General features: G+C 38.3%; 3 protein-coding genes across 46 annotated transcripts; 2 read left to right on the forward strand and 1 right to left on the reverse strand.

Annotated features, from left to right (window-relative positions):
- Nucleotides 1-12316: 12316 nt before the first annotated feature.
- On the forward strand, nucleotides 12317-159758 carry LOC117435503 (CLIP-associating protein 2-like). Of its 37 annotated transcripts, XM_034058708.3 has the most exons (43): nucleotides 12317-13153; nucleotides 36006-36084; nucleotides 50258-50361; nucleotides 51669-51760; nucleotides 52318-52393; nucleotides 56778-56875; nucleotides 58355-58425; nucleotides 86521-86664; nucleotides 92599-92675; nucleotides 94184-94276; nucleotides 95268-95413; nucleotides 97596-97731; nucleotides 98193-98263; nucleotides 100547-100606; nucleotides 101655-101732; nucleotides 102751-102918; nucleotides 105104-105156; nucleotides 105270-105428; nucleotides 107475-107498; nucleotides 110814-110915; nucleotides 111047-111073; nucleotides 113556-113582; nucleotides 116360-116530; nucleotides 116898-116942; nucleotides 119863-119970; nucleotides 124986-125048; nucleotides 126351-126457; nucleotides 128995-129018; nucleotides 130126-130370; nucleotides 130839-130902; nucleotides 135516-135679; nucleotides 136166-136244; nucleotides 138100-138243; nucleotides 142311-142391; nucleotides 147364-147507; nucleotides 147621-147727; nucleotides 148488-148644; nucleotides 148946-149168; nucleotides 150970-151163; nucleotides 151697-151825; nucleotides 152273-152479; nucleotides 155274-155390; nucleotides 156580-159758. In XM_034058708.3, the coding sequence occupies exons 1-43, from the start codon at nucleotides 12950-12952 to the stop codon at nucleotides 156658-156660; spliced, it is 4743 nt and encodes a 1580-aa protein (XP_033914599.3). In that variant the 5' UTR covers nucleotides 12317-12949; the 3' UTR covers nucleotides 156661-159758. The 37 variants fall into 37 exon arrangements, with proteins under 37 accessions (XP_033914599.3, XP_033914610.3, XP_058868835.1 ...); XM_034058719.3 differs by lacking the exon at nucleotides 142311-142391; XM_059012852.1 differs by lacking the exon at nucleotides 128995-129018.
- A 3034-nt stretch (nucleotides 159759-162792) lies between these two features.
- LOC117420478 (TBC1 domain family member 2A-like) lies at nucleotides 162793-185204 on the forward strand. Of its 6 annotated transcripts, XM_059012878.1 has the most exons (6): nucleotides 162793-163308; nucleotides 169123-169267; nucleotides 170222-170357; nucleotides 170832-170968; nucleotides 171594-171862; nucleotides 178213-178349. In XM_059012878.1, the coding sequence occupies exons 2-5, from the start codon at nucleotides 169141-169143 to the stop codon at nucleotides 171812-171814; spliced, it is 621 nt and encodes a 206-aa protein (XP_058868861.1). In that variant the 5' UTR covers nucleotides 162793-163308; nucleotides 169123-169140; the 3' UTR covers nucleotides 171815-171862; nucleotides 178213-178349. The 6 variants fall into 6 exon arrangements, 4 of the variants coding, with proteins under 4 accessions (XP_058868861.1, XP_058868860.1, XP_058868863.1 ...); XR_009316712.1 differs by lacking the exons at nucleotides 162793-163308; nucleotides 169123-169267 and adding an exon at nucleotides 164234-164624 and having other exon boundaries at nucleotides 170832-171094; XR_009316706.1 differs by lacking the exon at nucleotides 162793-163308 and having other exon boundaries at nucleotides 168054-169267; nucleotides 170832-171094.
- Nucleotides 185205-190273: 5069 nt separating this feature from the next.
- LOC117435506 (F-box/LRR-repeat protein 2) lies at nucleotides 190274-279451 on the reverse strand. Of its 3 annotated transcripts, XM_059012882.1 has the most exons (16): nucleotides 278959-279451; nucleotides 260913-260974; nucleotides 237419-237473; nucleotides 228552-228626; nucleotides 218285-218379; nucleotides 215965-216033; nucleotides 215772-215867; nucleotides 213110-213236; nucleotides 211459-211533; nucleotides 208263-208393; nucleotides 206989-207049; nucleotides 206852-206896; nucleotides 201440-201496; nucleotides 199902-200114; nucleotides 199586-199731; nucleotides 190274-195800 (listed from the first exon to the last, which is right to left on the reverse strand). In XM_059012882.1, the coding sequence occupies exons 1-15, from the start codon at nucleotides 278986-278988 to the stop codon at nucleotides 199624-199626; spliced, it is 1299 nt and encodes a 432-aa protein (XP_058868865.1). In that variant the 5' UTR covers nucleotides 278989-279451; the 3' UTR covers nucleotides 190274-195800; nucleotides 199586-199623. The 3 variants fall into 3 exon arrangements, with proteins under 3 accessions (XP_058868865.1, XP_033914646.1, XP_058868866.1); XM_034058755.3 differs by lacking the exon at nucleotides 190274-195800 and having other exon boundaries at nucleotides 199520-199731; XM_059012883.1 differs by lacking the exons at nucleotides 190274-195800; nucleotides 237419-237473; nucleotides 260913-260974; nucleotides 278959-279451 and adding an exon at nucleotides 219815-219906 and having other exon boundaries at nucleotides 199520-199731.
- Nucleotides 279452-288358: the final 8907 nt, after the last annotated feature.

Raw genomic sequence — 288358 nt, forward strand, 5'->3', positions numbered from 1 at the left:
GTAATTGGCAGTTTATCTGTTTTCACAGTTTATGTTCTGTGTGTGTGTATGTGTCTTGTTTGTCTACCCAGCCAGGGCAAACATTAAGAGGCAACAACAGTCTAGTAAATCCGTGCAAAATATCAAACTGTTGCATTTGTGTATTTACAAAGCATTATTGCACAGTAAAATGTATGGGATTCCAATTAATTTATTGGCACATTATTGGTTTACATATACTGATATACTGCTTTTAGAAAGTGTGAAGAGATATGGAAATGCACAGTAATTGCATAAGGCAATTCATTATTCAACCATTCTCTTGTTGCTGCTGTATAAATAATGCATTTTGAAAACAAGGTTTTACTTTTACAGTATGGTACTGTATGTCAATGCTACAGGGATGTATAATTTCAAGGGCACACTATTGGAGGCTGTGTGGTCCAGTGGTTAAAGAAAGGGGCTTGTAACCAGGAGGTCCCCGGTTCAAATCCCACCTCAGCCACTGACTCATTGTGTGACCCTGAGCAAGTCACTTACCCTCCTTGTGCTCCGTCTTTCAGGTGAGACGTAATTTTAAGTGACTTTGCAGCTGATGCATAGTTCACACACCCTAGTCTATGTAAGTCGCCTTGGATAAAGGCGTCTGCTAAATAAACTAATAATAATAATAACTATTGGCATGTTTTCCTGGCTGTAAAGGCAAGTAGAATGGCGACAATAAGTGACGTGATGCTGGTTTGGTTGAGATTGGTGAAATAACAAGATATTTCTAGTACAACAGTCAGTAAGTTACAGCATATGTGCAGGTTCCAAGAGCTGTTGTACTCGGTGATTGTGTAGATACTAGATTTGTGAAATCCAGTTCACGTTACTCAAGGCCGTAGTGTTTACCAAAATCCAGGGGTTCGAATGATGGCACTCTCCAGGCATAAAGGCACAGCTGTCGCCATTGGTGGCCAATCTAGGGTCAAAAACTCTGAAAAGGAGGATTCTTGATGAAGAATTTTACATTGAGGTGGGTAGTCCAAAAAATTAAAAAAAAAACTACGGGTAGTCAAAGGAAGATAAATACATTTATTTGCATTTGTAATTTTGGCTATGAATACAAGTAGTGAAATATAGTTAATAGGCAAAAGTAAGTAATAAGAAACTGATATAAGATAATAGGCTTAAATATGCTTGGACATTTAACTATTAACAGTATGCTATTGTAAATACAGTGAATGACAAAAAAGAATCAGTCATTTGCTTAGTTATTTTCACTACAGAAGGTAGGACTGTCTATTGACTGCAGCACCCAGTGCGTAATGTATACACATAGTGAATTTCCAAATCACTTCACTTTGGAAAATTGTCTAGGTTGATCTTACTGTGTAAATGCATACCCATTTCCAATGTGTCTATTTAAACAGAGCCTGTCACAATACACAACATGAGAAAAGATACCTGTTCTGGAATGTTGTCCAATCACGTATTGTACAAGCTCAGAGGTATGTGAGCACTGACATACAGAGCACCCGAATGGCATATTATTGGCATAGTATGAAAAAAGTGTTGTTTTTTTTTTTTTTTTTTTAATTTAGTCGTCGCCAATTTTTTTACCCTGGTTTTCTCCCCAATTTAGTATGCCCAATTATTATCTGTATCCTCGGCGCTCGCAACCTCCCCGCCGACTCGGGAAACGGCGGCTGGAACAGGCGTCCTCCGAAACGTGCTCCTGACAACCCGTCATTTTTCGCACTACAGATCCACAGCAATGCCACCTATAGTGCCGGTGGACAACACAGATCTGGCGGCTCCACTGCAGAACCACAGGCGCCCTATCGGCCACAGGGGTCGCTGATGCGCGGTGAGCCGTGGATTCCCCTGCCGACCTAAGCCCTCCCTACCCGGGCAGCGCTCAGCCAATTGTGCGCCGCCCCCTAGGAACTCCTGGTCACGGTCGGCTGTGACATAGCCTGGATTCAAACCTGCGATCTCCAGGCTATAGGGCACATCCTGCACTCCGCGCGGAGCGCCTTTACTGGATGCGCTACTCGGGAGCCCGAAAAATATGTTTTTAAAGGTAACAGGTTAAAGACAAACATTTACTAAACTTTAACTACCTTTTTAATAAAACAAAAAGAAAAAATACACATGTTCTAGTAATTTAACAAATCACCTGTATCTAAAAACAAACACACTTCTTTCATTTAAAGTGTTTTATGTTTGACACTTTTAGGGGTTACCTGTATTTTCAAACATAAATTTGGGTTCTCTTTTGCTGAATTATTTAAGTAAATGAGAACAAAATGTGATTTCATTTTCTATTTACAGATGTTAACCGCCTCACAAGTGATATGTTGTGTATTGACCCACAGTATTTGTTCAAATACAACAAGATTTAAGTTCAATAAATATTATTGACAGCATGCAAAATACAGAGTAAGGTAATATTTACCTTTATTCCTGAGAGACAGGTTACAGTCCTTATTTCATTCTTCCTGTTTCAACCAAAAATTCTAAAGCAGGCCTGTTTTTAAAAAGCATTTCTCCAACAATTCTTTTCCCATTACATTGTTTCTATAACTCTTTGTTTTACCCAATAGTCCACATTGTTATGCACGAGTCATTAAGTTTCATAATATTAACTTAGTTTTAATATCTGCTTATCTTCAACATTCAGTTTGCTTCAAATTCTTTATCACGTAAGCTAGCAAAACAATTCTGGTTCACACCAGCATTAGACGTTGTGGTCTGCAGGTGCTCCCTAAAACTCAGTATGTTCTCTAATAAACCTTTATTCAGCTTATACTATATCTAATCAAGCAGTGAGCACATGCAACTTTTGTATGAATATATATGTGTGTGTGTGTGTGACAGTTACATCCCTGAATGGAAAGTCTGCACATTTTGTCCCTGGGAGTCTTGACTCAAACCCTGTACTTCAGAAGATTCTGAGCCAACATGGCAGTTTCCAAACAATTACAAACAGGTCAAAACTGTTAATTAGGAGAACCTGGGGAATTTAAGTGGAGCTGGAATCACTGTCTGGGGAGAGACAGTAAGTAGGAGGGGGCTGTGCATATGCAGGAAGGCTAGCAGTCGACGGACCGATCACTCTGTATGTAAGTGTGTAGGTGTAGGGGTGATGCAGGTGCTGAAGGCTAGCAGTCGACAGACCGATCACTCTGTATGTAAGTGCGTAGGTGTAGTGGTGATGCAGGTGCTGAAGGCTAGCAGTCGACAGACCGATCACTCTGTATGTAAGTGCGTAGGTGTAGGGGTGATGCAGGTGCTCCAGACTACGACAAACACAAAGTTCACAGTTCAAGATCTTTTATTTTCTTTTTAATTGTCGCCTTGACTGTATGAATTAATAATACTGGCACTACCCAACTATGGGTATTGCCAGCGTATAAACCAAGGGGTTGCAGTCCCGAAATAATAATACAAAACACAGACACACAACACAGATACAGACACGTCTCCGGACAGTGCGTGCTCTAGGTGCAGATGCGGCGCTTTAACATTGGTGCTTGCTTGTTTGAGTGCAGTCGGGGCTTATCGCTGGCTTGAAGCAGCTGCTTCCAGATTCGTATTAGCCGTCTGGCAAAGACAAATATACACAGTTACAAAACAAACAAAAACACTTCACTCACAATCTCACAGCCCTCGTTTCCTCTCATAACTACTACAACAGCTGTACCCCTCCTCCACTCCCCTGCCTCCAGAGCCCGCTCCTTCTCCACCTTTGCCCCTCAGTGGTGGAACGACCTACCCACGGATATCCGGACTACTCAATACACACCTGTTCAGACAGCATCTATAAACATTACAACTCTCGACCATGCTGGACTATATGGCACTATGACAGGGAGCGAGCAGATCGGTGCTGCAAATCCCCCTCCCAACCCAAGAGGGCGCTAAGCAGAGGTACTCGCACGTACTGAGACGGGCTGGCTTGGAGAGAGGGGGAAGTCAGCCATCTTAGTGCCGGGCAAAATTACCATATTAGGGGACAAGATTATTGTGATCAGCTGTGCTGCATTAGACAACTGGCAGGTGTGCCGAGTTGCGCTGATCATGGGGTGGAGTCTCCTAGTATATAAGGGCTGTCATTTTGTAAGTGCGAGGCCTTTGAGGTAACACTGAACCTGTGTTGCTGAGCCATGTTTTTGTTTGTTTATTGTCAGGACCAGGATCAGAGTGATCTGTCATGCCAAGGAGCTGCTGCACTACTGCCAGCACTTTCACCTTGAACATCACACACACTACTGAACTGGACACTTCAGCACCTGAGCACCTGCACTTTCCACCACACCGAAAGTGCATCAAAGAGCTGAGAGGGACTCGCTCTATTGGGCCCTATGATTTATAGTTTTGTTTCTTTGGACTGTGTTCCCGGCAATAAAGTACGCCCCTCTACCATTGTTGGTATTGGGGTTGTTTGCACCTGTACCCCTGACTCTGTGACGTCGTTTCCACCACCACATCCACCACACCGTCACAGGCACCCACTTGTACCAGTACTTGCATCAGCGTGTACTTGCACTGAACTGCTCCATACCTTCTTGCATTCAACTACTGCTCCTACCTATAACTACTTACTCTAGCTTGTATTTGATTTTACTCTTATAGGTATCTGTACTCACGTTTTCTGTAATAGCTTTTATTTCATATAATTCTCATCCATTTATTGTACTTACTATGTGTCATACTTACTAAGTTTTGAGAGCATAATCTGCAAACACGTGTGTTATCTGCTTCTTCCCCTGGCTGGAATTCGCATTGCTGTTTGAATCAGCGTTGGAATAGGTAAGTGGATTGTTGTTTATTTGTTAGAATCGTTGCTTGCTTAGGGAAGCAGCCTGCACTTAAATTAAAAAATTAAAAAGGAATTAAGTTATCCAAACTGTGTTGGGAGCGTGTTGAATTGTGAGGTTGATGCAAATTTAGTGTGAAGTATATGGCTCCAGGCTAACAAGATAGTATAAATTGGCAATCGGTGTCTTAGAATGCCAGCCGTTCTAAGCACCAGCCAGTCTAAGGGCCACACGTCCAAGGGCAGTCTGAGCTGTGGCAGTCTGAGGTGTGGCAGTCCGAGCGAGGACAGGTGGAGTGATGACCTTTTCCAAATCCCTCCCAATGACTACTAGAGTCCTCATTTCTACCTTGACACTTTTTCAATTGTCGCTCCCTGACTAACAAATCTCTTCTTCTCAGCGAACTTATAACCAATACCAGTCTTGATCTTCTCTGTCTAGCTGAAACCTGGCACTATGTAAATGACATGTACACGCTGCATCTAGCCACCCCAAAGGGATATTCCCTCTTTGACAAACCTCGCCTCACTGGCCGAGGCGGGGGCACTGCTGTTATTGCAAATTCTGTGCTTGCTTCCTCAGTTCTTTCTTTGCCTGCCTTTTCTTCATTTGAGCATCTCGCCATCAAGCTCCCCCTCTCCCATGTCCCTTACCCTTGCTGTTATCTGCCGTCCACCTAAGAGCAACTCTGCTTTTATTGCTGAGTTTTCAGACTTCCTCTCCCTCGTCTGCACTTCAACTGACAAAATCCTACTCCTAGGTGACTTCAACATTCATGTTGACTTGCCTTCCTCCCCCCAGTGACCGACTTCAACACGCTTCTGTACTATCTTGGACTTTCTCAATCTGTCAACGTCCCCACTCACACCCCAGGACACATCCTGGATCTTCTCATCACCAGGGGCCATCTCAGATGTCTCTCTCTCTCTATCTCTGACCATTTCTTAATCACTGCTAATATTACTCTCCATGCTCCCTCTGCTACTGATACTGTTGTCTCCTTCCGTCCCAAGAATCTGCTGAATCCTCTGAAACTTTCAGAATGTGTCTCTGCATCCCCTCTAACTGGTACTCTTCCGTCCTCAGTTGATGATGCGGTGACCCTCTGCAACGTCACCCTTACTCATATCATTGACACTGTTGCCCCGCTTACTACCAGAACCATCAAGAAAGATTGAAACTGCCCATGGTACACGGAACTTCGACTGCTTAAATTTGCCTGCCACAAGCTGGAGTGCAAGTGGAGGTCATCTGGACTAACGGTTCACAGAGAGATCTGGATCCTCCCTCTCGCGAGCTACAGGCGTGCGCTTGCCACGGCCAGGATGGAATACTTCTCTGAAATACTTCGAAACATCCCTACCTTTCCCTCCCAGATGCAGAGATACTTTGTCATGCATTTGTCTCCTCTTGACTCGACTACTGCAACTCTCTATATGGTGGTCTCCCGGCACGCACCATAAACTGACTGCAGCTAGTCCAGAATGCCGCTGCCAGGATCCTTACCAGATGTAAAAAACGTGATCACATCACCCCGTCTTGCCCAGCTGCACTGGCTACCTGTAAAGTTCAGGATTATTTTTGAAACTCTCCTGCTCACCTACAATGCCCTTAATCACACAGGTCCCGAGTACCTCCTCAACCTGCTGACCCGCTATGTCCCTTCCCGCAAGCTGAGGTCCTCCGACTCTGACCTGCTTGTTATCCCCAAGCAAAAGTGCACCACTCTTGGGGAACGCTCGTTTAGCTTCACGGCTCCGACTCTTTGGAACTCTCTCCCAGCTTCGGTGCTTGATGCTCCCACCGTCGCTCACTTTAAATCGACTCTCAAGACCCACCTGTTCTCTTGTGCTTTCCATGTTGTTTAAGCCTGATATCTGCTATTAGCTGCTGTGTTGCTGCTACTATTTCATGTATTATGCTACTATCATGTATTATGCACTTTCCACTGTATTTAATGTATTACGTTTTTTTCTTTTATACTGTATCATATATTTCTTGTTAATGCATCTTGTGATGGTAGTCCACTATGAAAGGAGCTATATAAAATAAAGATTGATTGATTGATTGATATGTTCTTACTGGACTTTACTCATATAAGCAAATAGTTACTATAAGGTTTAACTGCACTTAGTCGAATTCGCTCTTACTTATAAGTTACTGTATGCTTTATTTTGCTCTTATTTGAATTAATTTGATTGCACTTTCATATCTGCTCTTATCTGTATTATGATATTCTGTATTGCGATATTTTATAATGTGATAACCTGTAATGTGATATTTTAAAAATGCAATACTTTGTACTGTGGTAACTTGCAACAATTGTAAGTCTCCCTGGATAATGGTGTCTGATAATAAATAAATAATAATAATGTGTGGAAACCCTGTTTTGTAGACTGGTAATACGAGTGTTGACATTGTGACAAATGTTAATTTTAGGGCTACAGGATTAACCTGCCTGACATCTTTGTATTTAGTTAGTTCTCCAAAACGAAGTTAGGGTTTTGTAAAAGAAAAAAAAAGGAAGTTAGCTCAAGAGTAAAAACAATAATTACATATGATCATTTAAGAGACTGCATGTTTGACATTTTAAAATTATGAATAATTGATTTATTGATATACAGTATATCCAGTATGGATGAGGATTCATGTGTTGCATGTATTTTAAGAATGGCATGTTCATTTAAAAAAAAAAATGTGTGCCCATCCAAAGTTATGTTTATATGTAAGGCATATTATAAAATATTATATTAATATTATAAAATTGTATATTAATGTATATGTATAACATTGGGATTTTGCCTGCGCCTCGAAAAAAGGAAGTAGCTTTCAAATATGTTGGTAATTTTGTGATGGCTTGTCAAACAAACAAACAACTGAAGCCATCATGGCTTGTTATCTCAAAGTTTGTAAACAGTGGCTGTGGCAATGTGGTTTGCAACGTGCAGGTGTAGAGGTGATGTGATACATAACAGAAGACAGACGACAAAGTTCACGGTCCAAACAGTTGTTTATTGTTTTGTATTCCCGGTCTGGTGACCGCAAATAACAGATGTGTATTGCACTGTTCTAAACAACGGGTTACAGTCCCGAAATAATAAACACAGTATAAACACACACAAAGACACACACATGATCACAAGTCCAGAGTGAGTGCTAATGTGCAAGTGGTGAAATACAATTTATTAGTGTACAGTTGTGAAGTGTTGTCTGGGTTGGTGCTGGCCTTAAGCGACAGCTCCCAGTACGTTAGCCGTCTAATAACAACAAACGAGTAGAATTAGATACGACAAAACAAATGAACACTAAACACTCACGGTATGTTTCAGGCTCTCCTTTAGCGGTTTGCTTGCAACCATAACAAAGGAACAGATCGCTTAGCCACGTCTCCTTTTGTACCGTCAGTCACACCCCCTCGGTTAGCGAATGCAGCTGTTTCTCTTCCAATCAGCGGTTACCACATCGCTTCCCTTCTGGGCCGATGACTTGGTGTACCGTGGCTCCACCCCCTTTCTAGATGTCCGACGTCCACCTTTCCCTGGAATGAATTGTCAGACCATCCAGTCAGGGGCACTCTGTTCCCTTTACCAGATTTTATTTATTATTGTTTTATGCTTCAGTTCAAGTTATACAGATCCTTCATATACAAGTTCACTATGTACAAAAAAAAAAAAAAAAAAAAAAAAACACAAGCCAAAAGCCTACATATTTTTCAACACAAGGGGGCCCAGTGAAACAATAAGAAATGTATTTAAAAGCAACATATGGAAACACCAACTTTGGTATTAAAGGGTATGCCTTTTAATCTTTTTTTTAGCATTTGGGAGCCGGCCCAAAAGCTAAAAAGATTTTAGAATGACATGAAATGTATGTATATTAAAATGTGTTTAGAATATGATGCTAGATTATCTGTATCATTAAAGAAACAAGAATAATGAAATTACAACCAAGGGATAAAGTGTGGTAATAGCCTAGATTTTCTATAAAGTCTGGTTCAAAGTATAGACTGTGTCAAGGCTGTTTTTATCTGTCTGAGTCACTCCAAATAATACAAATTTTGAATTTGATTTAAAAAAAATAAAAAAAGGGTAAGAGGACAGAAAAATAAGAAAATGTAATTTGACACTACTTGCTCTTTAATATCAAATCAAAGTACTGTACAGTATAGAATTTAAAGCGATGTACAAAAGCCGTGAACCGCACAGTGAAATAAAAAATGAGGGAGATTATCTTGTGTGTACGAGACAGTTTCTGGTACGTACAAGATTCAGATTATACCATTTTGTTTAGGCCAAACAAAGCCTGCTTTACTCTTTATTCAAAATACCAAATAGTGCTTGTATGTGTACCATACTGCTCGGGAATCATTCTATTTTTTGTTTTATTTATTTATTTATTTATTTATTTATTTTTACTGAGGGTAGCCAAACATTTTCTTAAACTTATTTTGTAGAAATTAAGAGCCTGATTCCTGTACTTTTCAATCCCAAATGCAGTGTTTTTCAACCTTTTTAAAAAACTGCACCCGTTCTGCCTGGAGGTCTCATCTCAAGTACCCTTTTACAGTTTGGCACTCACATCTGTTTAGGAAGAGTGTACCAAACAGTAATGCTTAAAACGTTTAATTACAAGTCTTTGGCTCAACAGAATCAAGGCAGCATTTGGAAATCCCTTTGGAAACACATGCATTCGTACGGAACTCCTAAAGGGACAAGGGGTAAATTTATCTCATGAGCACGACTTATTATATTGTGCGCAAGACATAATATATTGCTGACTGCAGCAGACACCTTGTGTTTTCGTTGGATGGGTTAGGAGACAATCATCGTATTTTTCTGCTCATTGCGTAACAACTACGCAAAATGGGTGTGCTTTTAGACTCCTGCTATGTTAACATAAATACATTACTTATTGCATCCGATTGTATTCTCTTACTGTCTGGAACATTTCACCCGGTTATAAAAGCAAATGCGAAGGGAGTAATTTGAAAAATATCTGGTAATAAGTGATACTGTTGCTTATACCAAAATATACGAAGATTGTTATAAAGCCTTTTTTCACTCATTTAGCCATTATTTACAAACTTTGAGATAACAAGCCGTGATGGCTTCAGTATTTTTGTTTGACAAGCCACCACAACATTACCAACATATTTGAAACCTAATTCCTTTTTTCGACGTGTAGGCAAAATCCCAATTTTTAGGGACTGATATACCTTAAACATATACACAACTTTGGATGAGTACACTTTTTTTTTTTAATTATATCAGTTGATTTTGACAACTGAAAATTCATTTTAGCAATGCAAACAATTTAAATCCTTATCCATACAACATAGATCTGGATAGATATTAATTAAACAAATATTCATAACTTTAAAATGTCAAACAGAATTCTAAGATAACTTCATGCAGTTTCTTAAATTTGACCTTTTTTTCACATATATAATTATTATTTTTACTCTTGACCTAACTTCATTATTATTATTTTTTTTTTTTTACATGACCAGTGGAATATTTTATAAAAAAAAACCCAATAATTTGACTAGGCAAATTAAGTAGTTCATTTTCCTGTGGCAAAGAACACATTATATTAACGGTATTATAATTATTTATTTATGTGGCAGACACCTTTATCCAAGGTAACTTACAGGTGTTACATGGCAGTACAGGGTTACAATGCAAGCTTAATATATAATACAGTACAGTTTATAGTGAGTGCAAATAATACTACTAAAATACAATATGACCTAGGATCCAGCAAGTTATGATTACAACAAGTTATATCTACAATGAAACAATAGTGCAATAGTGCAAGGATAGTGCATTAGCTATAAGTAACTGGTTCCACCACAGAGGGGCTAGGAAAGAGAAGGAGCGGGCATGGGAGTACGGAGAGTGGAGGGAAGGCATGATTAGTAGGCCAGTAGAGGAGGAGCGTAGAGGGCGAGAGGGGGTGTAGGGAGACATGAGGGATCAGATGTAGGAGGGGGCAGTAGGCAAGAACAAGCGAACAGAGATAGATAGCCAGTGGAGAGTGTGAAACAGAGGGGTAGCATGAGAGTAGTGAGGTTGGAAGAAAACAAGACGAGCAGCAGAACTGAAGGGGCGGATAGCCAAAGTAGGGAGACCAGCAAGGAGTTACAGGAGAGTCTGGAGAGTACAAGAGCTAGGACCAGGAGTTGGGTGGTAAAAGTAGTGAGAAAAGGGTGGCTTTGGTAGAGAAAGAAATGGCGAGTGTGTCTCAGTGTTGAGAGAAGGAGAGGTAGGGTCTAGAATAACACCTAGGTTTTTAGCAGAAGGGGATGGAGAGTGATAGACTCAAGGGATAGTGAGACAGAGAGGTCTGAGGAGGGAGAGGCAGCAGAAGGAAAGTAGAGGTCAGATTTAGAGAGGTTGAGTAATAAGCACACATTTCAAAGCCAGCACTGGAGACTTAAAGGAGAAATCCTCTGCCTACCATGTTGTGACACTTTTTCTAATATGCAAATATCGACAGAGAAGTGTTATGTCGTGCTCACATTAGATATTAACCTTTTTTTTTTTTTTAATTCACACCATGTCCCTTTAGGTGTTCCCTACATTCGCTTTCTATTCAGCAGTTATTATAAATAATAAAAAATGCCTGCACTGTAAATGTTTATCACGTTAACATTTACTTCCCATCTCAGAATAATTGTGTGCCATTTAAAATGTTTCAACATCAAAAACATTAACATCAAGATAAAACTATAATAACACTGATATACCTTTAATTAAACAATAATAATAATAATAATAATAATAATAATAATAATAATAATAATCATCCAGACTTTGCCTCTTTGCACTGTCTGTACTCTTGAGTTTTCTTCTTTCGTTTTTTCTTTTGCAAGTAAGGAATGTATCAATTTTTGACTCGAGAAACGATCCGTTGCCGTTCTTCTGGACTTTTTTTTTACTACTTTTTTGAACATTGGACGTTTATGAGCATTTTATTTACAAAATGGGTAGCCGATTTTTTTTTTAAAGAATACTATAATCATGTATTCGAATAGAGCATTTAAAAACGGCAGATTTCACAAAATCACTTCCAGAGAATATCATTTTCCAAGACAATCTGTTGTATACGCACTTATAATTAATATTTTGTGTTGTATTATAAACAATAGGCTACATTTCTCAGTAGTACACTTGACCACATTTTAAAATATGAATATATACATAATCCACACAAATTATTGTACATGATTGAATAAGCGACTACAACATAAACAAAGTGTGCTCTTCCTTCTACGTCACTGACAGGCGCTACATGGACCAGCGCCTTTTCTGCATTTCAAAATAAAGGTCCTTGTTTTGGTGCTGGGGGAAAATAGTGCCTGAATAGTAAACAAAAATAATTTATGCTGTAAAACTGATTTATTTTTCTTTAGACTTGGTTAAAATATATGTAAGGAACAGTATCATCCCAATGGTTTGTATTATTATTGTTTTATATGAAAATGTTTATGTTCTCGGAAGTGAGTTTGGGCAGTTCACGGGGCAGCTGTGCAGTATTGAAAGAGACCCCCTCAAGGCCTAGCTGACACTGTTGTGTAGCTGGGAGATTGGAGAATTAAAGAGCAGTAGTGGTATGTGTGTTATTCTAGGGTAAAGAGCAATCAAGAGTCAAAGGAGGTTAGTAAGAACCGGGCTTGGAAATATAAATGAGAGTTTTCGTTAACTGAACCTAAAAAAATAACAACAATTAACTTTTTTGAGTTGGTTTGTTAAAATGAAATGGAGGCGCCAAGCCTGCTATGGACGGAGAAATAACGATAGAACATTTCTATCTGATCAAGGGCTGTGACACGATTTGGTCAAGAGGAGGACTGTGGTAGCAGGAAACCCTGAGGATCACCGAAGAGAAGGGAGGCAACTTTAAACCATCTGGGCTACCTTGGTTAGCCGAATAGTGACACATTAATTTGGGTGTATGAAAATCTGATTTTTGGGAAAACGAGTAAAAGAAAATCTGTCACCGGTGTGAGCAACCCCCCCACACAAGGTTTAAAACAACTTCTAAAAGCTGCTTAACAGCAGTACAACGACAGGGTAACAGGACTACTGGAGAGTCAATGGTCTGTTTTACTGTGTGGACTTAGAATACAAATTGGTGACTCGTTTTAAATTAAACCAACAATGATGGATGAGTGTTACAACAACATGGAATACTTTTACCAGCAAGTCTTGCAAAAGGACGTGACCCGGCGGCTCCAGGTTGGCCAAGAGCTAATCGACTACCTCAATGACCCGCAAAGGTCTTCTGATGTGGAGCAGGACCGACCACAACTGGATGCGACCATAGATGAGTTAGCGGGCTGGGTAAACTCCAGCAATTTTAAGGTGAGGACGCGAAGTTCACGGCGCAAAGCATGCAGAGGGAGGTTATTGTCTTTTTTTGTTCGGTTTTAGAACTTATAACAGTAGCGAGTTTCTGTAGTAGGACCGGCATCGTGATTGAGAATAATATTGTACAGTTTTCTTGCATGCTGGGGCAGCTTGGCAGTGATAGCAGTACCACACAGCGCGTTCCTCTGTTTCTGTTGTTGGCGGGGGGCGGTTATTCGCCATCTCATTTTATTATTTTTATTTATTTCTTCAATACAGTGACTTTGCTCTAATGTTTATAAACTTTTAAATAAATAATAAAAAAAAAACAATTACAGGACTGAAAGAATCACGGTCTCCCAAATACACACCTGGTCATGCATCCTTCTGCAGTGTCAAGGCGTTTTTCAAACCTTAATTACCCATGCCCACCCACAATTAATATATAGGCCAAATATTAACCTTATAAAATGTGTAATCGTGGGACTTAAGTAATGACACCAATGTGTCTGCCAGATGGCTGTCATTTTTCAGTATCAAACCTTTTGAACCGCTTGGTTGGTTCTTAAGCTTTACCTTTTAAAACCTTTCTTTGTCACACATTTAAGTCAAATGATTTTTGGAAGAAATACTACTGTATTACGAAACATATGACCCTTGCGAAAAGCTGTTGGAGGAACCAGCAACTTTAAATTGTAAAGGGGACCAAAAACACTGTTTCTAAGACCCTGTCCGCACTACATAACCGATCTCAAGAACCCCACTCAAAACTGATCTAATTAGTAAGCGTCCACACTGATGTACAGGTAAATGTTTAGCTTGGGCTTAATGTGTACACACACTATTAAAATAGTTTGGTTACAGTTCCTAGCAGCGCAATAAACAGTGGAAATGAATACGATAGTATCCCACCATGCACTGGCTTTTATTTTAAATGTATTGTGACACATATTAAGAGGTCCATATTGCTAAAAATAAATAAAACAAATGCGAACACACACAAGTAGGGCTTGACGTTTTCGGGTTACGTCCCTTTTAAACAAATTGAGCTGATTTCTGTTTAATTTAAACTCTGTTAATTAGAAAACAGTTTGATTTTACCATCGTCTTGCCTGAGCTTAATTGTGGTACCCTTAATTTTATTTCCAACAGAGCTGACAAATGAAGTGAATTGTTCATCCACGATCCTACTTTTGTCTCTCATTTCATTTTTGCATTCGCCTAATTTTAACGTTGTGCTTTTGTTGTTTCCCCACTAGTTTGCCAGATGTCTGGACAGATGTTGGTTTTTTTTTATTTAAGCATAAAAATGAATACCTAGTGCGGAGTGTTCACTGATGGCAAGTCCTTCAGGCGCCTGTTCTGAGTATTTAGCCAAACATATCACAAAGCATTTTGGGATATTGGAGGATACACAAAAAATGTAGTTTGGTATTATTACAGCGTTCACACTTCTGATAAACCGCTTTTGGATATAATAGTTCCCAGTTTACAAAACTTACCAGCAGGGCGTCTGGTTCCGTGGCATTGTTCCTTTAATGAAATGTCGGATAATTTATTGGGAGACATGTAAACACGTAGATTGTATTATTTATTTATTTATTTATGTATATATTGATTTATTATAAAAATAATGGCGAATAAGGTGTCTCTTCTAAAGTGCTTTACACTGTTTTATTTGTCCATATTGTGTGTGTTCAACACGACATATGTAATTACGACCCGCTTCCGACCCGGACCCCCAACCCGCTGCAACACCGTCGTCTTACCCGCGACCCGGCCCGAATCAGCAAGTGTGTGCCCTTTACCTACTGGCTGCGTCAACTGACTCTCTCACGCTCACTCACATATCTATACTATTATCCACAGATTGACTTTATACAATAGGCTATACAGTGTGGCAGCTTTCTCTAGTGGTCTGGACATATTTTAACATTGTAACATTAACTGTCTCTACTTGCTTTACTATAAAATACCTGTCTCCTTCCTTTCGTCTTTCACAAAAACATGACAGGTTTTACAAGCAACGAATCCAGTCACATGTTCATTATTTTCATTCGCTATGATTCCAAAATAATTCCTCACTTCTGATTTACTTCTCGAACAATTATCCACTACATCAGGGGTTCGCAAACTTTTTACCGGAGGCCCACCTGTTCAGCTGCATTAGGCACTGCGGCCCACTATTAGCACTTCTTGGGGAAAAGTGTCAAATTAAAACATTTTCAGTGTTTAAACATTATAAATAAACCTAATCTAAACTGTCCTTTTATTCATTTGAATAAATATTGTGAAATATGGAAATCACATAGAATATGCACTGAGTGAAAATAAACAAAAATTGAAACACTTTAAATTTTGTAAACAAAATAAATTGCAAAAACTAAACTGACGTTTTTATCAAACCTTTAAATTTGGCACCATTTGTATAATTGAAGATTTTAGAAATGCAGTTATTTTTCTTGGTCATCAAACAAGAAAGAAGTGCATGTCTCATATTATTCCCATTCATAAATACCTGAACAGGAATCACCTTTGAGTAAAACCAGTACAATGTGCACAAAAACATAACTTAAACTGTTTAACTACGTCCTGCCGTTGTCTCTCACGCTGGATTGTCATGCACAAGAAAGACGAACACGCACAATACAGAGTGAAACTAGAGCCTTGCAGAAGTTACTTTTTTCACCACTACTCTGCAAAATCACATTCAGTTGGCTTGCAACACCCCCTAAATTTAGTCGTTGCCAATTATTTTTATTATCTTTCTCCCAATTTGGAATGGCCAATTATTTTTAGGCTCAGCTCACCGCTACCACCTCTGCGCTGACTCGGGAGGGCAAAGTCGAACACACACTGTCCTCTGAAGCGGGTGCCGTCAGCCGACCGCTTTTTTTTCACACTGCGGACTCACCATGCAGCAACCTCAGAGCTACAGCGTTGGAGAACAACGCAGCCCTGGGCAGCTTGCATGCAAGCCCGCTGGCGCCCGGCCAGACACAATTGAGCGCCGCACCCTGGAAGCTCCCGTCCTCAGTCAGCAAAGGAATTGCCTGGACTCGGACTCGCGACGTCCAGACTATAGGGCACATCCTGCACTCTGCGCGGAGCGCCTTTACTGGATGTGCCACTCGGGAGTCCCTCAAAAAACGTTTTTTATTACTATTTTCCAACAAAACATATTCTAGCGTTATTGTAAGACGACTGTGAACGAGCCAGTAATCAATAAAATAGCAGTATATCCAAACATTTTAATAAATCAATTACCGGTATGTAAAAATATTTATCAGTTTGATTAATAACTTTTAGTTAATAATTTAACATATCAACGTACTCAATATTTTAAATCTTAATAGCTAATTTGTCACAAAAACATATTTGTTTATTTAGCAGACGCCTTTATCCAAGGCTACTTATAGAGACCAGGGTTGTGTGAAGTATGCCTCAGCTGCAGAGTCACTTACAACGTCTCGCCCAAAAGACGGAGCACAAGGAGGTTAAGTGACTTGCTCAGGGTCACACAATGAGTCAGTGGCTGAGGTGGAATTTGAACCGGTGACCTCCTGGTTACAAGCCCTTTTCTTTAACCACCGGACCACACAGCCTCCTGGCTAGCTGTAATTAGGTAGTAATGTTAAACTATTGGAATGTTGGAATGTATTTTCTATTACTTTGGCAGGCTACAATATTTGCACTATTCAGATTTAATTGTTTAGTTTATTTCTTTCCACTCTACCTGCACTTAATAAAGCTATAATTAGCAATGTTAAACCATGACCATTTCTTAAATTGTATTATCTGATTATGAAGAAACAAGCTCAAAGCTATTTTTCTAGCTATACATTCCTTAAAGGAAATTATTTGCTTCACTGTGCAGGGACAGACAAATAGGTGTTGCCCGGGACTACCAAAAATTGGGTCCGGACTACCGAACTGTAACTGTAAAGCCTGCGGGACTACCAGTGGCTTCTAAAGATTGTTTTTTTCTTAAGCAGTTACTTCAAAGATCTTCTATATAGAATATATTTGGTTACTTTGTACAGACAGACTGATAAAACAGCTCAGTTTACTTCCCATTTAGTACACGCCTACTAAGTTGAAGCGGTAGCTATAGTAACCAGCGAACCCAATCGTCATTGGTTCATGCCATTCAACACTGTACCCTCAGTGGCTATCACAATGTTACCGAGGTGCAGGGACACTGCAGCTCGAGCACAGTACAAAGTTAATAAAGGTGCGTTATTTTATTTTTTTATTTCCAACTGAACAAGTATTGTGAGGGAGCCCCCTCACATGGTAATGTCTTTATAAAGTGTGCAATGCATTTGTACTATTTTAGATCTATACCCTGACATTATTGTTTTTATTAAGTCAGCAGAAAGCTTTGCTCATGTTTATATTCTGTGTACACATTTAGGCCACCAAGTTTATTTGTATGGTACTACTGTATATTGATTGTATAATAATAATACGTCTTGAAAACAAATGCAACACTTGCAGAGTTTAGTTACTGATAATGCGCAGTGGATACTGTGAGTGCGAGTGCACAGGGTAAAGAAAAAATTAACTAATCATTTTTTATATTTGTGTTTTATAGATATTTTTATGAATTATTTAAAAATATAAAAGTAAACGGTACAAAATTGTTTAGCTAATGAAGACTGGTAAAAGGTGGGGCTAGGTTCTATAAATGGCACAGGTGAGGAAAAATAAAAACAACACTACTACTACTACTACTACAAGTGCATCATAATTCCCATGTGGAACCCAGAAAGTGATTGTTTTGAAATATTTGAAAACTAATGATGAGATATTGGTTGGATCAAAAACCCAGACTGTGCGTCCCCAGGACTGATAAAGTCTGTGAAAATAATGCAAATGATGCGGTCAAACATAATTCCCTTCATTTTATATAAAGGAAACTATTATTAGCTTGTTATTGTTTGGTAGAAATATTAACAGAAACTAGGTTGTTAGGAAATTTTGGCAGTATCTGGTTTATATATGGTAAAAAACACAAAACATATTTTGTTAGTGGCCCTCAGAAGTGATGTAGGATTTATTTTCTGAACCTTACCACCTTACAGTTGTATTGCATTTTTTTTTATGGCGCGTAGCGTTAAATGGAAATGTTTATCTACTAAAAAATGTGGTCTACCAAAATTTGTGGTGGGCTACCATAGTTTACCTTTTGGTAGCCCATCAGTAGACCACACATAGTAGTGATTTGTCCACCCCTGCTGTGTAAAGGATACAGTCAGTATACTACACACCGCTTGTTTCACAGGGGACCAAATGCTAGAAAAATCTACTTGCTCCCTCCCTGATGCACAATACACACACAAAGTAGAATATAACTTGTAGGATTTTGGTTTTATTTAACAGTGAACACAATCAATTAGTGATTAACGGGCATATCAGGATGACGGGTTCGATAAATTCAAGATACACAAAAGGTTCCCTGTGACCTCATCTCATCAACAAATGTATACCATACTTTGAGGACATGTTCCTTTTCAGTGCAGTTTGGAATAATATTTGCTTGTAAATTTAAGTAACATATGAAGTACAACTGTAATAATCAATACTTGGAGTTATTCAAATATAAATTTTGCCTGTTTTTTTTTTTTTTTTTTTCCCCTCACTCATGCTCTGTAAGCTGAATCCAACTCCTGATGTACAGGTGTTTTCATTTGTTTCGTCACAGGTACAGAATCATTGCAAACTATTACTGCTGCTTTGTGGAATTCTGAATTTTCTTGACGTTCTTTCAGTTTTGTAACTGCTGACTCCCAGATTTTTAAAGGACTTGTGTATAACAAGTCAGGTTTCTCTGCATTTTGTACTGTTCTTCTACCAACATGCATGCAATATTTACAGAAGGCTCCATCGAATTCTGCAAAGACAAAATATGTTTTTTCTTTTGTTTATTTCTATTACATACTTTTTTTTTTTTAAAACAGTTGTGGCAAAGTGGTTTGCAGTGCTCAGGAATGATTTGAAACAACACAGTTCATGATTAAACTGATCTATTTGCTGGTAAATAACTGGCTCCACACACCTACGTGTATCGCTCAGTTAAACCACAGGGTTCAGTCCCGAAATAATAATGCAGTAATAACACACAACCCAGACACGATCACTTATCCAAACAGTGAGTGCTCTTTGTGCAGATGGTGCTATACAACAATTGTGAAACAGTGGTGCAGTGTAGTCCGGGTTTGGTGCTGGCCTTTAGCGACAGCTCCCGCCTAGAGTTAGCCATCTAACAATGACAAAAAAGGACAGTTAGAACAACAAAACACGAAACACTCATGGTTATTTTATGTCTGTACTCCTTTTACAGGTCCGTCCGTCATCATAACAAAGGAACAGATTGCTCGGCCACATCCCCTGATATAGCCTCAGTCACGCCCCCTTCGGTAGTGAGTGCAATCACGTATCCATGACTGATACATCGCCTACCGCATTAAGGCGATGACTTCTGGTACTGTGGCCCTGCCCCCTTCCTGGATGACCGACTTCCAACTGACCCTGGAATGAACTGTCAAACCATCCAGTCCGGGGCACACTGTTCCTATTATACGGCACCCTCACAGGTCGGGAAGGAGATTGTTGACTTGGAGTCACTCAATCTCTGTCAGCTACATTGTACAGCTGTTTTTCCTCATCCAATATTTTACCCCCCAGAAAAAAAAAAAAAAAAGTAAATGTAAATATGGTAAATGGCAAAATAGGTTAGCAACACTAAAAACCAAAAGAAACAAATCATTACATTTTTTGCCAGGGAAAGTTTGTCTTGAAATGCTTCTAAACAGTAAACCTAGCTTAATGTGTGGTTGTGTTTTTTTTTTTTTAAATTTAAACATCCTACTGTACACGCTTGACCACAAAGTTGACTCAAATAATTTTATAAAAATTACATAACACGATTTCTTCTAATCCGCTAATGCCTTAGAGGCTATGGTATATTTTTTTGTAGTTGTAACTTTACTAGATTTACTAGCATTTAAAGGTCAGGTTCATGCATTAAGAAAGCCACATCACTTCTTTGCTAATTTACAAAAAACACTTTTTAAAATGTTTGCGTGCAAGTGCTAGATTTCCGCAATTCAGTTTTCAGAAACTTGCGTGGCTCTCTAAAAATATACCGGAGTATAACAGCAAAGTATAACAGCAAAACCTGTTGTCCTAGGCGTCGGGCGATACGAATTGCACACCCCTGTTTCATAAAGACATTCTGTCTGAAGACACACCTCTCATTAAATTTTGCAAATAACAAGACAGAATTAGCAAAGAAAGAATTGGGAAGATTCATTATGCGTATACATTGAAAGGGGCGCTATTTAAATTATAATCTGGTGACACACAGCCGTAAACCTGTTTAACGATGAGTCAGTCAACACATCTTTTTTTATCAAAGTGTTTAATATTTGTTGACTGAACTACAGTGTCAGTGGAAGACAGTAAATAGGATTCTCACAACAGTGCTGGACATCTTGTTTTCTGAACTGTTGTAATATAATAAAGTTTTCCTCCTTATAATGCCAGCATTGAGCCAACTAGAGTCTAATTGAATGTCTTGGCTTTAAAAAAAAAAAAAAAAAAAGAGAGAAAGAATTGTGGTAATATTTATTCATTGGCATGAGAATGTAAAATAAACCAGCCCACAGTGTGGAGTAGTGTTTAGGGCTCTGGACTCTTGACCGGAGGGTTGTGGGTTCAATCCCAGGTGGGGGACACTGCTGCAGTACCCTTGAGCAAGCTACCTTTACCTAGATTACTCCAGTTAAAAAAAAAAAAAAAGTATAAATGGATAATTGTATGTAAAAATAATGTAATTGTATGTAAAAATAATGTGATATCTTGTAACAATTGCAAGTTGCCCTGGATAAGAGCGTCTGCTAAGAAATAAATATAGGTAATGAATGGCCTGCACCATGGTAAATAAGACTGTGTTGTATTCTCAGTGACCTTACATGTACTGTATTCCTGATTGTATTAAGGTTGCTGTGTTCCACTGTCCTATTTTGTCTACTAAAATATCCTTTGGACCTGATTTCTGAAGCTAGTTCGTTGTCCCCAATTACTAGCAAGATATAACTTTGTTGCCAGAGTTAAATATGTTACTGTGTGTAAAATGATAGTAATGTAAAATACTTGCTTGTTTAAAAAAAAATTCTGCAATATAACGGTAACAGCATTGATTAAGGTACACTCCAGGCCTGTAGGTGGCAGCAATAAGCCTCATATTTGGCTTTGCCAGCAATATTAAGTTTATTTACTTTTAGGCCCTGTCCACACTACATAACCAATCTAGAGAACCGTACTCAAACGTTTTAATTAATCCAGCTCAAACTTTAGCGTCCACACTGAAGTACCATTTCATGTTTAGTCAGGTGTAATGCGTGCACACGCTGCTATTAGAAAAGTTTGGTTACAGTCCCTAGCAGCGCAATGAACGTTGGAAATTTAATACGATGGTATCCCACCATGTACTGCATTTTATTTTAAAATAATGTGTTCCGCCCCATATTAACAGAGGTCCATATTTCTAAGAAATAAAACCAGTATTTTAGAAAAAGTAAATATGAACACACACACACACACACACAAGTAGGGCTTGAAGTTTTCAGGTCTTATTTTTAATTGGGTGAGAAATTTAGCTGATTCTGTTTCATAATTAAGGGCGGCGCAGAGGTTAGCGTTGCTGCCTCACAGCTCCAGCATCCTGGGTCCGATTCAAGCATAAGGGGTCTGTCTGTGTGGAATTTGCATGTTCTCCCCGTCCGCGTGGGTAATCTCCAGGTACTCAGGTTTTCTCCCACAGTCCAAAGACATGCTGGCTATGTGGATTGGCCTCTCTAAATTGGCCCTTGGTTGCCCTGCGATGGACTGGCATCCCATCTAGGGTGTAGTCCTGCCTCGTGCCCTGTGTATGCTGGTTTCGGCTCCAGCTCACTGCAGCCTTCTATAGGATTAAGCGGTTACAGATAATGGATGGATGGATGTTTTATAATTAAACTCTGAAAACGCTGTTAATTGCAAAACAGTCTTTGCTTTCACCTTCGTATCTTGCCTGAGCCCAATTCTGGTCCCTTTTAATTTTATTTCAAACAGTGCTGACAAATTACGTGAATTGTTCATTTCCGATCCTACTTTTAACTCGCTTTTCATTTTTGCAGTCACCTAATTTAACGTTGTGCTTTTGTTATTTTCCACACTAGTTTAACAGGGATGCCCTTACAGATTTTTTTTAAGCAAAGTATTTTTTTTGTTTTGATTTTTTGCTAAGCAGTCAGCATCTTCAGGGGATTCTCATGAAGAAGATTGCTTATCTGCTGAAATTCAGGACGGAGATGTAATTCGGTAATTCAAACAATACTACCACCGATACATGTTTTATAAAAAAATTTAAAATGTCAGAAATTATTTCAGATTTCTTTTTGTTTTGATTTGGACCACGATTTCCTTGAAAACGAGTTTAGTGAACAAATGGTTGAATGCTGTCTGGCTCATTTTGAATGACCTTTGCTACTGCAACGGTGTTTGCCACTCCTATTTTTGTGTCGTCTGCAAATTTAACGAGTTTGCTTACTATACCAGAATCTAAATCATTAATGTAGATTAGGAATAGCAGAGGACCTAATACTGATCCCTGTGGTACTCCACTGGTTACCTTGCTCCATTTTGAGGTTTCTCTTCTAATCAGTACTTTCTGTTTTCTACATGTTAACCACTCCCTAATCCATGTGCATGCATTTCCTTGAATCCCTACTGTGTTTAGTTTGAGAAGTAATCTTTCATGCGGGACTTTGTCAAAAGCTTTCTGGAAATCTAAATAAACCATGTCATATGCTTTGCAATTATCCATTGTCGATGTTGCATCCTCAAAATAAATCAAGCAGGTTAGTTAGACACGATCTCCTTTTCCTAAAACCATGCTGACTGTCTCCCAGGATACTGTTACCATATAGGTAATTTTCCATTTTGGATCTTATTACATATAATGGAAGTCAGGCTCATTGGTCTGTAATTACCTGGTTTGTTTTTGTCTCCCTTTTTTGTGGATCGATATTACATTTGCAATTCTCCAGTCTGTCGGTACAGCCCGTCTCAAGAGACTGTTGCATGATCTTGGTTAGCGGTTTGTAAATAACTTCTTTCATTTCTTTGAGTACTATTGGGAGGATCTCATCCAGCACAGGGGATTTGTTTATTTTAAGTGAAAAGTAATCATTAATAAATTTGCAATTTTTCTCTTCATCTATGATGTTGCCATTTGTATCTCTTAGACTCCTTTGCTTCCTCCTTTTGAATGTTCTTTTGCTGTTATTGGAAAAACTTTGGAATTGGTTTTAGCCCTCTTGGCAATGTTCATTTCTATCTCTCTCTTGGCCTTTCTAACTTCTTTTTTGACTTGTGCTTGCAGTTTCAAGTATTTTTTCTGTGTCCTGTTATTGGCAAGGGAGAGTCAAAGCTATTGTTATGAGTCACGCTCTCTCTCTCTTTGACACATCCGAGCTCTGTCCCTGAAGCCAGCACATAATTTAAATAATTGATCTCTACCACTGCTCGTAGTTTGAATGGGTTCCAAAGTCTGCAAAGTCTTAACCCTTTATTAGTCACACATTTTCTTTCATCATAATCTAATTTATTTTCCTTTTCTTTCTTACTCGCATCAATTAACTCCTTGCTCTGCCAAAAAATAATTTTACTGTACACCACTGGCCAAAACAAAATGACACCTTCAGAAGTTCTTGATGTAACTATTCAAGATTTTTTTAGTCCAGAAATGAATTGTTAATTTTAAAGAGTATACCTGCATCCCCCCCACCCCCATTACTCCAGCAATAACTTTTTACAGAAACAAAGAAGTTCTCATGAGGTTGAATTTCCACATCATTTACTTTGTAAAGCCCATTGTTCCTGCCACAGCACTGTATAAATGTCATGTCCTACTATACATTAGAACACTAAAATATGTTTCCACACATACCTGCATCGTGCCACCAGTCCCTCTGCATTTTTAACTACTGCAGACATGGTTATTTCTGTTTTTAATGGATCATCATCTGGCAGTAGTTTGGCTTGTTTTGAGTTTCTTACATTACTACTGTGCATGTGTGTACAGCAGAAACTGCTTCACTGTCACTTTGTTTCAATCTCTGAGCATATCATTGATACAGACCACATGTGTTTTCATGCATTTTACTTGATGCAGGGATGGAAATTAGTGAATATGAGCTTGATTTAGCCACAGTGTAGAAGTAACAAGCTCATATGTGTCTTATTAAACTCAGTAAATTCAGGAATGGATTAAACGGCTATGCAATAGAAATCTTATTTCCATCCCTGCGATGTTTAGAAATCATTCAACCCTTGGATCACAGCCCTCCACATTTCTTCTAGTTATTTACGGAAGATTTAAAAGCTAATCCTCTACTAGATTTATTGGATTATAATTAGGGCTTCTGTTTTTCGGGTTTTATTAATTGTATTTTTCGGTGCTTATTTTTAGCTATTTTCAAATTTTATGTAAATCGTTTTTTTTTTTTTTTTTCCGGCTTTCATTTTTGATATACTGTATGAAATTAGTGTTTTCGGTTACTTTCCAAAATGCTTGAGCGTCTTTTTTTATTTATTTTTGTGTCAAAATATGTATAGTAACTTGATAATACTTGCACATTTAAGTTGTACCTTCTTTCCTTTGCTGTCTTCCACAATGAAATCTCTATGGTCATGGGCGCATTCTTCTGGGGTTTTTGTGTGTAGGCATTTTTGTACATTTTGCCACAATTCTGTTTTAAGTCCTCCATATCTTAACTGTAATGCAGCTTTAAATCCCGCTAACAAGCCTCCATCCTGATTGTAATCTTGTTTTAAATCTCTCAAGCGGAGTCTCCAATAGAAATGTAGGAATGTGCTGTCACTCGGTAGTTGGGGCGGGTTTAAAGTATTCAAAACGAATCAATGATAGATGCAAGTCAGGAAGGCGGGACATTGCCAGCAGCACTGGGAAATGTATTATTATTTTTGTAGTAGGTTTCATTTTTTTTAATGTGAAAAGGGTAAAGTCAACGTGACTAGATTAACCATTTCTACAGTTTTTCCGGTGTTTTATTGGTTATCCACCGATTTTATTTATTTTTTTGTATCTGGTGGGTGTTTTAAAACAAAATCAACCCCACTGTCCAAAGGAGAAAACTACATTAACATTATGGCCTATTCACGTGGAAAATTCAATCTCTCATTTTTTTAAAAATGTGCTATTGGTTACAACTTATGAATTACGTGGCCCAGCTTCTGCTAGTGAAAGCAGCAGTCCCTTCCAGTGCGCCGCGGCTGCAGAGATGCATTTCACTTTTTGCAGTCATATTTTAATCAAAACTTTATATGACTTTGCATAGCCATTTAATTCGCGTTATCTTCAGTGAATAAAACTATATTGTCATTTTTCCAAACAGTACATTAGAGGTAGCCTACCCTTTCCTGCAACGGAAACTGTCTATTTTGTGTACTTTCACTCTGCACTTAAATCCAATTAAGTTATGTGTATCAGTCCAGGTTCCTGATGTGATTTATAAAAAACAAACTACTATTACTGCAGCAGATCTTGTACGACAATTTTGCATTCTACTGGTGGCAAACTATTTTGTACAACCTGCAATGTTTCATTGGATCACATACATCAAGCTACGATCCAGCGCCATTTAGACAGACAGCAATCAAAAACGAAAAGGTAAAAATTAAAACATTTCTGAAACAGCGGCACGTGACAACGTAGTAATGTTAAATATTCTTAGTTTCGCTCAAGACAGAGGCTACAGTTGGGACTGATTTAAAACAAAATATGTATAAAATACATTTAACAAAGCAGGTTACTCTTGATCTCTGCATCATCCATCCTGTATTTGTTCACAGACGCATATTCTCAGTAACTTTTAGAAGCAACAACACAGATTACGTTCTTGACAGTAAATTAATATATACAAGACACGTTTTTTAATTTCATGGAATGTTTGATTTCATTAAAATATTATCGATTTGTTATCGTGGTGTCCCAATCGATAAATAATTCTTTGTTACAAGCCTGCTGATTTTAGTATGTGCCTTAGCTGTACATAACCATTTTATAACAATTATTTGCATATTGTCTAAATTGAACATTGTTTTTGTAGTATCCCATATATGGGACGCTAGGCACAGGTGCATACAGGTTTTTTTTAGTGATAACACATAGTTCTGATGATGTTATAGTTGTTTTGTCTGGTGCGGTACTTGCTATGTCTGGTTCAAGACCCTTTATATTGTTGATTATCCATGTACCAGGGAATAGAATCAATGAAATCAGTGCTCTTATTCAACTTGTCTGACCTATTTACTTCTTTCGTACTTTATTCACAGTTCAGATGGCACAGTCAAAGAAAGTACAGTGCCCATGAAGTTGTTAGTATGATAGAATCAGTGGAGTTTGAGGCTGACATTTGTATCACTCCACCTGATGATGGTAGTGCAGACTGGGCACCACGCCTTTTGGTTTGAGCAATTTTTTGATGAAGTGGTGCAATACCTGTGCGACCAAAGCAAGTTATTCATCTTACAAAGGTAAGGATGCATGTAATGTTGCAGTCTCCCAATTGATGAAACTTGACAGATTTGAAGAGATCCTCAGATATTTGCACCTTGCTGATAACAGCAGACTGCCTGCTGGAGACAAGCTTGGTAAGATAAGGCCATTCTATGAAATGATGAATAAGAGATTCCTCAAGGCCTTCCAATTCAAGCAAAATCTTTGTGTAGATGAAGCCATGATTCCCTATTATGGGAAGCACTCAGCTAAGCAGTTCATGAAATGCAAACCAATCAAGTTTGGTTAAAAGCTGTGGCGTCTGAATACTCCCCTTGGATACCACATTGTTACATTACCTGAACTTGGCCTGGGTGGCTCTGTGGTGACAGGACTGTGACATTCCAGCTGACATCTGACAGTCTGTTTACATCACTTCTTCTGCTGCAGTACTTGGGTGTCAAAGGAATAGGAGCTACTGGCACACTGAGAGCTAGCAGGGTGCAGGATTGTCCTGTTTTAGATAAAAAGTCAGTGTCAAAGTCCTTGGAAGTGCGGACTACCACTACAATTCTACCAATCGAGTGATGGTAACACAATGGAATGATAATAGCGTGGTCACTATGGTGCTACTCTTAGGCTAAGAAGAAGGTGATTTGAAGTTGATGAGCCACAGGTGCAACAAGTACATGGGTGGAGTTGATAGGACGGACCAAAACATTAGCTACTACAGAATTTCCATCTGCTCAAAGAAGTAGTGGGTACCCTTTTATGTTCATTCCTGATGTCATACAGAATGCATGGCTCCTGTATAGGAACTCTGTAGGGCACAAGGATAGATCCCTGGACCTGCTGGCTTTTCGATGAGAGGTGATAAATGTGTACAGGCTAAAGTATTCAGCTGAGGCACGGAATGCTCCTGGCAGCGATCGGCCACTCGCTGCAAGACGCCAAAGAGAGGAGAAGCTGTGCGACAGGATGAGCAAGGTCACTACCCACAAAGAAATCAGATGCAGAGTTGTGCTCATTGTGGCAAGAAAGCTACATTTGTGTGTTGTAAATGTCACGTTGGACTGCACATTGACTGTTTTCAAGCCTTTCCACCAACATTGATTGGCAAAGTGGTGTCAAGGTGGTCCCCAGTTTGTTTTCAATGTCTGTTGACAAAGCGTTCTTTATATATAATATTGTGGTTTATTACTACTAGGAAGATATTCATTGTTCTTATTAAGATGTATAGCATACTAAAATATGTATCCATTAGTGCCCGGCGTCCCATATATGAGACACAGAAAAAACATTTCTTGAAAATAGCCAAGGCTAACTTTAAAAAAAAAAAAAAAAAAAAAACTTGAAATGTTCATAAGTCACATCTGTGCACAAGTACACCAAGGGAAACTTAATTATAAAAATGTAGGCATGAATGGGTTGAATATAAAAAAATATGTAAATATGGTAAATGGTAAACTAGGTTAGTAACACTAAAATCGAAAGAAAAAAATCACTAAATTTGCCAGGGAAAGTTTGTCTTGAAATGCTTCTAAACAGTAAATATCCCAACAAGTACATGCTTGACCTCAAAGTAGACTGAGAAATTATTTTATAAATTTACACAGCATGATTTTTTCTAATCCACTAATACCTTAGTGACTGGTGGTGGTGTTATGTGTGGGTATTTTTTTTTTTTTTTTTGCTTTACTAGATTGCATTTTAACATGTATCAAGAAAGCAGTATCACTTATTTAATACCTTTTAAGATTAGTCTGTGTGTTGCCAGAGGCGCTCTTGGTAGCCATGTCTGGGTTTCTTTGTAATCAACAGAAGAACAGTTTGTCCCACATCTAGGTAATCAGAAGTGATAGGGGTGGGACGTGAACACTTTTAAAATGTTTGTGTGTAGGTGTTAGACTTCCTCAATTCAGTTTTCAGAAACTTGTGGCTCTCTCAAAATATGTCTTTCTACCAACAGAACGAAATAGGAAAAATAAATAAAATTACTTGTCCGACGGGAAAAGTATAACTGCAAAACTTGTTGTCCTTCACACAAATCTTGTTGTCCCGGGCGTCGGGCGATATGAATTGCACAGCCCTGAGAATTAACTAATTTTGCTTCATAAAGTCGAATGAAACCTGCTGAATAATGTTGCGTTAACATAGTGAATTACATATCGCATTGTCATTTTCCATTGTGACATTTCGAAATCCAACATAAAATACTGATTTCTGGTAGACTTTTGCAATATCATTTTGTTTCTTTGATTACATGATGTTAACTAAAATATCTAAATTTATGTTAATATAGTTTATTTGTATTTATTATGTCTGAATCTCGGTGATGCTAAACTTTTGGCCATATGTGCATTAATATAATCGAGTACATAGCCTACTGTGTGGTACTGACAACTACCATTCAATTTTTCTACAGTATTTTACAGCTGAAAGTCACATGCATGTGTGCCTGGTTTGGGACTAGCGGTATTGCACAGCAAAATTGCCCATCGGTGTTGTGCCGCTCTGCATTGTGAAGCCCAGCACATTCCTAACTTGTTGGCAGCTTGGACACTAGTGTTTATGCCCAGTAATGAGGGAACATTAGCCTAGAATGTTTGGTTTTTGGGGTACATTGTCCCTAAAAACCACTGGTTTGACAAAAACTAATCTACTGTAGTTTGTCCACCAGTATTGCTTTATCTTGTTTTACAGTTTATAAAATCACAAGGCCTCAAAATGTGTTTACTTTTTTAGTGTCATAAGAACATCAGAAATTAAATGGGAAAAGGCCTTTCAGCCCACCTATGCTCGCTAGCTTTGGTGCCAGTGTGATCCGTTAGCACTCGGGAGAAGAAAAACAAAAAACCCCTAACCAGATTAGTAGGGGAAATGAAACCTCTGGGAATCTGTGGCTAGACAGAACGCCTTTCCTCCAGATGGCCAGCTAAAGGCCTTGTTGTGTCAAAACATTATTTTAATGGAATATGATAACCTTGTTGATAGTAGTTTTTGTTTTAAAACTAAACACAATGGTTGTCACAGTAAAGGAACAGCTTGCCCTGAACCATTGATATTTAATTTTAGTTCAATCTCATTTTGAGCATTTAACTACTATTTTTTTTTTTTTTTTTATTGGGGGGGGGGGGATAAAAGTGAAAACTTTAGTTTGTTAAACCTTTCTGTAAACAAGATAGACCTTTTTCATATGTGGAAGTGTGGTATGACAATTGGAGTGATTTACTGGTCATGTCTTCCAGAGGTGACCAGCTACTACACAATAATGCAATTAGCCACTGTGCCACCTAGAACCTGTAGTTTTTTCCCTAGTTATCCAGTTGCTGAATTACTGTAGGCAAATATTCCATCCTGTTTCTTTGTAAATATTTACCCAGATCCCTGAGGCACTTTGGTAATTTGCTTACCTTTACTTGCAGAGGAAAGTTAGGTAACCTGGTTTAATGGGAATTAATCTGTTACAATGTGGGTGTGTGAACAAAGTTTACTTGTATCATTATGTGGATAGGCCAGAACGCTTCACTCCTTCACCATTTCTCGGTGCTTTTAACCTTTTAACCTACAAAATCAATTAACATTTCCAACCCAAAGTATACTTTGCATACAGAGAGTACTCGCTTGGTTTAGAGTATTTTGTAGTAATACATTTAAAAAAGTGTTCAAATTTGAGAACCTGAAGGAAGAAAGTCACGGTTTCTAGTTACAGTGATGCTGGCACTAATGATGCTGCTTTGTATGTCAGCTCAGTGATAACAGACTCTTTTTATAGAAAAAAATATAATTTTATATAGGGCTGTGTCTGAAGGTTCGTTCGCTAGCCAGGGATTCAAAGATTGTTTTAAACCTTTTGAAGATTGGTCAGGGTTCACGCGCTGTGTTTTTTTTTTTTCCTCTTCCTATTAACAGAAACTGTTTGACAACGTGTGACTACTATAAATCACACATTAAATGTCACTCGCATGCAAAATTTGATCTTTTGATTTGTATAATGCATATTACGTAAAAAAAAAGTTAATAAAATCCGCTACCACATTGTTATACATTACGTACAACTGGAGCAGTGTAGAGTATCCAAAGCAGTGGGCTCGTACCTCTAATGGCTGTATTGTTTCAGTAAAATATGTACTGAATACCTAGTGCACAAGGCGGTGTAAGAGAAGTGCTATGGTAGATTATGTTTGAAACATACAATATATATACGCTAACACTAGTAATTTTAATTTTGAAAACGGATCACTGTCCTCCCCTCCCCGCTCCAGCTCGTGTTATCCAGAGGCAAACCTTTTAATTTCTTCATTCGCCATCTCGACAGAAAAGCCCTGAATAGCGTGTCTCGAAACCACTCTGCTGTTTGGGATTTTTTTGTTAAATGCCCAGCCAACCAAAAAAAAGCTGAATGCAAACTGTGCAAGCGACTCGTATCATGGAGGTGTAGCCAATCTCTGGGGTCACTTGACAAGCGTAAGTTCATATTATTATTATTAGTATTAATATTTTTAGTAGTAGTAAAATGTGACTGATAACCTCCTTGGAACGGTAACTGTTAAATAAAGCTTTGTCCGCTGCAGTTGGTGCTGCTGCAATTCAAGATTACTGTATAGATCGCTAGCAGGCTCAATTACGTGTAAATAAACCTGTAGGCCTATTTTTATTTTTATTTAAATTATAAAAACATAATTTACTGTTCTATATAATGTATATTTAAACTACATGTGACCTGTTTTATTCCATTTATATGGATTACATGTAAAATAGGATTTTCAATCACATATAAACTAGTAGCTATGGTGACGTCACCAGTAAATGATGCAAATGAGTACCATTGAAGGTTTGAACCTTCCTTCGGTAATGTGTTTCGAACCTTTTGAAGGTCAAAATGTACCCTTCGTTGCAGCCCTAATTTGATGCTTATCTGCTGCTCTATTGTTGCATTCTACTTGGAATATAAAGCAACTTGGATTTAACATGGAATTGTTGAGAGAGAGCTGAAGATGTCCTCCATGCATAACACAGATCTCTGTGTTTTAAACAGGACACAAATCGTTGTGTTGTCCATGGAGGCGATCTTCAAATCTCATGATGTTTTCTCCCATTTAACCAATTTTAAGGACTGGTTGCCATGCCATGTTTCACAACAAGCATCAAACAAGCAGATAAGCATTTTTATCAGGAATTTCATTTTTCAAACCAGCTGTTTGCTAGCCTATTTTTAAACATCTACAAAATTGTATTAGGACAAAAATGCTGTAGGTTTTTATTATTTTTCCTATTATCCCAGCATTCGGTAAGTATGTGAGGCATGGTGAGAGTGATTTGAAATTAGCAAAAGGAATGCAAATCCAGGACTCCTCAGACAGAGTTAGCTGGGAGTGTCTGAACAGCATTCCTCACCTTGTAACCATTTTACCATACATGGGTCTTTGCTGCATTCTACTGAAAGCTTTATTTAAAAGTCCTAGGTGGTACAAGAATGGAATACATCTGCATGCTGGTTCACAATGTTCGGTTGCTTTACAATAGAGCTGTCAAAAGTTAAACATACAGGGTCAGTTGCAATGAACATTTGGAGTTGGTACACATCAAGCACACTAAGTTGCGGACTAGTTAGTATGGTACTTTCCTGAGGTGCGGATTAAGTTAGTTCCAATTGCAATGAACAAATGAGTTGGGATGAGCTGATCCTCAGGTTTCGTACTCTGCAGAGGATCAAGACTCTCCAAACCTCAAGTGCTCACAAACCAATTGATTCCAGTTTGTTATAGTGCTAAGGATTTGTGTGATTTTAAGCATATTGTTCTGCAAAAGACTAAGCAATTATATATGTATATATATATATATATATATATATATATATATATATATATATATATATATATATATATATATATATATATATATATATAATATATATATATAAAAAATATACAGTACTGTGCGAAAGTTTGGCAGGTGTGAAAAAATGCTGTAAAGTAAGAATGCTTTCAAAATTAGAAATGTTAATAGTTTATATTTATCAATTATCAAAATGCAAAGTGAGTGAACAGAAGAAAAATCTACATCAAATCAATATTTGGTGTGACCACCCTTTGCCTTCAAAACAGCATCAATTCTTCTAGGTACACTTGCACACAGTTTTTGAAGGAACTCGGCAGGTAGGTTAGCCCAAACATCTTGGAGAACTAACCACAGTTCTTCTGTGGATTTAGGCAGCCTCAGTTGCTTCTCTCTCTTCATGTAATCCCAGACAGACTCGATGATGTTGAGATCAGGGCTCTGTGGGGGCCATACCATCACTTCCAGGAGTCCTTGTTCTTCTTTACGCTGAAGATAGTTCTTCATGACTTTCGCTGTATGTTTGGGGTCGTTGTCATCCTGCAGAATAAATTTGGGGCCAATCAGCTGCCTCCCTGATGGTATTGCATGATGGATAAGTATCTGCCTGTACTTCTCAGCATTGAGGAGACCATTAATTCTGACCAAATCCCCAACTCCATTTGCAGAAATGCAGCCCCAAACTTGCAAGGAACCTCCACCATGCTCCACTGTTGCCTGCAGACACTCATTCGTGTACCACTCTCCAGCCCTTCGGCGAACAAACTGCCTTCTGCTACAGCCAAATATTTCAAATTTTGACTCATCAGTCCAGAGCACCTGCTGCCATTTTTCTGCACCCCAGTTCCTGTGTTTTCGTGCATAGTTGAGTCGCTTGGCCTTGTTTCCACGTCGGAGGTATGGCTTTTTGGCCGCAAGTCTTCCATGAAGGCCACTTCTGACCAGACTTCTCCGGACAGTAGATGGGTGTACCAGGGTCCCACTGTTTTCTGCCAATTCTGAGCTGATGGCACTGCTGGACATCTTCCGATTGCGAAGGGAAGTAAGCATGATGTGTCTTTCATCTGCTGCAGTAAGTTTCCTTGGCCGACCACTGCGTCTACGGTCCTCAACGTTGCCCGTTTCTTTGTGCTTCTTCAAAAGCGCTTGGACAGCACATCTGGAAACCCCTGTCTGCCTTGAAATTTCTGCCTGGGAGAGACCTTGCTGATGCAGTATAACTACCTTGTGTCTTATTGCTGTGCTCAGTCTTGCCATGGTGTATGACTTTTGACAGTAAACTGTCTTCAGCAACCTCACCTTGTTAGCTGAGTTTTTGGCTGTTCCTCACCCAATTTTATTCCTCCTACACAGCTGTTTCTGTTTCAGTTAATGATTGTGTTTCAACCTACATATTGAATTGATGATCATTAGCACCTGTTTGGTATAATTGTTTAATCATACACCTGACTATATGCCTACAAAATCCCTGACTTTGTACAACTGTAACTAGAAGAATTGATGCTGTTTTGAAGGCAAAGGGTGGTCACACCAAATATGAACTCCTCTTCCTCACTGTAGCCCTGCCTGGATCAGGAGACCGTGAGTGTTTGATTGTAGAGAAAGAAACTCACTGTATATTAGAGTTCAGCCCTGTGACTGAAACGGCTGTAAGAAAAGAAAGGGAAAATAAACTGACCTCTGTTGAACTGACATTTCTCTCTCGTTATTATTTCCCTCTCCACGTTACACTGGTATGTGTCCTCACCTAGTCAAACACTGATCTCATCTGATCTGCGAGCTTTCAGTTTAAAGTTGTGGACTTCTTCGTCATCCTGGTCAAGTTGCATCCACAGAAATAAACTTCAATATAAGCCTCCCTCAAATTGCGCCTTTCGAAAACCATAGTACTTCTAATTACTGCCACCCTTGAATAAGTGCCACAGCTGTTTTTTTAGCAATTTAAAATAAACTCTGCGGTGTTAATCCAAATGAATACGGTACTGTACGTTACCATTAAAGGTTGGGGTAGGCATTTTAACTGCAGTATTACTTTGTTTGAACTACTGTGACTAAGGCTATCCAAGGAGGTATCTTCTCACACCAGCGCCAAATCCCACATCACCCACAAAGCTGAAATACAATAAGAGTCATAAGAAGGCAAGAGCAAGCCAAATAATCGTCGCATGTGTGGTACTTCATAATTTGTCAATCGAATGTGATGACCCTCCCATCCCTTACCCAGGGAGATACCAACCAAACCCTCATCATTTTGACACCATTATGATTGGACCTCGACCAGAAGAAAGGGAAGGACAGGGGTGTTACTAAAATAGTTATTCTAAACAGATTACTGTACTTTGGATTATAATCTATATAAACTAGACACAAATTTATGAAACTTTTTTTTATTTTTTTTTATTCAGTGACAGCTGCAGCATCACTCATTGCATCTTGTTAGTAGTAACAGCCATACTTGGAATTTGCTGTTCTCAAAAAATCTGCGCATGTGTGCTGCCTGCCCATCGTGCTACCACGTTGTGTATTTGGAGATGATGGTCACACCATCTGGCAATTGATGTGTAGTCATGCCTGACTGTTGATGACGCTCGGTCCATCCAGCCCCCCCCCCCAACATGCAAGAAGGAAACCTGAAGTACGGGGTCAATAAGATGCCCTCTTCCTCTAGTTTGCAGCCATGGTTCCAGCAACTATCAGTCTTCTGACTGCCATCTTGGATAAACTATATCGTCTTTAAACTTCCTTTCATTGTGTGTAACAAATGGATCTTGTAAACAGCGATAACATCTGGATATCATTCGGCCAGACTCTTTGAAAATACAAAACAATCGTAGTTGCCTAATATCTTTACACCTATCGAATTAAGGGAACACTTCTAAAGATTTCAATTTAGAGACCTTGGAGTGACTAATAAAAGTGTAACATTATCGGGTTTTATTTCATTAGATTTCATGCCTTATTAAAAATTGAAAGCTCTGCTAAATGTTAAACATATTTTGTATTGTATGTATTTGATATCAGTTTTATTAGAAAATGTGGCATTAATGAGGTTTCTATTTTAACTTGAGTTAGTACTGTAACTCTTCTACTTAGTCTACAAAGTTTGATGTTTTTTTTTCTGGTACCGTATATCAGGAACATCTAGGGGACAGCAGTCATCATCTGGAGTTTGTTGCAATTGGGGACATTTTTAATACGCACCTGGGGACTATCTGGAATTTCTTGGTTCGTTACAATTACTGCCAACTAGCGTACTAGTTTAGTATAGTCCTGAAGTACTGACCACGGAATCATATGCAGCTTTTTGTTTGTTTTTAATTTTGTTTTCCCCCACATACAGTATCACATTTAAACTATTTTTTTTTTAGACAAGTAATTTTATAAGTATTTGAGTTTTTTTGTGTTTTTTTTTCAATGCTGGGTGCTGTAGTTGGATTAATGATGTTTCCATTCTTTCAGGTGACGTTACTCGGGATAGATCTTGTAAGTGCATTTGTAGACCGGCTATCGGATCACTTTAAAGGCAACGTAGGAGCTGGTAAGTAGATTTGTTTCAATCCTAAACTAAATTTTTGAAATGTATATTTTAAACATGTGTGGACCAGCTATTTGTGGTTGCATCTGAAAATGTGTTATGGCTGTATTTGTAGTGGGTTGTTACATTATGTAAAGAAAAAAGAGTGGATAGGAACTGAACTATGGCCTTCTCCACACCCGTATTAGTTGCCTTTAAACCAGCTTAAAAGTGCTAAAATACGGTAAGCATCTACACTACGCAGCGTTCTAATACCGTGCTTAAGACCACCTCAGGGGGTAGTGTCAAGTCTGGTTCTAATTAGATTGCATCAGATAGTGTGGTTTGTCAGAAGTGTGGACACTAATACAAAATACTGCACTGAAATGGTATTCTGAAGACATGTCTTGCCCCGTTATAGAGCGCCTGCCCCATCATTAACATATTCGCCGAAGCGATTCTGATGACAGTGCAGTGGGGTCCCAAATTAGACAATTGAGCACTGTGTTAAGACCTGCTGAAACCAGGTTTATTTAGTGGTGCAATCAGGAACTTTAACAATTGAACACACAATAAAAAGCAAAGTAGTCCTAAGGAAATCAAAGAAAGAAAAATAAAAGAAAGAATGACTGAGAATGAGTGAGGGGTATTTTTCTCTGGCGCACTCCATCGCTAAATTCTTGTAGTTCACATATTGTAGTTCACATTTAGAGGATGCCACAATGATAAATAATTTGCTTTATTTATGTTTTCATTTAAGATTGAGTAATTTTAGTTTGGTATGTAACTATTCACAAACCACCATTTGCAATATACTTAAATTTAGCTTGGAGGTACTGCAGAGCTACAACTATGGTACTACAAAAAAAAAATCCATAATTTAAAAATATATAAAAAAAAAATCAAAGAAATCGGTTTTAATTTAAAAAAAAAAAAAAAAACTGATTTAAATCAGATTTTATTTAATTTTTTTTTAATCAAAAATATCTCCAACACTGATTGATATCTGGAGCGATGAAATCGGTCAAAAACTGCAGAGTTCAAAATGAAAGGTACACATTATGATAAAATGTACCTTTGTGTTTTAAACAAAACCATAATGTTCATGCTAAGAAACGCTAGGTCTTCCTTGGGCACGGGCGCAAGGTTGTAAACTGTGCATGGTGGGATACTATCGTATTAAAACCCACAGTCCATTGCGCTGCTAGAAACTGTAAACAATCTATTTTTAATAGTGTTTGTACGCGTTAAGACCGACGCAACATGAAACGGTACTTCAGTGTGGACGCTTTGAGCTGGATTAATTACAACGTTTTGAGTACAGTTCTCGAGATCGGTTATGTAGTGTGGACAGGGCCTGTGGGATACCTGACATCCTACTGCTGTTTACATCAAAAGGACCATGCTGTGTCAATGATTTGTCATTAAATGCCTTTAATTATATTGGTCTGCTCCTGTGAACCTGAACTCAGCCTGATGAGTGCCTAGCAGCAGTACCACACTACCAAGAACAGAGGAGGACAATCGAATTACACACGCGGCTTCGACAAGCCAGCATCTCCTGCCCATCTCTGATTTGCACTTTTTAAAACTAATGCTATGAATGACTGAATTCAAAATGGATGAACTACAGCAGCCGCAGAAGAAACACTGCAGTCATTTAAAGACATTGTTTTTACATTTGATTTGCTGTTGACTTCAAAGCGTGCAGCTCTATATTTAGATCTTCTGTTTGCATAGTGGTGTGTCCCTAATCTGAAACAGGAACTTCTCTGATGTTTCCTTTTGTGTCTGGAGGACAAAAGCTGTAGCCTATGTTAAATTGCATGCTTCAGAATAGCTTGTTTTTGAAGCATCGTGTACTCAGAAGTACATTGGCATTGGGAAAGAGAGGTTCTGATCCAGTAAATCTAAATATTTAAGATGTAGCAACTTGACTAAATTATGGGCGATTGGTACTGGATTGATCCGTGCCAGAAGAAGAAATGAGGGGGGTGAGGTGCAGGAGTGACTGTAATTAGCATATTTGTGTTACTTCTCCACATTTTGCCTCTGTCAGCTAGATTCAGTCCTGTCCAAGTGAGTGTACTCATAGACATGCACATGGTTGCCATAGTAACAAAACAAGAGGGTGAAACAACCTCAATAAGTCATCCATTAACAAAAAACACAACCCTGTCATTGTCTAATTGATCAACAAGGTCACAAAAAATGTATTTCAGCTCTGGTCTCTGATTACAGTACATGCAGCTGAATGTAGTGTGATTCATAGTATTTATTTCTTGCAGTCCCATTTGTTCTTTTAAGATTCTGTTTTCTTATGACAACACATTTTCTTTATAACAATCACCGGTGTTAATGGGTCAAATGTAAAACAAATAAATACCTGTACATAAAAAAACAAAACATAAAAAAACCAAAAACAAAATGGCCAACAGTCAGTGTAAATGTAATCTTTCCAGATACGTGTGGTTATTTAGAAGACTCGTTCTACAGTAAAAACATTTAAAACTAGACTTAGCTATGAAATATTCTTATTTAATTCTGCGATTTTATATAGATAACGCAGACATCGGCCACATTCGATTTTAAGCTTTGTGGTGTTTGATTTATTTTGTGTTCTAGTGACAGTGCTTTTAATAAGAGAATATATCGTAGCATTCAAGGTTAGAAACTAACAATATTGTGGTACTAGAACTAGTAGGCCTAGTACCTTTTTGAAACTTGCTAGTCCTGATGTAAATGTACTAGTCCCTATGTGGAATGCCTAAATTGGAATCAACAACAGTTGGAGTCCCTAAAAATAGGCTTACATTTTAAAAAAAAAATAAACACTGTTATAAATTTAATTTAATTTATTTATTTATTTATTTATTTATTTATTTATTTATTTATTCATTTATTTATTTAAATTAACAAATGCACCTTGGTAAACGCTCACAGATCGATCAGTCACCTCGTTATTGAGCGATTACTGTACTGTGTGCTGAGAAACTGACACTGACCGCACCAGGTGGGGTGACAGGGAAAGAATTCTCTCAGTCGTATCACCTTGCTGACCACGAAGCTCCATCTGAAATTGACACAGACACAAATAAAATGTTTTATTTATTGTTCATTACATGTGTTGCGATTTACAAAAATGCTGGCTGGTTTGTGGAGTTGGGGAGAAGAGGGAGAAGTCAAAACGTAAAATGTCATTAAGTGAGGTTGGCATTACAGGGGAGGTGAAGGGAGGTTTCAGTTCCGAGTGACTCTATTCACCACTAATACACCCCGTTAGAAAATTGACTTTCCTGCAGTTTTTTTAATGCAACACTGTGAACATGAGAGTATATATGTACGTTTGTTTTAAGAACTCCCAAAGGACTACTGAGACACAGACATTAACTAGTCCTCATCAGATTTAATTTGCCTCGGCCGAGCGTGAGTTTCTAACCCTGAACATTATGTACTGTGAGGACCCCAGTGCTTTTTTCCCCTCCGATATATTAGAAAAGAAACAGGCTGCCTAATTAATTTAACACTTTTGCAACATTGCTTTTTGGCACTCCATTTTTTAAGATTAAAGTAGTACATGCTGTTTAGTGTCATTATTTACAATGAGGCTTCAGACAAAGGGTATTTTACTATTGTTTACTTTTTTTTTATTATTCTCACCGTGGCGTGAGAAAATATAATTTCTTACCAATTATCAATAAGAAATGGCTTATTTGGTGGGTCAATCAATAGATTTTTATTTAAGTAAGCTAACTTAAATGTGGTAGAAGAAATTGGGGATTAAGTGTTTTGTTGTCTGGTTTAATGTATATTGATCTAAAGTTGTATACTATGTTTTTTTATATTTAAAAAAAAAAAAAAAAAAAAAAATCAAAACAAAGTACTGGCAAAAAAACCATATTTTGCTAAAATTGTTAGTTGTTTTTAAATTCCAGACTTTATGTACAAGCTGACAAACCTACAAAAAAAAAAAAATATTTTGCACACAAATTAACATAATGCACTGTACAAGAAATGAACACACAAACAACTCTGCGGAGCTTTAATAATTGTGTTCATTTTTTTCATTCCCATAGAAGCCTTTTTTTTTTTTTTTTCTTACAACCACTGGCAGCACATGGTACAACAATGAAGCTGTTGCACGTCATCTTTGTTGCACACGCTGTCATCTTTGTTTTCCAGAATTCCCGAATTGAGTTAATTAGCTCTAGACGATTTTTTATTTTTAATTTAATCCATCAGGATTTTCCTGCTGGATAGTTAGTTTTGCTTTTTGTAAGAATTAATAAATGAAAATGGGGCAAACCATACCACAAGCCGATTTGATTAGAATCAGTCTATTCAATGGGATGTTATAAAGTAGGTACCTACTAGCCTCCTAACCCCTAAATCTACCCTCTACCCCTAAACCTAATGTCTACCACTAACCTAATCTCTACCCCTAAGCCTAATCTCTATCCATAAATCTAACTGTTACTATTTCAACAATGCTTGTTTAGCACCCTCTAGCAGCTACTACATCCCGACGTCCATTAAAGAACTTGATCCGGACCTACTCTGCCTGTTGGGAGGCTAGTAAGTACCTACTGGACCATTCCTATGGGATGATTTTCCTTGATAACGTCCCATTCAATCGACTGATTCTAGTCCGATCGGGTGCGACCAGCATTGTTTTCTGATAAATTTTAATAGTGGCATTTTTTATGTAGATTTTAAAACAACTTGAATTTTATTGTGATAAGTATAGGTGGTAAAGGGTTTATGGCGAGATGTGTTCTCTGTGAAATATTTTCGCTATTTTAACATACTGTTGAACAACCCTTTTGTGTCTGAAAATAATGACAATTACTTATTTTGTAACATGCATTATTGTGTTAACATGCATTTCATTCTGCAGTAAGAAAATTAGGTTGTTTTATTGATTTTGAACTGGAGCATACAGACGTGCTCAAATTTGTTGGTACCCCTCCACAAAAAACGAAGAATGCACAATTTTCTCTGAAATAAGTAATTGGCATCCACCATTGTTTATTCCATATTTAATAGAAATCAGACTTTGCTTTTGATTTTTTATTCAACATATTGTAAATAATAAAACAAATGAAAATGGCATGGACAAAAATGATGGGACCGCTAACCTAATATTTTGTTGCACAACCTTTAGAGGCAATCACTGCAATCAAACGTTTTCTGTAGCTCTCAATGAGACTTCTGCACCTGTTAACAGGTAGTTTGGCCCACTCTTCCTGAGCAAACTGCTCCAGCTGTCTCAGGTTTGATGGGTGCCTTCTCCAGACTGCAAGTTTCAGCTCTTTTCATAGATGTTCGATAGGATTCAGATCAGGACTCATAGAAGGCCACTTCAGAATAGTCCAATGTTTTGTTCTTATCCATTCTTGGGTGCTTTTAGCTGTGTGTTTTGGGTCATTATCCTGTTGGAGGACCCATGACCTGCGACTGAGACAGAGCTTTCTGACACTGGGCAGTACGTTTCGCTCCAGAATGCCTTGATAGTCTTGAGATTTCATTGTGCCCTGCACAGATTCAAGGCACCCTGTGCCAGGCGCAGCAAAGCAGCCCCAAAACATAACCGAGCCTCCTCCATGTTTCACTGTAGGTATGGTGTTCTTTTCTTTGAAAGCTTCATTTTTTCGTCTGTGAACATAGAGCTGATGTGACTTGCCAAAAAGCTCTAGTTTTGACTCATCTGTCTAAAGGACATTCTTCCAGAAGGATTGTGGCCTGTCAATATGCATTTTAGCAAATTCCAGTCTGGCTTTTTTATGTTTTTCTTTCAAAAGTGGAGTCCTCCTGGGTCTTCTTCCATGGAGCCCACTTTCGCTCAAAAAGCGACGGATGGTGCGATCAGAAACTGACGTACCTTCACCTTGGAGTTCAGCTTGTATCTCTTTGGCAGTTATCCTTGGTTCTTTTTCTACCATTCGCACTATCCTTCTGTTCAATCTGGGGTCGATTTTCCTCTTGCGGCTGTGCCCAGGGAGGTTGGCTACAGTTCCATGGACCTTAAACTTCTTAATAATATTTGCAACTGTTGTCACAGGAACATCAAGCTGCTTGGAGATGGTCTTGTAGCCTTTACCTTTACCATGCTTGTCTATTATTTTCTTTCTGATCTCAGACAACTCTCTCCTTTGCTTTCTCTGGTCCATGTTCAGTGTGGTGCACACAATGATACCAAACAGCACAGTGACTACTTTTCTCCATTTAAATAGGCTGAATGACTGATTACAAGATTGGAGACATGTGTGATACTAATTAAAGAAACTAATTAGTTTGAAATATCACTATAATCCAATTATTTATTATCTTTTCTAAGGGGTACCAACAAATGTGTCCAGGCCATTTTAGAATATCTTTGTAGAATAAGCAATAATTCATCTCTTTTCACAGCTTCTTTGCTTTATTCTATGACATACCAAAGGCATGCAAGTATACATGATAAAATGGCTTTTAATTTCATCACTTTTCAGGAGGAATGAATTTGAGCACGTCTGTATGTGCGAGAGTGCAATAATTAAAGAGGAAGAGAAGTGATACTCTGTATAGAGCAGTGCTGTACAAGCATTTAGCATACAGCGCCAGTGCTCCACAGCGCCCCCCTCTGTGCCCGACGACACTCAATCTCAACGCGTCCTTCACTCAAGATCCATGCTACTTTCATGCACCATTCCTGAAATGTCCACGCGGTGCTCACTCTGTATTAATGCAGGAATCCTTCATGAATCACGGTACAATTACACTGCATAGTTCACTACTATGAGCAGGATTCTGGGATTCTATTGGTTTGTTGTTTTTTAAAATCCAATTGGCTGGCAACAGGTCACAAAAAGTTTGGTTGCACTGGCTCCTGTGGGGTCCGGATGCATAAAGGAACAGACAACTTTCTTCTTTTATATATTAAGATTGTGTTGTGTATGGAATTGGTGACTCCCATATTACAACTGTTCACAAATAAGGTGCTAATAGCATGCTGCTGCTCCTATGTTCAGTGTTAGTCAAGTCCTGTTCTGACAGCAGGTAACACAGACCGCCCTTATTACCTGTTACCATTTATTTTTCAGTGAAAACAAGTTGAAATTGCAGTGCGTTTGTTCTGCTGTTTTACAGTATTAAATACAACACAGCAAGCATGTTCTCATGTGTTTGATATTTTCATTATCACAATCGGAGAGCGACATTTAGTGAATAGCAGGTTTTTTTTAATATATTTTCTTTACTGCAGTCAAGTAAGCAGCAGTACATTTAATTTAATTCCCTAAATTTTAGGCAGTGTACTGCTGAGAATAAAACTAACTACAGTCCCAAGTATTTCTGTGTGTTCTGCTTTCACCTTTCTTAAATGGTCAGTTTGAGAAATACACTTTTAGTTTTCCCTGCAACAGCGGACCCTGCATTACTACAAAACTTGTGCTACATTACTGTTTTTCACTATGGTAACGTCTTCAATTACTGTGTCTGATCTTTGGCTAAAGAGATATTCTCAGCTCATCTAACTAGGGGATCTGCTGCGCAATTAAATCATCCTTAAACTCCTGACGGTAAACAATCTAACCGACTCTTATAACTGGGATAGTTGCGGCTGCTAAAGAAGATGCAACAGACGAAAAAAATGTTAGTGCTGTCTCAAGTTTTTATTTGAGCACCCTGCGATTTGACTGATGAAAGAACATAGGTTTATTGGAGTTCACAAAGAACTTTTTTCAGCTTGATAGTAACATTTCACTTTTTGTTTTAATTGTGCTTTTTATTGTATTGCAGCCCATCATTAAAATTATTTTAAGTTTTCAGAGCATTTTGTTAATGGCACCTGTGCAACACACAAACCTTGTGTGTTAGTTTTTCGCTGTTTTTAACACAGGTCAGAACTCTCACACGCTTGGTTACAATCACAACTGTTTGGTTACAATCATGAAACTGGGGATCCTGTATTCTTCTGGTTAATACAGCACCTTAACACTTCTAAGCATTTGTATTCGATTAAATTGTTACCGTCCTTCTCGCACTGCAGTTTATTTAAACACGATATGCATTTTTTTTTATACAGACCGACGTCATAGCGCATTCATAAATATAGACACATACTTTTAAAGGGAGAGGCAGCATTTTTGTGTTACAGACTGCAGTCGTGCAGAAGGTTAGTTGTGATATTATTCTTTCTGAATGGAGTTGGTTGAAAGAGCACCATTGTGCTCATATCCTAGTAATAAGGGCGTCTGCTAAGAAATAAATAAATAAATAAATAATAAACCGTCTGGTGTTGTAGAAACTGTGCAGGGGAGCAGAGCATTGTTCTGCTTTTAGCCGGTAGTGCATTCCTTGCTGAACACATCAGTGTTTCTGGAGAAGTGCTTGGGTTAAAAACATTACCACACTCACGCATTGTCAGTCTCATTACCACACTTCTGCTTTATGATGTGTGCTCACACCCCACCTTGTTACTGAGGGAGGATGACAGATTTATTTTTATATTGCAGATTAAGTTTCTGTTTTAGTCAAGGGTATAATCTAGACAATTAGTCAGGTTTTCTATTCACTAAATGTCACAATTGTCTCACTTTTTATATTGTGATATTTCTGAATATTAGTGTGGATAGTGTCAAATGTTTTTACTAGGCGTGCACCGATTTTAAAGATTTTCTTGACCGATAATGATAATAGATGCAGGTAAACTACTAGAACAAGACATAGGGCCTATATGTAAACTGTTTTATAATTGTAGGGGTTAATAAAATGAATAGATATTGTTTACTGGTATTTGACAAATGAACAGGTATTGTTTACTTATTGCATTTACTTCAGATAATGAATACAAAGAATAACGTTGTAGCGCGTGTGCTTGACAGCAATTTATACATTTGTTTTACAACACTCACACTTTTTTTTAAAATATCAAATAGAGAAATGCACGGACATCATCAAAATCAAGATCAAAGTTATTCAAGCACTTTACAATAGCTTGTGAAATGGTGTTGTAATTAACAGCCTGTAGGTAAAGTGTATCTGCAAGGACAGCTTTCAGTTCTAGTACATCAGATGCAGTTTCATCTTAGGTCTTGCAAAACAAATACAATGTGTAACCCATACTGATCTTGGGCATTGGTCGACTCGTCAGTGTGACCACTGATAAGCAACCAGACTTACCAATTCCATAATCTTCTGCTTGTGTTACTCGGCAACTTTAGGTAAGTGTTCATGTCTCAGCTGGGCCGATGAAGGAATCGCTACACTCAGTCTGAAGAATTTATGTAACTTTTGGTTGTCCAATTTTTCAAGAGGGATGTTTGCACAAACAAACGCCTCTGTCCGGTCAATTTTAATGTGTTTTGTGCTTCATCGTTTTCAGTGGACTTTTGGAACATGGAAGTCACCTTTTTTTGTTTCTTTGCAAGTAAAGCAGTCGCAGTACTGCGCTGAATTTTCGCCTTTCTCTTTCGGTGAATACTTGAATCTAAATGCCCGTCAACAGTCGATTCTCGGTAATGATCTACAGTAACGTTGCAGGACGTACAGAAGAGCTTACCTCCATCGCTGTGTAAAACTCATGCTGGATACTGCTTTACATGATCTGCTGCAGACACATTTTTAGCCTTTTTAGAGATATCCATTTTCTTGTTTTACAGTGTGTAGTATTTTAATTTCCCGCCTAGATTGCGTACTGTAGTCACATGACAATCACTGCACAGCACTATGTGCATGGCAAATAGTGCATACAGCAGAGCTGTACAGTTTTGTTAATGTGTTTTTTTTTTTTTTTTAACATCCCTCTTGAAAAATTGGACAACCAAATAATTATGAAATTTATTTTTATTTCTTAAGAATATTGTAAAAGTCACGGTATTGGGCTAATTTCATGATTTCCGTGCAGCCAGTGAGAGATTTACACAGGGCCTTAATTATAACTTCTACCTATACTGTACAATAGAAATGAAAAAATGTAAAGTATGCAATGTCAACTACAACAATGTTCGTTAACTTTTTATTTTAAGCATACACTGCTTAAAAATGCAGCACAACTTAAATTGTTCACTTATTCAGAAACAAAAATGACAAATATCCGGTTACAAAATTCAGTCAAGCTTGAATTTGTTACTTAACAAAAGACTGCACAGTAATGAATTCCTGCTTCAAAATGCTGCCGTATACATCCGCAACCAGTGCAGACTAAGCAAGATAAATAAAAATTACTAAAGGTAATTTTGAAGTACGTTGTGTAGTAGTAGTATTATAAACAAATAGTAGATAACTAAATAAACAAATAGTAGTAATAATAATAATAATAATAATAATAATAATAATAATAATAATAATAATAATAATAATAATAATAATAATAGAGAGGTCGTGCTAGCTTTTCTGTTCATGCGTTCCTGAAATGCACATGCCAAAAATATTGCATCCGATCCATTGAATACTAAATGAGTTGTTAACACAAAGGCTAATAAATTCCAGGGATGTGCATTTTGGTACATTTTTTATGAACATTTAAACGTTAAAATGCTGCATCATAGTTTTAAACAATCTCTGTCTGTGTATAAATATACATATTTATTTATTTATTTATTTATTTATTTATTTATTTATTTATTTTTGTTTATTTAGCAGGCGCCTTTATGCAAGGCGACTTACAGAGACTAGGGTGTGTGAATTATGCATCAACTGCAGAGTCACTTACAATTACGTCTCACCCAAAAGACGGAGCACAAGGAGGTTAAGTGACTGACTCGGTCACACAATGAGTCAGTGGCTGAGGTGGGATTTGAACAAGTCCTTTTCTTTAACCACTGGACCACACAGCCTCCATATGAATACGGGCACACTTCTTTATGCTAGTATATACTAACTGTAGACTGTTCCCATGACGATGAGACTTCATTCTAAGTACTGTTGTTGCCTCAAGGTCTGATTACACTGGGAGCGGTAAACCATGCGGTTTTTCATATTACACTGGCGGCGGGAAACCTTGCAGTAAATGTATTGTCACATGTTAATGTTGAGAAATTAATTTGATGAAGGATGCCACTGTAGTACAGTAGTAAGCACGCCTGACCAAACATTAAATTCTGTGCTGGACGAAATTCAATATCAGTGTACATTATCGGCTAAAATAACAAAAACTGCCGATAGCCGTTTGCGTTTTCCTTATCGGTGCAGTGCCGATAGACCACCGATTTATCGGAGCACCCCTAGTTTTTACCGGATTTGAAATAAAATCGATTTTTAAGCCTGCCTTGTAAATAGTGTGTGTTTGGGGGGGGGGGGGGGGGGGTTGTGTTAATAAAGATGAGGCTTGATTTGAATAATTGATGGTCATTTAAGCCCCTGACACATGGTATATAAAGGGAGCTAGACCCTTTGTTGGCGGAGTATAGGAGAGAACCATCAGTGAAGGAGACTGCCCAGCCTGACAGTAAAGAGTGTTTTTTCCTGTTTTCCGTTTTGTTTGAACCTTTTATTTTGGCCCCTGTGTCTTGCGTTCCTGATGCCAAGTCTCCTTTCTGATGCTATCCTGCTGCAGGGCCCTTTTCACATTTTAATGTTGTTAAAGCAAATGACTATTATAAATTGAAACTTTTTCAGAACTGTATGGGCAGATTAGATGGAGCCTGTTCATGTGTATAAAAGCTGCAAAGCTTCTTTCTGAACAAGTTGTGGTTATTCATTCTCGGAAATAAATCTGCTTTGATCTTTCACATGTTTTGTGGTACTGCTTTTTTTTACAGTATACAGCATGTTAAATTGACATTTTGACAGCTGCCACTCAAGTGTTCTTGGGATTATTCTTGCAGTGCTCCAACACAACCTCCTAATCTTTCACAAGAATTCCAGGATTAAAATGAGATTTAAGTAAAATTGACTTTGTTCAAAACACAGGATTGAGGAAATGTGGAAATCTGTCTAGTTGGTGTCCTGACATTTTTAGGTTGTTTTCTGTATGCAGTACCTGAATACCCACTAGATGCCACTTTACAGTACTGTAAAAATCGTTTTATAGGTTGCATTGGCGTAAAATTGCTCCCCCCTTTTTGAGACTTCCATTTTTGGAAAACACCTTTTATTTATTTATTTATTTATTTATTTATTTATTTACAATTTAAATTTTTTTCCTACATGCTCAACACCGATAACTAGAGAGATACACAGGTTTAGTTTTTTTTTATTATTTTATATTATATTAATTTATTCCATTCATAATTTTAGTGTTTTTAGTTAAACTACTAGAAACTATTCTGTTTTTCAAAATTTAAAGTTATAATTAATAGAACGTAAGTTCGACAGCCCACATCACATCTGTATTAACCTATCGCTATTTTATTTTAGCTTATCAAGTACCCAAACAAGTTAAAAAATATCATCTTTGCTTTACTGAACATTTCTTAACAAAACCTTACTTAGACAGTATGCATTGGCTTTTACAAATTTGTTGTATTTAATTAAAATTTAATAGAAAAGTATGAAACAGTGCTGCTTCATCAAAAAAAATAAAAAAATAAACTAAACAGTGCACCATTGAATAACTAGTATACACATTTTTTCTTTGTTGCATACGGTGCAGTACAATTGCATTAAATTTCCAGCAGTACAAATACATTTTGTTTTGTTAATCAATACCATAACCATACTTTACAAGTCTATCACTGCGTTGCACTGACATGTAAAACAAGTTACAGTATGTATTAAAGTCATTAAAGTACTCCATTCAAACACAATGTTTTCTACATCGGGTCATAAACACTTTCCTCCTCCTATCGGCTCATTTTTCTTTCGCCATTTTCTTTCGTGCTGTTTTTTCAGCATTGCAATTAACATGTATTAAGGCAAATTCAACAACGCACAATTTCAAACCTGTTGCGTAGCTTTTTTTTTTTTTTTTCTTACTGTCCTACTTCATCCAGTCTCAAAGCCACCTGTCTTTATGATAGCAGTGCAGTTACAAAGAATTGGAAGACTTGAAAAGTTTACTATGCTTTCTAACCAATAGCTATTTGCTACGGATCTCAGGCGAGTTCAGTTTGAATGTTGACAAACCAATGGCTCAGGAGGGTGGGAATAAGGAAATTCGTAGAGACTGACAACTATTGTGTTAACAGTGAAGCTGTATAGCTGTGACGTTTGAGCGGTCAGTCAAGAGTCGGAAAGCTTGCGTTTTAACATTCAAAATGACTAAGAGTATTGAGAGTAACAAATACAAACTTTTAATTAGAACAGTGGTTTTGTGTTTCTACCTAGCAACATGACCTGAATGCCGTAGATCCTAAAAAAAGAAAATCAGGTTGTTGACCGTTAAGTTTGTGTGAGCCAGAACTGTGGTTGTAGTAATCCCATTGTGGCACTGGTACAGTAGTTTTAATATTAGACACACCAGCACATACGTTGGACTGGTGTATTAGTCGCTCCCCCCTTTTTAAGGGCCCCGCAAAAATGCCTAGAAAATCGACTTGTACAGTGGTTTTTATGGTAAATTTTGAATGTGATTCTTTTCAGAAGTAATAAAGAAACCTAGGCCTACTCTATTTTATCTCTGGCTATTTTTAAGTTTGCCTTTTATCATAAAATAGGCCTGAAGACTGGGCACACTGCCCAAATAAAACCATAGACGCACTGGGATATAGTTGACTATGACAAGCTACTATTGTCTGACCCGTTTGAACTGTCAAGTTGTCAACAATTGTTGCACAAATGTTGTACACACAATGTGCAGTTGCGCAAAATTTGTCATTCTCTGATTGCATAAAAACTATTTCCTTCAAGTCTTATGAATTGTTAAGTGACTAAAACCACTACTATGTTATTTTAAAAAATGTGACAAGATTGATTTTGGCGGGGCGGGAGGTGGGGGGGGATGATATCGGTGGCTTGATTTTCAATGGAACCAAATACATTCCAAATATTTTGTAGGAGAACCTTTGCAGACAGAAGTTGAATGCGCATGTAGACTAGGGATAGTACAGTCCTAAGCAAATTTATTTCATATTCAATTTTTCTTTAGCAGTCTTTTCCATCTACAATTTGAGTTGATTCCAAAGTTTACACATTTAAAAATTAAACAGAATCTATCACCCTTTATTCACACTGACTTTGGTACAAAATGTTGTTGAAGCATTCCTGCATTTCTGTAAAAAACTCCAACAGAATTAACACGTTTCTCAATCAAACCTTTTACTGTGTCCATTTGTAGTTCTTCCAGCACTGATTGACAGACTGGGCGATGCCAAAGACCAAGTTCGAGAGCAGTCACAAAATCTCATTCTCAAGCTGATGGACCAGGCTGCTCCACCAATGGTGAGTCACAGGCGTCCCTTATGAGTTTCAGCAAGCCAGAATCAGCTCAGCTCAGCCCCTGCATGAGTTTTTAATATGGACAATGTATAACATTTATCTGAACATGTACCTTGTTGCTGGAATTAGGTTCTTTAGAAATGTGTAACATACATTGGACGTTATAAAAAACATTTTTATTAAACCTGTCATCCTTAAGCTCAAAAATGCATTATAGAAGCAACTGTTTGGTTTACTCAAGGGTCCAATTCAAGTTGACTTTCTTCACAAAATATATTGATAGAATTTATCAATAAATACTGACTCGGTTTCTTGTTCATTAACTTGTATATTTCTCAAAACAACTTTTTTAGGTATGGGGATGGGGATGGGGATAGAGGGGGGGGGGGGGTGGCGTGACAAAGCATTGAAATGTACTCTTGCACAGGACTAACAGATAAATAAATGAGTACATTTACTTAGACCAGCAGAGCTCATTTTATAACTGGCACAACAACCATCTCGTGCAACACTCAAAAGAAGAAAAATAAAAATAAAATGAAACTAGAGTTATGTGAATGACTTGGCACTATTGATGTGTGCCTGCGCTAGTTGATTCATATTCTCTCCCTACACACCGCAAATGTAATTAAGGATTTGGCAAATAAAAAAGAGCGTTATCTGAAGACTGCATTTTTTTAAAAGAATGTAAGCACAAGCTGGGCAAGTGATTTCATGTTTTGGATCTGCATTATTTCTGAGATGCTGTTTTTATGAATCCTGAACTTCCTGACAGCCTGCCCTAGAAGCATCCAAAATACCTTAAAAACTGGAACGATATTGTAGTTTAGTTTTAAAATAAACAGACTTGGACCACCTATAGAGCAGAGATTGAGAAATCAGTCAAGTATATCTTCCTTGTATGGCCAGCAATATGCTTAAATTAGTACAGGTTTTTACAAAAATGCTAAGCAGGTAAGACTCCTTTTGCATAGCAGTATTATCCCTTTCTAGTTTACTGGGGAACTTACTTGTTTACATCTGAGTTTATTTACGTAGTTCAGCTCCATATATAAATAGCCTTGTTTGCCAGGCCTGCAACATATACTGAAGTAAATCTTTCATACAAAGTAAGGAACAAAACAAAAGTAAATTTAGTTTAAAAGTAAAAACATATTTAATAGTGTCATCTGTTTTTCTCAGTGGTATGTGGGGTTCTGCAGCTATTTTTGACATCATGGCATGTACAGTACAGAGGGGTTCAGCTTTGTTACAAAATGCAACACCTAATTATTTTTTTTTGTACTTCCCTTTTTTTTTTTGGTTGACAGTATGTCTGGGATCGTTTATGTACTGGCTTTAAACACAAGAACTTTCGGTGTCGAGAAGGAGTGTGCCTTTGTCTCATTGCATCCATAAATATGTGAGTCAACACATACTGTATGCAGCTTAATTGACTTACTGCTGCAAAGAATGTTGGTAATGGTTTTAGATACTTATTCATAAACGGTTAGCCTGCCAGAAAATGCATAGGGTTGTAATGCAATTACTGGCATTCTGAGAGTTTTAGGTTCTTGTAAAATGAATAGCCAAGTATTAAGTGTGTTATAATTTTGCTTAAATGTTTAACATTGACAAAAATATGCAGGCCAATATTAGCCTTGGTGTTTACATCATAGTAAGTGTGCAGTGTAGGTATATTTATTTCATATTAAATATTTCTTCACATTTCAGTAACATTTTCATAGTTTGTTACAAACACTCTCAATATGTTTGTTTTAAACATGAAATGGAAACAAACGCCTCTAATTAGTATAGTATTTTAAAGCAATTAATCAGATTTTTTAAAAATATATTTATCATTACTTAAGGTCGTCATGTTTTTTTTTACTAATAACTTTTGTGTAATGTATTAGTCTGATAATGAACATATGTTACCCTTGATTTTTATTGTGTGAAACGGCTTTTATTTTCTTGCAGGTATGGAGCTAAACCGTTAACGTTAAACAAGCTAATGCCATTCCTGTGCACCTTGTTGGGAGATTCAAATAATCAAGTAAGCATTTACAGTATACTCTTGTCAATATAGCAAAGTTGATCCCTAAAGCATTTCATATTTAAAATGATATAGTACTGTATGAAATTATATAATTTTTATAATGACAAGAAAATATTTTTCCCAGACCCTTGCCAGAACACACTACTAAATTTAAACCCTAACAAAACATAAAAATTTGTAAGCTCACAAAATTTTTTGGTTTTTATTTTCCAAATCTCTACCTCCCTTTTAGATGTTAATTAGTAGTTAACTAAACTAGGCAACTGCAAGAGTAAAATGCAATTAGGATCAGCAATGAGCAATTAATTAGGGAACAATCAGTTCAAAATAAGTTTAAAGGTCATGTGATCAAAAATAAAACCAGAAAACTTCAAGCCCTAATTATATACTAGCTTTTAGGAGGTATTTTTTTCAACAATATAATTTTTTTTTTTTTTTTTTTTAAATAAATTTGTTACCTTAGGTACCCTGGGGTAAATTTAAAGGGATTTTGTTTTCACAAATTAACAAATTATTAAATTTATTGTTTACTCAACATAACTACATGGTAAAATAGTAAACCACTGTAATGAAAACGTCAGCAGGTTGCATAACAGTGCAAACATTATTCATTACGATCTAGATGTGTAAAGGAATAAAATACTTACTTTCCCCTACTTTCTGCTTTTGATTATTACATTATCTCCATCCACAACACCGACTTAGAAGAACAAAGCTATATTAGTCACCGATAGTGTTGACTCCTACTTGCATTACATTCTATCTGCGTTTTAACTTGCGTATGTCTGTATAATAAACTGTCACTATTTTTTTGGGTGTTTGTGTACCATGAGGATTAACTTTAGCTTGGGTGTCAACTTTTCTATTATTGCCATTAAGTGACACAACCCTTTCACATACAGGTCTGGCCACTTTATTAGGAACACCCCGCAAATTGTGCTGGTGGAGTCTATTTTGGATTAATTCAGTTACATCATCTCATAATAAGTCAGGTGGCATATACAAAACCCTGAGTGGTAATCTAATAGCTTACAGTATGGGCAGAATGAAAGACTTGCCTATGTTTGTAAGGGGCATAGTACTTTGACTGTAACTGGGACTACTATATCATTTGTGGTAAACCTAACAAACTACTAAGCAGTGTGTATGCCGTCAGAGGAAGCCTTGATCAAATGGTAAGATGTGATATTGGCACCACACATTACATGCAATAAATAAATCTAATAGCAACCCATATCAGTACGTAGTGAATAGGCAGTATAAATAGTCATAGTCCTCATCCTTTTTAATTTGATATGGCACAATGTGATGAGACATCCCAAAGGGTTTTAACAGAGCTTAAACAAAATAACAATCTAAAACAAAAAAGAAAGTAGAATTTGTTTTAAAGTTCAAAGTAACTCATGAAACAGTAAGAGGTCTTGTATGCAAATTTGCCATTTCCTTAATACAAGCACTCGGAGTCCCCTGCAAGCGCATTCCCTTACTTGGGTGTACAATGGCTGAAAACCTGTGACATCAAACTAGAAAGGGGAGCAACTATTAAGATTTAGGTGGAGGACCAAAGAGTGTGTGGGTTCATAAGGTACCAGAAGATTAGACATATGAGTAGGGAAACAAACTTCTGTAGGCCAAGTATTTTGGGTGATAGCTGATATAGGACACAAACTGAGATTGAGGACACAATTCAATGAACATTTAAATTGAATAAAAGGATCTAGGAAAATACAAATTCACACAATAAAAATGCTGGCATGTGTATCTGTTTACTTTCTGATTTTTTGTTGATGTTAAATAAATCAGAATCAAAAGGGTCTCCTTTTTTTAGTGTCTATTGCATGAATTTATATATTTTTTAAATACCTTTCGCAGCTCATTTTATTGAAGCGAGCCAAAATAAACAAAACCCATGGTAGACTTTTAGCTTGGGAATTATGGAATAAAGATATGTACTAAATATGAAGCCAATGTCTCAGTGTTTTTGGTCTCTTATTATCCAGAAACAAAAAAGTCACATGACCTCGATATAGAATCCATATTATCCAAAGTGAAAGGTACTATTAGGTTTTCCAAAGGGAGTATCATTTAACAGTAAATACAAAGACGGCATCACAAATTATTTGTTTTATGAGCTGGTGAAGATACTGCTGATCCACTGATTTTACAAAAATGTACAAGTTTCCATGCTGAAAAATACAATTTGGCGGTTTTTAATACAGAGTGACATCCAAGCTAAAAATGATCCTCACCCATCAGTTTCAGACACAATTGATAAACCTTTTCTGTAATTGGGGTGCAATCAACTCAAACTAAGGCTCTTTTTGAAACTGGCTCCTAGACTATATTTAAGGCTTGAACTTTAATATAATTAGGAAACCGAATCAGCTCATGGATGCCATGTGATCAAAAATAAAACCCGAACAAGCCCTAACAATTATTTTTACAGATTTTATAAAATATAGGATGTAGTAAATGGAAAGAATTAATCTGTAAAATACAGAGATTATGTGGGATGTTACAGTTTATACATGGATATACTTCCAAATAAATTAAAGGTTTAGAGTATCAGAGAACAGTGCTCCAGATAAGCATAGCAATTTTGCTGTACATCTTGAGTTTGCATGTTATCAAGCTTCATGTACTTCGTTCTTCCTGTAGTCTCGATGGTCAATTGTGAATGCACTGCATGCGGTCGCTAGAAAACAGATCTGGGAACTGCCAGAAACACGTGACCAATAAGTTTGGGTTTTCATAATAATTTTTTTTTAAACTCATACACTTGAATCCACTCACTTGCAATGCATGTTTTTGTGACTGATAAGTAAGCAACTGGATTATTTGGCGCTGTCTTAGTCGCCCTCCGCCTCACACCAATTTTTCCTATATGTCAACCATATTTTTAGAAGGTAAATCTATATAATAAATGCAATAATTTGTGTTTAGAGATGCTTTATATTGCTATAACAAGGTGATCCAAAAAGGAATACAATTTTACATAGCATTTATACATACAGTTGTGTACAACCTAGAAGTATTCGTTTATGATCAATCTTGTCTATAACCTGCTTTAAGTTTTTTTTTTTTTTAGATATATTTTAGAAATTTAGATATCGGCACCATATTGCAGAAAAGATTACTTGTATTAAGTGTAACTGTTACATTATAGAATTGAAAGCTTGTGGTTTTTTTTTTTTTTTTTTTTTTTTATAATTTAGTGTTCAATTATGTTGTTGTTTATCCTCATCGCAGCAAGTTGCCACGCAGCACAGATGTTCTGAGGGCATGTGAGTGTCCTCCAATCTCACAAGCCTAAAGCCAGAATTGCTTTTATGCCGAGCAATCCAGAGCAGAGGTGGGCAGGCTACCGATCCCAGAGAACAGAGATCAGCCCTGCTTTTTATCCACTCTGAATGTGCTCGGTGTCTGGCAAGTAGGGTCATCCCTGCCGGTTTCCCACCCCCCACCCTGGGAGTGTCGAACCAATGTGACTCCCCCCTCTGGGTCCCTAGCAAAGTTCGGCCTCTTTGCAGTGTTTTTTTTAATTTATTTGTTTTTCAAAACTGACAAAATGCCAATCAATATCTGAAAAGGTAACTAGGCTAACAGATGTTCCAAGTTCTCAGTAGGCTTGTTTTGCTGTTTTTGCTTTCAAACTTTGTGTGTAAGCTATATGTTTGCCTAGAAAAATTTGATATTTCTCAATACGTAGCCTTTATTAAATAGGAGACACAAGTCAGGCGTAATGTTCCCCGTTTGTCCAAGAACTGTTACTTTTTTTTTTATTTATATAATTTCTCTTCCCTGTTAATTTTGGGAAAAAATACACTAGTTTAGTTTACATTATTGGCAAAATTAACAAATTAAGCAAACAAAAACAAGCTCATTTTGAGGGGTTATTGTATTTGAGGATTGCTTTTCTTTTTTTCTAATGGGATTACCTTTTACCTTGGCACTACAAGATTAGAGATGCTGTATCAGGGTCTGTGAAACCAGTCGATTTAATAATTCTGTATTGTGGAAGCCCACCAATATTTTACAGTCCAAAATGTTATGCAGTAACAGATTGTGTTACTTTGCTGATGCCCAGAAGGCTGACTGGCCTTTATTCAATCGCTGTAGTCTTGTTGTTGGTGGTTTTTTTTTTTTTTTTTTAAAATAAGGACTGGATCAAATGATTTACTTTCCTGGCAAGCAGTAATATCCTAGGTAATTTGTGATTAACCTTCCTATGTGAACATAAGACAATATGTGTAATATCTGCTTTTTATTAGAAGTAATTAAGAGTATGTGTGTGTATATAAACTATGTTTACCTCCTAGGGAATTGGAGAGATTGGTTACATGTGCAAAGGGATTAAAGGTGTATTTAACTTTCTTTCCAGGTTAGAGAGACGGCAATAATGGCAGTATTGGACATTTACCGACATGTAGGGGAGAAAGTGAGAATCGATCTGAGCAAGAGGGGACTTCCAGCTGCACGGTATTTTGTTTAAGAATCTGCAGTTATTGTTCTGCTTTTAAATTTAGTATTGGTGCCCAGTTTATCTGCCCACCAATAGTGGCATGTGCTGGGTTAGATTAAACTAGAGTGTGACTGCTTGCTCTCGCAGTGCACAATTTGGAAGGCGCATTAATGCACTGTGACAAACAGAAAGGCCATTGTTGACAATGTGGAATTTCTCATTTGCCCTTTTGGAGCTGCCTTCACTTGTTACGTTGTTGTCCGTGAATGGGGCTGATTCATTCTTTGTCCTGGACTACAGTGCTTTAAATTCTATTTCGAGGTAACCCAAAGCACATCTTCGAATTGCTGGCATGTTTTCTGTAGCCTGCAGAGAGGCAATGATATCGGGTGCTTGGATGTTTTGCACCTAGTCCAATGTTGCAGGCAGAAAAATTATCTTAAATTCAGACTCTGCTCTCGCTGTTGCCACAGCTGTAGCATATGAATATACTCCTTGTTCTAATTAGGCCATCAATTGTTAATATGTTTTCATTACTTTTAATTATCATTATCCAAACCACTTTCCTGCCACAAGAGGACATGTACATTCTCCTTTTTCTGATGTTCTCTTGACTTTCCTTGCATTTTGCATTATGTAACCAAATAAACAAAGCTCAGCCATGCAGCTTGGCTCAGGAACGGTAGAAACAAGCTGTCGCACTTTGTGCCAGAATACACATCATGCTAGCTGACGCTTAAGCTCTTCCAGCCAGGAAATGGCCAGAATCAGTTGATTGACTGGTTCTCGGGGAGTGTTTCTAATCAATAAGAACAGAGTGCTGTCCTCATGGAGAGTCAAACAAGTCAAGTGAGTTTGGAGGATAAAAGGGAGGGCAGGGCAGGGTGTGTGTTGGCTTTGCTAAAGATCAGAAGAAACAGCATTTCAGACTTCCCTTTTAGTGTGATTTTCTTTTGTCGTTGTTTTAAGGCTTATTTGAGCAAAGTTCTACATCAATGTATGTTGTGTGTGTTTTTTTTTTTTTAAATGGCAACACATTTTCCAGTTGGCTGCCAGATGTCTGCATGTACTCTTATGTAATTCACAAGATGATCTCTTACAATTAGAAGAGAACAGTATCGTAATGAGCAGGAGCTGGGTTCAAATGCAATTCCTAATTACGTTGTTAGTATTTGTACATGCAAAAATAGTTAATTCTGAAATCATTTCCATAAATCTATTTTAAATACTTGCCTTAGGCATGTAAGACTTAAGTGTGGTTTCTTTGTGAATGTTTTGTAGGATTAGTTGCTGTTTGTTTTAGTACATTTGCTTTTGTTTTATCCATTTGTTTAAATAACGTGATGTATGCAGATGTAGTAACTCTAAACCAATGCATTTAAATCAAATTAAGCATATTCATTTTCCTCATTGTGCTGAAATGTGTATACCATTGTAATTTTTAATTGTTGATTTTATGCTGTTTTTTAAAAATTTAAAATGTAAATGTTTTTCAGGTTACAAACGATATTTAATAAGTTTGATGAAGCACGCAACTCTGGGAATATGGTTTTAAGCAGCGTTCCGGGTAAGTAACTTGATCACAACTTTAATGTTTATTTGTGCAGCAGTCTGACGGAGACTGTGTTCTTCCAAAAGTTTTTGTGTTAGTTTGTTGGCATGGGCAGATAAAGTATTGTCTGGTTATGAAAAGTGAGATTTTAGAACTGTGCTTTTAATTTGCTTGAGTCTAATCTCACATTTAGCTAGAGTAGAACTTGCTTGTCTTCCATAAGGAATATTTAGTACTGAAAAACAAAGTTTACTTGATAATAAAAATCTCCTTTTAAACACAGACTTGCCAAACTTTTATGAAGTGAGTGTAATCTTATTGTTCTAAAGCCTCTGCTATTATTGTTGGACTGTGTGACCTTACAAATACAGGGCAAATTGGATTGAAAACGGCTAAAGATACAGTATAGTTAGTGTTCCGTATTTTCGCTTTTTATCTTGTGAATTGTGACAAAGTGGTTGCAGTGTACAGGTGCAGGAGTGATGTGGTGTGTAATCAGGAGACGGACAGTTGTAATCCACTCATAACAGGCTTTAATTATAATCCTGGTCTGGTGAACAAACAATAAATCCAGGCAGTACACAACAATGTGTAATGCACTGGTGAAAATAGACGGGTTGCAGTGCCAAATAACAGTTCCAGACAATACACCAACACGGTCACCAGTCCAGGGTGCGTGCTGTAGTGCTTGTGGTGCAAATACAATTGGTGATACAGGTGCGTTGGTTTTTTCTGGCCTCTGGCGACAGCTCCGGAACGTGTTAGCCGTCTACTAATAACAATAACAAACAAACAAAACACCCACGATACTGTTTCACACACGGGTCCTTTTCACGTCTTTCGTTAACCATAAACAAAGGAACAGATCACGTCGGTCTGTCCCCTATTTGTACCGTCACTCATGACCCCTTGGTTAAGGATTGCAACCGCTCCTCCAATCCGCGGCTGCCACATTGTTTCCCTTCCGGGTCGATGATTTAGTGTACCGTTCCGCCCCCTTTCTAGATGACCGACTTCCTTTTAACCCAGGGAATGAATTGTTAGGCCACCAAGTACAGGGCACTCTGTTCCCATTGCTTAGCATCCTCACAGGTCGGGAGGGGGATTTACCACCAAGAATCATTCTGTTTCTGTCACATGAATATACACTTCATGCTGTGGACAGAGAATGGATCATTAGAAATGCAGGGACCGGGGACAATTGTAGATGTAGTTTTCATTAAAAAAAACAAAACAACAAAAAAAAAAACATGTACGGTTGAATCCACTAACCTGTAATGTGTGTTTGACAGGTTCAAGAATCCAGTTGCTTATTCACCATAGACCCCCTCAACCTAACCAGCTGATTTTAGGTATTTTTAGAAATATATAGTATGTGCATGCAGGCCCCTTCCATCTGCAGTGTTGGAATACAGAAAGTAAAATAAATTGTTTGTTTTATTTGCTTCACAGACATATTGTTTATGGTCAATAAAGCAAATAAGAATAATGATTTTTATTGTAAAACCAAGTTTTTGTACAGCAATTCAAAGTAACATTACAGTAAAAATGTAAGACTGTAGTTAATGCATACCTCATAAGTTAGCATTAAGTACAGTATTTATTGAAAGTGCTCATGACTTCGAGGTAATGTTGCATTTTACTCACCCAAAATACTAGTCACATAGTGTCTAAATTGGAGAGTAAATTAATTAATGACCCCAAACCGTAATGGAGCCCTGGCTGTCGGTGATACGCTAAACCTCCCTGACTTCTTATTAAGGTATATAGACAAAACTGGACTCTAAATATGAAACACCAAAACTTTAGTTGACTGAAATACATCACATGAAAAATCCACCATAATGAATTATTTTGTCATTAATACTCTAACTGTCCTAAATAAGAAAATACTATAGTACTGTCCAAAAACACTATAGCATGTACTGTAATATACTATTGAAAACTATACTGTTTTTGCATGCCGCTATAGTATTTCTATATGGGATCAGGCCACAAAATACTGTGTAGTAACCAAGAATGAATTCTTTAAAAAGAGATTTGACCTCAAACTCATCTGCACAAATTCAAATGAATGGGGCAGATTTGCTAAAGGAGTAAAAACACTTTTAAAACTATACACAAACCATGTTCGTTAGTAAGGGTGACAAACAGTCTTTTAAATTCCACAACACTAATTATGGAAAGCCAAATCCTACAAAAACACTAATTGGTTCTTAAAACATTCACTAAAATGCAGATTTACTGCCAGACAGCAAGCACATTAAAGTCTTTTGAAGGTTAGGCTTGCAACACATTACAGAGGCAGATCAAGTGATGCATGCTTAGGCATGTACTGTGTGCTTAAAGTAACAAGAAAATGACAACACTGGCGATAACACTTAAATAGTAATACTGTTTGCACAACTTGCAAACATCAGTTTTGCTTTATTATTCATTACTCGATGGTGTAATAACTTAATTTTATGTACACAGTAGTGTATCAAGAATGACAGGAATGCCCCGTGTTTTTCACAAATATGAAACGCGAAATAAAACAAAATGTAACATAGAAAACTAAAAATGAAAAAATCATTATAAAGCAAACGTAGAGTGACATTTTTAAATTGGGAGGTTTATACAAAAAATACTTCAAATAACTTGCAATCGTAATTGTCAAGGCTCAGCGGGCTGAAGGGAAACGAAAGCTCTGTCTAGCACTTGCGCAAATGTATAATCTTTGGGGAATTTTAAAGTTTTGCAACTGTCGGCTGGAATGGGAGTCAAGATACTGTCGTTAAGCATAAGCTGTTTATTCCTTTTGAGGAAAGTATGGCTTGTTTGCTTGTATTTTGTATTGGTATGCTAATTCTTGGTTTTATTTGAAGTAATGCAAACTGCACTGGAGGAAATGTTTTTTTTTTGCTTCTGAATGAGTTTCAATGAATGAATCTTATTTGCTTAGTGTTTAAATACTCAAAGCTTGTTGTAGGCCTGCTTCAGTGCAATGGGAGAGAAATACAGTTCATATTAGGTGAGTGGTGATCTGGGGGTTTGAGAGGTTTTAATTCACCCCCCTACAGAAAAAAAGTTTTGACTATTTTTGCTAGAAGGTATTGCCACTGGAATTATTTTTAGCCCTGTTGTGGAGTTGTCAAGTGGTGCATAAATTAGATATGGGCCATTATTGACTAACTTACAGAGATGAAGAGATTGTAGTGGTACGCAACATTAAAAATATGTATTTCTCAGTCAATTTCTATTATAAAACAGTGATATATAAAAATAATTATTTGTTTATACTGTCATGAAATTATTGTCAGAATTTTCAATAATCATTACAACATATTAAAACTATAAATGGTATCCAAATACAGAAGTAAAAGCAGGAATGCATTCTTTATTTTATTAGTAAAATAATTCTAGAACTTAAAGCCATATGGGTTATATATGTTGATGGATAAGGGTTACATTTACATACAAAAATAATCTGGGAAAGCTAATTTATCTAGTCCAAACCAAAATAACATTTCTGAAGTGTCAAAGTTTTGCTTAACACTATACAAGTAGGATGCTCAACAATGTAAACTTTGTTCACTATCGCTGTGCTAATACAAAGTATAAATGGACATGTTACTGCTATAGGTTTAATATTGTCATGTGTTACTGTACGTGTTTGAGGATGGAAACATGTTTTAAGAGATGATAATATTCAAAACACTATGAAGCATAGTAACAGTATGATTTCTGAATATAGTGCCATATTTATATTTTTCAGCTTTAGGGCCAGATTGCCTTGTCACTTTCATCACACATGCTGACTTGTAGAAGAAACATAAAACCTAACAATTTCCTGTGCATCATAGTTAGAGCAGCTAGAATAAAGTAGATTGCCAAAAAATGGCTTGTGGAGAAGGGCCAGGAAGTCAACTAAAGCTATTGAGTAAGACATTTGACCAGCAACTATATGCTGTGGCCCAACAAGTAAAATGGACAGTCCCTGACCTTGCAAATGTGTTAAGGCTTGGAGGATTCCATGCCATATGCACATTTATAGCAGGAATGGGAAAGCTGTGGGGTGATGTTGGTGGGTGATTGTTGAATCTACCACACACTGCAGGAAAACAGTTCCCTAGAGCTGTACGTGGGCTTATGCTCTCATTTGAAGCCTTAATGCAACTGAAGCTTGTGCCATTCTTTGACTGGTATGAGACAAGTGATATTTGAAGAGCGATGTGTGAATCTCTCTGGCAGCATGTAGCAACATGGCATGCTTCACACCAAAATAAAAATGCCCAGGAAGCCTTTCACCACATTGATAATGACCTTGAGGGACATTTTTTGACATTACTTGTTCATTTTGAAAATATCAGAAGAGAGCAATCTCCAACATTCAGGTTTTGGGATATGTTCCTAGATACAGTTCATATACTTCTGAACAACATCAGAGCAGAGCGAGACAGACACTGGTTGCTATACCTTGACAGTGTTTTCCAAATGGTGCCATATATATTTTTTTTTTTATCACAAACTGAGAAAACTACTCCAGATGGACTCCAATTTTACTTACTTGACATGATCAACCTTCCACCAGAAGTGCAGCCTGCTTTCAACAAAGGACACTTCACTGTTGCCCTTTCACCTGGGGCATTCAATGCCATATGGTCAGATATGGCAGCTGAATCAACAGTTATCAAGGACTCAAAAGGGGATGGAGGATTAATAGGGTTGACAAGGAAAGAGCCAGCATTGGTTCGATGGTTTCTCACAAGACATGTCATGGGGTCATATGCTGCTGAAATGAATAAACCTAGTAGGAAGGAGAATGTGTTTCAGCTTCCAAACATGAACAGTGTCAGTCTGCATTCATGAAAAGGGATACAGCACATACCAAGCTGATGATAAACTACCTTTTCTGAAGTGACAAATCCTTTTGACACCAGCGACCACCCTGAACAACTCATCAGTATTTCATCAGGCATGCATGCCTGCAAAGAAGTTCAGGATTCATTGTTGGGCTCAGTTGAGTCAGGAGAAAGACGGTTTAATGACATTGTAACATCAAGAATGTCATCAGAAGGATCAACAAGTTTCTCCAGTCCAGTCTCATGACACCCACTCATGACCTTCAGTGATATGATTAAAAAGACTAAAGTTGTGCAGCATGGAAAGATAGCAAAGGTGGCAAACTCTGAACTGGGTTTCAGGCGTACACTTGCTTTGTCAAAAAGCAGACAAGAAGTAAACATGGAAGCTGTGCTAAGCCGTCTACTCCAGCAGCTTTTGTATAGTGAAGATGGTTTGATGAGGAAGGCCACAAAATCAGATTTGATGCACAAACTTGAGGTGCATGCTACAAGTGTACATATGCTTCCCCCATGCGACACACAATGTACTGTGTTTGTAAGACTCTATTATTATTATTATTATTATTATTATTATTATTATTATTATTATTATTATTATTATTATTAATATTATTAATATTTATTTTTTGGCAGATGCCCTTATCCAGGGCGACTTACAATTGTTACAAGATATCACATTATTTTTTTACATACAATTACATTATTTATTTACACATTATTTTTTTACATACAATTACCCATTTATACATTTGGGTTTTTACTGGAGCAATCTAGGTAAAGTACCTTGCTCAAGGGTACAGCAGCAGTGGCCCCCACCTGGGATTGAACCCACAACCCTCCGGTCAAGAGTCCAGAGCCCTAACCACTACTCCACACTGCTGCCCTATTCTCTCTATGGCAGGGCTAAGAAAATTGAATGGCAACTAGTACACTTTGTTTGCTGATTTGGCAGATGCATACTCCAACATGACTGTTAGTACTTTCAGCATTGCAGACAGTACTAGAAATGTTTGACCGATATGACCCCCAAAGAAGAGGAAAGGGAGAGGTGCCAGACTTCAGGAGTACAACAGTACCAAATTACCGCGAATCACAGTGTGCCTCCTTGGCAAAAGTTCTTGCAACTCTCTTCCAGTAAGCAACAACTTACAAAGTTCCTCTGCACATACATTGGAAAGGCTGCACAAAACCGTCATGCACTCTTAGAAAACCAAAACAGAAAGCTTGTTCTTGCTGGAGGATTTGAAGATGGGGGAACAAACCTTGTGTGTAACATCTGCAGGTGCGAATCGGTGGTTGGAGGCTGCTTGTTCTCATGAGGAGACTGACACAAGAATGCTTCTACATGCCCGTTTGGCAGATCAATCATTTGGCAATGCTAATATTCATGAAAGCCTGGTATTTATAACACCAGACACTGATGTGCTAGTTCTTGCTATTTATTACACTCAGAACATCAGAGTTATTTATTCAAACCTGAAATGTAACAAGAAACATGGATTACAGAAGATACATTCCTGTGCATGAAATAGCTTCAGCTCTCAGTCCATCTGTGTAGCAGTTTGTCTGCTGTACATGTCCTTACGGGGTGTGACTCTGTATCAGCGTACTACGGAATTGGCAAGAAATCAGTTTACAAGCTACTGATGAAAACAGACAGTGAACAACTTGACAGCATTTGCTTTTTTTTGGTGAATCTTCACTTAGTGATATTGCGATTTTACAGGATCTCTATAATCCACCTGGAAAATATAAAAATGCAGATGGCTATCTGAATGGCCTACATTATTTTATGTCAACAAAGAAGGATGTTGCCCGTGCAAAGCTACTGCCTTGTGAGGCCGGTTCCTTATCAAGTACGAAATGTAACCATTACCTCATCGGTATAAATCCTTTGATACCATCTAACCTGAATAGATATTCCATAGCTGCAAGTAGTGCCAGTGATGCAGTCGCGCCTGCCCCCGAGGGCATAAAGACTGCTGACATTAACATTGTCATCATTTTTCCTTTCACCGCCCGAGAGAGAGATCTATGAACAGATAAGTTTTGACTAAAATACTTTTTGTCTGCTTTTTCGCTTGTGTGTTACACTATTAATGCAATTTAAGTTACGTGTTACAGTAATTACTTTGCATGTTGTGCACTCGGCCATGGTTTTTCGTTAAGTCCCTCATCGGTCTTGTGCTCCGCCCGATGCTGGCAGATCTGCTGCCCCTTCCCTGGGATCGAACACCTTAAGTCGGCTACTTGTGTTCTCTCTCTTAAAACTGCTAGCTTCGGTCAAAGCTTAAAAATATGAAATTCGTATTTTGTTATAAAAGCTATATTAAAATAAGGGTAAGTGTTCGATTACTGTATTGTGTGGGGGGGGGGAATATTTTTTCTCTATTTTCTGTTTTTTCCCCACAGAAACATTAACATGGCTGCTGGGCTCAACTGTCCTGTGTTAGACTGAGACGCACTGGGTCAGGCTGCTTGCAGTTTTTTCTCAGTGTCTCATTGGCACATTAAGATCTGCTTGCAGAATTGGTGTGAAGACTTTTAGCTAACAGTAGGCTTTCCTTAGTATTTGAACTATTGGCAGCCAAGAACGTTATAGGTGGGCATCCCTATATCGCTCCTGTGGTGACTGCAGGTCCCAGACCTGCTCCCGTTCCTGTCGGTACTTTTGTACAACGATTCGCCTAGTCGCTGGGCTCAGCTCTGCTTCGGATCTGACTGCTGCTTGCAGTCCTTTCTGCAGTGTCTCATTGCTGCTGTGGTCTCTGCTTGCAGTGCCACTTTGAAGGCTGTCCGTTACAGCTGGCTTCCTCCAGTCTTAGGGCTGTGTTGCGTTTAAGCCAGAAGTTATACACAACATCGCTGTATTTTGCTTCTTCGGTAACTGTAGGTCACTGATTTACCACCGTTCTTCGTGAACGAGGTTACCATAACGGTAGTGTACCATTCTGTGCACATATGCTCCGTGCACCGTACCGTTTGCACCATACCGTGTGTGTACAGTACTGTACTAGTGCTTAGGCACTGTGCAGGGACTTAATATCAGCAAACCCGGCTTGAGTTTGACTCGTGCTGTTTATCTTTTTACAGTACTTGCATGTAACATATCGTACAGTGGCGTTGCTGCTTGTATTGTCTGAGACGGCAGGGTTTTTTTTTTTGTTAAATACTGTATACTGCTCCAGCCCAATTACAGTAAGTATTGTATATAGGAGCTGCAGCTCCTGCCCTGTTATATTAAATGTTATCGCTCAAGCGACTGTTTGCTTGCTATCACCTTTACAAAGTGGGTGAGCGAGATGCAGGATTTCTCTTTAGTGAGAACCTGCTTAATTTATGGTTATGCTCCGTACCGATCCTGCCTTTTGCCGAACACTATCTCGGCATTCCATATCAACCAATCTCTGGAATTGGAGGCTTCTTTCTACCTCCCTTCCAGTCTGACAGGGAGTGACAGCTCCATACGCTTTGCCCAGTGCGGGCTCTGGAATACTATGTTGATGGGATGAAAAGTTGGAGGCAGTCGGAACAATTTGTCTGCTATGGAGCGAAGTCCCATGGTCAAGCCCTCTCTAAGCACAGCAGCTGTCCAAGTGGATAGCAGACATGGTCAGGACTGCCTATGAGCTGGCCAACTTGCCTGCTCGAGAAAAGCTCACTGCCCATTCCACCAGTAGCATAGCAACTTTGTGGGCTTTATTCCAGGGTGCATCTGTCGAAGACCTTTGCAATGCATCGGTGTGGGCTACTCCCCAAACCTTCATTAGGTTCCACAGACTTTAATGTTGTGGTTCATCAAAACCCTAGTGTTAAGGGTGGCTTCTCAGTCGACCCTTACAACACAGGCATAGAGGTGAGTTCTCCCTCAGCTTTTTCACTAGGGCTCCAAATGGTAACGCACAAGGCAATCTTGCTCTTGCGACTGCTTTGGTACATTCACCCATTCGGTAATGGTAACATTTTGTACATGAACTGATTTCCAGGGCTTGAAAATGCTTGAAAAACCATGTCTCTGTTATGATGGTCTTGAAAAAGTCCAAAAAAATTTTACTAGTATCACGGGAGAATGCAAATAATTCTGCGATTTTTTTTTATTTATTTTTTATTAATAATAATTGATCTCGAAAGCAGGTCAGCAGCTCTAGCAGCAACTGTCTAGGCAATTTACTAGTAGCAACTATATTGCTTGCGACAAAATCTCATGAGGATTGCCCTGTGTAACACCCCTGACAACTCAAGCAATCCTATCCAGTCAGCGCACTGGTATATGTCGCATTACTCTGTCTGCTCCAGTGAAACGATGGGTAAAATGGACACTACGACAGTCAAAATATCTAAATTTATATTGAAGGCTATGATTTATTTTTTTTTAAACAAAGTTACAAACATGAATTAAACGCTACTGTATTCTGCTCGCCAAGATTCACATTTTGTTATCTTGTTGTTACCTTTATTAAATCGTAAACATTATTTTCCAACCCAGGAAAAAAAACAAAACGAATACAATAGTTATCATCACTGACTCGGATTTAAAAAAAAGTAAATACAAATTCTGTAGCCCTTATGATGTGTATAAACGTAACATGTTAACATCACTTTTTTCATTTCTTTAATGTGATTAATAACATGTACCATTAATTTTATTTTAAATGTATGGTGCTTGCTTGTAACTTACAGTACCGAGTGCATCAACGGTCTTGGGTCCAAACTGTCAGCCGAGTGTAGATATACTGTATATATCATCACTGTATGGCCTACGTTATACGATTTAAATACTGATTTTAAAAAAATCAAACTGCTGCTGTACTGTGTTCTTCAATGAATAGGATCTAGCCAGAATACTGGATGCAGCACGCCACAAATAGGTACTGTACTTGTAATTCTACTATTCACAATCTCATTGCTATTATTATTAGTGGTAGTAGTGACAAATACTGTAATAATAAAGAAAATCAAAGAATAAAAACAGTACTAATATTAATAATTTAGCTAATGCCTTTATCTAAGGTGACTTCCTTAACTTACTCCAGCAGCTTATATTGTTTGTTTTGGGTTGTCCTTTTTACTATAGCGAACAAAAGGCTTTGGGCCCAAACAGGGCTGTTATAGCGAAGGTGTTCTGTATTTAGTATTTGACTTTGTATGTTACGACACTTGCACATTTTAATATATAATGCGTGCATGTTTGTTATTTCATTTTTGTTATTTTTCACTTCCCATAGTGTTCAACATTTAACAGAGGATATAAAAAAGTTTGGATCAGACTCCAATATCATCCCTTACAAAAAAGTAATATACTGCAAATATACTTATGCCAAAATTGTCTGTTTTTAGTATACTATTGGTACCATTCTACTATCTTATTTTGACACAAGTATACTTTACTTGCAGGATACAACTTTTTTATATTCTCTTTGTAAATAATGCAACGTAGTTCTCAAATATTGGACATTTCTTAGATTGTATCTTGCTTCTCTTTTGCATACCTGCATTGTCTCTTGCTAGATATGCACCTCCAGATTCCGACAAATACTTTTAGAAAACCAGGTGCAACTTCTGCTCTGGATCAAAAAGCTATAATGCTCTGTGGCTGCCCGTCTGTGGATAACTATTGAAAAACTAGTAGAAACTAACTAAAACACAAGTCTGGGAAAAACAAATGGAAGTCTGGAAAAAGTGTATGAACCCTGCTGCATCACAGGCTCAAAGAGCAGGATTTGGGTCTTTAGGAGGTAAATAACCATTCGGTAATGGGTACATTTCAATTTCAAGGAAGCAGGGTTATGATAATAACCTAATGTTACGTTGTATTTGGAATTGTATGTAACGTATTGATTATACTTAGAACAGACAGTGGCAGACTAGAATCAACCCATTTATATTGCATTCAAATTCAAAACCTCATCATTAACAACATTGTCACATGCAGTCTGTTTCAGAATCAATAATAGCTTTTTTGACACTGAGGCTATCAAGTATGACTTGCTTTATAATAATCCATTCCATATTAAAAGGTAATGCATTCAATATTAAAAGGATTTCAAAAGTGCAATATTATGGGAATTAACTACATTAAAACCAGAGATGCAGATATGTGTTTTGTCATATGAAGGTTTGTGATATTATATTTTCCAACTCATTAGCATACAGTAAACTGATTTTCAAACAGGGATTTTAAGCCAATTTAGACATGAACAAGAGTAGCGGAGCTGAAATATGTCAAGTGAAATTCCCAAGGTCAGAAACAAACCCTCTATCTCTCACCCACTCGCTAACAAAATATAGTGCACACATCTCCATAGCCGTAGCAGTTTTTTGGTGAATGCAAATTCATAACTACACAATTTTATTAAATGTCAAATGCCCCCTTAGTAATGAAAATGTAAACAATTAATTATGATTTGTATTCATGTTTGGCTGGATGCTGGGCAGAAATCCAATCTGTGGTTCATGTCATGAACTAGAAGACTGAGAGTCAAGCTGTTTGTGTACACCACCAGATTCTTTACTATCTACAGTATTTACAGAAAATGCTTCTCTTACAGAACCAAATCATTGTGGTGGTCTAATGTTATCGTTCCTGTGGTACAGCTTTTTGATTGAACTCTTATCCAGAATCCATTTTATTCACACAAATCAAGGGGTGTTCATTTTTTCTTATATTTTATTTATTTATTTTTTTAACAAAATCTGGTTCTGACTGATCTGGCATTATGGCACATTAGTAACGACTTGGAGAAACGCACAGAGGGTTAGTTAGCATTGAGTGAATAAATGCAGCAGACTGTGACAGCATTTTATTTGGTTCCTGGGGTTCTGCAGGATTGCCCTGTTGAGGGTTAAATAAGAAAGATGCACGACTGTAGAATTGCACACAAACAGTACGCTCACATGCACTTATTTTTTCCACCCATTCTCTCCCTAACAAAATAAATTGCATTTGTTGGTTGTCTTGTGCAGCGTCAGTACCATTTTAATATATCTCCTGATATTGTAACTATGCCCTTAACCTACTGTAACTGCTCTTGAAATAAGCACAATTATACTGCAGCTTAGCCCTGAGAATTTTACTTGACCAAACGCTTAAAGACCATGTATTTGCTTCAAATTTGGTCTGTATTCCAGGATGCTGTAGGTTTGCCACTGGTCGTATGTTATGTTTTTTGTTTTGTTTTCAGATCATGGACTTGCGAAATATTGGCTTTGAATATGATGCCACTTTTGGATTCTTGTGCTTATGTAGGTCATCGTGATTGGAAGAGCTATTGAAGGCTGTAGCTTGAGAACCGAATATATCATTATTGTGCAGATATTTGTTCTTTAAGAAGTTACTCCGGAGTCACAAAACTTAGTAAATCAGTTTTGTGCCAAAAACCCAATAGTCATTTTTACCCCCAAACCCACATTTTTAGAATATACTAATATATAACTACAGGAATATTGATAATAAATAACCCCATTGACATTCTGGTTTAAGAGCTTGATTACACACCTGAGTTTTTTTTACAGTGTCTAATTGAGTTCACAGTAAAAACCTGGTAAGGTAAAACTATAAGAAACTAAGTCAAGTAGACAAACATTTTGGCTAGTACCTTCCTCCTTTTGCAGCAGTGCAGAGAGGAAGTAAATTAATTCTGCTACTGTGACATTGCTTAATTTTCTTTCATTTCCCTACTGGTCTAAGGGTGCTTTGGCAGGTTCTTGAGCCGTATTTCATTGTACTCTCTGTGTCTGGTCATCGTCATCATTGTTGTTCTTGCTGCTTCAAGTTGAAGGCTGAGTTTTTGATGCCTAACAAAAGGCACTTTGCAGTTCCACAGCACAACAACCAGTAAAAAATAAAACGCTTTGACGTGATCTGTTTACAGTAACCAAATAGGCCCTGTAGCTGTGTATTTAAAGCTCTAACTTTGAATGCCATGCAGGCTGCTTATTTGCCTTGCAGATTCCATTTCATGTTCCTTAACACAAATGTTTGATAGTTCCTTGAACCAACCTGGTGGAGAGGGGCTGGCGACATGCATGACTCTTTAAAACTTTTAAATTGCCCCCCTAATTTGTGTCAAGTCAGATGACCCATCCTTTGATTGCAGTATGTAGGGAATAGACACATACCAATTAATTGAACACATGCCTCATGTTTTGGATGATTGTGTTAAAAGTTCTATTGTGGGGAAGCATGTCATTGGGTAGTTTTCTTAAAATTGAATGGGATTGGTGGGCTAAAGAAAGAGACAGAAAAAGGATTGAGAGTCACCTAAACATGTATGTACACACACAGTGCTGTTGATGGTGACAGCTTGGGCCAGAGTGACTGACATTGCCTGAGATCAGGAGAGCTGAGGAAGGGGGCTGTGTTTATCCTGCGAACAGCTTGGGTTAGGAGGGGGCAGGACTTTTATTTTGAAGCCATGGAGCAGCTGTCAGCTATTGCAGTAGAGAGCTGCAGATCTGAGTGGGTCACACAGAGCTTTTCCTGTCTTTGCGCAGCACTGCTTTGAGAGTGGCGCAGGATCCCACACGCACTCCGCTTCTCTGCCTTTCCTCAAACGGTTTATTTTGCAGGCTCTCTGTTCTCAGTACCTTTTGCCTCTCCTGCTATGGCTGTTGGAGATGATGGAGATAGTAAGTGTTTACCTTTTATGTTCTGCAGTTGGAGGAGGGGAATTGGATTGCAATAATGAACAAAGGATATTTTTTTGTAATAGAATGGTCATACTGTAGGGTATATTTTTAGAAACTAATTTAAAAGCCCGATAGCATTTCTCTTACAGTATTAATAATACACTTTACTAACAGGAGCAGTCTCTTTTACTAAAGAAAGAAATACATAGTGGCACAGTGTTATTTGTTATGACCCAAATATTTAAGGGTCAGTTCTTAAACTTGAAATACAAGCAGGTAAAGACCAGGCATTCTAGGGTAAACCATAATTAAAATTAAATGTCAAATAAAAAAAATTTAAACGAAAGATATTTTAATAATGATGCAGAGTTAGGAGAAACTTGTATGATGTAGAAACTGGTATGGAAATGCATTCATTATAGGGGTTTTAATATTAAAATTTATTTGGCTCAGTGTTATATTTCTACAAGATAAGAGTCAAGCTGTTTACTTGTGTTTGCATTTGAAAAGTTGATTGTGATGACTTTATGTATGTGTGTTCAAGAACATCAGGCATTTTAAGTGTTTTATGATGCAACTATGCTTGTAAGGTCTTGCATTGGCTTGGTTATTTGACATTTCTGCTGTTCTGTTTTTGTCATAGTGGCAATGCATGTTGAATTTCTTTATAGAGAAATACTTATACCAATAAACATTTATACAATATGTGTTTGAGATACAGTAGGTATAACGAGTTAAATGTCACAATTTTTTCTTCTATTATTTAAACCTTTGTTGATTTTTAAATTAAATATTACATTTGCAATCCTAAAAAAAGAAGAGCAATTTAAGAGGCGATTGAACATTAAACAGTTATATCACATTCATTAGATGTTTGTTTCTTTAATCAATTTGCCAGTTTGGCTGCTTTCAGAACATACTTTTTTTTCCAAATTTTGTGGGTTAAAATTGGATTTTGTTGCAGATTTGAGCTTGGGCTGAATTGAGCTGATGGAAAGGGACTAACTAGGTTATTCTAGTGTGTCTGGCTCTGGGATTACAGCTATGGCTGCCAGCATATAGAGCAAGCGAAAGAGAGAGAGAGAGAGAGAGAGAGCCCATGGTAGTACAGCATTGTTCATTAGCACAGCAACAAGATGACTCCTTACAACACGGGGAGGCTAGATTTGGTCTGTGTAGCAGCTTTGTCCATTTAATGCCAGAAGCAATTAACAAACACGTAGTGTTTTTAATTTAGAGGCTGTCCTTTTTGCATGTGTAAGAAATGCTGCTTCATGCCATTGGCAGGACTACAGTGGTTTGCATTACAGTGGTAGTATGAAAAGTATTGAAATACGGTACCTAGGAAATTATTTGATGATGGTGTTTCACCCCCCCCCCCCCCCATATATTTTTTAAAAAATGTAAAAGACTTCCTTCCACCAAAATAAAAATGTAAAAGACTTACTGCCACCAACATAAAAATGTGAAAGACTTGCACAACCCCAAAATAAAAACATATGCCTATGTCAACATTTTATTAATATTTTAAATTTTTTATGTAGAGACTTCTGTTATCATGCGCCAAGTTTGCATATCTAATGTGGTGTCCACTTTGGCTGTCTCACGAGAAGTTACAATGAGGTGATTTTTTTTTTGCCAATATTCAGTTTGTAAAAGGAAAGGTTCTATGTGTAATGCCATAGTGAAACAGTCAGATATCCTGTAAAGCCTTCTCATTGTAATATTCTATACTTACTGTACTATCAGGTGTACAGTAGGTTTTTGTATGTGTGCCACACACACGTCAGTCTGTCTAAATATGAAACATACATTAATGCACGTACGTACTGCAAAGGTAGGTTATTGCTTTATTTATTTTGTATACCTGTTTTGGTGTAACATAAATTGAGTTTTCTTCTGCTCATAAAGCTTCTCCATCGTTCCTTGTCCATGTTTGTAATATTAGCATTGGGTTCCACACTTAACCTCTGTATAATGTGAAAATGTAGGTTAACATTATAGCCATGTTTTGAAATAAATTTAATTTAGGAGCTTCAATTATAAAATGAATGTTAAAGAATGTTGGATTTTTAACAGTAATGCCAGAACAAATAGTTTTTTTACCTCTGCGTAGGCCTTTTATAAGGCAGACAGTGCTATGTTACCAAGTACAGTACATGTACTCATTCTTGCAGAAAAGATTTAAACTAAGCTCTGAAGATGCTTTGGATAAGCCAAAGGGCATTGATTTTCATTTTAACAAAGGTTAGAACAGATTCTCTCACAAAATGAAACGAGAGGTTGTTCTGAAAGGCAGGCCCTGTTTCTCCCCCTGGATTTAAACTGAGCTGCCCTGTTCAGAAGAGGATTATGCATGTCTATCATTCTACTGTAAACAGATTAAGGTGATAAGTGACAAATATTATAGGAATGCTTGTTAATTCTGTGTAGGAATTGCACTGTGCATTTTTTTTTGTGTTGTTTTTTTTGTGCATGTTTTCTATTCCAAGCTGAACTGTGTATAGATAAAGTAAACTCTTCTTGCGACCAGCTCCATGTAGCTATCGGCTTACTATTAAAATATCTGTCCCTATCAATCTGAAGTTTTCTGCTGTGGCCAGGTCGCTAATGGCATTGGGTCCTATGGCCACTGACTAACTGTCAGATTATCCAAAATGTATTTAGGGCCTATAGCTCTCTAAACATTTCAAGCGAGAAGCTAAAATCTGAGGTGTGTGGTGGTGGTGTTGTGTGTTTTTTTTATTTTTATTTTTTTAATACTTGTTCAGTTTGAATTTAACAGATTATTAGCATGTAAGTAATTAAAGTTAACTTGGAATAAAAAGTCTGTGGGCCTCCAGGGGGAGCATAAAATCATCTGTTTTATAGTTACATATTACCAAAGCCTGTTAAGCTGCACTTCATGGTTTTCTAAGCAGTAACTGGAAGATATCTTTTTCAAGAGTATTTATTTGTGATAAGTACTCGGTACAGCAGCTGGGGTTTAAAACGCTTGATTTGAAGGGCAGGAGTAAATGAGCCTCCTTATTTGTTTTATGAAAACTCTTCAGGCAAAATTTAAGAGCACAATGAAGGCCGCCATATTGGGCTTAACTTTTTGCTGTTGAGGTTTTGGCTTGGGGGGGGGGGACAAAAAAAATACATGTTTGTTAGTTATGTTCTGGAAACAAACTGACTGTACACAGTGCTCCAGATAAGCTGTGCACTGGGTGTTTTATGTGCATCATATTTAAATTTAATGCAGAAATGGGGAATTGTGAATATACTGCATGCGGTAGCTAGAGAATGGATCACAGAAATGCTGGGACAGCTAATTGTAGCCTGCCTGGGAATTGCCACAAATGCGTGACCAATAAGTCTAGGTTTTCAATCAAACAAATGTATGGTTGAATCCACTCGCTTGCGTGTTTGTAACTGGGGAACAATCAACTGGATTCCGCTGTCTTGGTCCCCCTCAACCTAACCTACCAATGCACTTACTGTACCTGTCAACCGCATTTTTGAAATGTAAATGTATATAATAAATACAATAGTCTGTGTTTTGGAGAGAATCAGGGTGCTTTATATTGCTATAGCAAGGTTATCAATAAGGATAACAGTAGAATTTATATTTACTATCAGTTTACTATCAGTCTTTTTTAAACTTAAAATCAATGTTGCATTGCACTCAGCCAAAAGGGCCTCATTCACTAAACCTTAAGTTGAAGTAAGGCACGCGTTAACACAATCCCTTAACGCACGCCTTATTTCTACAAGTAAGCTGGTATTTACGAAGGTGACTGCCCCTTAAGGCATGCTATGGAGCTCATTAGCATACCATAGTGCGCCTCAAGGAAATAACGCCCACAACCTGTTAAGCAATGAGCTGAGGTAGAGGAAGCGCGGAGGAGACGATGGCCTCTATCCTGCGCACAGAACAAGTGGAGGGGCTGACAGGGCTGATGGACACAAGCTATGGTTTCATCAGACACATGTTTTTTTTTTTTCACAATCAACGCAGCATATTTTTACCTGGACAAGGCACTTAATGACGCATATCGTATGTCAATCAAATACACTACAGCTATGGACAAAAGTTTTGCATCAGCTAGAATTTTAGGATTGAGAAGTTAAATTAAAATAAATAAATAAGTAAATAATTAATTAGTTAAATAGCCAGTCCGGTGGGTAGCTGATACTGGACTGCAATTCTGTCTGCTTTATTATTATTATTATTATTATTATTATTATTAGTAGTAGTAGTATTATTATTACTACTACAATAACAACAATTACTTAAATTACATATGAGGGGCACAGAGACAGTAAAGATTAATTATCTTTAAGGCTATCAATCACAGTTGACTTCTGCGATTTAACATGTTAATTTCTTTGGAGATGAATTTGAATGCGCGTTTTACAAAATTATTTTTGTATTAATACACCAGGCTTTTATCAGCATCTAGTTTGTTTGTGCTCTGCGCCAATTGCTTCCTGACTTCCCCTGGTAACAGAGGGACAGGTAGCATCATTTATTTTCCTACTCAATTTCCTGAATAGGCACGCCTATTAATATAGTATCAGTTGGTAACCCCCCCCCCCCCCCCCCCCTTGTCCCTTTTTCTGCTCTAGCGACATTTTGCCCAATCTGGAGAATAAAGTACTGCATATAAACTTCAGTATACAAAAAACAATTGGTATTTACGAAATGTGTGTCCTAAAATATTGTCTTGCGAAAGAATATTGTATAATATTGAAAACTACAATATGTATATATCAGATCTATGTATTGGGCTATTATAAAATAATACATAATACAATGTCAACATAACAACATATCCAACTTATTAGATTGTGAGGTAAAAATGAACTAGTATTTGTATACAATAATTAGATATTCTCCCTGTCTTGTTAAATGCTGTCTACGCTCCCTCCCTGCTTCAAAACTCAGTGCCCAATCACAGAAGCCGTAGCCTCTGTTTGTATCCAATCACAGCAGTCTCTCAGTTGAAACCACACCCTTCTCTTCAGGAATACAGGTAGGAAAAAAATGACGTGGGCGGGGAAGTGTGTGCAGGGAAAAAAATAATCCTGCTGTTGCAGGGACCTTTTTTTTTTTTTTTTTTTTTTAAATACATATGTATATATTTACATATCAGTGAATAAGGTTTTTGGTATAAATGCTGACAGTCTTATGTTACCAGGACCTGAAAATGTATCAATTAATCTCAACCTGCCAAATACTGTGTCGTCAAAATAAATAATGTAATCATGTAGAATAATTTACATGTGTGTTTATATATACAGTTTAACGTGGTTGAAATTACATTAAAACCCTGAATGCTCATATCTACAGATTGATATAAAACATTTATGGATTTGTCAATGAATGTGTTCTACAATATGCCAGCAAGACATCACAACAAAGTGAAACAGACAGCAATGCCTATGATCTGTCTAATGTCTACTATAATTTATTATAGTCATTTTAATAAAATTTATTATAAACAATGCTATCTCTCTATCTCTATCTATCTACTGTATCTAGAGCATCAAAAGAAACGTATCACTATTATAGCACATTTATTTTCGAAAACAAATAAGGTATATAAATGATGGACACTGACGAAATGTTTTTGATTTCTTTTTAATCACTCAATCATTCATCCTTGACCATGACACGCTTGAGTGACTATGACTGAAGCATATGCACTTAAATCACCTAATTAGTGAGACAGTTGATTGGACACTGGATATGGAGTGATTTCAGCTGTTGAATTGCAAGCTTGAATAAAAGCAATAAACAATCACAGAAAAAAACAATATGCCACATCTGTCAAGAGAGCAGCGCCTTCGTGCAATCAGCATGTTGGAGGCTGGACTAGGGCAGTGTACTCTGGCTCGCTATCTTGGGTGTTCACAGCCAGCAATTTCAAATCTGACGAGACGGTGTAACCAGACACACACTCTGTCAATGACTGGCCACGAACTGGTAGCCCAAGAGTCACAACACCTGCCCGTTCATTTTGCAGCAAATTTCACTTGTATAGCACTCTTCATGCACACATTCCTGGGTGCTGTGCAAAATAAATCTAAAAAATCCTGTGCCTAATGTATAATTAGGCTTCTGTTTTTCAGTTTTTTTTTTTTTTTTATTAATTTCATTTTTCAGTGCTTATTTGTAGCTATTTTCGAGTTTTATGTAAATCTTTTTTTTTTTCCCTCGCTTTTAATATACTGTACAGGGTTAGAAACTAACAATATTGTGGTACTAGTACCTTTTGAAACTTGCTAAATATAAATGTACTAGTCCTTATCTGAATTGCCTAAGTTGGAATCAACAACAGTTGGGGTCCCTGAAAATAGATTTACATTTTATTTTCCTAAAAAATAAACACTGTTAGAAATGTGTGTTTTTTTTATTTCATTTAATTTTTTAAATAAAGGCACCTCAGTAAACGCTCCTACAGATTGATCTGTTTGCATCTCGTTACTGAGCGATTACTGAACTGTGTGCTGAGAAACTGACACGGACAACACCAGACTGGATGACAAAAAATTCAGCTGTGTCACCATGCTGACCACGAAGCTCTGCCTGAAATTGACAGCAGTGACACAAAATGTTTATTTTATTATTCATTACATTATTTACAAAAATGCTGGCTGGTTTGTGGAGTTGGGGGTTACAGCCTGTGAGTGATTTAAATAACTATGAACCTACAATACGCAGTCTTCACCAAAGTCCCAATTTAAAGACCGTAGACCTTCACTGTAGACCTTGGGATGAAATTGTTAGCTAGGTGGCTACATACATTTATTTATTTATTTATTTATTTATTTATTTATTTATTTTTAATTTGCAATGGGAGAAAACCGCTTCAGCAAGTACAGTAGAATCTCCCAGAACTGACGGACGCTGAATCTACTAATGAGCATAACAAATACAAAAGAAGGGAAACGCAGATCTTTTCAAGAAAGCTGAAAGACTGTATAAATGGATTTGAATATGTGATGTATCGCCTTCCAGTTTGTCAGAGCCGCCAGTGAATGTTTCACTTTTTAAGTGCTGCAATAACAGAACGGGATTTATTTGCACTGTGCGGAACCTTATTTTCCCCCATTTGGTGCTTGAGCCCTTGAGCGCTCACAGAATCACTGCCTATGCACCTATCATCAGTGATTAAAGCCTGGTTTTCAAATGAACTGATTATCGCTCATCAGTACTGTATTGGTATAAGAAATGTGTTTTTAAAAAAGTAATTTCAGCTTCCAATCACTTAGGGTGGATTGTGCACATAGAGATCAAAATTCAATCATATCTAGGATTGACTAATCCAAGATTCAATCCTAGATTTATTTCTGTTGCGCATATCAAGATTTGCCGTGGATCTACGACTGGATCTAGGATTCACTCGTTAATCCAGGATTGATGCTGTCCGCGCAGTTTGAGTACGAGTCATCGTTTTCATGACGCAGTAGTCGGAGCATCACCATGGCAACAACTAAGATGCTTCTTTTTAATTTGTTTGAAAAAAAAAGAAAACTTTTATGAAATGTAATATTTGATAAACACAAAAACATTATTGAAAATAAAAAGACAGACAACCAAACATTGGCACTGAAGGAAACTACCTGGGGACAGATTACAACAGAATTCAATTCCCACAGTGGAGTAAACCATCGGGAAGTAAAGCAATTAAAACGATTGTATAAAAATTTGAAGGCTAAAGCCGATAAAGAAGAAATACTCATTTTCATGTCAACTCCCAGTTCCCTTCCCTTATTTTATGCTTTTGTTTTCACAGTCATTGTTGTAAAGCAATAAACAGCTTGAGCCTTTCAGTTCAATCCTGCCTCCGTCTAATCTCCGTCTCAAAAAACCCAGAACCCAAAACGCTACAGTATTGTATCTTTTACAAAATACTAAAGCAGGGGCGCTAATACTTTAAATTTAAATAAATGTGTTTGTTTTTTTTATAAAGATTTGTCAAATGAATAGAAATTGAGTATTTTGCATTTTGTATATAAAAAATGGTTAAAGTTTACTAAATGCTTGTCCTTAATCTGTTACCTTCAATTATGGTAATAAACATAGGATGGCAATACTTTTGTCTGACCTGTATTTAGAGCTCAATAACTGTTTTAAAATGACATGTCATAGTATGTGGCAGTCAGACACTGATGGATTCTAATGTGTGTTTTTAATAAAACCAGGCTTTTGTATGTGGGAAGCAATAGACTGAAAATGGTGGGCTGATGGCAGAATACTGTGCTTAAGTGCTGTAGTTCAACATTTTAAAAGTACAGTTGTATTATAAACTGTGAACAAATGTGTTTTTTATTTTTTTATTTTTTTTATTTATTTTTTTGTCCAAACCACTGTTGCTGCCAAACCTGCCTCTATTACACACAGCTCTGGCAGCTACAGTACGAGCTACCTCCCATTCTGTAGGCTGCTCAGAGCCTTTAAACACAAGGTCATTGGCTTCAAGAAAATGAGAGTGAATCAGGAAGTTTAAAAATGGGTTGATTTTACCATAAAAATCTGTCAAAGTCTAAACTGCTTTTAAGGCTTGTAATGTTACAATCAGGGTAGCAGAATGTACAAATTCTTCAGGGCACATGCTTACAATCTGTTGTATAAACAATATCAATGAGAAATCTAAATAATGCTGTCCAATAAAATGCATGTAACATTAGAAGTTTGAAACGGAGAGGAGGGATACAAACAGAAGTCTAAATATTTGTTGTCATTATGAAGCAAATAAACTAACAGCTGTTTAGCATTGTAGGAGTTATACATTTTAAAATATTGTATTTATCATTGAGCACTTACCATAAAAAAAGTTGTACAAGTAGATTCAAGGCATTTTTGCAGGGCCCTTAAAAGGGGAGCAACTAATACATAGATGCGAAGTATGTGCCAATGTGTCTGATACATTTATTCAGCGCCTGTCAGGCGCGTCAGGTCTAATTACTTTTAAACAGTTTTTTTCTGGCCTCTCTCGACCATTGAAAGCGTTTCCGGAGGAAAACCGACTAGGGACCTGTGATTGACGGCTTTTTGATGACATCGGACCGGAAAGTAAAAATGTTAATGTCGGACCTGATCCGACATAGGGCCGCAAAGGGTTAAACTACTGTACCAGTGCCACAATGGGATTATTACTAAAGCTGAGTCGATGCATCGATAAATTGATGCATCGCATGGTTTGACAACTATCGATAGTCAAGCATGTGCATTGTTTTTGTGTAAAGGGTTTAAGCAAAGGAAAGCTTTTATTTTTTATTAAATTTGTAATCGGCAATTATTTTTTGCATTAAGCGTAGAGCTTCTCTGCTCCCCTCAGGTCTGACTCACTGAATCTGCATGCGATTGAGCTCACCTTCTCCCCACCGCCCGCCCCCTGTGAGTGTTTACTGATGGGATTACATCTGTGCAGGAGTCTTCAAAGTAACAGAGCAAGTAAAGAGCATTGTGCTAGAATTACAAATACTGTATCGACCGAGCTACAATGCCTTCTAGTGTTTTGCAATTATTTTCTAAAGTAAGACGGCGAGAAAGTATTGTTTGGGATACTCCGGTAACACAACTAATCTGCGTGACCATTTAATGAGATGGCACCCTACAAAACTTCAAACAAAATCTGCATTTATTCATCTCAACTACACAGGAGTAAAAATGAAGGAAAGCAACCAAAGTCTTTCCGAAAGTTGTATCTTTGGTCAGAAGAATTAAGCATCCCTGCAACGTCGGTCCCTAGTGAGCAGGTATTCAGTAATGCTGGGCAGATTGTAAGAAAGTGCCAGTCATTGCTTAAATTAAAACAAAATGTGGACACTATCATGTTCCTCAACACAATTCAAATATAAGCCATGGACAAAACTCTTGTTACTAAACTGCTGTGGAGATTGATTTTGGAGATTTGATTGAGTTTGTTCTCTTGATTGGTTGTTAATCTGACTTTTTATGGATTCAAACCTTTAGGGGGTTGTTGCTTTGACCCCAAACTGGTACAAATCAACATGAATAAGTTAAAAAAAAAAAATATATATATATATATATATATATATATATATATATATATATATATATATATATATATATATATATATATATATATATATATATATATATATATATAATTTTTATATATATATATATATATATATATATATATATATATAATTTTTTTTAATTACTATATGCATAAACTGATGTAATCAATGTAATATGTATAGAAGTGTTGTACAGTAATCCACAGTAACATGTGGAGCTGTGGATTACTGTGTAACATTGCTAGTGACACACTTTTTTCTTCTTTTTTGTACCCTTTCATAACGTCAATTTAATCAGTGGATCTGCGTTTTTGGAGAATATGTCGATAGAGAAAAATTAGGCATCGCCCCAGCCTTAATTAGTACAGCCACGATTTCAGGATCTATGGCATTCAGGTCATGTTGCTGGGTATAAACAAGTATGTGTGTGGTTATGGTTCTGATTAACAAAATGAATGTATTTGTACAGCTGGAAATTGAATGCAATTGTACTGCACTGTATGCAACACTAAAATGTTTTGTTTACTGGTTATTAGATAGTGCACTGCTTAGTTTTTATTGTTTTTTTGCTTTTTTAATTGATGCAAGCAGCACTGTTTTTTAATACTTTTCTTTTAAATTTAAATCAAAACAACACATTTGTTAAAGCCAATGCAACTGGAACTATGTTTAAGTGGTTTTGGAAAGAAATGTTCAGAACTTGATAAGCTAAAATAAAATAGGCTAATACAGATGTGATGTGGGATGTATAACTTGATTTTACACTCTTAATTTATTACTTTTTAAATTTTAGAGATTTTGAAAAATTGAATAGTTTCTAGCAGTTTAACTATAAAAGAAAAACAGCACTGTAAAATGATTAATGGAATAAAATGTTGTAAACCAGGGTTATTTTGAAACTAAACCTGTGTGTCTTTCTTTATTTATCGGTGTTGAGCATTTGGGGAAAAAAATCAATTGTAAAAGTATTTTAAATACAAAAAAGGTGTTTTTCTAAAATTGAAGTCACAATAAGGAGGGAGCGACTTTTATGTCAGTGTGACCTATAAAATGATTTTTACAGTAAATGTTATTGATGGAACAGGTTTATCGGTTATAATTTTTAAATATATACACCCACCATCCTGATAATAAATAGTTTTATCAATCTGTCCCGAAGTATAAAAATATGTGATTTGTAAACAGAAAAGTTTGGGCTTACCATGTTTAACCTCTGTGTGATTTACAAAGCTTATTCCATCTCATTCATTTTTTTGGCAGCAATCGCACTTTGCCCTTTGACTTGGAGATGGTATTTTAATATTTATAAATTAAAAATTTACCAACATTTTTTAAAAAAATGAACAAAGATATTCTCATAACTCCCCATACATCTGCAATTAGGGCAGCAGTGTGGAGTAGTGGTTAGGGCTCTGGACTCTTGACCGGAGGGTTGTGTGTTCAATCCCCAGTGGGGGACACTGCTGTTGTACCCTTGAGCAAGGTACTTTACCTTTACCTGGATTGCTCCAGTAAAAACCCAACTGTATAAATGGGTAATTGTATGTAAAAATAATGTGATATCTTGTAACAATTGTAAGTCGCCCTGGATAAGGGCGTCTGCTAAGAAATAAATAATAATAATAATAATTAAGTATTGTAGATGTGCCCTTAACTCTGCACTACTGTAAAGCTCCCTTGATCATTCCATAACACTGTATAAACCAATATGTTGCAGTTTTTAACCAGTGGAATATTACTGTACATTATGATCCAGGTTTAATATATTGTATTATCTGTATGGTATTAAATGTAACTCGTCGCAACCTAATACGAGACCTGGCCTTGTGGATATTAAATTGAAATCATTAGAGGTGGTTGGAGAACACCAGGCGGACATTATAAAAAATTAACACTTTCCAGTAAATTGCTGCTTTAGTGCATGAGGCTGCATTTTTAATCTGCTTGTGCACATCCCCTGTTGCATCAAGCAAGTTCATTCATAGTATTGGCTTTAACTGGACTAAGTGCATCTCTATGCAAAATGGAATCTGTAAAACTTTCCCCAAAAACTGAAACATTCGGCACTGGTCTTTTTATTAGTTTTTTGTTAAGAAGCCAAAAACATCTAGAAGGTAATGCGGTGTCCACAAGGGCAATAAAAAAGGAAGTGAACTATGATTCAAAATTGAAGCAAAGTAGTCCAACTAGACCTATGGAACATGTGTTTTATCATTTTACCATTATAAAAAATGCCCTTCACAATACTGATGGTTTAAAACAGTTACTGTATATCAATATTATGCTGTGATGCAGTGCAGAACACTGAGTAAGCAGACATCACTGCAGGCATGCACCACGACTGAAACATTTTGAGCTGGACCAGTTCTGCAGTGTACTGACATTTATTAGACGAAAATGTAATTGGATGTTTCCTTGTGTTTTAATCAAGTCAGTCACACATTAGTCACTTGCATAGAGTTCCATCACAGCGCTCAAGTGAAATGTCTCTATGTAGCTGTCTTTATCCACCTCTGCAACACAACAGTCCCAAAACCATATTGGCTTTGTACAGTAATATGATTTATTTGCTCTAGATACCAGCAGGATTAGTACTGTACAGTTGCACTGTCTGCCTGTTGCATCCTCCAATAGCTCTAGACTTTCAGAATGATTGATGCAATGATGGTCTTCCAGTGGAAACTATCGGTGTTATTGCCATTGGCTACCATACACTATCTACAGTAGATTATATTTGATTCCTTAGGGCTTACTGTAGTACTGCAGCTGCTGCTCTCTGTGACCCTAAATCCTAATGACTGTACCGCAGTACTGAAATTTGAGACCCATGGTTTGTGTTAATGTAATGTAAACTTTAATATAATCTCTATGCAAGCAAGTACAGTTTAAGCCTGGATTGTGTTGTATGGAAAACACGTTACTGTACTGTGTGTTGAAAATACAAGTTTGTATCTGGGGTCTTTCTTTTTTTTAAGACAGATTTTCCTATAATTTAAACATAAACAATCAATGCTTTGTGTAGAGACACCAGACTAGAGAGGTGACTAGATTAAATAGTCTATTTGTCAGCATGAATTTTTACCTGAGCAGCATATATCTGTTTATTTGGAGCATTTGTGTGTGTGTGTGTGTGATGGGAGGGAGTGAATGTTGAATGTGTGCGGATTGGTATCTTGGCTGCAGAGCCTCACCCAATTATTTAAGGATGCAAGGCAAATAGTGGGCTTTATGTAAGTGTGTGTGCACTCACAAAAGAGTAGCTTCCAGGAGGCAGAAAAGCACTGTCCCTCCCTCAGCCTAGTTCCCCACAATCGCACAGCAGCAGACAGCAATATCCTGTCCTTTTGTCTGCAGAAGTATAGATCAGATATTATTTATTACATTTACTTTAATATGAAAATCTAGCCTGACAAACAAAGAAGATCACAGTTTAAAGGGATTTTTTTGTTTTGTTTTATTTATTAATATGTACCCTGGTTGTTTGTGGCTGCTGAAACCTCTGGATTATTATAAACTGAAGTGATCAGTTAAAATTAATAAGTAAAGATGAATTGATATTCAGAAGGAATATGCACCTCATCTGGTACTGGCTGCAAAGAGATGATGTCATCTGGTACCTGATTGGCTGCTTGGCCACCCAGGAAAGAGGAGGAAGAGAGGGAGAGGGAGAGGGAGAGGGAAAATAAAGATGCCGGCACGAGCCTTAATGGTGGATTCAGCGTGTGGAATTTTTGGATGGGGGCTATTTTGATTGATTTCAGTATTGGGAATTGACCACACCTGGCCATGTGATCTATTGGAAGTGTTGCTGCTTGCTTGCTTGTGAGGGGGACTTGCCAGTTTTTTTCTTCCAGAGGGATGAGGCGGCTGATTTGTAAGAGAATTTGCGACTGTAAGTTGTGGGAGGCACTGCACTGGGTGGAATGAAAGGGCTATAGGGAGGGCTTGCTGCTTAAGGTGTGGGAGGATGTATATCTGGAGAAATAGCAGATGGGAGCCAGGCAGGATGCAATGGAGATTGCTTGTTTTTATCCTTAGGAATTTCTAAATAAAGCACTTGCTACATTATTTTTTGCATTGAACTGCAGTGCATTATGTGCAGTATGTGGGTTGTCACAGTGACAGAAGCATGTCTGCATTCAGCAGCTTGCTGTTTTTTTTTTTTCCCTGCACTGATGATTTATCTTCTGTATAAATACCAGTTTTCATTGCAGGAAAAACAAGTGACTAAGGAAAGGAATAAACAGTACTGTGTTAGAGTAGTTATATAGAGGTGCCATTTTATGTAGTAGGGGTGGGTGGACTTCTGTTATCTGTCAAAATGCACTATAAAACACTAAATGTGTGCTAAAATCTGTCATCACCACCTGTTTAAAAAACAAACTAACAAAAAAAATACACCAACACATCAGCTTGCTTATTTAATTTTCCTCTTAAAAGGCCCTCTATAAAAGGGGCTGGTCATTTTAGTATTGATTTCCCTTGCTCTCACCCTCCCCCCTCTCTCTTTTTCTCTCTGTTATAGCTCAACTATAGAGAGACCTTTATTTAATGTGAGCCATTTTAAGTGTTTCACCCTTTTTTGTTTCTGCAGATAAAAGCTTTGAAGATGATGAGTCTGTGGATGGGAACAGGCCCTCATCAGCCCAGCCTGCGTTCAAGGTCCCTGCGCCCAAGAAGCCTGGCAATCCTAGCAGCAGCTCCAGGAAACCGGGCTCAGCAACTGGGAAGTTAGGAGGTAATGTAACCTGGTGCTCTGTCACCGCACCATTGTTTGACAGCATGACTGGGTGTGAATCCAGCCTTTTGGTATGGAAGTATGAGAAATGCTCGATATGGTATTATCTTGGCATATCCTTGACACAAGGCTACAATTTCATGACGTCACATTGGCTAATGCCCAAGTGCAAAACAAATAATAAAAATCAGCAGACTGACACATCCATTATGTATTCTATCATAATGAAATGTATGTCAATAGCAGCTGTAGAAACCAAACACAATCTGAATTCTGTGAGTGTGTAAAACATTTCCATGTCTGTTTTTATTCAGTGAGTTTTTACTGATTTTAGATTAAATAAATATGAAAAAACCTGAAACAAAGAAGACAAGGCCCAGCATGGTATGCATTAACAAGATTTTACTGTGTATTGCAATCTCATTTATTTGTATTGCTGTTTTGTGCACTCCACTATCAGGAAGGAGACCTTGTTACAACTCCAGTTATACATTCTTCCAAAAGTAGCTTTAACTTCAAGGAAAACTGGCCATAAATTACATTTTCAAGTTGCAGGTTAGAAAAGTAAAATAGACATGCAGTTTCAAGTTGAAAGCTTTCAAGGGAAAATACAATCTGAAACTTAACATTTAACAATGGCATTGAGATTCTGGTACTACCATGTATGTGAATTAAACAGACATTGCTTTAAAATATTGGCATTGGTTTGTAAAAACAACGCTGCCTGCAGTAGGCTTCACAACCAGATTTTTAGTTTTTAAATTTATTGTAATGGGTACTTGAGACCAGATAAGGAAGAAACGTCACTGGGTGGGACCAACATTTCTCATTTCAAACTTAAGTTTATCAGACTAGAGATTAGGCCTATTTTGTTGAATGCATTTCATTCTTGCGGCATCGTTACTATTTGCCCAGAATATATAAATCTTGTACGGTGTTAATATCAACAACAGGATTATTACTTTTACATTTTCTTTCCAGTGCATAGTCCAAGCTCAAGGCTGTGTTTTATACATACATGTTTGTGTATTTCTTTTCGCGCATTATTAACGCGCCATGCACTACAGCAAGTACTGTTTGTACTTGAAAGGGAATGTTGGGTTATTTATCATAACCCTGGTTCCCTGAAATAGAAGTGTAACCATTAAACTTCAAGGTTGCTGCGTCCATGATTGCAGCAGGCTTAAAGGAAAAATTAAGCTGAGATCTGTGATTGCAGTACTTTTCTGTCCTTGGGGACAGGGCATGACTGTGCCACAGGCTTGCAAAGCAGCTTTGGTATATCTTTAATCAGGTTTTGGGTCTATACAAGGTAAATGGCCATACGGTAATGGTTACATTTCTATTTCAGGGAACCAGGGTTATGAGAATAACCTAACGTTTTGTTTTTTCCCCCTTCGGAGGGATATTTAGTTCATAGATATGAAGTCTTTGTGAAGATTTCATGGTTGTTAACGAGTTTAGCACTCATGAAGGATGGCTACACTAGGAAACAAATGCCATCTTTATCCACGGAAAGAGAACAGTATAAAATCTGTAATGCAAAATATACTATTCCCTCGCCGTGCAAGACGGTAGTTCAGCTGTCATTCTTGTCTTGATCAGTACTGTTTAGTTTGGCTGTGAAATTTCTTCAGATTGATTTAAGTTATTCGCTCATAATACGTATTCAGATCTGTCCTTTTGCTTTAAACAGTGTTTTGATGTGAAAAGACTACCCATCTAAATAGTCCAGCATAAAAGATTAATTCTCAAACTCAACGCAGTAGGGATTCAAGGAAATGCATGCACATGGATTAGGGAGTGGTTAACATGTAGAAAACAAAGTACTGATTAAAATGGAGCGAGGTAACCAGTGGTGTACCACAGGGATCAGTATTAGATCCTCTGCTATTCCTAAACTACATTTAATGATTTAGATTCAGGTATAGTAGGCAAACTTGTTAAATTTGCAGATGACACAAAAATAGGAGGAGTGGCAAACACTGTTGCAGCAGCAAAGGTCATTCAAAATTATCTAGACAACATTCAAAACTGGGCAGACAAATGGCAAATGACATTTAATAGAGAAAAGTGTAAGGTACTGCATGGAGGCAATACAAATGTTCATTATAAATATCATATGGGAGATACTGAAATTGATGAAGGGATCTATGAAAAAGACCTAGGAGTTTATGTTGACTCAGAAATGTCTTCATCTAGACATTGTGGGGAAGCTATAAAAAAGGCCAACAAGATGCTCAGATATATTGTGAGAAGTGTTGAATTTAAATCAAGCGAAGTAATGTTAAAACTTTACAATGCATTAGTAAGAGCTCACCTAGAATACTGTGTTCAGTTCTGGTCACCTTGTTACAAAAAGGATATTGCTGCTGTAGAAAGAGTGCAAAGACGAGCGACCAGAATTATCCCGGGTTTAAAAGGCATGTCGTATGCAGACAGGCTAAAAGAATTGAATCTATTCAGTCTTGAACAAAGACGACTACGCGGTGATCTGATTCAAGCATTTAGAATCCTAAAAGGTATTGACAATGTCGACCCAGGGGACTTTTTTGACCTGAATGGAGATTAGATAAAGGGGCATTCAGAACAGAAAATACTACTTTTTTTACACAGAGAATTGTGAGGGTCTGGAACCAACTCCCCAGTAATGTTGTTGAAGCTTACACACTGGGATCCTTCAAGAAGCTGCTTGATGAGATTCTGGGATCAATAAGCTACTAACAACCAAACGAGCAAGATGGGCCGAACGGCCTTCTCTCCTTTGTAAACTTTCTTATGTTCTTAAAACTTGCGTCCTTTCTGACTGACTGCATAACAGAAAGAGGCATTACAAACTTGAACACCCACAAGACAAAACAAATCTGTGTTGTCTGGCTTTAAAAAGATGCTGGTGGAAATCCAGCGCAGTACGTGAATTGCAAATACCTACACATCTATCCATGCCTGTCTTGACAGCTGTGTTGACAAACTAAACCACAGATCGACAGACACAATGCTCTATCTATGAAACAGATTTTTTCTTCAGTACTGTACAAGTACACTTTAATTAATCCACACCACACACTTGAAATCATTGATATGCACAGTCACACACAATAAATAAGTACCACCCTCCAAGCTGGTCTCTGGTTGTATGTCTGCAGTACAGTACTTTGACCCCAGTTAATAATTAAAGCAGCTATTTTGTGAAGCTAATTAGGATTCTAGGCCCATAGGGCTGGGAAGCCTATTGTTATTTCTGGGATTCTTCTTCTTTGTATTATTATTATTATTATTATTATTATTATTATTATTATTATTATTATTAGGCTTCCAGGCTCCTCTTCTTTTTCTTCTTCTTGCCAAAAGTTGATTGAAAACTGATGAAATTCTTTGCCTAAATGTAAAAATTCATCTTTCGAAAGCCACTTATTGCAGAGTGCTGAAAGTTAGTGTACTTGTTGAGGGATAGTCCAAGATTAACTGGTGTTCGTAAGAAGCTGATAGGTTGTGTGGTATGGCGGCCATGCTGCATGATGTCATAATCACACGGTACAGATGTCATAATCACAAACTACAAAGGTCATCTTCTCCCAAACCGCTAGTCCAATTGAACCAAAAATTGCCACACATGATCCTAGTGTGGTTGTCTTTAAACATTGTTCAAGGGAAGTTGCTAATATAAAAAAACATGGTGGCCACGTGGATGACATCATCAACTTACAAAACTGTCTAATAACTCCTTATAGAGTGCAGTTAGAGCCATGGTTATTATGGAACACATGTAGTAACCCATGTGTGCTCTATCAAAAAATGTAATTGCCTGTGACCTTTGACCTCTTCTAATGGTCAAATGTAAAACTGGCTTATTACTCCTGAGAGTGCAGATAGGGTCATGGTTACTATAGAACACATATAGTAACCCATGTATACTCTATCAAAAAATATCATTGCCCGTGACCTTTGACTTCCTAAATGTCAAATGTAAAACTGGCTTATTACTCCTCAGAGAATGCAGATAGGGTCATGGTTACTGTAGCACACATAGTAACCCATGTATGCTCTGTCAAAAAATGTCATTGCCTGTGACCTTTGACCTCTCCTAAAGGTCAAATGTAAAATTGACTTATAACTCCTGAGAGTGCAGATAGGGTCATGGTTACTATGGAAGACATCTAGTAACCCATCAATGCATTCTGCACTATTTGCTAAAGTGTTTGGTACTGGTACTGGAAGCCGTAAAGTTGCTGGCAACTCTAGTTGTAATTGCTTTTGCTTGTGGGAGACTGAGAGCATTGGCATGGAACTAGACCATATGAAGCCAGACAAGCAATAACGGGCAAAGCTCATCACGGGTCACTACGGTGCCAGTGGACCTCTTGAGAATAGTGGAAGGCTTCTTTCTAAGACACGATTAGAATAATGCAACACACTTTTCTTTTCCAATAAACAGTTACGATTTTTGAAAGGATTTCTGTTATGTGTATTGTCTCCTCCTCCTCCTGCTCTCATTAATTCTTGTTGCTGAAAGGAATGAGAAATTGACAGACAGCTTGGAATTTGCAAGTTAAATTGTTTATTTTTCATAGTTTTGTGATCGGTTGACTTGCCCTGGCTGCATTAACTGGAAAGAGGACCAGATTTTTTATTCTGTGAATATAAAGCGGGCCTACTTGAAAATGTATACAGACAGATTTTTTTATCTTTTTTTTTTATATATATACTGTGTATTTTTTAAACTGCACCCCTTCTATCTGGAGGTTCCACGTCAAGTACCCCTTTACAATTTGCTGTCTACTGAATGGTCCCACAGTTTAATATAAGGCAAAATAATTTGCTTTTAACAGTTGTTTTCCCCCCCATTTATTTAATATATCATTCATGTCAAGAGTTTGGTACAGACAAACTGCTGGTTTAGGACAGAATACCGAACAGTAATTCATAAAACTTAATTAGAAGTCTTTTGGAGGCACAGAAAAAAAACAAAACAGTATTTGGGAATTTCTTCAGAAACACACATATTCACTTTGTATGCAGTCTGCACTGTAAATGTTACCATTTACTTCCCATCTCTTCATAATTGTGTGCCATTTTAAAATGTTTACAACATCAAAAGCATTAACCTTAAGATACAACTATTTAATGAACAATGATTAACTTTCTATTAAAGCCAACATAAAATGATCCAAAGGGACTCTGTATAACTTTCTGTTGCTTTTGCTTCTTCCTTCGTTTTTGTGTTTTGCAAGCAAGAAATGTATGAACTCAAGAAACGATACACAGGAGAATTTGGATGTACTCATTGAAAACAAATTCAACCAGCCGCTTTTGCTTTTACTAAAGTGCAGCCTAATCAATAAAACAATAATCCTCAAACTGAGTATTGTGATTATTTGTTTACTGGAGCATTTATACTTAATAAAATTAATAGAAAGAGTGTGCTTCACTGATTAGTATTCAATTATACGACCAATTGTAAACTGCAAAATTAATGAGCTGCACAGAAGGCTCCATAAGCAGAATCACCGGATGCCTACTTCACCCAATATAAGAGTGGAAATCCAAGCAGTCACATGTATACAAGTGGATGATAATGATGTGTTTTATTACTGGACATTGTTGGGGACAGCTTGAGTACTGCAATAACCCCTCAGTCTATGGGTCCTCAAATATGGGCATTTGTTAAATATTTGACATGGTATATTGAACAGGTGTATGTGTTGGAGTAACATGTTAATGTCTGGCATATTGTATTGCATTTATTACTGCATTGCATGTTACTGGAAATGTCGAGGGCCATACTTGATTGCTTACAAATGGTTGATTACCCAAGATGTTGAAATTGGTAATGGCAGAATCTTAATAGTGTCAACAAGTTTGTTTTATAAAGTACCTGTTTTACTGTACAAGCTGAGAAAGCGCCCTCATTTTAACAATGTGTTTATCTTACAGGTCTGTCAAAGGAGGGAACTGGGGCAATTGATGAAGATGACTTTTTCAAGGCCTTCACCGACGTGCCCACAGTTCAGGTGAATACAAAACTGTCTAGATAAAACATAAATGCATTCCCGCCACATTCTGAGGAGTTCAGTTCAGAGGCTAATCATTTTACATGAGCACACCTGATACAGAAAGTGTATATTAATCACCTCCCAACATACACGATTAAACTGAATTAGTGACTGCTATTTAACAGGCCCGAGTGGTAGGTTCTAAGACCAGTAAAGCATTGTGTTTTTTGAACATTAAGCCCAGCTGTTTTTTGTGTATTTACAGGGCAATTTTGTTGAAAATTGAATAATGTGATACAGTATGATGTTGACTGCAGAGCAGTACTATTATTATGAGCAGGGTGAAACCCAAGCACTGGCTTTTACTGTGCTGTGTTTTAAAATGACTTCAAATCTGAAATGTATTCCAGCAAGAATAACAAGAGGAGCTCATAACTGAGATACTTTAAAATGTTGTGCAACTGTAATGCAATTTTACAGTTTTAAGCTTTTTGAACAGTGTTTCTCTTGTGCTGTTCTCATTCCAGAGGAGTAGTCTAATATTCTCTTGTAAAAAAAGCCAGTCAGTTGGGTGACACAGTGGCTGATTAACTAGACTTTCATTAGGCTATTTTCAAGCCTGGGTTTGAATCCAGCTTAGGATTTCCACAAGTGAAATGGGTCATACAGTCTCATCTTAGCCCTTAGTGTGTGTGTGTGTGTGTGTGTGTGTGTGTGTATATATATATATATATATATATTATTATTATTATTATTATTATTATTATTATTATTATTATTATTATTATTATTATTATTATTATTATTATTATATGTATTTTTTTTTTTACAGTTACTACCTGTAAAGATTTTAAAGCAGATTATGTAAGCAGTAAAGGCCCTGCTGCTGCCATCATTTTTTATTTTTTATTTTTTTTAATTTAGTCGTTGCCAATCAGTTTTTATTTTTTTCTCCCCAATTTGAAATGCCCAATTATTTTTAGGCTCAGCTCACCGCTACCACCCCTGCGCTGACTCGGGAGGGGCGAAGATGAACACACGCTGTCCTCCGAAGCGTGTGCCGTCAGCCGCCCGCTTCTTTACACACTGTGAACTCACCGTGCAGCCGCCTCAGAGCTACAGCGTCGGAGGACAACGCAGCTCTGGGCAGCTTACAGGCAAGCCTGCAGGCGCCCGGCCAGACTACAGGGGTCGCTGGTGCGCGGTGAGCCGAGGACACCCTGGCCGACCTAACCCTCCCTCCCCTCGGACGACGCTTGGGCAATTGAGTGCCGCCCCCTGGGAGCTCCCGTCCACGGTCGGCTGTGGAATAGCCTGGACTCGAACCGGCGACGTCCAGGCTATAGAGCGCATCCTGCACTCTAGCGAGTGCTTTTACTGGATGCGCCACTCGGGAGCCCCCGCTGCCATCATTTTTAAACTGCTTATCAATTGAGATGCTAGCTTCATATTTTCAATATTATGGTATGGTTCTTGTGTAATGGTACTGTTCACTTTAACCTAATAAAACTTAACTTTGTTTTCAGATTTATTCCACCAGAGACCTTGAGGACAATCTTAACAAAATCAGGGAAATCCTTTCAGATGACAAGCATGACTGGGATCAGAGAGCCACTGCGGTGAGTGTCTTGTCTTGACACAGTCATCACGCTGCTAGAAAACCAAAGTGCGGAACTGAGAATGAAGCTTGTCTTGAGCTACAGTAACCGGATAATCAAAAAACATACATGTAACGCTACCAGGAATAGGGCTGTCCATTACGGTTGTCCTAGAACTCAAATTACGTCACTTTGCTTGTTGTTTTTAATTTTAAAAACAATCTAGTGATTTAATGTAATGAATAATAAAACTAGACACACCTTTTTTTTTTTTACACTTTATACATTTTCAGTAAAAATAAAGATTTTTAGTTTTGTGTTTTGTTTAAATTGACTTACACCACCATTTAATAAGCCTGCTTGCAGCCTGTAAAAATATTGGCTGGCATACTTGAGGGAGTCAGTCTGCATGGTTCTTTTGAGCTTGTGTTTCCATGGCTTCCAGTAAAGTGTGCTGGCACAGGAAAACCTACAGAACCAGATATTGAGGGATATCAACACCAGAAATCCCAATGTTTATAGGCTGTTCTGTCATTGCCACGTTTTTGTATATACGTTTTGTTATTGAAGGGAATTATAAAAAGAACATTACAGGCAAATAAACAATTTCACTGTAATTAGTAGTACTGTTTTAAACTGACGAACAATCTAATGTTTCGATTGCGTTCCCCAGAGAAGGACAGTATTAGAGCTCTATTTTGTAGCCTTCACAACTAATTTTGAAAGATATATTCAACAGTCTGGTTTCTAGCTTCTGGGTTACTGCTTCCTAATACTCAATGCATTAACATGTAGGCAGCGCAGTAATGGAACTACACACAGCATTTACAGCATGAAGTAGTAAGCACTGCTTTGAGTTGATCATTTAATCTTTGCAACCATAGCTTTGAAAAGATGTAGACAGGTTTATATGATCCTGGAGGAGTCTGTGGGCTGTAGATGTCCCTAATGTTTTCGTGCAGTAAGCAGTGAAAGCTCCTTTTTTAATATTTTTTTTCTTGCTTTCTTGTAGCTCAGGAAGTTCCGTTCGTTGTTGATTGCCGGGGCTGCAGACTATGACTGTTTTTACCAGCATCTGCGATTGTTGGATGGAGCGTTTAAACTGTCAGCTAAGGACCTGCGCTCCCAGGTGGTTAGGGAAGCCTGCATCACTGTCGCGTAAGTATTTTTCAAACCTGCACCTGATTTACTTAAAATGAATAATTCAGTTAAAATGAATTTATGCTAAAAATCCATGGCACTGTATATTTTATTTTATTTTTTTATTTTATTTGTTTATTTAGCAGACGCCTTTATCCAAGGCGACTTACAGAGACAAGGGTGTGTGAACTATGCATCAGTTGCAGAGTCACTTACAATTACGTCTCACCTGAAAGACGGAGCACAAGGAGGTTAAGTGACTTGCTGAGGGTCACACAGTGAGTCAGTGGCTGAGGTGGGATTTGAACCGGGGACCTCCTGGTTTCAAGCCCTTTTCTTTAACCACTGGACCACACAGCCTCCTATAGCCTCCTATATTCTGTTTTAGTCGTGATATTTGATAAACTGAAGAGATTTTCTGGGTATTTTTAGAGCTTGCTTGTTTTACCTACGGTTTAGCAGTTCCAAGAAATATTGAATTTTATACCTTATTTACTTTTGTATGGCCATAATCTTTTGATTAAGAAACGCTCTGCTATTTGTGTAAATTGTAAATATAAATACAAATATGTTTATTGTATATTTGTATGTTTTATACTTGTAAGACAGTACTACAGTTTAGTTCAGATTTAAATACCGTAGTTTTCAAAGTGTGATGCACTCCCATTTACATAGTATTGAGGCTCATGAAGAGGGGTGTGCAGAATGCATTGAAGCATGTCCTCTATGATTTTTGTTTTTCAAATTTGGTTCTTTTCGCATGAAGGCCCAGCAAACACGGGAGCGCTGTCATGTGCAGTTCTATGCCCACGTGTATGTGGTCAGAGCTCAGCTGAGGTGAAAGCAGGAGGAGACGCCTTTTAAAACTTAATACTGAATTATGCAGGCTTCCTGAAAAGCTGCTAATAGTGAAACACAGTATTTACGCAATAAGGCCATATAAGAACTAGTGCAACCAATGACATAGAATAAACAAATGTATTTGTGTGTGAAGTTTTATTTATGCTAACAGTGACATTGATTTCCTGTGCATCATAGTCGTAACACAAAGATGTGGTTTACAGTACTGGTTTACTTTACATAAAACAATATATGTTAAGTTTAACATGCATCAACTAAAATATTTCACGAGTCTAGAATTTGTATACAGTGGTAAGTTCACTGAAAACAAAATGCATAAAGTAAAAAATATTGTAAAATGTAGTTGCATTGCAGTGGTCAATAAGTATTTAGCAGTGAATCAGCATACTGACCATTTCTAGAATTGAGTTTTTAAAAAACAAACAAAACAAAGAATTTAAGCCCATTGCTGGTGTTTACAAGCAGATGATCCTGCTTCCTAGGTGATCTGTCAAATACATTTCTTTGGATCAGTTAACCTTATGCAGTCGATTATGCTAGAAGACTAATGGCAGTTGTACATGTTTTTCAGTGTGTTTAGTTACAAACTTGCTAGGACTTTCTCCCAAAATAAATGTGGATGTAATTTTCACTTATTGTAATTGTGAAATTCAATGAGCTTGTGTTTTGAAATCTGTAACACATCAATGTAGTACCATAGAAATGCATTAGCCCTTTTCAAATATATTGATGGTATTTTACTCAGTTTTGCAATAACAAAATGGACAGTATAAAGCTCTATTTAACAAGATTTGTATTTTTCATGAAATACTAAATATATAAAAAAAACATGTTCAATCAGAAGTCGCATTGTAGAGATGACAAGGGGAGAGAGGTGTCACATTTAATTTAAATCTAGCCATACTATTCATTTCAAATAGAATTTTTGAAGATTTTTCTAACACTTCGCAGAACAAAATTCTAAAAATCGAAGTGCTCCATAGTGTGTTGCAGACTTTAAACTTGATCTGCATTTTCTTGCATTGAGTCAGTTAGTAGCCTACTGCTTGTTGCAATGTTATGTTAAGAACTGATACCAGGATCACAACAACAGCATGCATTATCCAGAAGAGCATGTGATGCAACAAACTCATTACAGGAATGACAAGTGCATGGAATGCATCGACGCACGTTCCACACCAGTGCACGGCTATATCTCAACATTGCGCTAGTATGATTTGCATGTTTTTGAACTGACAGCATCTGCTTCGTCATTTCCAATCAATCAATAAACTGTCCAAGTAGGTGATTTGTCAGTTTCATTTGATCTTTTTTTCTATTTCTTCTTTTATTTAAACAGATATCTTTCCTATGTGCTGGGAAACAAGTATGACCATGGGGCAGAAGCCATTGTGCCTGTTTTGTTCAATCTGATTCCCAACTGTGCCAAGGTTATGGCAACGTCTGGTGTGTCAGCAATCAGATTCATCATACGGGTTAGTATGCTGGAAATCAAGTTCATGGAAGCATTTTAATTTCTACATTATCTGTACTAGGGTCACAAATGTCAAAAATGTCAATCTGAATTCTAAGTTGACAAATATTTCGGCTTGTGTCTTCAGTTACTTGACTTGGTTTCTTATTGTTTTACCGTAATAAAAATTAATTAAAACAATTCTTAAGATAATGAAACCTGATTGCCTGAGATGATAACATATTTGTTTAAAAAATATTTGAGATTACACAATTCAGGATTTAATTTGAGTCATAAATTGTTAATTGTATTTTTGGAAATATTTTGAATTAATGACACCTTAAAAATAAAAAATGCCTTCTGTTTTTGGTTTCACTTCCTGTTGGCTACAAAAGGTTCTGTATCTCCATAAAAGGATAACAATGTATGATCCAGTGCCTAATTTAGTCAGAATGCAATTTTTTTTTTCTTTCTCTCTCGCAGCATACCCATGTTCCAAGGTTGATTCCTCTAATAACCAGTAACTGTACGTCTAAATCGGTTGCAGTCAGAAGGTGAGATGCTTTGCCCCACTTTCTTAGTTATATACAGAACTACTGGAATGTGGTATATTGGACCCTCAAGCTATGGTCCCAGAAGGGGCCAGAAATGTTTGACCCCTTCTGAACCACCAAAACTTTCACGGGCCACCATGTACTACTATCATAGTGAAACACAGCTGCTATACAAGGAAATTCTATAAATTTTGCTTTCCAGTATAGTGCGGCAATTGATAACGATGTCGTACGGGAAATTGATTAACTTACTTAATGAGATGGGTGGTGCTGTTTCAGCGATGTCACAGCCTGAATTATTATTTTTATTATTTGTTTATTTAGCAGACTCCTTTATCCAAGGCGACTTACAGAGCCTAGGGTGTGTGAACTATGCATCAGCTACAGAGTCACTTACAACTACGTCTCACCCGAAAGACGGCGCACAAGGAGATTAAGTGACTTGCTTAGTGTCACACAATGAGTCAGTGGCTGAGGTGGGATTTGAACTGGGGACCTCCTGGGACCACACAGCCTCCTATGAATGTCCGGTTGGAGTGGTGACAGTTTTAGCCTTAAATCTGGTTCCACATCTACTGTGGTATTTTGATTTAAACCCAACAAGTGCAGAAAGTCTACGTTTACAGGAGTATGTGGTGGTAAATAGCATCAGGTACTTCACTGCCTTGTGGGACAGTTCCTGGTACTCCAGATTGAACGTGTAACCAGAAGTCAGTCAGATTTCGTTGCGTGAAGACTAACTTTAAAGAGCCGTTACATGAAAGCTCTTAGGCTGTCTTCCTTCTTTTGATGTGTGTGTGTGTGTGTGTCTCTCTCTCTCTCTGTCTCTCTCTCTCTCTCTGTCTCTCTCTCCTCTCTCTGTCTCTGTCTCTCTCTCTCTCTCTGTCTCTCTCTCCTCTCTCTGTCTCTGTCTCTCTCTCCTCTCTCTCTCTCCTCTCTCTCCTCTCTCTCTCTCTCTCTCTCTCTCTCTCTCTCTCTCTCTCTCTCTCTCTCTCTCTCTCTCTCTCTCTCAGATGGAATTATTTTCCTGTAACTCACTGAAGAGGCCCATCTTATTTTTTAGAATACATGGATACCCTTGTGATGCTAATATTAAAGATGACGAATTTCAGCAGTACAGTTGGGTTTTTTTAAACGTAGTGTTTCAGTGCTGTACAGACGTTCGATGTTGTTATCCGTTTCTCTGAGATACAAATGTACCAGCTTTACTTTTTTTTTTTTTTTTTTTTTTTTTTTTTAAAACATATTCTCATTTTGTTGATCATCAATGAACATTTCTGTGATATGGATGTTCTCGAGTGGTTGGTCATTTAAAACGAGACATTTTGTGTTTGAATTGAAAGTGATGGTCTCGGAGTCGAATGGGTAAAAATTCAAGAAAGCGTGGAGAGTTTCATGACGCCACTTTGTGTGGTTAACGAGATATGCATACCTTTTTTTTTTTTTGTAAAATCCCGTTTTTCCCCCCCTATACTTGCTTTTTGTGTGTTTTCTTGCTTTCATGTACAGGCTACACTGTACTGAATTTCTGCACCAAACTGAGTAAGTTACACATGGTCTGTGCTGAGGTAGGGCCTTTCGAAGGTTTGGTGAAAAAATATAAGACATTTCCTGAGTTGTTGTTAATAAAATAACAGGCTAGCATCCCAGACTTCTTTGAAATCCTCTCGGCAAAGAATCCAGCCCCTGAAGGAGTGTGCTTGTTACACTAGCTGTTTGGACAGCAAAACTGTGTGTAAGTGATGACAGGCCACTGTGGGATGCATAGTTCTGGGGGAGCCGGTAAACAATGCAATCACATAGACATGTGGTCCTGTTTGAACTACAGCTCCCAGAATGCATACCAAACCATATATATATATGAGAACAACTAGTAGCCTGAAATAGAATCACATTGTAACTCTTGTTTTGATGTGTTTTTTTTTATGTAATCATGTCTTTTCGAAAGACTGTTTATACAGATTCTTAATCAACTCATTTTGGCAATTTTATTCAACTCGAATACCAAACACTGAGCACCTGGCATTTTTATGAAATCACATGACTTAAGCTCAGTGTTTTGTTATCCCAAGGAACAATACTACTCAAACAGTCAACAAACCTATCTGCTCTATATATATATATATATATATATATATATATATATATATATATATATATATATATATATATATATATATATATATATATATATATATATATATATATATATATATATATAAAATTCTTGTAGAGATTCTTTCAATTGATTTATGTTTTTGCTTTTCTTTTTGCTTGCTTTAGGCGAGGCTATGATTTCCTTGAATTGTTACTACAGGAGTGGCAAACACATTCCTTAGAAAGGTAAGGAAATATATCCAATCCCAATCCCACCCATCATCACAGGCATGCATAAGGATATAAGGAAAGATGCGGTATAAAAATAATTAAAGCCATTGTCCAGTGCATTGAGAGCGTGCATGCTATGGGCCATATAAAACAGTAGCTCTTTAATCATGAAGGTCATAGACCCCCTTATCTGGAGAAAGATCTGTGTGAAGAGAATGTGGTCTTTCATACAATGCATTGACCATCAAATGTATATATATGTGTGTGTCTAGTAAGAGACAGACACTGCATTTCAACTAATATCTGTCTACTGCTGGGTGGATGTAGCACCTTTCCACACTGCTGCTATCGGTAGAAAAGCCTTGAACTCCTGTCTGTCCATCTATTGTCTGAGCGCTTTGAGTGTTTTCTGGCTTAATTTCAATGGTTATACTTTTAACTGTGGTGTTAGTACTAGTAAGCTCACTATATTCACCTGCCACCTTTCGATGGTATTGTTTTTTTTTTTTTTATCATATTCTATACCTAAGTAAACTGAATTTCCTTAAATTGAAAACATACTTTAAAGAGTAAAGAGCTTCAAATGTATTTTTTTTCTTTTCCATTACTATTTTAGAATGTTTGCAATCATTCAGTTCTGTTTCTCCAATATTTAGTTATTGTAGTGCTATTAAATCTGCCTTGACCTTGCTATGAGAATCATAAGTGCAGAGATGAATGGACTTCTAATCATGTGACACAATTACCTTTTAGACCCGCCTGCTGCTATATGAAGAGTGTAGGTGGGGCTGCCAGAGTTGAAAAATTGTCTCATGATTTGAATATAATAAGGAAGACTGAGCTTGTCTGGAGAATCCAGGACAGAACAAAGACAGATTAAAGCAGATTTAGATAAAAAATGATACTTTTAATACTGCAGCAACATTACCCAGATTTACACACAAGGATTGCAAAGACACTAAAATAGTAAGGGAAATGTAAAAATCAAAAAAGGGGAAACTATAACCCCTGAGTTTGCTTTGTGAATCATGATAATTGATAATTTGTTCTTTCTTTGTGACAGACATGTCGCTGTTCTGGTGGATAGCATTAAGAAGGGGATCTGCGATGCTGATGCCGAGGCCAGAGTGGAAGCAAGAAAGTAAGCACAGTCTTCATAGAGAGTCTGTATCGGGGCTCCCGAGTGGTGCATCCGGTAAAGTGCCGGATACGCCCTATAGCTTGGAGACCGCCGGTTCAAATCCAGGCTATGCCACTGCCGACCGTGGACGGGAATTCCCAGGGGGCGGCACACAATTGGCCAAGCGGTGCCCTGGCGGGGTAGGGGTTAGGTCGGCTGGGGAGTTCTGCGAGTAAGTTCAGGGGTGGCAGCTGTGAGCCCGGTTGAATAATAATTGGACATTACAAAATTGGGAGAACATTGGGAAATTAATAAATAATTGTTTAAAAAAAAAAAAAAGTGTATCAATCTGTGTTCATCGCAAATTGGCATTTACGCTAAACAGAGATTACCAATACAATTTATATAAATATGGCCTCAAACCTGTTTTTATCTCAAACTATATTTACAAAAATAAACTGTAGAGAACATTCTAACAATGTAAAGAACCACTTTTGTATAAAACAGAACTGGATTATTTTTCTTTTTACCATATACCACAACTTGATTTAAGACTTAACAAGGATGTTGGACTATTCTGTTCATCCATAACTTTTAAAACACTTTAAATTGAACTGTATGGTGAAACTTACAAGAAATATAAGAAACTTTGTGAAGTAGACAAATGTTTCAGCTAGTACACTGATGAAGGCAATAGCTGAAACATTTGAACTATTGCTTTCATACAGGCAAATACGAATGGAAAAATTCCTGGTTACATATTAACATTTCCCTCTGTTCAAAGAACTCTTCCCTTTGACAGTTGCATTATTAATCTTTGTTAATTAACCTGTAGAATAAGAGATCAGTCAAATAAGATGCAGTTTGTGAATTCTTAACACAGCCTTTAGATCTTAATTATGGGTTGATCCTTAGGCTGGTGAAATTTATGGGAGTTTTACCTGAAGTTTTGTCAAGTGACTTCGATCTGATTGAGATGAGTCGGATGCCATCCTTCCTTTGATGCCAAACTGATGTGTTGTCTTCCTCCCCTTGCCAGGGCTTACTGGGGTTTGCGGAATCACTTTCCAGTAGAGACGGAGGCCCTGTATAACTCACTGGAGCCGTCCTACCAAAAGACCCTGCAGTCCTGCCTGAAGAGCTCTGGCAGCGTGGCCTCGCTCCCCCAGTCCGACCGCTCCTCCTCCAGCTCGCAGGAGAGCCTCAAGTAAGACATTACTTTGGTTTGGCTGACCCCTATATATTTGATACAACCCTAGTCTTGGCTGAAGCAGAGGTACGACTCTGAAAATAGTTGAAACAGCTTACTCTAGAGTGGTAATCGATGACTAGTTTTCTTTGTCAAATATCAGGTAATCGACAATAATGGATATATCGAGAAATGTAGGCTCTTCACAAATATAACTGAAAACAGATATATGGTAGTGTGACAGGAATGGCTGAGGGTCTGACGTCACGGCAGAAGAAGGGACAACCAAAAACAAAAAGGTATGGTGCAGTGGCGCGGGCGCCGTTTTATTTAAAGCAAACAAAAAATAAATATTTAAACAAAAAGCACTGTGCTCACCGAGCAAAATAAAAGGTTAAACAAAAACAAATCACGAACACAAAATAAATCAAACACAGGTCAGGCTGGGCAGATTGCCTTCACTGTTCCTATGTTAATTTCTTTTAGTTTCGCTTTTAATCTCCGTCTCGCTCTCTCCGCACCTACAACACCCCCCCTGAACTAGAGAGCTGCAGGCTTTTTATAACAGGTGACCATCTCCCGATTAGCAACAAATTAAATCACTTAATTAATTTAGGAGATGGCCACCTTCTGCACGAGTTTTAATTATTACTCCTGGCAGAGGACGAGCACCGATCTCGCCTCTGCCAGGACACGTTTTAAAAATAAACAAAACAATAACACGGCGCTACGCCGTCATAAATATAATACAATAAAAATAATACAAAATAAATACACTGCACAGGGGCGGAGGGGGAGACCCCAATCTAAAAATAAATAAACAATGTACAGGGCTGCTCGCCCTGTTACAGGTAGTAATATACAGTAATATATATATATATATATATATATATATATATATATATATATATATATATATATATATATATATATATATATATATATATTTAGCTCAAAGAGCCAGCTGCCCAATGTTTCGATATGTTGTACATATCTTTCTCAAGGGAGCCTGTAATGGCTCCCTTGAGAAGTAATGGATTAATCGAATTATTAATACAGTGCTCACCCATTATAACATGCCTCGTTATAGTGCAGAATCGGTTATAACACGGTAGGGTCGTGGCTCCCATTTGCTCTATTATGCCATTAAAGTAACCTTTTTATACTTATTATAAGGCGGAACACAAATAGCACGGTCTTGTAACTCTTGCTCCCAACAATAGCGTTATAAAGGGTGAGCACTGTAATAATAATAATAATAATATATCTTTATTATTATTATTATTATTATTATTATTATTATTATTATTATTATTATTATTGTTATTATTATTATTATTATTATTATTAATAAAGCAAAGCAATTTGTGGAAACTCAAAGGGTGCATTCTAGTCAAGTAGAAATAGAGTATAAAAAGTTCTACCCCCCTTACCGAAGTAAATCCAGGCCAAAGTTACCTTCCAGAGTATATATTCTGGAGGACCGGGCATCTACTGGTTTAGTCACATTTCACAGGCTGGTACTTGGCACTTGTTACAGTATTTGTAGTGTTCTGTTGTGCTATGCCCTTTTTAATCCTAATTCAATAACTTATTGTACTTTAAATAGCCCTAAAACACAAGTGAGTGTAGATTTAGCACAAGTAACTTTTTTTTCTTTGGGTGATGGTGGGGGGGTGAGGGTCCAATGAGATGTTAATTGTGAAAGTATTCGTTTTCCAATGGAACCCTCTGCATGATCTTTTAACTTGACTGATTTTCAAATCTGCATTAACGGTTTGCTTTAGCTCTTGATCTCCAAGGTTGTTAAATCGGTATAATTATTTTCATAGTGCATTTATAAAACTAGGAATGTGATGAGTAGGAAATAAAGATAATTTATAATCCCTCAACCCCATGCAGAACTGAGGTGGATAATTTCCTGCAACAAGATAAAATGAAAAAAATGGGTCTAGGAAAAGCATTTTAAGTTTTCAGGTAGATTTATCCGTTTGGGCCATCTTGATTTGTACATATTCCAACTCCTAATTCCAGTTGAAATCATGTTGATATCACTCTGCTGGTGTTTAGAAACGAGCGGGATGGATTTCAAATTACTTTGAACTCTGTGCTAGTGGCAGATTGGAACAAGATGTAGACTTGCAGCTTTCTATTAGATAAAGGTTGATAACATTCTTTTCTTCCTTTTATTTTTTTATTGTAGCCGGCCTTCATCGAAATGGTCAGGATCGGGCGCTTCTGTTGCACCAGGAAGAGGTATGATCAATATTTATGTGTGTATGTTTAGTGAGCATTTTTGGTGTGTTGTACAGAACGCATGATGACTTATCCCCTGAGCTTCAGCACAATTTCTAACTTTTCTTTCTTAGTATCTGCAAGTAAGAAGGCGGCCCCGACCCCAGGATCCCTGCAGCGTTCAAGGAGTGACATCGATGTCAACGCGGTGGCTGGTGCCAAATCTCGACAGGCAGGTGGAGCAGGCCGCTTGACAGCCTCCGGCCTTCCACCAGGCTCCTATGCCTCCTTAGGTAAGGTGTGGGTGCTACTCACTATCCAACAGGCTTCTGTGGTGCACACCATTGCATGCTCAAGGCAGATCTTCGTGTTAATTGGACCATAGTATCAAGCCAGGGCTGTTCCACTCCAGGTTTAACAGGTAAAATGAGATGATTAACTACTGTAGGGTCTGTGTGGAGGTTTAATTGGTTAAATTAAACAATTTAAAACGCTGCTGCCTTGGTCCAGGCGGCTAATTTAGCGCTCCTGTCCAAGGACGCTGCCTGCCCTAACAAGCAAGTGTCGGTTCTCCTGAGGTGATCCTCAAGAGCCTATTCAGCCAGTGCATTCACCACACTGCTAGGGAATTAACCGCATACTGCTAGCCTACAGTCGCATTTGCTGCAGTCTCTTTCTGAGAACCACAGGCCCTCACCACAACAGCTGGATGAGCTGCACCTGGTTTATAAGATCCTGCTCTCTGTCCAATCTCAACAGACAGGCTATAGGTAGAAAACTGGCTGCACGCAGGCAGCTTTGGCTTTCCCAGGCACGCATGCCTGACGGGGACAAAGCACCACTGTTGGACACCCCGCACCGCATGTGGGAATCCACGAAGGTGCTGGTTCGCCTGCTTCCCAAGCGACCACCTCCAGTACATAAACCAGTGGCAAACTGGCACCCTTGACTGCAGCAGCCTCAAAAACAGACGCAGCTGGCTCCACCCGCTGCCAGAGGTGATTTTCAGAACCGGCCTGCGGCTACTTGCCGCGGAGGCTTTAATAGATACTGCCGCCCTGCACAGAGACAGAAGTTGCAGGCCAAGCCACAGGCTAAGTGGCAGCCCTAGGAATTTGCTGCCACAGGCCCAGGGCCCCTTCTCAGGGAGCCATCTGGATTATTGGTGTTGGTGCACCACAGACATCTGGGTGCTTACTACCGTTCAGACCAGCTATTTGCTGCAGTTCAAGCACAGTGGTCCCTCCCTTTTGGGTTGTGACTGCAACATCAATCACAGACCCACAGGATGCTGCATATCATTTATTTCATTTTGTTTTTATTTACTTTAATTCTTTTTTAGTATTTCTTTCCCTATATTGGTATTTACAGTTAAAATTTTTGCATTTTATTCGTGTGATTTCTTTATTGCCTTTTTTATTGTCATTGTTTATTATGCAGCCACTCATCCTGTTTTTTTTTTTTCAACACAGCTTTTTTTCCTTGCATTAGAATTGTAGTGATTCAAAATGGGTTATTTTTGTTAAAGTTTTGATGCCACCTTTTGAATGTCAATTGTTTTGATGCCACCTTTTGAATGTAAACATCAATCTCTCTTTCCTACTTTCACCTGAAGAGACCTTCTGAGGTCTTGAAAGCTTGTGGTTTATTTTTTGTTAGTTAGTCCAATAAAAGGTATCGCATTTCCTTTGTTTATCATATCTGGACCAATACGGCTACTATTTCATCTATCAACGACTATAATAATAATGTAAATGCCATTCATGGCAGGAATCAAATATAAGTTTAGTTTAATTGTTGAGACAAATGTCATATTTCAGTTTAGGACACTAGCATCAGGTTTTACAGCCCCCGATCAGCACTAAACTTTGTAATGTTACCTTGGTAAGGCGATCGAAGATTAGTGCAAATCTGTGTCTGTGAAACCAACCATAGAAGTTGACTGATGGTAACCAAGGCTGTCTTACAGATCCTATAGGTTTTTTGCTTGCCTTTTTCAATATGTGTAGACTTTTCAAACAGTCACAAAGATTCCTAGTACCAAATTACAGCCTGTATCGTAGAGGTTGTATGGTCTGTACATGTCAAGAAACCAAATCATTGGCTATCATTTCTTCAGTAGATTTTAAAGCATCTTCCAGTCATTTTGTGCAGGTAATGTTTTGACCTGTTGTGGGGCGTATGCTAGAAATGCTGTATTTTTTGTCTTGTCTTTCTTTCTCGAATGACCTCTGCTTGTGTTTTTCTCTCCTTGTTTGTTGTGTGGACATGATTCTGGGGATCTCATTTTCTCACTAACACACTAACTCTTACCTGTTCTTTGCCTGCTGTCACCAAAGATGATGCATCTGAAAAAACGGATGGTAAGGTCCACTTCTACCTGTTCTCCTTCACCTAACGCTGTCTAACATTTCTGTCTTGTGTGATGTCTTACGAATGGGTGAACTAGATAAGTAGTTGGTTTTGAATGACCTAAATGGCCACAAATTAATTTCACTGTAGTTGTACTGGTCATTTAACATAGCAGTACAATGTCTTGTTGTACATTTTCTTGTTTTGTTTGTTTGAATAAAACTTGAGGGTTGTAACTTTCTGAACGCATCACTAGATTGATCTGGTAACTTGTATTCGGTTTCATAATGGTGGGGGAACGAAACAGGTACTTCAGATATATTATGGACCGTTCCTCTAGAAACCCATCAACTGTCCACATTAATAGATCTGTTGCAGAGTTGAGAAATGAGAACTGATTTGTGTTTTAGTTCTGTTATCAGTGTTTGCAGCTAGTTCACTCATCCTTGATGTAATGTTTCCTGTTCATGTTTAAAATCTCCTTAATTACTGTAGTCTGGTGCATAGTAATGTCACCGCACCCCAGCTTGGCTTGGTGTTTAACATTCAGCTGCTAATACTTTTTCTAACCTCCAGCAGCAAAGCGCAAATTTAACTCTTCCCTGCAAAGCATTAGTTTCAGACACCCAGCTAGTTTAGTTTTTTTAAACTCTAATATACAAATATAACTATGCAAAGGTGTTGTACAACAGTCGCATGTAATTGTCATTTCCTTGTCTAGGAGCTGCATCAGAGGATGGTAAGAATTAGGACCTGGTAGATAGTTTAGTATTGGTTTTAATGCAATTTTTATTTATTTTTATATTTACCAAAGTAGGCTATGTTAGTTAGTCTTAGTTATTTACTGTGTACATGTTAATGTAACTAGTGCTTTAATTCAAATGTATGTAGCTTTTCATAAGAGACTAACCAGGTATTAAGTCAATATTTAAAATCAATTTAAATATAAAAGTCTGTTCAAAATGAAGCTGAATTGTTAGGGACAAGTTGGAATAAAACAAAAATCTGGAATTTTGATTTGTCAGTCCTGGGTTGCAATACAGTAATCTGTATTAACAGTAATACGTTCAAGCAGTAGCAGTTATTTTTTAGACAGGTTTTTTTTGTTGTTGTTGTTGATTTGCCATTGTAATGTTAAAGACCAATACAGTAGAACCTCATTTATCCATGACTTCAATTATCTGCGTCTCCCTGACAAGTTTTCTCTCTGAAGTACATTATTGCCAATGTAGACTTACCGCCCGCGGTTCACACACACACAAACACACAAACACACACACATACACACACACACACACACACAGTCTAAAAGCTGTGGAGTCGACACGAAGTCAGCAGCGCTACAGATGGGAGTATTCATTTCTTGATATGAATAGCAGAAGGGTGCCGATTCTCCTGAGGCAGTTACTTTGTGAATCCCAGCAAACATTTTGCCTCGCTGAAACAAAAGACTATGATGGACTTTCTGAAGGTTCAGAAGAATGACTTGCAGCAGTGAATTGTTTAAAACAGCTGTTATGAAAAAGTAAACACATTTGTTATGTATTTTGTTGAAATGTAAGAAAAGTTAAAATTACACAGCAGGCTTGTTTATTTAGCTTTAAAGTAAAAAAAAAAAAAAAAAAAAAGTTTTTTGTTTGAAATCCCAGAAAACTAGCAACTCTTAGATACCATTATTTAATATTAAGCCGTGGAATAAACTAGCGATACCTTGTGATTATTTCTAGCTGAAGCTAGACACATGACATAATTTATAGGAAAATTGTGAGCTCTGATAGGCTGAATAGTGTAGTTTATTGTCGTCATAAAATTGTGATACTGTAGCTTTGTAGTATGTATATATGTATTTATTTATTTATTTATTTATTTATTTATTTATTATTATTATTATTATTATTATTATTATTATTATTATTATTATTATTATTATTATTATTATTATTATTATTATTTACTTTTTTTGGTAACAGAAAAAGCTAGGGAAACAGGTTTGGAGGTGTATCGCATTTTGAATTTGCTAGGAGTAACACTGTCAAAGTAAACTCATTATAAAACATTCTTCTGTCTTCGTAATATATTGTGGACCCCTTAATAAATATCCACAGGGATAACTTGACAAATTTATTTCTTAAGCCACATTTTACCGCCCCTAAACGTTTTAGGCATTGCATACATCTCCAGTAAACGCTAATTTGGTTTACATTCCTAGTTACTGTATTTTATTTATGAATTCTAGTCACACGCAGTAACACCTCATTTATCTCTGGATTTCACACACCCGTGGACCTATGTGCCCCAAGCACATGGATAAACGGAGTTCCACTGTATATACTTTGCCATATTTTAACTGAAATTTAGAAAATGTATTAAGATGTATCATTTACTGTATTAAAAACAAATATTTCTCTATAATAACATTTGCATTGATACCAGCCAGAATTTAGTTTTTCAGTTTAATTATATTTAGAGCTTCTGATTTTCAGTTTTAACCGATAAAACACCCCTGAAGCCAGTAAAATGAAATCGGTGGATAGCCAATAAACACCGGAAAACACAGGGAAAACTGTGGAAATGGTTAATCAATTCACCCTATTCCCATTACAAAATAGAACCTACTACAAAAATAATAATAAATAAGTTTCCCAGTGCTGCTGGGCAATGTCCCGCCTTCCTGACTTGCATCTATCATTGATTTGTTCTGAATACTTTAAACCCGCCCCAACTACTGAGTGACAGCACATTCCTACATTTCTATTGGAGACTCCGCTTGCGAGATTTGAAACGAGATTACAATCAGGATGGAGGCTTGTTAGTGGGATTTCAAGCTGTATTACTGTTAAGATACAGAGGATTTAAAACAGAATTGTGGAGAAATGTACAAAAATGCCTACACACAAAAACACCAGCAGAATGTGCTTGTGACCATAGGGATTTCATTGTGGAGGACAGCAATGGAAAGAAGGTACAATTTAAGTGTGCAAGTACTGTCGAGTTACTATACATATTTTGACAGAAAAAAAAAAAACGCTCAAGCATTTTGGAAAGTAACCGAAATCACTAATTTCATACAGTATATCAAAAACAAAAGCCCCGAAAAAAAAAAAAAATTTTTTTTTACATAAAACTCAAAAATAGCTAAAAATAAGCACCGAAAAATACAACTAATGAAACCCGATAAACAGAAGCCCTAATTATATTGCCCTAATTGTTGAAGCTTGACAATGACTTTTCCTTTGTGATGGCATTCTGACAGTTGTGTTTTGTTCTGGCAGTGCTGGCATTTAAGTCAACTGTCAAAAAATTCAAGTTGTTGTTTTTGCTTCCAGGCCGGGTTCGCACAAAGCTGTCCGCAGCCTCTGGTGGGATTGCAAGCAGTCAGGTAGACTCCCGGGGACGCAGCCGGACAAAAGTGGTTTCTCAGTCTCAACGTAAGTCCCCATCATTTTTATTTCTGGCAGTGTTCTTTTTCTATTTATTTCTTAGTTTGAGATGTTGTACACATGTTAAAGTGATTCTAGAAAACTGCTTATAAAACCATAAACATTTTTTGTGCCTTTAGGTTCAGAATTGCCAGAAAGTAACCCAGGTATTTTCTAAAAATGTTCACATTGGGTTTTGGAACTCTTGCATGTATCTCTCACTTGGAGCAATGCTTTTATGTCATTTTAAGGTATAACATTGACTTTAACAAAGACCTAATTTTTAAACCGATTAACTTGCAGTATTAGAGAATTAGTGTTAGTTGTAGTGCAGTGAAATCCATTCACACACAATTCCCTCTGCAGACCCTTCTAAAATGTCTTGGGGCTTGCTAGCCTTATTATGGACACCTTAAAGACATAAGGTTGTGGCAACATTACGACTAATGTGGACGGCATTAATTGTGAGTGAATCACCAGTTAAATCCCTATTAATCGGCTAGTTAAGTATCTGGAAAGTATTGGTCAGTGAAGTTATTTCTGAGAAGCTGCACAGGTATAGAAATGAACCTTCATGGCAGTCTTCATTATTTTAAAAGTAATGTTGTGGCATGTTTTAAAGAGGTTACTTTTTAGTGGACCCCTTAATAAATATCCAGAGGGATACCTTGACAAATGTATTTCTTAAGCCACCTCTTACCGCCCCTAAACGTTTTAGGCTGCAAAGGCAGCACCTGCTAAAAGGGTTGGAACTAGGGCATCTTCAGACTCCCGCATGGTTGCAGCTGCATGTTAATGTTATGGCTTAGCTGGGGTTAAGTATCTAAACCTAGTTCTGAATGTTCTGTATTCTTTGATAAAATTAGAAATGGGCAAACTAAGTGATTAGCTTGACAGGAAACTGAAATGCTGCACATGTTTCTTTCAGCCACACAGCTGGCTTTCACTTCTTTTCAATTTGTTGCAGTGTGCATCACACTGGCACTACCACTCTCCAAACAATTGCACAGCGACAGGGTTCCATTTGTTGTCATAGACATCAGGATATTTATTTGCATTTAGAGTTTGTCTAGCAGTAACTTTTATGAGAAATGCTTAATCTTGTGCCTTGCTGAGACAATTTCTTGGCAATTTAAAGCCATAGGAGTTTAAGGAATGACACACTTGGAAGATTAAATATCCATTAAGGTTAAACCAATAAAACACAGTCTGCCTTCTCTTGAAAATTACACTTCAGAAATCCCCCCTGTTTTTATTCTGCACGAATGGCAATAAGGGGCCAAAAGCCAGCAAATAGATGAAACTCCAGCCATAAACAAATTAATATGCTTTTTAGAAATAAATTGAGAGATTTATAATGAAATCAAATTACCCTTGCAGTTGAGAGATTTGTATACATTTATTTTAAAAGCACACAACCTGTTTACTCTGTATGACAACAATATCATTTTAAAGTAGTTCATTAATTTGTGTGTGGAACTTTCTGTACACAGGTTCGGAAAGGAATTAGATGGTAGCAAACCAGTTAAGGTCATCATAATCCAATTTAAAAAATCAGCATTTTGAATGTTGGTTATTTTCCATGAATATTCCATTTTATAATTTATTTAATTTAGTATATGCATCTGTCTAGATCTACTGTATCTGTTTGTTTTTCAATGGTTTACTTGGTCTTTAACAGAACATCCAAATCTGGGTTTAGAGTGTACCTTTAACAAAAGATATAAAGATGTAAATATCGGATGACCAAATCCTACTTGACACTCGTGTTTCTTCCTATGAACACTAACCCCCTGATAAGGACTGATCTTGGTTATGTATTTGGGATGTCAGCTGGTTGTAGAGAATTTATTATTATTATTATCATTATTTATTTCTTAGCAGACGCCCTTATCCAGGGCGACTTACAATCGTAAGCAAATACATTTCAAGTGTTACAATACAAGTAATACAATGAGAGCAAGAAATACAATAACTTTTGTTCAAGTGTGACAAACCACAATTCAATAATACAGCAGATAAGTGATAGTTACATCAGGATATGATTAAATAGTGATAGTTACATCAGGATGTTATTAAATACAAAGAAATGCTTTCAGGCTTCACAAGTACCTGAAGAGGTGACTGGGGAAAGATGCATTTTGATATAATCCCTAGCTGAGCCTGACGTAATGGGGTTAACTCTGTCTTCGTAGTCTGCTAAGGATATTTCATAGTAAATGTTTACAGCTATAAAAGGAAAGTGCTTAATGTAGCTGTTAAAAGCGAAAACTAGACTGTGTGTTCTTACCAGGCTGTGAATGTTATAATGTACTGTATTGTTTCAACAGTAGCATAGGTTTTACTTTTGTGTTCTTACTGATATTTTGTATTTCTTTCTGGCTGACTGAGTGTGCTCTGACTTGTGTTCTAGTTTGCAACAGACGTGCAGTATACTTATTTTCGTTTATCAGCTTTGCTCCATCTCTTGTACACACGCAAGCAAAAAAAAAAATTAAAAAAAGCTTTTTGTTTGTTGTTTTTGTTTCTATTAACTGACCAAAGCTCTCTAATTTCCATGTGCCATTCATTTTGTTTTAAATCTGCTTTGTTCCCTCCCTGTCCATGGATTACAATCCTCCCCCTAATCCTGCCTTTCCACTTGTTCAGGATCACAGTCAGCTAACCCCATTGGTGGTAAGACTCTACAGATAGTCACTGTGTCCGTGGTATTTGTACGCCTTCTCTTAATTCCATGCACGCTCAATATCATTATTAGACGCAGCACTCTGTAGAAGCACCCATTCCTCACCCTTTCTTGATTGTGAAGCCAGCAGCCTTGGTCTTCTTTGCACAGCTGTATTTCAAGCACTGAAGCTGTAGGATAATCCTAGCCACTGTTTTACTCATCGTGTGCAGCTAAACCGTGCCTGCAGCATGCTGGTGATATGAACTGTTCATTTAGTTTGCTTGGTATGCTTACTTATTTTTTTATTATTATTATTTTTTTTTTCAGTGTTATTTCTTGCGACTTTTAGATATCTTATTGCTTTGAATTACCACCGCCCTTGCATAAGTGCTGCACTCGAGTATCACAGACGCCATCCTCAAATAAACGCTGCTCTCAATAATGAAACATGTACATTTTTTTCCCTACCCCAGCTCAAATAAAGCTAAATAGAAACAAAATTAATTTAATAAACTTGAATAAAATATATATTTAAAAATACAATTACCGGTACACACTGGAGCATACCAGTATTTTACTGTAAAGTTTATGGAACCCAAACAAAAAAAGAATGCCGTAGGTACACAGCACTATGTACTGATACTAGTGTAGGAGTAAATACAGCAGCACTAAAATAAATAAATATATATTTCGTTTCTTAAATGCATTTTTGTTTTGTTTGTGTGCACGGTATTTTGGGTTAATAAGAGACGCTGCAGAATCCTGATCCACACAGGAAGTTCGGAGACTGGGCGGTGTGGCGTTTTTGAGTTTATGTAGGGTCGCAGACGCTAGTGTAGCTATCGCTGTAGCGTTGCTGTTTAGGGGATAGCCACAGGATCATCTTCCTCACCGAAGCCCTGCCTGGATCAGGAGGCCATGAGTGTTTAGTTGTCTTGGTGGTTGAAGAGAGAGAAACGCACAGTATATTAGAGTTCAGCCCAGCGACTCTTAGAAACTGCTGTAAGAAAAAAAAGGGAAAATAAACCGACCTCTGTTGAATTGACATTTCTCTCTCGTTATTATTTCCCTCTCCATGCTACACTGGTATGTGTCCTCACCTAGTCAAACACTGATCTGTTCTGCGAGCTCATCAATTTAAAGTTGTAGGACTTCTTCGCCATCCTGATCAAGTTCCACAGAAATAAACTTCAATATAAGCCTCCCTCAAATACCATAAAAAAACGTAATAAAAAAATTGTGCTTTTTGAAAAGCCATAGAACTAATAAGCGCTGCAGGTGTTTTTAGCAATTTAAAATAAACTGTGCAACGTTAATTCAAAGTAATACAGTATTTATTTATTTTACACATTTCTGGATTGAAGTAGGAAGGGAGCTAGCAGGAGTAATTTTAAATGAATTTGAGTTATGCAATACCTCAAGTTATATTTATTAGAAATCTGCCTTTCTATCTTCTCTGAAAATTGGGAGAGGTGCGGTTTGGTTTACCTCTTTAATTATAATTTTAATAAATTGTGCACATTATTTACTTATTTTCTAGGTGTTAACTATTATTGCCTTCAGGCACAAAGATGTGCATTTGCTACTTTATTTAAATTATAACTTATGGGTTTTATACTTGGAAGGCAAATGGTTGACTGCAAGTACGCTCAAGTCATCCTTGAGTTGTGAAAATTGAAACTGTTCTGTATTCTGTAATGGCTGGATACCAGGATCTGGAATCCCAATGACTTTGATGACAGAGATTCCACTTGTCATATCTTTAACAGTTATACTGTACAGTGTATGTGCAGTGACTGAAGTTTGGTAATATGATGCTATGAACCAGCATGCTGTTGGGGATTCACATAGTGTAGAGTATACTGTACAGGCCAAAGCTGTTGGATGTGGCACAATAGCCCAGTAGAACTGGGTCAGTTTCATTGTAGATTTTTTTTACACTTGGTAGTTTGATCTATTGCTTAAAACACGTGTTGCCTTTTGTAAAATAGAATCATTAGAAGTTAAACAAATATTTAATTTCCCTTTTTAATCTTCTTGGCCTTTATTCCTTCTCTGAATCTCTGAAAATGTGTTTTATGAAATGCCATTGAGAAATTTCCACAGTCCTAATCGATCACTGATTGGACAGTAACGATTACTTTTTGGTGGTCTTTGGAAAGTGGGATGATGAGATGGAGATTTAAGGGGAGTGCATTTCTTACATAATTGCTTGGGAAAACACATTTTAGATTTTTTTTATATATTATCTGAATTGTGGGGGAAAAAATGTTAAAAAAAAAAAAAAAAAAAAAAAAAGTTACATTTATTTTTGCTGAGCTAAAGTTAATACAGTAGGTGTGTCGGGGTGGAAATAAGACTCCCATTGCATAGCTGTTTGATCCTTTCCTTGTCTTACTATGTTTAGTAAGACACAGTTGAGCTTGTTACCTACACACAGGCTAATTCTAACACATATTAAAACCTGTAATGGGTCAAACTACTATGCAATAGGAGTCTTATTTCCATCCTTGGTGTGTATACAGCATACTATTTTGTATAGTCTTGTTTTTACAGTAACTTCAGTTTTGTGAGGTTTTGATGATAGGGACCATTTTCTTTGAGGACATTTCTTGGAATGCGTGTGTCAAACCTTTTTTATGTATCTCATGGGGATCTCACATAATCTTTTCTTATTTAGGGCATTGGGGATCACTTCCATGTACATTTTTTTTCTTTTTAAATGCAAAGGCTTAAAACAGGTACATAACTAGTATGTCTTGGTTTTTTTTTTTTTATCCTGTAGCTGGCAGTCGCTCAGGCTCTCCTGGCAGAGTTCTGACAAGCACTGCACTGAGTACCATGAGCAGCGGAGTCCAAAGAGTGCTGTTCAGTGCGGGCTCCGCACAGAAGCGCAGCAAGATCCCTCGCAGTCAGGGCTGCAGCAGAGACTCCAGCCCAACGCGTCTCTCCGTAGGTAAGAAACTGCAGTCCAGATGGCTCTTGGTTTCCAGTCTCCATCTACAGCAGTTTAGCCATGATGCTGCCTTTCTGTTGACAAGGTCTAGGAAAACCTTTTGTAACTGAAAAAGGTTAAACATACTCTACATTGTGTTTACATAGAAACAACATCCTTTCCCATTCAATCTGTTGCTTTTGCTTTTTTTGTTGTGATCTCACAGCACTAGATTCACTCTATAGACCATGATTCTCATGCTATGTATATTTTTGTGTTTTGTTAAACTATTTTGCATACATGATCATCCAAGTCATTGCATGTGATGCCTTCTGTGGCTTACAATATTTTTTCTAACTAACCTGTACTTTTACTTTCTCACATGTAGCACCGTCAAGCCATCAGCAAATCTACAATGGCGGAGGTAGAGGAGGTAAGCATGGCTAATACATTACACAGATGTTTTTCAAAACTGTAAAATACCATTTTGTATGCAGTTAAATTACTCCTGTTGAAATGTTGATGATAGAGGCTGTCGAATAAAATGAAGTAGAACACACTAAAGGGTTAGAAATTGGTAAACCGATTTTGTATTTAATTGCTTTTCATTATGCAAAGTATTGCTTCTTTTATCTGTAATTCTACAGATTTATGGTGCGTTTCCATTGGTAGACATCTACTGTATTGTTAATGCAGTTGTAAACTTAGATACAGAATGTCTCGTTTGCATTTTGAAGCTGATTTACATGATTGGTTTTCTTGATGTGGGCTAAAAAGCCACGTTTTCTTTCCCCCGGTTGTCATTATGTGATGGCATGAAAGATAACAGGACACGTCTTTAAAAAATAAAAATTTAAAGGGGTTAATGGCCCATGTTAAGATCATTTTTTTCTTTGTTTTTATCTGCAATCAAGCTTGCAGAATAAGAAAAAATAATTTCTAACAGGGCTCAGAGAAACTCTTTAGTTTTTCAAACATACGGCTAATATCTGTCAATGCCAAAATTAGAATGTAAGGTTCTGTAAACAGATAAGCCTTTTTGTAACAGTTAATATTTGGGTGATTTGTGTTTCAGGGCTCCTGCTTGCCCTGCTGTCACCAAAGATCACTCAAAATGTTTTATTTTGTCTTGTATGAGTTATGTTTTGTAATTGCTTAAATAATGGGACATTTTTAGCACAGAAATAGCTGATGAGAAATGCTATTTCTGTTCAAAGGCGGGGCATGAGCATGTAATAACTAGAGCCATGGCATTATGCTCTCCTAAAAATATCAAACAGGAAAAATCAGATTTTCAGCATTAATAAGACCATTAAGATCCAGGCCATCGAAAAATAAATGTCAGTCTGTAAGTATTACCTGGGGTGGCATACCACATATGCGTGGTTCACACTTCTGTGGTTTGTTTCTAATGCCTAGTGTTGCCATTCTAAGACATGTTTTTGTTGTTTACCATACTGCCTTAAGATGCCAGGCTTTTTAGTGGGTTACTACTGGTAATGTTTAATTTCTTAGAAACACCAAAAGAAAATTAATGCATTCCGTGACAAATGTTTTGCATTCTGTTATCTGTTTTCTGTCATTCTCTGTAGAACATCATTATTTACCATGCTTTCCATAAAACTATTCCAAGAAAAAGTCCCTTTTAAACCACTGGGGTCTGCTTCTGAAAAGACAGCTGAACTAAATTTCTTTGTTTGATTAGTCACCACGAGCGGTCTAATTGCTTTCCCCTCTAACTGATTTTGTGTGGATAATTTCCATTTGGTTGGTGGGAGAAATTACAGTTGCATGTGATCATGTTTAAAACCACCGCGCTTCAGAAATGTAGCTCTCAAGAGCAGCCCCCATGGTTGAAAAAGGAAATTAGTAAGCCTGGTATATAATGATATGATCAGAAATGAGAAAACACACATAGCTGTATTAAGGAGAACAAATGAAATATTCAGGAATTGTAGATGGAATCCCTTTAAGATTACAACCCAGGCCCAACTTTGACAGCCTTTCTGGGTTTTGAGACATGCAGAACCTAAAAGAACACTGTTTACCATTCTCCTAAAATAATGGGAGGACAGTCATTGGAGCGGCACTGTGTTCTTCGAAGGTGTTCTACAGGGCAGGATCTGGAAACGCAGCTTTACATGTATATATATAAATAAACTTCCTCACCCTGCCCCTCCTGGTCTCCTGATCCTTGCTATGGTCTGTCCCAGCAGCAGGTTTTTGACCTGTTTAGTGAAGGGCTAATGGGATTCCTGAAGTTTGCAGTTTCCCCATTCAACTGGGATTATGAAGTACTGATTTTGTAAAAGATTTGCATGTATTTTACCTTTCTTCTGCTTGATGAAAGAAAATGTCTGTTCTAGTGCACACCATCTGAATGTTGTCTGTCAATGTAGACCAAGTCTGCTTCATCACTGTCTTATAGTTCAATCTATCTATTTAAATTTAGTATAGCAAATAAAGTTTAAAAAAGCAACAATACAGTAACCACAATAGCAACTAGTCTCCAGTTTGAATAACAAGTTGAAGAAATCAAACTAGATTCAGTCCGTTTTTTTTTTTTTTTTTTTATTACTTTCAGCAATGTTATTTCAGTACTCTAACAAAGCCAGGAAGGAGGCTTTGAATACACTTAAAATAAACATACTGTGAACAAGTTACTAAAATGTAATTACTAATACTTTTTTATTTGTTTTGTTTCGCTAATAAGTTTTAGGACCTAACGGTAGCTTAAATACTGGAACTTGCACAAACCTGCAGGTCTCAAATCCTAATTTTTAGTGTTGAGTTACTGACGCTATTGGGAATACTCAGGACATGACATTGTCCACCACTGGGATACTGAAGCCTGAAGGCTACCAGAGCATACATGGAATTCTGAGTAAACCGCATTAGTCATGGAATATTGAGGAAAACGTTTGTATTCATTAGCAACAAAAAATAGCGCTGCATAAAATCACAAAAACAAACAGAAAAACTTTAAATGTAATTTTTTTTAACATCAATTTTCAATAACAATAAAACTCTCAAGATGGCTTTACTGTCTGGTAAGCCCCTTCTTGTTATGTTAAATACCCTCGCCTTTGGTTTGGGACATGTAACGGCACGAGGCACGACTTACCAGATGGTAAAGCCCTCTTCATGTTTTATTGCTTAATTCATTTGACAGAGGACCTGCAGAAAATTAGCCAACTCTAGCCATTGCTAAGGCTAAAGCAGTGCGATGTAATGGACAGCACTTGCGAGTGAATATTACAACTGTTCTGTGTTTTTTCTCTCTCTCCTCTTTTTTTTATTTTTTTTGTTTTAATATTTTATCGCTGCTCTCTGTCCACCCTGATTCCTGCTAGCGCGAGGCAGCCGCATTCCTCGTCCTAGTATGAGTCAGGGCTGTAGCCGGGAGGCCAGCCGAGAAAGCAGCAGGGACACAAGCCCTGTCCGCTCTTTCCAGCCCCTTGGTAAGTACACCCAGCCCCCCGCCCCGCCCAGCCCCCTTAGTGCATGGCATCACCTCCATCCCTCCCCCCCCCCCCCCCCACCTCCCACACTCCTCTGTTTTAAATACGCTTCAAATAGAGGGTCGTTATCCCATGTTATCACGTCCAATGTCCTTCAAACCCTTCTGGAAAGAATACTACTTATCAACCCTTTATCTCTTTAAACAGAATTGACTACACAATACGCTTCCGTCTTAAAAATGGCATTTTTAAAAAGCCCACCACACACTGATTTAACAAAAACATTTGCAAAGGACATTTGAGCAATACAGTGCGCTGCATGAATATGATCACGATGCACATAGCAGCAGTCACTCAAAATGTAACACCATGGGCTGTGATTTCATAGACATCATTTTAAAGATGCTGTGGCTTTTTGTCCTGTCCTGTCCTACATATGGCATCCTGAATAACTTGCAGGATCATTTTACATGAAATTGGCTTGTGAATGAATCGCCACTAGCTTGCAAATTGTTGCATGTCACTTTTCTCTGAATGTGTGGTGGGTTTTACCGTTTTGGGGCCGACCTAGCTGTAGTCTGTCGAAGTTCAATTGCAGGTCATTTCGGAGGTTGTGAAAATCCATCCTCGGGGGTTGCTTCCTGATTCCAGATGTCCTTGATAAAGAGGACAGGGTTGCTTGATATCACACTGTATATTATATCCAGTTTCCGAATTGACACATTGATGTGAAACACCAGAGTAGAATATGCAATGGTCAAGGTTTACAGTGCTTCATCAGTCTCCCAGCCTGTAGCAGGTGCTATTCTATTCACAGGGTGTCTTATCTGCGTGCGCTTTGTGATATTGTGTCAGCAACAATAAAGGATATCACAACATGTCATAACAGGAGTTTTTGTCTCTTTTTATTTTATTTATTTATTTATTTATTTATTTATTTATTTATTTTAATTGTTAGAGGAACAGTTTTTTTCCCCAAAAAGAAAAACTGTTTTATACAGACATATTGGCATACTGTGACATCCCTCTATCAAAAAGTAGTATTCAGTATATTCTGTGTGCAATCTTTAAACTGGCTAGTAGTAGAGGGCTTCTGCCCACTCCTGGTTGACACTCAAGGGGCTTCTGCTTGCTTTTGCATGGTATTGTTTATAATTGTTATTAAAATGCTCTGATACAGAGTAGTCCACAGAGTTTAGGTTCCTGAATGTGTACCATTTACTACAGAAGCAAATAGCATCTTGGCATAGCCAAATATCAACTACAGTAGTCTGTCGTGTATCCGACTGTGGTGGGACCAAAGTAAGGGTGGATATGTAAAAAGTCGAATAGATTAATCCTGTTTTAAATACTGTTATACACAGCTGTAAGAATTGCTGTATTCACACAATTATTATTTTGAAATTCTGCTTTTATTGGAGAGCTTCCCTAAATCCCTTGTTTCGAAAGATACAGGGTATTAATGCTTGTGACAGGGTAGCCGTCTGCCGAGTGGGTGTGTGCATTCGCTGCTGAGTGACAGGCAGGAGATCGAGACGGAGGTTGAAGTTGATATGTCCCACAGGTGAACAGGATGTATTTACATATCCACACAACAGCTCACGTGACACTACCAGCAATGGCAGCGCACGGAGCACATACAACAGTGTACGAAAATTTTGGTGGGATCTACAATTCTCTGAACTAATGTTCTCTGTTCAATAGTAAATGAACTCTGGCTACTCGCCTGGCTGCCAGCAATTTTGACTTGCTTGCTTACTTACTATTATATTAACATTTTTACAAACCGTAAGACAGTTTGTTGAAAAGTTTGTCTAAAATTTCTGATGTACAAGACCGGTAAAACCATTTTCTACGGAGTCTGTCTGCCAGATGCCCATAGAGGAAAATATGGGCCATGGTGTATGTCTGGTGTATATTCAGAACTGTTTGTTGAAGTCGCTTTCCCAGAGCCACAGACCCACACAACAGCAGCTCGAGGTAAAAAAGAACCTGCTCCTTGTATCAAAGTTCAACAGCCAGGCGGTGGGCAGGAACCTTGCTGCATTAGTACCCACAAGAAGGCATCTCTCAAGCGCTCATTACTGGATGCTCCCATTGCTCCCGGGCACATGTTTGGGCCTGCAGTAGATGACAATCTTCAAGACTCGCACCGTGCACGAGAGTCTACAAAGGAACTGGTGCGCCTGCTTACCAAGCAGCCTCCTCCAGTACGTAGACCAGCACCAAACTGGCGACCAAAGCTCCAACAGCCTCAGAGACCGGCACAGCTGGCTCCTGCTAAAGCCAGAGGGGGTTTTCACAACCGACCCGCGGCTGCGCAAAGGGGAAATTTCAATAAGTTCCGCCAACCAAGTGCAGAGGCAAAAGCCTCAGTCTAAGCCCCAAGCAAAGCATACACCCTAGCAATTTGCTTCCACAGGCCCAGGGCCCCTTTTCAGGGAGTCACCTGGAGTATTGGCGTCAATGCACCATGGACACCTGGGTGCTCAATACTGTACAGACCAGCTATTCCAGCTATTCCCTATAATTCAGGGCAGCAGTGTGGAGTAGTGGTTAGGGCTCTGGACTCTTGACCGGAGGGTCATGGGTTCAATCCCAGGTGGGGGACACTGCTGCTTTACCCTTGAGCAAGGTACTTTACCTAGATTGCTCCAGTAAAAACCCAACTGTATAAATGGGTAATTGTATGTAAAAATAATGTGGTATCTTGTAAGAATTGTAAGTCGCCCTGGATAAGGGTGTCTGCTAAGAAAATAATAATAATAATAATAATACTAATAATTAATAATAATAATAATAATAATAATAATAATAATAATAATAATAATAATAATTCAGACACGGTCCCCTCACTTTTGGGGCCTGACTACAGTGTTAGTCACGGACCACCGAGACATGATGGTGTTGTCTCAGGAGGTGACAGCCCTGCTACAGAAGCGGGCTATTTGCACAGTTCATCCTTCTCTTCGGGAAGAAAGTTTTTACTCCAGGTACTTCCTGGTGCCCAAGCGGGATGGTGGCCTCAGACCAATCCTCAATCTCAGGCAGGTCAACCTGTATCTGTGGAGGTTCAAAATGTTGACACTGGAGCAGCTGTTGCAGTCAAAAAGGCCAGGCAACTGGTTCACCACGATGGACTTAAAGGACGCTAATTCCCCCCCCCCCCCCCCCCCTACATTTAAAGGTCTGTTTGGCAGCCATTTCGGCTTGCCATACTAAAATTGATTCAGTCTCCCCAGGAGCTAATTCTCTGGCAAGGCAATTTTGAAAGGGAGCTTGGTGGCTTCATCCGCCTATGAAGGACATTGTCCCTTGCTGGAGGCTTAATGTAGTGCTGAAGCACTCACGAAGCCCCCTTTGAGCCCTTGCATTCAGAAGAGCTGAAGTGCTTATCTATGAAAGCGCCTTTCTTGCTTGCAATCACATCCGCTAAGTGTGTGGGTGAGATGCAAGCGTTTTCAATTGCCCTTGGGGGCGGGTGCGACTGGGTCACTGGCACTGTGTGCAGCTTTGATATTTATATTAAGGTTAGACAGTATTAAAGGATTATTACCCATGAGGCAATGGTTACATTTCTATTTCAGGGAACCAGGGTTATGATAATAACCTAATGTTTTCCATCCGTTAGATTTTGCAGGGGATTTTGGGTTATAATAAACAAATGATTATGTCTTTGTACAGCATGTGCAATTTATCCCCTGGCTAATACGCATTAACCATTCAGCCCTGGTGGTGTCCTGAATGTTGTTATGGCTAAAATCACTACCCTTTAACTCCAAATATGTTGCTAAATATTGCATAGTCTAGTGACTCTGGTTGCCTAATACTGTAATCACTATTTGTAAAGAGAACCATTGTGTTTCTCTTATAGGGATTTGCAAATCAACCTATGCTTGATTTTCAAATTTAGACACATTGGTGACTTTAAACGAGGTGATTCAAAGGTTGTCACAAGGTTGAAAGTGTTAAGTATATATTTAATGATTACATGCTGAACTGTGGTTGATCTGAAGTTGCAGTTTTGCGTTCACTTTTAAAGTAGTAGAAATCATAAACCAGATTATATACCTTTTTCTTCACCTTGGTGTAAAGAGTAAAAGGTTTAAAATCTAGCATCTGTACATGAGAATTAAAAAGCAGGTGTTTAAATACTTTAAAATACAGAACAAATACAGAATTCCTTTAGTTTAAAAATGTGTATTAAATTGTTTTGTATTGAGGAAAGGCAGAGATCAAAATGTTGTCACTATCACCAATGTTTTGCATACTTTCTATTCTAGTGCTTTCCTCACCTTAGCCTCCTTCAGCAATTTTTACATTAAAAAAAAAAAAAAAAAAAAAGAAAATAGCATCTGTTTTCAGGTGATGCAGGATTTCCTTTGGCTGTATTTAATTTATTGAGCACTCCAATAAAGCTGTATCGCCTTGATATAATGGGAAGAAAATTCCACTGGCAAACATTTTACTTATTTGAGTTTACGGGGCCAATTTACAAAAACTTTAAGGACTGTTGTAAGATTAGGAATGTGTTTTTTTTTTTTTGTTGTTTTTTTTTAAATGGCCCATTTTGAAGTATTATATAAGGTTAACAGTTCATGTAAACCGTTTTTAGATGGGTTTATTACTCATATTTTTAAAGCAAGAGAAAACACTTCACATAGTCCCTAACATTTACATTTTTCGATTAACAGTGCAAAATAAATGTCAAGGAGATTATATATATATATATATATATATATATATATATATATTATATATATATATATATATATATATATATATATATATATATATATATATATATATATATATATTATATATATATATATATATATATATATATTATATATATATATATATATATATTATATATATATATATATGTGTGTGTGTAAAATAAATAAATATAAAGTTTGCTGGATAGATAGATTGCAGAGTGTTAACTAATGTGTACTGCACTGTACTAATCCTCACAGTAATAGACAGGGTCTGTATGGTCCTTTTAATTCCAGTTTCCAGACACCACTCCAGGTCCACAGGTGCTCTCTACACCCCTGAAGTTTTTGGGGCTGCAGGTGAAGATGCTACCATCTGTCCACATAGCTCCATGCACTTTTTAAATTTGGGTTGTCCATTTAAAGCATGCCTCCTAGTTTATATTTTAATTATTATTATACTTAGACTATTTTAATATAGTCCTCCATGACTGTTTGTTTTATTTTTTGGCAGATTGCTACAGAAAGATACAAATATATTCATCACAACAAAGTTTCTATAATTTCTGTAAATTTCTATAATTCTTCTATGGCCTAAAGAAAACAACACCACCTTTTATTATGGTTTGCTGCTAAAAAAAAAAAAAAAAAAATACTATTGAATTAAAGAGTAAGTAATGGGGTTCCGAAAAATATAGTGTTATATGTCCCCACGTGTTGCTACAAGTGTTTAAATAATGTACCTGTAGTATTTCTGTTCATTGTCTCTTTCAAATCTCTTTTTAAAATGACCGCTCCAGAGTACTGGGGTTTGAGATTTGTCTTCCAAATCACTTCAGGAAGAGAGTTAAAATATAAACGCTATGGTTTTTCAGTTCCGTACCACATCATGGATCGTTATTGCTTTCTTACCTGTTTGACAATGTGGGCAATAATCCTTACACTATCAGTGCACTAGAGCAGACATTGTGAAGAGAGGTTTGAAACAGACTTTAAAGTGCAAAAAGTTGTCGAGATGTTTTAAGAATGAAAATAAATTCCAGGTATATAATTTAAACAATTTTAGCAACATGTGGGGATGTGTAACGCTATAATTTTCGGAACCCCGCTACTTACTCTTTAAGAACACACCAACTTAAGGGTGTTAAAGCCATGTGCAGTTTAATTTTTGTATTTATTTATCCAAAACAATGGAGGAGCTTGGCTATTTATCACTACTGTTTTTATGTGGCATTTGTAACTTTCCACAACGTGCTGCTTCATTGCTGTTTGAAAGTGCTCTTGGTATATTGGCATGTTCATGATTTTTTTTTTTATTTTTATTTTTCCCATTTTATTAAATAGCATCAGCCACCCTCAACCTGTGTGTACCCTTCTTTCTAACTTTTTGTATGCTGATCATTCTTTCAAGCTGTCATGGTTTAAAGATGCTTTATACTTGTATCAAGGTAAATTCAGCCAAATATTTTGCTAAGGGGAAACTCCGACAATGGATACGGATATATGTTGTAATACTGTCTAAATACTTGTTTGGGAAGTGTATCTGAATGTGCGTGTGCATACAGTGTGTGCAAGCGCTATACCTGAGAGAAGTATACAGCATCTTTTAATATGCTGTGTTTCTCTTTGTAATTGGTTAACAGTCCGCTTTGTGTTTTGTAGGTTCTGGGTATGGGATCAGTCAGTCAAGCAGACTGTCCTCCTCGGTGAGCGCCATGAGGGTTCTCAACACAGGCTCTGATGTGGAGGAGGCGCTAGCAGATGCATTGGTATGTCCCTTCCCCAAACAGACATTGAGTAGCCCCTTAATACATACGTAACCATTACTTATTCATACTTGGGTATGAATGGATGAGTTAGTCACTTTTTATCTTGAACCATTTGTAATTGTCGTAAAGCTGTTTCATGCTGCAGTTTTGGATAACTGCCCTTCACAATATAGTGGGGGGACTGGTGTCGATTAAAATGGTCCCGTGGGAATTAAATGATCAATTTGGTTTATTTGCTGGAATCCATTATATATATAATATATCTAGATAGATAGATAGATACATAAACTACCGTTTTGCAATAGACAACATAGATTTACACTTGGTTCCTATACATGTGTTTTGGGGTCAGTCTTTCTAGTGAAATACGTATTTCCGCAATAAAGCATCAGTTTAATTTTTATACAAATTACATATGATGTCATAGCACTATTTGCATAATTGTGTAACTGACCATATCTCCTTCCATTCTTGACATTACAATAAAAATGTTAGTTTCTAATTATAGGTTTTGGCATTAATCTTTCTATGAAATACTTATTTTAGAAATAAAACAACACAATTGTATCACAAGAGGCTATTTCAACCATAAAATGAACATAGCATGGACATATCCCTCAAGCTGTCTTTCGACACCTGGACCCTGTCATTGGCTGCAGCAGTCTCTGCCCATATTCCTGTTTTCACAAGCTGCCTCACACAAGGTGCACGTGTCCGTACCCTTTTAAATTTGCTTTCTACACAAACAGTTCGTTGTGGTGCAGCTTCCAAGCCGATCGCCTTCTTGATGCCATCCGTAACACATTGGCACAGGTAGAGTTGGAGATGCAATTTCCCGTTGTTTCCACACCATTGCAACATAGTTTGTTCAGTTAATCGTCTGTACCAGAGCTGTCATTGTTGGTGGCAGCTTCTCATCAGTGTACTGGCGCTTACTGAAGAAAAACCAAGAATTTCTTTCACCAGAAGAGATTGCTGTGCCAGACACATAGCGTTGACCTGTGTAACGCTCAATCGCACTGATATCATCTTCCTCCTGGTTTGGCACTCTCTCAAGGTTGCCAAATGCCTCTAGAATGTGATCATCTTTTTTCCACAATGCATTTCAGCAGGAGATTTTGGATTTCCCACAAAATGTGCCAGTAATGATTGCATACACTAAAGGCATGGAATTCAGAGAGTGCTGAAACTAGTTCATCTCAGAGAGCTTCATATATTGGGCCCAATATGATGATTCACTGCTTGCATCCTGTTTGAACGAGTAATGATGTGGCAGTGGAAAATCTCTGGAAGCTCCACAAAGCCAGCACTAGCACATTTGTGTCAGGACACTGAATACAGATTGATGTGTCACCCCTCTGCGTAGTGTCAAGAACGTAGAGTAGCATTCAGGTATCTGCCAAGTGATCTACAGAGAGCCTGTTCGACTTGCATTACTGGTTAAGTGTTACATCATTTGTACGCTTTTCCATCTGACGCTCGGTTGCCACACCTGCCAGAATCCAATGCCGCATAGTGCACAATCTTGGCAAATTATTTTCATGTCACCATCAATGTGAGACTCACTAATGTCACCCTCAATTGCTGCTATCTTGGCAGCACTCAAGCAAAATAAATCTGGTTCACTGCGACTAAGACATGGATAAAGTCAATGTCAGCAGTATGGTCAGTGATCATTTGTCTCACGTATTTGCAAAAAGGTGAAGTTTCACACCTGTGTGATTTCAATATGAAGTATGCCTTGTGTGCATCATTAGTGGACAGTATTTTACCATCCTCAAGCAAGTTTAAGAGATTCAGGTACTCAACCTTGGCATCAATCTCATTCTCAATGACAGAATTCCTTTGTGGTCGTGCTCGGGCTCCTTGTACCTCACACAATATGGTCTGTCCAGCATGTTCGATGGTATTTGATATCGGAGGGCATCATCAGGCTGTAAAGCACTTCCGAGATGCACTTTGTGGGAAACTGACAGTTGCACCATTACTTTTTAGTGAGTCTTCTGTCGCATGTTCTAATCGTTTGTTTACATCAAGTAGCTCAGTTTTGCCACATTTAGCTTGGGCTGCCACATAGTGTACAATTATTTTATAGGTGTCTTTACCGGTTACGTTCCTCACCAGTGGCTCACTTGTATTTGTTTGGCATATAATGCGTTGACTGTAAGCTCACTCTGCGGTTTCTTCTCAGGGATACGTTCCATGGCTGCATCGGGCTGCAATAGGTCGAATTACTTCATTTCTTGTATTCTTATCTTGCTCAGTTATTCAGTGGTTCACTGAAAGAAACTACACATTTTAGAAACAAAAAAAATCTATTCAGTGTCAAATATGGTAGGCGATGCAACCAGTTACATATTTCCACATACAACGGTAAGACGTCATGCCTAATTTGCATGTAAATATGACTAATGTTTTAGTGTTGAAATAAATATTAAACTAAAATGGACCCCCACTAATTTTACTAAACTCATTGTTGCTAACAAAACTTTGCTTCTGCTAACCTCTTATTTGATTTTTTTTTTTTGTGCTGTCAGCTGTTAGGAGACATAAGGAGCAAGGTAGAGCTTTAAAACTTTCCAACTCTTCAGATACATTGCATGTACTTATCTGTAGTTCACTAAAATCCACTTGCAAGAAGAACTTGACCTTGATATTTAAGCTTTTCACAATTTAAAAATATAAATACACATTTTAAATCCCAAGTTGCACAGGGAATCTAGATGCCTGGAACATGTTTTGAAGTTAACTGCCCATAGAACACTGCAGATTTTGATTTGTTTATACCAGTAAAATTATTATTTATTTCTTAGCAGACGCCTTTATCCAGGGCGACTTACAATTATTAGCCTAGACAGGTGGTTCTCAACCCATGTACCTAATCAGAGCAAATTTATGTGACCTAACACATTTTAACTTTCTTTTATACATTGCTAAACTAACTTAGTTATGTGTGTGTGTTATAACCGTAATCCCGGCAAAATCTGAAAACTGTTGTAAAGGGGGCCTCCTCTTATCAAATTTTGCAAAGTTAAGTTTTAATGCTGGCGCACTAAATATACATAAATGCATTGAAACGTGTTCAAGCTGTGGGGGTCCCAGAGTGGCTCACCTGGTAAAAGCACAACCACGTGGTGTGTAGGGTAAGTCATACAGTGCAGGTTCACGTCCTGGCTATACAAAATAGCCGTTCTTCCCTGGGGATTCCAAAGGTAGTGTTGTGGGTTAGGGAAGCAAAACTGGCAGGTACTGTTTCTCCTCATTGCGCTACAGTGAACCATGCTGGTCAGGCGCCCAGTGAGCTCAAAAGCGGACACCTGCAGTGCTGGCCTTTGTCCGGCAGAGGTCGGAAGGTTGCATCCGCTCTTGAGTTCCTGGGTGTAAAACAGGAAGCTGGTCATGGGATCGGAAAACTCACACTGAACCTTTAGTTCTCCTGAGCTGTGTGGGGAATTACTGCAGTGAGGGGAAAAAAATATTGGACATTCCAAATTGGGGAGAAATCGGGGGGTAAAATAATTGGGCACACAAATTAAAAAAACAAAAAAACTGTTCCGGCTACATGCCTACACACAGGGTCAACCAAGAAAGCTTCAACCACCCCTGTAACAAAAACAAAACATTGCAACATACTCGGTAAACTTTAACCCTTTGTGTTTGTCCTGCAGAAGAAGCCTGCGAGGAGGAGGTATGAATCCTATGGAATGTACTCGGATGACGATGCCAACAGCGACGCCTCCAGTGCCTGTTCAGAGCGTTCCTACAGCTCCCGCAACGGCAGCATCCCCACCTACATGCGGCAGACCGAGGATGTGGCAGAGGTCCTGAACCGCTGTGCCAGCTCCAACTGGTCCGAGAGGAAGGAAGGACTCCTGGGACTGCAGAACCTGCTCAAGAACCAGAGAACGCTGAGGTGTGGCTGAGACCGGGAAAGGCTGGCTGTTCAGCACCTTTTTTATGTAGTAGTAAAAAATAAACTAAAGCGATTTCATTATCGGCTGCTCTGTGTGCTCTCAATCTCCTTTTGTGCTGTATGATAAACCTACATTTTTATGTAATTTCAATTTATATTTTGGAATAAGTACGGTATTTAAATGTTATTGTTAAATCTTCCACTCAAGATTTAACAGTAAACATTTAATAATGAACTACCCTAACTTTGGCTAACCTTAGTTTAGCCTTATGCCTTTATCAGTGTTATTAATACATATGGACATATCACTGTTCGGTAACACATTGATCACAAGATTTGATTTAAACTAAAGTGGGAACATTATCTTAAGCAAAAGAGCTAAACCACATTATCTGTGCAGTATATAAAATAATTAATGATTTGTATCTGGATTAACCGGTATCACTTTTGTTTGCTGTCCCCCTACAGCCGTGTTGAATTGAAAAGGCTGTGTGAAATCTTCACTAGAATGTTTGCAGACCCGCACAGCAAGGTACGTGCCAGTGTTTAAAGCATGAACGTCATTCTGTGATAAATAGTCATAAACATTACCTTTTTAGTGGAGACAATGTATTGTCTGCCGTTTCTTTCCTAGATTTAAGTTAATCACCAGATTTTATAGCATAGTGTACATTTTATTTAATATTTTTTAACCTGCATTTGCCAGTACATTTTATTATTATTATTATTATTATTATTATTATTATTATTATTATTATTATTATTATTTTTAATGTATTTATTTTTTATTAGACAAAACTAATAAACAAACATTTTGTCTACTGCTTCACTGTATTGTGGCACTAGCAGAAACTATGTCTACTGACTCAGATTCTTAATAGTGAAATATTAAGTTATGGAGTAGTATATTAAACTAATTATTAGATGTTTTCTTAAAGACTTCCCAGTGAGATTCCTGTCTACCTTGTTGACCTCCTATTAGTATATTGCTTTATTCATTAACAGCTACATTTCACGGAATCCCTTTTGTTTTAGTGGAAAGGGCATAAATGTCCTGTTTGATAGCAGGGTTGCTGATATTGTCATTTGTTTTCCCATTTCATGAAAATGCTATTTTAAAGAGCAAGTATATTCAGATGTCTCATTTAATTGATATACCCTTTTTTATGATGGTTCTAGTTGCTCCAATAAGTTACTGCCAGCGCGGCACAGACTTCCGCGATCCATTCAAATAATGTGACAATGGGAACTTGATTTTGAAAAGTTACTAATATATTGGAGCAACAGAACCATTGCAAACATCATAGAAACGTAATTAATGTCATGGAAACTTGTTTGTGTGGCTTATTTTACAGTTGTTTCTTTTAGTACAGTATGATTGTAAAATGTTTTGCTTCTTTGTATTCTGATGTATGAAGATCAAGAGTGCTGCAGGAGTGATGGAAGTTTTGCCTCTTATGTTATCCCTTTCATGAACCTGTAGGAATAAGCCATGTACTTGCAGAATCTTAAATTGATTTTGTTTTAGGTTTTATAGCTGGAAACTAATTGATGTATTTATCTCTTTTTTTGCATGCCCTCCCCTGTGTTGGAACTCTCTATAGAGAGTAAGTTTGTTCAATATTTGGTGTAAACCTGTCCCTTGCATGATGGTGAAATTGAAATATATATATATCTCTATCTCTGAATTCTCATTAATAGAAAGCAATATCCTGATACGAATTTTCTAAAGGGTCCCAGCCAAATTCAGCACTTATTGTAAATTACTTCTTATAATACAAATTCACTTCATACAGATTTCCTGTTTGTGAAAGAAAATTTTGAATTAAACTAATTGCCCCAGTTCGAACAGCCGAGTATAAAGGATATTGGGAAATGCATTAACTTTCATCCACATTAGCGTCTCTCTACTGTATTTTAGTGCTGTTTTTTTGCGACTCCTGATCCTATGATGGTTTTCAAGTTGCCATAGTAGTCCATGAGCCAAAACTCAGAAAGCCCTTAGTTTTTGAGTTGGCTGCACCCCCCAATTAGACTAAGGTTTTTTGGTATAATTTTGTTCCTTAATATTTCTAGATTCCATTTCTGCCTGTTGCCAAGCTGAATAATTGTCCGTTTAGATGCAAAACAACCTATTTTAGACCTTCCCTTACTGCGATTAGTTTAGATTACTAGGGAAAGGCGTAAATCAGGAGGGCGATAAGTAAACTGCTAAGGATATAAATTAACCACTAAAGTGACACACTGCTGTGTGTGTGAATCAACAAGGCTGAAGAAACTCCAAAACCAGGTTCTGGTCTAGACAGGTGCTTATGCCATAAAGAAGGCATCCATGGCAAACTCCTTTCACATTGGTTAGCTGGGAGATCTTCAAACATGCTGCTGAAATTTGTTGCGATGATATTTTTTCCAGATTGGAAGGTTCTTGGCAGGAAGGACCTTGGGGCTCCTATCACAGGTCATGCTATCAGATGTATAGCCATTCAGGTCACCTCAAACTAATTCAGGCCAAACATGAGAAAAAAAGGAAAATAACCACTGACAGAAGGGATGACTCTCCTACCAAGAGAAATGACTCTCCTCCTACCAAGAGAAGATCTCGAATGACTAGTGTCAGTCTACCTCACACAAAAGTACAATTGTACATTATATGTCAGGAATAAAATAAATCGTCGTACAAGAGTCACTGACACAATATCTAACATTTGAAGCTGGTGCAAGACTTCTGCAAGCTGCACAAGCAAGGAATGATGCACATGTAAGTGTCGTTGAACTGGAACAGCAATACAAGTTATGTACCACCACAGTTGCTACAGTAATTACACCAACAAGAAATCCCTACATGCAGTCAAAGCACAACAAGAAAAGAATATCAACGAGACCTATAAAGGGTTCGATATGAGGATGACAGTGATACTGACATAAACAAAAATCAAACTTTGTTTTCACACTAGTGCAATCCTTAATTTTTTAAAAAAAAAATTTTTGGTGATCGGAAGATTGTGACTCCTTTATTTTGATCTTGGTACTACCTTAAAGGGCCAGATAGTTTGTTTAAATTAATTTATCATTATCAACAGCTTTATTAATAAGGACACATTTTTTCAAAACCGGAGCTTGACTCCAGCATCCTGCTTTTACCGTCTTTACTTACCAACTTGATCATAAATGCAATTTATACAGCATTAAAAAAACCTAAAATCAGGTTAAGTAGTATCATTATGTTTATAAACATGATAAATAACACTTGTTTTAAGTAAACTGATCTTGTAGAAGTTCAAATTTTGTAGCTTGGTATAACTGAATCCATCTCAAAGTTGATTTAAATGATACCAAAAAAACATTAGTCTCACAGGGGATGCAGCCAACTTGAAAATTTCTGTTCTTTGCCCATGGACTATAGTGCTCACACAACAATGCTATTTCCATAAAGCAGCGCAAAAAAACGTGCACTATCCTTGCTTACAAAAGTGGAGGTGTTGTGTTGAAAGTGATGGATAATGCACCATGTACAGGAAAGAATGATGTTGCTGCATTCTGAAAAAACGGGATACAATAATACAGGCCTATGAACAGCAAACTGTGGACGCAAGTCTTCAGCGTTTGCTCAATACCTGATGTTGAGGACACCTTGCTTTTGCAGTTTAAAAATGCCCATGATCAGAATGGGACATGCAGATTAAGTTCACTTGCAACTGTATTTTCAATAAAATGCACAGTACTTTTGATGGTACTGTAATTTAAGTATGATGTCAGTGTTGCTGTAACTTCAGTACATTTTGACAGTATGCATTTGGCTTAGACTTCTCATTAATAAAAATGACTGATAAGACAAATTTTTGCTGGTCCCTTAAAATTTGTATTAATGAAAGTTGATATATATATATACACACACACACATGCATACATACATACACTTTGGTTTGTTTTGTCTTGGAAAAATCTGTGAGGTTCATGAAATATTGTGTAAATAATAATAAACAGTATGGAATGCTTTTTTTTCACTAATCCACTGACATTTCATTGTTAAAAGCCATACCTGTCCACATTGTATGATGTTTGGTGCAATTAATCTTAAGCATGTGGCGACTACAATGTTTACAGCAAGATATTAAGAATAAATTGCTTCACCTATGTGAAAAATATGAAAAAATCTGTCATGTAAAAAAAACATTTGTATGTATATCTTTCTATTGAAGGTCTATAATATCTCAGATTTTTCTGTCAGTCTGGTGATTTGCAGAATCTAATCTTGTAGAGAAAGAGCTGTGTTCTATCGAGAGCTCAGGTCAGCCCTCTGCAAATTGATGGGTTCCCTCGAGTACTCATTTTAAATACAGTACGTCGGGGTGGAAGATTCTTAATTTCTTGAATCCCTGTGTTATGAATCCTCACATCTGTAAACTGCTGTAATACATCCTAATTGACTATAATTTGAAGAGTGACCTGGATACTGACTTGTACCTTCATCTAATACATGGCAGTACTGTATTATGCTTCCTACAGCCATATTGTGGACAGAGCTGTCAAAACTAAATAATAAGAAAAGTATTCTAAAACAATTGGTTGACATTTTGAGTTTTTGGGGTAATTATCAGGCACATTTTTTTTTTTTTTTTTTTTTAAAGAAGGCCTTAAAAGAACTGTCTAGTGGATGAACTACATAACTCTGTAACCTAATAAATTCCAGGGCGAAGAGAAACATAGCTAGTTGTTTTTAAGCTTGGTTGTATGATTTGGGTACACAGCTCCAGTCTGGCTGACATTTACTTGTATACCCTGCTTCTGGTGAATTATTCCTTTAATGGGCCACTTCAAACATGCTTGTTATTATTTAGCAATATATGCTTGCTTACCAAACATCCCAGATTTTTTTTTTTATTTAGTTAATTTTATTTTGTATTTAATGTATTTATGTAATGCATGTAACACACATAATTATGAAATCTCTCCGCAGATGACTAATACTGGTAATTCTGAATGGGGGCTGGGGAGACTTGGCAGTGGAAAGCCTGATATTTGTTTTATGTCTAGATATTGACTCCCTGCTTGGCTGCAAAGCTCTGCCTTCTCTGTCAGTGTTTCTGTCTCTGAGATCCAGCTGTAGGTCAGTCCGGGTCAATGTCTCTTCTGCTTTCCCTCTAGGTGTTCAGTATGTTCCTGGAAACACTGGTCGACTTTATTCACGTCCACAAAGAGGACCTGCAGGACTGGCTGTTCGTATTGCTAACACAGCTCCTGAAGAAAATGGGTGCAGATTTGCTTGGCTCTGTGCAGGCTAAGGTCCAGAAAGCACTAGATATTACCAGGTACTGCCTTTTTAAGTAGATTTTTGTGAAAGGTGGGAGTTTATTTTTAATGTTTACTAATTTATAATATATAGTAAACCCTGATATTGATGTAATACAGACATCTATTACAGACAATAGAGATATTTTGCTAGTTTGATCAGATGACATGTATCAGATAGTGTACAAGAGGAAAATTATATTACATTACGATTAGATAACTGTTTGTTTTTTAATTGTATTTAACTGTTATAAAAACTAATATAGGGTGCTGTAAAAACTGAGCTGATTTACACCAGATATAGCAAGTGTATAATCGAAATATTTTAGATTACAGTATTTAAGTCTGATTTGCTGTGCCATGTAAGAGTATAAGAAAAGTTATGAACAGTAAGAGGGTTGGTGAACCCAGAGTCCTTTTCAAGGTGGTCCAACATGTCTTGCTTTCTTCTTGAATCCATCTCAATGGAGATGATGTGCACTGATCTCCTTCCTCTTTCTTTGCAGAGAGTCGTTTCCAAATGATCTCCAGTTTAACATTTTGATGCGATTCACAGTGGACCAGACTCAGACACCTAACTTGAAGGTCGGTACCCATGCCAGACTGAATACAGAATGCCTATTTCTTATTGTTTTTGTATTTTTTAACTTGGTTTCCTTGCAGCGGTCTATAATATTTCCACACTCAAGGGTTGTGCATCATCATTTCTGCTAGGTTAGAAGTCAGTAAAAAGAATCACTGCAAAAATAAATGTTTGTTCTATTAGTTTGTCATTTGTGGCTAGTAGATGGTGTTTGAACTGGAAGGTGAGTATTAATTTGTATGTATTAATGTAAAGGCCGTGCCTATCAATGCTGCTTGGCAGAATTTTTTTTTTTTGAAGCTGATACTTTCAAGCTTACATCTGATAAGCAGCTACTCATGCATAAACCTCTAAAGCACACACATAGCAATGCTGTGATGGTATTGAACTGTCTTATAATTGGGGGAAAACACTTGCTATATTGTAATGTTATACATTGTGTATATGCTTGGTTATAATGTTGTCAAAACAATTTAGGGTAACAAAGTACTGGAATCTGGATGACATTGCTATTTTGGCCACACAGCATTTTTTTTCTTAACCTCCATAACTATCAGACCCCTCCCACCTTGCTCAGCTAACCAATGCACTCGGTATGCACAATAAGTGTGCTGACAACTTACAATAACAGGACCCCTTGTCCTTTATTACTTAAATAACCCTGCACAGCACTTACAAGGCTGTGTTTACACAAAGACGTTTTCTAGCTTTTACCATGCTTCTTTATTCTCTCTGGCGGCATTTTCCAATTTCATTTTCCTATTAATTTATTCTCTCTCTCTCTCTCTCTCTTTCTTCCTTTCTTTCTTTCTTTCTTTCTCTTTCTCTCTCTCCTCTCTCTCTCTCTCTCCCTCCCTCACTTGTTAAGCCTATAAGCTCTGCCTCTAGCTATGTTTATAATTCATGCACTCTCCTTTCTCTCTTGAAAACCTGCCAGGAAGCCTTACAGGTACAGGGCAGCTATAAAATTGCTTCCCCACTGCCACAGAAAAACAACACGCCATACTTGCTCACTGCAGGAGCAAATCCAGGTGTGGAACCAAGCGGCACAGTGCAGCTGTGGGGAAGCAATCTTATATCTGTAATGTAAGTATTCAGCGGGAGACAATAATAAAGCACATCGAAAGTAAGAAAACCCATCATGGCTGCATTGCAGGGAGTCGATGTGGTAGAAAGAGCCTGTGAGCTTTGGAAACCCTGGTGCACACTTATACATTTATACTCTCCTGTTTTGCTTCAAACTAGGCTGTTGTATTAGAGCTGCATCGTAGCCTGGTTCCACACACTTTGCAAGATCCACATTTGCATGTGTACAGTTCCATTAGGAGGCTTTAATAAGTTTCAATAATTACAGCAACCACACAATTAGTCAAATGTGTGCTCGTTTTGTGTTAATTTCCCAATAATATTCCTACCACATCTTCTTTAGTACATTATGAGCTTACTTTGAAGCAGACTTAGTCATAGACATGAACTACTGTGCTATGATAGCAAGACAAATATTCTACTAAGGTTAGTAGCTCATACAGCAAAACCCCCCTTACAGCACTGCAAAATACCACAAAAGAGTTAGCCTGCACCCTTACTTAAAACAACTACTTTTCCCTAAAAGTGCACCCTTACTTAAAACAACTACTTTTACCTAAAAGTTATCAGCTGTCGTTTATTAAAATGGTAGTGGCTAATTTCTCAATATAGTCTGATTTGAATAAAAACCTGCAAACCAGAAATATAATTGCCCTATTAAATCCCCTGCAGTTTTTCTCCAGTGTTGTGGTGTTTTGGAGGAGATTTTAAATAAAAGGCTTGAACGTTGTTGTGTGCTGTAGTTGAAAGTGTTGTTTGCCCCACTGGCAGGTGAAAGTTGCGATACTGAAGTACATTGAGACGCTGGCTATGCAGATGGATCCCGGGGACTTTGTTAACTCCAGTGAAACCCGACTGGCCGTCTCGCGAATCATCACCTGGACTACTGAGCCCAAGAGCTCTGACGTCAGGAAGGTAGGGTATCCTGAACAGTAATTTTTAATAAAAGTTCTTAAGCTATGTATAGTAGGAAAATGTATCCTGGACACTTTCATGAATCTTTGTGAGACCAAATTGAATGCAAATATATCTGGGGAAAATCAACCAATGTGTTGGAATGTGCAAAATGAGCTCAGTTTTTAAATGTTCTTTTTACCTATGATTATTTTTAAGGTGCTCATAAAAGGTGAAGGTCAGTTAGTCTCCATGGAAATCAGCAGTAAAATGTCCTAAAATATGCAAAGAGAAACAATTTATTTTCTGCGAAGAATGTCATATTGTGTGGCAATGATTTTTCAATGAAAAATAGTGTCAATGAGTATTAAAAAATAAGAAAACATTTATTAATGTATTTATTTATTTGGCCGACGCCTTCATCCAACACAACTTCCAGGTGTTATAGAGTGCAGTAAAGGGTCACAATGCAAGTTTAATATTTTACAGTACAGTCTAAACAGGCGGGTCTTGTGGAGGAGCAGAAGGTGGTGAGAGACAGAGGTCCTGAAGTTTTCCGGTAGCTGGGTTCACCACAGAGGGGGCTAGGGAAGAGGAGGAGCGGGCACGGGAGGATGGAGAATGGAGGGAAGGCATGACCAGTCGGCCTGTAGAGGAGGAGTGGAGAGGGCGAGAGGGGGTGTAGGGAGACATAGATACACCAGGCCTGTCTGCAATGTGATGCTTGCACGGGTACAGTAAGAGCAGCTGCTTGCTTCAGGAGCAGCGTTGCGCAGGACTGAGATACTCGCTTCTGCGCTGTTGTTGGTTTGCATCACAACCACAGTATCACTATGCCGTTTTGGTGAACAGCTATAAGCATCACCGTTGCAAAGGCTTGTTAGTTCATTCAAACAAACAGGCTTCCCTCAGTCTCGCGTGGGCATCCCTATACGTTGCCACCCGTGGTGACTGCGACACTGTGCACCCATACCGAACCGGTACCATGGTAACCGACCCACGTCCAATCCCGAACCGGGATCGAGGCAACCACGCCAGTACCGAACCGGTCCCGAATCAGTACCAACCTGATGTTAAGGTCACCAAGCCGGGAAAGTAGCCCAGGCAGAAAACCGTTTTCACAGCCTTCCTCATTCTCCTCGAGCTCTGCCTCTACTTCCCTTCCACTGAGGTGATCCTGAAAAGAGCCCATTCACCCGGGGCGTTCGCCGCACGGCTAGGGAACTATATAAGCTTCCTGGTAGCCTACCAGTCGCATTTGCTGCGGTCACTCTCCACGAACCACAGGCCATCACCACAACAGCTGAATGAGCTGCACATGGTGAACCAAAACCTGCTCCATGTGTCCAAACTCAACGCACAGGCTGTAGGCAGAAACCTGGCTGTGCTGGTAGTCGCCCACTGGCAACTTTGGTTTTCTCAGGCACGGGTGCCTGACTGGGACAAAGCACTGCTGTTGGACAACCCAGTCACTCCAGGGCATATGTCTGGTCCTGCAGTGGACGAGATCCTGCAGCGCTCTTCACTTCATACGTCTGGTCCTGCGGTGGACGAGATCCTGCAGCGCTCTTCACTTCCACTAAAGAGCTGGTTCACCTGCTTCCCAAGCCAGAGTCCTGCGCGGGTCCGATTTTTTTTTTAAAATTTTTTACGACGTGCAACCTGCTGCAGCACCGTCTTCTTACCCACAACCCGCCCTGACCTGCAACCCGACCCGAACCAGCAAGTGTTTGTCCTTTACCTACTGCCTGTGCCGACTGACTCTCACGCGCTCACATTCTCCACAGATTCAGTTTATACAATAGGCTTTACAGCGTGGTAGCTCCCTGTAGTGGTCTGGATGTATTTTAAGATAGGAGCATATTAACTGTCTCTACTTACTTTACTAACATATTAACCAGCTCTACTTATTTTACTATAAAATGCCTTTCTTCTTTCGTGCCACCAGTTTAAAGGGAGCTACACCTCTGCTTTCGCAGAGATGATTTACCAGTTTTGTGGCTGTCTTTCACAAAAAACATGATGACAGGTTTTACAAGTAATGAATTCAGTCACATGTTAATTATTTTCATACGCTATGATTCCAAAAGAATTCCTCACTTCTGATTTACCTCTCGAAGTATTATCCACCACATGATATAAACCCTGAGCAGTTTGTTTCACTTCGTCCACAGACATCTTTAACCTTTTTAGGGTCTGGGCTATTTTTGCCTGTTTTTTACGGTTAGATTTGTGGCTATAACTTTAACTGTAGGTTACAGGTACAGTGCCTATAGTAAGTATTCACCCCCCTTGGACGTTTTCAGTTTGTTGTGTTACAACCTGAAATCTTGATGCATTTAAATGGGATTTTTTTTTCTTTGATTTACACAACCTACTCAACACTTTGAAGAGGCAAGAGAATTTTTATTGTGAAACAACAGTTAATGAAAAATAAAAAAACTGAAATGACTTGGTTAGATAAGTATTCACCCCCCTGAGTCAATACTTGGTAGAACCACCTTTGGCAGCAATTAGTTGTGAGTCTTTTGGGGTAAGTGTCTACCAGGTTTGCACATCTGGATCGTGCAATATTCGCCCATTGTTCTTGGCAAAATTGTTCAAGCTCTGTCAAGTTGGATGGGGATCGTTGGTGGACAGCAATCTTCAAGTCTTGCCACAGATTCTCAATCTGATTCAAGTCCGGGTCTTGACTGGGCCACTTTAGGACATTCACTTTCTTGTTTTTAAGCCACTCCAGTGTCGCTTTGGTTGTGTGCTTGGGGTCATTGTCCTGCTGAAAGGTGAATCTCTGTCCCAGTCTTAGGTCTTTCGCAGACCTGAAGCAGGTTTTCCTCAAGGATTTGCCTGTATTTAGCTCCATCCATGAAAAGCATCCCCATAGCATGATGCTGCCACCACCATGCTTCACAGTAGGGATGGTGTTACCTGGGTGATGTGCTGTGTTGGGTTTGCACCAGACATAACGCTTTGCATTTAGGCCAAATAGTTCCATTTTTGTTTCATCGGACCACAGAATCTTTTGCCACATCTTTTCAGAGTCTCCCACATGCCTTTTTGCAAATTCCAAGCAGGATTTTACATGGGCTTTTTTCAGAAATGGCTTCCTTCTTGCCATTTTTCCATACAGGCCAGATTTGTGGAGTACCTGAGCTATTGTTGACACATGGACAGTTTATTCCATCTCAGCCATGGAACGCTGTAGGTCTTTCAGAGTTGTCATTGGCCTCTTGCTGGCTTCTCTGACCAATGCCCTTCTTACCCGGCTGCTCAGTTTGGAAGGGCGGCCTGCTCTAAACAGATTCTGGGTGGTGCCGTATACCTTCCACTTCTTAATGATCAACTTAACTGTGCTCCAAGGGGATATTCAATTGAAATCTTTTTATACCCCTCCCCTGATCTGTGCCTTTCCACAACTTTATCCTGGAGTTGTTATGAAAGCTCCTTGGTCTTCATGGTAGTATCTTTGCTTTGAATGCACTACCCAACTGTGGGACCTTACAGAGACAGGTGTATTTAATCTGAAATCATGTGAACCACTTTTATTGCTCACAGATGGGGACTCCATTTAGCTTATTGTGTGAATTCTGAAGGCAACTGGTTGCACCTCCCCCCCCCCAACAACCCAATTTTTTCACACATTGAAAGTGTTGAGTTACTTACTTACTTACTTACTTACTTACTTACTTACTTACTTACTTACTTACTTACTTACTTACTATGGGCACTGTATATAGTGTGTTTCTGTATTGTGTACCTGTGATTTATTGCTTGGTTATTTAGAATAAATAGAGTAAACATGTTAATGTGTGTAGTTGTTTATGTAACTTTTTAGTATGATTGTAATTACTGCCACAATTGTAATAGAAGAAAATATCACTAATTTGTAATTTCAGCCAACAATGCTGCTGTAATTGTAATTATAATTGACCTAAAATCTGATTAGAATATGGTTATTAATTACCTATGTATAGTAGCAGTGGTAGTATTTTTCATGTTAATATCTATGTATGATTATTTAATGCACGCTGCCGTTTATAGGGGGCTTGTGGGAAGCAATTTATTTTATTATAATCTTTGTAATCCAGTGTTCAGGCAGCGTTACCATGGACGTCGCAGAACCCCAAAAAACAAATATTGAGGACGGCGGGGGGGCAACTGCATATAAAGTAAGCATTATTATAGGTGTAAAAGTTTAGGGTGCTTAATTCATTAATCGCTACCTCCATTGGTGAGAAAAATAACCATTGGCTAGATGTCGCTGTAGTTGTATAAGCAGCTGGTACTTAAAACTATAATTTTAATAGGTACTACCAATACATTTGTACCGTGCCAGTGTAGTACCTAGAGAGATACTAGTGCTGCACTAGTTTTTATTAAGATTTGTCAGTACCAATTTTAATTAACTTATTTTGCTAAATTTGCTAAATGTATATTTTTGAACAGAGCAGGTTTAAAATACAGCCATTGGGGGATAATTGGGCTAACTGATCCTTCTGATTTGAATTTGTGCTGAGTATCCCATGTAGAGAGAAGCCAAGAAGAAAGTATGTCTTGCTGAGAGTGTGTGCTCATCTCCGCACAAACACATCATTTGAGATTCTCTATTTTCGGGATTCTTTTAAAACAAAAATAAATGGGAAAACTAGCAATGTAATGGAATAATTTAAACTGTTGCAGCACTCAGATACTTTGTAGTTGCTAGCATCACTAAAGTACATAGATAAACCTAGCTAATGGTCAGTGTGTCAAAGTATTATTATTATTATTTATTTCTTAGCAGACGCCCTTATCCAGGGCGACTTACAATTGTTACAAGATATCACATTATACATTATTTCACATTATACAGATATCACATTATTTTATATACAATTACCCATTTATACAGTTGGGTTTTTACTGGAGCAATCTAGGTAAAGTACCTTGCTCAAGGGTACAACAGCAGTGTCCCCCACCTGGGAGTCAAAAGCCCTAACCACTACTCCACACTGCTGCCCTGAGTAGAAATATGTTCTTAATACATTCATTGTACAATAAGGATATTGCTCTGTAGTTTATCCTCTCTAAAAACTTGGGGGCACAGTTATTTCTGGATAGTGCAATAAGTTATATTAGATGTTTTACTAGCTACTAGCCATCTCTCTTTATATAAATAAGCTATTTCAGTAGGACTGTAAACACTCCCCTCAGTGATGAATGAACTTTTGGACTTGTAAAGGTGCTGTGATAGCTATTTAATCTCTATGCTCAGCCTTGTCAGTGTTTCCTATTGGTGTAATCTGATTTCATACAATATTTAAGACAGTCTTCATTCAAGTGATTAAAGACAATTAGAAACGAGTACCTGAAAACCCATTCTGCCCAAAATGAAGTCCAATATATGAAATTATGAATGCTTGTTTTATGAATAAGGATTCATAATGATGCTAACCAATAACAAAACTGGAAACTTGGTTAAACAGAAACAGATAGAAATGCATCTTAAGTTTCTAAACGTGTCAGATTTACTGTAAAAAAAAAAAAATTAAATTGCTATATTTGGCCATCTGTTAGCACCAGCTAAACAAAATGTCAGTTAAAGTTGTTTTCATCTGAGTGCCTGATCAATAAAGCAATTGACTTCACTGTGTACACAATCATTTAGAAGAGAAAAGGAAAAAGCAAGGCGTCTGGCAAGTGCCTAAGTATACTGTAAAATCAATCAAAAAGTCACTGATTTTAGATGAAAATTAAAGTTAACTACTTGTGTATTGGACTTTAGTTTAAGTTTAAGTTCTGAAATCTGTTTGCACTCCATTAAACTATTGAGCAGGAATGTGGGTGCATTGCCAGACAACATTCGGTATGTGTTTACAGGGGCGTAGCTAGGAATAGGTTTTTACTGAGGCAAAAATAAAATTGTCTAAAAGAAAAACTAAAAAAAAAACCTGCATATCCTGTTCATCTTACGAAGGTGAAGGTTATAGTCTTATAAAGCCTGGAGACTATTAAAGCAAACTGTAAAGCAATATAAGTCGCTAACTCTTTTTACCCAATGACCCACCTTGGATGATGATTGCAAATTCATGACCCATATTTTTTTAAAACAAATTGTCAAAACACACCAACCTAAAATTACCCCATTCACACTGTCAGAAATATGTGGTATTAAAAGGACAAGAATAGAATTTATAAATTTGAATAAGTAGATGGGTTTATACCTTCATCGAGAGACATGCGTTTGGTTCATTGTTACTGAAGTTAATGCTGACACTGGTGACAATGATGCTACTGCTGGGACTCATATGTCTGGTGCTGGGACTGCTGGAACTGGTGCTGCTACTCTTGGGACTGGTAAGACTGGTGCTGCTACTGCTGGGACTGGTAAGATTGCTGATACTAGTGCTAAGACTGATAGGACTGCTGGGACTGTAGGATGCCACGATTTAGAAGGCTTTACTTTTAAATATAGTTTGCCAATCCTCCTAGGGCCTGATCTATCGAAACACTAACACTTCTTCCTGGGAGACCTCCTTGTCTCTGTGGACATATAGCAGGGCAAGGCCATTCAGTCTATTTTCACCCTTACTGCTGCAAGACCAATCAAACCTATCGAAAGGATGCACTCAGTTAAGCTCATTCTGTCATGAACCACAATATTAACCCAGATATGCCTGCATTTAACATGGGCGCTGGCAACAGTTTTTTCTCTGACCTTGCAATTCTGTTAGTGTAGGAATTTCTTATGAAGATGACAATAAATTTAAGAAATCACAGAATCCGCATCAAACTGAATGAAACGGAATAAAACTGAGATAAAAGGAGGCGCTACGACTGAATTCTGAAACCTTCTGTAGAGAGTCAGGGGATTGCAGGAGGAGGATGCCATCAACACGCTCTTATTTACATAAGAGCATAAGAAAGTTTACAGACAAGAGGAGGCCATTCGGCCCATCTTGCTCGTTTTGGTTGTTAGTAGCTTATTGATCCCAGAATCTCATCAAGCAGCTTCTTGAAGGATTCTCTGTGTAAAAAAGTGCCTCCTATTTTCTGTTCTGAATGCCCCTTTATCTAATCTCCACTTGTGACCCCTGGTCTTTGTTTCTTTTTTCAGGTTGAAAAAGTCCCTTGGGTCGACATTGTCAATGCCTTTTAGAATTTTGAATGCTTGAATCAGATTGCCGCGTAGTCTTCTTTGTGCAAGACTGAATAGATTAATTTATTTTAGCCTGTCTGCATATGACATGCCTTTTAAACCCTTGATAATTCTGGTCGCTCTTCTTTGCACTCTTTCTAGAGCAGCAATATCCTTTTTGTAGCGAGGTGACCAGAATTTAAAAGCACAGCGGGTTCAGCACCACGAACAGCAGCAACAACAGCACAGCAACCAACTACCCACGAGCGCTGCAGCGCTCACAGATATTTACACAAAGCGGAGCAAATGAAACTCCCCAAGTCCCACGTGGCAGGCTGGCACAGTGCCAAGTAGGGGAAAGGTCACAGCAGTCCCAGTGCTGTAGCGGTTCAACCTGTGCGCTAAATACACATGCCCCATTAGTCAGTAGACAGTACTGTATAATGCTATAAACATACGCCAGGTAGGGCAATACTTGAACAGAGCATCAGTGTGCAGTTAAAGTGACGAGAAATAAATAAACCCATAAATAAAGCAAACTCAGCTGCCCGGTTTACACATTTTCTACAACACATCAATATTAAAAACAGTACTTCCTTGGATTTGTCTCTAAAGAAAACATTAGGAAAGTATATTTTTTTAAACTGCTGTCGCCAAACAGAGAATTTATGGTTAGAATTACCTCCAATTCTTCTATCCCATGGCATCAGGGCCATCGCACAAAAATACAATATATGAAAAGTACTAAAATCTAACAGCTATGAGTCGTTATCGAGGAGGGGGAAGGCATTGCCGTTGTGCAAGAAATATTGATTTTTCAAAACGTATCACAGCTAAACATCACATTGCACAGGACTGTCAGCAGAAAAACAATATTAATATAAGAAATAAAATCACTAAACATTCTTACCTAGAGTTTCATCTTGGAGCATGTACAGGACCGTACCGTCCACTGTATAATATACTGGACTACCTGCTGCTCTAGAGGCCGGTTGTACAAACAAGAACAAAAAATGGGATCGAATCTGGGGTCACTGGAGTCGGATTATGAGAAGGTGTTGTACTAGTCGGATCTGGATCAGGCTCCACTGATCCATAATCTTGATCCAATTCTGGAGCTACATGCAGCGTAACCAGGGAAACTGTCCAATGAAAAGCGAACATTTGTGTGACGCAAGGTTTAAATACACCGGTAATGTTACAAAGAAATGGCAAATAAAAGAAATACAAAAACATGTCAATTTATGCCACTCTTAAATTAAAGTGGGCACATTATTTTCAAAATCTTTTAGCTATGTGTTGTTTTTTTTGTTTTGTTTTTGTTAAACGTAGAGAGACGATTTTTACCGAGGCGGCTGTCTCAATGTACGCTACGCCCCTAGTTTAACAAGGTTACTATTCCTCCTCTTTTTGACTGTCATTTTTAAGAGAGCTCATTCTGTAGCCAGAACTAATTTGATTTTATTATGTGTTTTGAAGAAACCTACATTGTGGTGGTTTCAGAGCTGTTTTTTGTTAAATATTTATATATTTTTTTTAAACTTGCTTGCTCCTCTAATGCTTTGTTATTATTATTATTATTATTATTATCATTATTTATTTCTTAGCAGACACCCTTATCCAGGGCGACTTACAATTGTTACCTTCAATGGTTGCAACACCACTTTTTATGTTCTATTTACTGTCTCGCTTGTTTACTTATAAAAATGATCTAAACCGTGGCGAGTTTGTAACCCTACACCATCTCTATCTCTTATGTTCAGTTCTGTTAATAAATTATTCCCTTTGTTAAATCTGCCACTGTTTAGATTATAAAATAGACCCTAATTGGTTTATTTAGGTGAGAATCTGAAGGACATCCTAAAGATTTGCATCTGTGGGGAAACAGACCATTCATTACTCTAGAGTGAAGGATCTCCTCTATTATACTTTCCATATAGTAAATGCTTCAATACAGGTAAGTGGAAGGAACAGATCAGTGGTTCCTGCTGGTTCCTAAGGGTCTGTCTTTGTGTTTGTTTCAGGCCGCGCAGGTTGTGTTGATTTCTTTGTTCCAACTCAACACCCCAGAATTCACTATGCTGCTGGGAGCTTTACCAAAAACATTTCAGGATGGTGCAACCAAACTACTTCAGAACCATCTTTGGAACAGCGGAAACACTGCCCAGGTACTTTGCTGAATATATTCTTTAACATGGGCGCTGGCAACAGTTTTTTTCTGACCTTGCAATACCAGTACCTTTTTGTTGTGCTTTAGTTGACAATGGCGTTTGTTCTCCAGGCTCCCACAGGTAGCCCACTGACTCGCCCTACACCACGCTCCCCAGCCAACTGGTCCAGTCCCCTCACCTCTCCGACAAACACGTCTCGGAACACTTTGTCACCAAGGTAAGTCGCTGCTTTCCTCTTGGTTCAGCTCCTTTTACAGTCAATGCTCGGATGCAGTATTAGTGATTTGTTTGAAGTATTCATCAAAAACTACCATACTTAAAATGCCTTGTCTAATCTTTTTATATATTTTATAATCGCCTAATTTATAGTTCAACAACAAATAAGTAAAACATCTTTTAAAGGTAAAATTGAAATCTCATTTCTACAGCTGCTTTTGTTATGAAATAAATTGATAGGTCAGGCTGTGCTTTTGCAGTTATTGTTAATACTATGCCAGTACACAGGTGTAGTAAGAGTAAAACACAAGTCTAAGGATTTGTGGATCAACAAAGAATATGGCACTTTTACTTTTTTGTCTGCTGTGTCACAAGAACATGAAAAAATGTACAAACGAAAGGATGCCACTTTGTGCTGTCCGGTTCCTAGTAGCAGATTGATTTTAAAACTGTCAAGTTGGATCTTAAAGAACCCCAGTGATACATGGCTAGGTAACCCATTCCGTACCCTTAACACTCACTGTGTAAAGAAGTGTCTCCTACCCTCTGTCCTAAGTCTATCTCCACTTAATTTCCAACTGTGTCCTATGGTCTTGGTTTTTGTGCTGCACTTAAAGTATTGGTTTGGATTAACTTTGAACTCTTTCTAAGATTCTTGTGCAGCTGAAGTAAAATGGAAAACCGTCTCTTGTGGAAACTGGCTTGTCTGTATGCCGATGTAGTCCTTAAATTTCAAGTGCCATCTCTTTTTGTCCCAACAGTGCATTTGACTATGATACAGAAAATATGAACTCAGAAGACATCTACAGCTCTCTCCGTGGCGTGACAGAAGCCATTCAGAACTTCAGCTTCCGCAGTCAGGAAGACATGAACGAGCCGGTCAAAAGGGACTTGAAAAAAGACGGAGACAGAGAAGCTGTGAGTGTTTAGTTCTGTTTCTGGTGGCTTGTTTTCTTCCCAGCCCTTCAGAGGGCATGGGTAATGCAGGGCAGTCTTACTGTTTAGCAGGTAGTAGTAGGACCACATTTTGTTGGTCCATTGACTGTTCTTAATAGTGAGTTTTCATTGTGTGTGTGTGTGTGTGTGTCTATATATATATATATATATATATATATATATATATATATATATATATATATATATATATATATATATATATATATATATATATATATATATAATATATAATGTGTGTGTGTTTTATTCCATATCTTTTTAGGGTGGGATGGGAAGTGCCTTTCCTGACCTGCGAGGTGGTGGTGATGCACCAGACACAGGCCGTACAGCCCTGGACAACAAGACTTCACTCCTCAACACCATGCCTCTACTGCACTCCAGCCCACGCAGCCGCGATTACAACCCCTTCAACTACTCAGACTCTTTCAACAAGTCCAACCTCAAGGAGGCCATGTTTGACGACGATGCAGAGCAGTTTCCTGAAGGTGAGTTTCCAAGAATGTCATAGTCTTCAACTGTAGCTTGTCCACAGTTCAACTATAATTTTCTTAAATATGCGGTGTCCTGCAATCCTGTATATAGATTGTAGTTTTAACTGTTTGAGAGCATTTTTTCCTTTTTGGTTTAGGGATATTCCAGATATTTAGATAGTGACTAGTTCATTTGTAGATATTTTACAAGGTAAATTCACCCTTTTACGGCAGTAATGTTACAAAGCTGCCACTGGCTCACTCTCAAATCACCATTGCTACTGTATTTGAGGTACTTGTCTTCATATTTGCATACTTTTATAAACACTACATGCTAAATGTGTGTGTGACTTTGACCTCTGATCCAGTATGGCCGACACATACTGAGGTCCTAAAACCTTTCTTCATGATAGTACACTACAGGAAATAGTCTTTCTATTCGGTGCACAGCTGTATTCTATGATTCTGTCTAACAAACAAGTTCTGTTACATAGGATGTCCAGTTTTCAGTGCCACATTTAATATAAACTGTCCATATCGATTTATACAGAATGCACACTTTGACAAAGTGTCGTTACATTTGGTACACAGTTGTCTTCTTGGATTGTCTTTATCAAATTTGATGATGGTTGTTGTCCAATTAACCTTTTTGTGGCCACATTTATTTTAACCTCCTGCCATTGTACTTGCTTACAAGCCATCACATCACCCCAAGTCATACATCACCAGGGATGCTTTAATGTTCACAAAAAACACCAGTGTCTCATTTTCATAGCAGTGACCCAATGTGACTAACTGGGCTTTATACTTTAATTTACCTCCAAAGTTGAGGAATTAAACAATGTTAAGCATCAGTACAAAAACCAAAAAGTTTCAATTCACCAAAATACAAACAGAACTGTGTACATGAGCTTTATTGTTTTCTGATAAATCCCTTTCAGGTATGGCTTTTCCTTATCTGCTTGACAAATCTTGTACCAAAACTATGTCATTTTGCTAATGACCCATAAAGCCAGCTGCTTTGTCAGAAATGTAAAAAAAATATATATATATATATATTAAAATTAAAATCTGGTTCTGACCAGCATACAAAATATTGTAAGATTAAAGGAGCACATGTTTCCTTTCATTGTATTTCCAATACACATGTGGCTGTTTGCAGTAGAAACACCATGCACGCACAGAGTATTGACAAAATATAGGTAGCAATACTGCAGTAAGTGGCCATTATGTTGTGCTGACTTTATTCAATTTAACAATTGATACGGTCCACCTCAAGTATTAATGTACAAGTATTAAGTTCAAAGTTTAGTGCAGTTAAAGAATAGCTTTATTAGTGCTCTGTAACAAACAACCAGATAACAAAGTCTATTTGTTGTAGAAATATTTAGGATTCCATGTGAATATGTAATTTCTAGGTTTTTGTTAGTTGTGAGTTGCCAAAATTGGGGAACAAACCTGAAATGATTGGTGCAGTGATTTTTCAACACCGCATATCTCAAACAATTATGAGACAGACTTCATATTTTCAGTTTTATGGAAACTGAGATATTGGCTTCACATTCAGTACACATCTGTATACCTTAATTTAAAGGTTGAAATCAATTATAGATATCTTACAATAAAAATTAACCCTTTCGTCACAAGGGATTTAATGATATACACTTGTCGTCTGGTTTCACAGACCACCATTTTGCCCCAATACTTTTAGGTAAATGTGCAAGATCAGTGCTAATCTGGGTGTGTGAACATTAATAAGGTAAATTTCAGGAACATGGAGCCAAATACCAAACCTATCCTTACCTTGTCTTCACAGACAGTAATCTGGACCAGTCAGAGCTGGTGGGCGAGCTGCTGAAAGAGCTGTCCAATCACAACGAGCGTGTGGAGGAGCGGAAGGCGGTCCTGTGTGAACTCATGACACTCATCCGGGACAACCTGCTTGTGGTGTGGGACGAACACTTTAAAACCATCCTCCTGCTGCTGCTGGAGACACTCGGGGACAGAGAGGTGCTGCTCAGAGGATCCTAAGTTACATCATAACCGTGGCGCTTCCAATGTCTGTGTGGACTATCTAATAAATGTGTTTTAAATATATAACCTGTGGAACGTGTGTGTGTGAAATTGAACATGTATTATAATATCAGTGGAGTAAATAAATTCACTGAAAGTGGAATTAAAAGGTCACTGAACTGACTGTTTACGGCACCTTATTCAAGGTGCCTCTGTCATTTAACGAAGAGGAAAAAGGAAATGTAGATATTCGTGCCCGCATGCTCTCAATGTTTTCCAGAGGGTGTTCTTTGTCACTTCTGTGCGGAACATCAAGGGATGCTTCTCTTTAACATTGCCAGTATCAAAAGTATTTCTTATTTTTATGGAATGATTCTACCAATAATGAAAAGCTCAAAAATAATGTTCTAAAAAAATCACAAGAAATAAGGCAGTACACTTTCCCCGCATTTTAAGCTTTACACATCAACTAAGTTGTATTTGCTCGAGCTGTAACTTCCAGCTAATTGTTCCATATTGACTATCCACAGCACACTATCAGAGCCTTGGCTTTGCGAGTGTTGAAAGAAATCCTCAACAGACAGCCAGCGAGATTCAAGAACTATGCAGAGCTGACCATCATGAAGACTCTAGAGGCACATAAAGATCCACACAAGGAGGTCAGTCAGATCGGGCCTTTCAACACCTTCTTTTTTTGCACTTCTTAAACTTGACTGATCTTTGACACATTATTATAGCATGGACAGGAGTTTATGACCTATCAAAAATGTAGAGGGAAGTGAACAGTGATTTAAACTGCATAATACGCCATCACAACCTGTTTGACCAACTGGCCTTGTCTCTTGTTAAAATTATGAATTTTAACTTTTTAAACAATTATTGATTTGTCTACTTATGAAGCTTAAACTTCTGTTACACATTGTTAACCTGTGTTAGAATGATATTTTCATTAGAAATCCATTTTTCTTTTGCTTGTGCTTTAGAATACCAACATCCATTTAAAATACCAAAAGCTTATGACAAGCTGGCAGAAAATACTTAAAGAGATACAAATTGTGTATTTTAATCTGTTTTTAACCTAAAGCTACCTTTTGATGTCTGTGTAGGTGGTACGAGCTGCAGAAGAAGCTGCTTCGATGCTGGCGACATCCATCAGTCCAGATCAGTGTATAAAAGTGCTCTGCCCCATTATCCAGACAGCAGACTACCCCATAAACCTGGCTGCTATCAAGATGCAAACAAAAGTCATTGACAGAGTCTCAAGAGAGACCTTAAACCAGCTCCTGCCAGAGATTGTCCCAGGTCTAGTGCAGGTACACAATTCAAAATCCAGCTTTTATATGTGAAGCATGCCACGAATAAGAGGAATGAATAGTATTCAATCGATAAGCTACTTTTTTTTTTTATATATACATACATACATCCTCTGGCCAGAGTAAGAGCGGATATGTAAAAAGGCGGGTAAATGAATCCTGTTTTAAATACCATTATACACAGATGTAACAATTACTATATTCACACAATTGTTTTGAAATGTAGCTTTTATTGGGGAGCTCAACTAAATCCCTTGTTTAGAAAGGTACAGGGTATTAATGCTTGTGACAGAGTAGCCGTCTGCGGTGTGGGTGCGTGCATTCGCTGCTGAGTGACAGGCAAGAGATCGAGACGGAGGTTGAAGATGATGCGCCCCGCAGCCGAACATAGAATTTATTTACATATCAACACACTGAACAGCTCACGTGAAACTACCAGCAATGGCAGCGCACGGAGTACATACAACACAGTGTACGAAGACTTTGGTATCTACAATATCTGAACTAATGTTCTCTGTTCAATAGTAAATGAACTCCGGTACTTGCCCAGCTGCTGGCGGTTTTGACTTGCTTACTCACTCTTCGGTATCCAGCCCTGGTTCTGGTTCACTCACGCACTCACACACGTCTGCGAATTTCAGCTTCTTTAGCCAAGTTGGCTTTGGTTTTGCAGCAGCCCTGAGGTGAATAAATTGAACCTTTTTATACTCGACTCCCCGCTAGAACACACCTACCTGCTAATTAGATTCCACAGCTGGCAATCACACACAGCAGGCAGGCTCTCCCAGGAGTGTCAGGTACTTAATTAATTATTATAATAAATACGCACTATTTACAATATACATTTACACCAAAAAATAATCTTCACGTGCAGGGCTCCTGCCCTGCCACAGTGCTGTATACACTTACATTAGTGTCGGGTCATTTACACAGTAACAAAATGCATAGGTTTCGGAAAAAAACAACAACTTTCAATTGTAAGCACAACTCTTTCGCTTGTGCCATTTTGCATCAGCGCTGTACAGGTGGGTGGCGTTGCTGAAGAGCTTGATCATAGAGGATAAACGTTTAGGATGGATACATGACGGACTACTGTGTGTGTGTGTGTGTGTGTGTGTGTATATGTATATATATATATTGTTTTTTTAATAAACACCGCTCGCAATAAAGAAACGTAAAGGTACCCCTGCTCAAAAAATAAATAAACGCGCAACTCTGCCTATGTACATGACACCCCCCAAAGAGACTGCAACCGCAATCCAGCATGTAATACAAACTAATGTACACCCACCATAGTAAGCAAATGTTATTTTATAGTACAGTCCTGACAGATAACCCAAGATGAACTACTTACAGCACAGCAGTCCTCCACGTCCCTTTTTTCCAGCAGAGTTCAGTGCCAGCACAGCAGGGGATAAAACAAGGGCTGTCTGTTTACCTCGTCGTCAGCTTGGATGGTGGAAATTCAGAGGAACGTAGAGCTTTGCCGGTCACTCTAAGCGCTATCCGAAAGCTGGCTGAAGATATCTTCTTGTAGGGGGTTTAGTTGTGTTGTTTTTTATTCAATTGGACTTTCTCAGTCCTGTACAATTTTTTAACAGAAATCAAACCGATATTCAGAGAATATTTTTCGTTAAGAAAAACAACTGCATCACACTCAATTATCGTTCTCTCTCCTCTTCTTGTTCCGCCCCATAGCAACCAATACATACTCCTGATTCGCTGGTACAGTACTCCACTGACCTCCCAACTCCCACCTAATAGGCTCTCGTTAACTGTCAGTAATTGTACTGTAGTCGGTAGCTCGCTGACATCCGCTCTCGAGTTCTTGGGTGAATAAGGAAGCTGGCTTGGTTGTGGGATCGGTGGATCCATGTGGGGAATTGCTGCAGTAAGGGGGAAAATCCATTGGCATTCCACATTGGGGAAAGAATGGGGGGGAATAATAATTAAATTGAAAAGAACTAAGATTAGATGAATTTCCTGATACTACAAATGTTCTACATGGTCCCAGCCAAATTTAGCAGTCGCTTATTGCAAATTACTTCTTATAATGTGAATTCACGTAACACGAATGTCCTGTTTGTGAATTATTTGGGGAACAAAAAATTGAATTGGAATGAATTGCCCTAGTTAGAAAGGGTATTGGGAAATGCATTAACTTGCATCCAGATTAGCACTTCTGTACTGAATTTTAGTTCTTTTTTGGAACTACTTATCCTATGATGCATTTTGATTTGGCAAAAACGATGTTGCTACAGATTTCAACATTCCCGCGAACCATTGGTCAACCATTCTGTGGATGCAAGTTATCAGCGTTTCCAATTTTCTAATACCCTGATGTTGAGTACGCCTTGCTTTTGTGGTTGAACCGTCATCAGGATGGGACATGCAGATTTCAAGTGCCGTTCTTTGCAATGTATACTTTTAAAAAGTTAACTTGCAGCCATATTTTCAATTAAAATGCACAACATTTTAAGTAATACTTTTCATTGTACTGTAACTGAAATTTGATTTCAACATTACTGTAACATCAGTAAAAACTGACCGTATGCATTTGGCTTGGACTCTTGATAATAAAAATTACAGATAAGATGCATTTTTTGCTGATCCCCTAATTCGTATTAATTAGAGCTGACTTGTGTGTTTTCACAAAAAAATACCCATTTTAACTTTTCAACGTTAACTTATTTTGTAGCTTTAAATGTGTTCATGATATCATGTCATTTGATGACAGCAGTGCTTTTTTTTTGTTTTTAATGTATTGACTGACTCTCCATGTTCTGTTTCTCAGGGCTACGACAATTCAGAGAGCAGTGTTCGCAAAGCCTGCGTGTTCTGTCTGGTTGCTATCCATGCAGTCATTGGCGATGAGCTTAAACCCCACCTAAACCAGCTCACCGGCAGCAAGGTAGGTACCATAGACATGACGTCACTAGCACAGTACCGTAGAGGCAGAATGACTACAAATTTGACCGAATAGTTGAGGTCAAAATAATCAAATTGGTTGACTAGTCGCCACTTTAAAAAAACATATTAATAAATCATGTATTTCATGTATGTCTAATGGTATAAGGTATATACCGTTTAAACATACAGTTTTCGTGTTCCACAGGCAGATGTTTTGTGTTTAATACGTACAGTTTAATATATACAGTACTGTTTTAATACGTACAGTTTTCCTGTTCTACAGATAGCTATTTTGCACAAATAAGGTACACCCGGGACAGTAAATGTCAGTAACGGTGGCATTTGTGACGTCAGGCTGGAAAAACAGTTGCTGTTTACTTTTATTCTATGTATTTGATGGCACAGCCGTTGTACAGTTTAAACGTAACGTATACAATTTTAATTGTATTTAGTGAAAATATAAATTTGTAAAATGGTACTGCTTATTACTTCGTTTATAAAGTACTGATTTACCTTGTCCCTTGGAGTCCGTTATAAGTGGAGTTCACCTGTATTCACAAAGAACATCACTTGGCAAAACTAAACATAAATGAAGTAGATCTACAAAAATAAAACATTTATTCGTTGGAACATTGTAAATGTCAGAAAGTTATATATATATATATATATATATATATATATATATATATATATATATATATATATATATATATATTGACAGAGATCTCAAATTTGTTGCTATGTGACAATTGTTTGCTGCTCAATACCGTTGCTGGGTTGTAATGTATTTATGGCCATGTAGTGTTCCTGCTTCCTTCTGTCCACAAAGAACTGTGTGTGATACACGAAGCTGTGTCCGTGAATGTTGTGCCTGTGATGGCTGCTAACCTAATATGCAATACAGATGGATTGCTGGGGGAACTAAAACCATTACATTCCACTACTACGTGCTCTCAATCTCTGCTTCTGTGTTTTTAATGTGTTTTTATTTCACATTTTTTAAATAAATGTTTCAAAATTGAGAAATGATCATGCCTCCAACTTTATGAAAAAAATGTGCCTGTGGCCCAAAAACTTTGCCTGAGGAGAACAATGCTTAGTGAAATCACAAGGTTGGCTTTAATGCATCCAAATGAAAGTTAGTCTGAATAAACAGTATAAATTGACATCGTCCTTGTTTCTCTCCCCAGTTGAAGTTGTTGAACCTGTACATTAAGAGAGCACAGACAGGGAGTGGCGGCAGCGACCCGACGTCAGACATCCAGAGCTAGTGAAGACCAGCACCGGCAACTGGATCAGCGAGGGGAAGCGAGACTCAGCCACTTAACACGAAGAGAAATCATTTAAAGCACATCCTCGCCCATCAGAGTTATTGTTTTCAGTTACATTACTGGATGGATTTCCCTTAAGCCTGCATGTTAACTGTTGCACTAAAAGTTATTTTGAAATGCAGGGGGTTACAGTATTAGTTTCAAATGATAAAGGTAAAAGGAGATAAACAGTAAATAAAAACTAAAATAAGAATTGAAAGAAATAATTCAATCCTGTTCATCTTTTTTTTTTTTCATGCGAGTCTTCCCTTTTACCAATGTTACAATTTTCTAAATAAAATAAAAGAATGCTTTAAGCTTTTTAAATTGTTTGGCTTTTATCTGGCTGCATATGAAGTCGCCTATTTTTAAAGTGGTTCAGGAACAAAAGCACTTTGACACAAAAGTTATCATTGCTGTAGTAACTGCTAGAACCAGGCTTCACCTCCGGAATTGGAGCATCCTGTGGTAATGGCACATGCTCTTTAGGAGGGAGGGAGTAGAAAATATTGATTGGCGACACAATCAGCCAGTTCACTTTTATTCCCAAACCAAGAGTGTGTTGATCAAAAGTTTAGGGGAGCTAATACAAGCTATCAGCAGGTAATAGCCCATCACTGGATTAGTAGTTGAATCTGTTTTGGGAGTTACTGCTTTACTGAATGGACATATGCCAGACCTGCGAGTATAGTTTACCCAAGCAGGAAGCTTCGGAGTGGAATCCTTTGCACAGACACCCCCAGTATGTTCTGCATATGCTTTGTTAAATCGCCTGTCTTTCATAGAACATTATTGTCAGTGCTTTATCAATAGCTTTATGCACTTTGGTGGTAAGTCAGCTTCTGTTTTGGTGGAAACAGGGACATATTTTTATAATTAGTTCTTTTTAATGGGTTTATTGGTATCATAGCTATGTTCCCACTAGCCGCTCGCCAGCAAAATGTTTTCATGTGTGGCTCAATTAATTTTCACCACGTTTGCCACAGTTGTGAAGGCTTTGAAAAATGTAGTTGTGTAAGACTGTGCCAGCAGGATTACTTTGAACGTGTGCTGGTAGATGAATCAATACAGACTGTTTGTTTCATTTCGTTTCACCCAATAAAAGCCATTTAGCTTGATTTGCGTATGACTGTGATAGACACAGTCGGTGTTTGCTATCTCTTTTAAAATATGATGAATATAGTTTAGAAATAGTAACAGAATGGTTCCAAGAAGATTCGGAAGAGGAACAATTAATAAAAGAATAAACATTTATTATTTTAAAAAGGATTTGTTTCGCTATGATTTATTGATTTTTAATGTCGGAATCAGTGCAATATTACTGCAGTAGTCCCAGGTGAAAGAAACATGGTAAAAAAAACTTTTTAAACAGTCATGGCTGAACAGTCCTGCTTAATGTTACAAGCTTGTGTAACTAGAGCTGCTGCTGGTCAGGGAGGCATTTATATTAACATACTTACAGCACTGTATATTGGCAGTTTCATTTACCGTTATGCAGTGGAAAGTAAACCGTGACACCATCAAAGTAATGTAAAGGGGCAGCATATGAATATCTGCAAAGATTTTAGCAAATCTGCAAGCACGTTTTGTCATGTGGGACTGAGTTTGTCATTGATTAAATGGGAGTCAGTGCACTTTTAAATATACTGCTTATGTGTCAGTAAAGGGTAGGGTCTGGCATTTAAACATCTATATTTTCAAATAAAGTACATTTTTTTGTCTTGCTGAAACAGTATGTTTCTAACCAGTTTATACTAAATGTTTATACTTTATATAAACAAATGTCCACAAAAATCATGTAGTAAAATGTTATTATTTTAGCTTTGTGAAGTTGTAAAAGGCAGACGGTACCTATATTATGAATTCTACCAGTGACAGTGTATTGCTTGTATGTCATTCAGTCTTGCATTGGAAGCTGAAAAGCTCACCTATATTATTTGTGTTTAGGAAACCTGTGGCAAGTGTGGTGTTTAGGGGAGAGGAGACAGTTGTAGTCAATATGTTTATTGTATTGTGTACAATAAAACAGTTTTTCGGTTTTCTTTAATATTCTTTGGTGTGGCTTAAGTTTTTGCAGTGTGGCTAAAAATGGTTGTTACTTTAGCCACAGTGGCTAACTAAATGAAAATCTTAAAGGGAACGTAGCATAGTATGACAGTCCTTAAAATTTCATTTTGTCACAGAGCCAACCAAAGAAATGGAGGAAATGAGAGGGGTGCGTAGGGGGAGTCCAGTGGTGGTCTGATAATGATATGTTCTCTTATTACTAGTTGTTGCTTGTTTGATCCTAATTGTGAAGTACAGCATTGTACATCGAATTTGAGTTGCACAACCAAAGGCATACAGTAGAATTACTATCCAGGCAATGCTTAATACAGAAGGGAAGCCATAAAAAGAGCAGTCCTGTATGGTGTACTCTAGCTCTCTGTGATCTTTTGGTTTAACTAGTATTCTGTTTGAATCTTTGAGTTCTATAACAGCAGACTTCTAAACGTTTACCCAACTTGCTTCTACGCTTAAAAAAAAAAAAAAAAAACCTTTCTCTTCGTTAACGTTTGCTAACAGTGAGCCGAGATGCTACTTTTGCACTTAATGTCATTTCCGTTATAGGGGGGTGATTCTGATGGTGTATAGGTGGAGCCGGATATTGGCAATATTCTTTTTTTTGTAAAAAAAAATAAAATAAAAAATACATAAATAAATACAATACAATAGAACAAAAGCAAGCAGTTAGTGTGGCAAGTGAGTCCAGCTGAGAAAAGGAGTGTGTTGATATGGTTGCTTTGCTCTTGCAAAAGTAGTCTCCTTTTTTCTTTAATGAGAAATTAGTAGAAATGTATTTAAAGACCTGAAAAGGCAAACATTGTGTCATTTGTCACTCTTTTGTTTTATATAGCAGCTGCGTCAGAAAGCTGTGTACGTTTTTTGCTTTCTTTTTTTTGTGTGACATTCTAGTTGTTTCCCACTGTTCTGTTACTTTTGTGTATTTATAGATCTGTGCTTACAGTTGTGCATATAGCTTCAATAAAACTGTACATAACATTACCTGAAAAATGAAACCTTCTGTGTCCTTTTATTTTCTCTTGAACAGGGGTGGCAGGATGGTACAACATGTGTTTCAGTATTGTCAAGATTTAGACTGAACAAAGGTTTCTTGTGTAAAGACTATACACACAGTACTATCTTACAATATTACTAACCCTTTGTCTGGCTCTAAACTTAAGGACAATAAAACAAACATGTTCTCTTTCTTCAGCCCTAATGTTTAATCCAGAGCAGTGCTCTATCCCGTATGGTTCATACAGTATTTGACACAGCACCACAAATTTGTTTTGTGAAAGAACACTTTCTCCCAATTTGTAATGACCAATTATTTTTAGGGTCAGCTCACCGCTACCACCCCTGCGCTGACTTGGCAGGGCGAAGACGAACACACGCTGTCCTCCGAAGCGTTGCGCCGTCAGCCGACCACTTTTTTTCACACTGCGGACTCACCATGCAGCCACCCAAGAGCTACAGTGTCGGAGGACAATGCAGCTCTTGGGCAGCTTACAGGCAAGCCTTCAGGTGCCCAGCCAGACTACAGAGGTCGCTGGTGTGCGGTGAGCCGAGGACACCCTGGCCGACCTAACCCTCCCTCCCCCCAGGGAGCGCTCGGCCATTTGAGCACCGCCCCCTGGAAGCTCCCGTCCTCGGTCGGAAAAGGAATAGCCTGGACTCGAACTTGCGACGTCCAGACTATAGGGCACATCCTGCACTCCACACGGAGTGCCTTTACTGGATGTGCCACTCGGGAGCCCCCGTGAAAGAACACATTTAATGTACAAAAATGGTCATTCACTGTGTAGTGAGAGGTGGGCTTGAGATACTTACACAGACCATGTAAATTAAATACTTTTACTACATAAACAATTTATCTTCCTTTGCAATTTTCTGTTTCCGCAGTTTTCATTTGGGGATCCCTTTTCAAAACTAGTTTAAAAAAGGGGGTTGATAACCTCTGAACTTCAGTATGACCAGCTTATTTTAAAAGTTTTATTCCATGGTTGCTACAGCCTTGTTTTTATTAAACAATATTTGTTGGTGTTCAAAATATCTGTCTCTACATTGCACCCAGGAACTGTGAAGGGAGAAAACCATACATAAAGCTGTGTAATTGCTTGCTGAATATTGTCAGCAAGCAATCACACATCCTAAAATAGACAGGACAACAGTGCAGTAATTGAGTCACAAAAATGTTCAGTGCTACAAAGCATATCAACACTCTATCCTTCTCTTCCATTACTTCATTTTTGAGAATCAAGCTTGACTCACAACATCAATAAGGCCTAGTCCATCTGGTTGATTTGAAATGAACTAGTCCAATCAATGCGTCTGTCCCCTTCAGACATGTTAAAGGAGAGATTCGGAAATAACTATGCGCGAGTAAATACCATATATATATATTTGCATGCCCCGGTAGCTAAATGCTTAGTTACGGCACTGGGCAAAACCAAAGCCCATGGCCAGTATACAATATTTTTCAGTCTGCATTCTTTTCTGTTGAGCACTACTGACACCGTTGAAACTGTGAGTCTTAGGTCGCCTGCGGATATATTAGTCCAATCAATGCGTCAGGACCTGGTGTGTAATCCCAAGGTAACTGCTCACTGTTAACACGTTGTAAAACGTTAATTCACGTTTTAAGTAATACAGTGTCCCCTTCAGACATGTTAAAGGAGAGATTCGGAAATAACATTGAAAACTACGCGCGAGTAAATACCACCCTAACTCCTAACATAAAAAAAAGAGAAAAAAATAACAATAATAATAATAATTATATATATATATATAATATATATATATATATATATATATATATATATATATATATATATATATATATATATATATATATATATATAAATTGCATGCCCCGTTAGCTACGATATGGAGTCTTTCCATCCACCTCCGGTTGCTTCAACCGCTGGTGCATGCAATTTATATATATATATCCATAAAAAAAAAAATTGCATGCCCCGGTAGCTGCGATGTGGAGTCTTTCCATCCACCTCCGGTTGCTTCAACCGGTGGTGCATGCAATTTATATATATATATCCATAAAAATAAAAAAAAATTGCATGCCCCGGTAGCTGCGATGTGGAGTCTTTCCATCCACCTCCGGCTGCTTCAACCGGTGGTGCATGCAATTTATATATATATATATATATATATATATATATATATATATATATATATATATATATATATTTGCATGCCCCAGTAGCTAAATACTTAGTTACGGCACTGGGCAAAACCAAAGCCCATGGCCAGTACACAATATTTTTCTGTCTGTATTATTTTCTGTTGAGCACTACTGACACCGTTGAAACGGTGAGTCTTAGTTAGGTCGCCTGCGGATATATTAGTCCAATACCACCCTAACTCCTAACATCCAAAAAAAAAAAAAAAAAAGAAAAAAATAACAATAATAATAATTATATATTACTCCACATCGCAGCTACCGGGGCATGCAATTTTTTTTTTTATGGATATATATATATAAATACTTAGTTACGGCACTGGGCAAAACCAAAGCCCATGGCCAGTACACAATATTTTTCTGTCTGTGTTATTTTCTGTTGAGCACTACTGACACCGTTGAAACGGTGAGTCTTAGGTCGCCTGCGGATATATTAGTCCAATCAATGCGTCTGGAACTGCTGTGTAATCCCAAGGTAACTGCTCACTGTTAACACGTTGTAAGACGTTATTTCACCTTTTAAGTAATACAGTGTCCCCTTCAGACATAGGAGAGATTCGGAAATAACATTCAAAACTATGCGCGAGTAAATACCACCCTAAATCCTAACATCCAAAAAAAAGAAGAAAAAAAATTACAATAATAATAATTATATATATATATATATATATATATATATATATATATATATATATATATATATATATACATATATAATTGCATGCCCCGGTAGCTACGATGTGGAGTCTTTCCATCCACCTCCGGTTGCTTCAACCGGTGGTGCATGCAATATATATATATATATATATTTGCATGCCCCGGTAGCTAAATGCTTAGTTACGGCACTGGGCAAAACCAAAGCCCATGGCCAGTACACAATATTTTTCTGTCTGTATTATTTTCTGTTGAGCACTACTGACACCGTTGAAACGGTGACTCTTAGGTCGCCTGCGGATATATTAGTCCAATCAATGCGTCTGAACCTGGTGTGTAATCCCAAGGTAACTGCTCACTGTTGTAATTGTTTGCCACAAAGGTCAGTGGTGTCTGGGATTACGCAAGCACCGAAGACGTGACATTGCTAAAATTCCCAAAACACTATCAGCAAGGAACGAAGAAACAGGTTTGTAATAAGGAAGACCCTTTAAATAATCCACCCAAAAGGAAATGCATGTACAAAACGATCGTCAAAGAGGAGATTAAACAAGTCCATTGACCTAAACTGTCACCATAGCACGGGGAACAAGTTTAAACTGTCGTTGTGAAATATTGAGGAGCACAAAGTTCATACGAAGTTTCTAGTATTACGACAATACGAAGCTTCTAGTATTACGACAATGAAGAAGTCGTTTCTGTAAGTGAATGAGGTAAGATCCAAGAGAAGTGTTATTCATTCATAAGTGCTCTCTCAAGTTACGGGATTCAGAGGTTGTTTACTGAAGAAAAAACGAAAGTGGAATATATTGAAGCTGCAGTTGATAGTAAATGTGTACTTGCAATGAAGAATGATCGTGGTTAAGACGTGAGCTGTTTTGTATTACTGTACATGAAGGGTGTGTGTTCTTGTTAGGAGTATGTATCGTAATTGCACAAGTGGAACTGTACTGTGTCTTGTAATTAGTGAAACTAAAACATTATTCCCAACACTCTGATACGTCTAACCACGGTCAGTTTACCAAATAAGTCTAGGAAATGCCAATTGTTTTCACAATATGTCAGTTTTAGATCCCAAATTCATTTTCTGAAGGAGTCTAATAATAGCTGGATGAAAGCCTACTCCAGTAAAGTATTAGGGCAAGGGCGTTTATGCTGAAGTATCCAATGCGTACAGTTCACATTGTCAGGCAGCTTTAAACCCTTTTTTTGAAAACACGACAGTAGCCTGCTACACATTAATACGCTTTCTTCCTTGTCATTGGGCTCTGGTGTTTTTCCCTTATGGAGACCACCTTCAGTCTTAACTACATCAGAACACTCCAATTGTCTATTGCTGATTTAAGATTTGATTTATTTATTTAATAACATGAACTGTGCTACTGCAGCATTTTACTCCAGTATTTTGCTGTAAACACTATACTTTAAAGTGGTAATTTGCTGTAAATGCATTTTTATTATACAGCAGTAAACTATAGTGGCCATACTTAGTACTGTAGTCTACTATAACCTCCTTGAATAATGCATACTTCAAAGTGGTTATAGAAATATTCAGAATTTACTGTAGCATACTTTCAAGGAGGTGTAATTGCCAGTAGTATTTACTACAGTGCCTGTATGTTATACAGTATTAAAAAAAAGCATTTACAGCAAATGTGCTCATTAACAATAGAATCCTGTATTAAAATATGTGTTTTAAAAAAGTTGCAATAATTTAAAGTTATGTGAAGTTTAGATTTTATTTTTCATAGAACATAATCCTGAATAAGGGACACTGCAATCACCACAGAGAGCATAGGGAAACTAGTACCTCTTCTGCAGACCTTCATAGCTGAAGGACTGTAAGGATGTAACATTTTATTTACAAATTCGCGAAGAGAAGAAGTGCCAGCTATACTACTACAGAACGTCACAGGATGTCAATCCCTTGGGAAGCATTGACCTGGCTAACGCTACCTTTGGCTACCCGGCTCAAGCTCAGGAAGGGACCTTTCAAATTCAAATCCCAGGACGGGTTGTTGTGCTGAAGGTATGTCTTTTTAAAATTAAAGCAATAGGAAATCCCCTAATCTGTGAAGGTACGTGAAGCAGTATCAAGCCAGCCAATAAAACTTAATCATATACATCTTGCACTTCCATTCGTTGAGTAGAACACACAAGTGCAGTTCTGAGTTGAAACAAACACAAGTTACAGCAAACATGTATTTTCATTAACAAAAAAAAAAACACTGTTTGTGCCTATACTGATGTCTTAATTAAGTTATTTTGTTAGATACAACCGCTTTGATTGAGGATACACTAATCAGTTTGGACTTCCACTTACTGTCATTTTTTTCAAATAACCTTCAAAAACGATGTATCATTTTAAGAAAGTGCCCTTGTGCAATACCAAGGGTTCCCTTATAAATTTAACCACAGTAAATTTAACGCAGGAATTTAGCATTTTTCCCATGGTTCTACAATGCATTTACTGTAGTTTACCATGGTTTATTAATGTTCTTTACCATACCTCTGTGTTCCAGGGATGGAAATAAGACTTCCATTGCATAGCAGTTTGATCCATTCCTGGTTTTACTTTGAGTTTAATATGACACATCGGAACTTGTTACTTATACACTGTGGCTAATCAGGCTAATTTTAAAACCTGCAATGGAGGGAACTGCAATGCAATAGGGGTTTGAATGTCTGTCATTTGGTGCAGGGTGTAAAATTAGCATGGAACTGTAGCCAACCTCCCTGGGCGCGGCCGCAAGAGGAAAATCGACCCCAGATTGAACAGAAGGATAGTGCGAATGGTAGAAAAAGAACCAAGGATAACTGCCAAAGAGATACAAGCTGAACTCCAAGGTGAAGGTACGTCAGTTTGTGATCGCACCATCCGTCGCTTTTTGAGCGAAAGTGGGCTCCATGGAAGAAGACCCAGGAGGACTCCACTTTTGAAAGAAAAACATAAAAAAGCCAGACTGGAATTTGCTAAAATGCATATTGACAAGCCACAATCCTTCTGGGAGAATGTCCTTTGGACAGATGAGTTAAAATTGGAGCTTTTTGGCAAGTCACATCAGCTCTATGTTCACAGACGAAAAAATTAAGCTTTCAAAGAAAAGAACACTGTACCTACAGTGAAACATGGAGGAGGCTCGGTTATGTTTTGGGGCTGCTTTGCTGCGCCTGGCACAGGGTGCCTTGAATCTGTGCAGGGCACAATGAAATCTCAAGACTATCAAGTCATTCTGGAGCGAAATGTACTGCCCAGTGTCAGAAAGCTCTGTCTCAGTCGCAGGTCATGGGTCCTCCAACAGGATAATGACCCAAAACACACAACTAAAAGCACCCAAGAATGGATAAGAACAAAACATTGGACTATTCTGAAGTGGCCTTCTATGAGTCCTGATCTGAATCCTATCGAACATCAATGGAAAGAGCTGAAACTTGCAGTCTGGAGAAGGCACCCATCAAACCTGAGACAGCTGGAGCAGTTTGCTCAGGAAGAGTGGGCCAAACTACCTGTTAACAGGTGCAGAAGTCTCATTGAGAGCTACAGAAAACATTTGATTGCAATGATTGCCTCTAAAGGTTGTGCAACAAAATATTTGTTTTATTATTTACAATATTATGTTGAATAAAAAATCAAAAGCAAAGTCTGATTTCTATTAAATATGGAATAAACAATGGTGGATGCCAATTACTTTTGTCAGTTTCAAGTTATTTCAGAGAAAATTGTGCATTCTTCGTTTTTTGTGGAGGGGTACCAACAAATTTGAGCACGTCTGTATATAAATGTTATTTATACACGCATACAATTCCATTAAATTAGCCATTGTATGGTCTCATGTTATGCTTTACCTAAAATAAATACATTCATCCTAAACCGGTATAGAAATGTATTCCCTGTATCTACTGGCATACATTTCATCAAATGCTCTTGTCAAATGCTCTTGGTTGTGAACACAAAAATAAGCATTACTGTTCTAGCTTTGTTGTTCTCAGTCTTTAAAACGTATATTAACAATCTAACAGCTTGCAGCTAACATGCTTAACACTGTGCGTAATAATGATCTACGGATAAGCTTGATCAATTATGAAAGAGATAGTTGAATTAATTTGAAGGAGTAGCAATTTTATATATAATGTATGTTCCGTTCTAATATCCCAGTATATAGTCACTTATAAGTTACGTTGCAGTACTCCACACCATTCTTCCCATGGCCTGAACTCAGAATAAACTGTCCAGCTAACAAGTTATAAATTGTTCATTGGCTATGAAAGAAGGGGTTCTTACTAACTTTTCACTTGTAATCTTACATGAGCATCATCCAGCCAGTTGTGCAAGAAAAGGCTCTGATTGTTGTATGATAATGTGGGGGAGGAATGTATCCAAAGAAAAGACAAAAACTTAGTGTATGGTGTATTGAGGGTTTAGTAAGTTGAGGGTAAAAGATTAAACTTCAAAGTATATTGAATTTGGTATTTGACTGCATTGTGACCACTTTAAAATCCACAGCCTTCCTTTATAGTTTGAGTTAAGCGAACAGAGCAAGGCTATCATTTTAATCTTTTTTTTTTCTTATAAAGCTATAAAATAGCAGCTCTGTAAGTGTTTGCTGTAAAAAGGTTGTCAGTATAACAAAGGGAATCCTTTTCAGATGCTGCTTTGATAATACACAATAGCATCCCCCAAGCAGGTTTCCCTACATCTAATATTTTGGCAATGAAAAAAATGGATTACTGTGAAGGAATGGTTTGCAGTGTGCAGGTGTAGTGATGATGCAGTACTCCAGAACAAACACACACAAGACAGTTCACAATTAACAGCTCTTTATTTTCAGCTGGGTTGCGTGCCAACAACACTTTAAATAATAAGCATGGGCTCTACACATCAATGTGTATTGTGCCATGCAAAAGGAGGGTTACAGTCCCGAAATAATAAAAACACTTTTTAAACACACAATACACAGACACAGACATGTCTCCTGACAGTGGGTGCTCTAGTGCAAGTGAATGGTGAAAGACAAACACAGAGGTAACAGTAGGTCAGTGTAGTCCGGGGTTTGGTGCTGGCATGCAGCGACAGCTCCCGGTTCGTGTTAGCCGTCTAGCCAAACAAACAATGACAGCTGACAAACAAACAAAGCACAAAACACTCACAGTACTTTTAATTCTCCTGTGCATACGGTCCTTATAGTTTAACCATCAAAACTAAGGAACAGATCACTGGGGCCACTTCCCCTTAAAACCCTCCGTCATGCCCTCTTTCGGTGGCGCGGCCAATCACGTCTCCTCCAATCCGTGACTGACACATCATCTACCGCATTAAGGCGCTGACTTCAGGTATCGTGGCCCCACCCCCTTCCTGAATGTCCGGCTTCCGACTGACCCTGGAATGAACTGCCAAAACATCCATTCTGGGGCACTCTGTTCTGGTTATACAGCGCCCTCAGAGATTGGGAGGGAGATTGTTGATGAGGATTCATTCACTCTCTGTCACAATTACCAACCATTTTTATTAGTGGGGCTTGCGAAGCAAGAGTCCCCACTTTAAATCTTCGACATACTTCTTCTTCTTCTTATTCTTTGGCACGCTACACCGTTTAAGCTAGAAACGCCGTTCAAACTTTAAAACGTGTAGACCGGTCTGGAATAGTGTGCTTGTATACAACTTTTTGATATCTTTTATACTTTTTAAACTATTAAGCTTTTTATCCTTTTTTCTTCCTTCACTTTAATGGGACTTTTTGAACATTCTAAAGCTCCCCATTGTTTAAAAACTCCCAGACTTCCAACATTCTATTTACTGTAAACGATGTAACTTTTGACACAGATCAGCTACTTTGACCACTTTCCCAACAAGTAAGACAAAAAGTTAGAGCACATGGAATCTTCCTCTACTTCTCTGCTATTCAAATCTGAAATCAAAACAGAAATAACTTTTACCAATCAAGAGATACAGCTGTTTTAGTAACCGCTTCAACTAAAATTCTCTAACTTTTTATAAACAACTGAAATTTTGACCACTTTCCCAACAAGCTAGACAAAAAGTTAAAGGGTATGACATCTTCCTCTACTTCTCTGGTATTCAAATTTGAAATCAAAACATAAATAACTTTTACCAATCAAGAGGTACACCTGTTTTAGTAACCGCACCAACAAAAATTTTCTCTAACTTTTTATAAACCGCCATTTTGACCACTTTCCCAACAAGTTAGACAACTACTTAGAGCAAATGAAATCTTCCTCTACTTCTCAGCTATTCAAATATGAAATCAAAACAGGAATGGCGTCTACCAATCATGAGGTACAGCTGTTTTAGTAACCGCATCTACTACTTTCAGTAGGCTACTTCCCACTGTTGAATTAACTGTCATAGAACTTTGAGAAATTTCAAATTCTAGCACATTCTAAGCATGAGACAATTAATAAACAATGTGACTTTTGACACAAATCAGCTACTTTGACCACTTTCCCAATAAAGCAAGCCCCACAACTTGTAAAGTTACCATCTAGTTTGTTTTGTTTTTGTTTTACAGGCATTAAACAGCCAAGCCATGCTGTATTGGTTGCAGCAGCTGCAAATAAAATGGTGGCAGCACAATACCAGCCTGGTGAAAATACCTGCAGAGCCCTCCACTACCTCCACACAGCTCTGCCAGCTGCCTTCTGCACCTTGGGAAGGTAAGCTCACTGACAGCCCAGTTTTAATTCTAGCTCAAGTCAACCAAATTGTGTGTGGGGTGGGGTTCTTCAGTTTGTGATCTGATGGAGAAAAGGGTTCCAGGGTAGGTGTTGTGTGCATGCAAAACAAAAGAGCTGAACCGGAATAACCCAATTTAAATTATTTATTCTAAACGCTTACAAAGTGTTGCTATACTCTTGTAACCACCACATATTTTTTCATGTTTTGCCCTTTATTGTAATTATATCTAAGATATTTTCATGAGGTGTAATGTGAAGCAAGAAATGCAGTGCTTTAATTAGGTGAGGTAACAAAAGTACCAGGACTTTGTTTATTGTGTCTGGTGTCAGATATCTTAATGAATTCAAACAATCAAAAATGATGATCATACAGGAGAATGTTGGTGCTGTGTGGTGGAAAGAACTCAAAATGATAAACACCCAGTAGACTTACAGTATTTTAGATCTGGTGCTGTTTTAGACTAGGTACTGTATACAGGTTTAAAGCTGGCAAGATGTATATGCACCTCCGTATGTATAATAAAATAGACCCAGTATTTACAGCTGACTCTTGTCTTCTGGTATAAGAATGACGTATACTTTTAACCTGTACTTTCTTAAGACAGCAGCTTAAACAACACAGCCCGCAAACACCGTTTCTGACAGCTGTTGTGAGTGAGACTCTCTAATGTTGCCAGAAACTTTCCCAAGCAAAAGGTGCAGGGAAGGAAATTTTCATTTCACTAAAACATACATATATCTACAGCTTTTGGAACCAAATAATACATTTGTATATCTAATCATTTGATTATATTTACTCCATGAAGTCCAGGAAGTAAGTACAAATGTATTACAGTACATTAGAATGGCATTTCCACATGATAAATGAATATGTATGAAATGTGTACTTTGTTTGAAGGGATGGGCAGTTGAGATGCTTGTGCTCTTTTTCAGGAAGGACAGAGGACTTCCTCCCAGCAGTAAAGACCCCCAAGGGCCTAGTCGGAGAAGCCGCAGCCTGTCTGCCAGACCCCTGGCAACAAAATGCACTGCAAAAGCTCTCCCTCAAGCACCCCATCACAGAGATACAGTAAGACACTACCTGCATACCTTGTTTTTATGTGCCTCTTAATGGGAAAGCACACTGAATTAAATGGCTCTCTTACGTACAGTGTAAGTACCAAAATCACGGCAATGGCTGGGGCAATGTCAGTTGCTCATGATTCGCTAGCACCAAATATTTTGTAACCAAAATATATTCCTTGGCTTCTATTTAATAACAGCAAAGTTTTCACTAGTGGGAAGCAACATGTGCTTTTATCCTAAGGTCATTTTTCATTTGAAAATTTACAGAAGTTATTCAAACCTGTTATGTAAACTAGTCAGCCCTATCCAGGCAGCTGCCTGTAAGCAAGAGAAGCAACCAGTTGAGCTTTGGATTTTGTTATTTGTTGTGTACTACTTTAGTTTGTGTGTGTGTGTTTGTTTCTATGCATTTAGTTTCGTTTTCTCTGTACTTTGCCTTCAGAAGTCAGTTTGTGTTTCCCCTGCCTTGCCCTTACAGGAACACAGTCCTCAATATCTGTGGAAACAAGCCAGCTCAGGAGCTGAGGCGGAGTGTGTTCAACTTTGACAAGATTCAGCAGTCGCAAGACTGTCCCTGTGAGGATCCTGTGACACAGATACTGGGGGAAACAACAGGTGCGTCCTTCAGTTGACAGGAAACTGCCCTGCAAAGTCTGTGTCTCTGCTTAGTTCATGTCTGGATCAGTTCAATGCGGGGACCACCACAGTGGCTCTGAAACTATTACATTCTTCTCATGCAGGGTAAGAACTCTTTCTGCTGTTATAAATGTGCAGAGGTTTCCTGTTCCTAAAGGTGAACCATGCAGGAGTAAAGCTTGTTAATAAGATAAAGAATGAGTGTCAATAAAGCCTTTTTTTTAAGAAATTTCTAGAAAACTCACTTGATAGCTCACAATTTCACCTTTCATTGAAAACAACAGCTCTTTTTAACAACTATTTTCTTTTGCAGCAAATTGTAGTTTTGGCTAGGCACCCTAGAATTAACATCGGTACTATGGGTTCTATGATGATTTTTGTGTGTATAACAAATTTGAATTCCAGAAATAATCATTATTTTCTTTTTTTGTTTAATGATTATGAAGGGTATATTGTCAGGTAGGTGGCTCCAGAATAAAATAAAGAACCAGCAAGTTTAAGAAAAAAAAATATATATATATATATATATATATATATATATATATATATATTAAATAAATATTCATGCATTTCAAATGCTTTCTTTGCTTGCTCTCTTTCCTAGCACCTCCAGCACCGCCTCTGACACCCCCAGCACCTACAGTCCTTTCAGCTTCTTCAGTTTCTTCAGTTACAAACGAGTCTGCGCAGGAAACAAAGACTGGAGGAAAGAGTTCTCCATCAAGCAGCATGAACAAGAGGGAGAAGAAAATGACCAGTTCTCTTCAGCCTTCTGGGGAGAAGGTGTCAGTAAAGGAGGGGAGCCCCGTGGACAAACTATCCTGACTCCAGCACGAGGTGTTCACGCTCACTGAGGGGCTCAAGTCACAAAAGGTATATGTTTGGTTTGGGTGACTGAAGTATATTTAAGCACATAACAACTGATAACTGAGTTATTAAAGAATATGTCTTGTGAGGCACTTGTACAATGAATGATTGAACCTTATAAATGTTTCCCATAGTAAAATCATAAAGCATAGTGGTACAGCATAGGTCAGCATTGTAAAGACCAGCTAGGTATGGTAAAGCATATTAATTAACATGGAAAGCCAGGGTACACTGTGGGAAAATAACAGTCTAATCACGGGGAAAGCATGGGAAAACTGTAAAAAATACTGTGCAAAAACACAGTTGTAAACCTTTATAAAGTTGTATGATAGTATTTAAATATGATGATGTATCTATAATAAGCATGGTATGAACGAACATAAGACAGAAACAGTGGATTTAGTCAAGCAGTTACACAAAGTAATACAAACTCAAATCCAAGACCAGCAATAATTTTGCCTAAACTGATTAAAGTACTGATCTACTGTATTTACTGTGTGATGTCTTAACTCTTTTTCTATGTAAGTCAGAAACCTGCATGCTGACCACAAATTGGTTGCTTTACTGTGCATTTTCTTTCCTCTTTGGCTAAGGGGTCACTGGGTGTGAAGGCAAACGCATTTAGCAGAATAACTCATGCATTACCTAACAGTAGAGAGCTTTTTAAAAGTGTGATAACTGTATTGCTGATAATCCAAATTGTTATAAACATGGTGGTATGATTTTCTATAGTAGCTGTGTATGTAAAATATGGTTGAAGGGCACTTCTGAAACAGTGAAGAGAGTCTGTTGTTGCTTCATTGTCTGTAACTGAAACTCTTGTGCTGTACTACTGTTCCTATGAATCCATAAAGGTTACAATGTAGAATTTTTTTTATTATTTTGTCATCAACACATACAGTACAAGTGTATTAAAATACAAAATCTCTGGGGCCCTGTCACAAAGACGGCCAGAGTGGGTGGCGTCAGACCAGACAGGAATTCAAACAACAGAGACGGTGGTTGTGATGAGCTGAGTGCAATGGCTGCACTCAGCGTTTAATAACAAATAAAAGGTTTTAAACAGTACACAAAACACAGGACACGGCACTACACGCCAAAATAAAAAGACAAACAAAACGGACTAAACACAAACGGTGCACGGAGACAAACAAACACGGTGAGTACACACACTTATCTTTACGTTTAATGATTTTACGTTCTAGTTTCTCCTCTCTCTCTCACCCGTTCTCCTCTTCCGAACACCCAACCCTTAGTGCAAGAAACGTGCATCTATATATACTGTTGTGCTGGGATTCAATTACTAATTAATTACTCACTTGAATCCCAGCACGTGAATTGATTACGTGAAACCCCGTGTTCACATATTATATTTTAAATGCACGTGCGTGATGTGCAATCCCGTGCCTAAATACAAATATACAATTTTTAAATATACGTGAAACACAGACCCGTTTATATCCCGTGTACCAATCTATACACCAACATTAACATACGCACCATACAACACATAACACAAATGCACACAGGGGCGGGGCGCTTTGCCACATATACCCCCCCTTGTGCGCAGCACACATGGCCTCAACGGCCACCTCCCCCCTTAAAAATCCAGCAGTCCAGGACAAAGTCTCGGGCTGGGAAGGGAGGCTTCAGTGGGCCCATGGCTGGCCATGCTGTCAGCACCCCTGCCGGTAGTGGCACGGCTGACAGCCTGTTGGTCCCGTCCTGCAGCGAAAAAGCTGCGGGGGCAGGTGGTCCCCCGACCTCCCCCTTCTTCGTGGCCGGCAGCTCCCTCCTGTGGGGCTCCGGCCACAAGAACTCCTGCAGCGAAACTGCTGCTGGGGAAAGTGGTCTCCTGACCTCGTCCCCCTTCTTTGTAGCCGGTAGCTCCCTTTGGTGGGGCTCCGACCACAGTACTGCCGGCAGCGAAGAAGCTGCAGTGGGAGCAGGTCTCCGGACCTCCCCCACGATCTCCGGCAGCGAAACTGCTGCAGTGGGAGCAGGTCTCCGGACCTCCCCCACGATCTCCGGCAGCGAAACTGCTGCAGTGGGAGCAGGTCTCCGGACCTCCCCCACGATCTCCGGCAGCGAAACTGCTGCAGTGGGAGCAGGTCTCCTGACCTCCCCCACGATCTCCGGCAGCGAAACTGCTGCTGGGGTTGGTGGTCTCCAGACCTCCTCCCCCTTCTTCGTGGCCGACAGCTCCCCTTTCTGGGGCTCCGGCCACCGTACTCCCCGTGGTGGAGGTATGGGAAGCAGAGACAGCTCCTGCTGTTCTGCTTCTGGCAGTGGCAGAGGCAGAGGCAGCTCCTCTGCTCCTGGAAGTGGCAGAGGCAGCTCCTGCTCCTCTGCTCCTGGAAGTGGCAGAGGCAGCTCCTGCTCCTTTGCTCCTGCCGGTGTAGGTGGCGGAGGCAGAGGCAGCTCCGGCTGCTCTGCTCCTGCCGATGTAGGTGGCGGAGGCAGAGGCAGCTCCTGCTCCTCTGCTCCTGGAAGTGGCAGAGGCAGCTCCTGCTCCTCTGCTCCTGGAGGTGGTGGAGGCAGAGGCAGCTCCTGCTCCTCTGCTCCTTGCGGTGGTGGTGGCGGAGGCAGAGGCAGCTCCTGCTCCTCTGCTCCTTGCGGTGGTGGTAGCGGAGGCAGAGGCAGCTCCTGCTCCTCTGCTCCTGGAGGTGGTGGAGGCAGAGGCAGCTCCTGCTCCTCTGCTCCTGGAGGTGGTGGAGGCAGAGGCAGCTCCTGCTCCTCTGCTCCTGGCAGTGCTGGCTCCCTCTGCTGTGGCGGCTGGGCATGTGCACGCCGTGCTGCCTTCAGCAGCATAGCGAGAGGCTGCTGGGGGACACCAGCATCCTGCCCTTCTCCCCCCCAAAAATTTTCAGGGGGTTGAGCCTGTAACTCCTCCCCTTCTGGCTCTTGGGACGGCACCAGCAGGTATTCACCCTCTGCTGGTGGAGGTGGGACCAGCAGGCATTCTCCCTCTGCTGGCAGCTTGGGTCCTACGGCTGTGGAAGCCCCGACTTCCCTCTTTTTGGGCTGTGGACGCACCGACTCCTCCCTTTTGGGCTGTGGACGCACCGACTCCTCCCTTTTGGGCTGTGGACGTTCGGGCTCCTCCCACTCAGGCGTAGGACGTTCGGGCTCCTCCCACTCAGGCGTAGGACGTTCGGGCTCCTCCCACTCAGGCGTAGGACGTTCGGGCTCCTCCCACTCAGGCGTAGGACGTTCGGGCTCCTCCCACTCAGGCGTAGGACGTTCGGGCTCCTCCCACTCAGGCGTAGGACGTTCGGGCTCCTCCCACTCAGGCGTAGGACGTTCGGGCTCCTCCCACTCAGGCGTAGGACGTTCGGGCTCCTCCCACTCAGGCGTAGGACGTTCGGGCTCCTCCCACTCAGGCGTAGGACGTTCGGGCTCCTCCCGCTTGGGCTGTGGACGCTCAGGCTCCTCCCATTTGGGCTGTGGACGCTCAGGCTCCTCCCATTTGGGCTGTGGACGCTCAGGCTCCTCCCGTTTGGGCTGTGGACGCTCAGGCTCCTCCCGCTTGGGCTGTGGACGCTCAGGCTCCTCCCGCTTGGGCTGTGGACGCTCAGGCTCCTCCCCATAACTGCGGAAGGGACAGTGGGCGAACAGGTGATCCTGGTCGCAGAGGAGGCACCCCGACGATGGCTTGTTACATCGCCGTGGATGCCTGGCCCTTAGGCGGCACTCCTCCTCCCTGTCCTTCACCTCTTTATCTGTCTCCCGCTTGGGCTGTGGAGGCAAAACCAGCAGGCATTCACCCTCTGCTGGTGGAGATGGGGACAGCAGGTACTCCTCTGCTGGTGGTCCTGCTACCTGGGCTGCTGTTCCGTTTATCATTGCCTCCAGGTAGCTGAGGAGAAACTCCACACCTTCCTCCAAGGTGTTTGGGGTGTGTTCCTGCTGATAAGCCTCCCATCTCTCACTGTCCATCATCCACAGGGCCCGAACGACTATGGGCAGAGCCTGGGCCTCCAGCCCAGCATTCTCCAGGAACCAGTCCCGCCATTTTGTGGCGTCTTCTGCCATTATATATATATATAATTTTTTTTTTTTTTTTTTTTTTTTTTTTAACAAAACCCCTCCTGGTCTGACGCTTGGAGGCGCGGCTATCCCACGATGACACCACGTGTCACAAAGACGGCCAGAGTGGGTGGCGTCAGACCAGACAGGAATTCAAACAACAGAGACGGTGGTTGTGATGAGCTGAGTGCAATGGCTGCACTCAGCGTTTAATAACAAATAAAAGGTTTTAAACAGTACACAAAACACAGGACACGGCACTACACGCCAAAATAAAAAGACAAACAAAACGGACTAAACACAAACGGTGCACGGAGACAAACAAACACGGTGAGTACACACACTTATCTTTACGTTTAATGATTTTACGTTCTAGTTTCTCCTCTCTCTCTCACCCGTTCTCCTCTTCCGAACACCCAACCCTTAGTGCAAGAAACGTGCATCTATATATACTGTTGTGCTGGGATTCAATTACTAATTAATTACTCACTTGAATCCCAGCACGTGAATTGATTACGTGAAACCCCGTGTTCACATATTATATTTTAAATGCACGTGCGTGATGTGCAATCCCGTGCCTAAATACAAATATACAATTTTTAAATATACGTGAAACACAGACCCGTTTATATCCCGTGTACCAATCTATACACCAACATTAACATACGCACCATACAACACATAACACAAATGCACACAGGGGCGGGGCGCTTTGCCACAGGCCCCCGAGGGGCTCAGCTGGTAAAGGCATGAGTGCATGGTGTGCAGGGTGAGTCAGGAAGTCAAGGGTAATTTTGTGCCCTGTGCAGGGACTGTTTCTGCCGGGCTAGATCTAAACAGTCACAATAGAGCTCCTGAATACAATTCTGGGTTTTCGCTCATGACTCCTCTGTATCTTATGATGATAAAAAGACAGCTTACATTTTTGCCTGTATGGTCACAAAACTTCCTTTTACATTTTTATGAGCTTCAATAAGCATATTTTATTGCTTCCCAAACATAAACTTTAATCTTGCATCGCCGCCTTCTTGTTTCCTGTTAGTAACCCATACGACTTTTAACGCGGTGCTCAAATGCACCTGATCTGCAACATGCAAGAGTTTGTAGCTAACTGTATATTTGATCTAAAATTAGACCAACAGACACAATCTTTATTTGTGCACAGAATTTATTGTGCATGTGCATTTTGACTTATTTTATCATTAGTTTTTGTGTCTTGATTAAAGACACGGTTATCCTGGACCTTATGAATCCACTTTACAAGACACCATTGCTCATTATTATTGTAATACTGGGACAGTATTTCCAGTGTTTGGTACTTTTATTGCATTATCATTGTTTTCTTCTTTCAGAGTACAAAGAACAGAGCTGCAAAAACAAGGTTTTTTTTGAGCCTGTTAAAAACACACAAGTTAAGCTGATCTCCTGAATGGTTTGAAAAATGACCACCAGCAGGCAGTGTGCAGAATTTTCAGTCATTTTGCTGGTCTTTTCTAAAAACACTTCACTGAATTCATCTTTTATAATTGGTTAAAAAAAGGACATTGTTATTGAAATAGTAGGCTGTGTGGTCCAGTGGTTAAAGAAAAGGGCTTGTAATCAGGAGGTCCCCGGCTCAGATTCCAGTTGGGCCACTGACTCATTGTGTGACCCAGAGCAAGTCACTTAACCTCCTTATGCTCCGTCTTTCAGGTGGGACGTTGTTGTAAGTGACTCTGCAGCTGATGTATAGTTCACACACCCTAGTCTCTGTAAGTCGCCTTGGATAAAGGTGTCTGCAAAATAAACAAAATAGTAATAATAATAATGTCTGATAATTGGTTTTAAGGCCATTGACGTATAATATAGGGCAGAGCTTCAGAACCTTTTCTCATATGCACTACTAATAAATACTGCAACAGGCTGTTTTTTAGGGAAAATTGCATTGTACAGTAGACTATTCTAATCCGAGGCCCAATAGTTTGAATTTACCTGTAGCCATAACTGTAATTAAATGCATAATGTTAACAGCTGTTCTTATATGATAAGTAAAACAGTATTTTTTTATTCAAAGGGATATTACAGATTTTTCAGGAAATGCAAGAATCAAAAACCTAAAACAAATACTATACCAGGCATTTTTAGTATGGTACAGTTTATTATCAGTACTCCAAACAAATCACTAATCTGAACAGGTCTGATCCCACCTGGTTCAGATTACAAAGAAAGTACAGGTGCATTATTCAGGGACCACCTACAGTATAATTTATTTACAGGAACCTCCAACACAGCTCATGAAGCTTCACCTTTAAGAGTAAATGACCATAGTGTTTTTGTTTTGAAATCAGGAGCTGGTGCGACTCCTTCACAAGGCCCTGGAGGCAGCACAGCAGGAGAAGAGGACCAGCAAACAGTTCCTGGCAGCAGCAGGGGAGCAGGAGCGGCTGGAGCTGGTGCGGCACAAAGAGAGGTGTATCGCGGACCTGGACAGCCGCCTGGAGGCCCTGCTCAAAGACAAGGAGGAGCTGGAGCAGCGGCTGGCCATGCAGGACTGCCAAGTGAATGAGCTGCAGCAGCACGTGCAGCTCATGATGGAGAAGAACAACGCCAAGCAGGAAGTCATCCTCAAGCTCTCCGAGCAGGTGGCCGCCTGCATGGCTGACCCCCAGCGTACCGTAGCCAACTCCATGGGCACAGAGACCTTCTGCAGGCTGCAGGAGAAGATTGAGCACCTCAAGGTTATTTTAAAAGTTACTTTTACATTACAGCCATGGGAAGTACGTCAACTCTTGTTTCAAGAAACACGGGTAAAACCACACTCTTTTTTTTGGTTTTGTTTGACCACCATGTAATCCTGCATGATGTGAAAAAGCAGTAAAGTAACTGATCCATGTTTTCACTGCTGGGGTGTCACATACGGTATTCTGCACCTTCTCTGCATCCAATAAGCATTACACACATGACATCTTAACTAGCTTTTATTAGCATTGGAGCAGAGACACAATTACTGTTTGCCACTCCAGTCTAAGAATGATTCATTTATAGTAGAACCGGTCCAGGGGTCCAGCGAATATATACTAATATTGTATCTCAGAGGAAGTTGTTTTAGTATATTGTAGTTTCTTTATTAATGTCGGGGCATTATAAATGAACAATGATGGTGTCATATCTTACAGGATCAGATACGACAGGTTCAACCGTACTTTGTATCACGTTACTGTGATTTTGTACTGTATAGGTCAGGCTTGCACAGTGTTGATGTGATGTTACAATGAACAGCAAAAATGATTATAATAACATAAACATACTGTATAAAAAAAAGATCCCTGTGTAACCCCAGGCTACTAGGCATGAGGGGGTACACTGCTCTCTGATAAAAGTTAGGAGAGCAGTTATCTGCTTATTAGCAAAACTTAAATCCACTAATATAAAGTCAAATAAATGCGTCTGGACCTGGTGTGTAATCCCAAGGTAACTGCTCACTGTTAACACGTTGTAAGACGTTATTTCACCTTTTAAGTAATACAGTGGCCCCTTCAGACATATTAAAGGAGAGATTCGGAAAAAACAATAAAAACTATGCGCGAGTAAATACCACCCTAAATCCTAACATCCAAAAAATAAAAAATAAATAAAAAATATCAATAATAATAATAATAATATATATATATATATATATATATATATATATATATATATATATATATATATATATATATATATATATATATAATTGCATGCCCCGGTAGCTACGATGTGGAGTCTTTCCATCCACCTCCGGTTGCTTCAACCGCTGGTGCATGCAATTTATATATATATATATATATATATATATATATATATATATATATATATATATAATTTGCATGCCCCGGTAGCTAAATACTTAGTTACGGCACTGGGCAAAACCAAAGCCCATGGCCAGTACACAATTTTTTTCTGTCTGCATTCTTTTCTGTTGAGCACTACTGACACCGTTGAAACGGTGAGTCTTAGGTCGCCTGCGGATACATTAGTCCAATCAATGCGCCTGAACCTGGTGTGTAATCCCAAGGTAACTGCTCACAGTTAACACGTTGTAAGACGTTAATTCACGTTTTAAGTAATACAGTGTCCCCTTCAGACATGTTAAAGGAGAGATTCGGAAAAAACATTCAAAGCTATGCGCGATTAAATACCACCCTAACTCCTAACATCCAAAAAAAAAAGAAAAAAAATAACAATAATAATAATTATATATATATATATATATATATATATATACAGTGCCTTGCGAAAGTATTCGGCCCCCTTGAACTTTGTAACCTTTTGCCACATTTCAGGCTTCAAACATAAAGATATGAAACTGTAATTTTTGTGAAGAATCAACAACAAGTGGGACACAATCATGAAGTGGAACGAAATTTATTGGATATTTCAAACTTTTTTAACAAATAAAAAACTGAAAAATTGGGCGTGCAAAATTATTCAGCCCCCTTAAGTTAATACTTTGTAGCGCCACCTTTTGCTGCGATTACAGCTGTAAGTCGCTTGGGGTATGTCTCTATCAGTTTTGCACATCGAGAGACTGAAATTTTTGCCCATTCCTCCTTGCAAAACAGCTCGAGCTCAGTGAGGTTGGATGGAGAGCATTTGTGAACAGCAGTTTTCAGTTCTTTCCACAGATTCTCGATTGGATTCAGGTCTGGACTTTGACTTGGCCATTCTAACACATGGATATGTTTATTTGTGAACCATTCCATTGTAGATTTAGCTTTATGTTTTGAATCATTGTCTTGTTGGAAGACAAATCTCCGTCCCAGTCTCAGGTCTTTTGCAGACTCCATCAGGTTTTCTTCCAGAATGGTCCTGTATTTGGCTCCATCCATCTTCCCATCAATTTTAACCATCTTCCCTGTCCCTGCTGAAGAAAAGCAGGCCCAAACCATGATGCTGCCACCACCATGTTTGACAGTGGGGATGGTGTGTTCAGGGTGATGAGCTGTGTTGCTTTTACGCCAAACATAACGTTTTGCATTGTTGCCAAAAAGTTCGATTTTGGTTTCATCTGACCAGAGCACCTTTTTCCACATGTTTGGTGTGTCTCCCAGGTGGCTTGTGGCAAACTGTAAACGACACTTTTTATGGATATCTTTAAGAAATGGCTTTCTTCTTGCCACTCTTCCATAAAGGCCAGATTTGTGCAGTATACGACTGATTGTTGTCCAATGGACAGAGTCTCCCACCTCAGCTGTAGATCTCTGCAGTTCATCCAGAGTGATCATGGGCCTCTTGGCTGCATCTCTGATCAGTCTTCTCCTTGTATGAGCTGAAAGTTTAGAGGGACGGCCAGGTCTTGGTAGATTTGCAGTGGTCTGATACTCCTTCCATTTCAATATTATCGCTTGCACAGTGCTCCTTGGGATGTTTAAAGCTTGGGAAATCTTTTTGTATCCAAATCCAGCTTTAAACTTCTCCACAACAGTATCTCGGACCTGCCTGGTGTGTTCCTTGTTCTTCATGATGCTCTCTGCGCTTTAAACGGACCTCTGAGACTATCACAGTGCAGGTGCATTTATACGGAGACTTGATTACACACAGGTGGATTCTATTTATCATCATTAGTCATTTAGGTCAACATTGGATCATTCAGAGATCCTCACTGAACTTCTGGAGAGAGTTTGCTGCACTGAAAGTAAAGGGGCTGAATAATTTTGCACGCCCAATTTTTCAGTTTTTTATTTGTTAAAAAAGTTTGAAATATCCAATAAATTTCGTTCCACTTCATGATTGTGTCCCACTTGTTGTTGATTCTTCACAAAAAATTACAGTTTCATATCTTTATGTTTGAAGCCTGAAATGTGGCAAAAGGTCGCAAAGTTCAAGGGGGCCGAATACTTTCGCAAGGCACTGTATATATATATATATATATATATATATATATATATATATATAATTGCATGCCCCGGTAGCTGCGATGTGGAGTCTTTCCATCCACCTCCGGTTGCTTCAACCGGTGGTGCATGCAATTTATATATATATATATATATATATATATATATATATATATATATATAGCTAAATGCTTAGTTACGGCTCTGGGCAAAACCAAAACCCATGGCCAGTACACAATATTTTTCTGTCTGTATTATTTTCTGTTGAGCACTACTGACACCGTTGAAACGGTGAGTCTTAAGTCTCCTGCGGATATATTAGTCGAATCAATGCGTCTGGACCTGGTGTGTAATCCCAAGGTATCTGCTTACTGTTAACACGTTGTAAGACGTTCATTCACGTTTTAAGTAATACAGTGTCCCCTTCAGACATGTTAAAGGAGAGATTCGGAAATAACATTCAAAACTATGCGCGAGTAAATACCACCCTAACTCCTAACATCCAAAAAGAAAAAAAGAAAAAAAATAACAATAATAATAATTATATATATATATATATATATATATATATATATATATATATATATATATATATATATATATATATATATATAATTATATAATTGCATGCCCAGGTAGTTCCGATGTGGAGTCTTTCCATCCACCTCCGGTGTATGCAGAGATCACTATGCATGCACATCCTAATCAGGTCTGTTTACTTCTTGCTGTTTAAAACTTGAGTGTCAAGAGCAGCTGTGTTGAGCCTTTTTTTAAATGTTATTTCTTTTATGTATTAATCTCACACATCAAACTGAACTCTTTTTTCACTTTTAGAAACTTTTGCACAAATTCTAGCAAGGTGGTAAATGGATGCACAGCAAAACATGTTTTGGTGCATGTTTTTAATTTCCATCAGTTACAGTACACCCTCGTTATAACGAACCTGTTGGGCTCCAAGCCTTTTGTTTGTTATATCAAAGGGTTCGTTGTAGCGAAAGGACAATCAAAATGAACAATAACCTGTTGGAGTAAATTAATGAGATTATATTATTGTGAATAAAAGTAGAATTACATGTACCTGTTTGTTTCACGTATGCAGTATTCTGCCTTTGCTTTATACAATTTGTTAAATAATTAAAATGCAGCACAAAAAGCAAGCATCCACAATTGAAGCTACATTTGTATTCACAATCAATCAGAGATGAATGGTTTCAAAGTGCACCAAATCTTAATCCAACATGCAAGAACCCCAAACCTGAGGTTTTATTCCAAATCAGCCCGACATGAAAAGTCGATATTTATTACACTTATAAATGATCAAAGACAATCTGCCAATTGTTAACTAACAATGAACAGGTCCCTGTGGGCCACGACCTACACCGCTAAAAGTAATTCATTTTTAAAATGAATTTCTGGGTAGAACTATTCTGTTTCTGTTTATTCGCTATTTTCTCTGCTTCAAAACAACAGCAAACACTCCCCACTGTCACTGGTCTTTAGCCCCAGTTAGTCCTGCCTCGCCCCACTCCATGGCCAATCAGCAGCAGCTCCTGTGGTCCATGCCTGTCTCCCATAGCCTGTTCGACCGATGTGAAACACAGCCCCTCCTAGCGTTCCTGTACTTGACAGACCTCACATACGTTACAATATGATCTTTTTTGTTTTGTTTTTATTTGGGGTCCAGGGGCCAGCTTTGTTATAGCGAGGGTGTGCTGTCTATTTCTAGAGGACATGGATGTGGATTTTAGCCTTCAAATACATGACAAGAAATGCTCATTTGAATATTTGGATATTTGTCCCAGCACTACCACAAATACTGTGTGTGCTGTGCTGGAAGCAGCAGTCCAGTACATAACAAAAATAGCCTAAAAAGTAAACAGATGTTCAATGACCATATTATTAAACACGATTGATCAAGTAGTGGAATCAGCACAACGTGTTGGTGGGGGATAGAAGAATTTCTCATCTGTTCAAATGAAAACAATTTAACTGATATAAACTGCAGTTAGCTCATTGTTGGACATGACAACTGCACTTCATCCACCAGAGGGTGCTAAAATACAGCAGCTTTTTATTTGTGTAAAGTAATTATCAATAGCTCAGTTGGCATTTAAGGAAATTACAAAAACAAACTTGAGAGTGCACCTCAACCCTGACCTGAACACCCCCTGCCAATCAGAACAGTCTCAGCCTGACGTGTGTGGAGGTCTTCATCCAGCTGCTTTCACTGCCATTCCTATATAATCCTTTCACCTCTGGTTGTTTTAAATCCTCTTTTTTATTTTATTTCAGTGTATCATGCCCTCTACTTGGAGGAGATGACTGCAACAGAGCTTACCAGGAAGATTGCCTCAGTTTTTAATATCTCCTTAAATCAGATTAATCAGGTTTATAGACAGGGTCCAACAGGCATGCATATACTCGTCAGTGATCAGGTATAGTCGTATGTTTTTCTGTTGTTGTTAATTCCATTACAGATATATGCTTCTGTAAGGGAATATTGGATTTAATGATCTGGTACCTTTTTAGACCCAAAGGAAACTTCATTATTTGTAGCTCACAAAGCAGGACCTGTAACTGTACCTGGTTAAAATGTACCATTTAACTGACAGCTACTACAGAGCCTTAAAATGTGCACCAAATATATATATATATATATATATATATATATATATATATATATATATATATATATATATATAAAATAACAAGTGATACAAAAATACATTTTATTCAATGTCAGTTTAAGGGGAGCTGTATCATATATTAACACTGTCGGACTTGAAATGTATTTCTTGTCACTTATTAAAATTGATGTGTGCAAATCTGAAAAATAATATCCACTGCAGGAGAACTTTTGCAAAAACCTTCAACATTAAAATGTTCTCTTTTCAGATGGTGTACAACTTTCAAGATGAAAGCTGTTTTTTAATCAGCACTGTGAAAGGTAAATATTTATTTGAGTATAACCTTTCACAACTAGACTATAAATTCAGTTGGATACACTTTTTAAATAATACATCTGTCTTGTTATGTTACCACTTGTTTTTAAAAACAAACACAACTTGTTTACATGCAATGCTAATTTGCCCTCTTACTTTTGATTGATTTGTTAACATTACTTTGTGTGTGTGTCCCCTTTACAGCAGAAAACAGTGACGCTTATCACATGATATTGAAATGAAGCATGCCAGATAACATTGGACTGATATTTCAACAGAGGAAGAAATAATTTAAAAGAAAATGTGCAAAACAACAGCCTTTTAAAAGAAGCATTGAGCAAATCCATGTTGATGTTAGAATCGGATTTATAGTGTATTAGAATGTTTCATATTGAAAACAGAAAGATATTAAAGACAAGTCGACGGATAAGCCACTGTCTTGAATCTCCCGTCTCCTGCGGCATAATCCTTGACACTCGCTCAGCCTTTCATTTTTTGAAAGCAAATAAAGGCCCATATATACAAGAGTTTGCACGGGTGGTTGGTTCCTTATCTTGTTTGCAATATGGAGTGAAATGTTTCACTTGCTGGTATTATATTTTAACTTCTATTGTAAAAGATGTGGGGTACTCGCCTGAAGAAGCCTCAAGTTGGTCCCAATATGGAAAAGAATACCGTAAAACAGGAAATATCTGCAACTTAATTTTACAAATGTCTCACTGTGGACATTTACAGCAACAAATGTTTATGCATGTAAACTATACATATACTGTATATAAACTGAATTGAGTAATTATGAAAATTATGCAGCATGTATGTTTTGCTGATTTTAATAAAAGCTAAATTAGTGAATATATTTCGTGCCAGCAAACATTTCATGTTTTACAGTATTCTTTCTTTCTATATTCAAAATGCTGCCCTCCCTGTTTGCACAGCTGCCCAAAGGCCTGTTTTGCAGGCTGTATTGCAATGATGCTAGTAGTCACTGTAGCATATTGATTTGCATGGTTGCTTATTATCATTACCTGTGCACTTAGCGGCCTCAGAGGCGGTGTTGTTAAGGGAATGAAAGGATAGCATAAAAGGGTTTTAAAATGAACCAGATCTTACAGCCAGGATTTTGTTTTTGCTTTACATGGAAATGCATATCCATACAGCTGCTGCAGAGGTGGTGGGTGTACTGTTTTCTTGTTGGGGCCATTTAAGCAGAGTGATATTTAGTAATTAATTCCTAAAGCTGTGGTACACAAGTTTAAAAATATATATATATTATTATAGCTGTAAACCATTGTAAAACAACTTAGTGGAATTCCATGCAGTCCAAGAAAGCTTTTACTGCTGGTTGGAGCCGAGAGACAGCATGGTTTCAGCTTCATCTCATCCCTGCCGGTAGTTTTTGTATCATTTTTAAAAAATTAAAAGTAACATGGGCTTTCTCAACCTGAATCCACTGAACAAACTCAAAATGCACCTTTGTTTTGTGGCATACAATTTAGCACCGACCATTGCCCACAAGTCTTTTGCAACAATTGACTGATTAGTGATTTTTAAATAAAATGTATAAATAATATCACCATTATTTCTGTAAACAGCCAGCATAAAGTTTGTAATGAGTATTAGTGAAGGATCATTCTGAAAATGTATGTGTTTTTTTTTAAATTCTGTGATGTTTGTAGTTATATACTTCATTGTCTGTCCTGGTTTTTTTGTGTTCAACTTGAATTTAAATGACCATGTCAAATTTGCTGTTTTTCATGTTGTCTGACAATATGTTTTGGCTAGTTTCAAGAGGCAGAATCTTTAGTTATAATATTGAAATGTTCCATGTCTTGAACTGACTTTTTATAAAAATGTATTTTTGGGTAGGGAGTCAAAGAATGGGGAAACCACCAAATATTTCTGCACTTATGGCAAAGACACAAATGTTCAGTTGAAAAATCTGTTGGAAACTGACATTGCATACAGTTAAAAAAAAAAAGTTTTAAATGTACACAATTGCCATTTTCTTTCTTCCTTGGATGACAGCTTCAAAATCAGCTGATAACAATGAAAAAGGTATGTTCCCTGTAGCTTGTGGTCTACTATACTGCTTTTTCTTTGATTTTGAAAAAGCATTACATAATTCTTTTTTTTTTTTATTCTGTCCAACTCAGTATAAGGTGCTCAGCTACAGTTAATGGAATTGTATAGCGATAAAATGCCTAATTTTTTTTATTAATATTTGCGATTACAAGAGCAAATTGCTTAATTTATGATGGGCAGTAATGGAAATTGCTTATAAAAAGGAGACCGAGCACCCTATAAATGTATTTTTTAAAATACACATTTTTATCACAAATCGAAGACAGTGGCAGTAATTCTGTAGCCTATCGCCTTAACTGAGTTCCTTCAGTATGCTTTTTGGCGTGATAAGAAGTTGGTGCTCTGATTTGACAATCGTGTGTAAATGAAGATACAGTGCATTTGTGCTCCTCTTGGGCATTATTAAATGTTGAGATGTACACACTTCAAACTTTCCCGAGATGTAAACAATATAAATCTCTTTGTAAAACTGTCTTTCTTTTAAAACTTAAAATGATCTTGACTTGAGGATACCTTTTCAGTGTCATTGATAATAGGTACCAAGAACAAGGTCTTTCCACACTGAGCAAAAAGCGAGGATTTATACCGACAACCCCCAAACTGTTCCTCCCCTGGAAATAACCATATTAACAGGGGTGGTGTCAAAATAAAATAAGTCTTAATTCAAAATACTGACTTGTATATATACTCATGTACTGTATTTACACATATTTACCCTATATATATGTGCATGTGCATGCGTGCGGGCAGGGCTCTGGACTCTTGAGCGGAGGGTCGTGGGTTCAGTCCCAGGTGGGGGACACTGCTGCTGTACCCTTGAGCAAGGTACTTTACCTAGATTGCTCCAGTAAAAACCCAACTGTATAAATGGGGAATTGTATGTAAAAATAAATAAATTATTGCAAACATTATGTAAAACACAATCATGAGAAAATTATACAAGCAACAACTACTTATCTGATAGGCTCCTCAGGTCAGTTCTTGAAAGGAAAAATGGCACGGAGGTCTGTGCGCGCTGTCAGTTTATGCCCTCTGAGCAGCTTTGGTATAGACTATTTAGGTTTCGGGTCTTCACGATTACATTTCGTACTTGAAAGGGAACGTTAGGTTATTATCATAACTGATTCCCTGAAATAGAAATGTAACCATTTCCCTTCGAGATCGCTGTGTTCACTCCAACACAGCAAGCCTGAAGAAAAAAATGGCACTGATCCCTATGTGACAGCGGTTGATATCTCCTGGACGCAGACGGGGCTCTTAAAGGAGCAGCTTTGATAGAAGTGCTCAGGTAATTCAGACTATAAGAGATATATCCCCTTCGGTAATGGTTACATTTCTATTTCAGGGAACCAAGGTTAATATAATAACCTAACGTTCTGCCACTATAACCAAGTTTAAATCGGATATTTTTTTTTGAAGTGGACATCAGTTAATACTCAGTGAACCCGACAACCATCACTACAACAGGTAAGTGATCTTTCTTTTATATTAAAACAGATACATTAACAGTTAAAACTGCCAACAGTTTGTGTAGGTTGTCAATTGGAGGGTATTAGTGGAGCACAGGGGTTTTCCACAACAGTCAGGCACAAACATGTCATAACACTGATAACAATACAAAAAAAAAAAAATACTGTGAAACCCACCTAATAGAATCACTAGTTAATTGAATCAACCATAATTGAAATAATAAATGTCATTCTCTTTTTTTCAAGCATGATCGCATTAAAAGATTTTCACTGTAATACAGATTTTATATATAATATGTAATTTATACAATTTCCTTTTTGTTTTAATTTTACAGGTTATTTTTTTTTAGTTTTAGGTGTAATTTGGGTTTATCTTGTTTTTTAACATCGCTCCATAAACAGGTTGCATCCTGTTGCTTACCTCTTTAGAAGGACTGCAGACCTCGCACACAATTACACATTCACTTACTTTTCATAGGAATATTGAGTTATAAAAAGGGTAGACAACATCCTAAAAGATCTAGTCCCATATTGATTGTTGCTTGCTTTCCATATGCACTGTATCATATTACAAGCTGTACTTGCAGCAAAACATTTTCAGTGTTGCTTGGAGATGGCTGGCCAGTTTGTTGTTATGGAAAGTTAGCATTCCAAAGTAAACTTGAGAGAGCATGAGTTCTTTTTTTATCTTACAGTCGCAAATAGTTGAAGAAAGAATGCAATGAATTTGCAAATTGGTCATACAGAGACACAGCTCATGATAGTCTTTCACAGTCTGGAAACAGTATATTACTGAATTTAAACCAGATCGTTTCACACTGATGCCACATCGGCAGCATGAAACCAGACTTTAAAACTCCTAACTGATCTTGTTCCAATATCAAACTGGTGCTGCTATCAGTTCTATCTGCAGTCTGCAATCCAATCTGCAGCACAACATTATGTTGTATAACATTTGTTCATAAACGAGGGGGCACAAAAGGGCCAACTTTGGCCAACACAGAACGCAACAAAATCAAAATGCATACCAATTAAACATTTCATAAACCTTTTTAATTAGTACAAATCCAGTAAAAAAAACACTTTTTAGATTTTTTAGATCCATTGAATATACCCACTGTCTGCAGCTGAAGACTTCCTTTGGAGAATTCAGCAGCAGTGTGGAGTAGTGGTTAGGGCTCTGGACTTTTGACCGGAGGGTCATGGGTTCAATCCCAGGTGGAGGACATTGCTGCTGTATCCTTGAGTAAGGTCCAGTAAAAACCCAACTGTATAAATGGGTAATTGTATGTAAAAATAATGTGATATCTTGTAACAATTGTAAGTCGCTCTGGATAAGGGTGTCTGCTAGGAAATAAATAATAACTTGTGAACAAAGTCTGCCTTTTCATGTATATTATAACTGCATTGTATTTATTATAGTTCTTTACAGTCAGCACTTGCATATCCGACCCTATGACTTCATTGATGATTAAAAGAGAGTGACACATATCTGATTATTTCATTTTGGCCTGTTCCAATGTCAAAAATACATAGCTGAAAGGACTGTGTTTTAAAATAAGTAGGCTTCCATTTAGATGTACTGTAGTTGGTTTTGTTGGTACAGTACTATATTTTCAGAAGTATTGTAATTCACAACGATATGATTCTGAAAATATCACTTGCCAAAAGAGACGACTGTGGACACGTGGACTGTAATACAGTACATACTTTTAAATCCGGTACGTATTGTAGCAGTATGTAAAATTCCACATTAACAACCCAACAGCAAAATGAAATCAAAATGTTACCCATGCACAGAACTGCGTAAATCTTTAAAAGGTAATGCAATTTAGCAAAAGATAAAAACAGTTTCCAGAATTAAAACAGTATCCAAAGTCAGTATTCAAAATTGCAGAATATATATACACACGAGGAAAAAAAAAAAAAAAAAAAAAAAAACCTGGGCTGTCACGGATAATTAAATAGATTGTAACACTAAAGAGATGGGCTTTGTATCAGAAAACCGGTGACGGGCAAGTGCATTGATTTGTTACATATATATATATATAATGGGGATTGAATTGTTTCTTAATACAAGGACGGTAAAACGTTGTATATCCGAGTGCTGACTGTATAAACTTGTAGGTACACTGTGTCTTTATTGTCAATACATTGACCAGGTGCAGTCTCCAGATCTGTACAAGATACTTTCCACTGGCACACATATTAGGATACCTGATTCTCATTATATTTTTCCTTGTTTTAAATTAGACCAAGGCACAGCTTTTTTTTTTTTTTTACCTTCATCTCATCTGCGTTTCTGTGCCAATGTTCCAATCCATCGGTCACAAGACCCAGTCCTTGTCTGTGCTAATTTTATTGAGAATGGAAAAATCTGGGAATCTACTGTGCAATGATAGAGGCAATTGATTTCCATTTCACTGGTTCACTCAAATTGTTTGCATTTTGCAACAGTAACATGGATTTTTCTCCTTTAAATTTATTTTGTCTACTAGACAAAAACAAAAACATTTTTCTCGGTTTTACTCAGATTTTATGACTTTGTCAAAATATATGACTGATATGTGACCATTTCCCAGTGATTACTGTCTCTATATAATTTGTGCAGGAGACAGTTAAGGGTGAAAATCTGCAGTAAGGAGGCTCTCCAGAATCACCCATAGAGATTGCAAAACATAAGCAATCTATGCAGTAAGCACCTGTAAACTAAAATGCTACCATCAGGCCTCTTTATATCAGATCTACTGTCTTCCCAATAGAGAATAAAACCAATGTTTAACAGAGAAGTGCAGCTTTAAAAAAAGATTAAAAGGAGTACATATAAAACACAAATCGTTTATGATAACAATATTTATTCAATTAACTTTCTATTATAGTAACAGCCAGAGCAATTTGACTATCAATCACCTTATTTTTAACATAAAAGGTTATGTTAAATCACTTTCCTACAGAGAGCATTAGTACCGATGAAAAGGAGCAAAATGCACTCTCAGTGTTAACACTCTGTAAACATCAGTAACGTTGGCATATATTTTTTATATTTAATCAAGTACTGTCTGCCCAAGGTATTTGGGAGTTTAGCGACAGGTATTCTTTCAGGGAAAGAAAAAGGAAAGAAAAAACAACAGTGCTTTGCTAACAAAGAAACAGATTTCTTAAGCAGATATGACCACAAAAGGTTGTTCGGTTACACCCAAAATAATGCAAAGGGTTAGAGCCCTTAACCACCCTTACAGTACATTATTGTTGATAAATTTGATTTGAGTTTAAGAACATGCCACATCTTAGAACAAGTGCGATTCAATTATGCATTTTATAGTCACTTTTGCATTTCAATGAAGGCATGTTTTTAAAGATTATTAAAGTATCGGTTTTCATGAGCTGTAGAAAAAAAAAGTACTGTTAGTTTTTATTCTCTGGCTATAGCATCAGATTGCATAGCACTAACACATGTAGTAATACACTTCAAGTAGCCAGGAGTCCAACAGGGGAGCACACCTGCAATTCCTACTCTTTTACACCCAAATGTCTTTGTAATATCAGAGGTTCAAAATGAAAACAAAAACAGGAAGGCTGACCTTGGTCTACTAGTGACGAAACACAGAAGCAAAATCCATAACCAAAGTTTAATGGAAGCAATCATTTATGAAAATAACTGTTTCTATATTCAGAAAGAATTGATGATCATTTTTAAAAAGCTGCTTTCTTGTTGGGTGCAGAAGACTCTCTTATTGCAGTAATGCGCAGCACTGTTTGCTGAATAGCGACTTCTTTACATGCTTACCAATTTTTTAAAAAAACACTGTGAAAACTTGTCAGCATCCCTATCGTACTTCCTGAAGACTAATGTTGTAAAATATTCTCAGTTTTGTGGAAATGTTACTTAACTGCTAAATTAAGGTCTGGAAATAATAGTTCTGTATAGGGTACAGCTGAAGCCCAAGTCCAGGGCTGTTACAAGGAGCATTGCTGTTACCTCTACTTCATTAAAGTGTATATAAAAAAACTATAAATATATGAATATACTGTAGTGTGCCTTGATTTTTAAATATATGTTTGTTTAAATATCCTAATAGTTGCAGGCAAGTTGACATTCATTCATCTATATACAGTGTGTATATATATATATATATATATATATATATATATATATATATATATATATATATATATATATACACACACACACACACACACACACAGTGCTTTGTAAAAGTATTCAGACCCCTGACCAATTCTCTCATATTACTGAATTACAAATGGTACATTGAAATTTCGTTCTGTTTGATATTTTATTTTAAAACACTGAAACTCAAAATCAATTATTGTAAGATGACATTGGTTTTATGTTGGAAAATATTTTTAAGAAAAATAAAAAAAAACCCTGAAATATCCACTATTAACATGTCTATTTTTGAAAGCATTCTTACTTTACAGCATTTTTTCACATCTGCCTAAAACTTTTGCACAGTACTATATATATATATATATATATATATATATATATATATATATATATATATATTACGGCTGTCAATCGATTAAAATGTTTTATCGGTAGATTCATCTGTGCACATTTTTAATAAAGGTAATGATATTATAGCGGCTGCCCTGCATATTAATACTAAAAAATCAATAGAATCTAAAAAAAAAAAAAAAATAATAATAATCCCAATGGGAATTTGGTCTTTTAAAAGCATTATTATTATTATTATTATTATTATTATTATTATTATTATTATTATTTTAGTAAATGTAACACATTTTCACAGAACAACCGTTCTTTTGGGCCACTGTCAGTCACATACCTAAAAACACGGTTGTTTAATCTACCATTATAGCTACATACTTGGCTTCCTTCCTGTACTACTTCTGCATCTAGCAGAACCTGAGGCACCGAAGAGATTCAGCCGTTCTGAGTCTTGTTAGAGGTACCTGAGAATACTGTGGGTATTGATAAGTGATTGCGTAACATGCTGTCGTAGTCAGAAATCAGAGGAGATAATTCCACATAATTACCTCTATTTGAGGAATTGGTGCCTTCTCAATGCCAGTTCTTGCTTGCCAAGGTAAACAACAGAATCAATTAAGCGTTTTAATTGTCACTGTGATGTATTGTATCCCTACGCTTCTGCTCATCCAGTTGAACATCAGTCCGGGTTTGTCCAAAGGCTTTGAGTTACAGTGGTTCACATGTGACTTTGGGAACGCTCATGTTTTTGTGCTGAATTCGATAGGCATCCTAGATTGCTGTAGCCAGTCCTGTTCCATATTGCCTTTTCTGTACTGAACAAATACCGTTCCAGCAGTATCCTTTTTTTAAATTAACAGCTACCAGTCATAATTTCAATTTTGGAATTGACGAGTATATAAGAATGTTTACAAATGAGAGGAGGCCATTTGGCCCATCTTGCTCATTTGGTTGTTAGTAGCTTATTGATCCCAGAATCTCATCAAGCAGCTTCTTGAAGGATCCCAGGCTGTCAGCTGCAACAACATTACTGGGGAGTTGGTTCCAGACCCTCACAATTCTCTGTGTAAAAAAGTGCCTCCTATTTTCTGTTCTGAATGCCCCTTTATCTAATCTCCATTTGTGACTTTCAGGTAAAAAAAAGTCCCCTGGGTCGACACTGTCTATACCTTTTAGGATTTTGAATGGTTGAATCAAATCGCCGCGTAGTCTTCTTTGTTCAAGACTGAATAGATTCATTTCTTTTAACCTGTCTGCATACGACATGCCTTTTAAACCCGGGATAATTCTGGTCGCTCTTCTTTGCACTCTTTCTAGAGCAGCAATATCCTTTTTTAACAAGGTGACCAGAACTGAACACAATATTCTAGATGAGGTCTTACTAATGCATTGTAAAGTTTTAACATTACTTCCCTTGATTTAAATTCAACACTTCTCACAATATATCTGAGCATCTTGTTGGCCTTTTTTATAGCTTCCCCACATTGTCTAGATGAAGACATTTCTGAGTCAACATAAACTCCTAGGTTTTTCATAGATCCCTTCTTCAATTTCATTATCTCCCATATGATATTTATAATGCATATTTTTATTGCCTGCGTGCAGTACTTTACACTTTTCTCTATTAAATGTCATTTGCCATGTGTCTGCCCAGTTCTGAATGCTGTCCAGATCATTTTGAATGACCTTTGCTGCTGCAACAGTATTTGCCACTCCTCCTATTTTAATTTTAATTTAATTTTAACAAGTTTGCTTACTATACCAGAATCTAAATCATTAATGTAGATTAGGAATAGCAGAGGACCTAATACTGATCCCTGTGGTACACCACTGGTTACCTCGCTCCATTTTGAGGTTTCTCCTCTAATCAGTACTTTCTGTTTTCTACATGTTAACCACTCCCTAATCCATGTGCATGCATTTCCTTGAATCCCTACTGCGTTCAGTTTGAGAATTAATCTTCTATGCTGGACTTTGTCAAAAGCTTTCTGGAAATCTAAATAAACCATGTCATATGCTTTGCAATTATCCATTGTCGATGTTGCATCCTCAAAAAAATCAAGCAGGTTAGTTAGACACGATCTCCCTTTCCTGAAACCATGCTGACTGTCTCCCAGGATATTTTTACCATATAGGCAATTTTCCATTTTGGATCTTATTATAGTTTCCATAAGTTTACATATAATAGAAGTCAGGCTTATTGGTCTGTAGTTACTTGGTTCGGTTTTGTCTCCCTTTTTGTGGATCGGTATTACGTTTGCAATTTTCCAGTCTGTCGCTACAACCCGTGTCAAAAGTTGCATGATCATGGTTAGCTTTTTGTAAATAACTTCTTTCATTTATTTGAGTACTATTGGGAGGATCTCATCCGGCCCAGGGGATTTGTTTCTTTTAAGAGCTCCTAGTCCCTTTAACACTTCTGCCTGTTATTTAAAACTGGATAGGAAAAGGTTGACACGTGGGGCATGTTGTCCGTGTCCTCCTTTGTAAAAAACTGTGAAAAGTAATCATTTAATATATGATTTTGCCATTTGTGTCTCTTAGACATTTAACCTCCTCTTTGAAAGTTCTCTTGCTGTTATAATATTGGAAAAACATTTTGGAATTGGTTTTAACCCCCTTAGCAATGTTGATTTCAATCTCTCTCTTGGCCTTTCTAACTTCCTTTTTGACTTGTGTTTGCAGTTTCAAGGACTCTTTCTATGTACTTTGTTTTTGGTCCTTTTTAAACGCTCTGTAAAGTGCCTTTTTTGGCTGAATATTTTTTTTAATTGATCTATAAAACCATTTTGTTTTAGATTTAGGATTTGTTTACTTTTGGGATGTAATTCTTTTGCACCTCTAGTACTACATTTTTAAAAAACAGCCATCCTTTTTCTGTGGATGTTTTCTCTATTTTACTCCAATCTACTTCTGTTAGTCTCTGTTTCATACCTTCATAGTTTGCTTTTCTAAAATTGCAAACCTTAGCTTTAGTCATTACTTTTTGGGTTTTAAAAATCACTTCACTTCTTACTTGCTCATTGTGATGTATTGTATCCCTATGCTTCTGCTCATCCAGTTGAACATCAATCCAGGTCTGTCCAAAGGTTTTTCCTGTGTAAGAGAAGGCATTTGTGGTGTATACCTCAATTTATTCTGAGAAAGTTCTTCTTGAAAATTGATTCGTAACCAAATCGACTACAATGTCTCAGCTGTCTTATGATTTATTTATTTATTTTTAATTTGTTCAAAGTAATATTTCAAATTACTTTTAAGTTCTCAATATAATTCTCAATAATGGTCTCTATAATAAAGCAATATCATGCGAAATTCAGCTATTCTTACGCCCTACCCAGGCATATTTATGTCCCGCCTCTGCTCACTAATGATTGGGCAGCTGTAAAACCTGGGCAGATCTTTGACTCTCCCATTGGTTAAACCTACTAAAGACCTTCAACTGTTTATGTCCTACCTCCGCTCACTTATAACTGGAAAGCCGAGGAGAAAATGCAGATCTTCAATTGGTTTATTTTATTTTATATACAAAAATTAAATTCTGCATGATTAAATTGTAAAACAAATTAATCTGCGATCAACTGTAGTTGATTAACACCGTGTAACAGTTTTTTTTTTTTTTTTGGTTCCTGGGTAGTAAGTGTTATTTCCTAATTGCTTATGCCTCAAAAGTATAGAAAATGGCTATTATTCCCCACAAACTTTGCTTTTGTGACCAGGACAGTGATATTTTGAAATTTACCGATTTTCCAGAACATTCCAGATAGATTCAGTGCTGAGTAAACTTGGAGTAACTTCTAGAACTTTCCAGTAATATAAATAGTAGTATAAATACAGCCCACCAGTTCAGTTTAGTTCCAGCTGCCTAAGTGGATACATATCTGCATTTTTCTGAGATGGCATCAAGAGGCTGCAAGCATCCGGCAGGCGCATTTTGCTATGTCTGCGGACAATTTATCAAGGCAAGAGCGAAAAAGTACTCCGTGGAAGCATCTGCTAAGATGTGTGAGGCCTACAAGGCATATTTCGGCATGCCTGTCGGGGATCAAGACGAACCCTGGGCACCTCATTTCACCTGCGAGCACTGCAAAAAAACTCTGGAAGGTAAGATGGACAATTGTTGCTCAGAATTTTGTTATAAAATTTGTTAATTTTTAAAATTGTAAAAGTTTTTCATTTTAAAATGTTTTACAATTTTCAATGTTATTGAAAAAATATATCATATACGAAAAATGTTGCGAGAATCTCTTACACATTAGTCATGGGTGAAATAAATGTATTTTTGTAGGATGGTACAGAGGGGAAAAGAGAGCCATGAAGTTCGCTATCCCAAGAATTTGGCGGGAACCCACTGACCACTCAAGCAACTGCTACTTCTGCATGGTGGACCCTTCCAAACGTCGGACTGGCAAGAATGCACCTGCTATCACGTATCTGGACCTTCCTTCATCCATCGCCCCGGTGCCACACTGACATGAGCTCCCCGTACCCACTCCTCCGGAGAGAGAGCAGCCGTCTTTAGAAGAGAGCAGCAAGTCAGAGAGCGAGGAAGACGTTGTAGATCCAGATGACAATTTCAGAGGTGGAGCTGAGGAGAGAAACCCATACTACCCCAACCAAAAAGACCTCAACGACTTGATTAGAGATCTTGGTCTCACCAAGTCCAATGCCGAGCTTTTGACGTCTAGGCTCAAGCAGTGGAACTTGTTGGATGAAAGTGTGCAAGTCGCAGATCAGAGGGAGCGTCACCAACCTTTTTCCAGCTTCTTCACCCGTCAAGATGGGCTCTGCTTCTGCCACAATGTGACCAATCGGAATCGCCTGTAACCAGAAATCTCGAAAAACTACTCACTTCTAAATCTTTTGTAGTCATTTTTGTATTACTTTAGTATAAATACATGTTAATTTGGATTCAAATGTTGTTTTTTTCTGACTTTATGTGAACAAAAAGACACAAATTCGCCCGTTTTCTCATTGGAAATAGGTACATTTCAAAATATCACTGTCCTGGTCACAAAAGCAAAGTTTGTGGGGAATAATAGCCATTTTCTATACTTTTGAGGCATAAGCAATTAGGAAATAACACTTACTACCCAGGAACAAAAATTGTGTTACATAGTGTTAATCGGTCAGTCTGAGTAATCTATTAATTAGAGCTATCCTTATATATATATATATATGTATATATATATATATATATATATATATATATATATATATATATTAGGGCTGTCAAGCAATTAAATAAATTGCCATTAATCTTGAGATAAAAAAAATGAATCTCAGTTAATCTTGGTTTTAATCGCATATTTAATTGATACAATTACTGCAACACTCATTTAAGTTTGCTTTATTACTGATGCTATTAATAATAATAATAATAATAATAATAATAATAATAATAATAAATTATCAAAACCTAAATAAAACAAAATATTCACTGCGTAAGAGTTATATCCTCCATAATTGTTAATAATATTGTTTAAAATATGTGGTTATTGAAATAAAACAAAGCTACAATGTTAACAGGTCTGCAGTCGCTAGCTATCCAACAACACTGGTTATACTATATAAGTATCATACTTTGCTTGATTCATGGGTTTGCAGCAATTCTGAATTTCTAAAAGTACTCTGTCGAAACTGACAGGCTTCATTTGTTGTCTGTAGCAGAAAAACTACTAGAGTGTATTTTGAGAAGTGAAAGCATGTTTAGCACGCAGGTGGTACAGCAGACTAGATGCACATCTGTGATACTGGAACTCGCTTTGACAGTAGGTACAAGTAACCCTCTTTCTAACTAATGAACCGTCAGAAAGTAAACAAAATAAAATAAACGTCCCAGTCCTTCAGTTTGAGTGCTTTACTAGATAATGCAGTTCCGTTATTAATTTTATATTCTAATGATGACTACACTCATTCAGTCCTGGCATGCACTAAAATGGTGCCGCAGGAAATGAATTACGGTATGCCAAGAGGGACAAAACAGGAGTGCGATTAACGTGCGTTAAAAAAATTCTCCCAAAAAATTAAAATGTTAATCATAGAAGTTAACTGCGATAAACTGACAGCCCTAATTTTATATATATATATATATATATATATATATATATATGCACTTCACTAGTCCTGTTTCATAAAGAAAAGACATCAGTTGCCAGTTGAATCATTCTGTGATTATTCTTTTTTTATATATTAAACTGATTACTTCTTTGAGAAATAAAATATTAATATTGCACTTAAGCTTTATTCCAGGTGTTAATATTGAAAATGCATGTTGTGTTTAAAAAAAAACAAAAAAATGCAGCCTCACATAAAAAAAAAAAAAAAAAATAACAATAATTCAAATCACAGAGCTATTTGGGTAGCTTATTTCTTAGAGCTGTTACTTTTGCCTTGCTCCCAGAAATCTCGATCCATCCCACCCATCTTTAACCAAAACATGTAAATTGTTTCACACACCACATTACAAACGTACTGTCCAGTTCTGTGCTGCTGCTTCAGTACCACATTATTGTTACATTACCTTAAGGGACACAATAACACAAAGGGGTACTTGGACTTAAGTTAAATACAGACTTATTGAAATGGAAGCATTGACCGATAAACCATGAGAAATTGCTTATTTGTTTTCTCCTCCACACAGACTCGCTCGCTATCTTTTTGGTCTGCTATGGTCTCCCCCCACCCCTCCCTTCCAAATGTAGCACATCGTAGTGACCTCTGCAAGGGTCCGAGACTCATTGCAATACCTCTGCAAGGGTTTTCTCCTCCTTTCCCCTCAGATGTGGGAGCCATAAATCCATCCCCCCCCCCCCCCCCCCCCGACTCCCAGATCTGGGAGCTTTCAGATTATCAGCGTTATAATGATCATCATTCACACTAACAGTATATGTTACACAGATCTGCTCCAGGGAGTCCACTGTCAAAGAATGATGCAGCATCTGCAGAGGCGCTGGCCGCTGCCGCCCACTGAGGGAGGAGGGGTGACAGGGGCGAAGTAGGCATGAACCTTGATCTCTGGCAGGTGTGCCTGCAAAAAAAACAAAACAAAAAAAGAAAAACAAAGGTTGGACAGCTCTGGTAAAATATTCATAACTATTAAAACGCTCAATGTGTACAATTTTGAAATACTCAAAGTTCAATGAGAAATGTTTTGACTAGAAGTCTTACTCAATGCCTTGGCGAAGCCCTTCCCCTTACCCGGATCCTCTTGATTCCCACGCGGGTCACCTGCTGGCAGTCGTACAGCTCAATCCTCTCCAGATTGGGGCAGCTCTTCAGGTGCTCCAGGGTGACGTCAGTGATCAGGGGACAGTTGTCCAGCTCCACCACCTGCAGCCGCTCGTGTCCGCAGGTGCTGTTACTGAGGTGGCGGATACCGTCATCCGTGATGAGCTCACAGTGAGATAAACTCTGAAACACAGCGGCTTACTTTAAAATGTATTCACAAATGATGTGCTACATGCATGAAAAGTAACACACTTTTTTTTCTACACCCAGATAAGGCTGTGTATACTACCTGCAGTAAACTGAAATGTTTCAATAATGGGCGGGCCCAAAAAATACTGGTACAGTATTGTGGCAGGGCAAAAGCCCTTAATGTATATAGTGTATGTGTGGGAATGTAAGGTTGGCAGGGATGGGGTTAAATCTGTCCCTGCCAACAATGGGGCGTGGCCATTCCCCAACTAGGTAATTGCTAATTGGGGAGTGGCCACCTGTCTAAAAGGAAGGAGAAATCCTCTGTTTGTTGGAGGAATTTGGGGTGAGTGTTTGTGCTGTGATTTTTGCAAACTTTATAGTGAAGGCAAATGTCTAGCCTGTATAGTTTTGTTTTGTTTAACCTTTTGTTTTGGCCCTCGTGCCAGTTTATTTTGTGCCTGTATTTTGCTTAATAAACGTGTGCATACACGCTTAAAACTACAGCTTTCGGTCTTCGGGTCCGTGATGCTACCCTGTCACATGTATGTATGTATGTACATTATTATATATATAAACCAATTACTTTTCAACTGGATGTTAAACATTACTTCACATATAATACAGTAAGTTAGTAAAAATAGATACATAAATAGAAGTTATTTGCACACATGTGCTTCTGAGGTTGAATAGATAACATTCATTTAGTATTATTGGTGATATAAGGTTAGAGGTTTGTTACTGTATATAAATAACAACTCTCAATTGAATGTCGACTGCTTTCTTTCTCTATTGTCTCTTGTTCCATGTAGTGAGGAAATGTACACTGTACAGTATTCTTTTGGCAGGAAGCCAAGTCCTGTTATGTGCATTACTGACTCTCTAGTTTCTCAACAAGCGATTGTACACCAGCGCTGGCACACAAGTACCAGTATGTAAAGAAAAACAAATCTACAGCCCGTCTTTGCTGAAAAAAAAAGTTAGGTTCTTTAATAATGAACAGGAGTGCCAGTCAGTCAGTAGGCGATTGCAATGTAACACAACAATACATCAGCTGCTTAATGTTCGTTTATAGTTTACAGGCTTTCTAAACGTTTATAACTGTAAACTAAACAGAGGCATTTACACATTTAAAGGTGGGCCCCTTCCACCTAGATGTGTATGCCACTTATGGTAAAAGCCCAGTTTATTACATATTTGTTGTCATGAATCAAGTACTTGATGGCATCAATTATTTAATGAAATTGTCAATGAAAAGCGGGAAATTGACTTTTAAAAATGTTACTAAGAGCACAAATAAGAGGAGAGAGAAAACTCACCAGAGCCTGGAGTCTAGGACAGTGAATAGAGAGCTGGACAAGAGTGTTATCGGTGACCTGTGGAAGACAGATGAGAGGGAGGAGCCCTGTATTAGAAAGACAAGCGTCTCCAACCAGGTAGCATGCTAATAATAATAATAATAACAACAATAACAACAACAACTAGAACTGCCAGGCAGTTTTACGGCTTCCAAGCTCAGTACCAGTAGGACATTTTGGCAAGCTGTAGCATTGCAGCACAAGTGTCAGCAACAGATCAGTTTTATGGAGCGGTTTCAATTCAAAATACTGCATTAGTTCATTATCGCCCGATGCTTTATAACTTTAAACACCTTAGTAACCATAACCCTATCTACACACTGTAAGGAGTTATAAGCTAATTTTACATTTAACCTTATGGAGAGGTCAAAGGTCATGATCAAGGTATCCTATCTGTGTTCTATAGTAACCATTAACCTATCTACACTTTGTAAGGAGCTAGTTTTACATTTGACCGGAGATTTCAAAAGCTTTTAAAGAAATGCGTCAGGTGGCCATATTGGTTTACGTACAAACACCATTTTTGAAAAAGTCAATTGTATTGACACAGGGATGATGCTTGTCAACTTTGGAGTTAATCAACTAAACCTGCGTTCAACTGAAGCGGTTTTAAATTTAAGAACGAAATGTAGGTCTGGCCGTCATCTTGCTTTACGAAAGAACACCATTTTGCCATATTTGAATTCCATTGTCCCCAAGATGACGCCTACCAAGTTAAGAGTTAGTTGGTTAAACGGTTTGCAAACAGAAGCAGTTTGATGTTTGGGGTGTGCTTTGGCGAATTTGGAGGCAGCCATTTTGATAGTAAAATTCATCGCAGCAACTTCTTCGCAAACTTGAAGCGGGCTTGGTTGCTGATGACATATGCCTGTTTACCGGTTCCCAAGAAGAAGATTTTGAAAGGTTTTTCCAAAAAATGCATCAGGCCGCCATCTTGGTTGACGCAGGAGCGCAATAGCGCGTGCGAACAGGAGCAGTTTAATGTTTTGGGAGGAAAAACGACAATATAAAAAAATATATATCTTTACAATAACAATAGGCTTCCCAAGGCAGCTTGGAAGCCTAATAATAACAATAGTGATTGAAAAACAACACTTGTATTAATAACAGTGGTGTGTATGGAGTTCAACACTACAGATTAACTCCCTGTGCACTGCATTCAGTGTTTGGGTTCTTGTTCAGAAACAGATATACAGGCACCTTTCAAACTTCTATAAATCTCTGAATTAACTCTTTATGGCTAACAGCTCCAGGTATTGTATACAAGGCACATAATTAGAGCCCCGTGACAAACATTTTTTTTTATTAAACATTACATTTTAACAAACAGACTTCACACAGAAAAATAATTTAGTTACCATAATTTCTCATTAGCAGCAGTAATGGTAATGTACAGTCCCCCCACTCTTTTTAATCAACTGCCTATTTACAGTAAATACTGCCCATGCCCTCTATAAAAATACAATAAGATCAAATAAAAAATATATATATATATTGTAAAACGATTGCACTCACTTGCGTTCGTTGCCCCTTTAAGAACTTGACCCAGCAGACAGAAATTGGATTTACAGCGCGTTTGCGCTATTTTTTTTTAATAAACACAAACAAAATAAATACAAAGCAAAACAAACACCTAGCTCCTCTTGGAGCGTTAACTCAACTTTCAGGACCCTTCCTAACACGGGACAGCTAAGCTGTTTTCCCGTCTTCACAAAACTTAACCACACAGGTTTGCACTATACCTTTTTTTATCTCGGGACTGCCAGGAAGCAGAGCACTCCCTTCTGCCGCCTCCTCCTTAGCAGCCCCGAGCAGACTGCCTGCTCTCCTTTTAAACCCCGCACCTGGGCCTAATTTCCAATAATGCCCAGGTGCGGATGATAATTAATAATAAAACAATTAAACTAAACAATAAAACAATTAGCAAATTAAATGGAACAATAAAGCAACACAAATCAAACAAAAAGGTGCATTTTCACTTTTTTTTTTTTTTTTTTTTTTTTCCTCTTTGCAGGGAGGTTTTAACCCCCTCCCTGCCGTCTCTCACAACCCGCTATATTACAATATATATATATATATATATATATATATATATATATATATATATATATATATATATATATATATATATATTGTAATATAGCGGGTTGTGAGAGACGGCAGGGAGGGGGTTAAAACCTCCCTGCAAGGAAAAAACATGTGGGTATGCACCGTTTTGTATTGCTTTATTGTTTCAATTGTTTGCTTTAATTGTTTTATTGTTAATTGTCTTCCGCACCTGGGCGTTATTAGAAATTAAGCCCAGGTGCGGGAGTTTAAAAGGAGTGCAAGCAGTCTGCTCGGGGCTGTTGAGTGGAAGGAGGCAGTAGGTGCGCTGTCTCCGAGTAGCCAAGAGAAGAGAAAGTAAGTGCTGTTTAAACCAGTGTGTTTGTAAAGACGGGTAAACAGCTTAGCTGTCCCGCGTTAGTCAGGGTGTTTCCTGTAAGTCGAGTTAGTGCTCAAGAAGAGCTAGGTGTTATTTTGATTTGTTGTATTTTGTTTGTTCCTGTTTATTAAAAAAATTGCGCAAACGCGCTTTAAAAAATCCATTTCTGTGTGCCGGGTCCATTCTTAAAGGGGCAACGAACCCGAGTGGGGTTAAACCTTTTACATTTGGTGGCAGCGATTGTGGGCGCCCCTGGAGACCCAAATGGATTTTAAAGACTTAATTGAGATGTTCAATAAAAACACCGCTGCTCAGGTGGAGCAGATTAAGAAGATGGAGAGGCAGAGACAGGAGCTGGGCGGGGCCCCGTTGAGAATACAAGAGCGGGAGCCAACGGAACTGGAGCGGCTGCTACAAAAGTGGGAGCTACCGTCCCCAGAGCCCAGAGGGGAGGAGCTGCTGCTTCCAGAGCCCAGAGGGGAGGAGCTGCCGCTGCCAGAGCCCAGAGGGGAGGAGCTGCCGCTGCCGGAGCCCAGAGGGGAGGAGCTGCCGCTGCCAGAGCCCAGAGGGGAGGAGCTGCCGCTGCCAGAGCCCAGAGGGGAGGAGCTGCCGCTGCCAGAGCCCAGAGGGGAGGAGCTGCCGCTGCCAGAGCCCAGAGGGGAGGAGCTGCCGCTGCCAGAGCCCAGAGGGGAGGAGCTGCCGCTGCCAGAGCCCAGAGGGGAGGAGCTGCCGCTGCCAGAGCCCAGAGGGGAGGAGCTGCCGCTGCCAGAGCCCAGAGGGGAGGAGCTGCCGCTTCCGGAGCCTAGGGAGGAGGTGTCGAGCGTACCTCCACCACAGCCCCGACCACCACCCCTACGGTCCAGTCCGGTGTCGCTGCGTCCAGTCCCTCACCCCTTGCTCCTGGACACCCTGTCGGTTAGCCTGGACCTCCCTTCACTTGACCTGGAGCCCAGGAGTCGGCAGGATCGGGCACAGTTCTCCACCTGGTCCCCTGCTCCGCTCCTCCCGGACATTAAGACGTCGCTGTGCTGCTCCCAGACGTCGCGTACGCTCCCCCTGGTCGCTACGTCGCTCCCCCTTGCTGACCGGACGTCGCTGCACTGGGTCCCAGCTGCAGACCTCTGCCCGCTACTGCAGCCTCCAGTGCCCCGGTTGTCGTGCCGGTCGCCCCTGACGAACCGGTGGGGTCCCTCGTCGCTGGTGCGCGGTCCCTACCTGGCTGACCCAGGACGTGGACCGATCCACCCTCGAGTTCGCCCGTGGAGGAGGGCGAAAATTGACATTTATGGACTCGAGGGTGGGTGGTTATGTTTTAGGGGAGGAGGTGGCCGTCTCATGGCCGGTGTCTTGGAAAGACAAGGGGGGGGATATGTAATATAGCGGGTTGTGAGAGACGGCAGGGAGGGGGTTAAAACCTCCCTGCAAGGAAAAAACATGTGGGTATGCACCGTTTTGTATTGCTTTATTGTTTCAATTGTTTGCTTTAATTGTTTTATTGTTAATTGTCTTCCGCACCTGGGCGTTATTAGAAATTAAGCCCAGGTGCGGGAGTTTAAAAGGAGTGCAAGCAGTCTGCTCGGGGCTGCTGGGTGGAAGGAGGCAGTAGGTGCGCTGTCTCCGAGTAGCCAAGAGAAGAGAAAGTAAGTGCTGTTTAAACCAGTGTGTTTGTAAAGACGGGTAAACAGCTTAGCTGTCCCGCGTTAGTCAGGGTGTTTCCTGTAAGTCGAGTTAGTGCTCAAGAAGAGCTAGGTGTTATTTTGATTTGTTGTATTTTGTTTGTTCCTGTTTATTAAAAAAATTGCGCAAACGCGCTTTAAAAAATCCATTTCTGTGTGCCGGGTCCATTCTTAAAGGGGCAACGAACTCAAGTGAGTGTAATCGTTTTACAATATATATACTGCCCTCCTATTGTGGGGTTGTCATAATAATTGCACATACAGCAATCTACCCATTTAAATAAACGATAGGAATTGTATTTCAATCCCATTGCACTGAAGCAGTATACAACAAGCTTGGGGTTTCTCAGTATTTAAACACTAAGAAAAGCAGATTCATTCATTCAAAATCATTCAAAACCAAAACAGCATTTGCTTCAGTGCAAAGTTTGCATGACTTGAAATAAAACAAAGAATGAGCATACTAATACAAAATACAAGCAAACAAGCCATATTTTCCCCAAAAGCAATTAACAGCTAATGCTTAACGACGGCGTCTTTCGACTCCCATTCCAGCCGACAGTTGCAAAATCTGCACATCATTATTTTGTCACAGTAAGCTGCATACATCCCCTCATGCTCAAATTCATTGCAGCGTTGTTTAATTGTTATGCGCGGGTTAGGCATTTTAGAAACAAATGTCTCTTCTCTTCCATCACAATTTGAATTCCCAAATGACTCGCTTCAATTTATACATTTGCACAAGTGCTAGTCAGAGATTCCTTTTGCTTTCAGACCATGTCTATTGCAAGTATTTATTTAAAGTACTTTTAGTATAAACCTCGCAATTTAAAAATGTAATTCTGTTTGCTTTATAATGATTTTTCATTTTATATGTTGCATTTGGTTTTATTTCGTATTTGTGAAAAACACATGGCTCTACACATAATGCACATCTACTAACATTATCTACCAGGCATGTGATGTGTCATTATGTTTAATTCCTACGTGTTTTCTGATAGAAACAGTTTAATAAGCTAATCCCTGGAGCCAGCATTACACTTCAGCCATTAACACCAGACAGAAGGATAACTACATCATCATATGGAAGGAAACGTAAATGGATGGAGACACATATGGATCACATTAGTTTACTGTAAAGCTACGTCTTAGTTGGTGCTAATCTTGGCGAGAGCCGAGTTCAAATCAGCATGAAGTTTTAACATCTACTCTCGTGTAATGGAAATCAAACCAATCCTTTTCTTTTACATATATTCTTGTATTACTTCTCACCAGAATACATTCTTCTAAATCCATCTTCTCCAGCTCATGACAATTCTGAAACAAAACACATATCCTGGCTGGTTAGAAACTTGTAATTTTAATATGAAACCATAATGTGTGCACTGCAGCACAAAAATTTTACTTACCCTGGCTAAAACTGTGAAACCAGCGTCTGTCAAATGGGAACATCTTGCACCCTCAAGAATTCTAAAAAAAAAAAAAAAAAAAAAACCACAAAAAAAGCAAGCCCATTTCCAATGTCCTGACTTGAGATCTCTTTATTCTTTAGTGTCTGAATTATAGCTCACTGCTATTGTGATGTCATTGATTGAACCCATTTAAATCATTCCTTTCTGACAGCTACAGTGTGAACTGATGTAAGCAAGAACACTCAAGAGCATGTGAGGTTGCTGTCTAATAAACTTTGGATTCACAGACTTTGAGAGTGTTTTTGCATTTAGACAATGGAATTATTGATATACAAAGCTGCTGTTTAAATGAAGGGACCTTCTTATCAATGCAATGAGAAGCCCTGAGCTCTCCCAAACACCCTTTCACACTCTCTGGTCAACTGTTTCATCAAACAGCTATCTCTTTAGACGGTGCTAAATATTCCACCCCCCTTGAGAGATTTCATATCCTTTCTTTACTTGTTTATAAATCAGTACAAATAATGCAAGATTTATTTTTTTTCCCTGCAGTGTTCTCACAATAAAGAGCTAAATTATGAATCCAAAAAAGTAGAAAGCAAAGGAAGTTAAGGTTGATATTTCCATCTATGTCAAAGGACTGGAGACATGACAGCTGTTGTCAGTGTTCCGGCAATCCCTCAAATTCACACTCACTGGTTCAGACAGATTTCAACACTTAAACTACACGGCTTATAAGCTTCATGCTTGTGGGTAACTGGCAACTCAGATGATACACAGATGTACAAGAAGACTCGTTCCTCCCTACATCTACACAAAGCTCAATTACAGCAGAGGCACATGTGATAAAATAAAGGGATCCCCTAGCCAGGATCCAACGACATCTGAATGTGTTACAAGGACATTTACTCTTGCTGTATTGCAATCTTCCATTTTTTAATTTTTTTTAATGACATTACAGCAAGACTGGCAGAATCAACATCATATAAAAATACAAGCCAGTTGGGACTGAACCTTTAAATGGTTGCTTATGAAAAAGAAAACACATTATGATTTTCTTACCATTTTTTTTTTTTTTTTTTAGATTATTTTTTAGGCTTAGATCTTTACCTAGAGCTCCAATGTCTCGTGGCTTGAATCAATGGAGGTTGGGGGTTCTTCCAGATAAGGCAGTGCCTGTGTTAGCCCAGGGGGCTACTACAGCAATACTGTAAGACGTCTGCACCATTTTAGACTGACACACATCCTGTACCGTCCTGGCGAGTACTTACTTGAGTCTGGGGCAGTTGAACCCAAGGGCTGTCAGGGAAGCATCAGTGATGTTTGAACACCCGGAGAGACACAGAATTTCAAGTTTATGGCATCCTCTGCATAAACTTACTAATCCTTCATCTGAGACCAGCTACAAATTGTAAAAGGAATACACATGTGTTAAAAACACTATTAGATTTTAGTTTAAACATATGCAAAAAAACAGATGAAGTGGTCAGAAGAGGTATTCTTAAATGAGAAATTCTTAAACTGAATCTCAAGGCTTAAGGTTGTTGATTTCTCCCAAGCCAGCACTGCCAGCTATGGCACATTGTGTGGGGATATCCCATCGGGACAAGCCTCAGCTGGATTTTATAACATTGATAAATCCTCTTGGATTACATCAAGCACCTATTTTTCGGGGGAATATCGGGATAACCACAAGACAGAAAATACAATTAAGGGGGGGCGTTAGCCCCGCGGGGTAGAGGTTGATCAAAACTGACCCCTAAGCCACCACACACATTTCACTTGTGACCCAATCTGGATCCGAACCCAGGACTCCAAGGCATGGTTCTCAGTGAGGAGGAAAGATTGCGTTTTGTATTTGTATAGCATTGGAAGTAAAATCTGTTTACGTCTGTTTGATCTCAGTCCATCACAAATATCACATGAACAGTAAAACATGTATCCTTTATATGTCTATTATTGCCACTCTGCTTAAAGAGACTATATAACGTAATTCGCAAAAAATAACGCATACCCATTTTTCTAATTTTGGTAGAACTTCTGCAAGTTATATAAAGGTTGAAAGTGTTATACAGGTGCTCATTACAGTGATTTGCAGAAGTATTCATCTCCCTGCAAAGTTTTCACATTTTGTTGGCACCTGAGCATACTCCACAACACTTTCAAATTAGACTTTACATGTAGAATCTACACAAACTACTCCACATTGATAAAGTTAAAAAATATAAATAAGTAAGATTTACAGAGAAAAAACTGATTAATCTCAGTTGCATAAGTATTCAACCCCTCAGCCTGTGTGTACTCAAAGTGGTTTAACTTATAGATAATTTCCCACAGGTATATAAAGACTTTCAAGCTGCAACTCACATAGTGATCCAACAAAGCAACCATGAAGACCAAGGAGCTTTCGAAACAAGTCATGGATAAAGTGGTAGAGAGGCACAGAGCAGGAGAAGGGTATAAGAAAATTTCAAAGGCACTGATTATCCCTCTCAGCACAGTGAAGTCCATCATTAAGAAGTGGAAGATGCATCACACCACCCAGACACTACCCATATCAGGTCACCATCCCAAACTGAGCAGCCGGGCAAGCAGGAAACTGGTTCGGGATGTCACTCTGAAGCCAACAATGACCTTGAGAGATCTGCAAAGGTCTGTGTCTGAGATGGGAGTCAATGTTCACACATCAACAATAAGCTGGTCCCTACACAAAGCTGGCCTGCACAGACGGGTGGCAAGAAAGAAGCCATTACTCAAAAAGCCTCATCTTAAAGCATGTATGGAGTTTGCGAAAAGGCATGTAGATGATACTGCAGACATGTGGAAAAAAGGTTTTGTGGTCAGACGAGACAAAAATTGAACTTTTTCGGTCTAAATTCCAAGCATTACGTCTGGCGCAAGCCCAACACTGCACATCACCCAGTCAACACCATCCCAACTGTCAAGCATGGTGGTGGCAGCATCATGTTATGGGGATGCTTCTCTTCAGCAGGGACTGGGAAGCTTGTCAGGATAGAGGGGTGAATGGAGGGTGCAAAGTACAGGCGAATCCTTAAGGAAAACCTGTTTGAGTCAGCCAAGACTCTGAAACTGGGGAGGAAATTCACATTTCAGCAGGACAATGACTCGAAGCACAAAGTCAAAGCCACACTGGAGTGGTTGAACAAGAAGAGAATTAATGTTCTTGAGTGGCCCAGTCAAAGTCCTGACTTGAATCCAATCGAAAATTTATGGCAAGACTTGAAGATTGCAGTCCATCGACGATGCCCAAAAGAACTGGAGCAATTTTCCCATGAAGAATGGGCAAAAATTTCACCATCCTACTGTGCAAAGCCAGTAGAGACCTATCCAAAAAAACTCATACCAGTAATTGCTGCAAATTGCTTCTACTAAGTACTGACTTAAGGGGCTGAATACTTATGCAACCTGTACATTTCATTTTGTACATTTTCTTTGCAAGTTTTGCTGACATTTAACCTCCTCCTCATATAACAGTGTTCAGTTTAACCACTACAGCTTTGAATAAAAAAAGTTTTTTTGAAAAACTGTGCATACATTATTTTTAATTCGACAAAATGTATAAACTTTGCAGGGGAGGTGAATACTTCTGCAAACCACTGTATACTAAGATAACAGTATTTTATAAAGTATACTATGGTGTTTTTTAAAGGGTATTTTCTAAGAGAAGTGTATTATTCTAAGAGGAGGGATATAAACCCAAGGCTGTTGTGGCAGTCTGGCTCGCAGTGGTGAGGGTGATGACGTCACGGACCAGGAAGTAACTGAATCACAAACAGTGGATGGGCGGGTGAAGCTGAGTGCAGTAGCACTCAGCGTATTTATTAACAAACAAAATATTAAACAAACCAACAAAACACAAAACAAAAGGGCACGAGGGCCAAACGAATGAACAAACAAACAAGTAAGTGACGTGCTGGGTAATCCAGCACGTTTTAGCAATTGTTTTCCAAATGTGGCTTTCTCTCCTCTCTCCGCTCTCCCGTACTCTCCTCTACACTCTCAACCCCAAATGCAGAGAGCTGCAGGTTTATATACTCTGGCCGAGGGATTTAACTAGTTGGTAATTATCTTATTATCCCCCGGCCAGAGTCTGCACGCGTTTGGTAAGGATGCATGACTGTCAGCTATTTAAGTAATCAGTAGCTGATCAGCCATGCATCCTCACGGGGTTTTTAAATAATAATAAAAGACGCGGCGCTTTTACCCGCGCCGCAAACAAAAATACAAATAATAATAAATAGGGGCGGGACACTCCGCCACACTGTGCAGGCATGCTCATTATACACAGGGTGTGCATTACATATTCCAAAATCTGTCATCCACCAGCAAGCTTGCATCCTCAATGTGCTGATCCATACATTTCTTTGAGTTCCAAGGTAAGTAGTCCCAAAAAGACACAGGCTTATGCCCGTGCTTAACTGCAAAATAAAACCAAACGCTGCTTACTGTACAAGACTGCATGTTGATCGTCATGAGTTCTGGACAGTGCTTGTGAAGGTGCTTCAGTGCTTCATCATCGAGCTGCAAACCAGGGGTAAAGAAAATCAAAACAGTTGTTCATGTCATTTAGTATTTCACTGATGCCGTTTCTGCTTTATCTTCCCACCCTCCACAACCTGCTCAATCACCCCGGCCTAGCAGCAGAGAGTGGCTGGGTTCATTGGGTGTGGGGGACTCCCCATGGATGACAACCACACACCAAGATATGCAAACCACATTTTTGAGACTTAAAGGAATACTTGACTGCTCTGATAACTTCTTTTGGCAATTTCCAGAAAAGGATCTGCAGTTTTTTAATTAGTATTATTATATACAGTATATTTATAATTTTTTGTGAGCTGCTGAAATGTCATTAATACTGTGTCCCTGTGGCAGGCTGTCAGTTTAATAAAAGCGCTCACAGTGCCTGTGCAAAAACACTGCCACAGTACGCCGAGCACAAAGCGTAGGAGGGAACATTTGCCGAATTACAGGACAACATTATATTAGAAAAGGCTGTAAATCTAAGTTTAATAGATTAAACTGGGTAGATGACTGTTAAAACTACCATACACATTTTTTTATGAAAAAGGAGATTTGATTTAGTATGTATTATAGTCATCTTTATATTTTGTATTTTTTTTCAAATCTGACATACATCTTCACATGCAGTATCTCCATAAAAAAAGGATGTTTGGTCAGATAATATGCAAAGTAACTGCACAGCTGTTTAGTATTTTTATTTTCGTTAACCGTTTAAACATTTAAAACAACCTCAATATTATGACAGAATTTACAAACATCACATGCAGCATTTTTAACTGGAATCAAAGAATTACCACATGCCATGTTAGAGCCATATGGTGTGTTATTTATTAATCACCAAGTATGTAAAACAAACTTGCGTTGCTGAATCACTAAATACATAGCATTAACTCCCTGGAGAGTACTGTAAAGAAAAGCAGAGTATTATGTTGACTTCTGTAAAATAAATTAACATCATTTTTATCAGCCATGTTCTCAGTGTTAAACAAAGAAGATATCACATAATCAGGAGGCATGCTTTCACCGGGTGTATAGGGGTCTTGTGGCTTTTTAATTCAATGTAGCAACACACAGGCTCTCATTGTCAGTGAGTGCGAGAGTTGCTGCAGATTCTAAGAGCGAAAGTGTGATCTACGGGCGCCTGCGGGCTTGCCTGTAAGCTGCCCGAGAGCTGCGTTGTCCTCCGACGCTGTAGCTCTTGGGTGGCTGCATGGTTAGTCCGCAGTGTGAAAAAAAGCGGTCGGCTGACGGCACACGCTTCGGAGAACAGCGTGTGTTCGTCTTCGCCCTCCCGAGTCAGCGCAGGGGTGGTAGCGGTGAGCTGAGCTTAATAAAATAATTGGCCATTCCAAATTGAGAGAAAATAATAAAAATAATTGGCAACGACTAAATTTAAAAAAAAAAAAAGAAAGTGTGATCTACCTCCCCAAATATTCTCTTTGTTCTCATAACTATGAAGTTCATCAAAGGGATGATGGGAATGTTACACTGCAGCCATTCTGCATGGAGCTATATGAAGCACAGTCTACAGATTGCAATTAGCTCTGAAATAGGAATGGTATTCCTCACCAACCTGTGTGCAGCCTCTAAGAAATAAAGCTCTTAGACCGCCACATCCTCTCACCAGAGCTTCAATACCATCCTTAGTCATTTGATCACACCAAGAAATGTTCAGGTGCTCCAGATTTCTGCAGCCCTCACTGAAGTGAAAAAATTATAGCAATTATCCCCCCAGATTTTGTAATCACAAAATAAACAAAACAAAACAAAAAAAAACAGACATAAACCTTCCAACACTTCAGAATCTGCCCTGCTTCACCATCTGAGTCTCACCATTTTGATATTACAATTACCAAGGTGGGAAATTATTTATAGTTCTTGAAGTAAAATACAATATTACACTCACCACATTCAAACACTTTAAAATACGGTTCTAAACATACAATCCAGGCACAGAGAGGTAATCCATATTGGTATTTGTATTTCAAATTTGAACAAAACTAACACAATTCTTTAACACATATTGCAATTGGCTGTGATATTCTTCAACTATTTCTATTACTTGCAAATTTTGTGACCCTAGCTTCCCAACCCTTCTACAGTTATAAAAGTGTTATCTAGCTATGATTTACACAAGACTTAAAACATACTCTGTGTATGCATTTGGTGGGAACACTTGATAGCTAATGTGTTATCTGCTGGGGAATCTAAAGTAATTTCATAACTAGGAATTACATACAAATCCTTTGTGTTTTTCTATACAGTATCATCCATAAACCAAAAGTCATGATCTATACCTGTAATACATGTATATATAGCACTTTTATCCTGGACATCTTTTGAGGTTTGCTAGAGATACCCACTAGCAGGGTGCTCCTGATTTAGACTTAATAAGCAACAGTATGCTGGGCCTGGTCAGTGATCACCTCTCTAGGTGGTGCAAGAAGTGGCGATGTTGTCTGAATGACCAGTAGGGGGCACACTTCCCTCCTTTCAGCATGCTGTTTGGGGTGTTGTGAGGTTATGGATCCTGTCTGTCACTAACTGAGGTCATCTAATCTGAAATGGCCCGTGCTACCCTTTTAAAGATAAGCAAGGGACTAGATATACAGTTAGCACTCGTTTATCCAATGCCTCGCATCAGTTTCCCGACTGATAAATTAGTGACGGTTTATGAAACATCCACTAGATTGAGATGCTGAACCAGAAAAAAAAAAAGTTTTCTAACACCATTATCCCAGAAATCACCACTAAAAGCACACAGGTTTTGTATAACAATTTAATTTACAATAACATGCCTGCAGTTTATACTGCACTTTAACTTACAGCACTGGAAAAACAACAAACATTCACACTATAGTTCTGTACTCTTTAGGATATAAATGGTATTTCAACAAGCAGTGAAAAACACATTCAAATAGAATTATACCGACAGCTTGCAACACTGAACTGTACAGTAATGAAAAACATTACAGTACATCCTTGTTATAACTAACCTGTTGGGGTCCAAGCCTTTTGTTTGTTATATCGAAGGGTTCATTATAGTGAAAGGACAATCAAAATGAACAATAAACTGTTGGGAGCAAATAAATGAGATGAGATTGTGAATAAAAATAGAATTACATGTACCTGTTCATCTCATGTATGCAGCATTCTGCCTTTGCTTTATCCTATTCGTTAAATAATTAAAATGCAGTACAAAAAGCAAAAATCCCAAAGCTAAACTTTTAATCAAAATCAATCTGACATGAATCATTTCAAAGTGCACCAAATCTTAATCGAATATGCAAGAATCCCAAACTGAGCTTTTATTCCAAATCAACCTGACATAATTCTATTTCTGTTTATTCGCTTCTCTCTCTGCTTCACAACAACAGCAGCAAACACTCCCCCTTTCACTGGTTTTTAGTCCCGCCTTGTCCCACTCCACGGCCAATCACCAGTAGCTACGGTGTTCCGTGCCTGTCGCCCATAGGCTGATACACAGCCCCTCCTACTCCAAGCGCTCCTGCACTTCACAGACCTCACATACGTTAAAATATTATCTTTTTTTTAAATTAAGGTTCGTTTTAATGAAGGGCGTTATAGCGAGGGTGTACTGTATATATAAAAAGGACAATCATACAATAAAACGCAAGTGTATGATACAAGTAGTACTGGCAGCTAGCACTTTTACTTTTTCAAGAGCAATATGGGCAATGATACAGCAACTTTTAACTTTGTTCAGTAAGTTAACAAATCAAAAAAATGTTTAGAATAGCTTTAAATAAAACCAACAAACTAGTAAAATAACGCGTCAAAAAACACACATATCAGTAGGATATCTACAGTTCAGTAGTTACTGACGTGTGCATTCTCACCGCTTCCTGCTTGTTTTTAACCCAGGCGCATTTCTTGGATGGATAACAGAGTTAATAACCAGCAGTGTAGTGCAAGTGTAACAAAAAATGCAGACGGAGTCAGAAAGTGCTTGTGACGGTTATATGCAGTACTTTATAATAGAATCAATCTGTTACAGCGCTAACCGACGGCTGAATTAGAGATGGATTGATGAGTGGCATATAAATGAGTGCTGACTGTACAAAAAAAATGCGTCTCAGTGAAACTAGCTAGCCCTGTATACATATCTTTAAAAAATGTGATTATAATTACTACAATAATAATAATAATAATAATAATAATAATAATAATAATAATAATAATAATGAATATTCTAGAGGATGGGAAAGTCTTACCTTACAGCCTTTAAAGAGTTGTTTGTTAGAGTCACACACGATGTTAAGTCCAAAAATTTCAGTTTGGAACAGAATTTGCTAAGGCTAATACATGTGCTGGAAAAAAAGAGATGGATACACAGATGTTACTAGGACTCCTGTGGATCCCCAGCCCACCACTGCTTCAAAAACACTCCATTCAAACAACACTTACCTGTCAGTGATCTTTGTGCAGCCATTGAGGTTTAAATTCTCAATGTTTCTGCAGTTCTGGGCAAATGTCCTGCAAAACAAAAAGCAAGCCTGCCTTGTCACATCATCAAAACATTTGATTTTGGGTGTGATAGAGAATGTTTCTTGTAGCACTGTAGAAGACTTTTGAAACATTTGTTACCATTTCATGTCGTTTGTGTCTGAAGCAGTAAATAACTGTAGATCTTAAAAAATAGGCTTTTAAAAGCTACTTCAATATTTGACGTAGTTGTTGTAATTCATTTATCCGTAGAAATACTGCATTAAAAATACTTTTTTTTTTTTTAAATTAAATTGGTAGCTTTTCCATGATAGCAATTTGACCTATTATATTATAGGGGAAAAAAAGGTATGGATATTTTTTATGTTGTAAAAGCAGACATTAACTGAACTTTATGCAAGTACAAGCTCGGACTCTTGCATTTTGCGATAATTCTGCATTACAAAATGCATCAAGTAGACTGGGATTACATCTTAAGTTGATATATCAAGCCTTTTGTTATGTTTTAAACCCAAATATCACCTTGTAGTTCTTTTTACAATAGGCGTACTTAAAATTGAATTCATCCTGCAAAGCTCTAACTTCATTTAAATGTATGAAAATTAGCAGAGCGGTGCCAGGGTGCAAACAGTGACAATACCGTTCTTAAGAACCTCACATCCAAACCATAACAAGTTTATTTGAAAGAGTAAGTGTTATAAGTTGTTTGGCCGTGGTAGATTTCTGAGTGTTATAATTGGTATCGCAACGGTAAGTGTGTTTACCATAAATGAGTTTGTATACAGTAATAGCGGTTAAAAACTACTATTGTAGTTAGACAAAAAATGTGACTTTTTTTGTAGCTCAAAAAAGTAGTGCTTCAATGCCTGTGAATTTCTAGCTTCCCCTAGTATATACACCATTGGTATTGCTTAACATTTCAATAATGATGGCTGTGCGAAAGATGAACTTTATAGTACTGTACATCTAATATTATTTACCCAAAGTTTGATGACATAAAAACTGATCTTCGCACGTTTGTGTACTTTTTGTATTTGTGTTTTTTGTTTTTGTATTTGTGTTTCGTGCTTTTGTTTTTTTGTGCTTTCAGTTTTTTGGATTTGTATTTTTCAATTCGTAGTTGTTTTTCGATTTGCATTTTTTCGATTTGTATTTGTGTTTTTTATTAATATTTGTGTTTATTTGAATTTGTGTTTGAATTGTATTTGTGTTTTTTATTTGTATTTGTGTTTATTTGTATTTTTTGATCTATATTTGTTTTATTTCTATTGTTCGATTTGTATGTGTGTTTTTTTTCGATTTGTATTTTTTTATTTGTATTTGTGTTTTGCACTTCAGGGCCACTGTATCTCCTGATCTATATGTAATCATATTGAATAAGCTGCATCAGTAAGTAAATTGTTTCACTAATTGTGGATTTAATGTTAAAATGAAATCATGGTAAACAGACATGTAACTGATACAGCTTTCTAACAAAAATAAAACAAAACTCTGTAGCATATCTTTTCAAACACACTGTAGATGGGCCTTTAATTTATTAATGAACACATAAGAACATAAAAGAAGTTTACTGAATGAGAGGAGGCCATTCGGCCCATCTTGCTCGTTTGGTCGTTAGTAGCTTATTGATCCCAGAATCTCATCAAGCAGCTTCTTGAAGGATCCCAGGGTGTCAGCTTCAACAACATTACTAGGGAGTTGGTTCCAGACTCCGACAATTCTCTGTGTAAAAAAGTGCCTCCTATTTTCTGTTCTGAATGCCCCTTTATCTAATCTCCATTAATGACCCCTGGATGCTCGGTGGTCCAGTGGTTAAAGAAACAGGCTTGTTACCAGGATGTTCCCAGTTCAACTCCAGCTCAGCACTGTGTGACCCTGAGTAAGTCACTTAACCTCCTTCTGCTCCGCCCCGAAAACCAAAGGCCTATTGTAAGCTACTCTGCAGCAGCAGTTGTGATGCATTGTTCACCCCCCCCTAATCTTTCCAAGTTGCTTTGGATAAAAGCATCTGCTAAATAACTCATTGATAATAATAAATAAAAACTACTGCAAAAAACTCTTTAGATCATTTAATTAAAACCCAGACATACATACATTAAAACTAAACTAAAATAGGTGTGAATTTGGTCTACAAATTTGGCACTGATAATGGTCCACATGTAAGGTATACATTGTATGCAAATGCCTATGTTTAATGCACACAGGCTAGGTGGGGACTTTGGACCTGTGTTGTGGAAAGGGGATTTATCTGCCATTCCACACAGCGCAGCCCTTTAGTCACCTCATCGCTGCGTCCCCCACACTGAGACACCCCCTGAGACTGAGCTGCCGCAGGAACCCTCCACACCGCTTTGAGATGTTCTCCACCACACGACCCTGCAGGGAGAGAGGACAGACTAGCAGAGACACACAAACAAAGCAGGGAATCCAAAACACTGGCAAGGTTACCTTGATAAGAGTCAGGCCTGATTATGACAGCACAGGGGAAAATAGGGACACAGCATTACTGAAGTCCATCACAACTGGACAGTGGTTTATCTAGATTTTTTTTTAACATAACAGAACATGTTTGAGATATCTTTCATCTATGGTAAGATTTATGGAAGTACAGAAAATAAACTAGTTCAATTCTTTGATATGCTTTCAATGATTAATTAGTTTATATTTCACAACTGCTATATATCTTACCATTAAGTGTATCATAAATGTTTGATGACAGATATATTTTTTTAAATGTTGATGTGACGTATACTGTAATTTGTTTTTTAACCGTGAAAGAAATTTAATGGAAACTAACGCCCTCTAATTCTAATCTACAGCAGAGTTTTATAGTGCATCTTGAAATAAAAAATTAAACAGATTTTGAAAAATCTTTAAACAAAAATCTAATTTCTGATTGCTTTTCATAATTTAAAAAAATTACAAGAAAGTAAATTTTGGATATCATAAAACCGGACTTAACCATCAGAAACAACTGGATTTGCAATAGTTTAGTCTTTGTATTGCATGAAGAGCATGTCCGTCCAAAAACGTGGGCTAGGCTATTGGTGAGAAGATTTTTTAAAATTGCTGATTTTATGTACAGTGGTATCCATTAATATTTAATTATATCACATGATTATTCTTATTTTGTAACCTATCTTCCATTCATTCAAATCCAATTATGGACAGACCGGTCAAATCACACTGCTGCTAAGCAGATGCACAGAATTCAACTGAGAATTCACCTAACTAAAACAGAGGTAAACATAATGCAATCCTTTAGGACTTTGAACCCTCAATACAGTAATGTATTATCGACTCCCATCACTTGGTGCCATTTCAATTAAGAAACAACCTTCTCATTACAAAGTCTCCCACCAGGGGGCTCTTGACTACAATTTTATAACTTGGGAGCTCTACATTTATAAAGAAACTAGGGCTATATACCTGATGAGCTACTATCCTTAGTAGAGCTACTATATATATATATATATATATATATATATATATATATATATATATATATATATATATATATATATATAGTGCCTTGCAAAAGTAAAGTATTCAGACCCCTGACCAATTCTCTCATATTACTGAATTACAAATGGTACATTGAAATTTCGTTCTGTTTGATATTTTATTTTAAAACACTGAAACTCAAAATCAATTATTGTAAGGTGACATTGGTTTTATGTTGGGAAATATTTTTAAGAAAAATAAAAAACTGAAATATCTTGCTTGCATAAGTATTCAACCCTTGTGCTGTGGAAGCTCCCAGTTTACACCGATGAAAGAAATTGCCCTAACGAGGACACAATTACCTTACCATTGGCCTCCACCTGTGAACCATTAAAGTTGCTGTCACATTTTCTGGATAAAAACCCCCACTGTTGAAGGATCATTGGTCAGGCTGTGAATCTGAAGGAAAATGAAGACCAAAGAGCATTCTACAGAAGTTAGAGATAAAGTAATACAAATGCATAGATTAGGGAAAGGGTACAAAATAATATCCAAGTGTTTGGATATCCCAGTGAGCACAGTTGGATCAATAATCAGAAAGTGGAAGCTGCATCACACCACCCAGGCACTGCCAAGAAAAGGCCGTCCCTCAAAACTCAGTGCTCAAACAAGAAGGAGACTTGTGAGAGAAGCCACAGAGAGGCCAACAATCACTTTGAAGAAGCTACAGAGTTCAGTGGCTGGGAGTGGAGTAATGGTGCACCAGTCAACCATATCAAGAGCTCTGCATAACACTGGCCTGTATGGGAGGGTGGTAAGAAAGAAGCCGTTACTCAAAAAGTACCATCTGAAAGCACGTCTGGAGTTTGCCAGAAAGCATGAGAGGTGACCCAGCTGCGATGTGGGAAAAGGTTTTGTGGTCAGATGAGACCAAGATAGAGCTTTTTGGCCAAAACTCAAATCGCTATGTGTGGCGCAAACCTAACACTGCCCATGCCTCAAGACACACCATCCCTACAGTGAAGTATGGTGGTGGCAGCATCATGCTGTGGGGATGCTTCTCATCAGCAGAGACTGGGCATCTTGTTAAAATTAAAGGAAGAATGGATGGAGCAAAATACAGGGAAATACTGCAAGAGAACCTGCTTCAGTCCGCTAAAAAAACTGAAGCTTGTGAAGAAATTCACCTTTCAGCAGGACCATGATCCCAAGCACAAGGCCAAAGCAACATTGGAGTGGCTCAAGAACAAAAAGGTGAATGTCCTACAGTGGCCCAGTCAAAGTCCTGATCTCAATCCCATTGAGAATCTGTGGCACTATTTGAAAATTGCAGTCCACAAGCGTCGTCCAACCAACCTGAACAACCTGGAGCAAATCTGCCAAGAAGAATGGGCCAAAATCACTCCGATACAATAGAAACTATAAACATTGAAGATACTTCAACATTTGTAATTCAGTAATATGAGAGAATTGGTCAGGGGTCTGAATACTTTTGCAAGGCACTGTGTATATATATATATATATATATATATATATATATATATATATATATATATATATATATATATATATATATATATATATATATATATATATACAGCTCTGGAAAAAATTAAGAGACCACTGCAAAATTATCAGTTTCTCTGGTTTTACTATTTATAGGTATGTGTTTTTATTCTATAAACTACTGACAACATTTCTCCCAAATTCCAAATAAAAATATTGTCATTTAGAGCATTTATTTGCAGAAAATGACAACTGGTCAAAATAACACTGATTTTCAAGCACAGCTTTCATGTGTCTTGGCATGCTCTCCACCAGTCTTTCACATTGATGTTGGGTGACTTTATGCCACTCCTGGCGCAAAAATTCAAGCAGCTCGGCTTTGTTTGATGGCTTGTGACCATCCATCTTCCTCTTGATCACATTCCAGAGGTTTTCAGTGGGGTTCAGGTCTGGAGATTGGGCTGGCCATGACAGGGTCTTGATCTGGTGGTCCTCCATCCACACCTTGATTGACCTGGCTGTGTGTCATGGAGCATTGTCCTGCTGGAAAAACCAATCCTCAGAGTTGGGGAACATTGTCAGAGCAGAAGGAAGCAAGTTTTCTTCCAGGACAACCTTGTACTTGGCTTGATTCATGCATCCTTCACAAAGACAAATCTGCCCGATTCCAGCCTTGCTGAAGCACCCCCAGATGAGTCCAATTTTGAGCTTTGCCCAACACCTGGTCGTCTAATTGGTTAGACGGAGACCTGGAGAGGCCTACAAGCCACAGTGTATCGCACCCACTGTGAAATGTGGTGGAGGATCGGTGATGATCTGGGGGTGCTTCAGCAAGGCTGGAATCGGGCAGATTTGGCATGAATCAAGCCAAGTACAAGGTTGTCCTGGAAGAAAACTTGCTTCCTTCTGCTCTGACAATGTTCCCCAACTCTGAAGAATGGTTTTTCCAGCAGGACAATGCTCCATGCCACACAGCCAGGTCAATCAAGGTGTGGATGGAGGACCACCAGATCAAGACCCTGTCATGGCCAGCCCAATATCCAGACCTGAACCCCATTGAAAACCTCTGGAATGTGATCAAGAGGAAGATGGATGGTCACAAGCCATCAAACAAAGCCGAGCTGCTAGAATTTTTGCGCCAGGAGTGGCATAAAGTCACCCAACATCAATGTGAAAGACTGGTGGAGAGCATGCCAAGACGCATGAAAGCTGTGCTTGAAAATCAGGGTTATTCCACCAAATATTGATTTCTGAACTCTTCTTAAGTTAAAACATTAGTATTGTGGTGTTTAAAAATGAAAATGAACTTATTTTCTTTGCATTATTCGAGGTCTGACAACACTGCATCTTTTTTGTTATTTTGACCAGTTGTCATTTTCTGCAAATAAATGCTCTAAATGACAATATTTTTATTTGGAATTTGGGAGAAATGTTGTCAGTAGTTTATAGAATAAAACAAAAATGTTCATTTTACCCAAACACATACCTATAAATAGTAAAACCAGAGAAACTGATAATTATGCAGTGGTCTCTTAATTTTTTCCAGAGCTGTATATATATATATATATATATATATATATATATATATATATATATATATATATATATATATATATATACACTGTACCGGTCAAAAGTTTTAGAACACCTCCATTTTTCCAGTTTTTATTGAAATTTACGCAGTTTAATGTCTCAATGTACATAGAACAAATAAACAATTGGAGATAAAAAAGAAATCATGGAATCATTTTGTTTAACAAAATTTAATCTAAATTTTTGACTCAAAGTAGTCACCTTTTGCAGATATAACAGCCGAACACACTCGTGGCATTCTTTCTACAATGGAAATCAAATATTGTTCGGAAAGTTCTTCCCAACACTGTTGCAGAAGTTCCCACAAATGTGTTGCACTTGTAGGTTGCTTTGCTTTCACCCTTCTGTCCAGTTCAACCCAAACCAGCTCGATGGGGTTTAAGTCTGGAGACTGTGCTGGCCATTCCATGATTTGAAGCCTACCGTCTTGTTCTTTTCTTCTAAGGTAGTTCTGACATAGCCTGGAGGTATGTTTTGGGTCATTATCTTGCTGTAGGATGAACCCCTGACCAACGAGGCGTATACCAGAGGGTATTGCATAGCACTGCAAAATGCTGTGGTAGCAGTTTTGGTTCAGGGTGCCACTCACTCTGTGCAAGTCGCCGACTCAGGATCCAGCAAAGAGCCCCAGACCATCACGCTTCCTCCTCCATGTTTGACAGTTGGTGTCACACACCGAGGAACCATCATTTCGCCTACTCGACGGTGTACAAAAATACTGCGTGATGAACCGAAGATTTCAAATTTTGATTCATCAGTCCATAAGACCTTCTTCCAGTCTTCAGTAGTCCACTGGCGGTGCTTCATGGCCCAGGCAAGCCTCTTTTTCTTATTTTGCCATCTTAGCAATGGCTTTCTTACTGCCACTTGACATGTCAAACCTGCAGCTCGAAGTCTTCTCTTCACAGTTGAAACTGAGACTTGCTTACTTCGACCAGTGTTAAGCTGTGCTTGAAGCTGTTGTCCTGTGAGCCGCCTATCACGCAAGCTGTTGACTCTCAGAAACTTGTCTTCTGATTCTCTTGTGGCTTTGGGTCTGCCAGACCTCTTCCTGTCAGAGTTTCCTCCAGTTTCCAAGTGCCTTTTGATGGTGTAGGAAACTGTACTCACTGACACCTTGGCTTTCTTTGCAATTTCTCTAAAGGAAAGACCTACACTTTTAAGGGTTATAATGGTCTGTCTGTCTTCCTTTGTTAATTGCCTTTTTCTCGCCATTATGAGAGCAATATACTACTTCCTGCAGTACAATACTGTCCAAATAATGCTTAAGAGGGTGTAGTAACACAGTCTGTTCCAACACTGCTTTTATACAGACAGAGGGTTTGTAAGTAATCAACAAAAGTTGGGACACCTGTAGGAATTGTTAGCATCAACTTTCAAGGCTTAATTTACTTCCATTGCTGCAGAACAGCTGTAAGTTGTTAACCCATTATTTGTTCCCTGAAAAAGGCCTTTTCGTATAACTCTGAAATGTACATTATTTTTCAGTTTTTGGTAACCTAAACTTTTTTTTTTAACCTCTGGCAGTTTATCGCTTACCTTTGTACCATTTCAGGTTATTCACTGGACTTGAACTGCTTAAATTTCAATAAAAACTGGAAAAATTGGGGTGTTCTAAAACTTTTGACCGGTAGTGTATATATATATTGATATAAAGCTGGTACATTAAAGATATTCCTGTCAATCACTCAATTTCAATCACTCAACTACACCCACAATTTGTGTTTTTTAGGCACTTAACAAATCTGTCCCAACTGAACACATTTTCCTTAAAATTACGTTATTTTTGCAGTTCATTATCTATCCAGTTTAATTCACCATTCCTGAATTATCAAAAATAAAATTATATTTAAGATTCTTTAATATTGACCTAATGTACATTATTATTATTCATTAAATTCACCTGCAATTTGAACGTTAACAACCGTTTATCGTCTTTTTTTATTACAGATACTAATATCCATGTATTATAAAAAAAATAATAGGACGTCACATAAACCCTAGACATTATAGTTGATTCAACATCATGCAATTGTAACACTAGCATTCTATATATGTTCAGCAGCAATCTGCCACATAGTGTAATTTTGTAGATTTTTTAAATAAAATATAATAATTGATCCAGCATAATGCAATTGACATATCCAAATTCGATCATGATTTCAGATTATTTCATCATCAGTATACCACAGATCCATACAATAGAAACTATAAACATTGAAGATACTTCAACATAATGTAATTGAAATATCAGAGATTTCATATTAAAAGGACACAAATTGACTCCTTCATTGAGACCAATTGTTTCTAATGTTTGGAGGGCAAATATCCAGTATGCTTCACTCCGTAGCAACAAAAGTATCAAATTCCCACCTCGAGCTGCTAAAGTTCATTTCTCCACCCCCACAAATAGTAATGAATGAGGAGATGATCCGTGACCAGCTTTCTTTATAGTGTTTGGCAATTGCATATTCTTGATTTTGGTTCCTAATTGCTTCTTTATGTTCAGAGACCCCTATTTTGAAGGCTCTTTTTGTTTGACAAGTTAACATATAAATTACTCCAATTGTATTACAGTTAATGAAACCTTGAATTTGTCTTTTTTACCCGATCTTAGGTGATTAATAGTTTTAGTATTTACAGTATTTGAGCAGTGGACACAATGTCCACATTTAAAATTACCATCCGGTGGATTAGATAACCATGTAATTGCTTTGTCTACTTCTGGACTAAATGAATGAACCAATCTGTCTAACGTTTTTTGCACATTTAAAAGCAATGCAGGGCAGTTTGTCTGTTATCAAATTCAAAGAATGATCACTTTTTAGTACCTGCCAATGTTTGAAAAATATCCCCTTTATATCATTAGACAAATAATTAAATTCAGAGGTAAAACACATCATCGTTAGATCACTTTCAGTGTTTTTAAACTTTCTTTTTAAGAAATATCCCTCAACCACAATCTTTAGCTTTGTACATTGTTTCTTTAAGAATACGGTCGTCATATCCTCAGGTAATTCATTTCTTCAGATTTAATTTCAATTTGTGACTCTGTGCTACAGTTCCTTCTTACCCATAAGAATTGACCTTTCGGTATATTTATTATCATTGAGTGTGGATGTTTACTTTTTACCAGCAATGAATTCCAATCCATTGGCTCTTACCTTTAGATATTTCTAAGTCTAAAAAATGTATTCTATCTAGATCAGATTCATATTTAAATTTTACATGACTATTTACAGATTTAATATAATGCACAAAATGATCAAGCTGAGTCTTCGATCCCTTCTATATTAATACGACATCATTAATGTATCTAAGCCATAGAAATAAACGGTAAAAATATGTTATCATTATTGTAGATTAATTTCTCCTCCCAAAATCCCATATACAAATTGACATAATTTGGAGCAAATGCTGCACCGTTTATCTGGGAAAAATATTGACCCTCAAACACAAAATACAGTACACCCTCGCTATAACAAACTGTAGGAGTCCGAGCCTTTTGTTCGTTATAACGAAAGGACAATCAAAATGAACAATAAACTGTTGAAGTTAATGAGATGAGATTGTGAATAAAAGTAGAATTACATGGACCTGTTCACATCATGTATACAGTATTCTGCCTTTGCTTTATCCTATTCATTACAGAATTTATATTATCTTATTTATTTATTTTTAATTTGGGGAGCAGGGACCAGGTTTGTTATAGCCGAAGGTTCGTTATAATGAAGGGTGTTATAGCGAGGCTGTACTGTAATTGGAATTTAAGCACAAATCAAGTAAATCTCTAATTAATTGAGAGGGTGGAATAACCTCGGAAGGTCTCGAATTTAAATAGAAGGTGACAGCATCAATGCCCCCTGAAGAAATGCACTCCAAATTTATTACCCGAAGATATGACGACCGTATTCTTAAAAGAAACAAATGTACAAAGCTAAAGATTGTGATCGAGAGACACTTCTTAAATAAAGTTAAAAATACTAAAAGTGATCTAACAGTATCTTGTTTTACCTCTGAATTTAATTATCTGTCTAACGATATAAAGGGGATATTTTTCAAACATTGGCAGGTACTAAAAAGTGATCATTCTTTGAATTCGATAACAGACAAACTGCCCTACATTGCTTTTAAATGTGCAAAAAACATTAAAGACAAATTGGTTCATTCATTTAGTCCAGAAGTAGACAAAGCAATCACATGGATATCTAATCCACCGGATGGTAATTTTAAATGTGGACATTGTGTCCACTGCTCAAATACTGTAAACACTAAAACTATTAACTGTTTCATTAACTGTAATACAATTGGAGTAATTTATATGTTAACTTGTCAAACAAAAAAAGCCTTCAAAATAGGGGTCTCTGAACATAAAGAAGCAATTAGGAACCAAAATCAAGAATATGCAATTGCCAAACACTATAAAGAAAGCTGGTCACGGATCATGTCCTCATTCATTACTATTTGTGGGGGTGGAGAAATGAACTTTAGCAGCTCGAGGTGGGAATTTGATACTTTTGTTACTAAGGAGAGAAGCATTCTGGATATTTGCCCTCCAAACATTAGAACCAATTGGTCTCAATGAAGGAGTGAATTTGTGTTCTTTAATATAAAATCTAATTTAATTTAGATATGTCAATTACATTATTCTGATACTGACCTTAAGGTTAGGGTTTCGGTATAGGGAGAGGATTGTTCATTGTTTTATTAACAATAACATGATAGCCAATCAGAGTGCAGTGTCCTGACAGGAACATTTCGTGGTACCTTTGTAAGCACTGCGAATGAAGGCTCCCACAGCGTAGCTCTCGCAGGGAGCTCACACAGGGTAGTGCTGTGTGTGCAACTGGGAGCCTTCGTTCTGCAGCAATACCACCCTCGAGTGGATGCGAGATCAGAAGTTTGAATGGGTTTATTAAAAAAAAAAAAAAAGAAAAAAGTTCATTTTTAAAAACGTTTTGGTAAAGTTCCCTATACTGGCACTCAAAAGTAAAGCGAATGTGTTTATGTATTAGTTACATTTGTCTATTGGATTTTGTCATAATTATTTTGTTTACCTATATAGTGCTTAAGTGCATATTCTTTTTAAAGCATGATATTTAATTTGAAGATCTAGTTTAAATGCACAGTTTGTATTGTATTCGAGAAATGTTGCCAAATTAAAATCTGTATTGGATGCGAGGGTTTCAGTGATGTTGAGACATGCATTTATAACTTCTCGTCTTGATTATTGCAATTCTTTGTTTGTTGGGATACCTGCCACTAAACTCAGAAGGCTTCAGCTTGTTCAGAACACAGCTGCCAGACTGCTTTCTCATACTCGTCATTCAACACATTACTCCAGTGCTCAGGTCCTTACATTGGTTACCAGTGAGCTACCAAACTGATTTTAAAGTTGCTGTAATAGCTTATAAAGCCCTTCATGGATTAGGGCCATCCTCTCTCCAAGAACTATTAACTCTCTATATTCCTAGTCGTTCTTTGAGATCAAAAAATGCAGAACTTTTAATTGTTCCAGAAAGTCGTCTTGAAACAGCTGGAGCCAGATCTTTTTGCTGTTGTGCTCCTCGTTGTGGAACTCTATTCCGATTACCATTAGGCAGGCTGAAACACTGGATTCTTTTAAATCTAAATTGAAAACATACTTTTAAGGTGCTTTTAAATAATTAGTTATAACTGTATTATATAACAAGGGGCAAATCTTTGACTCTCCCATTGGTTAAACCTACTGAAGACCGTCAACTGTTTATGTCCCGCCTCCGCTCACTATTGATTGGACTGACGCTGAGAAAATGCAGTTCTTCTATTGGTTGATTTTATTTTATATACAAAAATAAAATTCTGCATGATTAAATTAAATCAAATAAAATTAATCTGCGATCAACTCTTTAGTTGATTAATCTATTAAATCAGAGCTGCCCTAATATACACACCCACACTCACTTTTACCAGTTGTAGGTAGCTGACAGTTTAATTGACTGAAAAAATGTCCTTGCAAAACTTACCTCTATATCTGTCTGAAAGTTGAACAAGTCTATTTTTTGCCAGTTACTTCCGTCTAATGCTAAGACATTCCATGCCTGTAATTAATAAACAAACAAATATGTTAGTTAATCCTGAAGTGTAGTGAAATCAATGATGAAAACAATACTGGAAGTGAACTTTATCGCTGCACTTGTTTTTCAAATTCTCATGCAGCTCCTGGAAGTCCATCTGTTATGTCAATTCGTACAGTTATAAATTCACAATGCAAAAACCACATGTTACTTTACAAGGGGAAATTATTACACTTACTCTTGAATTATAACCCAATGCACAAAGTGTAATTACACAAACAAATAAATGTGTCAGGAAAACAGACTAGAGCAAACAAAAGCAAATGAGAGTCCTGCTGTCCCTTAGGACCACCTTGTAATCAAGCTGTTCCGGCTCACGTGATGAAACCCTGGTGAAATACACTGTGTTATTGGGACTAGGACATGCCTGCTGGTTTGTGGTGCTGAGGTATTGGGGCATTTGCACTTTTTTCGATGAATGATGAATGACTAGGGATGCCCTTTTATGCCTGATTAGACCAGTTAACTAAACTTCATGGTTTTGTTGAATAGATAACTGTCCCCTGAACATTAGGTAAAACATTTTAACAAGCAACCCACAGGTAGTGACACCTCAAATGTTATCAATTTATTACCAATCCAATTAATCCAGAATTATATATTTTTTCAGCATTTTACAAAAAAAAACGGTTTCTGCAATTGAGTTACCACAATGAATGTTGTCTTGGCAATCACAGTTTTAGAAAATGTGACCTTAGGCAATTACTTTGCCTTATGATTGCTGCCACGCCACCATTAAATATCCCATACCTGAAAATCATGGTTTAAAAAACAATATGAATATTAATCTCACTTGGGGGCCTGTCTGCTCAGATGTCTTACACTTGTATTATGCACAGTATGTACCAGCTTGCCTAATGCTCTCTTCACCACGCTGCCCCCTCCTGCCTCTAATCCCTTGTGTCTCCCTACATCCCCTCTCCGCTCCTCCTCTACTGGCTACCTGGTCATGTCTTCCCTACACTCTCCATCCTCCCATGCCCGCTCCTTCTCATCCCTAGCCCGTGTGGTGGAACCAGCTACCGGAGAACTTCAGGACTGCTCCATCTCTCACTGCCGTCCACCGTCTCCTCAAGACTGCACTTGTAGATCTCTTGCTCTACTGCTCCTATTATGCACTGGATTTGCCTGACCTATGTATCACGTTAGTGGATCCTCAGCTAATGCACTGTCCTTGCACTACTATATCATTGTAGCTATAACTTGTTGTAATCCTAACTTGTTGCATCCTAGTTCATAATGTATTTGAATAATATTATTTACACTTACTGAAAACTACACTATTTAAATATCAAGCCCTGTAACACATGTAAGTCACCTTAGACAAAAGGCAACTGCCAAATAAATGAATAACAATAAAATACATATCCCTTTTAACTCTACCTTCAATTCACAGAAGAAAAATAAAAAAAAAAGTGTTTCAATTTCTTTGTCAATTTCTCCAGAAACCACCCAAAATATATTTTGTTGGGAGCATGCAACCCCATGCAAACTGTACATCTGTCTTTTAGAGGTACAGTAATTAAGGATATAAAGCCAAGTTTAGCGTGTGGTGGTTTCTACACACTTGCAAAGCCATGCTGATCTACTGTGACAGCTTGTGCCCTGCCCCCTCGCACTAGAGATGTAAACTGCTTTCACCGCAAGTGCCTTGAAGGAATGCAGCAGCTCAAACTGAAATCAAAACTAAAATCTATCTGGCTTCACCTATACCAATCCTACAGCTCTCATTAGCTAACAAATGTTCCAACATGTGCAGATAAGACACTATACCGTAGTCCGTCATCAATTTATTATTTTTCAATACAGGGCATATTATTAACTATCAATTAACATAAACAAATCCAGAAATGTACATCTCTAGCATTGCGAGAGTCGTGTGACATTTTTTCAATTAAATAATGAAAAATAATAAATAAAATAAAAATAATGAAATGCAGTTTAATCCCTCCACCCCTATATAAAAAACGTGTTTCTATCAAAAAGCTTTTCATAATCACACAGTAGCCCCTCGCTAAACCAGATATGTCTGTCTGACATAAGGAGGTGTCGGGTTTAAAAAAATACAATAAAATCACAGATTTATATTTTTACCTAATGTAATGTGTAGCCTACCCAAAACACATTGGTGTTATTTCAGCGCAATGATTTAAATTTAAAATACATTGTAAAAAAAACTATAAAATGTACATGTGTGCGATTTTATTGTATTGTTTTTGACACCTCCTTATGTCGGACAAACATGTCCGGTTTAGCGAGGGGCTACTGTATGATTATGAAAAGCTTTTTGGGGGTGAAAGTTGGGGCCCCACTATAGAATCTCTATAAAATGAAGGGGCTCCTGAGTGGCGCATCCGGTAAAGGCGCTTTGCGTGGAGCACAGGATGCGCCCTATAGCCTGGAGGTCGTCGGTTCGTGTCCAGGCTATTCCACTGCCTAGTTCGGTAAAATGTAACATTACCCTGAAGTCAAGAGTAATTCCAAATAAATACTGTACATACTTAATTCTGACTTACTGGGTAAGGCATTAACTACAGTCTTACAATTGAACTACAGTACAAAACCTGCTCTTACATTAAAAAAAATCCCTTTCCTTATTTTCCACCTGATAGAAATCGCAGCCATTCAGTCCTGCCTTAATAATAATATAGTCCGTGAAGTTGCTACACTTGATGTAGTTACTGCATTCACTGAGTCTCTTCCTAGTGGTACTAGGCTGTTACAGTTTTCACCTTTTCCCACACACTGAAATAAGGTAAGTGGGAAAACAAGATTGATTCTCAAAGTAAGTGACAGAACAAAGTGTAGTGACTGGTAAACACAGCAACCACACAATGCTCAGCAACAGACCTACACACTACAGCGGAGAATATGTGCATTTCGTATTTCAGAGCTGGTTGTGAGAGAGTGGCTTTTAGATCCCCAAAGCTGAGACAACAGAACTCAAAGAGCAACATGGTTTGGGTTTGAAATATCACAGGTATAACGAATGCATTCTTCTTACTTGTCACAAATATTTCTACAGTTAAACAGAGTAAACGCTCAAGGGGGTTGGTGATCTGTGATCTCAATTCTTGTTATAAAATATTACAGTTCCAGTAACATGCATGAAGCTACAGTCCTAAGAATCTTCTGTTTTGAGGCTTTACTTAATTCAGGCCAACAATGAATTATTTTACTTGAATAAGACAACACAGTTTTATAATGTATTTTATTTAAATGTACAGGAAATGGTAAACAATGCAGTCACAAGATTTCCCTTTTTCTTTCAAGAATGAAATGGAAATAATTGTTACTTAAATGCTGTATGTACGGCAGACAATCTACCATATTCATTCTGAAAGCTGTATTCATTCGTAGTCTCCACACACATCTACGTGTAATTTTAGCCTACTTGAAAATTGTACAGAATTCATTATTGCCGTACCTTTAAAAAATGCTGTATTAATTTGAGCTCATCATAGTCCTTTATAGTCTCAATGAAACATCTTTCACTTTACTTTTTTGCAGCCATTTTATGAAGGAAGGTACTAAAAGCATTCACGTTCCTGACACCATGCCCGTGCCTGTTTTTACATCGGTTCACAATGCATATGCTCAGTTAACTGTATAATAGTGGCGTGTGCAGTGTTGCATAATTTTAGTAGACGAGTCAGGCTTCGTGATTTTGAAGCGGCTGCACCTGATGAAACCGTCCCACTGTCTCCAGTACATGAAAGACATCAAGGTGGACAGGCAAGAACACAGAAGTTGGTTACACAGTTTTTCACAAATTAAAACAGGATAAAATAACCGATTACTATAACATCAGTATGTAGTAGACTATTTAAGAAAGAAATACATGCATTGATTGAAAACCATTACACAGTAACTAAGCTGCATTAAAAAGTCAATATCCAGAAAAAAGAAAAATAGGTAATTATTTCAAACATCTGTTTAAGAACAACGTTTGGGCAACACAACAGATAATACAAAGGAGTTGGATTCACGTTTCAGAAAAGCACTCGTAGCAAACTACAACAAAGGAAATACCTACTGAACGGTATGAAAGAAATATGGAATACGAAAATCCATAATCTGAGCAATAATCAAGAAGTACCACAGAACCAATTCAACTGAAATGCTTGAAAGAAGTGGACGTCCAAAGAAAGCTACAGGAACAGCAAGTTCAGTAAGAGACTCTACAGTGACGAGCTTTTAGTCATTATGCAAATGCGTTGTGGAATACTCCCCCTTTTGAAATTCGTAATGCTGATTCAGTCATTATAATTAACTAAACTTAAAATGCATTTTTACACAAATGCCTATTTCTGTATTGGAGTGTTTTGTGTTTCCATGTTCTCTGTTATATTGTTGAAGTGTGTATTGGATTGTTTTAAATATGAAATATCTTTTGTTAAGTAACTTATTTTGAATGTTTCAGTATTGATGTTTTTATTTTTATATTGTATACTTGTTTTTACTGTGAAGCGCTTTGATGCCTTGGCATGAAAGGCGCTATATAAAATAAATGTGATGACTGATTGAGAATCAGCCGAGAAAATCCAAGATAACAGATAAGGACTTAAAAGAAAGATTTAGAAACATCAGGCATAGTGCACAAAAGACAAAGGCACCTGAACACAGAACAGTTGTATGCAAGTACTGGAGACCTCACTGCACACCACTTTTAAAAGAAAATTCATAAAACAAACCATTTTAAATAAGCCAAGAAATATGAACAGCAATCTGAAGCATTCTCCAACCAACCATTCTCTGGTCTAACGAGACTAAAATATAAATTGTACCCAAAAAATGAACCACAGTATATTTGGAGAATAAAGGGGAAAGCCTTCAATGAAGAAAACCTTGTACCTAGAGTTAAACATGGAGGTGGTTCGATCATGATATGGGGGTGTTTTAGCAGTTCAGGGACTGGAGACATTGACACGTCTGACCATCAGCCATGTATCAAAACATTCTACAAAGAACACTACCATCTGCTCGTAGGCTGATTGGCAGAGTTTATCTTCCAACACAACAATGACCCAAAGCATACGGCAAAGTCAACTCTGGAATTCTTGAAGAAAACAAAAGATAAAAGTTCTGAAATAGCCTTCGCAATCTCAATCCAACAGAAATGCTTTCGACTGATCTGAAAAAAGCCGGAGCTGAAGGAAATATGCAAGACAGAATGGGCCCAGATTTCACCAACACTGGTTAAAAATTATCATAAATGCCTGAAATCCGTAATAAAAGCAAAGGGAGGACACACGAAATACTGAAGCAGGGGTGCCAATACTGTTGTCATGACCTAATACTTATGACCTAATAAATGAAATAAGTTTGTTTGTTTCTTGATAAAGATTATTTGTTAAATTACTAGACATTGAGTATTTTGCTTTTTGTTTTATTAAAAAGTGGTTCAAGTTTACTAAATGCTTGTCCTTAATCTGTTACCTTGAATTACCTTAAATTCTGTTACCTTAAATTCTAAAAAAAAAACAACAACGACTTGTAATGCAGCCTCTTGTATTTAAAATAAAATAAATTACAATGGGGATCTGTGTCAATGTTACTAGAGGTAAGAAATTGATTTTTAGGTCTACCTTTGTACATCCCTTGTTTTTGAGCATTTATTGTCTTTTTAATTTGTGAATTTTTGGTGGTCATCATGGCATGGTATTAGCAGGGTGCTTGCCCTCACACAACACTGTGAGCGCACCTCAATCTTGACCTAAACACCCTCCCCTGCCTGCCTTTCAGTCCTGGGCTTGTCAGGTGTGCCGATTTGTGTCAAATCATGTGTTGTGTGCTAGGGTAAGATAACCAAAATCATTTGGTTTTGTACCCAGAGAAGCCGCAAGGTCAGGAGGTTTTAAAAGCTTCAAATTTGACGATATATGGTTCAATTTCATAAATCTAAACTAACAGGTGTCTTTTATAATTGTACTTTAGTAACATATAGTACTTTACATCTTAAGTCATTTTGGACTGAAATATGAATATGAAATATAACATCTGTCATGTGTTACTTAATTATTTTTAGCAGTGTAACTGATTTTTAAATGGTTACTGATTTAGACCAACAGGTCCAGGTCTTGAAAAAAAGAATGAAGAACCTTGTGCCATGCGTTCCAAAGGTTTTCCCCTGAAGGGAGCCGCACAAACCAGTCATCTAATTTGGGGTAGATATGGATGTCCATGCCTCGAAAATGGTGGCTTTTTGTTGTTCTCAAGGAGGATGACAAGCAGACTTTATGTGATCATTAAGCTGGTAGTGAAGGAGCCCTTCCCCTTCCCTACTACATGACGGTGAAAGTGGGGAACCAGAGGGCATGGGGAAGACGGACACACTCACCAGAAAAGTGAAACTGAGAAAACAATAGCTAGCCAAAAGTTAGAAGAGGGAGAGAATTTTTTTTTTTTTCCCGAACACAAAACAAACAAAAAGCATAAAAACACGAAAGACTACCGAGTCCGGACCCAAGAGAAAACAGGAGAAATTTGGACAATGATACAAAATGACGTGGGGTTTTATGGAGGAGGGACATTGACTTTGGTGCCAAAAACGATTATATTACAATGATCTCTGGATAAGAGATTGGTTTGTTTCTCCTGACCCAAACAACATGGAGACCAGGGCGTGGTTGCACCAGCCATAGTAAGGTCATTCATATGTTAGAAGGTAACGTCTCTAAGAAGTCCTTAGTTGTTACTCATTAGTTTATAACTAAGCACTCTCTTATTTCAGTTGCACCACACGTATTTAAGACAATACTTTGTTAGTTTACCACTAAGGGCGGTTCATACTATGTCACTGATGTCATTGCTGCTCGGTAGCCAATTAGAAGTGAGGATATTTCAGAGGGCTTGGTCAGTGATGCAGATCAAAACCCATTGAAGAAACATGTAAAATCGACACAACCTTAAACTACCGAAAATAAACATATAAACTTCATGGGAATGTTAAGAATGATGAGTTTTAGAGATTAAAAATCTTAAACCTTCACATGTCCCTGTGTTACTTGTAAAAATCCAGTTCTTAGGATTAAAATTTTTTTTTCCTGCAGCACCTAGTGTTGTCTCTCTGTCACCTCCCTGTCACTTCTGACAGACAAGCTGACAAGACAGCTAATTCAAGAATATTTTGTACTGGGAATCGCAGATATGTCATTATAATCATACATATCTATGGTATAAAATATTGAAATTTGAAACCAAGTTTTAGGAAAGTTGTATAAATTATTAATATAACTTTAATAATGTTAATTAATGTTCTGTGTGAGCCATTATGGATAATAAATACATATTTCATTACATTAAAATATAACCCTGGTGAAAAAATCCTATAGGAATCCTTTAGAAATTGAAGTAATTCCTATTGGATCATATAGGAACATTACAATTATTCCTATAAGATTTTTTTATCCTATTAAATCGTATAAGAAACTTTAGAATCTAATAGAATTTAAAAGGATGTCCTATAATTACTTAGAGGCTGTCTCGCAGGATTCGCTGAAGACGAAAACTATGAACAAAATCCTCTTCAAAAGAGAAGCTCACACAGCAAAAGTGTCATGTTGCATTTTGATTCTACGGACAGCTTACACCTCCCTAAAGGTATGCGTACATTTTAAGCAATAACTAGTCTTATGTTATAACTATCATAGCTAGTGCAACCCATGAAAAGATAGTAATGTGTAAAATCAACGTTAGCAATCCAACCCAGGAGTTCACTTTGTGTGCGGAGTTCATCATATGAGGTAAGAATTTTAAATTGTAACTACTTTTTTCTTCAATAAAACCACACCAAATAAGATACTGTACAAATACGCCAGCACCCCTTCCATAAAAAGCTAATTACAACATTCCCCTGTATTAAGATGAATACTGAATAAAGCGTACTTTGCCGTGATCCGACACATACTCATAGCAGGATGAATGTAGCTTTTATAAGTTATGTATGATTTAATAAATATATCATTTTTAAAACTGAAGGTTTTGGATTAACTGGGGACGTCACAATTTCAAACTTATTTTTTTATTTTTTAATATTGAAACAGAATGCCATTTATTAAATGCACAGTAAATATTTAGATTAAATAAATGTAACAACTACAAATCCAATTTCACATAACACTGAGTTCAATGGTATAACACATGAAATAACTAATATCTTTTAATTTTAATATATACTTTTTTTTTTTTGTATTTAATACAAATTATATTTAAATATAACTGCACTTGGTATGGTTAACAGTAGAATGCTCCAAGACAGGTATTGCATGAAACTTGTGAATATGTGTGTGTGTTAATTGTGTTAAATAAAGTAAAGCTTATACAGTAGGTGTAAACTAAGTGGTGTAAAGTGATTTATAAAATGCTCTCATTCTCGCATGCATGCCAAAAAATTATGATTTTTTCAGTGATGTTTCTGGAACTTGAATACCTATGCAAAAAAAAAAAAACCTGTAAGCGCCGAGAACAATTAAAAAAGGTCTAATTAAGCAAATTCAATGAAGGGTCTAGTTAAGTAATTGAGAGCTCAGCAGACACAGGGGGTCCCCAGTATCAGGGTTGGGACCACTGGCATGGAGTATGTATTGTACTTACTGTTGTGATGGTGGCTTAAAATTATGTATATTTTAATTTGACCCCTGATGCAGGCAGTCAGTATCTTCAGGTACAAGACTTGCTTTCTTTGTTCGGTAATAAAACAGGAATACAAAAAATATAAATTGAGCTTCAGGACATTAAAAAGAAAAACAACTTACCTTAGACACCTGGGCACATCGGCACAAGGTAATCACATCCAGATAGGAAAATATTCTGTGGGGAAAAAAGTGAACAGACAAGCTTTTAATACAAGTTAGGTACTAAGGGATAATCTAATCGAACATGCACACTGAAGGGACACAATGAAGGAAGCTCAAGGTAGTTGGAAATAAGACTCCCATTGCATAGCAGGTGGATCCATTCCAGGTTTTATTTAACTGGACACACCCCTAACTTGTTATCTATACACAGCAATTACCAAGATGTAAAACATGGGAGAGATCAAACTGCTTTGCAATGGGAACCTCTCACTATCAAAACATTTCAACAATTAGCTTTTAATGACAGAGAGAACACTGTGGTATAGATAATTGAATTTCTGCTTTATTTCAGGTGCAGACAACACTGATTGTACTGCAGAAGCAGCACATTCAGGAACCTGATCCATTACTGCTCCATAGAACGACGCATTTTCGGCAAATGGCGGGACATTATTATTATTATTATTATTATTATTATTATTATTATTATTATTATTATTATTATTATTTATTTCTTAGCAGACGCCCTTATCCAGGGCGACTTACAATTGTTACAAGATATCACATTATTTTTACATACAATTACCCATTTATACAGTTGGGTTTTTACTGGAGCAATCTAGGTAAAGTACCTTGCTCAAAGGTACAGCAGCAGTGTCCTCCACATGGGACTGAACCCACAACCCTCTGGTCAAGAGTCCAAAGCCCTAACCACTACTCCACACTGCTGCATCATCCAGGATACATACATGTTGTTAATTTCAACCAGCATCTTCTGCACCCTGCATCTGTAACAAAGACACTTAATATCTGCTCTGCAATCATGAATGGTGCCAATTTACTGCGACTCTGTTTAACGTGCCTGTAACAGGGCGAGGTGCCCTGTACATTGATTTGTTTATTTTATTTTAGAACGGGGTCCCACTCCGCCCCTGTATTATTTTGTATTTGTTTTGTATTATTATTATTATTATTATTATTGGTATCATGGTTTATTTATTATATTTATGATGACGAGGCGCCATGTGATGTGTTGTGTATTATGATTTATTTATTGTAAACATGACGGCAAAATGCTGTGCGGCTTTATTTATTTTTTAAAACATGTTCTGGCAGAGGCGAGATTGGTGCTCGTCCTCTGCCAGGAATAACTAATAAACTTGTGCAGAAGGTGGCCATCTCCCGAATTAATTAAGTGATTAATTTTGTTGCTAAATCGGGAGAAGGTCACCTGAATATAAAAGTCAGCAGCTCTTGGCACTCAGGGTGGGTGTACGAGAGGAGCGTAGAGTGGAGAGAGAGAAAGCGAAACTAAAATACAGGAACAGTGTCAGCGACTGCCCAGCCTGACCTGTATAGTTTATTTATAACTTTTGGGTTTGTGATTTGTTTTATTTACTGTTTTGTTTTGCTCTGTGAGCACAGTGTTTTTGTTTGAATATTTTATTTATTTTTGTTAATAAAAACGACGGCCAGCCGTGTCTTTCTTTGCAACTGCAGTATTTGGTGTCAGTGTTTTAAGTTCCTGCTTCTGCCGTGACGTCACCGACTCAGCCACCCTGTCACAGTGCCACTTTAGTCAAATTCGACTACTTCTGCAATTAGAGCAGCATAAACCGATAATGAAACTCATCTATTTGAGCTCCCTACTGAAAGCTGGTTATAACCAGGTGAGGGTTGGTGGTGGGCTAGTTTACCATTCTATCTGAAATAGTTGAAGTGCTACTTTAATCTGTGCTGCTTGCTGCTCTCCTTAAAGCAACATCTTTCCTCTGTGGAGAACAGCAATCCGCACATATTAAAGCAGCTGTTATTTCCATTGTTTCAATTGGAATGGCATATTCAGTCAATCTACACGACTGACCCTGACTTGGGTGTCATCTCCTGCTTGAGGGCTCTATCTAAAAAAAAAAAAAAAATCACATAACCGTTTTTTTCTGCTGACAGCCTGTGGAAAGAAAAGCAAACTCCCAAATTTTCCTATGCGTCATTAACCAACTCCATAATTAAGTGAATAAAGAGTTATTGTAGATTTTTCAGTCATTAAAAGAAAATTTGACCTGAAACTAATTTACTGATGTTTGCTAAATGTTACATTACAGAATAATTTAATACAAAACCAGAAAAATTTATTATAAACCCACCCACACATTTATCAACATACTGTGATGTTGGGAGGTAAGGCCACTCGAGACAACATGGTCATAAAGCAGCAAAATGGGGATCTGTAGAAGACTTTTGCCCTACAGCTGCCCGCTGCTAATCCTGGCTCTACTCGACTCCATCTGGGTCCCTGACTAAAGCCCTCTCTGGAGCCCCTGCACCAGCCATGAGGGAGTACCGTAAACGTGATCACTGTTGAAAATTAATACAGCTCTATATTCTGCTTAGAACGTTACAGAACCTACTGGGAAGCTATCAGTAAATGCATTACTTTACCTTGGTCCATGTTTTCTGTATCACATACCACCCCAGCATGGCGTCCCAGTGTTAAGGAACACGTCAATGCTGTCAGAACTAAGGCATTATCATTGCTTATTTCCTGTGTAGTATCTTCTTCAACAGACCAGCATTTTATCTGCGATTGTTTTGATATTTATTATTCATGTAACTTGGGTCATATATCAATTGTGGAAGATTCCACAACAGCATATCTCAGGTCAAAGCACTGACTAACTGAAGTCCTTCTAACTGATGGACACAAAAGCTCCCCTTACAACCATTTTGCTGGTCTGTAGCTCATATAAAGACATGTTGTGGAATCTCTTCTGCCACATTCCCCAGTGGACTGATGACCCATACTATGTGAAAATAAATTCCCAATTATGCTGAAAAGGATATTCCAGGCAACAGTAATATGTTTATTCTAACACTAACTTGGTGTTCTGTAAGACTTTAAAGAGCAACCTGGCATGGGTATGAAGTATTTTGGAACGTGTATGAGGTATTTAGTAGTTTTCTTAACTAATGTTATCTTCTTCTTTAAGAATCACTCTGTGCTTTTCTCTTTCAGTGATCACATCCTGGTAACTTTGTAAAACAAAGTTTAGTTTAAAGCACCCAAGTGGCCTCAGTACAGCTCTCACAATCATATTCAACCGTTAAGTACATAAGGTACACCAGTGTAAAAGTTAACCTGTCCTCCTGCAACACCCTACCCTTAGCAGAAGTAAGATATAAAAAGTCACAAGGCTATCGTGACAAACAGTAAATTATACAAAGAGAAGCTAAACAACTCGAAGAATGCATTAGTTAAGATATCTCTGATACTTAAGAGAGTCTTGTCTAATCCAACCATGGACATATAATTTTGCCCTTTTCTTTTTTCAGGAAATACTACAGGGACTATAGCACAGAAGATATCCTGCAGTGTGGCTAACCGATTGACCAATCCATTTTCCTGTACTGTTGCAGGCCCAGGGTTTAGCAGCCTTGTCTTCCCTTGCTCACAGCTTAGTTCTACATGTCCTCCTCCAGTTATTATCACTATACTGAAATCAGCATGCTGATGTCTTACTGCACAAAACAAGTTGTGTGATAAAACTAATTTAATACCAGGAGATGTATAGTGTCTGAATCAGATATCAGTAAACACTGTTACATTAAAAGAGTAAAGAGCTTCAAATGGCATTAACAACTTGTTGAGAATATAAAATATTCAGTAAAATCCAGGCATCTTGTGCCACTCGCTAGAATCCGGTGCTGGATAAAATAAGCATGTATGCAACAAAGAGTTTGCGCACTGAGGATTGTTTCACCAAAATATTTATAACTTTTATTTATGCAACATCAAGATTAAAATATTTTGGTCAATAAATCTTGAGATTATTAAATATAAAAAATATTCTGGATGTGTCAAGACATCTGGGAAACATTTAAGACAATTACACTACAGCTTTTAGAATTGGCAGCAATATTTATTTTAAGTCAGACTTTCTCACGGTCGCCCAAATTTACACTTGAAATTTGTGTACTGGCAAATATTGGTAGATTTCTGACATGCCTGACTGAGTTTAGGGTTTTGATTTGACTTCTGTATGACTACTTGAATAGAGAAGTAACAAACCAGCATGGTCCAATATTTGAACATCCAGTTTATTTTACGAACTTAGCACAGAACAAACAGACTGTGGTGTACTAATTAAGAACATAAGAAACGAGAGGAGGCCATTTGGCCCATCTTGCTCGTTTGGTTGTTAGTAGCTTATTGATCCCAGAATCTCATCAAGCAGCTTCCTGAAGGATCCCAGGGTGTCAGCTTTCAACAACATTACTGGGGAGTTGGTTCCAGACCCTCACAATTCTCTGTGTAAAAAAGTGCCTCCTATTTTCTGTTCTGAATGTCCCTTTATCAAAACGTCCCTTGGGTCAACACTGTCACTACCTTTTAGAATTTTGAATGCCTAACTCAGATTGCCGCGTAGTCTTCTTTGTTCAAGACCAAATAGATTACATTATTTTAGCCTGTATGCATATGACATGTCTTTTAAACCAGGAATAATTCTGGTCACTCGTCTTTGCACTCTTTCTAGAGCAGCAATATCCTTTTTGTAACGAGGTGACCAGAACTGAACACAATATTCTAGGTGAGGTCTTACTATTGCATTGTAAATGTCATTTGCCATGTGTCTGCCCAGTTCTGAATGCTGTCTAGATTATTTTGAATGATCTCTGCTGCTGCAATGGTGTTTGCCACTCCTCCTATTTTTGTCGGCAAATTTAACAAGTTTGCTTACTATACCAGAATCTAATTCATTAATGTAGATTAAGAAGTGCAGAGGTACTGATCCCTGTGGTACTCCACTGGTTACCTCACTCCATTTTGAGGTTTCTTCTAATCAGTACTTTCTGTTTTCTACATGTTAACCACTCCCTAACCCATATGCATGCATTTCCTTGAATCCCTACTGTGTTCAATTTGAGAATTAATCTTTTATGAGGGACTTTGTCAAAAGCTTTCTGGAAATCTAAATAAACCATGTCATATGCTTTGCAATTATCCATTGTCAAGGTTGCATCCTCGAAGAAATCAAGCAGGTTACTTAGACACAATCTCTATTTCCTAAAACCATGCTGGCTGTCTCCCAGGATACTGTTATTACCTATCTTACCATATAGGTAATTTTCCATTTAGGATCTTATTATAGTTTCCATAAGTTTGCATATAATTGTAATGCACATGCAGTAAACAGCAGTATTGGTCATGTTATCCATCATTTCACACAGTAATGGGACATTCACACTAATGACCTTGTAAATCACAGAAGTCCATAATGAAGAGCATCAATAGCATTCCTTATTTTCTAATCTGCTGCAGTTACTGGTTATCAGGTCTTCTGTAATTAAACTGCTGTACCGCTTTACTGCCCAGCACTATCAGAGGGGCCTGAAGGAAAACACTGAAAATGAATAGGTTCCATGCAAGACATTGTGTGAACAAGGGTTGTCAGCATGAAGAAAGATTTAAAACTTGAAACTAGAAAATAATGATAAACAAAAGACCTGCGATAGATAAATCCAGTGCAAACAGGTGTATAAAGAAGCTGTGGAATGTCATGAGCTGTCAGAAGGAATCCTGTTACCAGGCTGATTTCCCAAATTTGTATTAAAATATGTTGATCATGGGCTCCCGAGTGGTGCATCCAGTAAAGGCGCTCCACGTGGAGTGCAGGATGCTCCCTATAGTCTGGAGATCGCAGGTTCGAAACCAGGCTATGTCATTGCTGACCGTGACCGGGAGTTCCTAGGGGGCGGCGCACAATTGTACTTGGCTTGATTCATGCGTCCTTCACAAAGACAAATCTGCCCAATTCCAGCCTTGCTGAAGCACCCCCAGGTGAGTCAAATTTTCAGCTTTGCCCAACACCTGGTCGTCTAATGGTTAGAAGGAGACCTGGAGAGGCCTACAAGCCACAGTGTCTCGCACCCACTGTGAAATGTGGTGGAAGATCGGTGATGATCTGGGGGTGCTTCAGCAAGGCTGGAATCGGGCAGCTTTGGCATGAATCAAGCCAAGTACAAGGCTGTCCTGGAAGAAAACTTGCTTCCTTCTGCTCTGACAATGTTCCCCAACTCTGAGGATTGTTTTTTCCAGCAGGACAATGCTCCATGCCACACAGCCAGGTCAATCAAGGTGTGGATGGAGGACCACCAGATCAAGACCCTGTCATGGCCAGCCCAATCTCCAGACCTGAACCCCACTGAAAACCTCTGGAATGTGATCAAGAGGAAGATGGATGGTCACAAGCCATCAAACAAAGCCGAGCTGCTTGAATTTTTGCGCCAGGAGTGGCATAAAGTCACCCAACATCAATGTGAAAGACTGGTGGAGAGCATGCCAAGACGCATGAAAGCTGTGCTTGAAAATCAGGGTTATTCCACCAAATATTGATTTCTGAACTCTTCCTAAGTTAAAACATTAGTATTGTGTTGTTTAAAAATGAATATGAACTTATTTTCTTTGCATTATTCGAGGTCTGACAACACTGCATCTTTTTTGTTATTTTGACCGGTTGTCATTTTCTGCAAATAAATGCTCTAAATGACAATATTTTTATTTGGAATTTGGGAGAAATGTTGTCAGTAGTTTATAGAATAAAACAAAAATGTTCATTTTACCCAAACACATACCTATAAATAGTAAAACCAGAGAAACTGATAATTTTGCAGTGGTCTCTTAATTTTTTCCAGAGCTGTATATAGATATATATATATATTTTGATCATGAAGTTTATTCTTACCCTTGTCACGTTAACAAAGTGTTTTGTGTGGGCTTGCCAACCTCACATAACAAGATCGTAGAATAGATGAATTTAATACAGCAGGCAAGGATTTTTCAAGGTTTCTCTTTGTTTTTCTAAGATTGCAAAGTGGTGAGGTGGAGATTATTACATGTGGAAACAATTTTTTTTTTTGGTTGGTTATATATTGCATAGCTTCTGTTTTAAACCGTTTCTTACATCACTTTAAGTCACTCACGAGCTGGGCGGGGGAAGTGCATTGATGGGTACAGAGGGCAAGGCTCCAGTACAAGCTAATAACGGCAGAAATACCAACATTCCACTTGTCAAAGTATGTGAGATTTAGATGAGTTTATATTAAAAATAAACAGCACAAAAATTCCAATAGGGTAAAATTGAGATAAAAAAAGCCAATATGTTAATAATGTAAAAACGGTAATATCCAGGCACTATGAGAAAAACCTTCACACAGAATACAACTCTGCATTTTGATTTGCCTTTCCTACAAAAACAAGTTATTTTTGTTCACTGTTTTTGCTGAACTGCATCATTTAAGGTGAGCATTTTTAGAAAGGTCTGCTTGTTCTAGCCCTTACATGTATGTATAGATTGCCTGTAACCTGTTCCAGATAACACCTATTGGTTAGTATCAACTCTGATCAAGATAAAAGGATTTGAATGGTCTTAAAATCGAATGAATGACATAGCATCCCCATCACTTGTGACAGGGTGATTTAAACCAGGTGCCACAGTGATCGCCGATCACAGTTAGAAATATGGACAACCGGGGAAGAGGCATTGATCTGATATGACACCTCAACCGTCAACAAAAATTAGAACAGAGGATCACAGGTAATCTGGAAAATCCTGCATCTCCCACACCAGATTAACAATGGTGTACATTAGTTACAGTACTGCATTTGACAGGGATCAGTGTCTAGAATTCAGGGGCGCTGCAGGGGTCACTTCAGTTTGTTAAATCTTACTCTACTCTGAAGCCAAGCCAAGTGATTTTTAAAGACGTTTTACATGAGACCGGACAGATCGAACAGATCAAACAGACCTGAACTATCTAATTTAATGAACTGTTCCATCCTCCTTTTCTGGAACATGTTCCTATTGTTCAGTCGAAAAGCCAGGTCTGCTTAATGGGCAGATTCAAAAACTTGGTCCTGTTCACATCGAACCAGGGAAATCCACATAATGTAATATGTTCTGTGTAGGGTGTCTCTTACTGTTAAAAAGACATGTAATCTAGACAGTTTGGGTAAAGGGACAGCAAATAACAATTGTGTTATAAAAGAGACACCTTACACACAACATATTTACTAAATTAAGACTGTACTCTGGAACTACAATTAAACAGAGTGTTGCCGTATGTACCTATTTAGAGGATGCCATCTATACACACGCCTATTTTGGCACATTCTTAAAAGTGATTGGCTGATTTCTCATACATTTATAATACTAAAATTATTATTATTACTATTTTGTTTATTTAGCAGACGCCTTTATCCAAGGCGACTTACAGAGACTAGGGTGTGTGAACCATGCATCAGGTGCAGAGTCACTTACAACTACGTCTCACCCGAAAGACAGAGCACAAGGTGACTTGCTCTGAGTCACACAATGAGTCAGTGGCTGAGGTGGGATTTGAACCAGGGACCTCCTGGTTACAAGCCAATTTCTTTAACCACTGGACCACACAGCCTCCTGATGCTATCTGTCTGCCCTTTATGCTCTGCATATCACAAATATAGAAAGCCATTGAGGTCTTTCTCCCACATGACAGGACATACAAGGATTGTGGGAAACTTTTGAACCAATGATCCCACATGGTTACGTTTTTGTACAATTAGAGAGTAATAGTGCGTTTCCACTTCAACTTCAACCTGAGCTAGCTTAGGGTCGATTTAATTAAAATATTCTTATCATTTGAGCCACCCGTTTACACTTAAGCTGTGCTCCAAGCCAGATCTGAAAGTACATGTGCGCACATAGCCGCTAAACTAAAGTACGTGACCTCATTAAACAGGGCTAAAAGTACACTGCGATTTCCTTAGTACACCGACGTACACTGCGATTTCCTTAGTTTACAAATCACTGAAATCCTTTTTCATTTTATAGTTAACATGGACCTTATTTCATCACTCTCAAACACAGATTGTATTCCACGTTTTCTTTCTGATTAGCTACAACATAACGGATTTGAAAAAGCACAGAACACACAGGAGTACACATTTCTATCTGTATGCAGTTACCAGTATACATCATTACTGAAGTGCAGATATTGATCCAAAAATAAAAGTTTATTTCTCCACTTGTGAACTCCCATTTAAAATTACATCCATATATAAAACAAAATGTTTTTCTAGTTACTAGCATTTGTAATATTTACCTTAAACCTAAAATAAACAAAATACCCATCTGTGACAAGGAGGACCCTGTCGCTGGTTCTTGCGTGGATGTGTGCAGCTGGGACACGTAACAGAACACGCATGGCTAGACAACCGATTGAGCAGGTAGGCTCACTCAGCATTGAGCTGATCGGGAGGTCCGGATTGGCTGGAGGGCATGCCCGGGGAGGCTGCACGGAGCTCAAAAAGCGTCTGTGCCACTGCTCGAGGCGACTGCACCGCCATGCTACACAGACGGACGCTTTGTTTACATCGAGGAGGAGAGTGTCCGCTCCGCAGGACAACTACTACGGAACCCTTCAACTGCAAGACGATGCCTGTGAAGGCTCTGCCCAGCCAGAACAAAATTAAATGAAGAGAATGTAAATTTACCTGTAAATAATGAGCTGTTTTTTTCTGTTTGCTGCCTATTGTTTATTTATTAAAAAAGTGTAGTCAGAAAATAACAATTCATCCACACCTAAACAGTAACAGTATTTTTTTTTTTTTTTTTTTTAATAAATGAAACACAGTTCAGGAAATAGTAGAAGGCTGCATTTGTTTAATTTTGTAATTAAGATGTATTTTTTTTTTATCTTAAGTTTGTCATATATTGTTGTTGAAGTATGCCACATTTCAAGTAAACAGTGGGGTTAGGTTAATACAGCATAGAACTAATACATATCAGAACTAAACTGTATTATTTTGTTGGTTCTCTGTTTTCATGTCATATTATCAGACAAGTGTACTTTTCTTGATAGTACTAGTAGCCTCTTATTAGCAGTTACCAAGATCATGTGCATGCGTGAAACTGACAGTGGGGGCATTGCCCACGTGCCTTTGTGTGAGCTGATGCAGGGAAAGATGCGTTCACAGCAGAGCAAAAAACAGACCTAAGCCGTCACAAAGCCACCCTCTGGAGCAGGCCACTTTTGAGACGGCAGGAATTACAAAAAAATTATTATTATTATTTGTTTCAGCAGAGTCACTTGCAATCATGTCTCACCCGAGCAGTGACTTGCTCAGGGTCACACAATGAGTCAGTGGCTGAGGTGGGATTTGAACTGGGGACCTCTTGGTTACAAGCCTGTTTCTTTAACCACTGGACCACACAGCCTCCTATGCTGTCCCAAAAATGCTGTCCTAAGAACTAAGCCGTCTCAAAGCCAGATTAAAAGTGGCTAGTGTAAACGGGGTATTAGGTACAAACCTCACCCTTCTCAATGTAGGAGTATAAACAGATGATCCAATCTGGGTAACATTTTGAACAATTAGGAGACAGAGAGGAACAAACTTGGTTGCTATTCATTTTCAAGGAAATATGTTAGAAGGGTGTAGGTCATCTTTAGCAAAGAAAAGTGCAGATGCTAAGAAAATGCTATCTGTGTAAAGTGATGGTTGCATATACACATTATTATGCATGATATACCAGAATACATTATTCTAGTTTCTTATTGTTTCACTCCAGGTAGCGGAAATAGACGATTCCAGTAGTAGGGGTTAATAATTGTAAAAGACAGTGAAGCCACTGAGCTCCCCTGGCACCACTGAGCTCCATGTCTTTACAATACAGCGCGTGTGCTGGATTGATTATATTCTTTAGAAGCACCTTCCATTAGGATACATCTGCCTTGGAACAGTAAAGGTCAAGTTCAGTCATGTATCTCTTTTGTCCCTGCAAAGGATTAGCGCAGGAGCAAACAAGCTGTAACAAATTGGGTCATTACAGGGAGGCCAAGGCACATTTCACAAGACCAGTTTGCTCACATAAGGCATGCAGTTTACTGCTACTGTTTGTTCTGTAATGTCTTGCTGGTATAGTCAAAACAAAATCCAAATGTACAACTTCAGCACAAAGTAAACATTACAAGAAGGTTGACATTTTTAACTTATAATACTTAAAAGTAAATGTTCATGGAGTTATTCCACATGGGAATGGTCGAATAACCAACGAGTGCCTTTATGACAATCCTTGTGGGTGAAACAACCACAGCACTCCATGAATTCACTGAAGAGTAAGTATGTTTAATCCTGCATTAAACAGCTGAATAAGGTTGTTCACAGAAAAAAAAAAATATATAAAAAGGATTTGAAAGCCTTGGTTATCAGTGCTTTTATTACATTGAAATTAGCTATTAGTTATCATTACTGAAATATTATCAAGATGGGTCAGTCAATGTCAAATTCAATCACTTCAGGAAGGTTTCTGAACTGACCTTTTCCCATTTGATGCTGTTTGGTAGGGATGTTGGTGCCATAGAGATAGAAGATTAACCCAAGTTTCACATCTCTAGGTCAAACAGTTTTTAAGCAAGAGGTCACCAAATATTTGACCTGAAATGGCTCCCAGATCAGACCTCTTACATAAATGTATCAGTAACTTTATTTTAATGCTATAGTAAAATGTAAACTATTGCTGGAAAGCTCTCTTTGTGCAAATATCCCATTTTTATATTTAACACCAAACAGAACTTTGACCTTTGACCTCAATTGGCCTATCAGCCCCAACATGATGACCAAAATCAAGATTGGATACTGAAGTTCACACCATCCTCGAAGTTTGTACCAAAAATCAGCCTGGAATCTTGATGGGATCAGAAGGTATTCACTCATTATATTGTGTCATTGTAGTTTCATGGGTGATAAATTTAGGAATCGCTGGAAAGGAAAAACAACTTAGAGATTGAGGTGAAATATCTGTTTTACTTCTAGGATGGTGCTGCTTCGCAGTATAAGAACCAAAAAAAATGTTATCAACATTGCATATCACCAGCAAGACTTCGGAATGCTAGCAGAATGGCACTTCTATTAAGGGTCCTGTGATGGCATTGGTGGAACCGTCAAGCCTTCAAAAGGCAGAATGATCCAATCCTCACCCCAAGAGCTCTTTTCGAATGGATTAGGGATGTTCTCCCCGGCATTCATTTTGAATGCATCACAACAGATGAAGTCGACACTGAGGAGAAGATCCTGCAAGCTTGGCTCAATGCATCACTGACGATAAGAGGAACACACCAGTTCCATTCCTTCTGTCCTGTTACTGGATCCCTCTCAAAATTGACTGTGAGTGATCACTCTGCCCAGGATGTGGGAAAAACTGTGAAAGCTACCAGCCTGAGAGAACTTATACTGATGGAAGATATTGCAATCTATGTTGCATGCGAATGCAACGGCAAATGATGGCTGGCTTTTGTTGAAGAACGTCTGCCAGAAAGTGATGAGATCAGAGTAAAGTTTTTGCATCCTGCTGGACCAGCACAAAGTTTTTCATTCCCACGGCATCCAGACATCTTGGTTGTGAGAAGAGACCACATCCTCCTGTTGGTGACTCCCACCATGGCAACAGTTAAAACCTGCAAGTTGCCAGAGAAAGAACTGCAGGAAGCAACAACAGTGCTCAACAAAGTCATCAACTTAATCAATATAAACTGTAATAATGTTACAAGTTTTGCCATTTATGTGAATTTACCTTATATCACAACCATTCACATCCCTTGCTGTGCCAATGTTATTACATTATTAAAAGCACAAGTTGAGCAAGTTGTTTTTGCTTTCCAGTCATTCCTATATGTATCACCCATGAAACTACAATGACACAATGTAATGAGTGAATACCTTCTGATCCCATCAAGATCCAAGGAAGATATTTGGATAGAGCATAGAGAGCTTTCCAGCAATAGTTTACTTTTTACTGTAGCATTAATAATAAAAAACGTATTGGTACTTTTATGTCATTTGGTCTGATCTAGGAGCCATTTCGCGTCAAATATTCGGTGACCTCTCACATAAAAACGGTTTGACCTAGAGACGTGAAACTTGGGGCACCAACATCCCTGCCAAACAGCATCAAAATCCACAAACCTTCAGTTTCGAGGGTGATTGACCTGACAGGACTAATCCAGATAACATTATCTGGTAGTGATTGTAATGCTGAGTAATGTGGTTCAGTCCTTTTGATAATCCAGAGAATCGCAGGTAGATTGTAATAGCCTTCTGATTAAAAGGCTTAGTGAAATCAATACCGTACTGATGTATTCCTAATGGATAATGAATGGCTGGCACTGAGGTTATTGACAATTCTTAGTGCCTCTTAACGTAATGTGCAACTAATGTGTCTTCCCAGGGTGAAGCAGTATGGAACACAACAAGAAAGGAGACTTTAAGGGTTAGATTAGAACTGGTTGAAAAATGCCTTAGGTGAAATTACCTCTTAAAAATAAATCAATTGCTGCTCTATGTATTTATTTTACTGAACCATAATAATAAAAACATTATAATGCTGATCCTTATAGATTATCATTGAATATGCCTCCCCATTTCAACAGTACTGGTCACCTGGTAAGTAATTCAGTGCCTATGAAAGGTGAGGCACAATGGCACGTATTACAGCCAGGCAAGGTGCCAGCAAGTACTTCCTGCTTGCCTCCCATTATAGTCCCAGGCTTCTCTCAGAACAAGTATGTACATTGGGCAGAATTGTGAGGTAGTTTTCAGGTATGTACTAATGTTTACTGGATCTGGACTGGGATGACCAACATCATACATTATTCAAGTACAGTGCTTTACAATACATCAAGATTCTATAAATGCTGAATCTATTTGAAATTTTTATATATATATATATATATATATATATATATATATATATATATATATAATAAACACCAGCTACCAGATAAACCAGATAAATAATGTTGCGCAATTATCTTGCATGTTGGGGATCTGTATTTGTTTCTGAGGCTTTGCTGTTCAAATTGTAATGAAATTTAGTTAAGAAGCAGTGAGTGGTGAGACTACATTCACTGTGTTCATAAACTTTAATACATCTTAAACTTCATCTGTTTAGGTCAGTGAAAATAAGAGAAGGGTTTAATCTATACATGACCTGAAATGCAAGAAAATATAAAGTTCCACAAATAATTTACTCAGACATTTAATTTTATTTTTATGAAATTCATTATTTTTCAACCGTCCTCATTTGTGATTTACAATGAAACAAACTATAAATCTGTATATTTCCTCCAGGAATGTATATTTTAAAATGTAGCTACACAGAAAGTCTTATGTGACAAAAATACAATCAAAATGTCTGACCTGTATCAATAACATGGCAAGAAGTTAATATAGTGGCAGTAAAATAGTTAATTTTTACTGGACACCACCTGTAAGAAGCTTTATTGGGAGAATCATACAGTGCGTTTACATGAGCATAAGAATTCCGATATTTTTCGGAAAACTAAGTTTTCCGAAAACTAATTCCGATATCAAACATCATGTAAACACAGTTTTCTGAAAATGTATCGGAATATTCCGAAAGTCAGTTTTTGGAAAACACCTAGAAATTTCCAATTCAATTCCAAAAACTTACCAAATGTATATCATGTAAACTCACTTTTCGGAAAACTTATTCCGATAGCGTACTGCACATGTGCAAACATTGACCTTCATTCCTGCACGTGGTTTTAGAAAACAGAGAAAATGATAATCTGTAGTCAGTCTGCATGCATCCATTTGTCTAGTTAGGGATAAAGTAATACATTTGTTAAAGTCCGTATGCATTTTTTTAATAGCCCATATTGAAGCAGCACATGTTTTCCAGCTTTAAAATGACATGATAATTTAAAATAATAAATTATTATTATTATTATTTATTTGTTTATTTAGCAGACGCCTTTATCCAAGGCGACTTACAGAGACTAGGGTGTGTGAACTATGCATCAGCTGCAGAGTCACTTACAATTAAGTCTCACTCGAAAGACAGAGCACAAGGAGGTTAAGTGACTTGCTCAGGGTCACACAATGATTCAGTGGCTGAGGTGGGATTTGAACCGGGGACCTCCTGGTTACAAGCCCTTTTCTTTAACCACTGGACCACATGTCTGCAAAAGAAACTGGTAATATAGAACATGATGAGCTGTTGGAAAGGTCGATTGCACATTGTGGGGAATCTGAATAGAAGTATAGGATAGTACCTAATCTTTGAATTTAAGACCCGACACTTCGATAAAGCACTTGAGTTATTGGATTGGTCTCTGGTCTATCACAGAAATGTCCGGTCTGTTCAAATCGTACTGGGTACTACAGTACTTTGTATGGGAAAATATCCAGTGTTTTCCGAAAACTTCAATCCATGTATACAGTTGAATTCTAATTAGACTTTCTATCGTTAATCATGTAAATCATGTAATCACAGAAAAGTGACGACTTAAGAAAACCAGTTTTCTGATTCAGTTTTCTACTTGTCATGTAAACGTACTGATAGATTGCTGCTTTATACCAGTTGTAAATACTGTACACTATGTCAAAGCGTGCAGCCTGTATCATTGATATGACCCATGCTAAAAGTGTGTGTAAAATGTTTACTGGACACCACTTGTAATGACACTTTATTGACAGTATGGAAGTAATGACAGTCATATTAGATCAGAGGTCAATATCATGGTCACCAACACATTTAGCATGTATACAATGTTTACAATATAACCCTACAAATATGAAGTCAACCTCAAAACGGTCTCAAACAAGAAATTATAATTCAAAAGTGTGGCAGGAGCTAAACACATGCAAGCTTCCCTTACAGGGATGCCTCATTGGTTGGTTGCCGCACCAATTTTAGTACAGAACACTCAAAGAAAGATGCACAGCCAGTACAGCCAGAATCTCATCTCCCAGAACATCAATTCCTTCAAATTCATGACTTGCACGAAATAAGACCGACACTTTTCCCCAGCTCCCTCTGAATCCCATATTGGTCATTTGCTTAATTTCAATCCCAGTTTTAAAGTCATCATATCATTATTTTGTCTTTGCATTATCGTCAATAAAAACTGCATGGGAGCAGGATATAGGCCTTGACATTCCAGATAAAGTATGGAAATCCATTCTGAGTAGAATACATTACTCATCATTTTGCACCCGACATGGGCGAATACAATTAAAGTATACATTGTCTACATCTGTCAAAAGTCAGATTGGCTAAAATCTATTGAGATATGGATACATAGGGCAGCAGTGTGGAGTAGTGGTTAGGGCTCTGGACTCTTGACCGGAGGGTTGTGGGTTCAATCCCCAGTGGGGGACACTGCTGTTGTACCCTTGAGCAAGGTACTTTACCTAGATTGCTCCAGTAAAAACCCAACTGTATAAATGGGTAATTGTATGTAAAATAATGTGATATATGTATAATGTGAAATAATGTATAATGTGATATCTTGTAACAATTGTAAGTCGCCCTGGATAAGGGCGTCTGCTAATAAATAATAATAATAATAATAATAATACATATGTACTGGACCTGTCCCAGGCTGGTTCTGTTCTGACTGTGTTTATGAGACACTCTAAAGTTCTTAAAGTACTGTGACAGAAACTCCCGACCTTTGAGGGTGCTAAGTAATGGGAACAGAGTACCCTGGACTGGTTGGCCTGACAATTAATTTCCAGGGTTAAAAGGAAGTCGGTCATCTAGAAAGGGGGCAGAAATCCGCTGCACTAACTCATCAACCCGGAAGGGAAACGATGTGGCAGCCGCGGATTGGAGGAGCGGTTGCACTCGTTTTCCATGTGGTCATGTGTGACGGTACAAGAAGGGGACGGAGAGACGCAATCTGTTCCTTCATTTATGGTTACGGAAACGACCAGGAAGGACCATTGTTGTGATATCGTACGTGACTGTTTTGTTTGTTTTGTCTCTAATTGTTGATTATTGTTATTAGTGGATGGCTAAAATGTTCCAGAGCTGTCGCCAGAGGCCAGCATGAACCCGGACATCACTACATCTGTGTCCCGATAATTATTGTATTAGCACCACTAGCACTGCAGCACGCACCCAGAACTGGTGACCGTGTTTGTATCTTGTGTTTGTAACTGGACTGTGTTTTATTATTTGGGACTGCAAACCCTTTGTTTTGAACAGTGCAATACACATTGTTGTGTATTGCCTGGGATTATTGTTTTGGTCACCAGACCTGGATTATAAATTAAATCTATTTTCTGATTGAATTATCACGGTCTGTCTCTTCATTGCACACACACACACTGCCCTACTATTGTGGGGCTGTCATAATAATTGCGCATACAGCAATCTACCCATAAAAAAAACGACAGGAATTGTATTTCAATCCCATTGCACTGAAGCAGGGCTCCAGTATACAAGCTTGGGGTTTCTCTGTATTTAAACACTAAGCAAAGCAGATTCATTCATTCAAAATCATTCAAAACCAAAATAGCATTTCTTCCAGTGCAAAGTTTGCACCACTTGAAATAAAACAAAGAATTAGCATACCAATACAAAATACAAGCAAACAAGCCATATTTTCCCCAAAATAAATAAACATCTTATGCTTAACGACGGTATCTTTCGACTTTAATTTCAGCCAACAGTTGCAAAATCTGCACATCATTATTTTGTCACAGTAAGCTGCATACATCCCCTCATGCTCAAATTATTTGCAGCATTGTTTAATTGTTATGTGCGGTCTCTTCTCTTCCATCACAATTTGAATTCCCAAACGTCTTGCTTCAAATTATACATCTGCGCAAGTGCTAGTCAGAGCTTCTGTTTCCCTTCAGACCATATCTATGGTAACGGCTGAGACTTGACAACTACAATTATAAGTATTTATTTAAAGTATTTTTGTATAAACCTTCCAATTTAAAAATGTCACTTTATGTTTGCTTTATAATGATTTTTCATGTTATATTTACATTTAATTTTATTCAGTTTCATTTCATGCTATTCTGTATTTTCAAAAAACACAGGGCTCCAAGTATAAGCAACTTGACCCTTGAAGTTTCCAGAGCACAGGCATGCAGCAGACTGGAAAACCACCTTTAATAACCATATACTCTGATTAGTGCTAAATTACTTTAAAAAAAAAAAAAAACTTGAATCAATAAAATTGAGCAGGCTGGTGGGACACACAAAGCATTCCTTTATGATTAGCTCTCTGGAATTATGCTAGCAGAAGTCACTGTTCTAAGGCATCTTGAGGGAGAAAAAAAATGGACAAGCCTATAAACTAAATTAAGCTCTGGTCACTTCCAATATACGCCAACATTAAACCGCCTTGCAGAATCACAATGATTAATTGGGTAGTTTCTTGGTTGTAATATTTCTTCACAGATCCTCAGAACTCTGGAAGAGGATTTCCCTTTTGACCACAGATGAATAACGCAAATATCACAGCTCCACAGGAGTAAAGGAAGCAAATGATCTCAGAAGTTTTCAGAAATAAGTCAGTTTTAATGTCTTGAGGGTTTGGCTCAATCTCGCCTTGTCTGAGCGTAATCCATATGACTGGTAAACCTTTTAAAAGGATCTTTCTACCAGCAAAGAAAGCCAGGGCAATTCAAACAGAGGTGCACACCAACATGGAGGAGACACCTACCCTACAGTTTCGAATTTAAGAAAATGTGTTAAAGTAAGCAGTAAAAAGGGTATTTAAGCTGATAAAGGGTAAATGTGTAAAACCTTAGAGACTGCACCTTTAGCATTGCCATCTTTATAGATGTAAAGGTAAACATTTGATGAGACGTTGCCAAGTATACTCCTGAAGCAACGTGTAAAACCAACATCAACACGTACACCTGAGAGCCTTTAGGTAAATCTTTCAGAGCAAGCAGAAAAAGACTAACCTAAGATAACAGTGTTACATTACATTTTATTATTTATTTATTTGGCAAACGGCTTTATCCAAGGCAAACTTTCAGTGTGTTATACTGAATAATAAATTAAAATGGGCATCAGTATACCTATTAGTATATTAGATTTTCTTTTACTCGTCTGCTGTTTTTAGTGGGTTGACCTTTCCTATACTACTACAACAGGTAGTTAAAACATGTATTTAACTGGGTAACTAACCCCCCCCCCTTTTTTTAACAAAATCATAGCTGCTATAACATGTATGTGAATTAAGCAATAAAAAAACACTTCTGTGCATTATGGATAACGTGGCAGAATGACTGTTCCGAATTCCAAAAGAGGGGGCATGTCTGAGGAACCACTGGGGCTGGAGAGGATTGTATTGCAGGGTTTCTTACGGACACCACAACTCAAAAGGGGTCAGCTACTGGAAATTGTACCATTTGGCATGTAATGACCCAAACAGTAAAACATATCAGTTTTGAAAATGAAAAATATGCCAGTAAGCGTAAACAAGAAAGGCAGATTAAAACACTGTGAGCTCAATGGCCACCATCCCCCCCCCCCCCCCCCAATTGACACCACAATCAGTATTCAACCACTATTCAGTGTGTTTATTTAACTGGGACAGAAGATAAGTATGCCTAAGCTTTGTCAATGTTGAAGGTTAAATGTTGGACCCAAGAGTCTACATCTGGCTTTAGGTTTGCAACTCTGAATCTGTTATTACTTTCTCAAACACTATATCAATGACTTATCTACCTCAGCAATCTGCGAGAAATGAATTGATCTTATGCCAAAAATAGATTTAAAAAGACAAATATTACCCTGCTTAAAAGGACACATTTAGACCAAACTAGTTCAAACTAAATACAGCATATGGGTAAACATTCTAGTGTTCACAAAGGGGAGCAATGAACCTGGCTGAGCTATTATATTGTATACAGAACCAAGTTTAGGTAATAGAGCAGCAGGTTGTTTTATAGACACTGCAATCTGAACACAAAAACAACATTGCTGTTATACAAGCACTTATTTAACTCCAGCACTTGGAATTTTTCTTCGAAGCAGACAAAAACTGATGTGGTACCCTGGGCATCAGCCATAAAAGTTTAAATTGTACCGTGGCAGGACTAAGGCCCTGCTCATGAAATACGAACGTTTTTTGTGTTTAGGTTTGATTTTCTTTTTGTTCGGTCCAAGAGTTTTGTTTACAGGGAATCACAAGTGAAGACTGGACGGCTACGGGTCCTTGACCGGCTGGTGGGCATGTCCTCGCAAAGTGTCTGCCTGGACAACAAACCTGTTACACCAAATCAAAGAAACTAGGGCTGTCAAGCGATTAAAAAAATAATCGCGATTACGATTAAAAAAATTAATCTTAGTTAATCTCGGTTTTAATCGCATACTAAATTGTTACAATTATTACATCCATTGAATTTAAATTTGTTGTAATACTGATACTATTGTTTTTATTATCCTGAACTGTAAATAATTGTTTAAAATATATTTATTTATGTATTTATTTAACCAGGAAATGTACCCATTGAGACCACCACCAAAATGTACTTGGGGCAATAATTTAGAAATTACAAATACAACCAACACAATAAAATGTGCAGAACTTGATCAGCAGCATACAGAGATCAGAAAACATCATACATAGGATATCTATTTTTAAATGTGATTGTGAACTGAAATATATATATATATATATATATATATATATATATATATATATATATATATATATATATATATATATATATATATTTTTAAATAAAATTATAAATATGTAGCTATAGTAAGCACTTCTAGGAAATGAACTGTTAATTGTGAAGAGAACATACAAAAAAAAAAAAAAAACTGTCATCATATCAAAAAACTGCAAACTAACAATTGTTAGGCTTTACATACTACACGCAATTGCTAGGCTTTACATACTACACGCAATTGCTAGGCTTTACATACTACACGCAATTGTTAGGCTTTACATACGCGCGCAAAAAAAAAAAAAAAAAAAAAAAAGGAACAACGCAGCCTAACTTATTTATTATCATGATCATAATTAGCTTGATATGGGCTTGCAGCGATCCTGCATTTCTGTTGAAACTGGTGGGTTTAATTTGTTGTTGTTATTGTCTGTAGCAGAAGAGCTGCTGGTGTATTTTGAGAGATGAAGGCGTGTTCAGCACACAGCAGACTAGATGTACTCGTGTTTGATACTGGAACTCACTTTGACAGTAGACAAGTAAGCATCTTTCTGTCCAGTGAGCCCGTCAAAAAAAAATCCCATTCATTTTTAGTGCTTTGCTCCATTAAGCGGTTCAGTGACTAACTTTCTATTTAAACAATAACTGTCCTCAGACACTCAATCCAATGTTGCCGCGGCCGGGATTGAAGTACGGTGTGCCGAAAGGCTCAAGACACAGCAATGCGAGTAACGCGCGTTAAAATAATTAATATCTAAAAACATTTACGCGTTAAAATCGCAGAAGTTAACTGCGATTAATTGACAGCCCTAAAAGAATCCAAAAACTTCTGACCTCCACCTGGGTTTTAATTATTATCCTGAGCAGGTAGTGAGGTTTGTCAGCGGGACATCCTTGTATATTGTTTGCAGTTCTATTTTGCAGTGTTTTATTTTTAATTATGTATTTTCTGTTCTGTGTCTTGATTAATATTATCTTGTCCGTGACCTACTGTTGTCGGTAGTATCACATGGTTTTTCGATTTGTTCTGGTCTTGTAAATAAATCTCCTCCACCATTCACACAAGAAGCCGTGCAATCTAACTAACCCCATTCACTCCCAGCTGCACATACACACTCGCATGCATACCAGTTTAACAATACATACAACGCGTACAACGCGTACAACACATAACAACCACAGCAGCGGGTCTTCTGAGCCCCCAGTTGTCCGGGTCGCTACAATAATAATTGTTACAGCTGTATATGATGGTATTTAAAACAGGATTCATTTATCCGCCTTTTTACATATGTGCCCTTACTCTGGTCCCACGGCAGGTGGATATGCGACGGATTACTGTAATATGTTTGTGAAGCGACAGAGAACCACGTTTGAACGTTATTTGATCCTCTGACATCTAAACTGCTGTATCCTAGAATACAGTGTAGGTCTGCTTATTACAATGCCAGATTCAAAATAAAATAGCATTTTTATCAAAATAGTGTGTTTTTCCTAGAAAATAGTACCGGGAAAATATTGAATAATAGACAAAAATCGAGTATAAAAAAATAAAAATAAAAAAAAAATCCTGTAATTTTTCAGTAAAATTCAGAATAAACCACAAACGTGGAACACTTAGTATAGTGTACCTAAAATAAGCAGCATGTACTAGTGATGGCTGGGTAATTGAAATCAAGTAGATGTGTAGGTAAATGTGTTAGGCTTGCCATTATTTGTAGGACATATCCAGAAACAAGCAATTAAAAAATAAAAAATAAAAAGAATCTGCAAAATCTCCCATGCCAAGTTTTGTACAGGATTAGTGGTTTCTACAAGTACCTACCGCTATGGCCAACAGTTTTGCATCACCCTATAGAATTAACTAATTTTGCTTCATAAAGTCGAATGAAACCTGTTGAACAATGTTACGTTAACATATTGAACTACTTACCAGTTTTCCATATACTTTACGAAAAAGTGACAAATTGAAAATATCTCAACTCCAACATGAAATACTGTACTACTATTATGGTTTTTGCGATATCATTTTGTAATTTCTTTGATTACATGTTAAATAAAATATCTAAATTATGTTCATATATATATATATTTTTTATTATGTCTCAATCCTAAAATTCTAGGTGAGGCACAACTTTTGGCCATGGCTGTATGCACATAAATCAGAGACAGGCACAGACACAGCATCCAAAAAGACTCCCAGACTCTGATACTGTCAATAACTATTCCTGGTGAAAATCCTTAGCAAGCATCATCAAAACTGGACGAGGTGTTCTCATCTGTAAAACTGTAAAGAGTGACACACACACGTGCTAACAGTACGCACGTCTCCACTATATCCCTGCTATGCATCTTCTGGCAGTGTGATTTACAGGCTACTTTTCTTCACAGTGAACTAAAAGAAAAAGCACCCAGAGTACCCTCTCTGTATGAGTCAATGAGCTACTGATTAGCTCTGATAGCCTACTACAGTAAATGCCACTTTGGAGCACTCTGAAGAGAGTGTCTTTGTGCACTGCAGCACTGAACAGTGAGGCTGTCTGTACAGTGCCACACGAACCACATGCGACTTGGAATAGAACCAAAACCCTGGAATCAATGTGAGGCTCTTCAGTCTAGATGAGCTCCAGGTTTAAAAAAAAACAAACAAAAAAAAAATACAAAAGAAGCATGGCATAAACATGAAATTATTTATTGTACAGCAACAGACTACTGTTGTTGAATGGTGATATACTGTAAGAAATACATTTATGTCATTTAGTTTTTTTGGTATTTCAGGTTAACACTGGACATTTTGTACAAGAAAAAAAAAAAACCTACCGTTCTATATTCTACATTCTAAACTCCGATCTGGCAGCTTGAGCTGGGTCTTTATTACACAGCTATATGCCACTGTTTCAATACTTCTGAGCAACCCAAATGGAATATCTTTCTTTCTACAAAGCATTTTGAGGATTCTCAACTCACCTAAGTAGGAGTTCTTTTGGAAGCTTCTTGTTAATAGGTGCCTCATCGTTGTTTGAGAAAACCTGGAAAGAGCAGCGATAAGCCATGTTAACATTTCATGCAATAGTTATACAGTACCTACAGCTGTGGCTAAACGTTTTGCATCACCCTACAGAATTAACTAATTTTGCTTCATAAAGTCGAATGAAACCTGCTCTCCTTTCTTAAACAGATAATCTGATGAGGTACCAGGTTTCCAGGTTAATATGGTACGAATTTTGTTTTCCAAATAATTTGTTAACATTTTGATAGAATATTTTTTTAAATCCATGTTCGTCCCAGCACTATACAGTATAGTACCTACAGGGTGCTCAACAATTTGCCCCCCTACTAGGTGGACATATTTTAAGAGTCATAATTGTGGTATACGTTAAAGATGGTGGACGGTGTAAAAATATAGATAGTTAACCAGCTTGGATTAAATTATTAGATCAATTCAGTGGTTTGCTTTTTATCAGTGTTTTCCTGTGAAAACCTGTGGCTTTTCTGAACGCAGTACCAATGGTGCGCGCGCAGAAAGTAGAGATTAAAGCGTCACACAGCAGATGTGATTATAAATCGCTGGTACTATGTTCAGAAAAGAGCATTTTTTCGGATCAATTAAGGTGTGTGAAGACACCCTTGATGAGTAAAAAAACAGACAACAAGTTTTTTTATCTCTCTAAACAAAATCGATAAAACCAGCTCTAAGAAGCTCAATCTGACACCGCACCATTCATTGACTCTCAATAAAAAAATATTTCCCAAACTCTCTTTATATCCCATAACCCTTTGCGCGTAGCATAATGGAATTCCCCATAGAGAATCAGAGGAGTTGAGTATCTTGGTGCAATAATCTTTGGCTACACTGACCCAAATCACATGACAGGGGTTGTGGTTCTGCGCCATACGACGTACACCAAACTCCAGTTTTAGTTTTAAGTTCTTAGACTTTGGAACAGCTGATTTTCGCAGAAAAAACGCAAACCACTGAATTTATTTAATAATTGAATCCACTAGCTTGCTGAAATTAACAATCAACAATTTCTATATTGTTACACCATCTTAAAAGTATAGCCAAAATTATTCTTGTATTATGACTCTTTTAAAATATGTCCACCTAGTAACAGGGACGAATTTTCGGAGGGACGAATTGTTATGGGCATGTACCTAGACCCCATTACTGATTTTCAACAGGTCACATGACACTAAAATGTGAACATAAACCCAATTCTCAAACACTGCACTGCAAATACTGCAAAAGTTGATTAGCGTAACAGTTGTTAAAATGAAAAAAAATGATTCTGTTTCTAGTATCATGCTCTCAGAGTACTTCTGTTTGATAGAGCAGTAAGTAAGTCTATTGACTCCTGACAGCAAGGACAGAGGGCCTGTATCAAAGCAAGCAATCTGAATTTTAAATAAAATGCAAAGAAAAAAATGGATCTTGTGTTTATCTTATTTAATTATCTGGAAAGGTACTGTAGTGTTCCAACATTTTTATGGCTCGAGGGTGCATGCTTCTATTTTCATGGCAACTGGATATACAGTACCAAATTGAAACCGCACATTTTTATTATATCCAACACACACACACACACACACACACACACGCACCCCTTTAAAAAACAGTAAGGGTCCAGCTTTCGGTTATTGCTAAGATTCACTGAAAAAGTAGTACAGGTGGATATTAACAAACAAAGATAATTAAATAAATCTTGATTCTGACCTAAAATGGATGTCAATATTTGCTTAATATTTAGAGACTGTAATGTTGCCTTTCTCAGCAATAAAATCAGCCCACTTCTTCTCTCAGTGAAGCAGTAATCTGTCAACTTGATCTGACTGAAGCAGTGTGATTTACAGTACTAATAAAAGCTTTGCTGGCAATGTCACATGGGTCTTCTGATGGTAACCACCTCTCTCCAAAAAGCAGCAGCAGCCTCCTGTCTAGGTCCACTTTTATTATTATTATTATTATTATTATTATTATTTATTTCTTAGCAGACGCCCTTGTCCAGGGCGACTTACAGTCGTAATTCAATTAAGAGCAAGATAAATACAATGACTTTGGTTCTAGCAATTACAAGTATGACAAAATACGATTAAATAATACAGCAGATAAGTGTCAGTGTTAGTTACATCAGGATATAATTAAATACAAAATACTACAGATTAAATAACACTTGACAGATTACAGTACTCTAAAGTACAGGATTAAATGTAGTAAAATAGGGGGCAGATAAGAGCAAGTAAAGCGCTTTAAGGAAGGGTGATAAGTATCCCTAGGGAAAAAAAAGAGGAGTTCTACAGGTGCTGTCTGAAGAGGTGAGTCTTGAGGAGGCGCCGGAAGGTGGTCAGGGACTGGGCTGTCCTGACATCTGTAGGAAGGTCATTCCACCACTGCTGGTTTGTTCTGCCACCTTGCTCACTGTCCACTATTTCATTCCCACCTTCCTTTGCAAACTGGGTACAATATAGGATTGGAAGATTGTCCCTTGCCCAATTAAATTGAATAATGCTTGTTTAACACCCACCAGAATCTCTTAAATGGGCAAATCCAGGGCAAGTATGTTTTTGGATTTACATTAGAATAGTGTCAAAATCTCGCATATACAGTGGGGTCAATTATCCAAACTAATTGGGATCAATACTAGTTCACATAATCTATTTGTATGGATAATCGAACAGGTATTAATAACAATTACTGTACCTTTAATAATATATAGAATAATGCTAACATACACAAGTACTTAGTACACAACTAACCTACTAATGATATATAGCTAGTAACCTATTCTATCACATTAAGCAAACAACATTACAAAGCTTTACAAATCATTAAATTAATGCAATTCAGAAAAACTTTAACACCTACAGTTAAGGTAATGAAATACTGTCATTAAACGTACCATGTACCAAACTTTGAAAACCATCAAAGAATACAATTCAGTACAACTTTGACACATTACAGAACTTTAGGAATCATTAAACTTCAAAAATTCAGTAAAATGTTTCTATACTTTGATACTTGCTGTTAAGGCATTGTAATAACACGCAATTGAAATGAATAAAATAAAAGTTCTTAGCTGCTCAATAACAGAGACAGGCTCTTCAGCCCTTACTGATGAAATAAAAGAAAGATCAAGAACGAGGTGACTGTTTTAATTTGCTTAACTGTAACAGTTTAAAGCACACAATGCTCCATCTAAGGCTTTGGTGGTCTGAATAATTCTGTAACTTTCATTTCAGACTGCTGGTCTTTTTTTTGGCAGCTAAATCTCATAGCCGTTTTATCAGCAGAAGCTGTGTGCGTAATACACCACACGTAATTCATCCCATGATTACAGGTGCGTTCAGATAATTGACTCTCTACTGTAAGATTATAAAAACTAGAAACCAGAGTTTGTCAACAATAACCAAGAATCCTCACTAGCATAATCTAAGCGTTAAGGGGTCATATGTCACATCAGATTAAATGGTTTGTAAAATGAAGAAAAATAGAAATGTGAAAAAGATGATATCCTTCATATTTCCAGAGATGAAAACCAATGTGGCACTGAAACGGTTAATGGTCACTGGACACCTCTTGCAATGGAACTTTGTTGAGAGAATCAATGATATTACACGAGTTTAAAGTAACTGTAGCTAACAAAACAGTTCCATAAAAATGTCTCCGGCATGCACATCTACTCATTATATTTGGTCTGAAACATAATTTTCATTACAAAACATGATATCTGGTACTACACTACTGCAGCAGTTTGGAAGCCATGCTTATTTAGTCAAACTTCCTTGGTCATTTCACCTGGAAAGTGAAAAAACTGTCCCCAATCCCACAGTGGCTTCTTTCCTGTAAATAACCAATAAGCTGATTTCCCTACTGACTGACATGCTTTTAACCAGTAACACAACCTGAGAGACCAATTTCACAGCCAGCAACACACTTAACATGAAGGGTTAATACAACCATGACAATATGCCACTACTAATAAGTCACTACCTCAAACAGTTTCTGAGATCCTGTTCAGGGCTTCACAAAAAAAAAAAAAAAAATGATGAATTAATTATCCATTACACATCTTAAGTTAAGGAAACACAAAGCCACTGTTTCAGGAACAGTGGCTTGAAACCTGGTTCCAGAGACTGGAACAGCTAGTTTGAGGCAACTTTGCTGTATCAAACCAGAAACCTTGTCTCCTCAAAGTTGGGCCAGTGTTTGGAAAGAATAAAAGCACACCTGCATCTAATCCCGATTCTGACTCGCTTGCCAAATCTGAAGCAGCACTTTGTTGATCCTGTTTTTTTTTATGTTAATTAGGGATGCAAAGTTCCAAGTCACAAAGCAGCTTCATATTCCCTCAGGTTTAGTTTAAAATGGCATTTTACTACCCATTTCAGACTGCATTTAAAATGGACACAACTGTAGTCCTTGTCTACAGTACCAAGCCTAGTTTCCTTCCAGCTGCACCTGGTCAACGAGCCAGCTTTTTTCAAATTGTTTGCAATCCCTTCCCCTTTACAGCATGTTTGTTTTGCTCATTTCTCACTGAATACCCAACGGAGGTGTCTCAGCAAAATAATGATGACTTTGATAATGAGAAGTGGTGGATGCAACAACCGGGAATATAATACAAAATGTCTTCTTAAATTCAGGGGGTCTATTTCAATTACCTAAACAGCGTCTAATCTTAATACTGCCATCCTTGAATTCTATATGGATCCCTGTGGGACTGGCCCACCATGGCAATTTACAAACCTCTTATTAACATCACTAAATAAAATAAAAAATACAGTGGAAAGAGGTCTGTGATACAACAGGGTTACAGGTTACGAACATCAAAAAGAGGCATGATTCCCCACAGCTGAAGCTTTGATGAAAAGGCCTGTACCTGCCTTTTATCCTCGGACTGAAGAGTTAAAAACACAACAATTATTGAATAATCATAAATAACTGTGTAACACTTGACAGACATTTTCCATGTTCAATAAAATTTGTTTAAGTATTTGCATAATTTCTAGACTGATATGCGACACACAACCAGTTGCCTTTAATTATTTACAATAGAGAGCAGTTGGCGTATACTTCAAAGTTAATGATTAAAATGCATGATGATTCCTTTGTGATAAATGCAACACTAGATACACTTTACAATAGGGCTCAAAATGCTACAGTCATAAAACTTGAATACAATTGGTATTGGAAAGGGTTAAGGTTTGGAGGTGAACTACATTTCTTATTTCCATTAACATATCTGAACCCATTACAGAGAAGTCAGAGGTGCTTTGGATAAAATTAAGCTGAACAAAAAAAAAAGAACTATAAATAATACAGCTGAGATCAGAGTTAAAAAATGTGCTGGGTGATAAACTGTCCCACACTGATTAGCAACACACTACTGTCAGACAGAAATTAGTAGGATCCAGATTGTGAATGCCAAAAGCAAATTATTTCCTTCTAAAAGTACTTAATGTATGGCATACATCCAGCACAGTAAGAGATCCATTGCACCACGACACAAGGAAACGGCCAGGCTAGCACTTTGTGGGGGCAGGAAATCAGAATTGAAAATCAGCACAGCACAACAATAGCCCCTCCGGCACAGCTGATCGGGTTCATCAGACTTGAATGAGATCAGGACTCAATTACTGGTGGAGAAGCTGCTTTTCTGATACCTGACCAGAATGGGTTAGCTTGTGCTTCTTATCTGGGATTTTATTCACCCAGAAAGGAAGGGTGTGAAGTGCTGAACTGTGCTTTACTGGTAACGCTGGTCAAGACAGTGGGCCAGTCTCTTGCTACAGTACTGTATGAAGGAATGTCTGTTTAAGCCAACTAAATGTAAGACAAGCACATCAGGGCATTCCTCCCACGTCAAGGCTGTGAATTCAAAACTAGAGCTATCTGTAGGTTTGACATACAGAAAGATGCCTTCATATAGGCCTATAGTCCAGATTGTGACACAAAAGCATATGCTAAAGTACAGTATATCCCGACCAAATTTCAACACAACTAGAAAAGCGATTCTCTAGATCTAGGCAAAATGCAAGTGTGACATACAGGAAGATGGTCGGACAAAGACACCCTCCATACACCCCGAGAACTGGGGGGAAATTCTGCCGGTACTCACCAGTACTCCGTACCGGGTCTTATTTTAATGCCGGTACTGAGTACTGGGACTTATTTCATGTGCTTTTCATCCAACGCGCTTGCATTCCGTTCATTCACACTAGCGCAACGTTTCTCAAATGTGCTTTCATTCAGCACAGTTCATGCTGCTTGCATTCTGTTTCCTAATACTGCTTCTCTGTCTCTTTGATAAATTGATAAATATCAGACATAATTAACACAACATGCTTTGTCTTGCACTGATTTCCTTGCCAGAATTTGCGAGAAAATTCATAAAATGTAAAGGGATGTGTGGGACAGTAGGGATTAACAACATAAAAAAAAGCATCAACAAAGTAAAGTGCTGCTTCAGATTCGGCTTCAGATTACTTTGATACTGTTTCTGCCTGAAACATTCTAATCTTTTTCTGGCATAGATCATGGTAGAATTCATCTACACAGAAACACAACAGAGAAGCACACAGAATATACTAGGATAAGTACTCAGTAAAAAATAAAAAAACAGTGATATACAGTGGTTTGCAGAAATCTTCACCCCCTTGCTAAGTTTTCACATTTTGTTGGCACCTGAGCGTACTCCACGACGCTTTCAAATTAGACTTTACATGTAGAATCTACACAAGCTACTCCACATTGATAAAGTTAAAAAAATGCATATAAAATATAAACAAGTAAGATTTACAGGGAAAAACAGATTCATCTCAGTTGCATAAGTATTCAACCCCTTTGCTACTGCAGCCCTAAATCAGCTCAGGTGCAAATGATTTGTTTGGAAGGTCACAAAATTAGTGAAATGGTTTCAGCGTGTGTGTACTCAAAGTGGTTTAAAGTGTAGATCATTTCCCTAAGGTATATAAAGACTTTCAAGCTACAACTCACATAGTGATACAACAAAGCAACCATGACAACCAAGGAGTTTTCAAAACAAGTCAGGGATATAGTGGTAGAGAGGCACAGAGCAGGAGAAGGGTACAAGGCACTGATTATCCCTCTCAGCACAGTGAAGTCCATCATTAACAAGTGGAAGATGCATCATACCACCGAGACACTACCCAGATCAGGTTGCCCTCCCAAACTGAGCAGCCGGGCAAGCAGGAAACTGGTTCGGGATGTCACTCTGAAGCCAACAATGACCTTGAGAGATCTGCAAAGGTCTGTGCCTGAGATGGGAGTCAGTGTTCACACATCAACAATAAGCTGGTCCCTACACAAAGCTGGCCTGTATGGATGGGTGGCAAGAAAGAAGCCATTACTCAAAAAACCTCATCTTAAAGCACGTATGGAGTTTGCGAAAAAGCATGTAGATGATACTGCAGACATGTGGAAAAAGGTTTTGTGGTCAGACAAGACAAAAACTGAACTTTTTCGGTCTAAATTCCAAGCATTACGTCTGGCGCAAGCCCAAAACTGCACATCACCCAGTCAACACCATCCCAACTGTTAAGCATGGTAGTGGCAGCATCATGTTATGGGGATGTGTCTCTTCACCAGGGACTGGGAAGCTTGTCAGGATAGAGGGGAGAATGGAGGGTGCAAAGTACAGGCAAATCCTTGAGGAAAACCTGTTTGAGTCAGCCAAGACTCTGAAACTGGGGAGGAAATTCACATTTAAGCAGGACAATGACCCGAAGCACAAAGCCAAAGCCACACTGGAGTGGTTGAACAAGAAGAGAATTAATGTTTTTGAGTGGCCCAGTCAAAGTCTGTGCGATGGAAAGTGCAGCTACAGGTTACATTTACAAGAACCTTTTCACCTTTCCAAGATTACAGCTCGAGCAGAGACGTCAGACTTTTACTGCAGGTTGGCTAAATCGTGATATTTATGTTCTTGTTCAGGATTGACTTCCTTAACTACAGTTTCGCTCCACTGCAGCTGTAAGAATTTGTAAGACGCTTGCATGGCCTGGAGACAATAGGACTGAGAAGCACAAATAAGACATTGTTTCCATAGGTCAATCACTTTCAAAGGTGCTTCGTTTTAAGATCCTTGTCGTAAAGAGGCAAATCAGCCAATTGCAATTTAATTTAGGAAACACATGAACCCCTAACCTCCTGTACTGTTACCTGAAGTACCATCTTGATCGGTACTTGACAAGTCACGCTTTTTAAAATCCAGACATACTGTAAGGGGAATTAATTGGTACTTGCTGTTTTACACATGAAACTGTTGCTACTCATAAATCCAAACATGATAAACATTTCTTGCATTGATGGCTTCAATTTAAAGACAAGAACATGTTATCTGAAGTTATTTTGTAATAACTTTCCACATCCTAGTTGTGCCAATCTTTTAGCAGTGTGATTTACAGGCTACTTTTCTTCACAGTGAACTAAAAAGAAAAAGCATCCAGAGTATGCTCTATGAGAGTCAATGAGCTACTGATTAGCTCCGACAGCTTAGTACAGTAAATGCCACTTCTGAGCACTCTGAAGAGAGTGCCTTTGCGCACAGCAGCACTGAACAGCGAGGATGTCTGTACAGTGCCACACAAACCACATGTGACCTGGAATAGAACCAAAACCCTGGAATCACTGTGGGGCTCTTCAGTCTGGGCGGGTTTTGCGTCTTCATTATTATATTCTATGTGTAAGAAGCAGTTTAAAAAAAATAAAGTAAAAATAAAAATACACTTATTGAACATTAATGCAGTTTAAGTAGTTTTCCTATAAAATAAAAACAGTTGTCTCAAGCCCGAGTCCTCCTATGTAGACACCGCCCAAAGAAGGTAAAAAAAATAAATGCAAAGGCATCAAGAGCCAGTAGACTTTGGGTTAGATTGCCAGCCTCACTACATTCACAATGCCAAACTGTTTGTATGCAGACAAAGGCATTACAAATAAATGAGCCTTGATTGTGTGATTATGAAGCCGAGGATGTGTCCGGAAATAGGTGTTCACATGAACATGAAGCACCGTTACATGAATCAGTCTCAGTCCCTGAACTGCTAAAACACCCCCATAATCAGGATCAAACAACCTCCATATATAACTGTAGGTACACATTTTTTTTTTATTGAAGGTTTCACCTTTTTTCTCCAAACATACTGTGGTCCCTTAATTTATAGTTATATTTTTACTCTCATCAAACCAGAGAATTTTATTGAAGGTGGCTTCAGATTCCTGTTCATATTTCTTTGCATACTGACGAGTTTGTTTAATGAATTTTCTTTAAAAGTGGTTTGTAGCGAAGGTCTATGTGCATACAACTCTTCTGTATTCAGGTGCCTTTGTACAGTTCTTTCGTGCCCAATGTTTCTAAATCTTTCTTGAACCTTGGCTGCTCGTCTTGGATTTGTTTTAGCTTCTTGGATGATTCCCCAAATTGTAAAGACTTTAACACCAAGAGGAAAGATTTAACTGTAATATTACTGTAATTTAAAATCATAAAAACTGCGGCTTGGCCAGCTCCAGCAACAAAACCTTGATTTATGTCTCCTACTAAATCAGTTCTCCAATAGTAAATACATGCTTAGGACCTGTGGAAACCAACAACTAAAACTACTCTTCGTGAAACTGCCTAGACGTTCCCAATTACTTTGTAAATACTGCACAGAGTGTCAGCCTCAGCAACAATGAAGGGTTGCTTTCACCGTAATAGTACGGTAGCTCTTTAAGTGAACAGTTTTTGACAATGTGCAGACTGATTGTAAGAACACTAATAAGATACATTAAACAATAAATGAATCAATTAATTTTTATGATTCATTTATTATTTTGGGGGAAAATGTCCTTAATTTTGTGAGAATCCCTCTCCACCTCCCACAGAGGCTTTATGGCTTTAACTCTCTGGCTGGTGTTCTAGGAAAGACTATAGCTCAACTCTCCACAGGGTTATAGGTATGCGTTTGTCTATAACTGCAGTGGTCTGCTGCCATCAGGACTGCATTTCAAGCATAGATAACCCAGAAGTCAATAGGATACTTACCAAGTATACAAATGACACACCAGCAGTGTGCCGAAGGACTGCAAGGTCATGGATTGGATGAACAGAGGGAGATACAATATTAAATATTCCAGGGTAAGTGAACAGGCTGCATGTCTGTCATGGAAGGTAAGTAGATGACTGATGGTTTTAATTAAGTAACTCAAAAATGACGAGTGAGAGAACCAACACGTACAATTGAGGTGTCATTATAGTTAAAGAAAAATGGCCATTCATACTGTAGTAAGTGAAATTGCAACAAATGGTTATAAAACTCCATGTGAGCAGTTGCCAAAATACAGCATTTATTAGCTTCCCCAATTAGGAGTCACTACGAAGAAGAAAAAGGGTGTCCAGGGTTACCTACATTAACCGTAAAATTGTAACTTAATTATTTTTATAAGCACAAAAGTAAATATAACATTGATAAATAACACAATGTTGATTGAATTATAAAAGACTAGCCTGGATATAAATGAAAGAATCATACTTCCCTGACAGCTCTTTTACAGCCACCTGTGGGTAAGCGATGCTGCAGGGGCAAAGCAACAGGCATTAAATCAGGTCACCTGTTAACTGGTGCCAACAAACAGCCTTGGATGAAATAATCAGTAAGTACACTGTAAATCACCTCACCCTAATATGTCTATGATAAAGGAGTATGTAAGCCATAACCCACGACAGGGTGTTCGGAAGACATAGCGTTTACGCACGCCTGGGTGCATTGTGAGGCACAATGCCACAGGCTGAGTGCCTTCACCACCCAGAAGTGCAATAAGATACATCTTACCACACCCCCCGTCATGGGTTATTGCGTTTATAAAAGGGCTCTATGTGTATTTCAAAAAAACAAAACATTTTAAACTTTAAATTATGTTTTCTGTAATTAACCCTTCTGCCAGTGCAAAATAATTTCTAAACTTTGTCTTTAGAAGCAACAAATTTGCTGGAAAAACATATTACTATGGAGTAACTCATTTTTTAATGTTTTAATTTTTTTTTTTTTTTTTTTTTATATTTCAAGGGTACAACTTGAAAAAATAAAAATCTAACTGCTTATTTACATGTTTTATATGCCTTGGTAGGTAAAGTTTATGTTTGAAATCACCGTTTCCACAATACAGCAATTGTGCTTTGCACCTTTATTGTTTTATTCCTCCAAACATGCTGCATGCGTCTCTTCTCCAGAGTCTTCGAGATGGCCAGTGAGGCAGCCATTATACAGAATGTCACTCTTATCAGTCAACCTGAACAAAGCTACTCACTGCATTATTATTATTATGATGATGATGATGATGATAATAATCTTTGTTGATGGTCCAGTAACTTTTAAGGCTATTTTCACATCAATGACTAATCACAGATATTATCTCCCTGCTTCCAGCGTTGGACAATAACTGGATTGTTGTGGACCTACAGTGGCAGCCAAAACCAGCTATTCACCTGTCGCAGTGCGATAACATAAAAATGTTGCAGCTTTGCAATCCTGTTTTTTCTGACTACCAACTATAATGATTCACTACACTGAATCAAACTATTATATAGTACTGTTATTAGTTAATATATGCATGAAAGGTGGAAAAGTGGAAGCACAACTAGTCTTAAGATAGCAGTGCCACACATCTTGCTATGTAATCGGGGTGTGGAAAATCGAAGTAATACTGGATATGTTATGCATATTTGTCATTGATTTTCTTTTTCTTTATTCTGGCTCTAGCCAAGGACGCATTTAATGTGTCCACTGCCTCTTAGACAAATCATCGAAAAAATTCAAAATGAAAGGTACTAGAGGCTACCGAAATGTAAATTTACTGCATTCCTACAAGACAAGACAAATAAATAAATAAATAAACAAATAAATAAACAAACAAACAAACTACAGGAGCCTGTCATATCAGATTTAATTGGTTCCAGGGGTCCATCGGATATGTACAAATATCCTATCTACGAGGGAGTCGTTATATCACCTTGTAATTACTTTATTAATGTCGGGGCATTATAAATTAACAATGTCAGGAACATAAGTGTGTCTAAAACACCAAAGAACGGTACTGCATGTATACTATTCAAAGAAAATGTGAAAATGATTGCAAAACATAGCACTGTAATACAGTATTTGGCAAAATAGCATTACAAAAAGCACATCCAGTGTTTACTCTATGCCAAAGTAATCCAATAGGTGTGGGTTAAGGCCAAATAAAAAAAATGTGTGGTTCGGGTTATGCTGGAAAAAAAAACAAAAAAACTTTTTTTTTTTTTTTTTTTTTTTTATTTACTTAATAAGCAGTGTGAGCTGGTCAAAGTGGCAAGTGCCAGTTTACAGTACATTGTAACCCTGTTGTACTTTCATTAGTTACACTGTCATCTTGCTTCATTCTCCCACCATCTCCCCTTTCTCCACCTCACAGCTGGCTCAGTCTCATTTCATCTGCCTTGCTTTATGCTATAGGCAGGTAGCTCTAAAGAGTGAAACCACTGGGACTAAAATATAGCAGCATCATTACTGCGACACTTAATGACTGTCAATAAATTATTTTCTACACTGAAAACATTGCCATAAAAAGTCTGCTGCAAATAAAGTAATTTTTATAGTAGAGGGAAAAAAAGAAAGAGATGAGTCTCCTATTGCAACTAGAAACCAACGTGTCTGTCACTCCTGTTTTCTGGCTGTCTGTGAAACGCTACATTGGCGTCAGAGCAGGATAAGAACAAAACCTACGTCGTCAAGCAGGAGCAGTGAGGAGACATGGACCAGTGGATCCGCTGCAACCCCGACACATCCCAGACCCGGTGGGATGGCAACGTGGAAGACCCCCTCGGTGGCCTTGAGGATCAAGGCTGGTGCCTTGCCTGCGGGGAGTTCGGGCACAAGGAGGTACCGCCTGCCCTGAAGCAAAAGAGGAGGAAGGGAGGCCGTTCTCGCCGACAAGCGAGGGAACCGGTGCCGCTTCCAGCATCGGAGTGGGAGGTGCTGCCCGCATGGGCGCCAGAGAGTGCAGCGCTTGTGCTGGAGAACGAGACAGAGCAGTGGAGTGGCTGGAAGACCTACCCATCCCGGATCCGGTGGATGGCGGATGGGAGGACCTCTTTGAGGACCAGGGTTGGTGTTTTGTCTGCCGGGAGTTCGGGCACGAAGTGGGGCGCTGTACCCATCAAGAGGGAGAAGACCTGTCTGCCTGAAAGCAAAAGCGGAAGAGGGGCGGCTGGCCCCGAAGGCAAACACAGGAGCCGGTGCCATCCCCACCGCCTGAGAGGATGCAAGGGAGAGAGGAGCCGCTGCAAGCGCCTGTCCTTTCAAGGGCTCCTGCAAAGGGCGTGAGCAGGGAGCAGGAGCGGCGACGGCCGCCAGCGCAACCCCGTTCCCCAGCAAGCGCCAACCCTTTCAAGGGCTCCTGCAAAGGGCGCAAGGTAAGAGCAGGAGCGACGACGGTCGACAGTACAACCTCCTGTCTCCCAGCAAGCACCAGCAGCGCCGCGTGACTGCACAGATCCGCCGTCTGACTGCACGGAGCCGTCGCCTGACTGCCCAGCGCTGCCGCCCAACTGTCCCGTGCCACCGCTGCCAACACTAAACTTGAAAAAAGACTGCACCTCAAGGGGTAGTGCAAGTATTAAATGTACCTGTGTTTTCAGTGTCAGGTATTTCTGTTTTCTCCCAAGCTTAACCCTAGCTCCTTCAGCAGATTACCCCCAGGTCAGTTTTAAGCAGGTTTTTCTGAGACACAACAGACAGGTATTGATATGTTGCAGCTTGTAACAATCACCCATGTCAAGCTGATACACTGCAGTATGAAATCTAGCTTCTCGGCAACCAGGGTCAATGGAGTATGCAAACAAAGCACTGTATAGTAAACAATGCTGCATCAGCACACAGCTACTGTAGAGGCTACCAGAGTGATTCATTTACAGGCTAGGATTTAAAAGTAAAATAGTGCCTGTACAGGTGTTTTTTTAAAGCATGTTGAATCATACATGTTTTGATGTGCAAGTGGTCTTTGTAACGTTAACATCTTTACAGGCTATGGATGCTAAACACAGAATGGAGCCCATCAGAGAACCAGTAAATGCACAGATTACATTAGCCCTGAGTGAGAAAGCGAACTTCTGTAATTTATTTTTCTTTTCTAATGCCATGCGAGTACAGCCCCATTCTGTTTTGGTTCTTGGGCTACAACAGAACTTCTCAAATGCAGAGTTTTAAAAGAAACTTACAGTATGTTTTACCAAACCTATTTTTCCATTTTGAAACATGTACTGTACACTAGACACTTTGTTAACAGGCCTTGCTTTGAAATAGTGTTGCACTTCTCTGGTCATTTTACCCAGGAGTGAAACTCTTCCCATCCCTAGAGCATTTTTGCCTGTCGGTAACCAAGCAGGCAAATCCCTTAATGACTGACAATCTTTGTAGCCAAAAAGATGATTTGATTTTGAAGATACCACTGTGGAGAAATGACCTAGAAAGTGAAGCAATAACAGATTTCCTGGAGGGCTACCTTTATAGTGAAAAAAAGTGCACAACGTGTAAGATTTATGAAATTATCATGTTAGCTACTACCACTTTAAAAGGGAAATAATAATTTAATTCAAGCAGCTTTTGTAGCCAAGTGTTGGACTTGATGTGTTCTATTTTTTTTTTTGTAAACTATTAGTAAGGTGGTTACTGATTTTTACTTTGTCCTTCTAAAATGCAAAAAAACAGAACCCCTACTTACAATGCAGGTAAATCAGCAGAAAACAGGCTGCACGTTTAAACTGCTACTGTATAGGTCAACCTGTCAGCTCCAGGTACAGCACATTGAAGAAATTGGTTGCTTTCCCAATGCAAACCAAAGCTGTTTTAAAAACAAAAGACAAACTGACAACTACTTTACCAAACAAGAAAGGCTTTTGTAGTCGGAAACCCTGCTCCCAGTGTCAAAAAGTGTTATTATTGTTCAGTAGTTGGAGAACAACAGGACAACTATTTGAACATTGAATCAGGTGAAACTCTGGTGTGTGACATCCATTTAAGAATACTACACCAACAAATGCAGGGCATGACTAGTCAGCAAACTGTGACTGTTTGGAAAGGGAAGACTGTTTTCCTTTCCCATGAAGCGGAGTGGAAGACCCCTACCTAATACACCACGTACTGAAAACAATAATGGAGTGTAGTGCACACTGTTAACCCCTGCTTCCAGATAAGGCCCTGACCCCACACCAGGACTGGGAAAACAAAGAACAAATACTTCATGAAGTCAGGCCAGGGTTACCCGTCACTCTTCAAGAGCAATCAGGCAGGAATTGAGTCAATGCAACATTTTATTATTCAAAACAACAAAAAAAGCATGTAGGTTCTTCACAAAAGCCTTCAAATACAACTGAAAACATGTACATGCTTGTAATTTAATATATTCAGGTTCAGATTATGGCACCTGGGCAATTAAACATTCATTCATTAATTAATTAATGAATGAATGTTTAACTGAGGCCTGCACAATAAAAGCCATGGGGAAGAATAATCTATTATTTTTTGCATCTTTAAAAAAAATGTACTTGCTCTGTATCCAAACATTGTTTATGATTTGTTACTAAAACAATCTAGTGCCAGCAGTGAGCAATCAAGCACCAGCTTAATCTGATCTGCAGTGACTTATTACAGGAGTTTATCCAACCAGTATTAAGTCTCACCTGAGCATTCAGGTCATTACCTGCCGGAGCAGATCCAGGTTACCATGGAGGTAAAACCTTACTTTAACCAGAGCATTTAGCATGAGGCTGATTGCACAACTAACCTAATTAGGAACCCTATGCACACCTACGGAAAGTAGTTTCTTACTATGGCAGTTTTACTATCAGAAAACCCTGCAAACGTTTAAACTGCAGTGTTGTCCATAAACCTTGTTCAATGTTACATTAAAACATGAATACTATGAGTTTAGCCTTCTGTGCGCCCTACTTTATCCAAAATCAGACTTTACTGGTTTTCCATTTTGTTTACATTCTATGAATAAAGTTTAGCCTGCAGGCACACAAGCATGCTCCCTCCTTGAAGCCTTTTTACTTTATTACCAGCATTCTCCCAATAAAACCTGCTGCAGAAGGAGGTTATTCATGTTATCAGAGAACATGGGTCCCTTGATTGCTCTTGAAAGCCGAACAAATGTCATAGTTTATTATTGTCATAAATTATAAATGTCATAAATTATTGTATTTCTTGCTCTTATTGTATTACTTGTATTGTAACACTTGAATGTATTTGCTTACGATTGTAAGTCGCCCTGGATAAGGGCGTCTGCTAAGAAATAAAGAATAATAATAATAATAATAGTTTACTTCAGCATCGTTGCAGATCAAGACTACTCATCAATGCTTCACTTCTACACTTTCTCCCCCTTCACTGTCCCAGACCTTTCACTACACAATCGTTATCACGATCCTTGTACAGGTCCTAATAAAGTGCCCAAGTAGTGTGTGTGTGTGTACATACATATATATATAGAAATCTTGAAAAATGTAATCTTTATATTGAATTCACTTGTTTAAGCTGGTAATCTTGTACTATCCTTGTTGTGTTCATAAACTATTTGTTAATAATTGAAAAATAAAGTATAATCAATAAATATTTGAAAACAGGCATATACTATATGCCGCATACACGTTATACAGTAGCTAGAATACAAATGAAAACTTCCCTTTTCCAAAGTCCTTGATAACAGTAATGAAAACACAATCCACACAAGCCTCATATTTGGCTGGCCAAAGCATTCACTTTCTGCTTTATCTTCTCTTTTCTGATTTTCCTTTTGGAAGACCTAAGGCTCATGAACAACACCACTACCATGGATACCCAAACATGTTGCTGCATCACAGCAGTTTGATGCCTGCTATAGGCTTAATTGGTTACTCCCCACTTTCAAAAAGCTTGTGAGCATTCTGTACCCTGGCTACACTGCTTTAGTTGCCAAACAGAGTTTGCTGCTATCAGGGTATGTTTCAGAACTATACCCACAGAGTTTAACTAGTGAAACCAACAAAACTCAAATCAGCAGGTCAAGACTGGTTATTTTTAGTCACACTCAGTAGTACTAATACTACTGTAACATCTCTGTGCGGGGCCTGGTAGAAAAGGAAACAAGTCTCAAACAGCTGACAGCACAGTTCCCCTAATTCAAAAGTGGTAGTGGACAAAGTTAAACACATATTTAAATAATATGAACACATGCAAGCTGAGCTCTCATTGCTGGCTACATTTACGCTAGCTGTTTCTTAGGCTTTGGGATGAAGGATGAAAGGGTACAGCTTCCAGACCAACAGAGGTTTATCAAAAAAAAAGTACAAAATTAAAAATGCCAAATAAATCTCTGATTATTATGACTGTTCGGATTATTGTTATTATTAGGGATGAGCCCATTGTAAATTTGTCACAAATTAACCATGCAAGCCATAACTGCGACTTGACAAACTCGGTTTCCTCTGTTCTCCTGGGCATTAGCCTACACCCATTGACTAAATGTCTTCACTAGTTTGTTCTGATGGTAGACCCTGAAGCGAAACAACATTAGGAACAGAACCAGCCAGTAGCAACGTGGTTAAATGTTCCCTAAAATCCTAAAAAAAAAAAAATATGTTGCTTATGTTCATTTTTTTTTTTGGTTCACATGATATGATATACATTGACCGCGATAGCCCTTAAACCGCTACTGTAAGTGTAACAACACTTACACAATGCTGTCGCTGCCAGCAGGTGCAGGGTAAACAGAGACAGATTACGCTTTTGTGGGTTTCAGCGGGACGAACAAAAGCTGCAAGTTTGTCGTTGGAAATAATAATAATAATAATAATAATAATAATAATAATATACGTAGGACATTGTGACACCAGAAACCTAACCCACAACCACCTTTAATGTATATTTTTAAATCACGAGTTTCCCCATTCACATATCACACGATTCAATAAAAATCATATAGAGCAGGAACCGCACTACTTACCTCAAACCTGCCCTTCGTGATGCCGTTCATGTCAGCAGCAGCAGGCGAATATTATTTGAACACGAGCACAATTACAACTGTAACCTCGCAGACTAGTGGCAACTACTCCGTAGTTTACAGAATTGCGCACGCTACTGACAGATTATGCGTGTGTCCCGTTAGTCTCTATACAACAATGTAATCCCAGCCTGCTCAGGAGGGTCTCTGGTCTCCCGTCTATATCAATGATCACACAATCACAACAACAATAACATGGAGGAGACAGACTGCCTCCCTGACCTCACTTCCGCCTACTCTAATCTGATCACAAGACTATTGTATTTTGCAGAAGAGTGTCGGGCTCTACACGCTTCTTTTCCTTCAATTTGTCATACAAATATTAGTGCATATGTGCTTTCTGCGGCTATTACATAGAGAAACAGTCCGACAAATAAGCGACGCCCAGTACCAAACGACGTGTCGCTTCCCCTGCCCTGCTGCAGGTCTTTTTGCTTTGGTTTTGCAGGCACTAGAAGGAGGGGGTGCGGTGACGTCATTGCTGCGGGAAATGTGCGCGTGGCCGCTTTGTTTTGATTCAGTCTCTGCAGCTGCGGCCGGAGCTTAACACAACAGATGTGCAAAAAGCGGCAAAGTTTAGAGAAGAGTCGCCGCACAGACCGTGGTGGTCATCGCTCACCTAGCACTGGGTCCAACATACCCCCTGTCTTCCCCCTCTTTCATTTCTCATTGCACTCGGAGACGCTGGAGGGCGCACAAGAAGAACACAAACTCACACAGAATAAGTTCTGTACACATTATTACATTCACATGCATTTGCTTTCAGTATAGATGTTGTTGTTGTTTGTTACACACGTTTTATAACTTGCATTGTAGGCTCTATTCATGAAGGTTTATTTGATCATTTATTTAAAGACTACATGTTCTTACAGAATCGACCAGACTGCAGAACTTGAGATGTATCATCTTTGTAACGTTTTGTATAATTGATCGACTCTCTTATAATAGTAAACATTAGTCTTGTTGGTCCATATATATCAGAGTCCACAATCCCTTTCACACCCATTTTCTGTTATTTCATGAGTTTGCTTGGCAAGAAAAAAATGGGACATTGTTGTTTTTATGAATGGCTAAAAGTATTAAAAATTAAATACACTTTTCCAATGAAGTGTGGTCTTCGAAACTACTGTATATTCCTGCTGAAAATCCCCAGCATCTGCTGGTGAGCGGGTGTGGTGACCAGCTAGGTGCTGGGAATGCAAACACATGTTTACCGTTACTGGCAGATACATCAAATCTGATATAATGTTTACAGCCAATATATTAATTTAAGAGTGGAAACAACAAATAGTTGATTTTTAATGGACCTATTTATTCATGGAACAGCGTAACTAGCTCCTTAACCAGCCTCAAGTCTCCCGAACCAGCATGGAGCAGCTTAACTAGCTCCTTAACCAGCCTCAAGTCTCCCGAACCAGCATGGAACAGCGTAACTAGCTCCTTAACCAGCCTCAAGTCTCCCGAACCAGCATGGAACAGCTTAACTAGCTCCTTAACCAGCCTCAAGTCTCCCGAACCAGCTTAACTAGCTTCTTAACCAGCCTCAAGTCTCCTGAACCAGCATGGAGCAGCTTTACTAGCTCCTTAACCAGCCTCAAGTCTCCCGAACCAGCATGGAGCAGCTTAACTAGCTCCTTAACCAGCCTCAAGTCTCCCAAACCAGCATGGAGCAGCTTAACTAGCTCCTTAACCAGCCTCAAGTCTCCTGAACCAGCATGGAGCAGCTTAACTAGCTCCTTAACCAGCCTCAAGTCTCCCAAACCAGCATGGAGCAGCTTTACTAGCTCCGTAACCAGCCTCAAGTCTCCTGAACCAGCATGGAGCAGCTTAACTAGCTCCTTAACCAGCCTCAAGTCTCCCAAACCAGCATGGAGCAGCTTTGCTAGCTCCTTAACCAGCCTCAAGTCTCCTGAACCAGCATGGAGCAGCTTAACTAGCTCCTTAACCAGCCTCAAGTCTCCCAAACCAGCATGGAGCAGCTTTACTAGCTCCGTAACCAGCCTCAAGTCTCCCGAACCAGCATGGAGCAGCTTAACTAGCTCCTTAACCAGCCTCAAGTCTCCCGAACCAGCATGGAACAGCGTAACTAGCTCCTTAACCAGCCTCAAGTCTCCCGAACCAGCATGGAACAGCTTAACTAGCTCCTTAACCAGCCTCAAGTCTCCCGAACCAGCTTAACTAGCTTCTTAACCAGCCTCAAGTCTCCTGAACCAGCATGGAGCAGCTTTACTAGCTCCTTAACCAGCCTCAAGTCTCCCGAACCAGCATGGAGCAGCTTAACTAGCTCCTTAACCAGCCTCAAGTCTCCCAAACCAGCATGGAGCAGCTTTGCTAGCTCCTTAACCAGCCTCAAGTCTCCTGAACCAGCATGGAGCAGCTTAACTAGCTCCTTAACCAGCCTCAAGTCTCCCAAACCAGCATGGAGCAGCTTTACTAGCTCCGTAACCAGCCTCAAGTCTCCTGAACCAGCATGGAGCAGCTTAACTAGCTCCTTAACCAGCATGACCATTTGAAAACCAGCAAACCATGGGCTCTGACTAGCATGCACCAGTTGTTGTTGCTAGAATTTCCATCTGCATTAAGACTAATGAAATAATTTTTAGAAGATACATTTGTCTTGCCTTCATTTATTCTTATACTTTTACCTCCAGATTCGGACTAAGTGCCTGAAGTTATAGATGAGTCTTTCATAAGAAAGAAATTGACACAGTAGCACTACTATGATTTATTTTTATTTTTATTATTATTATTATTATTATTATTATTATTATTATTATTATTATTATTATACAAGCACTAGGCATGGGGTATTCTGCTGCCCTTAAAATTCCAAAACGTTACCACAGGTTTTATTGCTATCCTAAATATTGACGTACTGGAAATGGTGCCATATGTCCCAGTTCTAACATACCGGTACCAAGAAAACATCTCACACTGTTTTTTAGAGGCATACAGCACATACAGACAATCTGGCTGAACTCCAGTTTAGGCATTGAGAGCTCTTAACAATCCATGATTTTGTTAACGGCAATATGCTTTAACTTTGGAGGGTTTCTTTTCTGCATTGTTTGTGATTTGAAGTTAATTGCCCTTCTTAAGACGTGGGAAAGGGTCTAAAACAGGGCAATTTTGGCCCCAAAGATCGTCACTGGTCCAATTAAAACCAACAGTATTCCAGTTAAAACACTGGGGTTTTATTTTCTTTAGAAGCAGCCCATTTCTTTTATTAAATAAAAACAAATGTGGAAATAAAAAAAGAGTGAAACGATTATAGCTCTTACCCTACCATAATGCTCATTATGTTTTCTCCCCAGCAAGACAACAATGCTGCCAATGTCTGCAGCAAATTCCTGACAAATCTAACTCACCAGTCTTGTAATGTATGCTTTCATTGCTCAAGACAGTCAGGGGATATTTATATGTGGCAGACACATTAATGTTTTGAGTGGTTTCCAAAAAAAATATTTGTATAGCTTTCCTGTTGAATGGACTAATAACTTGCTTGGCTATTATACAAGATGTTTCTATTTTACTACTACATTGCATATAATACTTTTTTGTTGTATACTGAACTATACAGTATGTCATGGCATATAGATATACAGTATTTAAGGTTACATGACATATTGGGTGTTAGCAATTACTGTACATCATAATTATATCCAAAATCATTTCAGTGACAATGCAACATGGTTCTGTCTGAAGGGGCAACAGTTGCACAAGGGCAGCTAAAATGGATACCATTATAAAACCCGTTTACTACCTTTAAGAAATCCTAATAGAATAAGTAATAGACCACATCAATTAATTACAATACATGACATAAACAAATATTGCCCACAGCACTGCAACACACAGGTTCTAGAATAGCAGTGTTGTGTGTTTCACTGCTGTTATGGATTCTGACCCCTGTCAGTAAGATGATGTGAGGTTAAAACCTCTATAACTATGCTTGCTTGTGGTATGTGTGGTCACTGTTTTTCATGCACAGATTCTGCCCTGTGACACAAAACGGTAAAATGGTACCACAGTGATAATATTTTCAGATTTTGTAATAACACCAGTATATGAACTAATACACACAGGTAATCCATTACAATACAATAGTAAATAACCACTATCATCATGCTATCATTAGGACCACTAAGCTATATTCCAAATCCTCATTTTGAAAGTGCCGATAAATCTGTGGTCTAATGGTACTGCTAGGAATTGTTCACGATAATAAATACACTGTTATTATAAACTGGCAGTATTCAATTTGTATTTTTGTCAGTTCTCGTAGGTGGGTTGGAGGGCGGGTTGGGCCACATTCTGGGAATTAGGCCCAGCGACCAGAGGTCCAGACACAAAGGTGGGGTGTCTGGGAGCCCGGGTCGAGGGATCAGATTCACAGACTCTGACTGTTACACAGGGGTGGTGGTCGTGGATGTGGTGGATGTGGTCTACACTCCTCCTCCTCTGATTCTAGAACTGGAGATTGCAGCGGCTCCTCCCCTTCTGATTCTGGAGACGGCAGTGGCTCATCCCCCTTTTGCTCTGGAGACGGCAGCGGCTCCTCCCCCTTTTGCTCTGGAGACGGCAGCGGCTCCTCCCCCTTTTGCTCTGGAGACGGCAGCGGCTCCTCCCCCTTTTGCTCTGGAGATGGCAGCTGCTCCTTCCCCTTTCGCTGGAAACAGCAGTGGCTTCTCCCTCTCCAGCTGTTGGGATGGCAGCTCCTCCCTCTTTGGCACTCGGGACGGCGGCAGCATTTCTGGCTCCCCTGCTTCAGTTTCTGGCACTGGAAGTAATTCAGGGTGCTGGGAGAGCCAGACCTCCCAGGTCTCTAAAGTTTCCATCAGACGATGAGGAGGCTGATGCTTAATCTTGGCTTGCTTTTGGAGGGCCAGGCTAAAAAAGTCCTCACATCTACAAATCCCCCAGTGGCACCAGTCATTCTTCTTTTTTTGTTTGTTTGTTTCTCTGTAGTTCTGAGTTTTTCCACTACTGACATCATATGTGATTAAGCATCCCCCTAGGTCAAGGCTGGTCTTCGCCTTTGAATTAGTGCTCCCAGACTCCGAAACTGCAGTTTAGCACTCTTGCGCACTTTTATATAATCACAAAACAAAACAGCAACAAAACAAAAGGTTTAAACAAAAACACTTCAAAGCACTACAAACAAAACAACGCCCAAGTTTCAGCTATCTTGTTGTCTCTATGTCTCTTTCTCTCTTTCTGTTCACTCTCTGTTCAGGATTTGCCAAGCGCCTTCACTGAACCATCTCTCCTCCAACAAACATTTCCTTTGTTCCCTTCTTTATAGGGTGTGGCCAGGGGTAATTAACTTCAATAATTTAATTTTTAAAGTGTGTTTTGTGTCTGAATAGATGCTATCCCGAAGGTCATTGGCTACTCTTGTAATTACGCTGTGAATACAAAGTCATTACACGTGACTACGTTGGCATGACTAGGTACTACTGTTAAATTACCAGACCTCTACGTAGAAAATATGTATTTACATTTATTTAGAATATGTACTATTTTATGTATTTTGAGTGGTAGTAATTCAAATTAGTACAAAATATTTTAAACATATACTAAATAGGACATTTTTTACCTGGATTGCCTTCCATAGAAAGGCGGGCAGGGAGAGTCTAGGGCATCTGCTGTCATATAGCCTATAGAGTATTTAGACAAACCATAGTATGGGGGCAGGCTTTTATAGTAAGTATTATTTACTAGTCAGTCTATTTTCTATTTAAAATAGAAAGTTGCTGGAATGTCACTACATTTTATTCAGAGTAGCTAAATTATCTAAGTGTTGCATTGACATTTATAAAATCTCCATCATGTTTAAAACGTCACCAAATCCAGCAAGACATGTTCTAAATTGGCAACACTGTGCAGTGGTTAGAATTTGATAGATTTTCTGTGGTTTGTACATTCGAGTGTTTGGAAGAATATTAAGCCAATCACATAGAAAAACGGCAATATTATTTTGTTCTGATTGGTTGACTTTCCAGAATGCTATGATTAAATTCTCTGAAAACAGTCCCTGTTAGCAGGATGACATAGGTGGAGATTAGGGGACAACAGGCCCATTCATAACTGAGAGTTCTGATCAAATCAATTCAAATCAATTCAAAACTGGCTTTTCTGATAGCTCCGCCCCATCTCCCTGATTTCGGATATAACTACAGCATTTCCATATCCATTTCTGAAAGTGCATAGTTTATAAAAAATATTTAAAATTAAAGTAAATTTGTATCTTTTTTAGAAAAGATTTGGGTGGCTCTTAAAAGAGCCTTTGAGGGGCTCCCGAGTGATGCATCCAGTAAAAGCACTTCCGTAGAGCGCAGGATGCGCCCTATAGTCTGGAGGTTGCCGGTTCGAGTCCAGGGGGTGGTGCACAATTGGCCGACCGCCACCTGGGGGGAGGGAAGGTTAGGTCTGTCAGGGTGTCCTCGGCTCAACGTGCGCCAGCGAGCCCTGTAGTCTGGCTGGGCGCCTGCGGGCTTGGCTGTAAGCTGCCCAGGGCTGCGTTGTCCTCCAACACTGTAGCTCTGGGTGGGTCTGCAATGTGTAAAAAAGTGGGCCGCTAACGGCACACGCTTCTGAGGACAGCGTGTGTTCGTCTTCACCCTTCCTGAGTCAGCACAGGCGTGGTAGTGGTGAGCTGAGCTGGTGAGATGGGCGACTGAATGTTTTGCTGCCGCTGCTTCCCTTCATGATGTTGTCTGTGACAGACTGGGGGGAGGAAGAGAGAAATATGTAGTTCAGGAGGGGCTAAAGAACTACATCCCCCAGAATGCCACGGGAGAGAGCCAGGATGCCGTTCACCTGGCTCTAATTAAGAATGAAGGCCACCTGTCTGCGATTAACAGGCAGGTATATAATCAGAAAAAAATGTTTGTTCTGGGCAGTCTCCAGTCTCTGTGAAGAGACTTTTTTCATGAATGGCGAACAATTATTTAATTACATCACATTTATTTTGCATGAGTTTCATTGGCTTCAGCTTATGTACAACAGTTCAAATGCCAGCAGCACAATTGACCTTTGATTACTCTCGCCAAAGGAAGGACAGAAAAGGGGCTCTTGTTTCCCCGCCCCAGCCAGTTGTATCCTCTGGCCAGATTGTTGGTCAGCACGTGACTCATCATGTGCCTGATGAGGTCATCGGCTGTGGTGCCACCAAGACTGCAAATGCGTGTAATCTAGAATAAGATGTAAATTAAGGCAAATGTATATGTTACAACACTACTGCCATCTTTTAAATTGATTAGTCATATGGTGGGGGTGGGGGGTTGCAGTAATGTGGGATTTAACTGATTTTTTTCACCCACTTTTCTCCCAATATGGAATGTGCTGTTAGCGCATTAGCAGAAATAAAGTCATGTGCCCAACTGATGCACCGAGTTCTGAAGCGAAATAAAAAATGCCAAAGACTGAGACATTAGCATCTGTCTAAATCATTTGAAATTGAGCTCCAAAACATGAGAAATTAAACAAAAGACTAGATCTGAAACACAAGGAAACTTGTAATTATATTTTTACACCTTTAAAATTGATTTAATAAATGTACACCGTAGAAAAAAAGGAAAATGCAACATGTACAGAAGTAATTATCTGGAATAATTATCAAAAAATCTGAGAACAAAATCTAAAGATATCGTTCAAAGGCAGAAGTTTTAGCATCTTTATTGCATTTAAAAAAAAAAAAAATAGTAATGACAATGTACTGGTGTGACAGGATAGCTAAGTGGTGACATCAGGCCAGAATGCAGGAAGAAAACAAACACAAATACTGCCGTGCAAAAGGCCAGGCGTGCGCCATTTATATTTTCACACACAAAAATAAAAAAAAAGGTTTAACAAAAAAAATACACTCTTGCTCACAGAGCGAAAATAAAACAGTTAAAACAAAATTTCGAACCCAAAAATGCATAAATCTGTCAGGCTGGGCAGTAGCCTTCACTGACACAGATTTCGTTTAGTTTAGTTTTCTTTTCAGTTTACCGCGCTCTTGTTCCTCCTTCCTAGAACACCCACCCAGATCTGCGAGAATTGCAAGCTTATATGCAGGTGACCATCTCCTGATTAGCAGCAAATCAATCACTTAATTAATTTGGGAGATGGCCACCTACATAAGGTTTTTAAATTGTGGATGGGGCTTCCCACCCACGCTGCCAAACAAAACCTATGGTTTTGCCGTCACATTTATAAAACAATACCAATAATAATAATAATAATAATAATAATAATAATAATAATAATAATAAAACAACAAAACAAATGTAAGGCGGGACCGGCAGTGACCCCAGGCGAAGCAGAGCCAGCAGCGACCCCAGGCGAGGCGGGACCGGCAGCAACCCCAGGCGAAATGGGACCGGCAGCGACCCCAGGCGAGGCGGGACCGGCAGCGACCCCAGGCGATGTGGAGCAGCAGGCAACCCCAGGTGGTGTGGAGCAGCAGGCAACCCCAGGTGGTGTGGAGCAGCAGGCAACCCCAGGCGATGTGGGCATGGCATCCCTGAGCAGAGCCGGCGTGGCATCCTTGAACGCAGTAAGGCAGGCATCCCTGGGCGGTGAGGCGCTGGCATCCCCGGGCAAGATAGAGCTGGCGACCCCAGGCGACAGCGGCAGCAGACCCTCGGGAGGTGATGGCGGCAGTGGACCCTCGGGAGGCGATGGCAGCAGCGGACCCTCGAGAGGTGACGGCGGCAAGGGCCCCTTGAGAGGACACAGAGGTGACGGAGGCAGCGGACTCTCGGGATTCGACGGCGGCAGGGGACCCTTGAGAGGACACAGAGGTGACGGCGGCAGCGGACCCTCAGGAGTCGACGGCGGCAGCATGTACTAGTGAGGGTAAGGAATATAAACAGATACCCACTTCAGCTTAAAAGATATCAAAAGCTGGCAGCTGATTTCTTTGTAGATCCTACTAGCATAGAGGGGGAGAAAGAGTTGTGTCTCACCCCTACTAAGCCTGGTGTAATTGAAGTGGATATGTGCTCGATTCAGGTGAGACCAGCAACAACAGCTGGACGTATTGCTGGGTAAGTGGAGCCATGTCTTTGCAGCACAGAGGACTACGATCAGACCAGTGTTGTGCAGCACCGAATCCTGACTAGCAATATCAGCCCCAATGTTGGAGCGGTACCGGCCTGTCCCACCAACCATGTATAAGGAGATGAAGGCACTATTACAAGGAATGTTGGAATCTGGTGTGATTCGGAACAGCAGCAGCCCCTGGGCAGCCCCCACTGGATGGCTCTCTTCGTTTTTGTATAGACTATCGGAAATTAAACACAGTTACGCATAAAGATGCTTACTCTCTCCCTCGCATCGAGGAGTCCTTGAC

This window comes from Acipenser ruthenus, chromosome 3 (assembly GCF_902713425.1).
Source record: "Acipenser ruthenus chromosome 3, fAciRut3.2 maternal haplotype, whole genome shotgun sequence".
NCBI lineage: Eukaryota > Metazoa > Chordata > Actinopteri > Acipenseriformes > Acipenseridae > Acipenser > Acipenser ruthenus.

Bases quoted from the DNA above. Each gene is read 5' to 3' on its own strand.
- LOC117420478 (XM_059012878.1), top strand. From the start codon at position 169,141: ATGCTGTATTGGTTGCAGCAGCTGCAAATAAAATGGTGGCAGCACAAT. The intron at 169,268-170,221 runs GTAAGCTCACTG...GCTCTTTTTCAG, and splicing joins GCCTTCTGCACCTTGGGAAG to GAAGGACAGAGGACTTCCTC. The intron at 170,358-170,831 runs GTAAGACACTAC...TTGCCCTTACAG, and splicing joins CACCCCATCACAGAGATACA to GAACACAGTCCTCAATATCT.
- LOC117435506 (XM_059012882.1), bottom strand. From the start codon at position 278,988: ATGAACGGCATCACGAAGGGCAGGTTTGAG. The intron at 237,474-260,912 runs GTGAGTTGAGAA...TTTTCCCCACAG, and splicing joins CCAAAAGAACTCCTACTTAG to AATATTTTCCTATCTGGATG. The intron at 215,868-215,964 runs GTAAGTGTTGTT...CTTTTTTTCCAG, and splicing joins TGCACAAAGATCACTGACAG to CACATGTATTAGCCTTAGCA.
- LOC117435503 (XM_034058708.3), top strand. From the start codon at position 12,950: ATGATGGATGAGTGTTACAACAACATGGAATACTTTTACCAGCAAGTC. The intron at 110,916-111,046 runs GTAAGTCCCCAT...TTGTGCCTTTAG, and splicing joins AGTGGTTTCTCAGTCTCAAC to GTTCAGAATTGCCAGAAAGT. The intron at 151,164-151,696 runs GTGCTGCTCAGA...GACTATCCACAG, and splicing joins AGACACTCGGGGACAGAGAG to CACACTATCAGAGCCTTGGC.